Source organism: Enoplosus armatus, chromosome 8 (assembly GCF_043641665.1).
Source record: "Enoplosus armatus isolate fEnoArm2 chromosome 8, fEnoArm2.hap1, whole genome shotgun sequence".
Taxonomy (NCBI): domain Eukaryota; kingdom Metazoa; phylum Chordata; class Actinopteri; order Centrarchiformes; family Enoplosidae; genus Enoplosus; species Enoplosus armatus.
The window spans coordinates 8,322,225-8,608,731 of record NC_092187.1 but is presented as its reverse complement, the minus strand read 5'-3'; the positions used below and the strand labels follow the sequence as shown (position 1 = coordinate 8,608,731).

At 41.0% G+C, this 286,507-nt stretch overlaps 17 protein-coding genes across 26 annotated transcripts; 13 read left to right on the top strand and 4 right to left on the bottom strand.

Moving 5' to 3' along the window:
* The first annotated feature begins 5,204 nt into the window (after positions 1-5,204).
* On the top strand, positions 5,205-29,405 carry gnas (GNAS complex locus). 2 transcript variants are annotated; one of them, XM_070911171.1, is made up of 13 exons: positions 5,205-6,783; positions 11,442-11,514; positions 13,111-13,113; positions 16,276-16,330; positions 16,464-16,583; positions 21,149-21,246; positions 25,007-25,061; positions 25,700-25,773; positions 25,956-26,014; positions 26,108-26,228; positions 26,993-27,123; positions 27,909-27,976; positions 28,775-29,405. In XM_070911171.1, exons 1-13 carry the CDS (start codon positions 6,645-6,647, stop codon positions 28,919-28,921), a joined length of 1,143 nt encoding a protein of 380 aa, XP_070767272.1. In that variant the 5' UTR covers positions 5,205-6,644; the 3' UTR covers positions 28,922-29,405. The 2 variants fall into 2 exon arrangements, with proteins under 2 accessions (XP_070767272.1, XP_070767271.1); XM_070911170.1 differs by lacking the exon at positions 13,111-13,113.
* Positions 29,406-34,110: 4,705 nt separating this feature from the next.
* LOC139289547 (vesicle-associated membrane protein-associated protein B/C-like) lies at positions 34,111-41,482 on the top strand. Of its 2 annotated transcripts, none has more exons than XM_070911173.1 (6): positions 34,111-34,378; positions 35,742-35,894; positions 36,739-36,842; positions 37,212-37,292; positions 37,717-37,848; positions 39,434-41,482. In XM_070911173.1, the coding sequence occupies exons 1-6, from the start codon at positions 34,321-34,323 to the stop codon at positions 39,596-39,598; spliced, it is 693 nt and encodes a 230-aa protein (XP_070767274.1). In that variant the 5' UTR covers positions 34,111-34,320; the 3' UTR covers positions 39,599-41,482. The 2 variants fall into 2 exon arrangements, with proteins under 2 accessions (XP_070767274.1, XP_070767273.1); XM_070911172.1 differs by having other exon boundaries at positions 37,660-37,848.
* A 1,462-nt stretch (positions 41,483-42,944) lies between these two features.
* LOC139288849 (charged multivesicular body protein 4b-like) lies at positions 42,945-49,527 on the top strand. 2 transcript variants are annotated; one of them, XM_070910286.1, is made up of 5 exons: positions 42,945-43,241; positions 45,023-45,200; positions 45,563-45,677; positions 46,349-46,475; positions 47,818-49,527. In XM_070910286.1, the coding sequence occupies exons 1-5, from the start codon at positions 43,058-43,060 to the stop codon at positions 47,880-47,882; spliced, it is 669 nt and encodes a 222-aa protein (XP_070766387.1). In that variant the 5' UTR covers positions 42,945-43,057; the 3' UTR covers positions 47,883-49,527. The 2 variants fall into 2 exon arrangements, with proteins under 2 accessions (XP_070766387.1, XP_070766388.1); XM_070910287.1 differs by having other exon boundaries at positions 46,349-46,481.
* Positions 49,528-50,398: 871 nt separating this feature from the next.
* eif2s2 (eukaryotic translation initiation factor 2, subunit 2 beta) lies at positions 50,399-57,566 on the top strand. 2 transcript variants are annotated; one of them, XM_070910201.1, is made up of 9 exons: positions 50,399-50,483; positions 52,286-52,469; positions 53,177-53,277; positions 53,505-53,634; positions 53,714-53,814; positions 54,460-54,608; positions 54,819-54,875; positions 55,030-55,115; positions 56,120-57,566. In XM_070910201.1, exons 1-9 carry the CDS (start codon positions 50,469-50,471, stop codon positions 56,293-56,295), a joined length of 999 nt encoding a protein of 332 aa, XP_070766302.1. In that variant the 5' UTR covers positions 50,399-50,468; the 3' UTR covers positions 56,296-57,566. The 2 variants fall into 2 exon arrangements, with proteins under 2 accessions (XP_070766302.1, XP_070766303.1); XM_070910202.1 differs by lacking the exon at positions 54,819-54,875.
* Positions 57,567-58,463: 897 nt separating this feature from the next.
* Positions 58,464-63,595, top strand: LOC139288628 (serine/arginine-rich splicing factor 6-like). Of its 3 annotated transcripts, none has more exons than XM_070909967.1 (6): positions 58,464-58,635; positions 59,071-59,204; positions 60,921-61,039; positions 61,189-61,391; positions 61,573-61,650; positions 61,822-63,595. In XM_070909967.1, exons 1-6 carry the CDS (start codon positions 58,529-58,531, stop codon positions 62,273-62,275), a joined length of 1,095 nt encoding a protein of 364 aa, XP_070766068.1. In that variant the 5' UTR covers positions 58,464-58,528; the 3' UTR covers positions 62,276-63,595. The 3 variants fall into 3 exon arrangements, with proteins under 3 accessions (XP_070766068.1, XP_070766069.1, XP_070766067.1); XM_070909968.1 differs by having other exon boundaries at positions 59,071-59,226; positions 60,925-61,039; positions 61,927-63,595; XM_070909966.1 differs by having other exon boundaries at positions 59,071-59,231.
* A 1,500-nt stretch (positions 63,596-65,095) lies between these two features.
* Positions 65,096-79,843, top strand: l3mbtl1 (L3MBTL histone methyl-lysine binding protein 1). The gene is made up of 21 exons (XM_070910409.1): positions 65,096-65,261; positions 66,753-66,940; positions 68,621-68,753; positions 69,405-69,567; positions 70,339-70,477; positions 70,740-70,788; positions 71,418-71,506; positions 72,077-72,181; positions 72,354-72,489; positions 73,146-73,237; positions 73,789-73,940; positions 74,849-74,925; positions 75,327-75,412; positions 75,911-76,021; positions 76,390-76,531; positions 77,352-77,454; positions 77,633-77,821; positions 77,891-77,940; positions 78,278-78,435; positions 78,542-78,604; positions 79,709-79,843. The coding sequence occupies exons 1-21, from the start codon at positions 65,096-65,098 to the stop codon at positions 79,841-79,843; spliced, it is 2,526 nt and encodes an 841-aa protein (XP_070766510.1).
* Positions 79,844-83,338: 3,495 nt separating this feature from the next.
* On the top strand, positions 83,339-96,900 carry sgk2a (serum/glucocorticoid regulated kinase 2a). 2 transcript variants are annotated; one of them, XM_070909847.1, is made up of 13 exons: positions 83,339-83,487; positions 86,112-86,165; positions 87,129-87,187; positions 87,443-87,500; positions 88,250-88,333; positions 90,120-90,251; positions 91,172-91,284; positions 91,471-91,507; positions 91,635-91,721; positions 92,028-92,123; positions 92,746-92,901; positions 93,291-93,380; positions 94,110-96,900. In XM_070909847.1, exons 2-13 carry the CDS (start codon positions 86,151-86,153, stop codon positions 94,263-94,265), a joined length of 1,083 nt encoding a protein of 360 aa, XP_070765948.1. In that variant the 5' UTR covers positions 83,339-83,487; positions 86,112-86,150; the 3' UTR covers positions 94,266-96,900. The 2 variants fall into 2 exon arrangements, with proteins under 2 accessions (XP_070765948.1, XP_070765947.1); XM_070909846.1 differs by having other exon boundaries at positions 87,126-87,187.
* Positions 96,901-100,644: 3,744 nt separating this feature from the next.
* On the top strand, positions 100,645-109,375 carry mybl2a (v-myb avian myeloblastosis viral oncogene homolog-like 2a). Its single transcript, XM_070909790.1, has 13 exons — positions 100,645-100,656; positions 100,887-100,946; positions 102,386-102,488; positions 102,809-102,880; positions 103,087-103,179; positions 103,295-103,515; positions 103,690-103,810; positions 104,172-104,225; positions 104,379-104,623; positions 105,051-105,753; positions 106,252-106,494; positions 106,638-106,838; positions 107,501-109,375. Exons 1-13 carry the CDS (start codon positions 100,646-100,648, stop codon positions 108,098-108,100), a joined length of 2,727 nt encoding a protein of 908 aa, XP_070765891.1. The 5' UTR covers position 100,645; the 3' UTR covers positions 108,101-109,375.
* Positions 109,376-109,673: 298 nt separating this feature from the next.
* Positions 109,674-113,202, top strand: nsun5 (NOP2/Sun RNA methyltransferase 5). Its single transcript, XM_070910811.1, has 4 exons — positions 109,674-110,795; positions 111,951-112,161; positions 112,295-112,459; positions 112,945-113,202. The coding sequence occupies exons 1-4, from the start codon at positions 109,871-109,873 to the stop codon at positions 113,132-113,134; spliced, it is 1,491 nt and encodes a 496-aa protein (XP_070766912.1). The 5' UTR covers positions 109,674-109,870; the 3' UTR covers positions 113,135-113,202.
* A 210-nt stretch (positions 113,203-113,412) lies between these two features.
* LOC139289302 (uncharacterized) lies at positions 113,413-119,267 on the top strand. Its single transcript, XM_070910881.1, has 8 exons — positions 113,413-113,526; positions 113,700-113,812; positions 114,170-114,270; positions 115,775-115,861; positions 116,547-116,694; positions 117,418-117,497; positions 117,590-117,683; positions 118,205-119,267. The coding sequence occupies exons 2-8, from the start codon at positions 113,701-113,703 to the stop codon at positions 118,612-118,614; spliced, it is 1,032 nt and encodes a 343-aa protein (XP_070766982.1). The 5' UTR covers positions 113,413-113,526; position 113,700; the 3' UTR covers positions 118,615-119,267.
* Positions 119,268-123,838: 4,571 nt separating this feature from the next.
* On the bottom strand, positions 123,839-138,606 carry LOC139288939 (transketolase-like). Of its 2 annotated transcripts, XM_070910408.1 has the most exons (14): positions 138,485-138,606; positions 136,184-136,301; positions 135,625-135,738; positions 134,455-134,552; positions 131,513-131,704; positions 130,844-130,962; positions 129,418-129,614; positions 129,070-129,234; positions 127,874-128,030; positions 126,797-126,927; positions 126,590-126,673; positions 126,381-126,474; positions 126,137-126,259; positions 123,839-124,062 (listed from the first exon to the last, which is right to left on the bottom strand). In XM_070910408.1, exons 1-14 carry the CDS (start codon positions 138,589-138,591, stop codon positions 123,875-123,877), a joined length of 1,887 nt encoding a protein of 628 aa, XP_070766509.1. In that variant the 5' UTR covers positions 138,592-138,606; the 3' UTR covers positions 123,839-123,874. The 2 variants fall into 2 exon arrangements, with proteins under 2 accessions (XP_070766509.1, XP_070766508.1); XM_070910407.1 differs by lacking the exons at positions 135,625-135,738; positions 138,485-138,606 and having other exon boundaries at positions 136,184-136,267.
* A 4,100-nt stretch (positions 138,607-142,706) lies between these two features.
* On the bottom strand, positions 142,707-149,956 carry dcp1a (decapping mRNA 1A). The gene is made up of 9 exons (XM_070911040.1): positions 149,825-149,956; positions 149,431-149,471; positions 148,553-148,680; positions 145,893-145,959; positions 145,572-145,710; positions 145,158-145,253; positions 143,840-144,454; positions 143,463-143,684; positions 142,707-142,832 (listed from the first exon to the last, which is right to left on the bottom strand). Exons 1-9 carry the CDS (start codon positions 149,954-149,956, stop codon positions 142,752-142,754), a joined length of 1,521 nt encoding a protein of 506 aa, XP_070767141.1. The 3' UTR covers positions 142,707-142,751.
* A 1,204-nt stretch (positions 149,957-151,160) lies between these two features.
* On the top strand, positions 151,161-232,354 carry cacna1db (calcium channel, voltage-dependent, L type, alpha 1D subunit, b). The gene is made up of 51 exons (XM_070911016.1): positions 151,161-151,194; positions 155,100-155,556; positions 156,130-156,235; positions 187,053-187,192; positions 187,648-187,790; positions 191,571-191,723; positions 193,410-193,606; positions 195,739-195,842; positions 196,104-196,273; positions 201,401-201,475; positions 203,358-203,445; positions 204,098-204,258; positions 204,382-204,607; positions 205,157-205,364; positions 206,173-206,293; positions 206,423-206,537; positions 206,684-206,744; positions 206,902-206,962; positions 207,774-207,918; positions 208,078-208,207; positions 209,221-209,280; positions 209,367-209,426; positions 210,802-210,908; positions 211,073-211,160; positions 211,327-211,434; positions 211,558-211,610; positions 211,728-211,874; positions 212,016-212,217; positions 213,592-213,750; positions 213,964-214,074; positions 215,110-215,187; positions 215,729-215,812; positions 218,383-218,424; positions 219,267-219,395; positions 219,663-219,728; positions 219,915-220,006; positions 220,095-220,254; positions 220,335-220,462; positions 220,664-220,760; positions 220,900-221,002; positions 221,922-222,023; positions 226,674-226,810; positions 227,017-227,133; positions 227,660-228,114; positions 229,458-229,484; positions 229,743-229,883; positions 230,105-230,262; positions 230,509-230,621; positions 230,758-230,892; positions 231,256-231,441; positions 232,055-232,354. The coding sequence occupies exons 1-51, from the start codon at positions 151,161-151,163 to the stop codon at positions 232,352-232,354; spliced, it is 6,840 nt and encodes a 2,279-aa protein (XP_070767117.1).
* Positions 232,355-238,525: 6,171 nt separating this feature from the next.
* chdh (choline dehydrogenase) lies at positions 238,526-244,163 on the bottom strand. Of its 2 annotated transcripts, XM_070910983.1 has the most exons (10): positions 244,081-244,163; positions 243,736-243,990; positions 243,065-243,295; positions 241,898-242,064; positions 241,622-241,773; positions 241,284-241,413; positions 240,994-241,128; positions 240,275-240,417; positions 239,257-239,359; positions 238,526-238,944 (listed from the first exon to the last, which is right to left on the bottom strand). In XM_070910983.1, the coding sequence occupies exons 1-10, from the start codon at positions 244,161-244,163 to the stop codon at positions 238,526-238,528; spliced, it is 1,818 nt and encodes a 605-aa protein (XP_070767084.1). The 2 variants fall into 2 exon arrangements, with proteins under 2 accessions (XP_070767084.1, XP_070767083.1); XM_070910982.1 differs by having other exon boundaries at positions 243,736-244,163.
* A 2,751-nt stretch (positions 244,164-246,914) lies between these two features.
* LOC139288485 (uncharacterized) lies at positions 246,915-250,620 on the top strand. Its single transcript, XM_070909789.1, has 10 exons — positions 246,915-246,977; positions 247,068-247,092; positions 247,406-247,513; positions 248,008-248,108; positions 248,263-248,395; positions 248,685-248,720; positions 248,836-248,859; positions 248,966-249,064; positions 249,588-249,871; positions 250,168-250,620. Exons 1-10 carry the CDS (start codon positions 246,915-246,917, stop codon positions 250,597-250,599), a joined length of 1,305 nt encoding a protein of 434 aa, XP_070765890.1. The 3' UTR covers positions 250,600-250,620.
* A 2,542-nt stretch (positions 250,621-253,162) lies between these two features.
* Positions 253,163-258,799, top strand: actr8 (actin related protein 8). Its single transcript, XM_070910251.1, has 13 exons — positions 253,163-253,297; positions 253,807-253,977; positions 254,095-254,205; positions 254,458-254,562; positions 254,700-254,873; positions 255,276-255,369; positions 255,534-255,666; positions 255,957-256,110; positions 256,281-256,376; positions 256,548-256,688; positions 256,810-257,119; positions 257,708-257,871; positions 258,063-258,799. The coding sequence occupies exons 1-13, from the start codon at positions 253,163-253,165 to the stop codon at positions 258,204-258,206; spliced, it is 1,932 nt and encodes a 643-aa protein (XP_070766352.1). The 3' UTR covers positions 258,207-258,799.
* Positions 258,800-259,761: 962 nt separating this feature from the next.
* selenok (selenoprotein K) lies at positions 259,762-261,884 on the bottom strand. Its single transcript, XM_070910252.1, has 4 exons — positions 261,793-261,884; positions 261,076-261,166; positions 260,398-260,472; positions 259,762-259,861 (listed from the first exon to the last, which is right to left on the bottom strand). The coding sequence occupies exons 1-4, from the start codon at positions 261,809-261,811 to the stop codon at positions 259,762-259,764; spliced, it is 285 nt and encodes a 94-aa protein (XP_070766353.1). The 5' UTR covers positions 261,812-261,884.
* Positions 261,885-286,507: the final 24,623 nt, after the last annotated feature.

Sequence of the window (286,507 nt, the reverse complement as noted above, 5' to 3'; positions counted from 1 at the left end):
AAATTGTGTGAAAATGATGACTTCCTCCTCTCTTTGCTTGTGTCTCTGTCACACCCTCCATTCCCTCCCTCTCTCTCTCTCTCTCTCTCTCTCTCTCTCTCTCTCTCTCTCTCCTTCAGACATAATGGGTTGTAACCCAGCATCTCTATTACTATGCTCATATTGAGGCTAATCTCACTCAGGAAAGCACGCTTCACCTAATACATAAAACCAGACCAACAAACAGCAACAGCAGGGAGAAACAGTGACACAATATTTAAGGATTGCGGACATTCATACAGCACTGTGTTTGTTTCCGTACAGTCACGTCAGGCTGGCTCATCATATTTACGCTGGTGGTTTACGGGGTGAAGGGAAGTGTATCTAATATTCATGGCTTTGAGGCCATTAAGAGCTGGTGTAACTACTGAGGAATGATCAATGCAAGAACTGAGACGAGCAAAAACATTAACTTCACTCCAAAATGTAAGAGAAAGAAATTGCACCATCTTCCAAGGAAAATCTAACATAATGTTTTGTGTGTCAAACCACATTCTTTCTTCACAGCATAAACTCACAACATAAACCTGCTAAAACAGCAGCTGTGACTGTATCTGTACAAGGCGGCACTGTGAGTGGTGAGTTGGAGAAATCGGTCAATTACAGTTTTATTGCCAGTGACAGACGTTTAAACAAGAGTCTGTTGATTTAATTAAAAGCTGTTGCAAGCAGGGAATTTAGGCATTGGGTCCTGTAAAATCTATTCAGTTTTAAGATGGGGAACTGATGATTATTCTGTGTTGCAGTGCTGTCGATCAACAGAAAAATAATCAGCAGCTGTTTTGATAATCAATTCATTGTTCAATTCATTTTTTCAAGCAAAAATGCCAAACTTCCCCAAGTTCCAGCTTGTTATTAATGAGCATTTGCTGCTTTTCTTAAGTCTTACGTGATAGTAAATCGAATAGCTTCGGATTTTGGAGAATTCGTTGAGCAAAATAAGCTATTTGATGGTATCACCTTGGGTTTTAGGAAATGGTGATGGCCATATTTCCCTATTTTCTAACATTTTATAGACCAAATGATTAATCGACTAATTGAGAAAATAGTCAGCAGATTCACTGAAAATGTAGATAATCGTTAGTTGGAGCCCCACTTGTGCCTACTGTATTTAATGACAAACAATTTTCTGAACTGAGTGGTGTTGAAAAGTGTTTACACAGCTCAAAATAACAAGGAAACTAGATAAGAGGGAAGGAGGTTGCAAAAAGGGAGCTTCAGTTGTTTTCTTTTTAACAATTTTACATGTTTGATTTATTGATCTCCATTTAATCATTTCAACACCACAAATGATCCAGACAACCCTAACATTGTTAACTACGAACCAAACTAAACTAATAAATTCCATGTGCGTGTTTGTCTGTAGATTATCACAGATGATGCTCCTCTGTGGGCAGATAAACCCCCTGACTCAATGAGAGGGAAAAAACACACAAACTCAATTACTCCTCAGCAGTAGATCTAAATTGATCATTATCAGAATGAGTGCTGAGTAGGCAGTTAACATTTCATGACAGTGCAGTTGCGAGCGGACGTGCTGGAAAAGGGTCTAGGGTGGTGATGTAGGGGGAGAAAGTGCGTGCGTGTTTAGTCCTAGAAGTTCTTACTTGTCAAAGCTTTGGTTTAAGTTTAAGATAAGAATTAGGTTACAGTGAGTGACAGCTTGCTCAGCTTATGTACAAGATGAAGATGGCGTGCAGAAGCGTATGCCCCAGAAGGTAATCAGTTTTCTCGAAGCAAAAATGGCTAACTGGCACACATGGTTGTGGCACAATTTTTAAGCTCCCTGGTTTTGATAAGTGCTGAGCCAATATTGATCTGTTGCTGGGAACAGTGACACATCAGTTCCTCTTAACATTTACATATGGTCACTTGCCAGCCTCCATCACAGTTGCACTTCTCCCCGCCACCTTCTACAACACAAAACTGTGTCTAAACAGTGAATACTACACACTGGCAGTATGCAAACTGTAGTACGTGCGCTATTAGTATGCAAATCCAATGAGGGAAATGTTTGAGAATGTAAAGGGCAGAGAAGAAGAGAGGGAGGAGCAGTAGCCAGCATTTGGACATTTAAATACAAATGCATGTTTTTGTCTTGACAGGTCCATGATAAAGTGTGTTGTTTACCACAACAAAAAGCTAAATAGGAAGCAACAAGTTCTTCAAAAGGGCACCGCAATTACCATTTTTACATGGTATGTCAAACCTACTAACAATACAAACATAGACTGCGTATACAAACACACGGACATAACTAATGTTTACAAAACAAGCACAGAAGTGAAGGGACGGTGATGGAGAGACATTTAACGGCAGATTGTGATTTAAAGTTATGACTTTTAATATCAGACATAGGTAGGTTTTTCAGAGAGCAAAGAAAGGTTAACTTTTCTATTTGTGTGTCTTGTCTGTCCATCTACAGTTGATGCGCAGACAAATTTATTTATTTATCATGAAAGCCAAACTGGAGAAAAGAGGCATTTCTTTTTTATGATAGTCTAACAGATGGAAGGCTGCTCCTCAGAGATTTCGACTGATTTGGCCTCAAGCTCTGGAGAGCACCAGGTCAGCACAACACTCACTCCCAAAGCCCACCGCAAAACCCAGAGGACGACCGGGGGATTCAGCTTTTAGTCCTCTCACAGATGCATTTCCCTTTAATGTTACAGAAACAAACCATGTTAAGCTGGCCGTCTGTCCTGTTATGTATCTGGGTGGAGTGTGAAGGTTTGGCTACAGGATACAGGGTGTTTTCATAAGTCATAAAAAGCAAAGGAAATAGATCCGCTACTTTTCTTCGGAGTGAAAGTGGTTGGGGTTGATAGAAAACTTTGTTTGCCTCAACAAACAGCATATTTGTGTTAAAATCAAGGCATTTTGACGTTTTTAATAAGGTCACAACATAAAACACTTTCAGTTTTACCGTCCAAAAAAGACCCTGAGGAATGACTTGACACTGACATGGACGTAGTGCTGCTAAATGTTTTTTTGTTTGTTCCTGCAATCAAGCTACATCATAACAACACAACAGGAAGGAAAGATAAATTAGTACACATTGTGAATTAATTGATCACATATTATTAAACGGTCAGTTTGATATATATTTTCAATCAAATATTTGTTTTTACATATTATGAAATGTATGAGAATGATGCAGTTGTTTGGGTTGAGCAAAGAAATGAACCCCAAGTCTGCTGCTCAGAGTTAGAAGACTGCTGCCACCTAGTGTTTAACAGACCTAACAGCAGTAGAGCTGATGGCCTGCCCCTCTAACTGTTAGGAACCTTTGATTTATTAGCATCATTAATAGCATGATTCATTTGAGGCATTGTGATTTCATTTTAAATGAATAGAAATGTAATATTTATTCCAGAAAATCTAGTGAAGCCACATGAGTGTTATATTTTGCATATTCGTTCATTTATTTAAATTACAAAATAGCCTCTTATACCTGTGTGTGAACATGTATTCATTATAACAACTTGTTTTAACATTAATGATGCTACAGACATTTTAAGGCTGATGACTGTTTATGTAAGAAGAGTCAGACTAACCTCTTGTTGATACTTTGTGATATTTCTAAGCAGTAATAGTAACATCAGTAACATCAGGAAGTCATTTACAGAGGAAGATTTAAGACAAGAAAACAAGGTGTAATAATTCATACCTCTGAACTTCTTCTCACTTTAATCTGTAATCTTACAAGTCTGAGATAAGAGTTTATATCAAGACTGTACAAAAGACTTTGGGTGGCTCAGTGATTTTGGGGGGGCACCTCTCTCACACAGTGACAACAAAAAGTGAATATTATAAGCTTCGCAGAGATAAGATTTGTTGCAACTGTATTGCAATGTATTGTTTGTGGTTGTTTTAACCACAGTTGGGCTAACATGCTAGGTCCAAATGGAAAAAAATGCCTCGATACATAATGCACAATGATGCCTTCAAGTCACCCTATAGTATGCTTTGCTATACCAATACTAAACACTACAAATTGCAAAATCAACAATATTTACACAGCTACGTTTTCATAATGTTGGGCAGTGAAGTGGGTGAGGCACAGTGGCTCTCTGTATGGTGGGTTCAGGTTCTCCCTGTGTCAGTGGGTTTCCTCCAGGTGCTGCTGTTTACTCCCACCGTCCAAAGAGTTAGATGAAGGTTACATGAATTGGAAACTTCTGGAGCACACACCTACCTGTAGGTGGAAACGTGTTTTTTCTGATTGTGTTGCACTGTGATGGGCGCAGGTTATGGGAGTAATCTGCCTCTCATCAGAAACATGCCTGGTGGAGTGAAGGAAAGATGGATGGACACTTAAATGTGGCCCCAGGATATTTATCTATTTTAGGTATAAAAGATACCAAAGTATGCCTAAATGTTTGTTTTTAAAAGTACCTGTAATAGCATTTATCATCATCAATATTAGCATTGGTGTTATTAGATGGTGTATAAGAGATGCATCAAACAAACAAATAACTACTAATAATAAACATTAATATTACTATAATGGGAATTCAAATTCCCCCATGTCATTAAAGGTTATATCACCAATCTTTGTAAACACAGCAAAACATTATAGACGTATATGTTCAATCATGATCACTTGAGAAACAGAAAAAGCTAATTCATCATATCTGAACGTCACATTCTTCTGGTCATGTATTTAATTGTGTAAATATATATATATTTATATATATATATGTGTGTGTGTGTGTGTGTGTGTGTGTGTGTGTGTGTGTTTACGTATTATTTTGTTTGTTTATTTGGTTTAGTGTCGGAGGGTTTGGTGTGTCCTCTGTGTCAGGCCGTGTAGCAAGCTCCAGGAGCCCCCTGGCCCGGCTGCTGCAGCCTACATGACTCCCACCCTCCAAACCGTGCGCGGTGGCTGTCTTTGAAGAGGGCGCCGTTTTCTCCGCAGAGCCTCGCCGCTGACGCTGCTCCGCGCCCGGGCCACGTGACGAGGCGAAGCGGCCTCTCCTCTCCTCCTCTCTCGGTCCTTCCTTCCCAGGGTTCAATGAGCGCCGTGTGGCCCCACCCCGTCTCTCTTCAGCGCTGTCTATCTCCTCAATGTAGGCTACTATTCTCGGAGAGAGAGAAAGGGAGAAAATAATAACCTCCAAGAATTGGTTATTCCTGTCTTTCACCTTCCACGACCAGCGGCCAGGAGGGGAGCGGCCTTCGCGGTGGGAATGTGCTGCCACAACAACCCCGCGTCCTATTTTTTGTGAATGTAAATGCACATGTAGTCTCAAGCCTGTAGCCTATTTACCCACCTCGGATTCAAGAGGAATATATATGTATGTTTGTATGAGAGTGTCTATGTGTGTACACATGTATAGGCCTTATGTAGGCTATAACAACTGAGCCTGACAGCGGGGGTTGCTTTTTCACCTGCAAGAAACGTGGATATCCTACATTTCGAGGGATTTTCGCATCTTGGTCACGTTTTCGTTTTCTTTTCCTTTTTCCCTTTTTTATGATTTTTTTTCTTTTTCTTGAAGGAATTCATCGTAGCCGAGTCGGGAATTAAAAAAAAAAAGTCTATCGATGCGCAGTTTTGGAGGCTCGGTGGTGATGTGAGGGGCTGATAACACATTTCAGCAACAAAAGCGAGGGGCAGGGAGCGAGAGAAGGCCCTTTTTGGAGGAGAAAACACAGCAAGCAACAGCCATCACAAACAAGGAGGACAAATCGGGGGATATCTGGATCGTGTCGGAGTTGGTGGTGGTGGGGGATCCAGCCGAAAAGACAACCGCAGTGAGTTTGGAGCTGTTTTGGGTTGATTTGATGCAGCGAGTGAAAAGGAGCCGAATGACGACGGAAGCAATGAGAATATCACACATGTAGCTCGTTTGGGTGTAAATATTATTTTCCTTCCTCCTGTCCTGCCGCCCCCCCCTCCCGCCCCCCGACGAAGACAGCCGCCGGGGAGACAGAGAAATACATAAAGAGTATAAGTGTACACATTTGGAAATGTTTATCATGAAAGGAGACGTGGAAACGAGCCGCGCCACAGCACGGGCGAGGTTTTCGGACACGCCGAGTTCGGCTCCTTGTCGCGGGCAGCAGTGAGACGCAAGACCCGGGCTTTTGGAGATGCAAATTAGGCTGTTTATTCTGCCTCCGTTTGAGGTGAAACCCCGAGTTTTGGTGTCATAACAGACGTGGTGGATTTTACAGTTCTCAACGCACACACAGCTGACGGAGAGAGAGAGGGGAAAACAAAACAAAAACTATACTGCATGTGAAGGAGGAAAGAAGCCCGAGCAGGATTCAGCAAACTGAGAAGGCGGCCTCGGTGTCGTCAGCAACAGTATCTGCCCTTTCTCTGACAGCAAAATACGCGTTATGGACACATAATTTCTACAGTGCTGCACCACGGACAGTTTTTGGAGCAGGCCGGGGACGTTAAACTGTGTAAATGTGGGTGACATTGCTGCCAAATCCGCATGTCAAACGAGGGATCTAGACTAGTTTAGTTTATTTATTTATTTTTCTTTCTACATATACCCCCCCTCCACCTCCACTTCTTCTTCTAATTCCACCTCCTCCTCCTCCTCCTCCTCCCCTGGACCCCCTTTTTTCTTTTTTCTTGCGGGAAGATGGGTTGTTTGGGCAACAGTAAGACCGAAGACCAGAGAAATGAGGAGAAGGCACAAAGAGAAGCAAACAAAAAGATAGAGAAGCAGCTCCAAAAAGACAAACAGATATACAGAGCAACACACAGACTACTACTTTTAGGTGAGTAATATTTTTTTGGTTTGTTGTCATTCTCTATGCTTGCTGCATTACAGGCAAGTCCTCAGTCTGCACAGTTGAGGCTCTGCTTCCTCCCTGCATAACCTTCTGGGATGTTGTTTTGGGAAACATTGTCAACAGTGTGACTTTGCCATTGCATAAGGCTAAAAATGCAGCACTGTGCTGGGTTTTCACTATGTTCCTGTCAAATTGACAGTCTGCCACTACCAACACCAAAACATGCTGTAGCAGAGTCCATAGGTTGGTTTGAGAGTATACAGTGAGGTAGAGGTAAATGTATAAGGTGGGTAAACCGCTGTCAGTGTCATCATAGGATTAACAACCACTCACATCAATAAAAACTGGCTTTATTGTCATTTATAGTTAATTTATGCATGCTTTTTTAGCACAACATATACTTTTCAGCTGTATTAGTTTGGGACTACATAGAATTTTAGTCCTTTTCATGCATGTAGGCCTGGAAAGTATAGTTTCACATTACATGCCAGTTTGTGGGTGTGTAGTCCAAACAGCGTATGAGGATGATGTGACTGTAAGAAAAAACACACTCAAACCTACTTGATGGAGAAATGAACATGTGTAAGACTCAACATGTGGTTGTGTGTGTGTGTGTGTGTGTGTGTGTGTCAGAGAGTGAACTGGAGGTGGGCTGGGTCTCTACATTACATAAGAGACAAATAAGAGTGTCTAACTTTCCCTGTCATGCTCTCCTCTGTACCCTCCTCGTATGTCCATTCGTGGGGCTTACCACTTCTAGGAAGCCGTGGTGTTCTTTGTAAAAATCGCAATGTCTGATTACAGAAATGCCAGTGAGGCTGCGTGTTGTACGACACGCCTGCATTTATGTTGGGGAGGAAGTTGTGGTGACTTTAGGAAAGCAGAAGGACAGGACCCACATGAAAACCAAAACAAAGATGTCTGCCGTAAAGTTAGCTGCCTTTCAATTATAATCTACTAGTTTTACTTTATTGCAGACCTGTGGACCTGCTGGCCGTTAACTCTGATTCTGCAGATTTTGGAGGATATGTTTAAACAGGGAACAAAGGCAAACAAAGCATAAAAGGGGTCACTCTCAATTCAAACCTGGTGCAGCTGAAAACATGTATGCTAGGCCTTGAGCCTGGTTTGTATCCATGTTGGGAAACGATATTATCTGAAGTAGTACAATCCATATTCTTACCATAAAGAATCTCGCAGTGAAAGTGGCAATCAGGGACCAAAACATGGTTAATTCAACATCTGTGGTGTCAATCTTTGTTAAGTGAAGGTGACACACAAATGTTTGCCATCTATTTGCAGAGCAAAACTTTTAGCTTGTCTGTCCACCAGGCTGAAGTTGTTGCTCAGTATAATTGTAACCTGCAACTACAACTACACTAGTCACTGGATTAACTAGATCACCTATTTATAATGTTAATGGATTTCTGGCCCATGATGACAAAGTTTGTTTGACTTCCTTTAACTTTTATGTGTGACTTTTTAATTGTACCACATTTCCTCATGTTTCTAATGTATCTTTTATAATCATAATTTATGTATCTAGATACATTTCCAGATCCAGCAAGAAATAGCAGGCCAGTGATCTGAGGAGAATTTAACTACCAAGAAAAAACAAAGCACATCTGTTAATCATACAGTTTATTTATCTTTTTTTTGTAGTTTTTAATCTAACCTGACCCAAGATTGATTTAAACGTCTTATTAGATACAAAATTGTGTGACAGTCCACAATTTAAGTGAACTTGTCAGTAAAATCAATGTGTGTATATATCATTTGTTAATAGTTGCATGTTTGTTCTATGGTAATGTATATCCACTGGATTTTAACTACAGTAATGCAGTGTTGCATCCTGCCCCAAAGATCATCCACATGAGATGAGTTAAATGTTTCAGTAGCACACAGACAGACTGTGGGAATGTTTGCTGTTTGACAAGTCACTAATGGCCAGGATCCTCAAATTTGACTTGTGCCAATGGTTTGCTTTGCAGACTATAATCCAGCCAATCTTCTCAAATGCATCAGTGTTTCATGCTGTCTGAAGAAACAAAGTAATTCATAAATAAGACTAAGAATCTGACCAAGCCTTGAGGGCCATGTTTTTGTACTTTACGGTTTTTAATGCTTTGTACTATGGACACAGTTCTGCTGGCACTCAAAAGGAGTCAGATTCAATGCCACACTTGATTGAGTGCATTTTTTAAACATGCAACCAAAAATGGTTTCTAGTACACAAGAAGGACAAGCCCCAAAATCACCACTACACTATTGTACTTTACTATTTAATGTAGTTATTTTGCAAGATGTTGTGGCGTTTCTGCTTCATCAGACAATGTTGCGTGGGAAGAGATGGGCGAGAAAGAGGAGAGCTGACATTGTGACATGAGGTCATCAGTCAAATTGGAGAGCATGATGTCATGACTTCATGGTATGCGCTGTAGCTTGCTGAGCCACCAAAATGCCCAGGTTCAGACTCTTCTGTGGCTTGACGACCACAAATAAGTCTCATGGGTGGGAAACACTTGCTGTAATGTCCTAATACAAAACTGTTGCAAACTGCCCGTCGGACAAAGCCGAGGAATATGATCAAATTAGATGAGTGTTATTCAGAAATGGATCAAATCGTCAAACAGTACAAAATGTAGCTTATTAGTTTGAAGACATTGGGCAAACATGGTTGTTGTCCATTTTTCTACATCAGAGAGATCCAACGTGGCCAAGAATAAAACCTCCTTTCTGAGCTGTCACGCCATGTCTTCATATCAAATAGTAATACTGAGTCTGTTATTTGATAATGGTGTCAGTTCATACATTTATCACTACTACAAAAGTTACCAAATACTCATCAGGGGCTCCAGCTCACCTGTGAGGAACATAAACCACAGCATGTCCATCCAAACTTGTCCCATAGTCTCATATTGAGGCTGAACTGTTTTTACAGACTTTGCTAGACACAACCAACATTGTCTCAAAATGAGACATGTGGCTGTACAGGAACTATGTGTAATAATTTAGACATACAGAGAAATGTATTGTATGGTGGTCCCTGGAGTGAAAAAGTATATAAGATTCAAATTAAAGCAGTTATTGAAATAGTTTATAAGCATGTAGAGCAAAAACATATAGAATAGATTATTAATGTTAGTAAGATAAATGTTAGGCTCACTGTCTTCACTTGTTATATAAAGACTCAATATTAGCTTAAATGGCTTGTTGATATTTTTCAGATTGGTGGTTTTAAGAGTACCACTTTATTTTCGATTTCACATAAACTGTACAAAGTACTCGGATCCCTTGCTCAAGACATGAAATGTCTTTGATTCAGAGAAAGTTATGAGTCATTCTTAATTCCTGATCTTCTCTTCAGTTGTAAAGATAAGGAAGAGGAGACAGCTGAATTAAATAATGTTTAAGGTCTGCGGCAGGAAAGGCGTCGGACTGTGTGAAAGAGCTGCAACTATTATATGTTGAACTTTAAGCTGCTCACTCTTCATGCAGTCGCACATGCTGCAGGTGTGGCATTACAGAGCACGAGATGTGAGTTTCATTCTGACCACCGGGTGCACACAGGCCATCCAGGGACGTGCAGCATGCGCCTAACACTAAATGCAACCAGTCTCTCTTCATGCCTTTTTAGCAGCATCAGTTGAATCATTCTGTTTGTTGACAGCCAAGTGCCGCAGACAAGAACAGTGATCACATTTTCCTCACAGGACATAAAGGCATATGATGAGCCTCTGAACTAGTTGTTTATTAGAAGAAACTTGTTGCGTCAGTGGGGGGATATGAAGAGGGCAGCATTTGGTAAAATGTGAGGTTAAAAGGCAGGGCCCCAACATGGATGACTGGCAATGTGCTCTAGACTAAATTGACAAGGTGCTTTTAAATACAGCTTAATACCTGTAAACGTACATCAGGTCTGTGAATTTAGTTTCATTTGTTCAATATTATGAGTTGACTGTAGGAACAGACACAATGAACAGTATCTTAAAACCTGAAGTAAACTCAAACTTGGATTACTTTGTATAAGTACAGCAAACCAAAATACTCATCTTACAATCAATCACGTGACGTTATTGTCAGTTGCAGGCCGCTGTGTGTTGGTGGTGGTCATCAAGGCAGTTTGAATGACTCACTGTAACAACCAAAGCCAAATATGAAGCTTCTTGGTGGTGAATCCACCTTTTTTTCTGATGGGTCCCACATGCCAAACTAAAACTTTATTTGGAATAAACTGCCTGCCAAACTATTTTTTATTTAACACTGTAACACCTGCTTTTGAAGGGAAGTGGCTTTTTTATGGAAAAGTCTAAAGGCTGTCATCAAGTCTAAAAATGTAATCTTGTGCTTGTGATCACAGTATCTAGTGGAATAATGTAGTTTATTATTTCAGCCATGACCATGCAGCACTGTCCTTGCCTCTACTCCCAGCTTTCCCAAATAAAGTCCCATTTATGTATGAAATGTGCTGTTTGTTACTTACTCCTGTGTGTAAGTCACAGCCAAAACAGCTTATGAACTTCCAATTTGAAAACCTTTTCGTCAGGTACAGTGCAGTACAGTCGGACAAATGTGTGTGTAGATATGTGTTGTCTTGTATCACATGTCAGCAGAGCCCTAATATCTCCTTGTCTCTCTCTCAGGAGCTGGAGAGTCAGGAAAGAGCACCATAGTGAAGCAGATGAGGATCCTACATGTCAACGGCTTCAATGCAGAGTAAGTATGATATGAGTAAAGGTGAATCTGCACCTCCTCCCCTCAAACCCTTACAGAGACCAAACTAGTAGTACATTTGGCGATCCTAATCATTTTGTTAAATCTGAAATTGACATGTTTACCTCAATGAAGCGGCGCTGAAAAGTCCAGCTGATGTGGTAAACTGGGGCAGGCTCCGTGATGCCTCAGTTCACAGTAAGAGCTGTGACATCTCGCTTTAACACATGATAGACAACATGATCACTGCGCTAGCACATACATCAATATAACCTCTGTTTATCTGTAAGACCTTTGTCATAAACAACATATCCAAGCTGCTACCAAAAACAAACAGTGGAGTTTACATGTCGCTTCCTAGTCGGGGTGACTAGGCTAAATATAAATGATGCATCGTTCTTCTGCGCTGCTAGCAAAGCAAGGACAAGTTTGTGAAAGGACTGCCAGCTAAACATAAAGCTGACGATGAATCTACACTAAACGTCACAACAACCAAAACAAAGACAAGAATATATGACGAGGCATATCTCGCCCTCGGCCTCGACAGTACAACGGTGGATAACGAAGAGAGTGTCAAAATATTAGCCTCTGACAGTATGAAGCCGAACAAGTTAAGGCGCCACTTGGCGACTTCACATCCCGAACACAGAGAGAAGCCAGTTGATTCACTTTACCAAAGCAGCATCTGTGCCTTCAAATGCTCAACTCCTACAAAGTATCGTACAGAGTTGCTCAGTGTAAAAAGCCGCACACAATAGCTGAGGAATTAATACTCCCCTCCGCTATTGATATGGTTTTAACTATGATTGATGAAGCAACAGCCAGTAAACTAAAGGCTATTCCTCTGTCAAACAATACTATCGCGAGGCGCATTTATGACAAGTCAAAAGATATAGAGGAGCAGCTTAATGAGAAAATACGAGACGACCGTTTAGCTCTGCAGATGGATGAAACGTAACAAAGACTGTTTATTGATAGCATACGTCAGATACTTTGTAAGCAAAGGATATGTCTGAGAGCGTGTTTATGGGGGCTTGAAAACATTTTTATCTACAAAAAGGGGGGCCTGCAGAAAAAGTTTGGGAATCACTGGTCTAAACAGTCTGGACATTATTGTTCCAACACCAATCTGGGGACCCAAATACAGTAAAACAAGCATCTGGAATTATTTTTCCACATAGAATTTTTTTTCCCATGACATTAGAAGACACCCAGCTTCTGCCCCTTATGTCTCTAGTACATTCTTCTGCTTTTGTGGGTGTAAATTTCATTGATTTGTCTGTTTTTTGGCATTCTTTCATTTACAGCTCTTCAATTTAGTCTCCAGACACACACGTCTCTCAAGTATTTCTTACAAAAGATTACAAATCTGCTGCTTTCTTCTGTCTCCCTTTTTGGTTTCCCAGGTCACATCCTTGACTTGTGCTCATTTCAATAAGCAAAATGGAAAGTTTCATCTGTTTGTGTCTGTGTGTCTGTGTGTCTGTGTGTCAGTGACTTGGCATGCATTGGTGTGGTGGTTGCGATGGGGATGGAAGCATCTTTGCAAGGTTAGACTAGAAAATCAGCACCTAAGGCAGACAAGAGCGTATGACCCAGCGCGTGACTCCACAACACTAAGCAGTGTGTGTTTGTGTGTGTCAATATATGTGTGTGTGTGTGTGTGTGTGTGTGTGTGTACAGGTGGGTGGGTGTCTTTATTAACAAGACACACAAACACATACAGCATCATCACTTTCAGTCACATCTGTGACATTGCTTGGATTATCTGGTACATGGCTTGGTTTACCAAGGCTCCTTCGTTTCCTTGCGTGTAGTAAACTGGAGCACTCTCATATATAAGTTGCTCCGTATGTTTGACTTTGAATATGTAGGTCAGATGTCATCTTTTAAGAGTCTTAACAATGAATCACCTTTTTGTTCTTGGGAGATCTGCTAAGACCAAACAGTCTTGCAGGCCAGTTGCTTGTGGGTGTCCACATGACAAGCATAGTAATATGTTTTAATAAGCCTGGTTCCCGAGGCAGGACATAAATTTACTGATTTGAGACTGAAAGGGTTCAATAACGCCTGCAATGAAAGAGTCTGGGTGAATGGGTTGAGTGTTGTGGTAACCTAAAGGTCAGAGTAATTGGCTTGTGACCGGAAGACTGCTGGTTCCAGACGCTGATTTGGAAAAGGAATGAATGACTGACTCAGCTCTCTCTATTCTTCTCAACTATGACTGAGCTGCCCTTGGGCAAGGCATGTAACTGCCAGCCTCATCACAGGAGCTGTTAAGTGGTCAACAGCTGAGGGGCTGCAGATGTGTGGGACAGACATCTTCTTTTTTTTTTCTTTTGCTGGAAAAAGCTCTGATTATTGTGATATTGATTTCAGCCCCAGTGACTGTCCTCTGCTTTACATTTAACTGTTAATTCTCTGCATTTATTCACCATAACGTATCACTAGACGTCGTTGCTGTAACATGTTGTGTCATGTCTTCTTGTCTGCTTCCCTTCTCTGTAACCACACACAGACATGCAGTCGTACTCTTAACTGGAAGAGCGCACACACACAACCATGTGATTTTCTTTTTTTTTTTCACCTATCAGGTTGAAAATGTAAACAAGGCCTTCTCAATCTCCCTCCTAACCCAATAAACTCCGTCTTACCCCCTCTTTTCTCTCGTGTTTCTCAGTGCACAGTGACCTCTCAGGCTTCTCAGGCTCTGTTACCATTTGTCAATGAGTGTTTCACAAATTGCATCTGCGTGTATTTTTATAGTCCAATACATAAAATAATTTTAGTGGGAACTCTCTGTAGTTTCTAGTAATTGTAATCATAATCTCCTCTTGTTTTTATGTTCATGTTATTGGAGCAAATGTTGTGACATATATCTATGAAATAGGCCAAAATAGGCTCATAATAGCATTGCAGCGACATGGTAGCTTTGCCCAGGAAGGTGTATAGGTGCCTGCATGTGTGTGCACTTTGAATGAGAGTTTGTGTATTTTGTGTTCGAGTTTGTGTGAGAGAATACGTTCTCAGTATTGACCTGTTTGTGTTCAGTTGGATGTAAATTTAAGATCCTCTATTCTCTGAGCTAATCAAGACTTCAGCCTCCACATTAGCGATTTCTTGTTCGTTCACGTAAGCTTGATGAAGCACCTGGGCTGTTGAGAAAGTGCGTCATTTGATACAGTGTCTACTGTCTTTGACTGTAGGTGGCAACATTGACATTTCTGCTACTGCAATTAAATATGTATGTATGAGTCACTAATTGGCATGTGTGGAACTAGTCTGACCATGACAAAACAGCTCCCCCTTGTGGACGGTCTACAGCCTGCTAAATGTAAGCAAGTGCATTTGTGAGTGAGTTAGAAACCACGTCCATTATGGTGCTTCACATCTAAAAATCTGATGCATCATGCAGCCCTAACCTGGATTGTTACAGCAATGACTGCCTAATATATTTGGCCTGTTAGGTGAAGTTGTGAAGGAATTGTGCAGCCTTTTGTTTTTGGTAACCAAATGGATGAGTCGAACTTTAAAATTCAAGTTGCACTGGTCTAAAGAAACTGATAAACATTTGCATCGATCTGGTCTGGTCTAGTGCAGCGGTGTCCCTTATGAAAAAGTAAAAACTGGCTCAGGACAAAGAGGCCCATCTCGCCCTTTGTCACTGACATAGAACTACTGTAAACACAATGCGCTGCTGTCCTGGCAGGCTCAAGGTGAAAGATAGGCTAACTGGCTCCCTGGTTGCCTTTTTATTAGAAACATTTCTGTCACAGAGAGTCTAAATGTCTTGTACAAACTGCTATCTTTCACAGCAGACAGACATAATTTCTCTACCACGCGTGCCAATGAAGGTCTGTTTACCCTTCCCAGATCAAAAACAAACTCAATGCAGCACACTGTGGTGTTCTATGTCACGGTAACACGGCACTCCCTCTCTGTACTTGTTTTAACTTCACTAAAACAATACCTGCTAACTAAACCCTCTTTTGTGTTCAAAAGAGGAGCATGCAATCTATGATGGATGGTTTTCTGTGGCGAATATAAAACTGCTCAGACAGTTTGTAGTGTCCCCTCTTTCCTACTATCAGTTGGATGCTGAGTGGAAGCGACAGACATTTCATGTTCTGTAACTGATTTGATTTTTGCAAGTTTATATTCTGTCAACGAGACACATTTAGTAATAATTTTACTTATGTTGTATTTGTAAAGTATTTTTATTGCTTTTTGCATTTAAATTGTTATTTTCAGTTCTGATAAGCCAGAAGATATTTGAAACAGTTTTATCTTATTGTAAAACTGAGTTAAAATAATAAGTTAAAGGGATGCCCCTGAGTTGCTATTGATTTGCATCATGGGAAGTGTAGTATCCATCTAGTATCCGTGCACCATACTAGTAGGGACTGAATATCATGGCCTCTGCTGCTTTGATTTTGACCATTCTTTTTATTAAAATCTGTCTCTTTTGAGTCCCCCAACTTTATGGAATCAATTCAGCCCCGTTTATATCCCTTTATATCCCTTTTTAATATCACATTTTTACCTGTTTAAGGGGATTTAAACAAAAAATGTATATCGTAGGTATGAATGTGATGGACTTCCCCATAGCAAGAGTGAGAATAAAGACAGTGGACATCAACGTACCATTGTGTCTCTTTTTGTCTTTGTATTTCCAACTTTGCGTCTGAAGACACTCGTATGTCTGTATGTTACTGCTGTACAGCAATAATCCCAAAAGTGATTGTCACTGCGTGTCTGTTTCAGAGAGAAGAAGCAGAAAATTCAGGACATCAAGAATAATATTAAAGAGGCTATTGAGGTAAGTGGCTGTGGTGATGTCAGATGAGTAGACAATCAGTCCCGCTTTCTTATTAATATCCAAAGATCATGTCCACCTTCTGTCTTTCTGTCACCCACACTTAAATATGTTTGGGTTTGTGTGTTTGTGACAGACCATAGTAACAGCCATGAGCACCCTGACACCGCCGGTGCAGTTGGCATGCCCAGAGAACCGGTACCGGATCGAATATGTTCTCAACCTCGTCAACCAGAAGGACTTTGAGTTTCCATCTGTGAGTAGTACCATATGAGACACCACAAACACACACACACACACACACATTCAGAAATATGATTATCTCCACACCAGCACTTATTCTTATTTTTGCAGTTTTACCATGAGGCCTGCAGTTTCAACTTCAATTAGAACTTCCATTTACTTCTGTTTTGACCTACCACACTTAAAGCAATTGCTTATGCAGGTAGTTTTGTAGAGAATTTGAATATTTTAACGAACATTTCATTTCTACCCCCAAAAAGTGGACTAGATGGCTAAGTTGAATTTAAAATTGGTTGCTTGCCCTGTTTGCACAAGTGGCTTTGGATTAAATCGTCAGCTAAATAAATGTAATGTAATGTTTGACTCTGGTGTAAAGCTGTGGCTAATGTGATGCATTTGTAACAGGTGCAGGTATCCTCAGGTGTGTGTGTGTGTGTGTGTGTGTGTGTGTGTGTGTGTGTGTGTGTGTGTGTGTGTGTGTGTGTGTCAGTAGTACATCCCAGGTGATAATCCCTTGACACAGGTAGCAAACACAGAGGTTTGCTAATGACCTGATGGGTAATGTCTGTGTAAGTTTAGTATTCTCAGCGGGACATTCCCATTAACTAATTGTCCGAGCCAAGAGACTAAACCTTGAAGTCTGAGAGTCTCACTGTTTATCCACAGCCACCTGTGGGGCCAGGCTTAATTCACTTCTCAATTCAGTACGTCTCACGTATGAATAGAAGCTGTGGTTAATTTTTTACTGATGCAAATTAATTTCGTTTTGACGTCCTGCCACCCCAGTACTCCGTGCATGTTGTCCTTTAATGCTTTGAGGCACGTGAGTTCATGTTAATAGTGTCTGTGTGTTATGGGAAGATGAGTATTTTGACTTTCCTGCTAATTAGTGCATTAATTGGCATAACGACCTAATTAGCGCAACTGCTTGTCTTTAATGTATGATGGCGATTATGGAGGGACATTAGGCAGCTAAAGCGCCTCTTGTGCCGTACAGTAATGGATGACGACCTTCAGCAAACAGGGTCAGCCGTCCTACCAAACTAGCACCCACACGTCAACCCTGCTGAAGAGTCCTTGAGCAAGACACTTGTTGCTTACCAGCTCCAGTGATCTGTTTTTAAGCTGACGCCACACTCCAACCTCCTTATGGGGATTGATAGTGTCACATCTTGTGTCAGAGGAGTGAAGTTTTCCTGGTTGTCTAGTAGTTTGATAGGTTCGTTGCTGTAATGCAACAGAAACTGGAGAGAGAAGAAAGTGAGGCTGTACACAGAGAGAGGGGAAGTGAGTAGGGAAAGGAGGATAGAGGAAGCATCAAAAAAAGAGTGAGTTTTTTTTTTCTTTTTTCTTAAAGCGCATGACTGATAATAAAAGAGCACTCTGTTTGTAAACACATGATGAGTTTGGTGTCATGGAGAGCTGCATGATGAAAGGATTTAAGGGACGATGCAGCAGACAGGATTTTTCTCACTAACAGCTCGTTGACGTTGCAATTAAAGACACATTTTCCAGGTTTATTGGTAATTTGGAAGCAACTGAGGCAAACAAGGATGCAGAACTGCAACGATAAGTCGATTAATCGATTTGTTAATCAACAGAAAATTAAAAGGTAACTATTGTGATCATCGAATTTAATTGTTTTTTTAAGCAAAAAGGGCAAATGTTTGCTGATTTCAGATTCTCAAATGTGAGAATTTGATGCTTTTCTTTGACAAACATGATGGTAGACTGAATATCTTTGGGCTTGGGACTGTTGGTTAAATAAAAGAAAACATTTGAAGAAGGAAATTGTAACAGGCATGAACCGCTGACTTGACAATAATCAGAAGATGGAAAAATGGAAAATGAAAATAATCGTTAGTTGCTGCCCTACAAGGATGTGAGGTTTTATTTCTGATCTTCTTGAAATCAGAACTAAATCTTAGAACAAATGATCATCTTTGTACATCATGTCATCACAACCTAAAAGCTTAACGTGAGAGGTAAAAGGGAGGAAAATAAGATTTCTATAACCTTGGTCTTTTCGTAAATACAACTCGTCACACACCAGGTTAATTTTAGAGATACAGGAATGCAGAGACTTGGATGTGGGAAGTCTATACGACGTTCCAGCAAACAGGTTAATAATTAAAAAATCTCACCCTGTTAGTTATACTACTTACTTTTATATCATAGTATATATTTGGAAGCGAAAACAAAGGCAAATGTTAAATTGTTACTGTACAAACTGGACATTGTAAACATTGGCCCACAATGTGTACAGTAGTTGTGCACACACACACAATTTTACAATGCAGTGGATTATATGCAGAGGATATAATTGACATTTGGGGTGCATCCAACTTCATTTTCACTTCTGAATAAGTGTTTAACATGATTGGGTCACACTGGGATTTTGTGAAATGTTATGATAAACGATAAATCCATTTTATTCCAAAACGGGGAAAATAGAAGGGAGGGGGCAGCACATGTATGTTCAAGTCAAGTGACCATCTTCACCAGATACAGTGATTTATTCATTTATTTACATGGCAGCACAAAGCTCACGCTCGTATCCTGAGTGATTTATAATAAGCGAGCAGACAGCAAACTCAGCGACAATTCATTAAAGACTCATCAGCTGTTGAATCAGGAATCAGAGTTTTCCTATGTGGGATGCTCTCTTTAACCACTAAATCACCCTGCTGCCCCTGGAATTCCCCTCATGCTGAGCTGTTGGGAAGCAATTATTTGTTTATGGTTGCTGTTTGGCTTTACTTGTTTGGTTGGTTGACTTGTTTATGACGAGCACAGCATAGTTTCCAAGTTCTGAAACAGGATGGCGAAAGTGTATTCTGCCTTTCATTGGAATCTACATGAGAGACAGATGGACAGCAGTGATACCGTGCGTGCGTGTGCGAGGGTAAGACCATAAGACCGTAAGACAGACAGCCGTCCATGTAGTCCCACTCTGGGACAAGGAAGTAGCCTGTGTTTGACCTGAATTAGGAGAGTTCATGGACACATCAACCATAAAGTTCCTGTTTATGAACTTAAACAGCCCTAAACATACAAAACACACTGCTGAGTCACTCTAGTTGGTCTATAATAACCTGTATCTCCACCTTTACATCAGCGTCCCTGATACTTCGTTTTATGGCCAGAACTAATGATTATTATAGATTAATCTACTGATTTACAATCATAAAAAACTAATAAAAGCAGCAAATCCTCATACTTGAGAAACTAACAAATGCTTTGCCATTTTGCTTGATAAATGACCCTAAATGTTCATTTGATTATGGATTAATCAATTTATCATTTCACTATTTGGTTTTTCCAAATGTCAGATTATTAATTCATTTATTTGGGGGGGGGGGGGTTTGTTAAAACTTTGGGTTCAATACACACTGAGCAATGAATAACTCTGCAAGCACCTTGCTTTTGAAGGGAGGTCAGAAATATAAATGTCACAGGTATCAATCAGTGATATAGTAGTGATAATGAGTAATAATGTTATTACAGGTTTCATTACAGGTACATTTCTGTTGATATACTACTCACGGATAAATAATCCGCTGGTTTTGTTAAACTTTTTTTAAAATTAGGAATTAGGAAACGTTGCTAGTTTTGTACTTCATTTTATTAAGACAAAGATCTTGTAAGGCTGATGTTTGGCTTATGTTGTTAAATGGAGAAAAACATTTTTTAAAGAGAAATACTAAAACTAGATATTGTATTGACGCAGCTATTTCTTTTATACCTAGCCTCAAAATTTGCTCAAATATATATTACTGTGTATATAAGGGATTTTATTTTGGATCCTGCGATTGTAACTGTCCTTTTTGTTGCGACTATGTATTCCAAGGTGCTGTTGACATATGTGTCATTGTAGTTCTTGTGCAGGTTACCAGCTCATGTGTTTCTGTCACCTTTGAAAAGAAACATATAGACTCCGGTTGTCCAGTCAGCACAAAGAATGCAAGTCGAAGTGAAGTGGTTAATCCATGCTGTGTCCCAGCATGTGACTGAGTACATCTATAGTGCCTGTGTACAGTGAGGTGTCTCTCTGTCCCTCCACCACTATTTACCTTTACAGACATGTACACAGGCGTCGCCCAGGCACAACGTACACTGCATGTGGTGTCAACAAAAACGCTGAGCGCCCGGTGCCCTCAGACACACATCGGGGAAGACACACAAACCTGTCCTCCTTTGTTTTTCTTCCATCATATTTGGTGTAAGGTGCACAGTAGATAATACAGAATGTCTCCTGCTTGAAGGAACACTTTCCTTCTTTGATTCAGCAGGCGAACTGTGGGTTGACCTTATTTAATCAAGCAAAGGTCGCAAAATGTTGTACTTTAATATTTAGTATGTAATCAAACATTATCATGAAATGGAACTCAGTCCTAATTTCATCTCTAAAAGGGCCGGTGCATCAGATGTCAGCTTGGTAAACACACACACAAACACCAGTAAATTACTCCAGTTATCCTCTTAAGCAGCAAGAATAAATATGGTATTCTTCTGTGACTCTGTGACACTTTCTGCCTCCTGTCATTCACGTGTTTCTGTCTCCCCATTTCTCCTCAGGAGTTTTACGACCATGCGAAGACACTGTGGCAGGATGAGGGGGTCAGGGCGTGCTATGAGAGATCCAACGAGTACCAGCTAATCGACTGTGCACAATAGTAAGTAACCATCTGCTGGTCCAGACACATGGTGGTTTATTAGATGCACCCATACAATTGAATGCAATACAATATGAATAAATGTGTAGTTTATATTGGTACTGTGTCAGAGAGGTGTTGATTTTTGAGGATGTAGTTGGTCGTGGCCTAATATTGGATTTAGGTCTGCAGCTAATGATTCTTTTCTCAATTAATTAATTTATTGTTTTGTCTATACTTGTTGCATTTTTTTAAATTTGGTTTGTTTCACTTCACACTGCCAGATTACAAGTGAACCAGAGCAAGCAAAGTCACATGGGCTCGGGACATCCTGGTGGTTCTGTGATGTTAAGAGTATTCGCATGCCAGGAAGCAACAGAGCAGCTATCTCTGTTCAGTTTGTGTACACAGTGTGGAGACTTAACCACTTTCAGCCTAATTATTGACAAGGTGAACGGTTATATTATTGACAAACACACACCAGACTGTGCTACATGTTTTATATATTTTGTGACGGGAGATGTCTTTCTTCTGACATTAGTGGAGGCGCTCTTAATTTCAGGTGAGGAGGTGTTCCTCCAGTATGAAACACTTCCGGAAACCCTGGACCAGATTTTACAGTCTCTGTGCTATTTGTTATTGTTGTCATTTGTTTATTTCTGTGTCATTCTTCTCTCTTGCCTAAACAACTTAATCAAAAGCAGAAGTCATTCTGCAGATTAAATGGAATATCATAATCATGATGTAAACTTTAGACGGCTTCACAGTAATGTGTCGTGTATCTCAAAGGATAAATTCTTAGAAATGTACAGTTCATGTACAATCATAAAGGTGCTAAAGGATTTGACTCTTCAGTAACATCTAGTGGCAGCTGTAGGACACCGCCACAAGCTTTGTGCCCATTACGTAACTGCAGAGACATGACTTGAGACATGAGCCTCCATGTGTACCTCACAAATGTTACTATATTTTACACTGGCATACCGTGAAAAATGAGGTCAGATGGATATTAAGTCAACGCACAGATAGTACCAACATTAGCAACACCTTTGCTTGCCCAACCAATATTTTGCTCCCAATCAGTTTGCACCAGTAGATGTTTTTTAGTGCAGCAAAATCTCTGCAAACACTCAAAGCTGAGCTGCCTGTTTATAAAGATGTTGAGGCAACGCAGGAGTCACTGGCAATGATCTCAAACATTTGCAAATCTCAGACTGGCTAATATGTGCAAGGGACACTAAACTCTTTCTTTATTAATGTACATGCTCAACATCTCATACTCGGATTCAGTTTCGAATATGTGCAGTTGACAGTGCGTTGTGCCCTGTGATTATCTTGGCCCAACACTGCCACCTGTCTTCAAGACTTTTGTTCCCCTCTGCCTCTCTTTTTTCCCTAAACATCTTTCACCCTGTGTATCTCCAGAACATCACCTTTTCATTGTCATATCTAAATGATGCATATGTCTATGCATCTTAAGTTTGTTTTCAACTGCTCGGAGTTGCTTGCAGCAAAGCAAACGCAGGTAAAAACACAGAGAAGAGAATAATGATAGTGAAATAGTTTTCATGTAACAGCAGCGGTTTGCAGTGCTTGGGAGCAAACATGGCCGAGGCTGAGTCATTTACGGATCAGAGGATGTTTAAAGGAGGAGAAAGGGTGATGTTTGAGGGGGGTGTACCTTCGCTGCTCAGCTGTGGACTACAAGCCTGTAGCCTGAACTGCTTTTCATTAATATATCACTCTTGGTGAATATTACAATCATTTAATTTAGCACTTCATGTTGGTTTGATGTTTTTTTTTAAGTTTACACAAAGAGAAACTCTCCCCCCCTATTCCTCCCTCAAGTGATTGACATGGTACAGTCCAGTCTGCTGTCCCCTCCCTCTTCTCGTTCACACATCCAGCACTAAAACACAAGCTCATCCTGCTCTTGCTTTCTTTTTCTCCTCTGTCTTCCTTTTCTCAGTCTCCGTCTGTCTGTCTGTCTTCTTTCTGGAGCTACTCCAGCCGCACTAGATTGGGAGCTGATAGACTATTAATAGCGCCTGTGGTTGGGTCTCCATGGTAACCGTGCTGGAGGCCAGGGCGCTGGGGAGCTATTTTTGAAATCTGCTCTGTAATGTCAGACAGACGCCACTACGCTTTCATTCTCTGTCTCTCTCCGTCCTCCTCTCCTTCTGTCTCTTCCCCTCTTTCATGTTCACTCTCATGTTCACTCTCATCTCTCCGTCTCAGCACATGAACCTGCGCCATGTCAACTTCCCTCTATCTATCCTTTAGTTTCTCTTTGTTTTTCAGGAGTTTACAGATGTTTTGGCAAACGAACCCTTAGATCCTCTCACTTTTGTGCTCATTTCCTTTTCCTGTTACCTGGTTCACCTGAGATGCTAAAAGTGATTTAGTCTCCTGCCTGTGTTTAGGGAACAATGCAAACGAACATGTCAGACTTATTATAATTAAACCAGCGCTGGGCAACTTAGCAAGTTTATAGTGCCAAATCGCGGCAAAGGGTAGCTTTGTGAAACTTCAAAACCAGAAGTTATATTATTGAAATAATATTTTCTTATGATAAGAAAATTGTACACATCAAGATTATTTGACCAATCCGTTGGTTTTTAGGACTTGAAATAGGTAATACTCTGAGAATCTTTGTATTTTACTATAAATTTTATTTTATCTTTGACAGGGTTTGAAATAGGGTTACTAAAATGATTGCTCAGTCGATAATTTGGTGTGGGCATTTTTGAAACGATAACCTGAATGTTTCAATCATGTCTGGGGTTTTGACTGTTTTCAAACTTTGGTTGTGAACCAGTCAAGTCATACTATGGTAATCCACCTACTCTGTATAATATATGTTTTATTTTTAATTGTATTTTATATTGATAGATTATCTGAAGTTCTGAATATGTTTGAAAGTGAAGGTGCTTGTTTTTTTGCACAGAAAATATTTGTGTGAGTCTGAAAGTTTCAGTGGGAATGCTCACCCACATGGTATTTAGTCCTTTTCCAGGAGATTTGAAATCATGGCAGATGCTGCAGGCGGCCCACCTTCTCCCACTTAATAACTGCATATCAATAAAACCGTTTCATCTGTAGAAAATACAACATTAACTGAACAACAGTGCCACGCATTTGAAGCCCTCTTGGTTTGCTTGTGGAGGGGACCTGAAACTTGAAATGATTAAGACTTTGTCTGGGATTTTTGGACATCCTCAGCTTTTGTGTTGTCCTGATCACTTCTAGGAATGTTTATTCCCATCTGGCACACATGCTGATGCATTTTGACATATAGGGAGAATGATTTAGTCTTTTCCCTGGCTATTGAATGAGCAGGGAGGATACCTCTGCCTTGAAGGTCACCCGTCAAGCAAAAACACAATATCATTTATGTGGGTTTCAATGGAGACTTTCAGTCACAGTGTCAACATGTTGTGTTAAAGGCCTTTCCGTGCCATGTAGAATCTGAGGAAAAACACCTGCTGTACTTCACATGATATCCCAGCTGAGGTGTTATGTATGAGTGAACTTTTTTATTTAACCTTTTACATAAACACACACAATGCTCTTTACATGTTGGAACAGGTTGTTTAAAAGAGGATGCTTGCTAAAGAAAAGCGCATGTCATGTTTGGAGTTCAAACTGTTCTTTTATTTTTTTGATTGTGGTCCCTGAGCACATCTGTGCACGTTTTCAACAATGAAGCCACTATCTGATCAGTAATATTATCCCCATAACAGTTTTCTTACTTGTTGGTTTTTTTCTTCTCTCTCTACAGCTTTCTAGACAAGATCGACATTGTGAAACAGAGTGACTACACTCCAACAGATCAGGTGGGTGAATCTCTGCCACCACAAAGTCAATATTACCTACACTTCATTATACATGTATATCTACTTTTCCCATACAGATATTTTAAGACAAAGTGGGTTTGAAAATATGGTCTATATCAGACATTAATAAGCAGTTTATGACTGTTTGGCATCTCTAATGACCCTCATTCAAATTCTGAGAGTAAGAAGGAGCAGTGTTCTAGTTGGATCTTCCTCTATCTTGTGAATTTGTTTTTATTTGACATTTTTGACCTGGAGTAGAGCAGCATAGCTTCTTTAAGCTGTTATTTACCCTTTTAAATTTGTCATAACCATCAAAGATGAATATATATATATATATATATATATATATATATATATATATATGTATGTATATATATGTGTGTGCGTGTGCGTGTGTGTTCTTTTTTTTACCCAACTTGCCCTCTGCAAGCCTGGAAATGGGGGCAGAAAACATCTCATGTGCCAGTTTCTCAAAGTTTTTCACCCTGATCTAGAAAATAAGTCCAGGACACAGAGGCAATTTGTAGAGTGTAAAGCTTGCTCCAGATTTGCAGTGCAATCATTCAGAATATGCTGTACGATATCTTTACGATCTTAGCAACCTTTTTTGTTACAATTTCTGTCATTTTTACCAGGATTTGCTGCGGTGCAGAGTACTGACTTCAGGAATCTTCGAAACAAGATTCCAAGTGGACAAAGTTAATTTCCAGTGAGTAAAAATATAAAGAAAAGGGCAGTGAAATAACACTGTGTAGCTTCAGTATTAAACATGTACCATGACTCATGATGTAAACAAATTGACCAGCTTAGAGAATCTCAGATGTACAGTTTCTCCACATGATGCCAGTTTTCCACCTGTTCACACTGATGTCTCTTTTTTGATTCACGCAGTATGTTCGACGTTGGCGGTCAAAGAGACGAACGCCGGAAATGGATTCAGTGCTTTAACGGTAACTTCTGTTTATTTCTGCTTCCTCTCGCTTCACTCAGCTCATATCTTTTATTCTCACTGTCATTCATTTCTGTCCCTCTCTTGTCCTCAGATGTAACGGCCATCATCTTTGTGGTGGCCAGTAGCAGTTACAACATGGTGATCAGAGAGGACAATCAGACCAACCGTTTACAGGAGGCCCTCAACCTCTTCAAGAACATCTGGAACAACAGGTGAAGAGAGACGGATACTGTATCTGTCAGCATGTTGTTTTCGGTCACTCTGTAGAAGTAAAGATGGTGGTAAAAGTGCTTTTATAGATGTGTGTTTACATGGATTCACAGTTGACAATGACAAGCTATCTGTCAATTCAAAATTGGAAAGCCTTCTCAGAACATAATTTTCAGATTTTTTAGGCTTTTTGTAACTGCAGACGGAGGACGGTTATCGATAAAGCCAGGTGCAAAGGCTGGGAAACGTTTTATGAACCTGCCTGCTCTTTCACTTGAATGATTGTAAAACTAAGAGTGGGGGTTCCCTAGCAACAAGCATAACGTAACACCAATCAAGTGTAGATCACATACTTTATTTACAAGTTCCAGCAGCGTAAGCAAATAAAAGTTGCAGAATGGCGGAAAATTACCAAGATCTTTAGCAGACATGGTGGTCACTGAGTTTAATACATCAGTTAAAATGTATTTGTCCTAGAACTGAACCCAGACAATCAAAATGTACACCATGATTTATATTGCAGGTTTAAAATTGTTTAGATTTTTTTTGCAGTTGGGGATCCATGCACACACTTCGTAATAATTAGTATTTTCCAGAAAGTATCTACAGTTTTAATGCCATCTGCTGATAGAACTGTCACCCACTGACCTCCTGTTTTTTGTATTTATTTGACCAACTCCAAGCAGTGATTTCTTCTTGTGTCTCTTCACACTCAGACACAGTTTGACGGTTCAGTGTGTGATTCATAGTGTTTTGTTCTCTTCAGGTGGCTGCGGACCATTTCTGTCATCTTGTTCCTAAATAAACAGGACCTCCTAGCAGAGAAGGTGCTGGCAGGGAAGTCCAAAATTGAGGAATACTTTCCTGAATTTGCTCGCTACACCACACCTGACGATGGTGAGCAGTTTTATCCCCTGACAGACAGTTTTGACCTCCATGCGGCCATTTATTGAGACAGGAGGATTTGAATGTAGTTGGATTTAGTAGATAATAAATTTTCAGCAACACTGTCCATATTAGTAGCTGTATATAGCTGGCCTTTTTCAACTTGTAAATATCACCTTTAGAAACTTTCAGGAAATAATCGAATCATTGTTTGTAAAGTAGGGTGACCAGATACCTCAAACTGCCTCAAACTGTCCCAGCTGGAAACTGGTCTCTGAAAAATACCAAGATGTCCCAGTTTTCCACCACCTGTGCCAAATATGTCCTAGTTTTTAATAATCCTTTGCTTGTCACTGTAAAAGTTTCCTCAGCATGCACAAACACCCCTGTGCTGTCATATGGATGTAGCAAGACATGCAGTGATATTTCTCCTTTTTGTGTAAAGTGATGTTTTTCTTTGCTATGAAGCTCTTCATTCAAACAGCTGTGCAAACACTTACACACATTTTTGCTATTCCTCCAAAAAACTAGATCTGTGAGGGACAGTGCATTTAGTGTCATTGACCACAAGAGGTCATCCTTAACACTGTGAGGTCGTTATGTTCACACACACTAGATCACAATGAAGTGGAAAGGTTCAACTTGTTATGTAATTACTCACATCATAATATATACCTGCCTAATAATAAATGCCACAAAAAAAAGCCAGATTCCATCCTTGTCGTTATATGATCCATTCATGTTTGAATAGTCCCCACCTGAAATTTGGTCTCATTAGCCTCCCTCTCCTCTTCTAGCGACACCAGAGCCTGGAGAAGATCCTCGTGTTACAAGGGCAAAGTACTTCATAAGAGATGAATTCCTGGTAAGTGCATAGGCATAGGTATACTTTTGTGTTTTATGATATGCAAAATGTAAAGGGTAAGTCTGATAATAGTCTCTGTTGTTCTTATTGTTAACAAATCCCATGATAAGACCGAAACCAACAGTTAACTGATCTGAAGTATTGTCTGATATAGCTTATTCTCTGACATACACCGCCATTGTTGTCCAAAAACGATGAAAACACATCAATGCTGGACGGATTGTAAATCCCCTTGAGGCAAATTTGTAATATTGAGCTATATAAATAAAATTGACTTGACTTGACCTGCTGCTGTAAGTACTCACTGGAGCACCAAACGTGTATTAATCAGCTGAAAATAGTCCCCAACAAATGTAATATTTAACGTATGTTAAAAACTACAGGGCCCACCTGTTTTAGGAAATTATTTAGCCTTTCCCTAAAAAAAAAAAAAAAATGAAGCCATATTTTTCTTTTAACTTCAAATGTGTCTTCAGTAGGAACCAATGGCCTTGGGTGTGTGAGTGCCACAGACAGAGTAGGAAAAGTTGGAAAATATTGAGAGATGGACCAACACATTGTTGGTTTTGGTCTTTTCATGAGATTTGATCACAATTAACAAAATTTTAGAATCATCATTTGCTAAATATGGCATGACCAAGAATATGTTTCTGTAGTGTATTTATTTTCTTTAAAAGAAGAATAAAATAAAAATTGGAGACACTGCAGCTAGAGAAAACCTCAACGGTCAATCGGCACCTATGTTAGTGTGTAATATATAGTGAAATAGTTTTCACCTTTTCCTTTCTCCATTTATAGAGGATCAGCACAGCGAGTGGGGACGGCAGGCACTACTGTTACCCCCACTTCACCTGCGCCGTCGACACGGAAAACATCCGCCGCGTCTTCAACGACTGTCGAGACATCATCCAGCGGATGCACCTGCGGCAGTACGAGCTGTTGTGATGGGGGAAGAGAGGCGTTCGGCCAAAAACACATCGGACTATGAAAAACCCTGAACCCTGAGTCTCTGAACTCCCCTCTTCCACTGAAGTGTGTGAGCTCTTGTGAAGGAACGGGGGCCAATACACACACACACACACACACACACACACACACACACACACACACACACACACTTACAGTAAACGCACCCTGAACACAGAACTTCCCCTGATGCAAACTCGCTACCTACAGTAGGCAGAGCTGTTTTGATGGAAGTGTTTGAGGGGCTAACACATAAACGTACTCTGATCTCCACCTTCAGCCATACTCCCAGCTCCTCGCCTCTGGACATCATATATAGTCCCCATACACGTTATCTTCACCTTTCTAGGAACCCTGAGTGGCCCAGTCTGGACTGTATTTCCTGGGGAGGGATTTGAGCCGCGGTTGGGATTGTGAGATTTCCCTCTTGTTGAGATCGGGATGAAAACTGAGAGAGCTTCTACTTTAGTGCAACTAAGAAAGAGATAACTGTTGAATTACTGAAAATAGAGAATAAACAACAGATCAGATGAACACTGTATCAAACAAAAAAACACAAGCACTGTGCTCAGGACTTGACTCAAACCATGTACACCTGGATCCAGGATCCTTCCTATCACTTACACACATCCATAAATCCAACCACAGGATCTGCTTGCACACAGAAACAGATCACACCTGCTTTTTACTGGACTGCACCACCGGGTGGATCCGGAGACGTGCTGATCCGCCGACGAGTGGCGGGCTCGCGGAGCAGTCGGCTGATTTTTTTTTTTTTTTCTCGGCACAGTGCTTTTGAGATTAAACACGCTGAGTGACTGACTGTGCAGCCGAGCCCTGAGGAGCAGCGTCACCACAGACTAAGGGGTGTGATCAGTTCGGCCACGTGGGGGGGCAGGGCAGGACAGAGCCAACTCCGATGTGAATTTCTCTGATGGACTCTAGACACGTTTGACAGGGACGACGACGGTCCCTCGACTTCTCCACAGAACTGTTTTGCCACCTGACTTTGCCTTGTTGGTAGTGGAGCAAGAACGTGAGGAGGATATATTGAGTTTAAAACAAAAGGAAACAAAAAAAATGCGAACTTTTATGGAACTTAACTAACGGAGTACCATATAAGTTAAAGAGAACTCTCATCTTGTCATGATTGACCCTGTTTTACTGTCTCCACGGCTGTTTATGTCTGTGTAGACTTTTGTGCCATTGTGCCCTGTGCGCTCTCTTTCTTTATCTTTACTCTGTCTCTGTCATTCTCCTTTTTTTCTCACCCTTGTTCTTTACTCACTTTCCATCTCCACCCCCCCCCCTCTCATTTTCTCCTTCACTCCCCCTCCTCCCCACCACCTTCCCATATGCACTTTTACCTTTCCTGGCAGTGCTCTTTTTGTTTTAAGAGAAAATAGAATATAATAATCCTGGAATATAAAAAAAGATGACGACAACAAACGGGACACTAATTTTATTTTTTTTTCACTCATGTGGTCAAACAGCCTGCTCGCACCTCCCTGGCATTCTTCCTTCTGTCATTCCTCCTTCCTCCCCGACCTCTTGCTCCTTTGTATGTCTGTCTTTACTTTTCTGCTGAACTATTATTCTTGTACAGACTGTAAAATGTATTATTTTGTACAACTTTATTGAAAAAAAATAACTTTTAGAAGATCCCTGTGCCTTGATCACGACTGTACGTGTGTAATGAGCTAAAGTGGGTGTCATACTGCGCTGTATAGCTTGGCCAATCCCCTCCTAACTCCCTGCCCCCCCCCCAACCCCCACTCGGGGACGGAGGACAACCATTCGTAGCTCTTGTAGTTTTATTTCTCTCCCCTATCCTCCCATTCTCTCTTTATGATTTAAATGTCTATTTTTGGATCCATATACCCCAAAAAGATAAATATATGAAATGTATATGGGTTTTAAAAAAAAAAGTATTTTATTAGAATCAAATGAACCTTGACAAATTGTACACTTGATAGTGTGCGTATTGCTATAACTTAAATCCTTTCAACTGAAGTTGTGTTCAGGTTTCTTTTGTTTTCCTCCGTTGACATCTGCAAAGGACATTTTGAGGGTTAAAGAGGAGATGACAGATGCAAAACATTGGTTGTTTCTACACAAATCTTATTCTTTTGCTAAAAGAAAGGCCAAAAAAAAAATACAAAACAGAAATAAAATTTCAGTTTTTTTTCTGATGGGGGGGGGGGGGTCCTCCTTCCTAGCCTTGCACAGCAGAGGCGGCCTGTACAGTATTAGCATCTCTCTCATTTCAGTGCCCTAGTCTTCATTTAATGTGTACATCAAATATGGGTCTCTACTTTCTGAACAGAAGCTCTAAGAAATAAAGTTTTTTTTTGGTGCAGACAGCAACAGGTCTGTCATTCTACATATAAACACTGACAGACACCGGCAACACTACTCAATGCTTTCTCACATAAGCTGCATTTTTTGCAATCTTATCCCTAAATTTTCATCATCCGGAAGGACCGTTGTAAATCCCTGCTAGAGGAAGTGGAGTTTCCTGTTCAGTTTACCAGTCATTTCCTCTTTACACAGCGTCTGTATTTATCAGGACGACCATGACGATTGTAACGTTTCGGACAGGAGGCCCTCTGGTTTTGAAGCTCAAGAATGTGGAAATTCAGGTTGAAAGTTAAATAACAAACCCGCACCACTCCCCATAAAAGTGTAACTGCTGTGCCTTTATCCTGCAGTTGGTTCCTCATCGAGTCCCCGAAGGTAAAAATGTACTGAGTGGACTAGCTCTGAATATCCAACCTTATTCTGGAAAACACAACTCCTGATATGTGTTTTTTGATGTTTTTGGCTGTGTTGCCATAACAACAGTCAGAAGTGCAACTGTTGAAAGGAATCATTTTACCTCAAAATTATTCACTCAGCCCCTGTAATAAGTGTTCTCTCCAGACCACCAAACACATAGCGAGTTAACCCCATTGTTCAGTCACAAAGTGTTACATTTAACTCTTCATCTGTTTTTATACCTTCAACACAAGACCAAACTTTATTCACCCCGAAGGAAACTTTTGTGCCCAAGGTACTCGATATACATAGTGGAAATACACGACACTCTAATCTCAGACTTTCTCCAAAAAGCCCAATTGTTTTATAGCCACATGTTTGCACTGTGCATTTACAACATCACTGAGTGGAGTATAATGGGATCAAGAGCAGCATGGGAGGGCAGCAGTATTCTTTTCCCCAGGATGGAAAATGAAACCACTTGTAAAAGAAGTTCAAAGTTAATAAAGGTGAACTGTGAGCTGAAAGGAGTGGAAAAGCACAGCATGGTAATTAACCGTACCTGACATCTACCTGTGTATCTAATGTAAATAAATGTAAACTTCAGCCTATTATTTACTGCTAATGTAACGCATTGATTTATTTTGTGTAAACCTTAATTGCAATAACCAGGGAAGCCAGACGTGGATTGCATTTGGATGGACAGCATGACTGTTTGAAGTGTCAGCAGTGAAGACATGCAGTAAATATGAAATTTAACAATTGTATCTCTAAAGAGGTTGTACCAAAGGGATTAAAAGATGACAACACTGTGCAAAAACATTATACAGTATATGTAGTTTGAAGTTCTACCAGGGAATTTCTCTGTTTTTCAATGAGGAATGATGTGCCTGGAAATTACATTTAACAGCCGTGTTGCTCGGAAAAAGGACAACGGTGGTATGATTCAGGGAATTATGGATATAATAATGAATCCTTACTTCTGTGTAGGAGTCTTAAGTAAAACCAACTCCTCAACTCCCAACAGTGGAAATTGATTAAAAACTGCACCTTCGTAGACTCCTGACTCAGCTCTTTCATGATTCCTATGAGGCCTTGTGATTGTTGGCCCGTCTCTTGCACTTATAGGAAGGAATATTTTATCAGTTATACAGTATTTTTTAGTTTTTTTTAAACAGAGTCAACTGGAGCACTCGATAGGAACTGACCCCTGCTCTGAAGAGTGTCAAAATAAAATAAAGTTAGGGGTGTACTGAAATCACTGGTGTGTCAATCCTAATATGTAGCTATTGTGCGCCTGTTCAATGTTTAAATGTCAAATTGGCTAAATCTGATTGATCTCGTACTACTTTATTTGCTGCCATGGTGATGTGAATGCTTCTTTTTTAAAATAATATAACTTTAGTCCATTTGTAAATGAAAACGAAGGATACATAAATATAGGAACTAAAAGGGGGGTTTTCAAGGTCATGCAGATGTCCCTAGCAGGGCTGGAGCTGCATTTTGGCGGGAATTTGGGGGGCTGCAATTAAAAATTTACGCAAAAGTGGATGTTTTGTAGGCTGATTCCAGTACTTTCAGACTCAATGTGTTTAAATGTTACTACGTCTAGACCAACAAAATAATAAGTAAAGGCTTCAGCATTTCGCCCACAGAACTACATGTATACTCCTCACAGTGTGGGGAAGTCTTTGAAACAGCATTTACGCTTTGGCTACATTGAACACGTAACGTATGCCGACCATTCGCAGAGCGTCGTGGGATGTATCGGTGTGATTGTGACCCAATTCTGTGTGAAGGGGCCGCGCACACCTTGCGTAGAAAAAAAAATAGAAGACTGGCTCATTTTTACGTTTGTAGAGCGGATCTATGCGGCGCAGACGCACCACTGGCGCTGCTGTCATGGTGTAGCCAGTTTCCTTGATTATAGTGGAAGTGCCCCCAAACACCCCGCATCCGCTAGGTGTTCAATGTAGCCCTCAGACCTCCTTGTTTGGAAATGGAATTTATATAAAGCCTCCCGGAACAGTTAATTGAATAACGTTAATGTTCAAAAAATCTGGGGGTGTTTGGTGGTGCGTTTAGGGGACTATCGTGGCCTCAATGTTTCTAAAATACTCTCTATGGCCCTGGTTCAGTCTTGATGGCTTTCTGGTGATTTTACTCACGTAGTATTTCAAAGTACGGTGTTATCTCAGTCTTAAACTGGTGTAAGTTGGTTGTCTTTGTGACAGTGTACATATATATGTATGAATGTAAAATTTAGCATTCAAGATATGAACGTTTCTTTTTGTAACGGTCAAGAAACCACCTGACATCCCGCACCAGCCCCGCCCCTTGTGTGACGTCACCATCCTCCTTCCTTCCCGTCTCTCCCTCCGCTGCTAGCACAGTTAGCACTAGCACGTTAGCCCCAGCAGCTGTCGGTGGCAGTCAGTCAGCCAGCCAGCCAGTCCGAGTGGTGGTGCATTTGTAATCATCCTCCTCCTCCTCCTTCCCTCCCGTAGAAAAACCGTGGACGGCCGGGTTGTTTCTTCGGGAGCCAGCTGCTTCACCTCTCCGGGCTACCTGCGTTAAAATATTGTTGTCCTCGCCGTCACGACAGGAAGAAGCCCTGGGACATGGCCAGAACAGAACAAGTCCTGGTGCTAGAGCCACAACACGAACTGAAATTCAGAGGTAACAGCTCGCTAACGCTGAAGCAGAGGGCAGGGCCGGGGGGCTAGGTAGCTAACCTAGAAGGCGTTAATGATAGCCACTGTGTCGATTTCTGCATTAACCAGTTAACGCTTACTAATGTGTCGTTCTTTGTTTTTGTTGTTATTAAATTAGACGGATATAGCTAGCCTCAGCTGGAGTCTACATTGTGTGCGCGACAGCAGTGGCGATGACAGGTGAAACGACACTGTGTGCGACGATGCTAACTAGCTAGCTAGATAGCAGTCAGCTAACCTAGCTAGCAAGTCAGACTGCTAGCTGTCATTGCAGCGTCAGGGCAGGCCCGCCGTCCCATTTCTCTAATTCACTTATTTGCTCCCTATGTTTCGTCTTTTATCCTCTGACAGTATGTTAAACATGGTGGTATGATATAATACTTGGAATACGCCTTCCTGTCGGTGTTGTTGATAACAACCGGCTGCCAAGAAGTGACTATTCTAGCATTTTCTACGATCAGGGTGTCATTGCTTAGCCTTATTACCATGCTTATTTCACAATATTGTTAACTAGCAGGCTGTGATTGAGGGCTTTACCGTTTACTCTCACTGTGCAGCCTGAATTCCTTTCCAGCTTTTCTATATCCATTCAGAATGATTGCGAAAATACAGACTGAGCTGGTGGGCCAGGCATAATGGCTAAATTCTAAGATACTTGCCTTTGGGTGTGATATTGCTGTAGAAATGGGTCAAGCGATGGCCTAAGGTGATGGGATCAGTCAGTAGTGGGTTGTTGGCTGATTGATTATTGCAGAGCTTTGAATGCAAAGAAGAGCAGGAGAAGATGCATACACCCACTCAGTTACTGATGCACAGTGTAACTCATTAGAGCACAAAGCACAGCAAGGTTGTTTGTCCAACGCACATTTCCAAAACCAAGGTCCAGTTATCAAGAGGTTGAATATTCTACTAGTCTGGAGTCATTAAACATGGTTTTATGAGGGGTACTGTGAGGGTGATATACATGTTACACAAGCAACAAGAGAACATTAGCTCTGGTATGTCACAAAGATGCCCATCCAGTAAGTTTTTTTTACAGCATCCAGTTTTTGGCAAAGGGCGGGGCATGAATAATAAAGTAAGAGCTTGCACACTTTGCTGCTCTTTCCACTGTTTTAATGTTTAATGTGCATTTTAACGTGTTTATTGTAGGCTCTGTGGAGTCCCTCACAAACACTACTCACATATTCATCCTTGCAGACACACAACAAGTGCCCACTGAGTCTTGATTCTGAACCAGGAATCTAAGCCATGCAAATGACTAACAAACCTGTACCCAAACTAGCAGACCCTTGGGTCACTGTTCTGTTTCTCTGTGTCCTCCTCAGGCCCATTTACAGATGTCGTCACTGCCACTCTGAAGCTCACCAACCCCACAGATAGAAATGTGTGTTTCAAAGTCAAGACAACTGCGCCTCGCAGATACTGTGTGCGCCCAAACAGTGGCATCATTGACTCTGGCACCTCCGTCAATGTTTCTGGTTGGTAAACTTTTTTTTTTATCCTCTTGCAACATATGTGAAAAGCCCAGGCAAATGTGATACTGATTCAATCAGATATCTGTATTTTTAACTTTGCAATGTGATGATCTGTTGTTGCTTTCAGACAATATGTCTAAATTACGGCGAGGTATTTGATATCTTAGGAAAAAAATCACTAATGTACCATCTAATGGCCGAGCGGAACGAGGCGTTTATTGATCATTTCACCCAACAGCAACACTAAAATAAGTTCAGAAAATTGTTCTTATTACTTTTCTTTTTACTTTAATGCAGGCTGTAACACAAGAAGAAGACAGTCTTAAAGCTATATCAAGCCCTCATGATAATCACAATCCTAGATGAAATCTAGTTTCATATGATTAAATTGATGTAGTTCCAGGAATAGAACAATAAATGCAGAACTACCAGCCGGCATGTATTGTCTTTCAGCACCAAAATAAATCTTCTAGTCTCAGATCTACCAGTCATTGTACTGATACAGCAGTCAGCCACTTGAGGTTAGAAATATTGTTTCTAATCATCAGGAGGCATATCTGTGGCGTGGGACAAAAACACCTAAGAGCTCTAAAATAACTTGAGTTTTTTCCTTGCTTGTTATATTGATGTTTGAATTAAAATGGCTCCGCACTTCTATCGTATTCATTACTGTCAGATAATTTGTAAATAAAAGATATAAACATTCATTATGACCAGAATCATTAAGTAAATGATCATCCAAGCATTGAAATGAATAGGTTGCATAATAGTTGTTATGGGGCAATACAGGAAGTGAGTCTTTCCCTAATGTTCTGGCTCTCCATTCTGCCATTGTTTTTGTCCACAGTTATGCTACAGCCTTTTGACTACGATCCCAATGAAAAGAGTAAACACAAATTCATGGTGCAGTCCATGCTGGCTCCATACGACATGACTGACATGGAAGGAGTTGTGAGTACCAGAGCATGAAATATGATTTGGGATTCTATTCTTATTGAATCAGGTAGTTGATGCCTTAAACTACCTGTTATGGACTACCTGACTGTTGACCCTGAGTTTTTCTTGACGAGTCACACTGCAGGAATTAATATCTTTCAGAAACCTACAGTACCTCCAGCTGAACTCCAGCTGAATCAGTCTGTCTCAGTGTGCAGGAACTATTCTGACATTCTTACATTTATAATACACGTCCCAAATCCTTTTGAAGATCATTTCTGTTTCCTTTGAATTACATGAAAGATAAACTCAACTGATCTGATGAATCCCTGAATGAACTCTCACTGTCTGTCTCTCTTTCCCTCTTGATGTTCTCGTCCACAGTGGAAGGAGGCAAAGCCTGAAGAGCTGATGGATTCAAAGTTGAGATGTGCATTTGAGATGCCTCTAGAAAATGACAAAACTGTAAGTCTCACTCTTAAGTTATGTGTCCGGTGTAGATGCACAAAAGTCAGTTTCTCACATCCCCATCAAATCTACAAACTTGTATTTCACAGATTTGAATAAAAGCCGACTTATGATGACCATTTTAAACCTTAAGCACTAAAATCATTGAAACATTCACATTGCATGTTTCTTAAGAGTTACATTTTCTTCCTTTTGCTCAGTATTTTCTCAGTCTCCTACCCATCAGCGACACATCACTGTATCACCCATTACATGCTTATTTCTTCATTTATGATTTATTTGTTTGTACTTTCATCTCACTCCCTGCCATGTCTCTGCATGTTTCTTTACACCCCTTCCTTCCTCACCCTCACTCTCTCCGCAGCATGAGAGTGAAAGCAACAAAACTTCTTCCTCTTCTTCCTCTGCCTCCTCTGTTAAGACTGAGCACTCCGCGCTGCCCAAGTCGGCCAGTGCCTCGCTGGATGACGGAGAGGTGAAGAAGATCATGGAGGAGTGCAAGCGCCTGCAGATGGAGGTGCAGAGGCTACGGGAAGAAAACAAACAGATCAGGGTGAGACGCACAAAAACATATAAAAGAGGCAATCAGTCTGCGTTTTCTTTCAGCCTTGTATTTTCTACTCCAGCACTTCCTCCATCACACACAGTAAAGCAAAGTTGGAGAGTTTCATTCTTGCATGATGTGTCACATCTGAAATACAATGACAGGATAAATGATTATGAAAAAAAAGCTTTTTTTATTTAAATGACAGCCACCATAAATAGTCAAACATTAATTTTGTAGACTTTGATAAGTGCTGCTCCGTATGAGACTGAACCAGAAAAAGTTTGTTATTGTCCGAATGGTAAAGTCTTTCTAAATGAGGCTGTCGAAGATAGAAGCTGCACATATCAGGTGACGTTATGTAACTTTTCAAAATCTCAGAAGTCTGTCTGTTTTTTATATTTTTCTGATATCGTTGAGACCTGTAAAAAAAATTCAGCACCAGTGCCAGGAATAATGCTCTCTCTTTCAGTCAGAATCTAAATTATGAAATTAAAAATTAATAACCTTTACTTGCATTTGGCAGAGCTTTAGTCCAAAGGCTCCTCTCTCTTCACTGTTGCCAACTCTTTGCAGGGAGAGTAGCTCTTGGTTGTTTAAAATGTAGCTAGAAGTCACCAAATGACGTCATCAGTAGACTTGCATATAATAATTTGAGGGGGCAAAGTTATCACTGAAACAAGTATGGCAGGAAATGATGCGTGACAAGGATGTTTATTTCATAACAAGCAGGAGGCACTGATACAGTAGAGGCTCAAAGAGCGTAGCATGTCCTGATGGACTGCTCCTCACTATCTGGTTGCATTCATGCACTTCTTGAATGGATATTGTTATGAAATTGAATAACAGATCTGTACATTCATGTGCTTGTTGTTCAGAAAAAAAATCCATTGTTGATATTGATACCAGGTTTTTTTTTTAAACGGCACACAGTTGTGTTATCGTGGCAGATTGAAAACGAAAGAAAATGTCCATCAGACGTGTGACCTGATTCGGAAGTCGTGTGCTTTGCTGTAACAATATTTTCTTTACATTAAATGTAAATCACGCCTAGGCAACAAAGGTGTCATAAGACTCTAGTGTTGTACTAACATTGGGGATTTGTGTGTACTCCACTTGTGATTGGATATTTCTGACCGCACTTGAGGGCAGCAATATTATACCTTCTTCCGACAGCTCAGTGAAAAACAAGGCTGTCCACTATGATGGCACTGATGGTGTTGTGAAAAGCCAGACTCTTTACCCTTTAGACTCTTAAATCTTAAAACAGAGCTTGTTATCGGTATATGAGAGTTTAAAAATCCAATGATTTGCTGTCTGACATAACGCAGAATTTGAACATTTTTGATAAGGATCCCTTAAATTTGGTTATTAAAGAGTTGTGACCAAGATACGTATTGAGTGGGAAATTTTACAGTTGAAAACTAAACTTGTCAGTGCTCTCTGGTAGGCAAACTACATAATGATGACACAGTTTCTAAATGACTCTCGTTACTTGATCAATATATACACCAATGCCAAAATATCTGTGATGAGCTGTAATCTTTATCTGAGTGTGTGCTGAGCGTTTTGACTGTATCTCTCTTCATCACAGGAGGACGACGGGCTGCGGAAGAGAAAGGTGACCTCAGTGGCCGCTCCTCACTCTTCTTCCATGGCGACCTCGGCCATGAGGGACGAAGGCCTAAGCACCCGTGTCCTGGCGCTCTGCGTGCTCTTCTTTGTCATTGGAGTCATCATTGGCAAGCTGGCCCTGTAGAGACACAGACAGACAGAGCACAGTGATGGACGGACGGCGTGCTCGGGAGGACACGTGTCAATGACGGCAACGGGGATGTCTTCTGGGTTTATGTTGATTTCTCTTTCCTTTTTTTTAACATTTAAGGCAATATCATGATGGTTTGTCTGGATGTAAAATAATTTAATGTGTAAAAAGAAAACAAAGGAAGGCGATCACCACGTTAAACCATGAGTGCGAGCGTTTTTGTCACAGGTCTTGCCTTTTTCTTTTTCTTTTTCTTTTTTTGTGAAATAATCACCACCTCTGATCTGTTCTCTCCGTCCATCCCTCCTTCCTAAATGATCTTCCGCAACTTGCACAGGTAACAGTTAGTGGTGTGTGGAAGTGGCTTCACGCTGGCTGAATGTCTAAAGTCTTTCATTGATTCTTTATTGATTCTTAAGTCTTCAAGTTCCTCACTCACATTGTCTATAAGAAAGATCTAACACTCCTCTTCTGATAATCTCTCTTCCACTTATTACTGATAATCTGCAAGGAGAGATGAACACAAGTGATCAGTGAAAGACTTTTTTTTCTAGACTCAAACTCTTACATATTGTCTTCTAAACAGTATGCGGTAAAAATGTGAGCCAGTAGAAACTGTGTGTGCGCGTGTGTGTGTGTCTCTTCTTGATTTTGCCTCCTGCAGGAGCGCTGATGTGACTGCGTGTGGATGTTTTTATGTAAGGCGACCACAAACGGTGAAATCACAGGCTGTTTTAGGACGAAGGAAGAGGGGTGGTTTGAAAACAAAACTGTCATCTGAACAGATTTCCTGTACACAACAGAAAATGGGGGTGTTAAATCAGATTTAAAACCTTTTGATCATTTCAGTCGCTAACCGGACCAAGGAATCACTAGAAATTCAGTAAATCTGTTTTCGGGCCATTTGTAAAATTATAACTCAGTAAAATCAAGATTATAATAAAGAATTTATGCTGCACGGTGATCTAGTACAAAAACAAAGCTGTGATTTAGTGAAAGACATCAGATTCTCCCAGTTAACCCTTTAATTTCTTCAGGTTGAGAGAGAGAGAGAGAGAGACACTAGTCAAAAAAGACTAACTGTTCCCCCTTTCAAGCAGTGAACTTGCAAAACAAACTCGGACATTTTCAATATATAACATCCAGTACGTGACAATAGTTTGGACACCTTGTTTAATTTTGCCCATGGAGTATTGTATTTGCGTCCTCTAGTGTATTACAGCAGTTGTTTGCTTTTTTTTTCTTATATTATCATTTAGCCACGATGCTTCTGTTGTTTATAATATTCAAATGCACTATATTCAAGTGTCCACTCTGCAGTCTGCATGAAATGACATGGATTTATTATGATTATTATTATTTTTTTGAGTGTTGAAGTTATATTAGCAAAACAAAAAAAAAAAGACTTGTCTTTTCAAAAGGGACCATCTCGAGTCTGGTTTATCAGTTTGTGTGTGTGTGTGTGTGTGTTTTGTTTCCTTTTGATTTATCTTTTCCTTTTGTTTCCTGTTGGCCTCTGGTGGTTGCGAGATAACTGAGACAACACAGCTGTATTATCTCGGCTATCACATGACCATCTAAGCAGGTTGGTTAAAAGAAGAAAAGAGAGAAAAAGAATAAATATCTGTATTTTTCGTTGCCAGAGGGAGCTCGGGGAGCAGAGAAGTGGGAATGTGGGCGGCTGGGAGGAGGACTGACCTGTGAATACACACTACATTAAAGAAAAAAAGAAAAGGCATCAGTGCTTCAGACCACACATGCAAAGATACAGTCACACAACAATGTAATCACACAGTAATTGGATACTCTTTTGTATGTATATAAAAATAAAAAGACTTAAAAAGATAACTGGCAAGGTTATTAACATACTGTAGTAAAGGAAGAAAAATAATTAAACGACCACCATGGATCATCATAATGTAGCATCATAATGAATTAAAATACATAAACCCCCAACTGTCTGCTTCTGTGAAAAGTTTACTCTTTTTTCTTTTCCTTCTCATTTAGTTCAGATTGCAGTCTTTGGAAGAAGATTGTAAGATGTGTGTGTGTGCATTTGATCGTGGACTAGCAAAAAAAACATCTGGGGTTCAGAACCACTAAACCAACTCGCTTATATAGGGAGTTATTCAGTACTGAGATAAAGTGGAAGGAAATAATATGTATAACTTCACTGATTTTACACATGTAGATTAGTGCTATTTGTGAAAACAGTTTATAATCATTCTCATGTTATAATCAGGGGCTTGAGACTACACAATTTTAACAGAAAGCCGGTTCAAAGTTATGGCCATTTATGAGGTTGGAAGGGTCCAAGGAAAAGATGATATTGGTTGCATTGTGGGAATTGTAGGATCCAGTGGTTTTGGAGTTTTACACATACAAGAGAGTAAAAGGATATACTATGGCATTCTGCTGCATCAATTTGACTGTTTATTCAATGTCTCTGATGCAAATGACCCAACTTTATATGTAAGTGCTATTCTAAATTGCTGGAGTACCCCTTTAAAACCTTAGAGCCCCACCGGGCATGTTAAGACATATATCAATTCTCTGATTTGAATAGTCATTTGTGTCTAAGAAATACTTTCTCCAAAAAATGTAATTAGTTTGTTCAACTTTATTTAAATTACATCTACTCCTTCTCCCTCTTTGAACAATCTAGACTGAATATGCAAATATTTTTCATTTCAAAATGCCGGACACTTGATGGCTTCCTCTGGAGGATTCAAGTTTCCAAATCATACTAGTGTAAATTGAATATTGAACGAACCTCGAACTAATCCTGCTTGTAAGTACACCATTTACATGAAAGTGAAAACAACCTTCAAGTTTCAAACTCTGCACATACATCATTCTGCACATGCAAGGGACCTAACAATAGGCAAAACCCAAGTTTGAGTGGAGGGGATCTTTAGGGCATTTGCACCTCGGGTCACATAGTTACCAATATATCAAAACTAGCAAATGTCACCAAAGTATTTAACAGAAAACTAAACCTAAACCGGGAAAACTAAACCTAAACCGAGTAACAGTTACTGTTAAATATTCAGTCTTATCACTGAAATTCTTCATTAAATGAAATGATGTACAATCCTGAGAGCAAGGGAAGTAAACGGCACCGTGTAGAGAAAATAGAATGAATTTTAGTGCAAAAAAATAGATAATATATCTATAAAATAGATAAATACGATACAGTACTTTCCAGTGCTCCAGTTGTCCAGAAGATGGAGACAGAGATCAACAAGCACCTCTCACCCCTCATCGGGCAACATGACGTCATTGGGCCTTATCCAGGAAGTAGAAAAACATCAACAATCCTTCCAGGTTCCAGGCTAGGGCGAAGTGTCAGTGTAGCCTAGCAGCAAGGTAGCTAAGCTTGATTTTCTCGGGCATTTCGCAGATTTGTTTTATTTATTTTTTTAATAATTAGTGTGTTGTAGCATCCCAGATATGTCGTTGTTCGGTAAGATATTTGGAGGAGGAGGAAAAGGAGCAAAAGGACCGAGCCCACAGGAGGCGATCCAGAAACTCCGAGAGACGGAGGAGATGCTAACGAAGAAACAGGAATTTCTAGAGAAAAAGATCGAGCAGGAACTGCAAATTGCCAAGAAGAACGGCACGAAAAACAAAAGAGGTGAGATATCAGGGCGTGATTTCTGATGGTTTCTGCTCCTTATCGCCAAATTGCCTGGTCAACAAGCCTAAGCTAAATGTTAGCACGTTAGCTAAGTTGGCTAACTTTCCCGAGCTGTCATAACTGTTGGCAGCCTCACCTAGCGTCGTTATCACGGCTATGGTTGCCACTCGAGATAAGTGGATGTTTTATCGGTTGTGTGACATTTTATTATGTGATTATTGATTATCGTTAACTTGTTTTCACTGAGGTAACGCTAGCCTTGTCTCCTGCCACAGTATCTCTGGTGATTTTTGGCGTCTGATCGATCAGTGACCATTTCAAATCAAAAGACTTAGTTAAAGGTGTGGCAAGTGACACAGATACAGTTAGATATCCTACTGCAGAGAGACTGGCAATAAAGTTATTGGCTCTGTGTGTCGGGACAAGGGTTGAGCACTGGAGGTGCACATGTTAAAACGACCGAGGTATCGCTGTCAGAGAGGTGGGCGTGTTTGCACCTTGGTCAGAAGTCTGTATAGAAACCTACAGACCTCCAGCGGGTCCTACAGCTGCCTGAAAGGTTATTATATAAGCTAATGATGCCATAAAGCAAATACAAAGACGTATAAACTTAACGTTGTTTATCACTAGTGATGGTGGGCAATATGGAAACAAAAATATTACAATAACCAGAAGACCCTACTCTGATACTAACACAACATGATACAAACATGTTAAAGATGTAGGTGTTGTAGGGCACCTGTTAATTGCTCTAGTGGATGTAAAGCACACTTGATATCACCTAGAGCAAGGATGCCAAACTTGTAATGTTGTCGACAAAGTTTGACATTTTGACCTGAGGATGGCATGAGAGAAAAGCTCCCAGAGGGTCTAAATTAAAGTGTTGTGTCCTGTGGGGATAGTGAGTGTGGTGGGTCGGCTATTGAATCTATTCTGATTATTACTTGTGTACAAATGGACATTTTGGGCTGATGGCATCGCTAGAATCAAGGGGTCACCAAAAATGGTAGGATAAACGATAGGTTAAGGGCTCACCAAAATTAATGGCAATCATCCTCACAAGCATAAATACCCAAACCAAATTTCATGCTGACCTGACCAGTAGTTGCTGAGATATGTATAAGTGTAGGACAGAGAGAAAAACGGATGGACTATTTTGCCACAAGTGGAGCAAAAAACATCACTGTCATTACAATGATATGATATAAATCTATATTGCCCTGCCCCACCTCACACTTAAGGTTATCCATCAAGTGAAAAATCACTGGAAGTTGATAAAGAAGTCACAGACCCCTTTGTGTTCATTGTGCATTCAAAAAAAAAAAAAAAAGCATTGTTCTTGCACTTGGCTCGAATGATTTCCTCCTCCGACTCCACAAAGTTGGACAGAATTAGTCAACCTAGCATGACGCTCTCTGATAGTTTCACTACAGCCTGTCAGGTGTAAGTTAGTGGTTGTGGTCATGTGACTGCTATGGCTCATTTCACTTCTTCTCTCCCCTTTTTCCATTTCATCAGCCAAGTGCCAGTCACAGGCTATATATAATTGTCTTCCTTGTTGATGTAGCCGTCACTAACATAGCAGATTAGTGCACTCTTTATTTATGATTCCACATAGTGGTGAATCACTGTACTTTAACAGAGGATAAGATGTGGCGCTTATCTGGCTCATGTTCCTGTTTAAGGACAAAACAACCCCCATGATTCACAGTTTCATATCACTGCCAACTGTCAATCTATTCATCCTGACTCCTTTCCTGCTTTCTTCCTCCCCTCAGCGGCTCTACAGGCCTTGAAAAGAAAGAAGCGGTACGAGAAGCAGCTCGCCCAGATTGATGGCACACTGTCGACCATCGAGTTCCAGAGAGAGGCTCTGGAGAATGCCAACACCAACACTGAAGTGCTCAAGAACATGGGCTTCGCTGCCAAGGCCATGAAGTCTGCCCATGAAAACATGTAAGAGCTGTCACCCAGTCACTGATTAAGTTATTTATAATTTGATTGCTCGAGCGTTTGCCTGAAGTGAAGCCTGTTATAGTGTAGGTATAGTATATTTGTAGTCTGCGGCTTCTAAATTGCCTTCATGGGATTGCAGGGAGAGTAAAAAAAGATTCAGTCTGCTTTAAATCAATGGGAAGATTATGAGGAATATGTTTTGCTTGTAACAGAATACTGAGGATTTGACCCATATGCAGTAATCCCTAATCCAAACCCATCAGCACCGTATGTTATTTGAATCAGTGACAGGTTTGGGTAAAAGGTATAATAGTGCATTCTGTTTTACTCACATATGAATCCTCCTCTGCTCGTTGTTTCAGGGACATAGACAAGGTGGACGACCTGATGCAGGACATTACAGAGCAGCAGGAGCTGGCCCAGGAAATCTCCGACGCCATCTCTAAACCTGTCGGCTTTGGAGAGGAGTTTGATGAGGTGGGCGACGTTTTTTATATTTATGAGGTTTCTTTGTGGTATTTTCTAAATGCAGTGTGTGATTGTGAACTGATTCCTGCTTTAAAACGGATGGCTGTATATCTGCTATTGCCTCATTTATTTTGTGAATAACTGTAAAGATCGCCTCAAACTAATCTGACATTTCAGATCTTCCACACCGTCAGCTGAGGACATGTTTGTTTTTCTGTTTGATGACATGTTTAACCCGGCAGAGCAAAGTTCAGCATCGTCCTTGATGCTGTCCAGCATTGTTTTGTGACGTGTCAGGCTAAACACAGTTTGTTGTGTTTCTTGAGTCATTACTCTGGCATTTATGCTGTTGAATCAGCTTGATTTTTGAATGGTCTTATTCAGAGACCAACTTCACTACAAGTGATGGTATTCAGTCATCCTGGGATAATATGGCAGGAAGAATGAATACGCCTTTTCTCTAATTCTCAGTCAACTGACTTGAATTATTTTAATTAAACTCTCAGCGAGACTTTTTACTCATCAAGTGTACAGATGCATGAGATTAGGACCAGATTATAACACCCTACACTCATTTTGACAAATTTAATCTGCATTGTTTTATTAGGCTCAGTATTTCAGTGGCAGAATTAGTTCGTGTTTATCCTCATATCTTTGGTGTTGATTGCTGTGTTTCTCAGGATGAGCTGCTGGCGGAGCTGGATGAGCTGGAACAGGAGGAGCTGGACAAAAACCTGCTGGAGATCGGGGGATCAGAGAACGTCCCCCTCCCCAACGTGCCTTCTACTTCATTACCTTCCAGACCTGGTAAGAGCCTTTGGAAAAGCTGATACAACAACTGTGTGAGCCGGACTGCATCATCTTTTTATAGGAAGATAGTTTAGGAAGTATGTTTTTTTTGCTTTCTGGGGGAGAGTTAAAGGATTTTTGCTGTTTTACAGGGGATTATGACGAGATATATAATGTGTTAATTAGAGGTGCTGGTATGCAGATTTTCTTATTCTTGGAGAGAGCCAGACGAGCAGTTTCCTTCTGTTTCTAGTCTATATACTAAAATAAGAAAACTGGCTGCTGGCTGTAGCCTTATATTTACCGTACAGACTAGAGATGCACCAATATGGAATTTTTGGGGCGATAACAGGTAAGTATCTGTTTGTTGTGGCTGATGTCCATTCGATAATTGATGACATTAAAGGCATGTATAGCACGTAAGCATGTATAGGCTACAAAAACCACAAGAATAACTTTACCTTCTCTTGGACTAAGTAGTGGTTATCGAAAGCAACTGAACTCCACTGTGTTAGAAAGGCTGCAAGCCTTTTACAATAAACAGTCCTGTGGCATCATTCATCCTGTCCTCTGTCCTCCTTCCTCTGCTGCTGGGGACTAACAGAGGACTGGTGACACTGGTAGAGAGGAGGGACTGACTGGTCTCAGCCTCAAAGTCCACAAGAATTCAACTCATGTTCAGAAACATGGCTAATTAGTCTCAACCATTACCTCCCTAACCCTAATTAGCATTCATAACAATTCGCTGTTAGCATAACAAGCTCCGTATGGGTATGTGTATTGAGAGGGGACAGCAAGTTGACTGCGGGGAGAGCGGTCAAAGACGTCTTATTTCTGCAAGTTCATGTTCTGCTTGTTCAACATGTGTTTAATGAGTTACTATACTGTCTCCGATACTGGTGGATTTATTTGCACGTACAGAGCAGAGCCGTTGACGACTCGAGTAAAATATAATGATCCGTTTCATTCTTTCCACTGCGGCCTCTAGTTCAGCCCTGCCCGCGTGTAAACAGGCAGCAACTCAGAGAGCAGAGGAGAGAAAGACAGAAGAACAAATCCCCATATAGAACCAGGTTTTAAGTGCCATCCCTAGTCCACATCTGCCACCAATATATCCTTGATCGCTAGTACCGACATGAGTAATATCAATCTTCTCATCTAACTCTTGACCAGAAGGAGAAGGCAAGTTAACAATTTCCCCAAATGTCGAACTTTTGCTTCAAGCTCAGCTGATGTAAAGTAGAGGTTTGTCACTCTGGAGATCCCAGGCTATAAAACCAGCTGAGATCAGCTAAACATAACTGTACTAATTCATTCACATCTCTCATGGCCTTTTCCCCCTGTCTTTTCTCCCCCAAAGCCAAGAAAGAGGAGGACGAGGACGACATGGAGGACCTGCAGCGCTGGGCGATGGAAGCCATGTAAACGCGGCGTCCGCCACATCATACCTGCATCAGAGAGTGAAGAGGAAGGAGCCAGGGGAAATGAATGGACTGATAGGATGTTGTGTATGAGTGTTTTTGTGTGTCTGAGGAGAGCTGACCGTCTACTTTATGTAACACTACGAAAAAGCAAAAATGCTGTAGTCTTTCTTTTCCCGTTCCCTTCACAAATATGGAGACCCCTGGGTGCTCAGCAAACGAGCCAATCAGGGGGCTTTTCTATTGAAGCTCTATCACTGTACCTTGGCAAAGTCACCTAATATATATTTACCCTTGATTTTAATACAGTACTAGCACTTCATGGTCCTCGTCCTGTGCAGGGCAGTTTCAGTGCCCGCAGAGTTCATATTGAAGTGTAACATTATGAGCTCTGTGGTGCGATAAAGGAGTTATTGTCAGATTAGTGTTACCGACTGTGTGGCGTCATTAACGTCACTGGATGACAGGGGAATTTTCACAGGAGCTTAATCCTAAAAGACCTGTTTCCGACTCACATATTTACCTGTGTTTGTGGCGTTAAAACTCGCTGGATGTTTTTTTTTTGTTTTTTTTTTTCCTTCTTGACAAAAATAACACTCCTTTGCTCTCGTTTTTTTTTTTTTTTTTTTTGTTAGCTGCTCTTGAAAATAGGAGAACAGCTCAGCATGAGCTGGGTGATGAAGCTATGAGCTCTGTGTTTGCCAGAATCCGAACCTCTTCTTTTGTTTCAGGCTGCGTACTTTGTCCCCCCACCCTCCTCCTCCTCCTCTTCGCCTCCTGTCGCCATTTCAGCGACTTCTCCCTCCCCCTCAAAGGCGTTCCCACCAGTGGTTCTTGTTATTTGGTGTAAATATCCCAAATGTGTCTCTTTTTATATACTGTATTTCTGCCATCACTGAGAGGTGCTGTTGAGGTTGTACGAAGCATGCAACAATGGGGAAATCACAATACAGATCACAATGCACGGCTAGAAAGAGAGATGTTAAACCTAACACTTTCATCCTGCTCTGTCTGTCTCGGTCTTTCTCATAAGGGTTTTTGTTTCAAATTGTATAATGTTAAAAATAGTAATAATAATAAATTATCATCACACCTTATTAACTGCATCTTGAAAGAGCTGGTGGTTTATAAAAGATTAGATTATAGTCAATCTACAACATCAGCGTTTTGGAATTAAGAAGAGGTAATTCCTTTAGTTTTTCAAAGTCATGATGTACATTTTTTACATAGAAAAAAAGAACATAACACAAGGATGGATGGACAAGCATGTTTGCATTTCTATGTTTTATTTATCCAGATGAGAATATTATTTGCAAAATCATTAAAGGTTTTCAATTCTTTTATTGTCGTGGAAGCTGTATCTTTTCACGTTGTCATTGTGTGATATCAGCATATTCAGAGTCATAGTTTAACACCCGCACAGTCATGATGGGAAAACTGCTGTGATTTAGGATATAATGAGTTGTATGGGTGCAACAGCATTTCCGACTTGTGGCTCACAGAATGAATTTGTACCTTTGACCTGTAAGATTGTTAAGGGTCCCAGGGTAGCGAAGTTGTCGTTTCCAACTGATGCACATTCAGTTCTGCCTTTCAAATTAGCGCTGCAATTAATGATTTCCGTTATCCATTAAACTGCAGATTATGTTCTTGTTGAGTTAATTTTTTTTGTCATTTATAATATGTCAGAACTTTGTGAACAAATGCCAAATTTGTGTGTTTTGTCCGACCAGCTGCCCCAAACCTCAAGATATTCAATTTACTATCGAAGAAGACAAAGAACAAGTAGTAAATCCTCAAATATGAAAAGCTGGAACCATCAAATGTGTGGCATTTAAGCTTGAAAACAGACTTAAATGAATAATTTAAAATCAAAATAGCTGCCAATTAATTTTCTGCTGATCTACTAATTGATTAATAGGCAAATCATTTTAGTTGCAGTTCATATCAACACAAAAAGAAGGAATGCAAGCCATTGTCTACACTGAGTCAAACAATTTGGACACCAGCATTTTCTGATATATCTCAAGCAATATATGAGCAAATACATTTTAAGTAATGACAAGTAAGTAAGTAAGTAATGAGATCTTAATCGTAGTCGTATGAGGCAGCTGTAGCAGACCACATTAACTATATTTGTCCTGTGTTTGGTTCTGACCTCTTTCTTGATGCCCTATTAATACTCATGGTGTTTATATGCCCAGGTTTGCTCAAAATGATATGAATTGGGCTTTAAATTATATGCTTATTACAGAGGCATACTGCGACATCTGTAGGGAAGAGCAGAGTATATGTATACAACTGTTATTCATTCATTTTTCTTTCAATTCATTTTCTGTGATGGAACAGGTCCTTTATACATCTACAAGCTCATAATGTACATATTAAGCAACAGTTTGTTGTGCAGTTGTGCTCTTGAACACTGCCCAACTGGAATGCGCCGTCGCAAAGTAATGACGTTGGATTTTGCGACTTCACGCCTGCGTACTGTGAATTCAACGCTGATGCAAGACATTTTCGGCGCAGCAGTGTGGGACTGATCGAGGAATAAAAAAGCAGCCAGATTTCAGTCACTTTTCAGCCCGCAAACATGTCAGGAGACGAGGTAAGTCATCTCGTCTTATCCGCTGTTTAGTCAGCGTCAGTGCGTAGACTTGTTGGGTGGAATTAAGGTGAATTATCGGATGTGATCGGCGTTTAAGATGACTTTGGGCCTCGGCACAGCTGCTCCCCTCCCTGTCCGCACCAGCTCTCACATGGCTGCAGCCGAGCTAACAACGGCCTGACCAGCCAAAAGGACAAGAAAATATCCAGTACACCACTATATCGTGATATATCACATCACGTTGATCATTAATACTTGCAGTGTTTTATCAATCCGCCCTGTCACAGCTGCTGGAAAACTCAAATGAAAGACTGAAGTTAGCAAACTAGCTAGCGTTAGCTAGCTGGCCGTTGACTAAGCTGCGGCGCTAACGCTGAATGTTCTCTACCAGAAACAAAAAGCTACAATGGTTTAGTGTTAGCTGTTTATTCTGGATGGACTGTTTGTTCTACACTAAAACAGAGTCGTGACAGAAAAACACCGTGAGAATACTGTCTACATCCAATTCAAAATTAAATATTGAATGTAAGTTAACTGTATTAGAGCTCTAAATGAATTTAACGTCGTGATTGCAATGTGATCTCCGCAATTGCAGTTTGAGATGACCCTTGGTGTTGTAGGGAAATAGTCTCTCGTGATTGTTAATTATTAGTTAATATGGGTACGATGACAAACAAGGAAGGGGCATTCATAGTCTTTGTCATTTAGTTGCAGCAGTTACAGTTTTTCAGAAAATTCCATCAGTTATCTGAGATAGCAAAGTCATTAAGACGAGGAAGAGTGTCACAATATTACACAACCAAATCCCAAATATCATCAAGTGTCATATCACAACACCCATATAAAAGCTATATATATATCGATTTTTACAGTTGTAACACAAAATACACGTTTCTGGGTGGCTGGCAGGCGTCTGTGGTGCTGCAACTCTATATTTTTAATTATCAGTTCATCTATTATTGTTTTGATCTGTTGTTTACTCCATCATAGTATGACAGAAAATAGTGAAAAATGTCCAGGTTGACATATTCACATTGCTAGTTTTGCCCAACAAACAGTCCTAAGTCTAAAGACGTTCAATTTTAATATCAAAAAACAACAACAACAAAAAAGCAAACAGTCCCCATTTGAAAAGATTTTAGCCGTTTTTTGGTAAACATGGAGATTCATTTTGCAGATTAATTGTCTTTTGATTGACTAATTGATTCATGAACTGTTTGTTTCATCTTTAATCACTTGATATTCTATTAGAGGACACTTCAGTCAGTGCTGGCCTGTTTTAAATCAGGGCACATAATATGTTACACTGCAGAAAACTGTAGCAAAAGCACTTATGTTTTGTTTAATGTAATTCACTTTCATTGTTGAAAGTTTCATTGACGACAAACACACTGTAAATGGCGTGGTAGAAAAGTGATAATACACTCAGGTGACCTGATGTATGAAAATAACAGAATCAGCAGAGGAGATGTCCTTCCCCTCTGCCTCATCTGGTATGTTGGAACACATTGTCCTGTAACTGATACTGATCACAGTGAAAGACACTGATAATGATCTGCAGTGACAAATAAAAACTGACTCTCATCGCGACCGTCATTTTACCGCAGTTGTCAGCAGTAGCCGGGAGGAAAGTGGCTGGCTAATTTTGTCAGATGGTCTCCCAGGTTATTGAACCACAACTTATTTCTCCCATGGGAAAAACTGTTAGAACCATGTCATGGTATAACCGTGTTGGCCACCATTTCATAAATTTGTCAGCAGTTGTAAAACTTGATTTTCTCTCCTCTTTTGTTCTCCCTTAGATGATTTTCGATCCCAACATGACCAAGAAGAAGAAGAAGAAGAAGAAGCCCTTCATGCTGGACGAGGACGGAGGAGAGGGTGTGGGAGGAGAAGAGGCTAAAGAGGTGGAGGCAAAGGAGGCAGAGCCAGAGGCTGGAGACGACAAAGAGTTGGATCTGGATGAAGATGAAGGCAGGAAGAAAGGTTATAAGAGAAAATAGAGATGCTCTGACTGAAAGCTGACATTTCAAGCCCCAGTGTCTGTGCATGTTCTTTTTGAGGGATGTTATACCGTACATTTAACTGCCAGCCTGCATTAAGTTACAATTAAAGGGTAATTCCAGCATTTTTAAACCTGGGCCCTATTTTTACATATTTTGGTGTCTAAATGCCTAAAAGGTTAAGGAATTTGGAAAGGTTTGGAATTGGTCCAGTTGATCACCTCAGCCGGGAGCCATGAAACGGGCTGAAATGGCTGCAACGTATTCCGTAAAAGGCAACTGCGCCCGTCAAAGTACATCCACTAAAAGCCCCAGACAGGCTCAGAGTGTCTGGCAACATTATGGAAAGGAACTCTACAGAGGGTTGACCTTTTTGTTAAAGAGTAAGATCGTTTTTGTTAAACCAGAAACTGAAGTCTTGCTCAAGTGGAAGTCTCGCTGAAAAGCAGAAATGAATCTATGTAGATATTTTGTATATACTACTGGCTTATTGAGTTATTGCCGTCATCCTGCCATGCTTTCGTGTGTACTGATGCCAGGTCAACACATTAACTAATGAGGCAATCTACTGGAACAATGCCAAACCTTTTTGTACCTGTTTGTCATTTAGACCCCAAAATATGTTTTAAAAAATTGGTTTTAAAAATAGCAGGATTAGCCTTTAAGCAGGGTTTTTCTTATCTTCTCTAGAGCCATCCGATGATTTGAATGACCTGAACTTCTTCAACCAGAAGAAAAAGAAGAAGAAACCCAAGAAAGTATTTGATAATGATGTGGAGGAGGGATTGAAGGTCAGTCTCTGCTAAACCACAACCAGTTTTTCTTTTTTCTGCTCATCACTGCACCGTCTGTGTACTTCTGTTTGCTTCCATCCTCGGTTTGTCCTTCTGATCATTTTACATCAGCACTTCTTATTCCACTTCTACCGTTGCTTTCCCTTTTCTTGTCGTAACCACATCCATGTGGTCATTGCTCATCATTTCTTCACTGAATCTCACTTTTCATTGGTCCAATTCAGGAGCTGAAAATTGAAGGAGAGCAGACAGAGGTGCTGGAGGAGGACAACCTGGACCTGATGCTTCCCACCAAAAAGAAGAAGTCAAAGAAAGTGGACTTTGATGAGGGAGAGATACTGGAGAAGGATGACGGTGAGAAGGCACCACATATTTAAAGTAGAGAACCAAAGGAAGACACATGTACTAATAGCTTTGTATGATGTGTTTCCAGCACTGGAGGACGATGAGGGGAAGAACAACGATGGAATCTCATTCAGCTCCTCCACGGGACCAGCATGGGCCGGCTCTGAAAGAGACTACACTTATGATGAGGTAGGACAGCTGTAAACTAAAACACACACACACACACACACACACACACACACACACACACACACACACACCACTCAGCCATAAACAGATAACCCATTCTACATGAGGAAGGACAACTTGTGTGTGTATTAACAAGTGGAAGAACGTAGTGAGGGGGAAATAAGAGGAAGGTTTCTCAATTCTTACCATCTTTTTTTCCTGTAAACTGAACAAATACAAGACTATCTTTTAGTTGTTTTGTAATGTTACCTACTAAGTTATGCTATTGCAGATGTTTTCAAAGTGTAGGGAACATATTTTTAGATTCACCTTACATTTCCGGAGGATATCATTGAATCTGTCGTCCATCGTGTATAAATGTCATTACATCTGCTCAGAAATCACAGAAAAAAGATGCTCCTTTTAACTCCACTAACTGGAGAATCATCACGTTTTAAGATTTCAGGATTGTTTTACATTATAAAAGCCCTGAATGTCCCATCGACATGGTTCTTATTTTTCTGGAATACTGACACACTTGTCTATTCATTTATATACAGTATTGAAAACCTGTGGACATAAAGACAACAATTACACATTGTTAAGATCTTGTCCTGACGTAAGTGCGGTGAGTTGGCGTAACTCTGTGCGCCATCTTTGTCTCAGCTACTGAACCGAGTCTTCAACATCATGAGGGAAAAGAATCCGGACATGGTGGCCGGAGAGAAGAGGAAGTTCGTGATGAAGCCTCCTCAGGTGGTCCGAGTGGGAACCAAGAAAACCTCCTTCGTTAACTTCACAGACATCTGCAAACTGTGAGTCTCCAACACTAATACACACTGAGCTCAAACACTGCATCTGTCAATCCCAGGTCACTTTGACTGAAACCAGTTCAGCTGATTCAAGCCTTGTATCAAACTATGTTCTCTTCTTTTTGTGAAATATGAGACTAATGGTTTGTTTGACACCAAGACTACATTTTAAAGTGCTATCTACAAACTGACCTTTCATGTACTTCATCACAGGTTGCATCGTCAGCCTAAACATCTGCTCGCTTTCCTGTTGGCTGAGCTGGGAACAAGGTCAGTGTTTGTATTTACAATGATGAAATTGATGAATATACAGTGATTGGATTTTGTGTCAATTTTAGGCGCTAGTTCTCCAATGAAAGGAAACATTTCTGTGTGCACTGTTTAATTTGTGTTTTTTCTTTGTGCCTTTTTTTTCTGTTAACAGTGGTTCCATAGACGGAAATAACCAGCTTGTGATCAAAGGCAGATTTCAACAGAAACAGATAGAAAATGTGTTGAGAAGATATATCAGTAAGTAGCGATTAAACGTATTATTTATGGTGAACACAAATCTTTAATTAGACTCTTGATGAAAATGAATGCTTTGGTTTTGTTCATGAGCAATGTGTTTTCTTTCTGCCATACTCACTCAGTGTCCGTATTCAGCTTTGCTCTATGAATTTAATACAAGAATGATTTATTGCATTTACAAAGAAAGAACACTTGCAACCAGGACATGTATCTGGTATCATTAAATCATTTTTACCAGTCGTGACAGCCCCTGGCCTACATTCGTTTAAGTCGAGGGTCACTGTTAATAGTCGATCTTAACTTATGTTTGCGCAAAGTACTATATTAGTATGTGGGTGTGCTACAGCCCATTAGTACTGAGTACACGTAATGAAGTAGTAATGACTGCTGAGTACTCGTGGGTCAGAACGTCAACATGTTGACCGGCGTTGTGGCTGGTGTGATCCCACTGCAAGACGCTCTCTAGTTATTTGGAGGAATTTTATCTTGCATAAAATCATACACATTGGCAACATGCCTTGAATAATAAAACTAAGCAATTACGAATTAAATGACTGCTCCCACAAAGTTCGAATTTCACATCAAAATCCATTTATAATTAATTAACTAATTTGTAAATGTAACCTCTCTTTATGAAGGAAACTGATAAAAACAGTCTCTTAAAGTTTAATTGAAATTGTTCATTTTATCATTAAATTTGACTTGTTTTGATTAGGAAAAATTATTTTTCTAAACAGGCTTCATATGATAATGGTAGAGCTGCTATTTAATAAAAATAGGTTTCATTTAATAGACCTCCATCATTCCTCACAACTCTGTCCAGAATTCATCATTCAGGTCTGCACTGGGTCTTGTTCAGCGCCAGGTTTTGACAAGGAAGAGAAATGGGTTTTCTGGGTTTTTTGTTTTTTTTTAATCAAGTGTTTTCAACAGAAATGTAAATGAATACATAGTTAACTCCTGTGTGTGCTGCAGTGCTAATAACTGTCTTCTCGCCCCTGCAGAGGAATATGTGACGTGTCACACCTGCCGCTCTCCAGAGACCATCCTGCAGAAGGACACTCGCCTCTATTTCCTGCAGTGTGAAACGTGCCACTCCCGCTGCTCCGTCGCCAGCATCAAGACCGGTTTCCAGGCCGTGACGGGCAAGAGGGCGCAGCTCCGCGCCAAAGCCAACTAAAGACCACCGAAACTGGGCTCCACCTCCTCTCTCTGCCTCCCCTTTCCCCTCAGAAGGGCCGAAGCTAGGGGTTGGACGGCCCCTTGATTCGCTAAAAGGACTCTCTGAATCGAACTGCGGGAGGGTTTGGCTGTTGTTTAGTGTGTCGTGGCCTGACCAGGCAGGGAGTGAGAGAGTATCTAAAGCTGACAGATGGGGTTCAGGCACTGTAAGCAGATGATGTGTACTACATACGCTGTTGGATGCATTTGATATGTTGTCTGGCAGATGAATCCTCCACCTCCCTAGGGTTTGTTTTTTTTCGTATTTGCTGTGATTCTTGATTCCTGCAAGAAAACTTTTGATTTAATATGGCTTGAATCCTTCCTCATTCATTCTTCTTCAACTCTACATACACCAGACATGAATAATTCTTCAGATGAGGGATACATTTCTCCACGCAACCAGCCAAATTGTAATTAAGCTAAGTTGATCTACAATGACAGAGCTTAGTTGCTCTAGTCATTGTAGCCATGTGGCTCATGTGGTCACCTGTTTTATTTTTGAATTCCACATTGCTTAAACTAAAGGCTGTGTTCTCTTTTCTGGTCTGGCCCTAAATCACAAAACCTTTCAACAATTTCCTGCCCTAACTCATCAAAGATAAGTCTCCAGGCTGGAGTACGTATAGGAAGACTGTCACTGTAACTAGTCTGTGACGGTCTCCTAACACAGACTTCCTTTTGATCATTTTATAGCAGGAGATGACTACAAAGTTAAACAACTAGGGGTTGATAAAGTGGAGAGCACCTTCTCACTGAAGACTTTAATAGAGATTTTGTGTGAGACAGAAATTATACAGTGTGTTAGTGAGTGCTTTTGTGGCATTGATGAGCGCTTGTGTATAATTTCTTTTGACTTCTGAAGTTAAGGTCAACACATTTTATCAAACATTGGAGAGTTGATTAGGATGTGAAAATTAAAATAAGTTTTGTCAAGAAGAGCAGGTTTCTTGAGCTAAGCCCCTAACACAAACACCCAAATGCTTCCCCCGAAAAGCAGCTTCTGAGCAGGAACTTTAGATCAGTCTCCTCTAACGGGTCATTATTTTCAAGTGTGTTTCAAGAAGTGTACACCACAAGCTAGCTAGGATATGAGTTTCAGTCCAATGATACTGGCTACATGATATTTGTTCTGTTGTTGTTTGAGAAGGATGTGAATAAGAAGGTCTGGCTGGAATCATTTTAAAACCTGGTTTTTACAAAAATAAAATATTCTACTCTCTCTCTCCATCACTGCTCTCTCTGCTTACAGCCATGTTGCCACAATGTCTTTCGCACCGTAAGATAATTGGTGACTCCCTGGATCGAGAACAACTTGTAATTTTGCTGTTAATGGAATAGTCCATTTTAAAAATGAATAGCTATGAAAATCTAACCATAGTGAATTGAGACGGTTTGCTCTTTTAAGTAAATGATTGATTGTTTCTCACTTGACATCTATTAACAGCACACAGATCTTATTCTGTAGGCCAAAAAGTATCACTTGCAAATAATGCACTTAAATAGCTGAGATTCGTCATCTTAGGAACTTTATACTCTGTCCGTCCACATATTGTTATATCTACAGTGTCATTTAACTGTTCAAATTAATCAATATTTTAAGTGACTGATGTTAAAGTACATATTCACTGTACTAACAACTGATTTTACTTTTTTTTTTAAAAACACTTTAATTTTGTGTGACTTTGTACTTTCACTTAAGAGAGGGAAATCGTACTTTTTAGACTTTATCTGACGGTAGTGTTGTACTTGGCACTTCATGGTGTAAAATTTGACTTGCAAAGCACCAAGTACATAAATATTGACTAAGACTTGTAGTTTGTCAGGTCCTCTTAAACCACCTGCTTTGGGGCGAACACGTCAATCTCAATGATTAGTAGTCTACATTTTACTACCAACACTTTTACAGTTTTTGGCACAGTAATTTTATAGAAAGAGGATTTCTTTAAGTAATAAGTAAAAATTAAGTAGTATTATCCGGTCGGTTGAAACAATCGGAGCATTTAATTTGAAGTACAATAACACCGGAAATCTCCCACCGTTAGCTTCGCGTTGATTGGCTCGTTTGGCGCTATCGCGCACGGCTTGTTGGAAGAGAAGCTCACAGTGCTAGCAGCTGACTCCAGCGGCCGTGGCCAACTTGGTAACCAGCCATTGAGAAGAACAGTCGAGAACAACGTAACGCGAAAAACATGCCTCGTGTTTATATTGGACGATTAAGCTATCATGTCCGCGAAAAAGACATCCAGCGATTTTTCAGCGGATATGGAAAGCTCATGGAAATCGATTTGAAGAACGGGTAAGTTTTTGGTGGAAATGCAACCGCGGGTTAGCTAACGCTTCCTAGCTAGTTAGCATTAACGTTGACCATTGATGTTAACGACGTCAGCACTGCCACAGGAATGTTTCACGCTTTTAAGCAAATATAGTTCTTGTACCTCTGCAGTCAAGTTACCTTGGGAACTTAATCCTGATAGTTTGTGTTGTTTGACTGTTTAAATTATTATTTTGCTTGCTTTCCCAACTTCTCATCTTGCTCGTGTGGCAAATGTCGCATGGCCAACATGGCGTCTTTGTGTTTGCTACAGCGCGGAGCTAGCGGGCCGAGCTAACGATGTCTAGCTAGCTAGATAAGCGTGAATTAACTCATCATGCTGTGTTTTAATTGACTGTGAGTGAGCCTACTTGTGTGACTTCATTGTATTTATATGTTAACGCCGGCTTTCTCCTCCAGCTACGGATTCGTGGAGTTTGAGGATAACCGGGACGCCGACGATGCCGTGTACGAGCTGAACGGGAAGGAACTGTGCGGCGAGCGGGTGATCGTCGAACATGCCCGGGGGCCGCGGCGAGACCGAGATGGCTACGGTGGGGGTTACTGGGGTGGTGGGCGCAGTAAGTGCAGTCTATTACAAGATACCCTCTCTTCCCCTTCCCCTTGGGGTGAGGTGTCGATGTGGACTGCACAGAGAGCTGTTTTGTTGTTTCATACTGGCGCTAATTAACAGACTTGTAGCATAAGTTTGATTTCCAGTTACTCAGTCACGGTTTATAACCACAAGTCATGAATCCCATGCTATTGTGTTAGTGGCTCCACGTTTACCATGGCTCAGATTGCATGCAAACTACAACAGTTGCTATAACATTAGTAACAAGAAGTGGTACAATACTCTACTATACTTAATGTAATTATTATTTATTATATTAAGTAATAGCATGACTACATGGAGACTTTCTTATGAAACCAAGACTGATCTACATTGTTCTTGGTCAGGGACTACAGCATAACATTGTTTTTTGTGTGTTTTTGATCTCATCCTGCCAACCGATATGGTCGTTTCAGTTTCGACCATCAAGGGTTGGTGACCTGCAGGTTGTCGCTCCTCCCTAGTGATCATGGGCCACCCTTGATTGGTCTGTGATTCATTATCGGGAAGGAACAACAGTCTGCAAGTCAGAGCCCTCAAATAGCAGTCTAGGCTGTAAACTTGCCATAAGCTAAGATAGCTTGAAAGCAAGGCTTTTTTATCACGGATTGCAAAGTTCTCTTGGATCATAATAATTTGGGTGAGCCATGTTTTGAAGGTGTGCATTTTAAATTATTTGTTTGCACCACAGAGGAAAGCTAATCACAACATGATCACCACAACCCTAGCTAGGGTAGTTCTAGCTTAATCATTAGGACTAGACTAACATTTTCATGTGTAATGTGTATTTTTAACGTTGGTATATATTTTTATATTCAACATTAACAAAAGTCCTTGATGTTTCAATTTGAAAGAGTCCAGTTGCGGGCTGAGGCTGAGAGTCCATTGAGGCTAAAGATGACTGGCTAAGATGACTGCCTGTCCCGTTTGGCCTTGGCTTTCACCTTACAATGTGTGTGTGACCTTTGCCCCCCTTGATCCTTGGCTGACCTAACCGGAAGCCATGATGACAGCAGCCTTTTGCCAATAGACCAGGGGTGATGGTGAGGATTGCCATTGGTTTCTATGTTGACAGAAAACATAAGTGGATCGGCTCTAGTAAAGAACTTGCAATCAAAAGAAATGTTGTAAGTGAGAAAACTGGAAAACAAAATTTCAGACTGACATCTGGTCAAATACCAAAAGATTGGTGTAAGTGTTTCTTTACACCGTTCTTACTTAATTTGTCCTTGACCGCAACCTATATGGATACCTTCCTTCTGTTTGTGTTACAGGGTTCAGAGGTCTTGAAAGAACATCACTGTCCATTTGTTTATGCAGCTAAAGCATCACAGTGTGATGTACTGGAGTAAGACAGGCTTTGTATTGCCGGAAACAGATGCAGTGGTGTTCTTTGCAGCAGAGAACAACTTCAGAATGCTGAACAATACAAACAATACAAAGAGCCCATGCAGTGGCTTGTAGATCACTTAACTGAAGCTTTGTGTTTTGGGATCAGAGGGACTCCTTTCATTATTAAGTTCAAATTTATAACCCCTTGGACTTTTATCTGGCAAGTCACTGCCTTGTGTTCATTTGATAACCCAGGCCAGTAGTTCTTTGTGTCTTGGCCACTAAAGTCGTTTCTAACTTTTTTCATGTGCTGTTGTTTTTAAAGGTAGCGGTTACAGCAGCCGGAGCCGCTCTGGCAGGGATAAGTATGGCCCTCCAGTTCGCACTGAGTACCGCCTCATCGTGGAGAACTTGTCCAGCCGCTGCAGTTGGCAGGACCTCAAGGTACATGCTCAAACAAGTGTTTTTCCTTGTTTCAGGTTAACTTTCGTGAATCATCAAATCTATGTGATTTATTACACTTTACTGCTCAGACAAATGAGACTATCAGCATATTTGACTGTTTTTCTCTTTACATTTTCTGTTTCCCCCAGGACTTCATGCGTCAGGCAGGAGAGGTGACTTACGCAGATGCCCACAAGGAACGCACAAATGAGGGAGTGATCGAGTTTCGGAGCCACTCGGACATGAAGAGGGCTATAGACAAACTGGACGGCACAGATATCAACGGACGAAAGATTCGTCTGGTGGAGGACCGGCCTCGCAAACGGAGGTCTTACTCTGGCAGCCGCTCCAGGTGGGAAAACTTAACCGCTGAATAATTTTTTGATGCATCGGACTTGCTGTTTTGTAAAAAATACACGCCGAGCTCTTTAACTCTGTTTCTAACAAACATGCTCATAACAAACTCATAAATTTTATCTCTTGCACAAGAATTGGCTGTAGTTCTTGACTATTGTGCTGTGATCCTTTTTTAGATCTCGTAGTCGCCGCCGCTCCCGCAGCAGGAGTCGCAGAAGCAGGAGCTCCAGGAGCCGCTCCAGATCACACTCCAGGTGAGAATGGGTCTAATCTAAAAAAAACAATCGAATACAGATTTGAGTTTTAGTTAATGCACTGATCTATAGAAGTGTGGTTATGTATTGGGTCCTGTGCTAGTAATTAATTTTTAGCGCAGTCTTGCAAAACATGAAGTAAAGCATAAGTGTTTGTTTTATTCCCTACAGGTCTCGTTCCCGTAGCAACAAGAGACGTCGTCATTCCCGCTCCAGATCTGGAAGGAAGTCTCGCTCCAAGTCAGGAGATAGCAAATCACGTTCTCGCAACCGCAGGTCCCGCTCTCGATCCCGCAAGTCCAAATCTCGTTCACGCTCCCGCAAATCACGGTCTCGTTCAGCTGACCGGAAATCCAAGTCCCGCTCAAAGAGCCGCTCAAAGGTAAAGTCAGAGCGGGATTCTCGCAGTCGATCCAAGGAGATGCCCGGTGACAAGATGTCCCGCAGTCGCTCAGCTTCCCCAGTGGAGAACGGGAAAGAGGAGCGCGTCGCCAAATCTGCCTCCTGCTCCCCATCCCCACAGGAGGATGACCGCCGATCCAAGTCGAGGGAGAAGCGTTCAGCCTCCCGCTCCAAGTCCCGCTCAAGATCTCGCTCACGGTCTAGATCAGCGTCTCAGGATTAGAGGAATTAAATAAGGGGAGGTGTTTTCTCATTGTTGAGTTTGATCCCTATGCTGTACATAGTGAGCAGTGTCATCATGCTGTCTTATACTTCATGACTTATCTACTTTTCTCCTTCAAGTGTGCACTTGTCTTGAACACGTTTTAGATGCAGTTGCATTAGTGGGTGCACCACAGTGACGGGGATACTTTTTGGAATCATTTTGCTCTCTGAATCGTCTGCCTCCAAAAAATCAGTAATTGTCCCCCTAATTATTTTCAAAAACTGAAGTGCTAGTGTTAAAAAATTTATAGCTGCAACCTGAGGTGGTTTAAGCCACTTTGTTCCAAAATGTATAAACTGTAGGTTTGTCACATCAGTCGTCCGTTTTTAATTAAAAGCTATTTATAGCGCAGCTCAAATTAAGTTGTCTTTTACTTAAATCATGCAGCATCTCAGTTTGCAACAGATCTTGTTTGTTTGATAAAATTTACTAGCATTGTGTCCCCAGTCCGCTGATGTCTGCCGCATTGTTTGATACAACAGTTTTGCGTCTCACTGATTCAAATAGTGTGGTTGTGGGAGAAAAGTAGCATTTGGCTACAGCATTGGAGTGGTTTCCCTTTTTGAGCTGCAGCCTCAATAATTGCTTCCTCGAGGAATCGGTCAATCTTGGTGTTGTCTTGCGGCACTCTAAAATGCACACCTGGGATGCAAGAACTTGTACTGCAAAACTGCATAGTTACGAGAAAATGATCGGGTTTGGGGTTTGTATTTCATGTTTGAACAACTTACTTTTTAACCTCTTGTACATAGACCATGTGACCATCATAGAAAACTGATTTCCTTTTGCTTGGCACCAATGTTACTGTTTTTTGTTTTGTAACTTGAGCAGGTAATCTGTTGAAGGCCATTTTTACTTGATGGATTTCAGTTTGGCTAGAGCTTCAAGGCCTCAAATGCAGTGTAACATTGTTCTTGCATTTCCTGTTTTGTTCTGAATGCAGACCTGATAGTCATTTTCAATTTGTATTTCATCTTTTTTCTTTCTTTTGCAAGTTTTTCCCAGCGAGTTTGATCCAGGGGTTAAGGGTTTTGTCAAGCCTCTGCTTATTTAAAGTGTGCAGCTAGTACTGGAGTTTTTGTACTTGAAGGGTACACCCATTCAAATCTCTTGAGCGTCTGCTTGTGGGTTTATAACAACACAAACATCAGACTTACTGAATGCACCCCCTCTCTCCATCTTTTGGAACAGATTCATATTTTTTCTCCATGCAAATGAGATCTAACAGAAAATGTCCTTTTTTATTGTATGTTCAATTAAAGATCTTAATGAAAAATCTTGCTGTGTGGCGTCGCTTTGTGTCAGTATCGCAAAAACCTTGACTGCAGTATCGACATGACCTATATCCTGCTAATTATATAATAAACGCTTCTTCATTAGGGGATGGCCCTTTCTGGAAAGATGAACAGGATCAATGTTTTGCAGATGTAGGCAGCTGCCGTTTGTTTAAATCAGAAGTAAAAGGCGACCGATCAGCTGTGGTGGAACGGCCTCCAGACTGATCGATAGCCCACTACATTATTTTCACACATCGACCATTACTGAAAGTGGAGCGATCGCACTGGAAGTCTTTTGGCGTTACATTATAACCGACGAGCAGTGACTACTGGGGTCCCGCGCATGCGCAGTCGGAGCCCCGGAGCCGCAGGAGATCAGAGCTGGTAAGCCAAATTTCAGTTCCGAATTGATCTGCAACACGAATTTATTTCACATTTATTATTCCCCTCTAAATGTAGCAGACACGAGCGTCTTTTAACCGCATACGTTTTAAAGGGCGAAGTGTGTGTTTTTTTCTTACCGTTTCGGCGTTATGGAGAGTCTCAACCACAAAGCTTTTCGTCTTAAAATATAGCCTATATATATTTGATAATGGCGCGCGTTTAATTAACCTAATCGAGTTAAATACTTTTAAATAATGGAAGCAGTCGCGCCGACGTTACTCAAATATCTCGCATGCTCAAGGTTTGTTGTGGGATGGAAATGTTGCTCATTCATTTCAGGTGCTGCCGGAATGGGTGACAAGGTTCATTTTTCATTAAATGGGATTTTCACAGGATTTGAGACACTTGCTTTTACACATTTTTTTGCCTCAAGGATTTCAGATCCTCCGCCATTTTAACTGATATGTTGTATTTGTGTGTGGATGTGGAACCTTGTGGGTAAATACTGGTGTATCATTATTGCCTCTTTTTTTTTGTATTGGAGGTAGCCTAATGGATGGCTGTTAAAAAGTCACGCGGGGTCATGGCTGTTGATGGAGGAAGGCATCGCTGCTCTGCTATTCTGTAAAATGGCACTCTTAAAAGTTACTTATTTCATCTTGTTTCAAAAAGTCTTTCTCCTGTAGTTTCACATTTGTTAAATCTTGATCCATATGTCTCAGAGCCATTTTAGTAAAAATTGGTGGCAGAAAATATAAATGCCTATCAGAGGGTCTATTGTCAAATAATGTAAATATGGTGGTCATATATTATGTGTTCAGAACTGGTAAAGCACCAAAGTGGGCTCAGGTCCAGCAGCTCTTTGCTTATCCTGTTTTGTTTGTTATTGTCCCCTTCTCATGGATGCCCTCCTGTACGTTGTATTAATACCAAAATCAAACCACTGTAAAAACCCTCCATCTGTAGACCCTTGATTCAGATAAGGAAAAACATTTCCTAACACTTCCAGGACAATTTTGGACTGGACCTCGTCCTGTGCACCAGAGAGCATTGCCTTGCACTGTTCTTCATACTCTTTGCTTTCCAGCGCTCCGGAGTAAGGGACAGGAATACCGTTATGAGTGCCAAAGTGAACATGGAGGCTCCACCCAAAGAACCCGATCGCACCCCTTTGGACCCATCCTCCTCGTCCCCCAGCGAGGCCGTCCTCATCTGTGGGAGTGATGGTGTGGCCAAGAAGGCTCGGCCCCAGCCTCACACCACCACGGCTTTCCTCCTACCAGGTGAGCACAGGTCTGAGTGCGACCACACGGGTTTAGAGGGACCATCCTTTAACCTGGGGATGTGAGCCCAAGCGTAACTTTTATGCGAACAACGTTATTTGCAAACACTAATAACTAATTAGTCTAAAAAATGTCACACCTATAATGTTTCATCTCATTCTCTGGGATTATATCCTAATCAAAGGATCCCTATAAGATGTTTAAGTCCTCACCTGGAGTCTAAAAACACAGGTGTGGGTTTATGAGAGGTCGATTAATTAACAAAGTCAGGATATTTTGGCAGGATCCTTTGATATGCAGAGGGTACAATGTGACCGGCTGGTGCCTTGAGGGTTATACCTATGACATCAGTAAAATACCCTGTCACCAGAACTGTAACGATTAGTCAAATAATTGATCAACAGAAAAATAAGCTGCAAATATTTTGATAATCGATTAACCATTTAAATCATTTTCCAAGCAAAAAAAAGTGCTGCACATTCTCATGTTCCAGCTTCTCAAATAGCAGGATGTGCTGCTTCTCTGTGTCACATACAATAGTTAACTGAATATTCACATATGTTAGTTAACTGAATATCTTTGGGTTTTTGGACTTCTGGTCTGACAAAACTCTCTGCAAAGTTGTGAGTGGCATTTAAATGACAATCTATCCTGCTGTAATGGTACACTATGTTTGTAAATTTCAGTGTAGAGGGTGTTAGTAGCTGACATTTTTTTTGTTTACAATTACTGTATGCCTCAGTATTTTCATATTGATGTGAAAATGCAACATGTACATACGTATTCGGTTGTAATGGTGTCTCGACTGAAAAACAAATTTCTGCTATGAAGACTATTTGCCTGATTAACACGGCAATAAAGTGTTAAACTGGAAACTTGAATGGGGAGCGCCACAGATTTTAGAAGCTTATTAACGTGTCTTGCACAGCACTACTGCATATGTGAAAAAAAGTTGTATAAGGCGTTTTGTGGCTCCAGAGGGAGCTGCCTGAAATCTGATAAATTGCCTCAAGTGATGCCATTTGAGTCAGCGTCGTTTGGGGCTGGAGTCCGAAAATGAAAGAAATCTGTGGGTGTGGACTTAGAAAGACGTGATCTTACCAGACCTCTGTAGCCAGCTCCTTATCTCTGCCTGAGGCTAGCAGCTCAAGGCTACATCAGCAGCTAGCAGCATAACACTGAACATCTGACCGAACTGTCGGCAGTCGAGTTGCATTGTGGGTAATGTAGGCACCGGGTTTTGACATGGAAGAAGAATGTGTGGAATAAAAAAGATGATATATCTGGTTTTGCTGAATCAATTTATTTTGATCCTTTGTTAATCTGTCCATTTTGAGTCTGACAATGTTACAGGAGTGCAATGCTGAAGGATAACTTGGGTTAGGGTCAACATAGCGCAACTATAAAATAAAGTAAAACCAAATGATAGTGTGCTCTCTTGGATGAGCTCAGGCAGAAAGTTAATGAGTCTGAACGCATCTCTCTCCTCAGCTCCTGCTCCCAGCCATCAGAAAATAGAGGTGACTCCAGCTGTTGCCGTGGGAGACCCAGGTAAAGGAGGCCGGGCCAATGAGACGGCCACACCCACCCTGACAGCACAGGTGGGCGGGGCTTGTAGCATTGTCCACGTCCTCGAGTGGAAGGAGGGGATGGCCATCCTGCCCAGCAGCAACCTCAAGGTAAAGAGATGTTTCTGGCGTCAGCATGTGTTGTTAAAATTATACAATATTTTCTCCTTCCAACAAGCCACAGTTCCCTCACAGCATCTTCTTTAGAGAGGATTTCAAGCTATTTTTCGTTCGCTTTTTTTCCCCCTTAAATAGCTTTATAGATCGTTCTGGTGGCTCTCTTGGCGAAGTCTCATTGATCTTATTCCCACAGCAATTACAATAACTCACAACACTGGAAACCTGTGTTCACAAGATCAACTGCAGCAAGATAACACTAAACAAGGTGCACGTCAGTCACATGCACAACAGATTCCCTTCTGAAATACATATTACATCAATTGATTGCTGATATGATTAGAGTATTAACAGAAAATGAATCTGATAATTGATAAATACATAAAATAATTGATCAAGTGATAATACCAAATGTAAAGTGGGAAGGTTTGCTTGCTTTCTGCCTATTTTGGTTAATTGAATCTTTTTGGACTGTTTGTCAGAGAAAATCAACATCATCACTTATGTCATGAAATGAAAAACAACGACAAATGCTGTGTTGACCATTCGTCACGACTTTTGACACTTTACATAATAAACAATCGACTCATTAAACAATAATCTATAAAGAAAAGATCATGAAAATCATGATGAGTTTCAACCATTAAATTGACGTCAAGTCTCTGGAGAGATATACTGTATATACTGGGAGTACGTACATCAGATTTTTAGGCGATTGAAGCATTTGGCTCACTACACGAGTTTAGCCTTGGAGCTAACAGTAAGTAAGTCATTTTAAGTAAGTGAGTGTCATTGCAATTTTTTTGTTATGTTGTCCGTCTCTGCTTCTGGGTAGAATTTTCCACCTGGACTGTGAAGTGAATTTGAAATAGACACTGTGAAAATACTATGTACCGGGTCCCATGTGCTCATGATTTAATGTTTTTATTTTCCCTCATATTGGTACATACCAACCATACTGGATGAACAAGCCCCTCTAATCTTACTGGTCATCACTCTTTAAGCCTTCGACGATAATGATGTTCCAAGTAGCATGTGGAAACAATGCAATGCTCATAACATCTGGGGTTTGTTGGACATTTATTTTCTTATCTGTCTCAACTGGCAACTCTCATATGAAGGCAGAAATGCCAACAACAATGTAAACAATTAGAGCTTTATTGCTGATTAGTGACAATCCACTCCCAGTGCACTTGCTGCACGCCCTCACGCATTTGCATGCATATGTATGTTGGGTGACTCACACGTGTAAAAGCACCCAAGACCCTCTTAAGATGTTTATAGTTATATAATGTGAATACACACCTATTCCCTTTGTAGCTGTTCTGCTGTACATTTCCTTTATGTGAGTGGAATTAAAGCACTGGAACTTGATCCACTGGGTTAGTTCAGGTATAAAGGAGGCTGCAGTAACAAAGCCAAACTACCAGTTAAACAGTGATTTGCTCATCAGAATAACACATCACTAAACTCCTGAATCATTAAAATGATCACATTTCTATCTCCAGACTCCAGACTGTTTTTAGGAGAAATAGGGCTGAATATTCATGGTAAAACATCAAAACACATTTTGACAGATGGATCCATTGATGCATGTATGTGTGTCTGTCTGTGTGTGTGTGTGTGTGTGTGTGTGTGTGTGTGTGTGTGTGTGTGTGTGTGTGTGTGTGGTAGTTCTGTGTGAGTGACGTAGGGACGCTGAGCACACTGATCACCCCAGGGACCACCAGCAGCGGCGCCACTGAACCAGCAGCCGGGACTTCTGGGACATCCGCTGACGCAGAAAGTGCTCCAGCAGACAAGCCAGGTAGAGTCATGCTTACATAAGTCAGGGACTGAACACAAAATGCTGTAGTTCTTTTCACTTTGCACACACCGAAACACTGGAAACATGTCAGAAGCAGATGCTGCCAATTTTAATGCTTGCCACGAAATGAAATACCCCGAAATAATACTTTGCTTTGGTTTTAGATCAATATAGCTTTTGTATGATAGGAATAATCGATAATAATAAAGGAGTATGTATGCTGGTTTTGCAGGTGTCGTGCTAGTTAACAACTGTTACTTTCTATATATGGCTGCCCTGTTATTTGAGATGTTTCACAGCATGCCCTTTGCAATGATCACCAGTGTGTGTATTGAGCAGAAATGAGGGATAATTACATCAGCTGCAGCAGAGCTCTTGACAAGTGAAGAGAGTGCAGCTGCAGGTTTATGTTAAAAGAATATCTAGCAGGCATCACTGAGACGTTGGAAAAATCCAAATCCAGCTGAAAAATTGATAGAAGTGATCAATAAGTAGTGGAAACAATCAAAAGTAAAAATAGACCAGGAATACAGTTACAGTGCAAGTGTAACAGCATCCACATGAATTAAATAAAGGAAATAAAAGCCAGTTAGCCATCACCAGTCTTCGTCTGTAGCCTCTTCATGACTTTGCCTGTTCCTTATGTGTCAGACGTGTCGGCTCCTGTCGGCTCTGTCAGAGCTTCAGCTGTTGAACCGGAGAGGTTTGTTTCGGTCAAACCTGAAGTCCAGGTTGGACCGGGACAACAGAACCATGATCCCAGAGCTCAGAGGACCTACACAGAGGAGCTACGCAGAGAGCCCATCACTGACAAGTATGTTGGTAACAGCTGTTTCTCCTTTAAGCTCACACATGCGTCACTACATACACACGTACACTAGCACAACCATTCACGCACACTTTCCTATTTTCTCAATGTTTTCTTTTTGTTGTTGTTTTTGGTTTGTATTCTTCTTGTTTTCATGCTCAACTCCCTCATTAAATGTGCCATTTCAAAGTGTTGCTACTACTTGCTACTAGTGGCAGATGAATGAGTGTAGTCCAGTGAGTCCTTTGAGCGTTGAAAACAAAGGTATTAGTATCTTTGATGGTGCAACATGCACCCTGTGGTGTGTTGATGGCTGTGTAGACAAACAGCACTGTTGTGTTGTATGTATATGTCATGACTCCATTGTGTTTTTTTGTTGTGTTAACAGGAGCAACTGTTGCAAAATGTTGTGAAATGTGAAGAGGAAATACAATTTAACCAAAAAAAAACTGTGCAACAGTGCAAAATGTTTTCACTAACTAACTAACTGGCTAGCTAACTACAAGCAGTGTTTGAGCCAGTGTTTGATTATCACACTCTCATACTGTCGCTGCACTTGGGGTTGTCTGAAGGCATTCTGGGAAAACCAAGAAATCACAAACTGTGCACAAGTTTGAAATAGAATACACTGAAACTGTGAAGGACAACCAAATCAATCCTGCAATAGAGAGTACAAGATGGAAATAAATATCGTGAAAATAGAAAATAAGTTAACAGACGACAGTCTGGTGATTTGTTTAGACTTGAGGAACACTGTCTGTCCTCTCTGCACCTCAGGAGGAGTGTCGGGGTAGAAAAGGTGCCAGCAGGCGGGAGGGTTTCCTCCCTTAACCCAGATCACCTGAAACCCATGAGGAAGAGGAAGAGGAAGGAATACCTGAGTCCCTCTGAGGAAGACTCGGACATCGAAGGCACGGTGGGACAGCGTTGTTATTTACATTTAACTTCCAGAGACAACCAGATGTTTTGTTTTCGTATCTGACGAGTTTAGTCAGATGTGCATGAGTATGGCGTATCATGGTAAATGATACTCCATATGATGAAGCCGACCATGGTCAAATAGTCCCTGCAAAAAATACAAAATGTTTGTTTGCTTAGCAAAAATCTGCCCCAATTCAGTAACTATATTGTCTTTCTATTCTTTACGCTCGTGTAATTTCTCTTCTTTGTTTTTTTAGGATGAGAAAATGGATGATTCTAAAGCAGACGGCAGACACATCAGAGGAGGTTGGACTAATCGTTTTTTACTTCTCTTGTATCATCTTTCATGCTTTTTTGCATTTCTTTGCTCATTTGTTTGCTGTACGGTACAATCTGTTTTTCTCTCCCTCCTCTCCCTTTACTTACACCTTACAATGTCAAGGCAAGTCATAGTAACTTATCCCTGACCATATCATACAATTTCATGCAACAACACCACAAATTATGACCTACAAATTGTGGGTTTATCATGTGGCTGCTGCATTGAATTGTGTTATAGTGTCAAGTGATCGTGTTATTTCATCCAGTCTTTTCCCTGTAGACAGGACAGGTAGAAGATTTGCTAATATGGTGTTGTAGTGGAAATTTAACTCAAAGTTATATTTTACTTGAAATGGTATAATTTCCCCCCGGGGATCAATAAAGTATTTCTGATTCTTTAGAACTTGTGTGTCATATTACAGGATCTTCTAACATTATCTGCTCAGGGAATCTGTTTCTTTCCTCCTTCCTGACTTATTTTCTGTCTTCTGCTCATTAAATTCCTGTCCTCTCCCTGTTTCCTTCAGTTTGACCTTGTGTTCTAGTAATATGTTGCTGTAACGCACGTTGCATGTATCAATCAACTAACTGCTTAATTTGTATTTTCGGTGAAGCCGGAGACAGTAAGACAGAGCAGTGGACGTGGGCTCAGTATCTGGAGGAAAGCAAAGCTGTTGCTGCACCCAACAAGCTTTTCCAAGAGGTATGTTTGAGTTTAATATTCACACTGTAGCTTCAGCCTGAGCTCGTGCCATGTACACACAGGGTTACCATGTATACAAAGGGTTGTTTACTGCTTCTTTTACTAACGCTGCTGCTCTACGTATAGCACAGGGACAAATCTATGGCCCTGAGTGAAAAAATAGTGCAGCATTGGAAATGAGAAATGTTAATTTACCTGGGAGGAAGTAATGTATGCGGGTGAGGGCATACATTAATATTTGTATTCTGTTTTAGACTGTGATGTAGTGTGGTTTTATTTTAAGTTTAGTTTAAGTTATTTATTTCTCTAACAATCTAAACATTTTGCAATACAAGCCTTGTCTTGAAGAGACTTTCTGTTTTAGGAGAAATAGAGTAAAAAACACTATACGTAGTGTGAGAATGATAAAAGCGCTGCAATCTCCACTCGTTTGCTGTGTTCTGATCTTCCCTTTGTTCTTTGTCCTAATCCAATTTCCCCACAAGGATCGTTCGTTTTCACTTCATTTTATTTTAATATCTGTGTGTGTCTGTGCTGAAGTATTTCTACTCTTTTATCCCGTGTGTCCAGTCCCAGAGAGTCCCAACGGTGAAGAACGGCTTCAAACAGGGGATGAAGCTGGAGGGCATCGACCCGCAGCATCCGTCCATGTACTTCGTCCTCACTGTGGCTGAGGTGAGCCAGACGTCCATTAACACGGTTGATGGAGCTTAATGGCCAGGCTGATTATTTAGGATTAAAAGTCGCCGTTCACTCACATACTGCTTTGCACGCAGGAGGAGTTCTGCTCGGTGTCGCCGTTCTCCAGCCTGCGCTTGTTTCTGTAATGTATCATGTCATCACGCAGGTCTGTGGTTACCGTCTGCGGCTCCATTTTGACGGCTACTCTGACTGCCACGACTTCTGGGTGAATGCCAACTCCCCCGACATCCACCCTGCCGGCTGGTGTGAGAGCACAGGACACAAACTGCACACTCCCAAAGGTCAGAGGTGACGCCATGAAAGAACAAACCCCAAATAGAATCTAAATAGAACAAAATAGCATGGACAAAAATTGTCAGTAATAGCTCGATGTTTTGGGAAATACACTAATTTACTTTTTTGCCGAGGGTTACATGAGAAGATTGTTACCACTCTTATGTCTGTAAATAGCCAGTTTGCTCATCTTAGCATAAAGACTGGAAACAGTTAGCCTGGCTCTGTCCAAAAACTCACTAACACGTTATATCTGTTTTCTTTTGTCCGTAAAAATGACACATTGTGATTTTATCACAGCAGCAATTTTAAAACATGTGCGGGACTATTTCCTGGCCAGGTGCAGTAACATTGTGGAGTCTCTGCTGGTTGCCTGGCAACCTCATAGTGACATCAAGACTCCACCATTTTTTGTACAAGATATAAAGTGTTAATAAGTGAGTTTTAGAGGTGACCTTTCAGAGCCAGGTTAGCTGTTTCCACCTGTTTCCAGTATTTATGCTAAGCTAGGTTTACCATCTCCTAGCTGTAACTGTAGTATCAATCCTCTCATCTAACCCTCTGCAAGAAAACAAAATATCAAACTATTTCTTTAAATGTTGGGCTGTTTTCCCAAAATATGAATCTATTTAATCTTCTCTCTGTATTTCTGTCTTTTCCGCAGGCTGTAAAGAGGAGGAGTTTACCTGGACCAACTACCTGAGAATGACTAAAGCACAAGTGGCTTCCAAAGAACTCTTTGCCAGTCCTGGGAGGGTAACTGCCACTATATAATATACGGTAGTTGTATTATCTACAAGCATGAATGGATGAGGTGAATGATTTAGGGCTGGGAAAAACTCCAGATCCTATGAGAAGCATTTATAATAAAAAGTTTCTTTTAAACAGTTTGCACCTACTATCTCCCTCAGAAAACACTGACTTGACTTGCCTTTGAGTAGATGGTGATAGTTGAAGACCAAAAGTACCAAAATAAGAATGCCAAAGTCAGGCCTAACATCCTGTCTGATATTGGTTTTGATATTAATATTTAATGCAAGGACAGCATAAAGCTTTATGCTTGTTTGGGTTGATGTTGACTTCTTTCTGCACGCTAATGTTTAATGCTTGCAGCGTTCAAGATTCAATATATCAAACTGAAGCAATCTGTCGCTTTTTTAATCTAAACACATTCAGAAACAGTACAACTCATTTTTCAACAGTTTCTGTATAACTTTCACATCATTTACCAGCTAGTCCACAGCCCTGTCTGTCTCTACTTATGTGCACTTGTCATGTAATTTCTAATATTTCTGCTTTCTGTTTAGATCGATGTGAAGTGCAGTTTCGAGATAGGAATGAAGCTGGAGGCCGTCGACCGCATGAACCCCTCCCTCATCTGTGTAGCAACCGTCACTGACGTGGTGGACGACCGTTTCCTGGTCCATTTTGACAACTGGGATGACACATACGACTACTGGTGAGCCTCAAAAACACAAGGGATGCAGCTCCTGGTTCATTTGTAAAAAGACAGTGTGAGGACCAGAACTTAAAGTCCACAATGTCATAAATCTTTCCCTTGGTTTTCCGGACCAAATTAACCAAACTGCAGATGTAGTGAGGCTGCGTTAATCTAAATGTGGCTACTAAGGGGAAGAACAACTGACTGACACCCATGATATATCACCATATAAAGGTGCTTTGGCTAGAATATTATCAAAACAGCCGAAACAGTAACATTCATTTTGTTTTTGTTCCCCTGATGAATGTAAGTTTGGTATTTACTTTCCTTTTAGCTCCTAAGAAAAATAGTGGACTCTTTCACCGTTAGATGCTCCGCTTTCTTCACTAGCTTTTTGCTAACTGTGTCTGTCGTATACTTTCTTATATAGCATACAGGATTTTGTTTGTTGAAACGTGCTGCCTGCTTCTGGTGGAAACAAGGTTAATAATGGCACAAAGACTGAACCAGATAGTAAAGGTGACATAAACCCAAAACAATGAGCTAACAAGTACAGTAGAGCTGTACAGTTGGATTATCATTCTCTGGGGTTGTCATCATGAGAGAGGCATTTTATATTACATGTAGTTATTTGATTCAGTGTTAGTACGAAGCTTTAAGTAAGCATCAGCGAAATCCTCAGTAAAGACTGTTCCATCATCAAGGTCAGCAGCTCTAAAACTCGCCAGTTATTGTTCTTGCACAGACTGATAACTCTTTCTTATAATGAAAATATCAAACTGCAGCATTGCTTGTTTATTATCTCTCACATCATTCCTGCCTCTACCAATTTTGCTTTTAAACTCTCTGAAATGTTTATTATAAGTCAACGTTGTTTTGTTGTTGTTGTTGTTGTTGTTGTTGTTGTTGTTTGTCAAAATATGCAGGTGTGATTCCAGCAGTCCATACATTCACCCTATTGGTTGGTGCCAGGAGAGGAACCTCCCCCTAACACCACCCCAAGGTGACCAGTGTGTTCCCTGTTGATCATTCATTTAATCATGTTCATTGTCATACCATGGGTCATTCATTTTGAAAACAACACTGCCCAACTATCCCTCTTGTCCTTTTGTTCCTTTCATTTCTATTAAACTGTGATTAAGGACAATAAATACAGTAAACACACACTATACATAAACATGAAAATACCTGAAATGTACATGTTAAAGTTTTTTTAAAGGGTTTTACAGGATGTACTTTAACATAATCACAAAGATGAGCTCAAATTACACAAATAAGAAGGATAAGAAGGATAATGGGCAACCTGTGAGGGAACCAAGCTAAAATGTGCAAGGTAGCATGGAGGAGACGAATGTTTATGTTTGTTTTCACTGACTGATGTGAAGTAATTTCCTGCTACACCAGATTACCCAGACCAGGGCCGATTCTCCTGGTCTCGCTACCTGGAGGAGACAGGTTCCAAGGCGGTGGCCGCTGACGCCTTTAAAGTGGTGAGAACAAAGAATAAATGATCTATTTTTAAACTTGGGCCTCTAGTTTAACTGCAGCGTGGCTCTGTGGTGTGAGCAAAGCCAGAGTTAAGAAACTGAAAATGTCAAGAGTAATTACAAATAATGAGATTCATGTTTTGATCCAGTCATATCGGTTACTTACGGTATTTCATGAATGTCATCACAGCTGACTGCAGTAAATACGTTAGGCACAGTTTACGTGTGACTTTTATATAACAGATACTAAATACTACATCTTAAGATGCCAACCACCTTTGTTACATGTCATTTTCTATCTTTCTCTCCTCATTTGCTGTCATCTCTATACTGTAACATCTCTAGTAAAAGGCCCCAAAAATACAACCAAAGTAGCATAAAAACATAGCAATTAAATACTAGAAATGAGGTTTGTTGCAAGTAAAGCCAATGCTATGTGGAAAGTATGTTTGACATGTTTTTTAAATTTAAGTTCATGTGTTTTCCGATCACCCTCTGCAGCGTGCGGCCCACAGTTTCCAGCCTCAGATGAAACTGGAGGCCGTGGACAAGAGAAGTCCTGGTCTGATCAGAGTGGCTACAGTGGAGGAGGTCGACACTCATCGCATTAAGGTAATACTCTGTGTGTGTGTGTGTGTGTGTGTGTGTGTGTGTGTGTGTGTTGTCAGCTTGTATTATTGAACATTTAAGTATTTAACGTCTTTTATGACGGTCATGAAGGTTATGATCTTGTATGTGCTCCCTCACGTCCATCGCAGCTTTAACCAAGCCGACTTGTCAGTCGGGGCTAATGGTTTTGATGTGCCTGCTGGAATAAGAGCTTATACTGATACTTTGATGTACATCTTTATAACCAACCCTGGACCCATTATTATTATTACCCTATTACCCAAGTGTAGCTGTGTGCATTTTGAGTGTGTGTGCATGTAGTCTATTTTTTTTTTTAATGTGTTATAGCTCTATCTCTCTCCGTCCGTCAGGTCCATTATGATGGCTGGAGTCATGTCTATGATGAGTGGATGGACTCAGATCACCCCGACATCCACCCAGCAGGCTGGTGTGAGGCAACTGCTCACCCGCTCAAAGTTGCCCCACGGGACGCCAAAACACAGCCGCCACATGGTAACAAGCAACACTTCACTCTGTGTACCTAAACTGGAAGTTGATTTTCCTCAAATATCAAATCTAAATTATTCTTGATTGCTAGCATTAAATCATACAAAAATATTATGTTTGACTTTGAAAACTGTAGCCCCTGCAAGGCCCCAGTGTCATGTAAATAGGAATTAAATTGGCAAATAGAAAAGCAAATGGGGATGCAGTTGGTAAATTATTGAAATGAGAAACCCCATTTTAAAAAACAAAAGGTATGTGTACACCTGTTTGTGTCATTGTTTGCAGTTAAATTCTGTGAATACACCTTTTTATTTCCCAGGAAAAACTATCCTGCCATTGATGTATAAATTCCACCATTTACTCTGTTGCTATTGAGCTTTACATTGATTCATCTATGTTGTTATTTATTCTTTTTTAAATGTGATCTATATATCAATGGATTGATTTATTTTTACATTGTTTATTAATTCTTCTTGTTATTGCCAGTTTCTTGGATGTTGCTTATACATGTGTGTCATTATCAATGTGTATTGCTGTAAACAAGCCTTTGAAAAAGAATGAATGATGGCTGGACTCCATTTAGCTGCTTCAGTTTCAGGGTCCTGGTATTGTGCAGGCTTATTGGGACACTTTAATAGAACTGAGCTGTCATTGTTTTTATCATTAACACCTGTGCTTTTCCCTCTGTGACAAGTGAAAATGTCCTCTCAGCATTTACACCCCTTGTTGGCTATAGGCTCTTATATACTGCAGCATCACAAGAGGGTTTGTGAACGTCACGTGTGCACATGTGAGGGTTCATCTGTCTGTATTTGAATGTACATAGGTGTGAGGGAGCTGCCTGCTACGGGTCAGTCCACCTACCCCTCCTCTGTTCCCTGTAAACCCATCAGCCACCCCAGAGCCAACAAGTACAGCTTCCACAACAGGTCAGCACTGAACTCAACTCTATCATCCGGCCATTTAACAGAGGCTTTGTTCTGCAGGGCCAACCATTCAAAATACATATCATCAATTTTGAGCTGTAGAAAACATTGACGTAATGAGTTGATCGTACATCTTCTTAAAATGCACTTGGGGGGTGGGTGGGCTCTCTCTTTGAAATAGGAAGTGTCCAACTCCTGGTTGCGATGGTTCAGGTCATGTAACCGGTCGTTTCACTGCCCATCACTGCATATCTGGCTGCCCATTGGCTGAACGTAACCAGGGCAGGCTGAAGGCCGACCTGTCCGACTCAGAGTGCAAGAGGAACCTCTTCTTTGGCCAGAGGACCAAGAAGACCCATTACCGTGGCAGGTAAAAGTGTGTGTACGCATGCATGTATGTTTGCTTTTGCCCAAAATTTATCTTTTCCTCTGTTTTCAGGATTGGCCGTCCTCCCAAATACAGAAAGAACCAGCAGAGAGACTACCAGAGTGAGTTTTTTAAATGCACTATACATATCCCAATTTGATGAGAGGATTTCACTCTGCAGCTTCAGGGGTGTCAGTCTGTCAAACCTGTAGCCCTATCCTGCCTTAAGGAGCTTATTATGGATTTCAGTGGAAAGCTCAATGCCACCTGCAAGTGTGAATGTCGCCTCGGACTCATATCTATCCAGAGATGTAACACAGTCTGGCACAACACCCAATTTTTGAAAATGTTGAATGTCTGCCATGAAAAAGACCTGTTGGCAGTTTCAATCTGAAATAACTGTGCAAGTAATCATAAATCAACAACAGCTGAATCCAGTGTTTTTGTGTTTGTCCTCAGACATGTCCTCAGAGGGCGTGTATCCGTCTCTGTTCATGTCAGCTCTGAGCAGTCAGTCAGACAGGACTCTGTCTCTGTGCTGGGAGCAGCACTGTAAGCTGCTGCCCGGCGTTCAGGGCATTCACGCCAGCCAGGTGGCGGCATGGGGCGTTGAGGAGGTGAGCAAACCTCATCACTTACCTACATATTTATTTTCTTTCTCTGGCTTTTCTGACCTCTCTGTTTGTTTTGATTATTTGAAAATCTGGTGTGTTTGTGCTTCAGGTCTTCAGGTTTGTCCAGAATCTAATCGGCTGTGAAGAACAGGCTCGTCTCTTCAAAGAAGAGGTGAGACCAAGTGTCTGTGGATAAAATATTATTTGCTGATGTCACCCTCCTGTGTTTGGCATGTCAGCATGATTTTTGACACTTGTACTGTTGCATTATCACATAATTATGCCATGTTTGCAACTGCCAGATAAGCAGTCACTGGTGGTTATTAACTAAGTATTGTACTTAAGTATAATGGAGGTACTTGTACGTTAGTTTATACTACTACACTACATTTTAGACTGAAACGTTGTACTTTTTACTTCACTACATTTATTTGACAGATATGGTTACTTTTTACTTTTGAGATAAAATACAAAGCATTGTTAAAGATTAAATCAACCTTACAAAAAAAACAATACCTGATTGAGGCCCCTTGTCACATTTCAGATGTCTATGAGTTATTAGCAGCAGTTTCCCTCTAAGCTCCTCAGATGGTTTCATTTAAATCACTGTTCGAGGCCCAAATAGGTCAAATTATCCAATATTTCACAAAAAACAGATTCGAGAAAATTTACAAAAAATGAATACACTTTTTCTTATTTCCTGTCCCATTAATCATCTCACAACCCCTCAGATTTATCTTGTGACAGTGACCTAGGTTGGGAACCACTGGACTAAAATACCTTACTGAATATAAGTTAGTTAAGACTAGCTCTACCTCAACTCAACTACAACAGTAAAATGCTACTTATATATGTCAGTCACAGGGGCCGGTTTGTCTGCAGAATGAGTAATTTTGCTTTTGATACTTACTAAGTATATTTTGCTGATAATACGTCTGTACTTTTACTTAAGTAGGATTTTTAATGCAGGACTTTTACTTATAATAGAGTATTTTTACTTTGTTGTATTGGTATTTTTACTTAAGTAAAGGGTCTGAATACTTATTCCACCACTGTAAGCAGTTCAGTTAACACTGACTGTACACATGACATGGATATTTGTTGAACACTATAAACACTAAAACCATCTAAAAAAAGGTATTATCTTCGGTATTATCTGCAGGGATATTGTATTTTATTATGAGGTATTTCTGTCATTTTGTTCACCCCCCATGAGTACCCACGGTAGGTGAAACCTTTTAGTTATATCACCACTGTTATTTCTGCGTCTCCCCAGATGATTGACGGTGAGGCCTTCCTGCTGCTGACCCAGACCGACATTGTGAAGATCATGAGCATCAAGCTAGGCCCCGCCCTCAAGATCTCCAACGCCATTCTCATGTTCAAGAGCACAGACGAGGGACTCAAATGATCCCGCCCTCACTCACCTCGGGGGGGACTTGGGCCATTGATCATCATGTGCCAAATTCATTCTGTTGCAGGGAAAAGACCCTGACCCCTTTTTCATGTGTTTGGTGTCCTGTACCCATCAGAGAGAGGGAGGGAGGGGTGGGGGGTGGGGGGGTGGTGAGGTCCGATCAGGGTTAAGGGGAAAAAAGAGGTTGGAAGAAGAAGAGGGTAAATCAGGATATACAGATATTTTTTGGGAGTAATGGAGGAATGTCATAAAGATGATCGACTAATTGGTGTGGAGGGTGGGGTGAGGTGGAGTTTGGTGGTGGTCACAACTGATGCATTTGGTTCAGTATCTGAGTTCGATCATTACCAAACGCCTGAAAACATTTGCAGACCAAATTTTCACTTGTACCATACCCAGATTCTAATCAGACTCAACCCTCAGTTTAAAAAGCGCCCGACATGGCAGGTGAAATCAACAAAATGGGGGAAAAGACTGAAATACTGGATGTACTGAACTGGGGAGGAGATGGGGAGGACTGTGGGCAGGGGGGAAATGTGGCCAAAAAGTAAGAAGAAGGCGTTAAATGCAGTAGATGAGGCTGGTCAGTGAGGCTCCTACAAGCTTCATGTTTTGTGCAATAAAAAAGTTGAGACAGAAGTACTGTATTCAGTAACAGTTAATATTACAGCTCCTTTATGTTATCAGACTACTTCTTATACTGTAACGGAACAAAATGAATCTTAAAAAAATAAGCTGCTTTCTTCAGACTGTTGAAAAAAAGTTTAGGTTTGTGGCAGATGTGCAACTTAAAGCCTTTCCTCAGTTTTGCGATTATTCTGAAGTATTTGTCATTTGTATTTTTTCTGCCTCGAAATTCTCCACATTGTACTTTCTCACTGCACCATTAATGTGAAAACTCAAGTGATACAGGAGCTGTAATTAAAAATGTTACCCTCTTATATACAATCTGAGTCAGAGATAAAAAAAAAACAACAACAGTGTTTTTATACCTATATGCAAAATATCTTAAATTATTATTTTTGCAATTCTTAATAGATGAAAAGGATACTTTGCATTGGCGTCTTAGCACAACTGTGAAACCCAAATGGATTTTACACAATGATGTTCCCACACATGGTCACTAGAGAGTGCAAAAATCCACACTTTAGCACTATAAACATGGATTTGGTATCAAGTCAATGGAGCTCTCTGCAGTTTACATGTGATGGAAACTCCAGACTGTGTTCTTTGAAATGTTTACATTTTATGTCAGGATTGGTTAAAAAAGAAAATACTGTATGGATTTGATATTGTGAGATGAAAGCTATTTTACTGGACAGTTTTAAGGGCTCGTGGAATCTTACTTCTTTGTGTGTCTCTCTGGTGGGCTTTGTGTGTGCGTGTGTGTGTGTGTCAAGATAATCTTGGGTCACAAATGTCATTCAGTCCATATGAATTAATAAACGTCCAAAGCTGTCTTGTCTGATTAAAGCCACTGCCTCTTGTCTTATTTTAGGGATCACACTCACTGCGTTTCCCATGCTTGTGCAGGTGTGTTGTACTATTGACTATAAACTTACTTTGCTTATATCACATCCCCCCTATTGGCCATATTGTCGTCAACAGTTGGCTGTGGTGGTGACAACTCCTTTCCTGCCCTTTCTGCTTTCACTGCTTATCTTCTTGTTCCACTGCAGACGCCAGAAAAGCGCCGCCGATAACCTGCTGCTGCAGCCAGACAGCAAAATGAAAGTACTCAGTTGGCTGTTGGGTGGTAAATGTTTCATACAAGAAGGAACAGCAGGTGTGCTTATTTGCTATCATTTGGAAGGAGGGTGCTAAGAAGACTGAAGACACACCTGCTCTGTTGTTTTCAAAATAAAATTATGCTTATTTGCGGGAGTGGAAAATGCTGAAATATTTTTAAAGTCCTCCACTTAAAAATGTGATTTTCTGATTGTTACCTCACTTGGGTGTTTGAACTTCCCTGTGCAGAACAATGTGTGTGCATCAGGTTTGACGCTTGAAGAAAGTTTTCACATTCATCCGCTGAAGGGGGAAAGTTACTCTGTGCTGACTTTAAATCTGAGTTTAAGACATGTGCATATGAGCTTGATTTTATGACATCACAACTAATTTGAAAGCCAATTATATTTCAACATGCAACTTGACATGCATGTGACCTGGAAACCCGAAATGTCCAGCACATATACACTGAGAATGTTTTCAGTGAAGCAGGAGACATCTTGTGTCGGCAGTTAAACTTTTCAAATGAAAAATATTTGCATATATTGACAGATTCTGTGAGATGTTCTTTTGAGAATTTTCAACTTGTTAATTGAACTTTTTTGTCAAAAAAACAAAACATACCAGACACAGATTATTATTCAAACAAGAGTACTTGTATATGTCTTCAAACAAGTCTGGAGGGGGTCTAAAGAGGAGTAATAATTAAAATGACCGAAGTAGAAGTCAACCTATAAAGTTGCTCATGTAGAATGATGGTGATAGCCTGTATTCTTTCTCAATATTTTTAATTTAAAATGTAATATTTTAAATAGCTGTCTATGTTTGTGCAACAGATTTTAAAAGTGATATAAATTAAATGAGTGTATAAACTGATGTGCCTACAGTGTTGTCAGATAGCACATGATGTTCAAACACATGATTAGCCTCAACGTATTGTCCTATTAAGGTAAGCCAAGTATTGGGTTTTACAAAAACATGTTGCCTATATGTTATGTCGGGTAGGTCTTCATTTGCGTCCTTTCTGAAAGTTAGATTGAAAATGTATACCACTCTCATGTTTATGCATTAACTACAGAGCTAGAGGCAGGAGGCAACTAGCCAAGCAGCTAGCCTGGCTTTATCCATCCTTACTTTGTGGAGACACAGGCTAGCTAGTTTCAGTCTCTATGCTAAGCTAGGCTAATCGCCCCCTAGCTCCAGCTTTGTGCTAAACGCACAGATGTGGTATCCTCTTATCCAATTCTTGGAGAGAAAGAGAATAAGTTTATCTTCCAAAATGTTGAACATTTTCTTTACTGTAGTGCTGAGCAAATTAAAGTCGTCAAGAAATAGATGAATTAAATTAAAATTAGCTTTGTCTCACAAACATTACATTAGTTTTACCAGTATCCATATTTCATAATCATTCTCTGGGCACAAAAGATGTTGAAAAGATGAATTTATACAGGAAATGTATAAAAAAAAAATGTATGGGTAATGTATGGCTTTTTTTTTTCTAAAAATCTAGGTAAATTATGTAAAAATGTTTAGGTTACTTGTCTTATTTTGAAAGTGAAGAACAGAGTCCGGAAGTTAAATTCTGAAGTCTTGACAGTCAACCATCTCCTGTTTCCAATACACACATGCGCGCGCGCGCGCGCACACACACACACACACACACACACACAGTAACTGGAAGTGTGGAGCCTTGCTCCGCCTCATTTTTCTTTATCTCTGTAACTTTTCATCAATGATTCACTCTCTTGAAGTCGACCTTCCTTCATGACCGTCTGAAATAACAAAAACTGACCTCAGATCAGCTTCAGCTGTGAGCCTCCTGCACCTCTGCCGGGCCTGTGTATTGAGTCTCCTCAGTGTCCTGAACCGAGGACACTGCCTGCACACTGATCCTCATCTTCTGCACACAGGTGAGAACTGTAACCCGGATTATCTGCTGAGCGCTCGTTTATTCCGAAACGACAGAGATTATTTTCTGTTTTCGGGATAAAACGTGTTCCAGGATATTTGTAGATTCTCACTTTTCTCCTAATCAGTGTTGTATTGTTCTTAAAGCGGGTTAGCTAGTCAACTTGCTCGTTACCAACAGTGTTACAATGCAGACATGATATCTGAGATACTTGAGTTTATAGTGACCTCAGGTTATCGACATCACTACTAGCCTATGCAGAGTTCATTTTGTTTGTCTTTGAATCTAAAACCTTTCTTCACTCTCATTCAGATCCCCAACTTGTAGTTTAACATGTTTTTCTTTTTTAATTAAAAACTCGCAATTTTTCTGAGAAGGCTCTGTAGTCACTAAATAGTGTTTATATTTAGATTTGTGGTATCTATCCATCTCCCACAGGACGTACTGTGGGGCACTTATAGAGTCTTGAAAACGTCTAAAAGATTATGGTTCTTTTTTGTCAGAGTTTCAAGTCTGTGAAGGAAAACTTGTCCAGTCTGATGCTCTGTGGATTTTTGGAGTTTAGGCTGATTTGGTGATTCAGAATCTCCTGCTTGTTCTGAGGAGTAAACCTTTGGACATAAGCAGCTGTGTGCCTCTGGAAGTTTCCCCTGAGTGGTAGCTTTGCTTCTAAATATACAGTGGTCATGTGCTTGATCATTTTAAATACCTGCAGACATGCACTCTGTGTATCCCTCTGTGCCCTTATTTATTTATTTATTAATAATCTTTTCCTGTGATGTCTCGGATTGATTCACCTTGACTTCAGTCTATTGTGGAGGCGATTTGATTTTTTATCCCGCGGTAAGTCACTTATCTACACTGCAAAAGAGTCCATCTTTGCCCTGTTTCCTATTCAATATGTCAATCACGTGTTTTCTTTATGTAGATAACAGTGTGGAAAAACTGCCGTTAACTCGGGTACATCTTGGTAAAATGGACTACTTCAAATAATATACATTTTGCACAACAGACTGTGCGGCCTATAATAATATTATAATAATAATTCACAGAGTATTTTCTGAGGGAACAGAAAGAAGTTAGCAATAACAAGTAGACAATTTACGATGGGGAAGGTACATCGCTGAAAGCACAGCTCAGCTTTACGTACTCACGTTATAAAGTGTTTAGTCCAAAGTCGGTGTTAGATTGTGCTCTTTTGCCCAGGAGTTCAAACTAAAGATGCATGCTTGTATTTCTCTTGACATAAAGCTCTCCAGATAGTTATTATCTTCCTGAAGTTATTAGTATGAGTGATCTTTTCTTGCTTTGTGTGTCAAGATTCTTCATCAGATAGACAGCTAAATTTGGGATAAGGGGATATTTGTTGGTGCAGCTGGATTAGATTTAATGTAGAGCTAAAAATCTAATTTGGCACCTCTGTCATTTATGCCTGAAGCTCCTGAAGAAAAAAGAAACTAGAACTTTTGTTTCATTTCTGTACGTGTGTGTGTGAGAGAGAGAGAGACCTTGGCCATCCCGTATGTTTTGACAGATATGAGAATGACACAACAATATTTACAATGTAAACGTGTTCACTGATACAGTCAGTCCCTACACACACACACACACACACACACACACACATACAAACACAGAATATATACACAATGTTCGTCATTGTTGTTCCAGCATCTTGTTCCTTGTAAACCAGAACTACCAGCTCCTCTGGATCCTCTGGTTGTCATACTGAGGTCAGCAGTTGATTAGGAAACACACACATATGCACCCACACCCACACCCTGTCATCTCATCTCCTCTCCTCTCTCCTCTCCTCTCCTCCCCTCTCCTCTCCTCTCCCCTCTCCTCTCCTCTCCTCTCCTCTCCTCTCCTCTCCTCTCCCCTCCCCTCTCCTCTCCTCTCCTCTCTCCTCTCCTCTCCTCTCCTCTTTCCTCTCTCCTCTCCTCTCCTCTCCCCTCTCCTCTCCTCTCCTCTTTCCTCTCTCCTCTCCTCTCCTCTCCTCTCCTCTCTCCTCTCCTCTCCTCTCCTCTTTCCTCTCTCCTCTCCTCTCCTCTCCCCTCCCCTCTCCTCTCCTCTCCTCTTTCCTCTCTCCTCTCCTCTCCTCTCCCCTCCCCTCTCCTCTCCTCTCCTCTTTCCTCTCTCCTCTCCTCTCCTCTCCTCTCCTCTCTCCTCTCCTCTCCTCTCCTCTCCTCTTTCCTCTCTCCTCTCCTCTCCTCTCCTCTCTCCTCTCCTCTCCTCTCCTCTCCTCTTTCCTCTCTCCTCTCCTCTCCTCTCCCCTCCCCTCTCCTCTCCTCTCCTCTTTCCTCTCTCCTCTCCTCTCCTCTCCTCTCCTCTCCTCTCCTCTCTCCTCTCCTCTCTCCTCTCCCCTCCTCTCTCCTCTCCTCTCTCCTCTCCTCTCTCCTCTCCTCTCTCCTCTCCCCTCCTCTCTCCTCTCCTCTCCTCTCTCCTCTCCCCTCCTCTCTCCTCTCCTCTCTCCTCTCCTCTCCTCCCCTCTCCTCTCCTCTCCTCTCCTCTCCTCTCCTCTCCTCTCCTCTCCCCTCCCCTCTCCTCTCCTCTCCTCTCCTCTCCTCTCCTCTCTCCTCCCCTCTCCTCTCCTCTCCCCTCCTCTCTCCTCTCCTCTCACAGGTCTGACAAAGCTGATGCTGGATCTCCAGTGGGAGTGGAATGGCACACTGTAATGTGAGTTTACTTGTCAGAGAATCCCTCCTTCATGTTTGTCTGATGCTTTTACTTTTACTTTCTTTCATCCGGGGCCTGTTTCACCACGTGACGGGAGATCTGCCTACGGGGAGTTGTGTGGTTCTTTGTGCTGTAGTTCACCCATCATGATTTCATGACATGTCACGTTACATTCAGGTCAAGGTATCTCCACCGCAGCTGCAGTGTGATCAAGTTCAGTCGCATAGAGTCAAAATATACAAAAACAAACGAAACAAATTCCTGGAATGCATTAGATATATCAAACGGATGACAGTGAGATGTTTTCATCAGATGTTCTATAATTACACAGTAATCATGCAATATGAGGCAATGTGACTCAGATCATGTTTTTATCTTCAGGCTAAATCTCCGTTTATGGAGAGCATTTTATCTCCAAATAAAAATGATGTGCTCTAACTAAATTATGTTCCCAGCTATGTCAAACCAGTTTAATTAAGGTCAAGCTGACACACAAAGTCTGCTAAGTTTGGAAACATATCTGTTCATCTAAGTTTTGGTTTTCAATCCCACAGAGGCCAAGACATTTTCACACCCAAAAACTGTGCTTAGTTAAAAATCTGCAAACACCAGACAAAGAGGAGTCACAAGCCTGTGTCCTTGTTGTAATGAACAATATTGTTATTTGGCAACTAAAACAGGGGAAAGAAGAAGATATTTAGCTATTTCCCTGTTGTTTTGATATTTCAAAAAATGACCTGAAAATGTTAGAGTGGACACAATGTCATGTTTTCACCTGGAAATAGCATTTTTGACCCAATTACGTTGAGTGGTGCTGATGTTGATTGGCGCAAGTCAATGAAAGTGAAACACAGCTTATTCATGGTTTGTTTATTTACTATTATAAAATAATTCTTTATTGAAAGCAAAGTGTCTTTTTCTTTCTTTTGCTGACTTGTTTTGTGGTTATTTGTCCTCCAGCAGCGGTCGCCGTCCTCCCCTCCGCATGATGACGTCAACCTGGGACCTTCAGCAAACCCACAGTCAGTTGCTCTGCTCTCACTGACCAGCATACAGATATTTTTATTGTCATACACAGAGGAGATTTTCACCAAGACACACAGCTACCAATCCAGCAAATGTATACCAGGACTGTCTTGGCAGAAAGTGTGTTTTCAGTTCAGTAAATATCCCTCAAACCTAAGCTATTACAAATTAAGTGCTTCAGAGGTTGTTGTATAATTGTGTTTGCCAAACAGTGCAATGCATTTAATACATTACTCTCTGTCTTGTCTCAGTGCCAGGCCCACTGACTTTGACTTCTTGGCCGTCATTGGCAAAGGGACCTTTGGAAAGGTAACACCGAAACAATTACTTATTTATCTCTTTATTGTTGAATACAGTCTGTGTTTTCCTTTCAGCAGCTTCCTTATTGTAACTCACTCAGGTCACATATTCACCAGCAGGGTGAAAGTGGTTTAAACTAGGCTCGGCCTCTGTGACACTGGGTGACGTTAAGCGCCCTGTTGCAGGAATTAATGGCAGGTCATATAGATTAAGAGTTACTCTCTGTGTATCCAATTAGCTGCAGCGACTCTGTTGTACTGACCTTGTTAGACAGAAGAGAGAGAGAGTAAGAAAGAGAGAGAGAGATAGTCACTGACATTGCAGGCAGGGTCAGAGAGAGTCTACCTGCTGACTGCTGTCTGATCAAAATGTCCTGCCCGCTTCATGAATCATTAACTTTACAGTCTGAGGCCTCTTAAGGTTACCTGAACATCATCCAATCAAAGGAACAGCAAAATATGGCAGCTGAGAGTGTTTCACATAAGGAATACACTAAACTCTTAATGTGACTACTTTCCTTTGTCGGCAGGTGTGTCTTTCTCCATAAATGTTAATAATGTTTGTACTGGCTGGCTTTTCCCCCTTTGTATCAACACCCTTCTCAGATTGCTCAGTATCATCTGTTTCCACAGATCACATATCTGTGTTGTGTGCGCTGTCCTCAGAGGGGTTTGATGTAATGTCCTGACAGCAGCGTGTAGAGATGGCGGCGCAGACTGTTTACTAAACAAACTACTAACAAACAAACCTTCATGCAGGTCCTGCTCGCCAAGCTCAAAGCTGACAGCAAATTCTACGCCGTCAAAGTGCTGCAGAAGAAAGTCATCCTGAAGAAGAAAGAGGTGGGCACTGCCGTCCCAGTATTAAGGTTTTGCTGACGTGCTTGTCCATTTTTAATGAAAGATGTTCCTTCCTGGCTTTACAAATTTCTTTCCACACTAGCACAAACCAAACCTCTGCTTGAAACCTTCATATTTAAACTGATCAAGGAGGGTTTTGATTTTCAGAGGCACACCGTTTTTGGACTCGATCAAGCTCAAGCTTTATTTATATCCCCTCAGATCAAAATATTTTGAAAAACATGATATGAACCTACCAACTACAAACCCTCGATATCATGTCTGAACTGATAACATTTTTAGAGAGACTATGAGCAGGAAATCAAAATATGTAAATGTATTTTGCACTATATACTGTTCTGATGTGCCAGGCGAAAGTAGATGAAGGTGGAAAATATCTCCAAGCAAGCCAAGGGGAAAAAGTGTGAGCGAGTATCTTTGAGTGTTATTAGTAAACAGTGTTTTGACCCGGCAACATGATCTGAATCTTATCTAATCTGCAGCTTGTTCTGTACAAAGGACAGATTTTACAACTCCCAGTTAATAAAATGAGCCACTTCTGTGTTTGTCTGACAACATAATAACATTGTCCGATCAAACACACTCGTCCTCCTTTTATTTGTCTGTGTTTGCTTCCGCAGGAGTTTAAGTGTTAAGCGGTTTCTAGAAAAAGGCCTGTTTCATTCTTCTCTTTTAGTCTTTCTGTAACTTTATAAAATCAAAACATGTAGGACTTGGTGACCTTTCCCTCGTTAGTCTTTCCTGACTGAGTCACTGTGGGTGCAGCTGTCACTTTCTCGCCTCCTCTGGTTTTGTCACGCACGTTATTTTTTCATGGAGTTGCACGACACATTTGTTCCCCGCTCGCTAATTATCCCGCAGTTTACTTCATTTTCAATTTCTCAGAGATTCATTTTTTCCCTTCAGACTCAGACGCCCGGAGGTGATGCCAACTTCTCTGTCTGCTTCAATACTGCTTTGTCTCGTCATCTTCCTCTCATACTCCACTCCCTCGTGACTCTCCTCGTCCCCTCTCATTTCCCTTGTGACTCCTCTCTTTGACTCTTCTCCTTGTTGCTGTCTGACTCCTCTCACAAATATGTGCACCTCCTTCTTCTCTTCGTCTCCTCCTGCTCATCCTCCACCGTCTTCCTCAGCTTCTCTCCCTTTCGCTTCTTCTTTGAGGCAGAGTGTCTCTGCAGGCTGCTATAATCTCATTGGTATTAGCTTCACCTTGTTAGCTTCCTCCTTTTTAGGCTGTTAACATTACTTAGTGTGCATTCCTCTTATTTCATGAATATAAAGTTGCAGTTTTCTTAAAGCATGATAGTTAACTCATACAGTAGAAAGGAAAGACAGGGAACATTTCAAGCAATGTGATGAAAGTTATGAAGCATATGATAAATGCAAAACATACAGCATCAAAACAACTCTGTTAACTGCAGGTAGTGTTGAGAAAGGTCCAGGAAATCATCCGTGGAAAACAAAAACAACAGATTCCTGCACACTTCCTCTCTTTTGTTTATCATTTATGCTTCATTTAGATCCCCGCTAGCTACTCCTCCTGGGTCCAAGTTAAATGTATTCTGTGAAAATGACACACGTGACATCCATACGCACGTCTCTCATTTCACAGGGTAAAAAAATGTCCCATTTACAGTCTTTTAGTGAAAAATACAAGACAGCAAAAAAGGTTTGTGTGTGCGGGACTTGGCTAGCAATCCAGACAGACCCATGTTTTTTCCCACACTACCTGTCTCCAACTTATTTTTCTATTTACTCTCTTTAGCAAAAGAACATTATGGCAGAGAGAAACGTGCTGCTGAAGAGTCTGAAACATCCATTTCTGGTTCGGCTCCACTATTCCTTCCAGACCCCAGAGAAGCTCTACTTTGTCCTCGACTATGTGAATGGGGGAGAGGTATGTGTCTTAAACTAGATAAATAAGTAAATGAACATAGAACACTTTATTTTCAGATCAGGACTTCATTGGAGAGTGTCAGAAAACAAAACAAAACAAAATAAAGAAAAGGTGATTGTGTTTTTTTATGGCATAAAGTTAAAGGTGATGTGCTGGCTGTTTTGGTGAAACTTTTTGAGTCCTTTCTTAAATTATCTGAATGTAAGTATTGATAGAAATTGGCTGCTGTTGATTGGAGCTATGACATCACATGTATTGGCTAAATTAAAGGTGCTACTTTCAGAGCCATGCCAACTGTTTCCCCCTGCTTCCAGTCTTTATGCTAAGCTTGGCTAACTGGCTGCTAGATGCTTTAATATTGCTTTCATATGTAAAAATACTACACATATTACATTTTACTGTCTTTTAAAATTAATTCATGGGCACACAATTTTAAAGCTATGAATAATTGACTACTTATTGTGCCACCTTTTTAAGGCTATTAGTGTGAAAAAGTCCACACTGAATGAACTGGAGTAAGACCTGGTTTAACGTCATATCATTCCTGTACATTTTGCTTCCCTGTTATTCAGCTGGGACACAGCAGGCTGCACTGAAACAATGTCCTAATAAGTAATCCTTTATTTACGCATATCAAATAAAATCAGACACAGCTTGTTGGCGTGCAGCCAGCAGACCTGTTTTCAAACACAGATACTCTGCTGTGCTTTTGTGCCACTGTGCAGAGGGTCAAGCGATTTACCCCACAGCCCTGTTGAACGTATTTTAAAAAAAAAATTAATTAACTGTGCATGTTATGTGTGCATGTGTGTGTGTAACCTTTGCTGTTTGAACTTCCCTGCGTCTCTTCTAACAACTCTTTCCCCCATGCTCTGTCTATCCATCCACCCATCTTTCTCTCTCTGACTGTCTTTCTGTAGTTGTTCTTCCACCTGCAAAGAGAGAGGTGTTTCTCAGAGCCCAGAGCGAGGTTCTACGCAGCGGAGGTAGCGAGCGCTATCGGCTATCTTCACTCTCTCAGCATCGTTTACAGGTCAGACCGACAGGCTCACACTCAAACACACACTTTTATTTATTGAAATACCCTTCTGACTTGGCCTGACTCATTATTTCTTACACCCAAAATGCTCAGGATTTTTACTGTAAAACACAAAACATTCAATTCACAAATGATCTGTTTTTACTTTCTATCTAATGTGCTTGTTCTTGTTTGTTGCAGAGATCTGAAGCCAGAGAATATTCTCTTAGACTCTCAGGTGAGTCAGATTCGACACACTTGTTTCTGTAAACTTTTACTCCTGCATATCTTTTAGTCTTTATTGTAGTAATACTTGTGTAACTGAGATGTGAATATAAGTTCCTGTTTGTGTTTCGTGTGTGCAGGGCCATGTGGTGCTGACAGATTTTGGGCTGTGCAAAGAAGGCGTAGAGCCGGAGGGAACCACCTCAACTTTCTGTGGGACTCCAGAAGTGAGTAAAAAAATATACATATAAACGGAGAAAGGACCTGAGATGACGTATCTGTCATACAACATACTGTATATCATACATGATTAGGGTTTAGAGTGTAGAGGGCTTTTTTACTCCAAATTAACAGGTGACAACTCAACAGTGACATCAATATTCAATGTTTTTACTGACTGTCGACTTGCAGTGTAGTTAGAAAAGCCAGTGGAAAGAGGATTTGCCCGTGAGGTTTACGGTCTTGTCTTCTCCATTCTCAATGTTTCTCTCTTTCCCTTTTCCTCTTTTTCTATCTGTGTCTCTGTCTCGTAGTACTTGGCACCAGAGGTTCTTCGTAAGGAACCATATGACAGGACTGTGGACTGGTGGTGTCTGGGAGCAGTGCTCTATGAGATGATCTACAGCCTGGTATGTGCGTTTGTGTGTGGCTGATTTGTACGTTATCCCCTTTTGGAAGAATCTACATGTTTACAATACAGTATATGTATACAGGTTGACATTTTTACATATGGATGAATGTGCTCAGTAGATTTCACAGCAGTCTGCCCGTCAGAATTTGATAAAAAATTATTTTGGCCTGATGGCGATGCTAAAGAAAAGGCCAGAGCATCACTATAATATTAGGATTCATCCTATTGGGACCATGAATATCGTCGGTCTATTTGTCAGTTGGTCAGTCCATCACTTTGGTCTAGACAGAAATATCTCAGCTACTATTGGATGGATTACCATGAACTGTTGTACATCTTGTACCCAGAGGACCAATCCTACCGACTTTGGTTATCCAACCAACAGGTTGACATTTGTGAATTGCAATCACTTGGAGATCTCTTAATATTTCGTATAGCGCCACCATCAGGTCAAATAAATGTCTCCAATACTTTGGTTTATGACCGAATACTAGCACAATTGATGATGAACACGGTAAACTTCACTGTATCTGCTAAATATCTGCATGTTAGTATTGTAATTGTGAGCATGTTCATATCATTTTATACTATTGATGTTTGTACCCATCCTTCCACTTCAGCCTCCTTTCTACAGCCGTGACGTCGGTGAAATGTACGATGGGATCATTCACAAGCCTCTGCCACTGCCTCCTGGGAAGTCTGAGGCCGTCTGCTCTCTGCTGGTGGGTCTTCTGCAGAAGGACCAGCACAGACGCCTCGGGGCAATTGCCGACTTTGTGAGTGTGTTGTGTCTTTCAACTGTAGCTGCATATTAAAACTGATGGTTTCCCAGACAAGAGATAAGCCTAGTCTTAGACAAAGTATGTTTTTCAAAGGACTAGTCCATTAAATTTAGCTTTAGTGGAGGACTAGGCTTATTCCATCCCTAACAGTATAAAACATCTTTAAAGGGCTTAGGACATTTTCTGAGAACATCTCTGCACCCAGTCCCTCCGAGAAAATGTACAAGATGACCAAGATCAGCTTTATACTCTCTCTCTCATAGTAACAGCATAATAATTGTGCAGACCAGTATTAGAGTGGCAGTTTGTACTCATGAATGTGTCTGAATTCTTCATAGGAGGATTGAAAAACTCACATATAACTCTCTCTCTTTTATTTATAGTTAGAAATAAAGAACCACACCTTTTTCTCGCCAATCAACTGGGACGACCTTTACCACAAGAGAATCACTCCTCCTTACAACCCCAATGTGGTGAGTTGTTTCAGACTGCCTGTCTGTGAGCTGTAACCTCTCATGTCTTTTACATGTTAAGTCTTTTCCTGCTCTTTTTCTTTTGCATCTAGACGTCTGTGTAGCTTCTCAAATATCTCCTTTACGATCATTTACATTTTCCAGTGGCATCAGCCAACAAAACCCCCTCTCGTATTCTTTTCTAAATCTCAGTCACTTTACATATTTTCTTAAATATTTCAAAGACAGTGATGGGTATCCTCTCTTTCAGATAAACAGGTGACAGCATTTCACCAGTTCAACCTCTTTATAAGGCTTCAAATAAGGCTTCATATTATTTTCTGAAATTTCTAATTCACCTTCCTTTGACGTTCAGTTTAAAAAAAAAATCTGAAATTGTCCCTCACTTCTTAATGTTTGTCATAAAGTCCCAATAGAGGCATATCTTCTGCAGCGTTTTTCCTGAGATATTCTGTCTGTAGCATTGATTGACGTTTTGTAGCTGGCAAGAGGATTTTTCTTGGAGGCGACCTTCAGATATGCCTTGTGTTTGGAAAGCAACTGGCTTCTAGGCTTAGTTACTATTATTTATAGTACCATGGCAACAGAAAGTATTTGCTTCTGATTGGCTGACAGCTTTCCACGAAATATGTATAAACAGACACGTCAAACATAGTTCTGGTTACCAGTTTCATATATTAGGACACCTTGTCAAGCATTATCTCTTATATAAATGGTTTCATCTTTCAGAGAGGCCCAGCTGACACTCAGCATATTGATCCAGAATTCACCAGAGAAATGGTTCCTAACTCGGTGAGTCGGACCCCAGAGTTCAACGCCAGCACCAGCTCCAACAACGCCTTCAATGGGTTCTCCTTTGTCGCCAGCGATGACAGCTTTCTGTGAGGCAGGAGTTCACTCACACCTCTTTTGAGTTAAGATCTCATGAAAATAGGAGCTCCTCATGTACCACTGCAGAAATCCCACATGCATTGATCATGTTTGACTACTGCAGGGATTTCCAAATTGTTCCTCTTCAGGGTGTAGCAGAAAGGGGGCATGCCTGCAATGGAGACATTGAAAGTTAAGATATGTAAAACGTTTTTGCCTGGAAGTCCCAGGTCTGTTCTTAGAGAGAAATGACATGAATCTGTTACCAAATATAAAGGGCTCCCAAGAATTAGGAGCATCTTTAAGATGCAGTGAAAATTATCTTTATTCCATTCATTTGCAGTGGAATGAAGAGCATGTGAGGCTGGATTTACACCAAAGATGTTTTTTTAATAATTATTTCATACACAGACATTATCATATTGTATTGTGTCTGTTTAAAAAGAAAAAAAACACAATGTTGTCTTCCTGCGTACATCCAGACTTAGGGCTCTATTTTCCTGAAATAGGGAGCAGATGCAAACACAAGCAAACTCTCCAGGTGCAAACACAAGTGGGCGTGAGCACATTTTTGCCATTTTGGTGACACATTGGCGGAAACCAGGCTCAACCAGGCACAGCTGGGCTAAACATGCAAGATAGGCTGAATACATTATTACTTGGAGGAATGCAGAATCAGCAGGTTGAGTCGGGGCGAGCTTCAGTTATGACCAATCACATGAGCCCCCTTCATCCCCTTTAAGAGCAGCAACAGGTGAAACATCTCCATGAAGCACCTGAAGTTCCAAATTAGAAAATACACAACATCCCAAATACTAATATACACCAACTCAAAATATGCTATCAATGGTAGAATGAACAGGTGGCTGTTTTTTGGTGCAGCAGCTGCTGGACTATCGGCAGGGCTGGTTAGAGTTGTGTAAACAATTACTACATAGAAATTAATCAATCTAACATTTAAACTGTTTTCTCTCATGTGGATGATATCTTTTAGATTGGTACTTTCTCAGTCACATTAAAAATTGTACAATATCCATCTGCAGTAGCCTGGATGAAAAAGGGGTAGCAAAGAGAAAGAGGAAAAACTTGCCTCTGCTAGCTAAAGCCTGCGTCTGCAAATGCAATTTTGTGCCAGAATGAGCAACAAAATTGTAGCCGTCTACAGTGCGCCTGAGGAAAACAGCATAAAAACTGTGTTTGCCCTTGCACTGACTTTAAGCCTACAGGAAAATAGAGCTCTTAGTGTTGTCTGCCTCTCTAATCTCATTTTTATAGAAAACAGATTTCTCATGTGAACACGAACATAATAACCTCTGGGATAACATCCAGAAAACCAAATGAAAAAGAAAGTTTAACTAAAAAAAAGTGTCTCACACACACACCCACTAGAAAAAGTTTAAAATATTCTACCGCTTTAACAATACAGTGTTAACATCAGTTATCAATACACACACTTTTGTCACATTGATATGATATGCTAAAGGGAAACAGTCCATTACTGAGATGACTGGCAGCCTCCACTGTCTTTTACACTGTTTCACAGGCTCAGATTTCATAGTCAAACTGCTGCATTGCTGGCACAAAGGCAGATACATTCCTGTGCAGCATCAGTCTCCTAAACTGCACTTTGTAATCGTTGTTATGAAGTATATAAAGTTCTTCTTACTACCTAAAACACGATGGTACTGAACTCCTAGTGCAAAGAGAGCTAAAGCTTTCAGTCTGTAGAAGTTTATAAAGTGACAGACTGATGATGAAATCATGTCCTATAAATAGTGATATAATATATAAGACGGTGAGTGATGCAACTGGTGTGAAAGCGAGGCTCCCAGTCCTCACAACAGTGGTCTTGTTTGTTTATGGCAATTATGTCAAAGTGTTCAAATTAATTTGTAGTAAGGCACTGATGTTATAAAATGCTCCATGTAGCACCTTTTCTAAAATGTCAGTCAGATACACTGCAGTGTACATATATTATGTTTATTTTGTGGTCTGTGGTTTCTTGAAATATGTTTGTGTGGAGATTATTATGGCCTGTAGATAGCAGACAGTGATACTGATTTGTTTTGTTTCATGATACGAAAGCAGTTAGTTATTGTTGTATTGAAAATACTGTATGTAACACCCGTAAATATACAGTCGCTGCTTTGCAATAGGATTATGTGCTGTAGTAATGTGATTATATCAATGTAAACCATGAAGTGCCTCTCTGCCTTGGAAATGAAGTTGGTGATTGATGGTACTTGACGTTGGCAGTGATGGGTGATACACTTGTACATCTGATGTCCTTTTTATTTTTATCTTCTCACTTAGATATATACTTATATATATACTATACTAGTCTTGTTTGTGAATCCAATATCAAAGCAGCTTGTCTCTTCTTATTCCTGAACAAAGAATATTCCTATTTACTTTCTTGTAAAACTTCAGCTGGCTTCATAAAAAGCTGTAATTTCACAGAATACTGTATCACGTTTTTCTATGACATCAAATACACTTACAGGGAAATAACTGTTCATTTCCTTGAAAGACAGCTTTCACTTTTTCTAAATAGTGGGCTGATGCCAACGGAAGCAGAAATCCAAGCGTGTGTGGGTGTGTGTGTGTGTACATACAAAACGTGCTAATAAATCAAACAGCTGTCAAAACATTCACATGTTCTTTTGGATGAGCCATTAGACATGTGTGCATAACAGGAAGAATGTCAAAGAACGAATCAATGAGCAGCTTGTAAATGTTGCATGACCTGAGATTACAGGTAGACTATGAATTATATTTTTATTGGCTATACATTAAATTAAATAGTCAAGTACATCTACTTACTCCACTATATTTATTTGACAGCCATAGTTACTAGTTATTCTAGTTTCTAAAACAGGATGCATAGTACAGGGAAAAAACGTTTTAGTCTGGAATTGAGTCCTTAAAGTTTCATTTTCTTATAAACAAAACTGTCAGTGTAGTAGAAATATTTCAACCTGAAAATCAATCCTTAAAACCAACTTTTTCCTAATTCTAGTTCCTCAACCTGCCTCATTCTTTCTTGTTGCTAGATACAGATTCTCATTTCTAGAGCTTTCAAACAAGTTGAGTTTAATTAAAAACAGGTTTTCATATTCTTATTGTACTGCAGGTACAATAAGAGTAGGTTTTTAGGACTCATTACAGACAGAAATGTCTTTATAAGGTTGAGGTTTTGCAGATTAAACAGTCCAACAGTAAATACAGTAGTTAGAATCAGTTCCACCAGCTGCAACAAAAATGCTGCACACATTAATGTATCTATATCTTTACAGAAGTAAAAGATCTGAATACTTCTTCCACCCCTCTTTATTATATTTTGCACTTGTTCTTTGGATTAAAACCCAGTGGATATTATTGCCACTCTGTTGGCAACAATCATGGCCAATCACATCAGCTCCTCTTACCGCCCTTAAAGCAGGGGTCTACCAACCATGACGTACTGATGTGTTACTGAGGGTGTCACCAAACTGTATTCATCTGTGTATGATGCCAACAGAACCTAGTGGGATTACTGAAGCCAAAACAAACAAATACACACTGAGCAGGTAACAGTGTAGTTCATTTTATGTACAAAAGAGCAACAGTTCAATGCTTGCACAGGTGTGTGTGTGTGTGTGTGTGTGTGTGTTTAGCTCCATCATCTTTTGGCATGAGTGATAATTTAAATTTGCATGTACGTGTTACACATACTGTGCGTCAGTAAATGTCTTTATGTCATTTATGTGTCTTTGTTCTGTTTGGAGTCAGCATCACTTGAGATATCTTTCCCTGTCCCTTGATTTTAAAGCACACATCCTTCAACTGGAGGGCACAGCTAAATACAATATTAAGAGATTTGAATAAACGTACTGAAAAGACAAAACATGACACACAAGTGTCAGTGAGATTCATACAGATCTGACAGAGAATATTGGGCAACTTGAGGGATAGAGGAGAGGGTGAGGACACAATCGCTCAAAGTCCGTTTGGCATCAAACTTGTTTCATTACACAAACACACTGATTCACACTTGCAGATAGCATGCTACCGCTGCCTGTCATCACTGATTAATGATTGCCCACTCTGATTCATCAGCAAGGAACACATTTATGACGGCTCAAACAACTCCAAAGTCACAATAAACAAACTATCACACATCTATTTCACACATAAGATACCACAGTGACATAGTAGCTGAATGCTTGTGTAAAAAGGTGAACAAAAGCTTACAATAAAATCGACAACACCACCCAACACAACCTAAGTCCTCAAACATTTTCACTGATGTGGACCGACAATATCTCAGCATTCAAAAATGTCACAGCTAATATAGCCATGTTGAATTGCATTGAGTGACATTGTATGGGTGTTCCTGTTATTGTGTCCATCACCAGTGTGTGAACATCCACACCACCAAGCACAAGTGTGCAAAAAGAGGAATGCAAGGGAGGGAAGAGAAGACAGAGTGGAGAGGAAGTAGGATGGAGACAAGAGACTCAACTGAAGCAGCTAAATGGAATTCAGCCATCATCCATTTTATTATTCACATCTTTGTTCTACTGTGACTTGTCAAAATGTCTTCAGTGAAAAAAGGCCTATGGGAGAGACGAATGGTTTGTATAGCAACATAATAAACCGATGACATCAACAAAGCAAGGTAATGATCAGAAAAGAGGCAGATGAAAGTTAAAAAATATATATAAGCAGTTGTTAGTAGTGATAACAGTGAAGAGCTAAAAGAGCTTGGAAAAGATTTTATATAAAATCAAGAAGTCTTTTAAAGATGATATTGTTGGTTTGTCACTTTTTTTGTTGTGGCTGTTTTGTCTCTTTCTCATCGCTGTATCTTTTTTTTCTCTGCACAAACTCACTTAACCAAACAAAGCAGTGCAAGCAGTGGTCCCCTCAACAGTTCAATTGTTAATCCTAGCAGACATGCCTGCTCACCTGTGGGAAGAGAATAGACAGGTGGAGGGTTGTGCCCTTATTAACAGCTCATCATGTGCATTACTGTACGACTGCCCCACTTAGTGGTCAAAATGAGAAACACAACAAATGATCAGGGTGATTGACTCATTGATGGAATTTAATACATAAAAATATAAACAAAAGTCAAGACTGTCTAATACACACATATTGTGTGTGTAACATATATAATAAACTGTGTCATTATGTGATTATGCGTTTTTTTTAGCTTTAATGTGATATTAAGGTGAAAATGCTGTCAGAAATAAACATTCAAAATATGTTCTTTTTTTCTCAAATGGAAAGGACCATAGTGTGTTTGAAACACACCGGTTTAAGTAACTGTGAGGAACCAACAGTTGCTTAGCAACACTGTTGAAGAGGGCAGGGATGATGTTGAAACAAGTGAACAAGGCTGTGCAATGTATCTTCCATCTGTAACCTCATAAAGAAATACACACACACACATACACAGACGAATATTTACACGCTATGAATTCTGACAAAACGTAGCCAGGTCTACATGTGACTACCATACATGTACCATAATAACAGTGCTCTTTGACACAATATTACAAACCAGAAATGAAGCTGAAATAAATAAAATGATGCTGAAATAAATAAAATGATGCTTACATGGATCAGGTTAAAACTCACTTGGCTGTGTTATTTTGTGAGTGTCACCATTGATGGAGTGATATAGTCTTCTCTTAAGATGACACTTTTTAAAATCTGCGCCACCACTTTAAATTGAAAACTCTATATTTAGTTTGTTGTGAGACAGCATGACATAATTGCAATCTTGAAACACGTGGAGACCTTCATTAAAACTCAAAATAAAGTTTGAGCAGTGCTTGCTGCCTAGGCTAACGTTACATAGCATATAGCCTAGCAGAAATCAGCGAGCACTCAGTGATTTTGTGAAGAGGTTAATATAGTTTAAATGTTTCTAATGCTTCAGTAGTGTTGCCCTTACACAAGAATCAATACAACGTTCACGAATGTTTGGTCGAGATTGATCAGTTTTTAAGCAGATTTGTTGTTACTGTGAGAAGCGAAACACCTGAATGCAGAGTCACAAGTCAACGTCTGTGCAACAGCAGCCGTTAGCCGTTAGCGTCAGTTGAAACCGTCTCTCGGATGGATCGTTTCCGGGGAGTGTGTGTGGCTATGTAGCCGTGGTGTTCTTGAACAGACCTCTGATTTTCAGTCCCGGTTAAATTTCTATTGATACCGCGCCAGCGAGTTCCTTAACTGTTTCTGTATTTCAGTAATTAACACACATTTAATTTAGCACATGTTAGTGGGGCTTTCATGTATTCCTTAAAAGACCGTTTGTTTTAGTTGTTGTTAAACTACAACCAGCTAGCGTTGGCAGCTGCGAGGTCCAGTCTGCACCTCGGGCAAAGACTGGAGAGAGAGGAGGGATGTCGCGCGGGTAAGTGTGGGGAACATTAACGTTCGTGGATGTTAACTTTGCCTTATTTGAAAACAAAAAGTGTGCATGTGTGTGCTATGCTCGGGGTGGAAGTGTCTCACAGCGGTAATAAATGTAATGTCAATCAAGTGGTTGCCTTGCTTTGTTGTGTGTACAAGAGTGTGAGTGCAACGGTTCTTTTCTTTCCCTGCTGACCGTTTAAAAGCCGTTGTTCTGTTGTGTCATGGTAGTGAGCTCGAAAGGCTGGACCCGGCTGTATTCCAGAAGCAGTTGCACAATCTGAAGTTTAGGTAGGCATTTCTGTGTTCTCCCTACTCCCTCTCTATTACAGTTACTAACATCGAAATGATCACAAACACCTCATTTTCGCCCATAAAAATGTTTCAAGGTGGGCAGGTTTGTTGCATTTGCTTACATGCGCCGCTGAAGGCGCTCTACTATCTGAACTAACTGCTAACAGTCAACGTTTCATCAAGCGTGTTCATGCCGGCTAGGTAAGAAAGCTTAGCTTGAAGTTACAGCCAAGTTGGAATGTAAGTTAATTAGTTTGTCAGTCATTTTGAACAATTAATCGCATTTTTTTGTCTTGAGAATTGTGCAGTGCACTGTTTAGATATATAGCGGAACTCTTCATATTTATGTCGAGGTAGTTAACTTTGTTTGGTTTGCAGCAGCTAATGTTAGCTACTAAGCTATCTCAGCTTTGGGGCAGTTAAGCTAGCTCGCTGCTGTTGAGCACAACATTCTAGCTTGTTGAATGGGTTGCGGGAAGCTAAAGTGAAATACACAGCCTTTGTACACAAGGAGACGGTTACAAGTCAGCTAAACGCCAATTGAGTTATATTTTGTTTGTGTCTTTTGTGTTAAACATGCAAGTTTGCATGTCTTAGGTGTTTACAAAACAGTTGTGGCAACTTTGTTCCTCTACGCTTCAACGGTTGCCAACTTATCTACCTCTTTGAGCATATTGCAGATGTTGCAAATGTTTTCCCATTGGTAAACAATAGGAGAGAAGTGGAACCCCCCCCCCATGTGTAAATGGGGTGAAGCAAAACACAAGAAACACCTCTCAATTTAATACAGTCCAGTTAATACAGTCCACTGCAAACTATGACCTAACACCGCTCTGGCAGTGTCAATTAAAATTGAACATTATCTTTGTAAGGATGGAATTTATGGCAGAGCTGTTGTATTGGATTGCATTACAGTTTAAAGATGTACGTGCACACTGAGTGTATCTGCTAATACTTGTGTGCTTCCTTCTGAGTACCTCCTGTCTAGTATCGGCATTGTCTTTACCTTAAAATTTGATGCTAACTTGCAAGTTATATAAAATGTTAACAGTGGCATTGTGGAGTGTACTGTAGAACAGATTTTAAGGGGCAACATTAGCCAGCAGTGGCATACAACTTTTAATTGTTGTGTTTTAATTTGCCATTGAATCAGCAGTGGCATTATAATAGTGTTTCTATCTTGATGTCACTTTAAATGTAGCATTTAAACACACTTAATTAGGGGAGTGACTGACAGTTAAGAGTTTAACTGATTAAAAATGACATTCAGAAACTCAACAGCACCATTTCAACCATATCATATGTTTATATCAATATACACGTTGTATGCTGATGTGTCTAATCACCATCTTGTGTGTCTTCTCACTTTTAATAATCTTTATGTTGAAATCCAGTTTTTATTTTATTTTAATTATTGCTTGTCTGTGTGGTTACAGCATGGATGAAGAGGGGGATAGTAATCTGTGCATTGACACTGACTCAGACACAGCAGAGAAGAAGGATGGTACCAAGTGTAAAGTCAAATGGACTCAGGAAGAGGTGAGTGAAAAGATTTTCAATGATTGTCCTTTCAACACCCTGATGTATATTTCAGACATTCATCTGATAACGGGCTGTAATTTCAAGTAGTTTATTACATTAGTGTCAGTGACTAAAATGTAATTCTGAATGCTAGCAAGAAGAACCAACTGAAGCAGAGGTGCAAACACATGCTTAAGAAATTTTGTCACATAGGTTTCTGTTGATTGTTGTGTTCATTAGCTGATGACAAAAGTAACAAACTTTGTTCGTGATAACTTAACACCTGAATGCTGACCTTAAATTGTACTGTGTCTGAACTGATTTCTTCTTGTGTTCAGGATGAAAATCTCAAAATCCTGATCAGCAACTTTGGGAAAAAAGATTGGAAAACCATTGCCAGTTTTTTACCGGTAAGTACTCAGCAGAAGCAAAATCAGTTGAGTAAGAGAGAATGAATGAATCAGCAATGTAAACAGCCCAGAGGGCTTGCGACATTGTGTCTGTCGTATCATTGAACTTTTAAATGCACATCTCTGTATGCTAATCAATCTCTTCATGTTGAATTATTTTCATCTTGGATAATGCAAGTTAAAGACATTTCCTTTTGCTCTGACAGGGGCGGACAGAATTCCATTGTATGCACCGCTGGAAAAAGCACCTAGATCCTGATTTAGTCAAGGGCTTCTGGTCCAGAGAGGAAGATGAAAAGGTGGAAAAATTACACAGAACATCTGATACAGACTTGGCTTAAACACAGTCTATAGTTAATATTGTCCTATCTCACTTTGTACTCCTGTGTTTATCTATTTATTTGCTCTGGACAGATAGTAGAGCTGGTGGAAAAGTACGGCACCAGACACTGGACTATGATTGCTAGGCACCTCAAGGGGCGGCTGGGAAAACAATGTCGTGAGCGCTGGCACAACCACCTCGACCCACTCATCAAAAAGAGCTCCTGGACCAATGAAGAAGACCTCATCATCTACAAAGCCCACTCCATTCTGGGAAACCGGTGGGCTGAGATTGCCAAGCTGCTCCCTGGAAGGTGGTTCAGTCAGTGGTTATTGATTTGCTGAAATTTAACAAGGTGCACGACAGGCAGTCAAATGCATTATTTGGTTGTTGTTCTTAAAATAAGAGGGTGAATGTAACAACGCATCCACCTGTTTTAACCAGGGGCGACAGACACTTGAATGTACATTTTCGATTCCTCTTGCAGGACAGACAATTCTGTGAAAAATCACTGGAACTCCACCATCAAACGTAAAGCAGAGTTGGGCTTGTACAAAGACGACGCTGACAGCATTTCCCTTGATATTGAACAGTTTGTGGAAGGAGAGGTACAACACTGTATAAGGCTCATTATTTTCAGCTTTTACAGATTTCCACCAATTTTTTTTCCCTCAGTGATTTCTTAGTGAGCCAATTTGAATAGATTATAAATTAATAAAAAATGGTGAATAGATTAGATTTTGATAGTTGATTTATCATGGTAGGGATGTAGCAGGTAAAATGTTTGTTGGTTACAAAAAAGTACTTGCTACATATTATGTAATCAGTACTAATATACTATCTAATCATTATGTGGGCTGCTGGTCAGACTATGAAAATGATGACTAGAAAAATAAAAGCTTTGGTGTTGTTTGTAATATTTTGCAGCAGAGACACTACCGTGCATTCACATTATATATTGTGTTACAGGTGGACTTCAAGTGTGATGTTGTATTAGACACTGAACCAGTAACTCCTCAAGTGGTAAGCTCGTTATAAATGCTTTTCTATTATGACTCAGCCATGTTTGCATCAGTGTTGTCATAGAAAAAAATCCTAGATGTTTTTATATTTTCTTCCATGATGTTACCAGCTGGCAAGCTTGGCTTCACTGTCCTACTCTTTGCTTTGCTGCAGATCATGCCAGAGAAAGAGAAGAAGCAGAAGGAGCGTCAAAAAGTCAAGCAAAAGACTGCTGTTGCGCTTACACAGCCTTTAGAATCCAGGAGAGAGTTCTCCTCACCCAGTCCATCCTTGCCCCCCAGTTCGACTTCCAGTCCCAGCTCCAGCTCAGGCACTGTACCAGCAGCCAGGCCAGTGGACCAGAAAAAGTTTACCGACGCAGCACTGAGGATGATCGCGGAAGACATGCTGCCCCTCAGGTGACTTGTAGTGCTAGTGGCTGTGCTCTTTGGTAGTGGCTGTGCTCTTTGGGTTGTTGTCCAAAGTTGTGAAAATACCCAAGTTTGTTAATCCCCAAGTCAAAGAATTGCTCTCACGAGTCTGCCTTCCCTGGATGATGTCATATGTGTCGCAGACTTTGAAGCAATTACTTTTGTGGAGTTACAGCACCAGAAAGTTTTTGCCATTCATTCTCCCATTCACACACACATCGATGGCAGTGAGCTACCACATAGGGTGCTGGCCAGCAACATGTGGATAGGAGTTGGGGATCGAACTGTCAACCTTGTGATCAGTGGATGACCTCCTCCTGAGCCACAGACATCCAATCACCAGTCTAGATCACGCACTCACACATATCATTTGACAGTGCACAGTGCCAATGTATCTTCACTTTGTTCTCCACAGTTTTGTTGAAGGCGCCGGCTTCAGGTCATTCATGAGTACCATCAGCCCTGAGTACAGCAAGCTGTCCCAGCGTGTCATGGGCCTACAGCTCTACGATGATGTGGAGAGAAGCATCAAGCCTCAGCTCATCCGTGACCTTAAAGCCTGCCTTGCCAAAACCAAAGATGGTGAGAGCGCCATTCATGTCACCTTTGATCTCTGGGCGGGGGATCAATCCCATCCGGTGGAGGAGCCCATTGTAGTTGTGCAGCTCCACTTTGTCAGTGATTCCTGGCAGATCCGCCGTCCCATTGTGGCCTTCCGTCACCTCAGCCACAAAAACCTGAGCACCGCTGTGGCCAGGGAGCTTGAAGGTGTGCTGCTGAGCTATGGCATCTTTCCTCACAACATTGGGTATGTCCTTGCCAACCAGGCCAAAGAAGCCCTGGCTGGGAACAACTTATTCTGCGACTACAAGATCATGTGCTCATCCAATAGGGGAGAACCGGATGGAGATGAGATAGTGGCATTTCTGTCAAACCAGATGTCTGAAACAGAATCCCCCTTTTCAGAGCTGCAGATTGGGACCAGGACCACCTGTGTGGCCAAAACAATGCAGCTGGTGATTAAGGAGGCACTGAAGAACTCCAGGGTTGTGGAAAACCTGCTCTCGCAGGTCCACAATGTGGTGGCTTTCTTTAGGAGCAGCACCTACTGGAGCGAGGTAACAGAAATGGATAAACGGATTAAATTTTGCAAGTGTATTTTACACTTTCTTTAAATTGATTTTTAGTTTTTACACCAAAAGATGAGGCGGCAGCACCAGGGTGTCTTGTTTTAATTATGTTTTGTTTCATTAGCCCTGATTATTAATCCTTTTGAAATTCTCCAAGCTTGCACATCACATGAGAGACACACACCAGACTTTATTAAGAAGAAATGTGACATCTTCATCCCCAACTTTCTTTTAGTTAACAGACATCAACTGTATTGATTGACTGTATTTAAAGGATGTTGATGTGAAATCAGAAATAAAACTTAAAAGTTGTAGCTACAGTGACATTGGGCTATTTCAGGTGGGACAGCTAATTAACATCACAGTTATACATTTATAAATTGTTTAATTGAGGTCTGACTATACAATTATATATACAATACATTTCTGGATATTTCTTTCCTGAATTGTTTTAACATGACCATTTTGTATCATTTTGTTGTTTAGGTTTTGTTGAAGGAGTGCAACGTGTCCTTGTGCCCTTCCTCCAGTAACTGTCGCTGGAACTCCATGATGCTATCTTTACGCCGTATGGTGCAGGAGTCAGCCTGGAGCGCCATCATGACTCTCTTAGCCCAGGCTCGCATAGAGGCTAACGACTCAGCCAGCGCCCCGCCTCTGGTCATGGTCAAGAGGGAGCAAGTGATTGACATCCTGGGTCTCCTTGAGCCCTTTGGGGAGGCCTTGCAGGTAAAAGGGAGAGTTAATGAGAACTTTGGTTATTCTGGATGTAGTGGAGTATAATGTTTTATGCAAATACATTATTATAGTGTTACGGTATTATTAGTCGAAGATTAAATGAGAGCATTTCCTTTTTGCCACTTTTAACCCAGGTCCTGCAAGGAAATGGAGTGACCATCTCTTTCATCATACCTTCCCTCATTGGCCTTGATAAGACCATGGAGAGCGTTGTCACCAACTACACCCACTTCAACAAGGCCCTGCGCACAGGCCTCCATACACACTTCCAGTCCCTGATTCACCAGAAGGACATGATACTAGCTGCTGTGCTTGACCCCAGGATCAAACTGCAGGTACTGAGTAAGGACGGCTGTTTCGTCATGCTTTGCCATTATGCACCCACAGAGCTGAACTGAAAGCTTCAAAGGTTCAGGATCCAACAATAAGGATTGCCTGATGGCTCGGGGCCAATAAACATTTCCATCCTGTAAATACAATCAGCCAGTTTGGGGCCAGTGCTTGAATAAGTATTTATTGAAAGAATTTTCCAGACATTGCTTCTTGAGCAACTCTACTATGTCTGCTCTACTCTCCAAGACTTCGTTCTGCTTCAGTTGTATTGTAATGAACTAATATTAGGTTCTACAGATGCCTGTTTGAACTTTTGTATTCAATAAAGTGGGGAAACAAGTTTAAGTCCTTACATTTCACCGGCGTAAACAGACGCACATTGCCGTTGTAGTTGCCGCACAGGATGGCATCTACGCATACAATTTCAATTTTAATCAGGGCCAGTAGAAATTTTGTTTGGGCCAGTTGATTCTTGACCCACTTGCCCGACCAGGCCAGTGGCAAAAAACATTATTGTTGAAGGCGGGCTTCAAAATTGCATCAAATGGCATCTAATACCAATATTATATCTCTTTCTGTAGAGCTCTGTGTTACATCTCTGTGAGTACATCCAAGAAAACAATAGATATCATACCAATCAGAACTCTCACCATTTTTTTTTCAGCCGTTTCCTGATGCCAAACTGGAGGACGAGACAGAATTCCTAACGCCTCCGTCAAAGTACCAGGCTCGCACCATCGTGGAAGCCACATTGGGAAGCATGGAGGCCTCAGTATCTCCCTCTGCAGAGGCAGATAAAGACCAGACAAACAATGAGTTGATAAAGGAGCAGGATGGTAAGGAGGAGAGCCAAGCCAACACGCTGATGGAGGCATCTGGTGGCAGCTCAGATGACAACTGCGACGGAGTCAGTGGTAACGACCTCAAGCGTAAATCCATCTTTAACTTCCTCCAGCCGCCTGCAAAGACCATGAAGATGTCAGAGCTTGATGTGTACCTATCAGAACCACTGTGGGAAAGCAACTCCAGTGTGTTGTACTGGAAATCTGCTTCTCGGTTCCCCCAGCTCCAGGGCATCGCCAAGAAGCTGCTGGCAGTACCGGCCACCTCAGGGGGCTTCGACCGGCTGTGTCCAATGGCAGCGTGTATTGTAAGGGCCAAGAGGAACCGCTTGCCACCTCACACCACAGAGAGACTGCTCCTATACAAAAACTCTTTAAAGACAAAGTCTGTTAAAAAGCCCAGTGGGGCCACTAAACACTGATGGGTCAAGTGACAATTGGGTCTAGTTATTCTGTCCTCCACCCAAAGAACCTCCACACTTGCTTCTCCATACCTGCAGAAACTCAGCACCCCTACTTACTATAAATTGTGCTTGCACTCCCAATTGACATAACTCCTCTCAAGTAAATTTCTTTGAACATTAGATTAAACGAACTGAATCTAGCATCATTTTTAACTTGCAGACTAGTCAACAGTAGCAAAATATATTAAAAGTATATTGAAAATGAGGGCAGTATATTCATATATCTCTGTTGTTGAAATAAGATACTGCACAATGGCAACCAGCAGGCCGCCATCATAGAGCTCAAACTGTCAATTCTCTGTGGATAGTGGGTTCACATGACTGCAGAATCAATCAGAATCATCTGCAAGTGTTTAGAGTGAAAAACAATATATAATAAAGACTTGTTAGATTTGAGCATAATTCAACACTTTGAGATCTCTGAGATCCTTTTAGAAAATTCAGGCCAGAACAGTGAACAGGACTTTGATGTCTCTTTGTAGCTGATTCAGTTCAAACTAAAATGAGTTCCTCTGAAGACCTTGTGCTGCCGCAACCTTGTCACTGAAAAAGGGGAAAATGTCCTTATTTGTTTTTTGACTTTGTGACTCCTACTGATGGTATTGAAAAATACATGGTGGCAGACAGAAATGCACACTTCTATCTTAATGATACACATCAGCTAAAAACAGCTTGTGTTTCTCTTGATGCAGAAATTGGATATTTACAGTTGAATTCTCTGGCAGGTAAATCGCTATTCAGTGCCTGAAGCAAAACTTTTAAGTGACCAATATTTTCTAGTCAAACTTGAGGAGTTCCAATAAATGCACAGTACATTCTTTTTCTTTCTTTCTTGTAATTTATTTGTTTTGTATGCTGTACACCAAGTGCTGACGGACTGTGTGTTGGGTCACTTGACAGTAAATTGAATGAACCTTCAACTTTTTGTGAAAGCTACATTATATTATTAGTCTTTTACGATTTGATCATATTTTTCATTTATTGGTCAGCGATGCTTTAAAGTTGCCACAATGAATGGTTTTCTCAAGAGCCTTGATGATTTATCAACTGTTTTTGCTATTAAATGAATTGGATTATCTGATGGGGGCTGATGGTCATTCTCTGTCTCATTTTAGCATTATTAGACTGGTAGGCTTTTAAACTAACTAAAGTTCACATTGAATGACCGCTAACTGACTTTATTGCAGTGATGATTGTTCATATTGTGGTAATAAACACTGGTGTGAACTTCAGTCCTTTGACCTCTTATGTCTCCACATGGAAATATCCAGATAATGTACTTGTATTAAAGAATAAAGCTATTTTTCTCTACAGTTTAATGTTTAGAAAATTACTATGCCATTGCTGTTAATTAAATGTTTATGAAAATAAGATGTATTTTGGGGAGACTTTCTGGTAAAAGGACAGTAAAGAGCCCCAATATTATTATCTTTCAGTTGTCATCGGTGATTGGCTGGACAGACCTCTACGTCAGAGGAAAACTGCGTACGCTTGTACTTCCGGTGTCGCGACCCTTCGTCAGCCATGTGCATGGTGGAAAAGTAATCATGGGGCCGATTTTTTAAAACCTGAACGAGAAAAACAACCCCGCTTGTTGCCTGCTCAGAAAAGAGGAAGCCTCGACAGGGTGAGGAATGTGCCAGGCCGGTTGTCAAAAGTAAAACACTAACAAGTAGCTGATAAACTAGCTAAGTAGTCCGGCTTGAAAGCTAGCTGAAAGTTTTCGCCATGGCTCTGTACATTAAAGCCGCTGAGATCCTGGAGAAAGCCGAGAGGAAGCAGGGAGCCCTGAAAACTCTGGTTTACGATAGCAAGTTTGCGAACGTCAAGCAGCTGTTCGCTCTGGTTTGTGAGTCCCAGAAGTTCTCCTCCGTCCTGGAGGAGATCATCGAGTCCACCAAGCTGCTCAAACACACCAAGCTGAAGATCCACCTGGCCAAGGTGCTGGTATATGACCTGCTGATGGGCCAGGGGCTGAAGTGCGGCGGCTCCTGGAAGGCCATGATGATGAAGCATCGCTCCAGACTTCAGGCGGCGCTAGCCCGCATGAAGGTAAAGCAGAAGGTCAGCAGGAATGAAGAACTGCTCCCGGTAAGCGTCCAGCGGCTCGCTGGAGACCAGCTGCCCAGGTACGTGCGTGTGAACACCCTGAAGACCACTGTGGAGGATGTTGTGGACTACCTGAAGAGGGATGGCTTCTCCTACCTGGGACAGGCATCCAGGCTGGACGACTTAACCCTGAAGAAGAAATACTTTGTGAAAGACCTGGACCTGCCAGAGGTGCTGGTCTTCTCTCCTAAAACTGACTTCCATGACCACTTCCTTTACACGGCCGGCCACATCATTCTGCAGGACAAAGCCAGCTGCCTCCCCGCCTACGTCCTCAACCCCCCGCCTGGCAGCCATGTCATTGATGCCTGCGCCGCCCCCGGCAACAAATCCAGCCACCTGGCAGCCATCATGAAGAACAAGGGCAGGCTTTTTGCCTTTGATTTGGATGCCAAGCGTCTGGCCACCATGTCGACTCTCCTGCTCCGAGCTGGGGTCACCTGTCAGCAGCTGGCCAACCAGGACTTCCTGAAGGTGGACCCTGACAGTGCGCAGTATAAAGATGTGGAGTATGTCCTGCTGGATCCATCCTGCAGCGGATCAGGTAGAGTAACCACTTATCCCTGTGTGTACATGATTATAGTGTTTCCAGGTTTCTGATCATCTGTCGGCTGTTCTTACAGGCCTCTGAGTCCTTGACATCCCAGTGAGCCCCTATAGTTTATAGTAGCAGTTATTTTACAGAAGTCTATGAGTTGTTAGCAGTTCCACCAAAGTGAACCTCTGAACTTCTAATATAATTTTATTTAAATAGCTGTTTGAGGCCCAAACTATCCAATATTTCACAAAAAATGTCCAAAGTGTGTTGCAGAACTTTTGTTTTATCATCTCACGACTGCTCAGATTTACCTTGTGACCCTTTTTAGAGGGACCTGACCCCTCGGTTGGGAACCACTAGACAAAACTACCTGACTGTATCTAACGTACGTAAGCGGGCTCCACCTCGACCAGTTACGACAGTAAAAAGCTGCATACACGTTGCATCAGTGTTAAAAATCTAATGTCATGTAAGATGTATTAATCACAGGGGACATTTTCAACAAGTACTTCCTTTGATACTTGAACTATAATTTGCTGATAGTACTGTAAATCTGTAGTTGAAAATCGCAGTGGTGAATCAGGGCTTTCAAAAGGCTCAGAGAGAATTGACATGCTGAAACTTGGAAGCATCAATGAATATCTATTGCATCTTCTGATGCTCAGACATTTCCAAACGCATACAGAGAGCAAAAGCCAAATATGCAGATAGGTATGGGCAACATGTTTAAGTAGTGTCTTTGTAGGCTTTTCTGCTTATCAGATGCTATAATAATATGTTCTCTCTTGCAGGCTGTTATTGCAACAAATGGTTAAAAACACGACTGACTGAATTGTCCTGTTATGTCATCAGTTGTGTGTGGCTCCCTTGTCACTGTTGTATTTTCAAACTCTTGTGTATTTGGCTTCTCCATTTTATCGCTAGTAATGTGAGACGAGTTACAAGCGGTACCTAATGTTTCATCCACTTTGTCGTCATCATCATCATCATATCGGTTGTTTTTCTTGTAGTTCAAGTCAAAGAAGCAGGTGTGGCAAAAGGAAACCGATCACAAACCTAGTCACATGTCACAAATACAAAGATCTGATCATAACCAGAATACTCGTGTGCCCATATACAAGCTAATTTAAATATAATTTCTGTAATCTGTGTGGGGTCCAGGTATGGTGTGTCTAGCAGACGATGCCTCCGCTGCGGACCAGGAGAAGGATCAGGCTCGTCTGGCCTCCCTGGCCTCCTTCCAGCTGCGGTGCCTGAACCACGGCCTCAGGTTCCCTCGCCTGAAGCGCCTGGTCTACTCCACCTGCTCCGTCCACAGCCAGGAGAACGAGGAGGTCGTAGCGGCGTGTCTGCAGCAGAACCCCGGCTTCAGGTAGCAACCGTCCACTTTCACTGAATCAAAATAAAACCATTGATGTTTTTATACCTGCACAAATACTTGAGCATGTGTCTCCCCAATTTTGACGGAAGTGCTCCCTGAATGCGCTTGTGTTTGTCCCCCCCAGGCTGGTTCCTCTGCTGGCTCAGTGGCCTGAACGAGGCCTGCAGCCGCTCACTCAGTGTCTGCGTGCCAGCACCACCAAGACCCGCACACACGGCTTCTTCGTGGCTCTGCTGGAGAAACACAGTGAGGCTGGGTATAAGAAGCAGGAGCCGGAGGTTCAGATAAGGTAAATACTGGGGTGTCATGTTAAGTTATTGATATGTATAATGAAGTTTTAAATTCTACTGTAATCATTTAAAAAAATATTGCAATTAAAGTTATTTTATCTACATGCAAATGCGTCAAATTATAATGCTGTTTTAATGCCAGTAATTTGTAAAATGGTAATTATGTAGACAACATATTTTGTGCATCCATTCACATTCATCTCTGATTTAATTTATGTAGTTATATGTTTTTGGTGTCTGATTTCAACTTCTACACCTGTGCTTCAGTCATCATCCTGCCTCAAAAGATGGAGACCGTTCAGCCTGTAAAGACAGAGTTGAATGTATCTTATGTGCAAATGTTGTTTTTGTTTGTTTTGTTAAAATCTTGAGCTTGAAATGGAGTTTGTGTTAATATTAAGGTTCCGAGTGTGATTTTCCAAGTTTTAAAGGCGTGACCATTGTATTGTGAAATTAGTTGACCTTTCTGTCTGCTCTGTCGCAGCGTTGTGGAGGCGACGCCACGCAGCCCGTCCACCGGCGAGAAGAGACCCGCAGCTTCAGAAGAAGAGTCTGAAGCTTCAGAGACCGAGGACACGCCGACGCCTGCAGAAGGGCAGGCTGACAGTACGCCTGGCAAGAAGAAGAGGAGGAGGAAGAGGAAGAAGAAGAAGGTGGCAGCAACAGTGGAGTGATGAGAAAGTCAAACTGGGACTGTTACAGCATGTTGTCTGGAGGGAGCGCTCTATGTGTGGTGTGTGGATTTAACCGAAAAGTAAAGATCATTTTTTACTGTCTCACGTCTCTGTGCCTCATTATTCTACAAAGCACTTGGTTTCTTCCCTTCGACAGTCGACACAGTCGACACAGGTTCAGATGTTTATCCAGAGAAGTGAGCGTTTTTATCCAGTAGGGGGCAGAAAACAAGCAGTCAACCTGCAGAAGAAGAAGAAGAAGTTAATTTCCGGTTTAAACAGAACCCGTTATTGGTCGAAACACTCGTGGCTTTTATAACGAGCTTACGCAAAAATGTTTTGTAACTGCTCGGTGTTGTGAGCTGTGGTTTGGTGTGCTGGTGGTGGTTCAGGTACGTCTTGTAGGAGAGGTGACGTTACTTCTATTGAAGTAGCTGATTTGAATGTTTATGCACTGACCCGGTTCACGGACAGCTGACAAGGAAACACAAAGCTATGTTTTTTCCTTTTATCTAACATGAAATAAAGAAAGTTATCGTGTGTTCTTCCCCGGCGCTGGCAGCAGGATGTCCCAGGTGCCCAAAGTGAGACTGTCCGGAGGCCTGGAGATCTGCCGGGTCCTGAACGGGATGTGGCAGGTGTCCGGGGCGCACGGAGCAGTGGATAAAGCCCGAGCAGGTAAATCACTCACCCACATACTACTGCAGGCAAGTTGAAAAGTTTGGGGAGTCACTGGACAGGATCACTCGCTTGGAATACCTGTACACTTTTTTAGATGTAATTCACGAGACATCTAATGATTAATCATCTGATAGACACCACAAAGTCTTCATCAAGTTAGGTCTCATACCTTTCTATATCCATTTTTAAATTATGGACTGCTCTCCAGTTTGGCTATGGAAAGTCATGGATAATCACACCATTGTGTTGCTAGACTCAAAGTGAAGCTGTGTGAACAATGTCAGGAAAGTAAAAAGTGTAATAACAACAATAATAATAATAATAATAATAAATGTCTCCCTCTTGTCTCTCCAGTTGAGGCCATGCAGGACTACGTAGACGCTGGTCTGACCACATTTGACATGGCAGACATTTATGGGCCTGCAGAGGAAATATTTGGACAGTTCAACAGACAGGTACACAAAGACACAGATACACACACGTGTCAAGGTAGGCACGTTTATGAGCAAGTGGGATCAAATAAGCACTTCATTTGCGCACACAGGCACACCGTCTTACCTGCTGTCTTGATCAGTTTCCCTCTTTTCAATACATGACATTATTATAAAGGGGCGACAATGTGGCAAAAATGAGAATAACGCAATAACAGATTAGATCTGCTTTGAATCATGTTATACAGTTTGGTGTGAGGAAAGTTTTATTCCCTTTAGTAAATAATTACTGTTGGAAACTGTAATGTAATTGATTTGGATGGCAAATCAAGAATTGTACAGTTTTCTCAGCTTTAAAATATGGGATTAATCCTAACTCCACTGGTTGTCAAAATAATTATTTTAAAACCAAACAGACAATATGGAAAATGCAAAGCATAATTTGGAGATGCAACTTTTTATCCCCAACTCTTGCCAGTTTGTAAAGTTGATCACTACAACAATTTGTATAGACATCAGTCATAGAAAACACTGGAGACTCTGGCCTGATTCAACCGTCTAAAACACAAGAGGGAGCTGATGCACTGCTGTAGATAGAAGTGAGAGCTCTGCAGAGGCCACAGTGTGTGTGTGTGTGTGTGTGTGTGTGTGTGTGTTTCTTTACAAGAAAGAGACAAAGAAAGCAAGAAACAAAGACAGAGAACAAGAGACAGATTCAAAGAGAAAACAGGCTGCTGGTTGAAAACCTTTGCTTGAATATACCTGACAGCATTCCCAGGATTATGTTTGGGAATAATGCTGAAGTAAAAACTCCAAAAAGCATTTAAGTAGTTAATTGATTTTCTGTTTGCATATTATCCAGAAATACATTCCTGAATTCCTTGTTCCTTTATTGTAATAAAGTGTGATGGATCCAGTTGTCATTCATACGGTTTATTCCTGTAAGCTCAGTCCTGCCTGGTTATTGATTTTTCCATCCAGCTGTTAGTGTCTGTGTTCACTACAGAGTCGCAGATACTCAACACACACAGTAAGAAATGCTCTCACACTACACTCTCTCTCTCACTCACACACACACACACACACACACACACACTCTCAGAGGTCCCGGAGTGTTTCAGTGCAGAGTTTTTGTGGCTGATGTGCAGTGACAGTCTAATGGTATCGACCGTGGTCTCAGCCGTTCACCTGGAATAACGTGCAGAGAAACAGAGAGCTCTTTCTCTCATCCGACCAGCTTTTCTCTCGGTCTCACACTTGCTCTCATTAAACATGCTTTCCAGGTTTTTTGTCGCTGTTACAATGAGCTGATCGACAGATACTTTGTCACTCCTGCATTTAAATCATTTGCTTTACAGTATTTTTGGCAGTAAAAATCAGTTATGCAGCATTTCATACTTGCAAGATATTCAGCATGGTATAATATATTATAGTAGATAAGTACAAGCTACAGAAGCAAGGCAAAGCTCAATTCAAATGTTTGGAGTTTGAAATTAAAATGTTTATGACTCGTTTGTCTGATCTGTAGCTGAAATGCAAATCCTCTGGGAATGACATCTCAACTCTGCAGAGTCTGACCAAATATGTGCCAAGACCAGGACCAATGGACCGCAAGGTGAGCCGCTGACACATGGGTCAAGATCAGAGTGACACTCATACACAGTCTGCTAGGTCTTACAGTTAGAATGATGTCACCCACCGGAGAGCAGAGTTTGTCTTAATAAAGAACCAGGACACCAGCTTACTGGTCCACTTAACAGATGTAAAGCTATGTAGAAAGTTCTCAGGAAATTTGGGCTCTTTGTTGGCGTTGAATGGTTCCCTCTATGTCCTTTGTTTAATGAGGTCTTTGCTGTGAAAACAATTCAAATAAGTTTCAACTTCAGATTATATTTGTGGTTTCATGCGTACTAAAATAGGATTTGCACCTACAGTATGCCAATAAATCATCAGTAAACAAAGATAAGTAACCCAAGATCATGTTTCTAGATGCTAGAATGATATATCGGCCGATATGTAGGTCAGACATATTGGTATCTGTGTATATGTCAGCCGATAAGTAACAATGACGATATATTGTTATAGAAACTCTAAATATGAATATCGATATCACCTTTCTTTCATAATCTAGTATCGGTTGGGCTACACTTGGGTATTGTGTATGCGTGTTGATGTATGCAGATTCTGAATCTGGACATTGAGGTTGAATAAAACTCTGCTTGTTAAATGAGTTTAATGCTTTGCAGTCAGTTTTACTGTGTGAAGTAGAAGCGGGGGCTGAAGTGTCTCTCTGTGTGCAGGTGGTGGAGAAGGCGCTGCAGCGCTCCATGACCCGTATGCAGGTGGACACTCTGGACTGTGTTCAGTTCCACTGGTGGGACTATAGAGACAAAAGATACCTGGACGCACTGGGACACCTGTCCGACCTGCAGCAGGAGGGATTAATACGTACGTATACACACGATACAAACTGTAAATATGACCAAGAGACAAAAGTAACTCAGTCCACCTGGATACTTTGCCGACCACTTAATGTTTAATTTACACACACACACAAATATATATTAGCCGGCTGATGATATCACAGATATATCAGTATTGGCATCAAACTGAATGTTGGGAAATGTCAATATATTCATGTTTTATAGGCTGCATTTTATGTATATTTGAGTTAAGAGTTCATGATTGACCTGGAAATGGTAATGACAAAATAAACTTAACTCAAGCCTTTTTATAGAGCTTTCAACTGCATCTCATGGTCTTCATCAGCTGCTGGAGTCATTATTAATCACAACTCTTTAATCTAAGTGGTTGACAGTAACTAAGTTACTGTAACTAAGTTACTGTCAACTTTTTTGGCAGGTTTATTGTTTATCTATGAAATATCAAATCATAACCACATGTAAGGGATTAAAAACAAAATTTAACCACTATATCATTATTTGATTAGTTGAACTCTTGAATATCAATATCAGAAGTCGACTAAAACATTTCTAAAAATCGGGCTCTAATGCTGCTGGTCTCACACAGCCAGGAGGATTCACACACATTCTCTGACGGCAGTACAGTATGTCTCAAGTGTCATAAACGGGAAGTGGATCTGTTTCTTGTCGTTCTTCTCTTTATTTTTATTCTGGGAAGGTTCCACCTGTTTCTTCTTTTTCCCCTCAGGGGAACTCGCCCTCACTAACTTTGACACACTGAGGCTGGAGGAGATCACCGACAGAGGCATCCGCATCTCAAGCAACCAGGTAACACTTCCACCTGCATGTTAATACTCCATCTCTCTCCTTCACCTTCAGAGCATCTATTCATGTTTGTACTGAATGTGTCTGTCATGCAGGTTCAGTACTCTTTGATTGACCAGCGACCTGCAGTGAAGATGGACCAGTTCTGTCTGGCTAACAACATCCAGCTCCTCACTTATGGCACTCTGGGTGAGATACAACAGCTTTCTTTAAATCTAGTTACTGTATTGTGTGTATATATATATATATATACACATGAATGTATTTTTATCATTTGCATGACATAAACACATGAATATTACTCCAGTAGACGTTTATTTCATCTTTTATGTTGTAAGCAGCACATTTCTCATCAAGGTGTAAAGATGTAAAATGGAGGGTTTCTAAAAATGGAGTCAGTCGATGTGACGACACATCCTCTCCTCTCTCCTCTGCCCTCCCTCTTGATCATCTTTACTCCTTCCTCTCCCTCTATCTCTGCATCATCATTGCTTCTCTCCTCCCTTCTTGTTTTTTTCTCTCTATCTTCTCACTTTGCCCACTTCCTCCTCTCCGAGCTTCTCTCTTCCTTCTTATTCCTGCCGCCTCCTCCTCCTCTTCCTCCCACTTCTCCTATCACTCCGTCCTCCCTGACTGCTTTAACTCCTTCGACTTCCTCTCTACTCCACCCCTCTTTCCACTCTTTGTGCTTCATCCCTGTCCTCTCTTAGCTGGAGGTCTACTCTCAGAGCGTTATCTAGGGAAGGTGGAGCCTAATTCCAGGGCGGAGCTCTACACCGCCTCCCTCTCTAAGTACAAGAACATGATCGACACTTGGGGTGGCTGGAGTCTTTTCCAGGACCTCCTTGTCACCTTGGAGACCGCTGCCAAGAAACACGACTGCTCAGTGGCCAGCGTGGCAACACGCTATGTGCTGGATCGCCCTGCAGTGGGCGGGGTCATTGTGGGCTGCCGGCTGGGCGTCACAGGGGCAGGGCAGCACATCAGTGACAGTCTGCGTAGCTGCAGCCCTGACCTGAAGCTGACGGAGGAAGATCTCGCCGCCATTGAAGCAGTGACACGACGTTCCAGGGACCTCATGCCGCTCATCGGGGACTGCGGGGATGAGTACAGAAGCTAAAGGGGGAGGGGGGCTCTGACTGACAGGATGTGACAGATGGGGTGAGGAGGAAAGTAAGAGAGAGGAGAAACATCTCACACAAAACAGCCCACAGTGGAAAAGAATAAAATGCAACAGCGGATGAAAATCATATCAATTCTCCATTAACATATTTGCCACTTTTGCCGATTATGACCCATATTAGTTTCTGCGCACAAAGAGTGAAGCTGCAGTTCTGTTACACATTATAAAGGGCAGTCAGTAACTGGGAATTTGACCTTCCTGTTCTTGTTTTACAACTTGTGAAGATTGTGCCTCATACAAGGTGTAGTTATTTTACCCACTGCAGATTGAACACTTTTCTCCTGCAGTGTGTGCTTACGCTGCTTAAGTGATTTTTAATGTGGGAGAGAAGCCTCTCATTCATGCTTGAATACAGTACTGAGTGTTTAAATGTAAGTGTCTAGAAAGTCTTTTAGTTACAGAATTAAGAGACAGCTCAGTGTCTCTCCTCAGTTGTCTAAACTATAATTTTAAGCTTTTGCACAACAACATAATTCTATATTGTGTACATCATGAGATATGGTGTCTGATTAATAGAACTTTTAGCATATTTTCTATTGAGTTGAATTTGATGTTCAAGTTGAATTAAAATCACCTTGAAGGAGTGTGTTGGAAAGGTAAATAAAATTGTATTCATCAAATCTGCTGTTTTCCTTGCTGTTATTTATCAAAGGATACTTTTCCACTCAGCACGTGGTTCTTGGAAAGAGACGTTGCTGTTTAGTTTAGTTCTCATGTCATTTTTTAGTGCTTTCAGCATTAGAAATTCTATTTCAATCACCACCGTATTCTTTCAGTGTTTGTGTGTGAGCAGATACATCGTATCTTTTTTTGTGATTTAGATTTACTGACCCTTTAAAATGTTATTATGAGACAGTGTATTTTACATTGATATTCCTTTGTGTCTGAGAAACTGGCCATGAGGTAGATTGTTAATGTGGGGGTGTGTGGGGGGGCGGGGGCTCAGTGAAGTGGAAGGAAGTGGGGAACCCTGTAGCACTGTCTGGCCCTACATATGACAAGAAAGCGACAAAGTGTCCAATCATTGTATAAAATTCACTTTTCTGTTAGTATGTGCGGCCTTGAATGAACAGTGAGGGTTTGTGACAGCCTGGATTGTGTGAGTGTTTGTGTGGTTTCAGTGGGTGAGTGCGTACGTAGTGTGTTTGTTATGTACAGGCTTACTATAATTAATTAATTCTTTGAATGTACAGTATGTGTGTTCTGAAGGCAATGAAGTAGCAGTGATTTAGTTTGACAGGAGGTGTGTGAGCCACTCCACATGTGTTCATATGTACCATAATGTGTGTGTATGTGTGTTGGTTCGTCTGTGCATTAGTGGAGAAGAATCCATACGACAGATTGAGGGATATACAGACATATGCTTAGATGGCCGTCAGACAGGAACGCCCAGCCTGTCTGCATTCCCAGCACCTACAGTGTGTGTGAAGAGTATGAACACGTACACACATAAGTGTACATGCACACACACACAATCTGTCAGTCCATTTTACTATTCCCCCTCACACACACTCACAGCTGACACACCCTGTCCACCTCAAAGACCAGACAGACTCCCGCCGTGCTATAGGAGCGAGGTCAAAGGTCGTCGCCAAATATCACATCCAATCTTCTGTGGTCCTTCTCACCAGCTGGAGTTCGGTCAGTACACAGTTCAAAGGACTGAGGAGGACAGTAAGACACCGCTGTTAGTTACAAGGACAAAGAGGGTCTTATTTTAATCCTGCATATGGCTGCTAGAAACTTTAAATCTGTACGCATTTAGAAACACGCTGAAACGGCTGCTTACCTTTGACTGAAGCTTGTGTGCAGTGCCGGGGGATTATTTGTCTACATTTATGGAAGATTTATACAGAATCACTGAGATTTCTCAGATCCATGAAGATCTGACTTGAGAATAAACCCTGGCTTAAGTCCAAATTCCAAAAATTCAGACAAGTAAAAGTTCAATACTAAAGCTAACCAGTTACTTGGTTATAATAAAAAAACAACAACACAATTATTATATCAGTATGTAACTGCTGACATATTTCTACCTCCATTTTTGTTGATTTTCGTGGTCTAAGTTGAAAGATTACAAGTTCCTCTACAGGTTCAAGTAACAGTAAAAAAAACTACTGTGTTTATGAAGGCATTAAAATGAACCTGAATATCTCGAAAATCACAGCGATTAAGTTGAGCAAGATACAAGGGTTTAACACAACAGTACAGTCAAACTGTCATTTTCAAATCTGGTTCCCTAAGTAATTTTGAAGATTTTTTAGCATTTGTATCATTCATTTAGGCACCAGATTACAATGTCTTTTAATTCTTATCATTATTATTATTATTATTATTATTATTATTATTATTATTATTATTATTATCACGTATTGGCAATCATAAATGTTAACATTGAGTTACTGCTGAACCCTCCTGCTGAATTCAAGGACAGAGATATGAACAGTTAAAATGCTATACAATATATCACACGCTCATAGCGTCACACACACTTCTTGGCGTCTCAGATGCTCACGCACACGTACACATGCTGCAGCCTGCATGAATCTTTCATCAGGCTTTTCAATTATTAACGTACATTAAATATGCACACCACATGGTGGATGAGGGCTTGTACGATCCTACAGACTTCAACCGGTCACCAGGGCACATTAACCTAAACTTAATGAACACACAGACTGCATAAGGATGGGCTGAGCTCTATATACAAAACTGTTCATGTCTAAGAACCCACAAGTCGTTTTCTGCTCACCGGCCGTCCCTAAAGATTGGACAAAGATGGTTAGAAAGGTCTGGATTGCTGCTCCTGAATGGAAAACCTGCATTTTATTTAAAATGTGTTTATTTAAAAAACTATTCTAAGTTTAAAGCAATTATTTGTCCAGCAGAAAGTGAACATGTTGGTGTTTCATCTTTATCATTAAATCGGGAACTTAAACATGCCGTTTATGTCATGACCAAATGGTGGTGGATCTGGAGTAATCGGGCTATATGACGTCTTGACAATCCAGTCTGAAGAGGTTTTATCATTATGCTGTTCAAAGACTTAAATTGACTATATCTTCTCAAAACCACCATTATTTCATCTTCAGTTTGTCAGTCATTTTGTATGATTACTAGTCAGATATTGGTGGGCAGAGATCTCATTTTGGATTGAAAATCAGGATTCACGTTCTGATGGTGGTGATTTGATCTACTCTGGTTGAAACTGGGTGTTTAGGCTGGACATGACAGAGAGGGAGTGTTTAGTGACACTGTAAAGAAAGAACAAATTAAACATTCTTCCTCTTACAAATGAAAAGTTGAATTCAGTGGCCTTAAGTGGCCTGGTATTATAACTAGTGTTGGCATTTATCATTAGCCCGTTGTGGTCACTTGTGGCCACCATTCAGCTAAAGTTACATAAGCACACTTTTAAAGTGCCACGTGGAGTTTTCTTGTAAACAAACAAAATGCATCGTGTGCATACTTGAGCTCTAACAAATGTTTTTAATGCATTTCTTTCCTCATAAAACATTTGCAAAGCTGATTGGCCTTTTTTTGTAGCAGACATTTTAACTTATCATGGTAGGAAAAGCACAGGTGTTAATAACAATGATGGCTCTAAACTATTGAAGAGACCAGGTAAGCCATGACAGTGAGCGCGAATGCACAATACCAGGACCCTGAAACTGAGCAGCTACATGGAATTCGGCCATCATTAATTGTATCATTTACACCTGCGCTGTTCCTACTATGACATGTCAAAATGTGTTAGATTTTATTAGTTAAGACCTGATGTTTCTGCCATATACAGGAACACAAGCAGGCATCTTCAATTGGTGCAACTTATACCAATTAAATATGCTGTTATTCTTAGGTTGAGCCATGTGAATACTTGCATGCTAACATGCCAATTTGACATGCCAACTCTAATATTAGTTAGCGTGAACTACCACAATTAGCCCTAGCACGTTAGCATTCATACAGTTATCATAGTAACTTGCTAACAGTATATCTGCCTGTGTATCTGCTAACTCAGGACTATGCTGTCTTAGATGCTAAAGTTCATTAGCATGTTAACAAGCACAGTTAGCTTGGTGACATGAATGTGGTCTTTTTATTTGGAGGTACTGTATCTTTTGTCGTGTACTTAACTTACTTGTTTTGAATAAGTGGGAATTTTGACCTGTTGGTGGCGCTGGATGAAAACTTAGCAGAGATTAAAACAAGAGATACTTTTGGTGTACTGCCCAACTGTCGTCATTGCTATAGCTATGCTGCTAGCTAAAAATGAAAGGCCTTTATCAGAAGTTCCTGCCATGGGCTACAGAGGTAATAATACTTCTTTAGTCTAATATACTGTAAGAAAATAATGTGGCGTTGTACTCATACAAAGTACGCACCCAATGAAAATAAAGAAAGCAGGTTTTGTGCAATGTTTCTTTCACTGTGACAATGGACCCTTGTTTCATGCAACCAAAACCCACAAGAAAGACCTCAGACACAGGTATTGTGAAGAAACCATCCCTTTATTGGTGTGAAGCAGTCCTATCCAAGTCAGGGTCAAAAAGGGTTAAAAACAGTCAGTGCTCAAACAGACCAAACCAGAGTTTCTCCACACCCTGCTCGATCTAGTCGGGTGGGATTTACAAAGTCATACCGGGTGCAGATGAGCGAAACGCTGCGGCGAAGAAGTGAGAGGGGTTCCACAGAAAATATAAAAAGACTTCACTTTAATCCAAACCACGTTCACTGCTTTTACTGAAACACTACAGCAGTACCAGAACTTTCTCTGGGAGGTAGGAAGGGGGTTAGAGGGTGGAGGGGGGTGGGTGTGTGTGTGTGTGTGTGTGTGTGTGTGTGTGTGTGTGTGTGTGTGTGTGTGTGTGTGTGTGTGTGTGTGTGTGTGTGTGTGTGTGTGTGTGTGAAGGGGAGGGGAGGGGTGTGTTTACTGAACTCACAAACTGATGGGGTAAAAATCTGGGGTCTCAAAACCACATAGATGACAGTTAAAGAGAAAAACCATGTTATCTTTTTATTCTTTTTTTAAACGAATGCTTTAGATTGTTTTAAGAGGAGGAGAGCGTGAGTGGGCCAGAAGTGCTTCCCCTCCTTCCGTGTTGGTTTATTTGTTTGTTGTCTCCATGGTGATTCGCCAGTTCACCACAGAGTCCTTTACCATATTGTTGCCGCTACTGCCGCTGTTGCAACGTTCTTACTTGGCGTTGGCGGAGCTGCTGAGCACCTTACGGACCGCCTGAGCGATGGCGTCACGGTCAATGCCAAAGATTCGGAGCAGCTCGTGGGGCTTGCCACTGCGGGGCACCTGGGAAACTGCCAGTCGGTGGACGGTGAAGCCAGTCTCATTCACTACCGCCGAGCACACTGCCTCACCCAGACCACCTGAGGAGTCAGAATATAGAGCAGTCAGGACTATTGGTTAAAAAGGGTCAGTTCACTCAAATCACACGCACACAAAAATGTCTCCTAATATTCAGACTCAGGTCTCTCACTTGTTCTTTCATCTTCCATCTTTCCTTCTTTTGATTTCCACCCTTCTGTCAAATTAAATCTCACACACCTTCACGGGCGATTGAGCTCTGCAGCGATGTGATGTAGACTGACAGGACGGACGCCGCCCTCCCTCGATTTTCTCACTCCCTCTGTCTCACTTTCACCCCCTTAAGACTCTCCTCTCACTCCATCCTCCCCTTCTTTGTTTTTACTTCTCACTCCAAACTGTCGCTCAACTATGATGTTTCAGATTGAGTGAACATGAAAGCAGAGGAATGAGAAAAGTAATTACATGTTCTTAGTCTTTCCACACTAATTTTTTTCCAGCCTTTGGTTGTACTAGCTGGAGACTGGTGTTTACACGAGAGAGACATGCACTGTGTCCCAATTACACATTATATGCAAATTTTTTCTACGCTTTGAGTTTGTTGTGTATTCATGTTGTAAAAAAAAATTCTACCTAAAAATGCCTGCATGTATATGACAATTTCTCAGTTTTTTTTGTGTGTGTTGTTGTCAAACTGTAGTCTGAAAATTCAACACACAATGGAAATTTTAGAGCCACTCATTAAAATAACGAAAGTGTGTAAGGTGTTGTGATGGCACTGGAGAAAGTTTGGAAAAGATAAATTAACTAACTATTTGTGGAGGCTTAAAATTCTAAATTGGCCGTAGTATTTCAAAGTTGCAACCAGCTCAGATCTTGACAAATTGGTGTGGTGCATGATTTTCTTTATATATCAACCGGTAAAACATGGCACTATGAATATTAACACAGCTGTATTGTAATGTGCACTTTACAGGGAGCTGAAGTCGTGCATCATTTGGGTTAGCTTTGTGCTCACTTTTCTGTGGCTCCATCAGACTCTCGGGATATGCTGTGATATAATCGTGGTTAAGATGACAATATGCCAAATGTTTACTATTCAGATACCCATTAATATAAGAATATTATTGTGTTTCAACTTTTTCGAAAGACTGATGAAAGAAATCCTCTTGACATTATCTGACCAGCATGTAATCAACCACTCACATGAATCTGAATATACTGCGTGTGTGTGTGTGTTAAGGTAGGGATGCTGAAGCGCAGACCAAACACCAGTGCTGTCTCCCTTTTTTTGTTTGGCTCTATCATGGCAAGTAGACTGAGGTAATCTCAACAACAGCGGGTGGAGAAAGCAGCTACATGTAGGACAACAAAAACACAAACAAACACAATAGAAGAGAGAGAGAGAGAGAGAGAGAGAAAGCAAATTCTGGACACTCGTTTATGTCATGCTGGTACTGTATGTAGGTCAGCAAGCGCCAAAGGCCAGATCTGAAATTAAGAAACCCTGACAGGCTCTCCCAGCTCCTCCTCCTCCACCCTCCCCTCCATATACTGTTTCTGGTCTCTTCACACCCACAACATTCGCCCCCAATTCTCTGCCACGTACGGTTCCTCACGCTGTTCTTCTCAGAGCTCCTCTATCTGCAGACAGACCTTTGTCCTTTGCTGCTCCAGGCATTTTTATTCATGAGTTGATACACAAGCAGCACAAACACGCACGCAGCTGCATAATAATCCTTATGTCTGCTTGTTAATGCCACGGACTCCACACAGATGTGACTGTCCCGATTTTAATTGGACATGATCATAAAATTCAATAGATTTATGCACCATCAAATCTTATACAGGAATATGGGGTTTAAAATGCTCTTTCATAATTTCATCAGATAAAAAAAAAAACAACTAAAATTTAAAATGTTTAATTTGATCTGTTGGAGAGTCTGTAGTGGAAAGAGGCAGGATTGATCAGACAGAGGATGAAGTCATGTGACAGGTCAGAGTTGAACCCTGGATGCTGTAGGCTGGGTTAGTGCACCTTGTTTGATCAGGTTAAGAATATGTAAAAGAAAATAATTCAGCCACGTGAAATGTGTTTTGCTTTTGGAAGGAAATGTGCGACTCCAGACTCCTCACCCTCATAGTAGTGGTCCTCCACTGTGATGATGCGTCCTCTGGTGGCCCTGGCGTTGTCGATGATGGTCTTGGAGTCCAGCGGTTTGATGGTGAACGGGTCGATCACGCGGATGTTGATTCTTTCTGAAGGAGGAGAGAGGAAGGTGGGGGATGCGCCTCAGTCAAACTGATGGTTCATTACACTCTTATGCTGACAATGGGTTGCTTTCGTTTGTTTCGTCTTTCTCGCTCTCTTTCTTCGTACCTTTCTTCAGCTGTTCAGCAGCAGCAAGAGCCTCATGGAGGGTCACTCCTGCTCCAATCACAGTCACATGGTCGTCATTGGTTTTATACACAACCTGAATGGGAAGTGAATATATATTTGTATGTGAACTCATGGAAACGTGCACACAGTCTAGTCACATGAGATCATACTGTGAAATAGGATGTTGGTGGGAAAACGCTGCTACAAACCTTAGCCTGACCAACATGGAAGTCCTCATTGCAGTTGTAGATGATGTTGTTCTCTGGGCGGCTCGTTCGGATGAAACACAAACCCTGAAACAAACCAGAAATAATCTACATGGGTCTGTATGTTTTAACACAATAACTGTGGAAGATTGGATCCCATATAACTCAATACGATAGAGCTTATCTGGTTTTTACTCTGACTGTGGGTACCTTTGTGTTGGCGGCAAGCTCCACAGCTTTCTCAGTGGAGACACCGTCACTAGGGTAGAAGATGGTTGCCGTGGGAATGGCTCTAAACATGGCCAGATCCTCCAGACCCATCTGAGAGGGTCCGTCCTCGCCTAAATATACACACATAGCAGCACCAAGCGGACAATAGTCAGGTACAGTGAGACTCATGTGTTTTATTAGACTGGAAAATAATTTCTGGTAGACTGGCATGCATTCAGTCTGGGAAGGTGGGCATGCAATGTACCTGAAGAGGTGGAGGAGAAGGACAAAGGGGAGGAAGAGGAGGAGGAGGAGGAGGAAGAGGTGAAAGAGAAATCAGGCCGCTCTGTCATCACCTCCATGAGACAGAGAGAGGGAGGAGGGGAGGAGGAGGAGGAGTGCTGATACCAGGAGAGGAAGATGGACAAACAGAGCAACAGAGGAGGTGAGAAGGTGGGGGGAAAAAAGGATTTAGGATTCAGGAAAATTAAAAGACATACTGAGGAGAGGTTCAGCCCACTGCAGAGGAATTAAAAAAACATTTAAAGGAATTTGAAAAATGTAATATCATCGGTTCGACTTATTAATATCATTCAGTGGGCTGAATCAATCCAAAAGCAGAACTGTGCTAAACTGTGTTTAAGAAAAAGGTGTAGTGAAAGGAAAGGAGGGTCACAGTGAAGGTAATAATGAGTGCAGCTACTTCACTCTATGGGTCAAAGGTCACTGATTGGTTTCATTTGGAAGACCAGTAGAGCATATCATTTAAATATATACAGGAGTGTGTGAGATAATAATTAGCTATAATATCGGTTACAGTGGCTAGCATACAAGATCGCTCCACAATGGTAAAAACAAAATGCTCATTACCCCAATTTGTAATCATAATATCATGCTTGTGCATGTCATTATACAATCCTCCAACAAAATGCCACCTACTGTTACCACGAGTGTACTCTATAACAATGATACCAACAAGAATATGCTTTGGTAAAATGTTAGAGGGACTAAATGAACCACTGAAAGGTCAAAGGTCAGATAGTGATTGGTGAAAAGGAGGAGACACAGAGAACTGACCAATAGAGACACCACAGTGGGAGCCGCAGAGGTTGATGTTGCTCTCAGAGATGGCGGCCATGCGGAGCTGGTCGTAGGCCCGGGTGAAGAACGTGGCGAAGGTGCTGGCAAACACCACGTTACGGTCCCGCACGGCGCAACCTATCGCCACGCTCACCTGCAGCAGAGAAGAGAGAGAAAGAAAGGACAAGAAGAGAAGAAAGAGTTAGAAAAACCTTTGCTTCCAAAACGAATCACATTGCAGGGACATGATTTCTGGCACAACTTCACCTACTTCCAAAGGTGCATGGAGAAGGGAAAAAGCCTGAAGAAGTCCAGCAAAACATTGAGTATTAAGAACAACAACAAGTGTTGCTAAAACTAATCACTTCTCCATCAACCTCCACTGTACTTATTACACTGTACGTATTTAGAAGTAATTAGCAAATGTTTGCATGCCCACATGCTAAACTAAGATGGAGACTATGGTAAACATTAAACCTGCTTAGCATCAGCCTGTTAGCATTGTCAAATTGCTAAAAGTACAGTGTCACACAGCTGCTAGAGTAGCTGTAGCCTCTTAGCCTTGTTTAAATAAGCCATCAAAAACAAATAGTATGTTTTACACCTGCTGTGCTCAGACAGACAAAAATGATTTACTCATTCATGAGGTTAAAACAAGCCGATTCTTTAAGATGTGATCAATTTTAACAAATACAAATGTGTACATTTTAATTGACAATGCAAATATCAAAATTAATAAAAATTCATAATATGACATTTGAAATAGTGACCTTATCAGTCATTCAAGCTATCAACACTATCAAAATTCACCCTATTTGCCAGAGGACCTCGCTTTCATCTGTAAGTAATGCAGTAATCAGCTCACGATAAGCCCCCTTACTGTTGTTAAAAGCCTCTGAAAAGCCCACAGAGCTCAATGACATAATGATGCTTAATATTTCATGTTAAATCATGATGCAGATTTTTAATGAATCCAGACAGACGACGGATGACCCATTTTGATTGGCCTGCTGTTGTGTGGGAGGACCCCTCAAGGGCTCATAACGATGCTGATGTTGATAAAACTAAAACATGAACGTTAGAACATTGTTATGTTAATGCTACTCAAAGAATGATGTGGCCGCAAAAACACACAACGACTGGTCCACAACCTCTCCAGCCATCTAATTAGAGAGCCAACATCTCCTCCTCACCATGTTCTGCTCTGCGATGTAGCACTCCACGTAGCGGTTGGGGTGTTCGTTCTTAAAGAGCTCGGAGAAGGTGGAGTTCTTGGTGTCTCCGTCCAGAGCCACCACATGGTCGTTGTAGCGGCCCAGCTTGGCCAGGGCCATGCCGTACGCCTTCCGAGTAGCAATCTGGTTACACGGGGACAATCAGACAACCAATCAGTTAACTACAATCAACATTTGCGGATGTATAGTAGATACCCAGCATGGCTGATTTTTTTTGTGCCATTAAGTCAATTTAAAACCCAAATGATTGAGTTTTTAAGACTATTCGAGACATCAAGTTTGTCTGCCACCACTGATCACACACACCTTTTCTCCAGATTTGTAGCTGGGTGCACTTGGCATGCGGATGTTGCGGAGGCTGACGGGTGACGCGTCCTCGTTGGGCGGAGCAGGATAGAGGCGCTTGTTACAGCTGATGATGCGGCTCTGCAGCTCCTTGATCACGCTGTCGGCCATGTCTTTGGCCAGGGGTTTACCGTGCCAGCCCATCTTATCCTCGGCCGCTGAAAGACACACACATACACACACACTATTGAGGACTAGAGCAAACAAGTACAAGGATACTACATGTACAGTATAATACATGACAATACAAACTCATAACAGAAGGGAAGTTATAACAACAAACTTTTGCACCACTTTCATTTTTTAAAAACAGAAAACTTGACTGTTTATGGTTAAGTTGCTGCATAAAGCGTTCATATTTTCCAATTTTCCATGTGTTCATGAGTTAAACGTGGCAGATATAGTCGAGCCAAACTGATAAAACATAATCCTGTGAGGATTAGTTACTAATTGGACCCTCAGCGATTACCTGTATATGCTTGTGGTATTCATATAAAGTACATATGCTCTACAAATCAAATTCATCCAGTTATCCTGCATACTTTATGTATGTGCAATACAAACACACATCAAATAAACAATGGCCAGCTGTCGCACTCATAACAATCGTCCACTTGAGTGGGTCCCGACAGGCTACTTCAAAAAGGTGAAAAAGGTCAGAGTCAAGAGGCCACAGGATTATAACAACACTCACGACTTCAGACACAATCTTATGTATACAGAGACCTACTCCTCTCTTAGACGCACACACCTTGCTGTGATAACAACTGTCTTTTTATCTTTCTTTGAGTCTCTTTCTCTCTCTCACAAACGCACACGTGGTCGCACACACTCCCCTCCACGGTTATCACAACACAAGCACAATGGGCTGCTGCTGCGAGTGGATCCTGCACACATTCTGAGGGATTATGGAGCTGCAGCGGCTAAAGCACTAAAGCACTGCCTGGATTACAGCGAGTTAGGGCCCCTCCGCACTGCCGGTGGGTCCCCGGGGCAGTTAAGAAAACTTCTGACAGAAATATAATTCCCAGCCAGTTGTCACCGTTTTCCTGAGTCATCATTTAGAAACAGGTTTTTGGAGCAGGTTAGAAATAAACGCCCGATGTCATGTTTATGAAACATGGTGTGTGTTATGGTTACTTTGAATTGTTCTGCTTGAAATACAGTATGTCACTGAGAGTTCGATATCCACATTTGAAACAGAGACACAATTATGGCACATCCACTATATACTATTAGGGTTATTGAGTAACAACCCATTTTTTGTTATAACACAGGAAACACAACATGTTAATTAAATTCTACACATTACACGATAAAACCACACTGATAATTAACCTCACATACGGCGGATCACTGTGTGTGCGTGTGTGACTAATTATTGTACCTGGGATGCCCTTGCCCTTGATGGTCTTGGCGATGATGGCAAGTGGCTGGTGGCGAGGCTGACTCAGCACCTTACACAGCTCCTCCACACTGTGGCCGTCCACAATGATGGCATGCCAGCTGGGAAAACAGAGGAGATCAAACTTTAAATACAGTCCTGCAGGTGCATTGCTATGAATTCTGCACCCCTGAATGAATATAACTCTGGGTGCCGCTTCTTTTTCCTACTGGAATTCCTGCGAGCCTCTAAAATCATCACCGCCTTTCACCCTACTTGTGATGGTTCTGCTGCACTTTATATTGCAGCAGCATATTAGCACTTTATTCCATATCAGTGCTCTGAAAGTGTTGGATGGAGGGATGACATGCAGCAGGCCAGATCCAACCAACCCAAGCTAGCACAACATTTTCACAACCTAATATAAATGATATCAAGTCATAGCATCTTCATAAACTGTTCGAAACACACTTTGGTCCTGAGGATCAGATGTCATCTCAGCTTTGACTTTTGCAGTATGTGTACTTGGGTATCTCATAAAGAAAGATACATGCTGACAAAAACACACAAAATATAAAACATCAAGGACACTAGAACTGGCCAGAACCAGAATTTTTATTCAATAAATGGCAAATAATTAATTGATTAATCTCTGACTCCCCCCCTGCTCACCCAAAAGCCTCACAGCGCCGCTGGTACTTCTCCACGTGGTGCTGGAGTGGCGCTGGGTCGCTCTGACCAAGGCGGTTGATGTCCAAGATGGCCACCAGGTTGTCTAGCTGGTAGTATGAGGCAAAGGCCATGGCCTCCCACACCGAGCCCTCGGACAGCTCTCCATCACCCAGCAGGCAGAACACCCGATAGCTACAAACAGAGAGAGAGATTTCATGTCTTTAAGTCGATTCACAGCTTCCACAGAAAGAGATGAATAAAGAGAGGGGGGTCATTTTCCATATCAGCCCCATCCTCCCTCTTGGCGCATCTTCCCATCCTCTGATTCCTCCTATAGGGCTCAATGTGACAGCTGACCCTCACACCTAAACACACACACACAAACACACACTACACCCCCCACCCCACCCCCCGCTGAGCTCTGATCATCCTCAGTCGTTGCTCCCATGGCGTAACAACTCCTGACAGCTTTCCAGTCAAATAGACACATTCTCATTAAAGCTGGAAGATAGGCCGAGACACGCCACATTACACCACGCATTCCAACCCCGAGCGCAAAGACAAAACACACGGCACAGAGAGAAAGGAGAGGAAGAAAGAGAAGACAGGAATTCCACAGAGGTGGAGAGAGGGAGAGATTTGAGACTGGAGGGGGAAAAATAAGAGTTAAACTGCTCTCTAAACCCTGCAGGTTGGTTTCTAAAATATGTCCGCTCCTCCTCTGAAACCATATCCATAATGATATATACAGGTGCATTGAGTTATTATGGCTGATCATTTCAGCAACTGATGACTTTCCTTGATATTTCAGTTTAGTACTGGCAAGTGTTAAAGTAAGAAATACAGTTGAATTTTTCAAAAAGGCAGACAACTCATCTTTTAGACCTTTTTGAAAATCTTTAGTAAACTGAGAATAATCAGTTAACCCTGTATTAAAATAAAGAAACAGCAGGGTCAGGATGGTACGACTCCTCTTCATTCATTAGCTGATAATCATCAAGTCTGTGTTTAAAGAATTATCCAATCCTCAGTAATGTTTTGTAATCATCTTTTGTTGCTTTCAGATGACTTTATCAGGGCAGTATAAAAGCTCAGGTCATTTTCAGGTTTGTACAGAAACTAAAATTTCTTCTGTGTCACATTTTTACTAAAATAAAGAATACCTGCCACACAAGTCTGAAGGGCATCCAGTCCAACTACTGCAGGCCGAGGCAGTGCTTCAGCTGCAGGAGTAAAGTAATCCCTCAGGAGGTGTGAGGAGTGTGTGAGTGTGTGAGTGCTTCTCTTTCTTTCATCCTGTCTTTGCAAGGTGAGAATAACTGATCAAGACAAGGTGATACCTCTCCGTGAAAACAGCCAGAAAACCCATCCAACTGGCGCTCACACACACACACACACACACACACACACCTACCTCACATTTTGTGTCACCCTGCCAACACAAAACCAACAAAGAAGAAACTTCCAATTGATACACTTGGCCATGAATTGATGCCCTGGGTCTGGTGCAAAGCCTGGACGAGGATGAGTGCTGCACGCATTTGATCCAACGATCTCATATTTACATGTTTGCAGCTGCAGAGTATTGAACCAGAGTCACGTAAGCATGAAGCAATGAACAATGTCAGTTATCCCGTCTCGCTGATAAGTGCATTTGACAGGCTCATTCATGTATTGTATTTTAATAAATCCCACCCTCGGAGAAGCTTGTTTGTGGGATTAATTTCCTACCACACTTAAACAACATAAAATGCAACATATTAAGACTTTGCAAAAGCTTTTATGTCCTTGCTGCTCCGTGTGTGTGTGTGTGTGTGTGTGTGTACCTCCAGGAGGGGTTGATGTAGTTGCCATTCAGCGGTTTTTGTCTCAGATTATGTGATGAATCCAGTAATGCAGCCTTCCAAGTGAATGTTGAGCCACTATGTTGCAGCGAATTAGCTTCACAAGCTGCTCCGAGCATCGCAGGGGAAACACGCACGCCCCACCCCCCCCGTGCACAATATAATCTACCGTGTATATGTAGATGCAACAGAAGCACAGCATGAGGATTTTTTTTGGAGAGACAATGAAGGTAAAGGGTGAGGCAGAGAGATGGGGGGGGGGTGGGGGGGGGTGCTCTTGCATGTGTGATTATTAGAGCAGAAACAATCGAGTGCACACAGAATGCAGAGTGAGAGATATCAAGGGCGGCCAACTCAGACTGCAAGTACGGCATTCCCTGACCGCCTGTTTCACTGCGTCTGCTGTGTGTGAAAACAAAAATGTGTTCGAGACCATCTCTCGCCTCTGTTCTGGTGTGTTCCTGAAATTCAGATTTCAGCTCGGATGCTTTCCTATCACATCCATGTTCTCTGAAAATGTGAATGGAATGTGTTGTGTCCTATGGCGGGACACACCCATCTCGCTCTCTCTATTGTTGGACTGAAAACCACGCAGGTCTTTCTAGATCACACTAGAACAAAGGAGACACCATGAGGACTGATCTGCAAACTGCTAACATTCAGCTGAGTAGTGGATGACCACCGTGCATTTCAGGATGGTCGATCTACTGTGATATAAACATGTTTGAAACTGTTAAATATAAAAAAAAGACACAGCGGCAGAAGTGTTTCAATAAAATTAATCTCTATCACTGATTTTTTTTACCACTTGATCTCATCCTGGAGTCGTTTCTGATCTGAGCAGATGTTCTCATTCATCCTGGTAAAACTGATCAGAGGTCAGCTCTCCTGGCTCTCTGCCTAAATGTCAACCCAGAACAGGCCTGTCAGGTACGGTTTGATGCAAAGCTGCAGCCTGAAATGTCACATGTCAGCACTGCTCACTGCATGTCATGCATAATTTCGTACCATCTACCTTAACATGTGCAGATGCAATGTCTTGTGCATGTTGGAGAGTCTCTGCGTTTTCTTTTCAAGGACAATTTGTGTGTATGTTACCTGGCCTTGTCAAAGTATTTTCCAGTGTAGGCCATTCCACAGGCAGCTCCCAGCCCCTGACCCAGAGATCCAGTGGCCACGTCCACAAACTGCTGCTTCTGTTAGCACACACAACATGCATCTTACTCCACAGACTGTAGGAGAGTTTGTAAACACAGAAAGCCTGAAATACAGTGGATGGATTATTTTTAATTTCTTGGTGTGCAAGACAAGACAGCGACAGTCGTGTTGTCAGGACAGTAGCTGCAGTCTGTGTCTAGCAAGGGTTTCAATATCTGGGTTTATGTGAACAATGTGACATTAATGTCTGCAGCAGAGGAGAAAGGAGCCAAGGACAGACCAGCTCTCTCACACAAGAACATCTTTGTCCCTGCCAGCATACAGTTTGTCTGTTATCTGTGTAAGCGTGTTCATGTCTCCATGTGCAGAATGTGTTGTAAGTAGGAAGATCACAGAAAGGTTGGAAAATGTAAACCTAATTTTTGTGTTTCAGAAAGATATTCATTAGTCTTTTTCACCATTCTGTTAATCATAGTGAGATTTATCTTGCCACCACCTTGGATAGTCTCAATTAGCAGGTTGGGAACTCCTGAAAGCCAATTGCCTCTTTATTCTTATAGTGCAAACTGTGTCTAGCAGGAACCACGAGACTATCCTAAATTACTGAGAGGAAGATTTTGAAAGGCTGCATATTTGACAGTTTCAGTATGGTTACATCAAGTGACATACATCTCCACGGTCATAAGATTCTCAGATGCTGTCAAAAGGTTTGCTCAAAGCCCAAATAAGCTCCAAGCATGCAGGAAGAGGTCAGGAGTCAAAGTCAAACTTAACATTAAGTACAAAACATTTTCAATATGATCTTTTGAGTTGGTAAAAGATATCATGAAACAGCTTAGGAAACTTAATAAATCCACGTTTTCATGGTCGAAGAGAAGGCTATGAGCATCGCCTCAATGTTCATTTATTGGTATAATCGTACATGTTAATGTAAAAATGTTAGCTTTCATATCAACATCTATTGGTCAAAATACCAGTAAAATACCCCAAATCAACACACAGAATGGTAGTGTAACGGTTTTAATGTATTCCTAATGCATATGTGTTGGTATGTTGGAATAAAAAACCTTCAGACCCCAGTTATTCCTGCAGGTCTGAACGTCACCTCACCGGCACAGGGTGTCCCTCCAAGATGGAGTCGACCTTGCGGAGGTTGAGGAGCTCGTTCTCCTTCAAGTAGCCCGTCTCGGCCCACACGGCGTACAGCACAGGGGCTGCGTGACCCTGAGGAGGCAGAGGTGAAAGATCAAAACGTTAGAGTGGAAGATCACATACTGTATTACCTGATCTGCTGGAATAAAAGCACACACTCTTCACACATCAACGCATGGCTCATTACTCTCTACTACTTGTCTGCACGGTCTGTTTACAGACGTTTGAGCAACTTCAAACTAAATTTCCAGTCAAGTTTGAAACTTGTTTCAGAGCTCATTTATTAGATAACCCGCTGACAGGAAACATCAGCAGTGCAACTTTAATTTTTTGTGGCATAGTAATACATGTGGAACAGCCTTATATAAATCAGTTATTTGGACACTGGTGACACTAGAATAAAAAAACATGCACATTAAATATTTGTCACCTTATAATGAGTAAATCAGTTGTTTTAGAGGTTTCCTCTCTGTGCGTGCATCAGGATAACACCCACAAGTGTGGGTGTGTGCGTTACCTTGGAGAGGATGAAGCGGTCGTTGTTGGGGTTACGGGGGTCTTCGGGTCGGTACTTCATGGTATGAAAGAACAGCACAGACATGATCTCTGACACGCTGCAACATGATGTGGGATGACTGCAACAAAATGATGGCGAGAGAGGAATTTAGACACTCAGAAATCCAATTAAAAAAAAGTGACGTGTCTCCTGATCCGTCCATTCAAATCTATAAGCGTGTTCAGGGCATACTGTTCACACGCAAATGCAGAGGAGAAGATCCAGTGGGTTAATTCATGCCAGACCAACTGTAGTCAGAGACCAACTGAGAGTTATGTAAGACAGACAGCACGCTAGTCAGACTGACTTTATCAGGGTCAGACAGTCAGTGAGTACATATACAGTATCTCTCTGTCAAACACACACATAAAGAAGTGTAAATGCATTTGGAGGATGTCTCTCTCTCTCTCTCTCTCTCTCTTTCTTTCACTCTCTCTCATTCATGCACATACATACAGTACAAAGAGATCATTCAATGTAGTCCCAAACTGTTAAAGTCAAGGCATTTTAACACAAAATAGGTTAAGATTAAGTTTTATGTCTTGAATGATATTCTTCTCTTTATTTTCAAACCACATGCCAATAACATAATACCTCACTCAGGCCTCCTCCATGAAGGCCTTTTTCCTCACTCTCCTGAAATGGAAAATGTGATCAAAAAAACGTAAGTGAGAGATATTGAATAATGATACTCTATGAAAGGTGACTGTTGCTGCGCTTATGGACGACTGTGGCTGTGATAAAATGGAATTAATAAAAACCTGGGATAAACTGAAAAGGCTATAATTATTCTGTGCATGTTTCAGTTATCACCAACATCCCAGTAGACCTATGATCAGTGCTTATTTTGTGTGTTAGTATCATTGATGAAAAAAGAAAAATAGAAATTTCCAGTAAATTTCCATTTTTCAAAGAGCATTTTCTCTCCTCTGTCAGACAGACTCAGTTTGAGCTGAAGTGGGCCTTTTCTATCACAGCACACATCTATTCAAAATATATTATTCTGTACGTAATTTAAGTTTTCAAACTGGAATTTCATTCGTTAATAACTTTAGATCGACTTCGAATCAGCTGCTTAAGGCCATGTGGTTACTGGGAACAAATGTGCTCCAGGTTGAAGTCCACTCATTCATACAGAGAGCTCAGCTGCAGAGATAAAGAAATGTAGCCTTCTGAGATCTCAGTCACCAACAATCACTGACAGGAGAAAATCAAAGTACTCTAATCAATCAGAATGCCAAAGGAAGCACAACAAAGGCAACATATGCACAGTAATATATTGTAGAGTCATAGCTGGCCTGTATAATGTAACTTTGTGTATTCTTTGGCAAGTGGGATAACCAGCTGTTGAAAAAGGCACGCAGAAATGATCCTGTCATTTATTTCCATTTTAATCTGTAATTTTCCATCACTCCAAAAAAAATAAAAAACATAAAGTTGCAGCGTGTTTGTCAGTTCGGATTTTATTTTGAAATGCTTTCCCTGTTTAAATGACAGCTACTTGACATTTTGCTGGACAAGCTGCAACGGCGCACGCAAGCGCGGCGGGGAGGAAGAAGCGGCGTCCGTGCGCTCACCGGTCCCATCCAGCTGCCCGCCCGCACGCACGCACCACGTCGCCCTGCAAAGCTGCGCCACTGGCTGCACGGGATCATGCAGCGACCCCTGCTCCTCCTCCGTTACATAACGGATCACAGAGTACGCAACGGGTTAAGGGAGAGCGGTGCACCTGCAGCGGTCTATGCCGACTCTCCAAATCCGACGCGATTTAATAAATGTTTTATGATTTGAAGGGGCGGTTGTGCAGAGCAAACACGCCTGTTCGTTAAAGGCATTCAGTGTCCGTGCTCTCAGAAACGCCGTAACACACGCTCGTACAAAAAGTAATAAGTAAATGAACCCTGACCCTTTACACCCAAGTCCTCTCCTTTCTGGAAAAGTGCGTAAATTGCGCATGTTGGCAGAGGACTGATTTGCGCCCAGCGGAGACGAGATGAGATAAGAATAAAACAAAATGAATTCGATTATTTAAAAAAAAGTCCTCCAGTTGTGGCACTCCGCAGGGCGCAAATATTCTGCATCTACAATATAATGAAGCCATTCTGCAGCTTTATACTGCCGCGCGGCCCCACGTTCCTGCTTTATTATGTGTCCTTTAAACAGCCACGAGCATAACTGGCCCAGGACGGTCACCATGTTTTGTTGTGTCATACTATTTTATAACTCCAGCTCGGATTATCCTCCCCGTGTTCATCCCCTTACCCGCTGCCCGCTGCAGTTGTCGCCTTGATGGAGTTGATCCGGAGCCGGGTGGCGATGTTCCTGAGCGCCTGCACCGTCTGCTGGTCCGGTTTGTGGTAGTCCTCCATCTGGCCGATGAACCGAAGAAGAGCACACACACACGCACACACAAGCCGGTTAAATGGAGTAAAGAGTTAAAAGTCCCCGGTCTGCTGTTCCGAGAATAAAAGGCGATGAGTGTGCGGCGGACGACGGCAGGGGTTAAAAAGAGACAGCGGCGTTGAACCTGAGAGAGGAAGAGGAGGGAGAGGAGGGAGGGGGCGTGTTTACAAGCAAAGCCTATGAATATGGCTAATCTGGGGCTAAAAGGATCCTGCCGTTACTCCAAACTGTCACGCATGAGCGCAGCCAATAGTAGGAAGGCTTTGGGCTGAGACCGGGGCCACACACACACACACGCACGCACGTACGCACGCACGCTCAGCTTCAGTCTCAGTAGCTGCACATTGTATCTGATGACATTTTTCTGAGGTAACTTGAGACGCAGAGTTAAAATCAACTATCTAATAAAACAAATATGCAGTGCTATGACCATTTCAAGATGAATTCATTATCAGACAGCCAGAAATGTAAAATAAATAAATATATACATACACACAGTATATATACACACTAATGGACTTTTCTTGTAGTTGCACCATATGGCAGTGTGGACGTGAAACTGTAGGTTGTCGTATATCTGCACCAGCAGACCTCCTCTACATTGAAAGCATATGGTGCTTGAACACAATTATATTTATGGCATTGAAATTTAGGCTTTTCCAGTGAGCACCATGTAAATAAGAACTGTGTCCAAACTAAGAATAATAATAATAGTTTTTTTTTTCTTCATGACAACACCTGGTCAGGGGAGGGTCTGTGGTCTAATGTGTATATATTCAGGTGTGATTGACAACAAGGAGCTTGAGGAGCAAACATCACTATACAGTTGATTTAGAGGACGACAGGCAGGAGGTGAGACGTGCAAAAGGAAGGATCACAAATGACAGTAATCTTACCTTAATGACATTTCCCACTGAGGCCGACCTGATTAGCAGCAGTACAACATGCACTGGCATGCTATTCAGGTAATAACAGACAGCTAGAGGTTGATGGATTTTTACGATGCAAGCAGTGTTATTTAGCATTTGCTTTGACACGTTTATAAAGGCTCATTTTAGAGGACTAACATTTTCTCTTGTAATGCTGAGAAATCCATAAGGCTGCACTAAAGTCTACATTTGGCCAGCAGGGGACTTGAAGAGAGAGATTCAAATGGGAAATAACATTTTCTTGGCCAATCTAGTTAATCAATGTCTTCCTACTGAGAAAGAGAGAGACATTTGTTTAGTCACTTCAACACAGCGACTCCCAGATCAAACCCCTGCATGGGCCAAATAGCAACTGATTACAGAGTTACAGCCTTAGGCTGTTGAGTACATCAGATTAAAAGCACACACACCTAGTGACATCTGGTGGTCAAACAGAGAAACTGCACCATTCTCCTGTACTTCAGAAAATTCAGGAGATGACGCATGTTCGGGGAAACAATTTGTCCAAATGGAGACAAAAAAAGACAAAAAAAAAACTACATTATGTAGTTAGATTTTCTACTAATTCATGTGGGCTCTATTACAAAACAAAAAAAGGAGTAAATTAGGAAGCTTTGTTTGAAAATGTTAATTTTTGACTCACAAAATCATCAGGTATAAAACAAACAAAAATAAAAATCACATTCCTGTTTAACAGCAGCAAACAAAAACAGACAACCCTATTTTCAAATCTTTAATATCACAAAATAGTCATAATAATCCAACTAATACACAGTGACAACAATCTTAGAAAATTAACGTAATTTGCACAGACTTTCCCAAAATCTTATCTCTGGCTAATCATTTAAATTATACCAAAGCGTAAAATAACCTTAAAATCTTAAATATGTGACCGGGATTAAAAAACTATACGTTTCAAATTCTTCCTGTGTGCGTTTATTTAACCAACACATGTCAGAAGTGTCGGCAGGATGACCTCAGACCAGAAATGATCATCAGGGCAATGAAGTGTACAGATTTGATTTGCTGCCTGGCTGTGGAACGTGTCCTTTTTGCATTACAAATTAATATTTTTACAAAAGAAAAAAGGAAAAAAAAGGGGGAAAAAAGTGGGAGCTGAGAGCGTGTGGATCTGAGTTCAGCTTAAATACGCAGGAAACAAAAGAAAACAAGACTGGCACATACTGCGAGTAAACATCAAATACATTCAAATCAGGACCAAAGTCGAGGTGTCACAATCAAGACAATTCATATGTAGTTATTTTCAATTGTTCATTACATGTTCCACAAGTGACATTTGTGAACATTTTCCAAGAGAGTAATCTCTGCAAGTCATGTTGTTTACAAACCAAATAAAAATGGAATGATTGGATATATTGATCGCTCAGAGACCTACAGTACAGACATCTGTTGACGGAAACGTGTGGGAGAAGTAGGCTAATCATCAACGAGCTGACGACAGGCGTCAAGCGTCACTGTACCTGTTGTTAGAAAACATTACAGCTTTTTCATGCTTTTGCATTATTTTTTGGACTGTTTTCATGGTCTTGTATGTGCTGAACATTTTGTGACAACAGGGTAAATCAAACCTGTTAGTTATAAACCTGTTGTGCGTGTTCAAAAACGCACACGTCACATAATAAAACCTTTTCTAAATCTTTGAAAGCCGATTTTCCGACATACATTAGATCAGTTTTCTTGACATGATGAGGAGACAGATGTGCTTCTTCCTGTTCTCACTGCGGCCCGTGGGGTTTATGGTTCTGTGCTGCAGTAGCCTTTTACTGCAAAAAAACAGCCAAATTACCACAGTTTGTTTTGTCTTTACGTTTTTGTGATTGAAGACTTAACTGTGGCCTAGGAAAAATTGTTTAGAAACAGGAACGGAGGTCATTCATCAGTAGTTTGGATTACTGGTATCAACTCAACTGGTTTGAAACATACTGAAGCTATCAAAAGCGTACAGCCATCAGTTCCCCCTATTTTCTAATAATCCAAAATGAATGTTTTTGCTCATATTTAAATTAAAGATCAGTAGCAGAATCAGAACCCAGAGGTTCGGATAAACTACTGTACCATCTTAAAATATCCTCAAAATGCTGGTGTCCCTAAAGGCATAGCGACTACCGTCTATTGCACGTTCCCCTCCGAGAACGTCAAGTGCTGTGAGCTCAGCTGGTGGAGGAGAGATGAACATCACAAACAAAGGAAGGACAAAGAGGGAGAGAACGAGCAAGGGTGAGGAGAAAGTGGGGAAAGGAAAGGCGGCAAAGAAGGTGCGTTCGTCTGCGTGTCAACATGTCACAGTCTCCAGCATAACGTTAAAAAAAGGCAGCCGAGTGGAACTGATTCTTGTTTGAGCTCTAAGCTGCAAGTGCTTCTCCAAACAATAACAGACGTTCTTTATCTTTCTTGGACAAGGGCGGCGAAAACATTCCACAACAACCTCCTCCTTATTAAGAGACACTGACAAACACAAAATGCCACAAAAACTGTAACGGCTGCTCTGTGCCTCTGTGGTGTTACCAAACATATACAGACCTCAGTATTACTTTAAGGGAGAAGGTTCAATAAGTGAAAAAAAGGAAAATGAGAGGTCCTTTTCAATGCCACAAAGTGGGACAGTTTGTTTGCAAAGACCATCAAAACAGTTCTGAGGTCCCCAGCACAGAAGTCTTTTTCTTGATAAGCAGTCGGAGTGTATGTTTCCGTACTGTCGCACTGCCAGAACTCCAAAGACGCGAGATGAGTAAGAGAAGCAACATCTGTGATTCTCAAGTCAAATGATGAGAGGTCACCGAGGCTCCACTGTGGTCCCATCCTAAAGTGAATTAAACTTTACCAGTATGTTGCCCACTGTTTTTTTTAATCATATTTAGCAAGTAAAAATTAAAACTCAAGGTCGCACCGCAAAGTTTTATGTCGTCCTTCTCTCCCACAGTAGTTCTGGTTTGACACGAGTCGACAAAAAGTAGCCAGGACAGCGTCAGTGTTGAGGTGAGAGCTCAGAGTCAGGAACAGAGGGTGAAATGGTGCGACGCATGCTGTAATAACCCTCAGAACACAGACCCTGGTTTTGAAGAGTTGTGGTGTACAGTGTGTCAAAAACCTGTCATCTTTTAACTCCTTCTGGATTCCTCACAGGTCATAAAGGGGTTTGTAGCACTGAAAGTAACAGCGGTGATGGTGGAAGGAGACTATAGCTTCATGTTGCTGAAGTCCTGGGACACACTCTGCAGATAAGCATCATGAATGGCACTGAGGAAGTCTGGGTCGTTCTAGACAGGGAGGAAGGAAACGTGAGAGGAATGAACATCCTAAACACATACAAATTAAAAAACTGTTAATACATCTAAATTACTTTTACGGTGGTACTTTTACAATAACAGATCACTGATTCGCATCGAAACACTCACAATTCAACACTCACAATTCAGTTTCTGGAGAGCCAAGTTGCTCTTATTCAATTATCTAAATGTCATGTTTGCAATGATGTGAGCACCACAAATGAAATTCCATTCACCTCAACTGTATTGGGTAGAGGCAGAAAGACAAAACTCGACGTTTGCCATTTTTGACCAAAAAAGTTGGAACCAGAGGAACTAAACTCAGGAACTAAACTCAGGAACTAAACTCAGGAACTAAACGTCCCCTTTAAGCATTCGTTTTTGCTTTTCCACTGCATCTGAAGAACCATGAAGAATTGGCAAATGACGGATTTTAAAAAAAGACGTTTGATACACAATTTTCACACATAAGAAAACGACAGAGTTGTCGTGTTGTTGTTTGTATTTACTGTTGTGAGACTCTGATGTTTGAGTGGATGTAATGAATGAATGAAAGGGGGGAATGCAGACATGGAAACAGGAGACTTTTCCACTTTTATGCATTTTACACCCTTGGCGTACCTTAATGAGGTGTATCAGAGTCTCCTGTAGCTGTGTTTTGCTGCAGGTGGCTTGTGGAGGCTCTACAACTCCCACAGAGGTGGAGGAGGGCTCGGAGGGAGCAGCAGGGACCACTGATGCTGCTGCTGTTGTCTTACTGATGGACTGCAGGAAGGCGCTGGGGGACAGGAGCACAGAAATCTCCGGCCCTGGAACAGCAAGACCTGGACTCATGGGGACAGCCTGAGAATAGAAAAGGAAAGATGGAAAGAGACAAAGAAGAAGAAATGAGCTGGATTATAATCGAATTTCTCGTGGTATAAAAGTATACATGATAAGTCATGACACTGATGAGGGTGATATCAGCCAACAGCTGGTAAGAAAACCATTGAACTCACAGACATGGGTTTGATCAGGTTTGAAGGCTGAGAGAAAACATCCATGTCCTTGCCGTGCTGGAGGGGGGGTTTCCCCATGGGCTCTTGGAAGCTGTGGGGTGGGAACAGCGCACTTGGCAGGAAGTTGGGTGCGAGGATGGGTTTGTGGATGTCCGAATTCACACATGGCACTGCCGGTTTGAGCGTGCCGAGTATCTCCTGTCCCAGATAGGCTGTAGGAGCTGCTGATTGTGCTACAGGACCAGAGGGAGCAGCACGAGGCTCTGAGCCAGCTGGAGGCACCATGAGAGGGGAGACTGAGCACCGGGGTTGGGGGTCTGACCTGGGGACCACTGACTGGAAAACAGGGGTGGGGTGCAGCGCATACTGAGTTGGGAGCAGGCCAGGGGCTCGGTGCTGATGATTTGACCCGGGGTCTTGGGCTGCAAGATGGGGAGGGAGCGGATTTTGGTGGGCTGGAGTGGGATAAGACCGGTTCTGGAGGTAAGCAGTGGAGGGGTCACTGGAAGCAGGGGTGGTGTTCCGTGCAGGCATGATGGGTAGAGAGGGGTCCTTAGGGAGGGACGAGCCAAAGAGCTCCTCAACTGTGATCTGCTTCACCATTGTGTGAGAGCTCTGGTGGGTAAAAAACAACAAATCTGTGAACTGCGTGGAAATCACACACATATAATGCTGAAACACAGAAAATCAATCAAACAGCAGTTTCTTAAATGTGTTTCTCCCTTTAATTTTACTGTAAATAAAATACCATTGGGTTTTGGGCTGGACAAAATCAGCAATATGAGATTACCACATTGGACTTTTGATGACCATTGTTCACATTTTACAAATAAAGCAAGAAATGTTCTTAAGGGGAGTGAATAATAAGGGGAGCCCCTGTCGCTTAGGGGTAAGCTGCAGACCATGAACTGTCTAATAAAGGCATAAAAATGACATGACATTCATTAGTGTTGGAGATGGTGTTTTGCTAACCGGGAGCTGGATCCAAAATAGAACCACATATTGGACCACAAACAAAAGTTAGCAAAATCAGCATCATCTATAAAATAAACAGAGGTTGTGTGTCCACATCCTAGAGCCTCAGATTCTGTGGCTTACTGCAGTTTGAACATAAGGAGGCAGTGCTCAGCTCCTTCCTGATTTAATTCCTTGACATAAATCACAGTGACACCTGAGATAAAAACATGCTCCTTCTCTTTGTCCTCCTCCACAGTCTCGGTATGTAGGAGTTAACAGGATGACAACACTCACACAAAATATAATGGTCTAGATAAATGAATAAATATCACACCGTAAAGTGTTTGTGTGATGAATGTACCTTTTCAGGTTGTGCTGTGCTGTGCACATGCTCTGTGGCGTTCATAGCTACTTTCACGTTAGGCTCTGCAGACACATCTGTTTCACCTGCCTGAGCCTGCATCACACATACAAACACAAGCACAATGCAAACAAAAATTAAATAATGGTATTTTAAAATTTTCAAAAGGGGCCAGAGGATACGTAGAGACTAAAAGCAGGGGTTAATGAACTGCAATAGGCATACATTCAGACTTCACATGTAGATGCTTAAACAGAAGCCCCTGTAAACACTGTAATCTGCAATGAAAACGACTGGTCTTCTATAGGTAAGAAGTACCCAATATCAGGACTAAAATACTAATAAGCAAAACATATTTGCTCATCTGAGACCTAAGACCTAAATAACATGTCATGTTTGTATCTGCTTCCTCACTCTCTGGTATTCCTCCTTGGCTTTGCTGAGCAGTTCCAGGATGTCAATGGGCCGCGGTTCTGCGACGCCATTGGTCCTCCGTGGCTCTGCCCTCTCTGGCGACTCTCTCTGGGCATGGTCTGCTTCTTGTTTAACAATCCTGGGGGAGAATTACAGCTTGACATATAGTCTACACAACTACCTGTTATTTGCTTTGTCAAATGTCTGTATGTGATCAGAAAGCAGAGCTGCTTCTACCACTAAAAACACAAAAACTTTACAGTGAAATGCTGTTCCATCCATCCATCCACAGATACAGTATACACATGTCTGACTACTTACTTGACCATCAGCTGAGCGATGCGTTGACAGTCCCTCTTATCATAGAACCAAATACTGTAGATACCCACTGCAAGAAAAACACAAATACTTTATATCACACAGTGTAGAAGAAGAAGCATTACAGCAAAGTTTCACATATCTTCACAATACAATTAGACTGAAGTCAATATATGATAATACTGAGTTATTGTCCAGGCCTAGTGTATATGACTGGACCTTAGCGTTTATCTCTATTCTCAATACAGCATATCAACTGGGCAGCCCAGACCTGCCCAGGTGCTGTATGAAGCTGTCAGTTCTAATTGATGTAGTTTTAAAAACAATCAATAATTAATTCTACTAAGTGCTAAAAGCACAGTACAAAAACAATGAAATCAACTGCAACTATAATGTAGAGCATCTTTCTGCCCCAGAGGAAACTGTTTTCAATCTCTTCTTGATAAGCAGGCGGCTGTTAAACAGTTAATGATGAAGTGAGACATTTTTTACTTCACGGTCACAACGAACATGACATTCACCATCACTGGGCTGACGACTTGTTGCGCAAAAAATAAAATGTAAAATAAAAACAAACTGTATGTCAGCAATTTTGCGCATAAACAATAGCTAGTTAATTTAGCATTGCTTGTGGGTGTGTGTGTGTGTGTGTTGAAACACTGGCAGATTCAAGGTCCCTCAAGAGGTCGAGGTAACTTAGCAACCTGCGTGTTTGCCTCCCTGCAGCATCTCCTGGTGCCGAGGGGAATATGGAGAGGTGTAAACAGGTGTGAGTGTCTACTAAGTACACTGGTCTCTCTAAACAGCATTTTCTTAAGTTTGAATACACTTGTCAGCCTCAGGCTTTGTGGATCTGCTGGTGAACTCACTCACCAGCACTCAGAGAAATAACCATGAATTATCAACATCTCTCTGAAGAGTAACATCCTCCCTGTCTTGGACTCTTTGCTCTTCAATCAAAACCTCTGTCTTGCTCCTGATCAACCTTCATCGTTCCTTATTTGCGCTTCCTTATTCACAGCAGAGGGAGGAGTCTTACAACGATCTTGAATATATCTCTCTTTCTCTCTCAAGATCAGAAACCTGGAATCTACACCACATCAGCCACACCTTCACAGGAGCGCATACACAAAACAACAAACGGAGACACTACACGCTGACCAATGAATATCTGAGAACTACCAGAAGGATCCTAAGCCAGTAAGTTGTGTTACTGAAGGGCACAAATGGACTGAAAAGAAACCAGAGTGAGAGAAACTACACAAGCGGTCAAAACCAGCGGATGGAATAAAAACCAGGAGAGGACTCTATCAGAGAAAATTCACTCCGACCAGTCTACAGGAGGTGAAGCGTCTCCGACAACACCTGAGGAATATTGTCAACCAGTGTACACAACAACTGTACCCAACTGTCTGCAACTCGACCCACTCTGAGGAATTAAAATGCTACCACCACGACTTGGGCTCAAGTGAAGGGACCGGAGAAGCAGCTCTGGCCTGAATACTAACAAGAAATTACATCATGTCTTCCATACCAGCCAGGCTGATGGGCAAACCAAGTCCAAAAGGGGAGCAGTCTACTCTGACATTGACCCTGGCCATGCTATTTTTACTTATAAGCAAGCAAATGGGAAAACAGTCAAATTCCTTATTCATCGCCATGATGAAACTCCTGTTCAGACTTCTAATAGATTACCTCGGTGGCAGCGCTGTCAGTTACTTTTTGAAGATCTGAGGAATTTCATCACTCAATTCAATCCTGTCTTTTCACATTACTTCCTGTTTAACTCTTTCCATAAGGCTGGGAGAGTTTGACTGCAGCATTGGCACCTGATTGGATAAAGCCACCAGCAAAAGCACAACTTGTATAATAAAATATAGCGGGAAGTAGTGACAGTCATAATCAAACCCATAGGTCTTTTTGGCAGTTGCCTCGATGCAGAATGATATCAGCTGTGTCTAAACCAAGCTGAAACTGTTGCCATCTGGTTGCCCTGTGTGAGGTCATGAGTGGAAAAAGCACCTCAGAGGAAGTTTTCTTGTTAAATGCGCCTCCGAGAGCCCAAAATGACTTCAAGCAAAAGGGAAAAGAGATGTTCCAGAGGACGTTGGGGAGGTGTTTGTTCGGCATTTTCAGAGGTACCATTATGTTTTGCTCCATTTCATGTGTGTGTGTGAGATAATGAATAACACCTACACAGCTGTCTACTTGCCAAGTATGCACTGTGTATACATTTATTTGACAGAATCTTCTGTGATACAACAGTGTTTCATTGTAGTCGAGCAGAAACCTTCTAACATAAACCGATTCTGTTGCTAAGAAACAATGCATGACTTTCGACATTTTGCACAGCATCTGTAATGACGACCGTTCAATAAGCATTTTCTCTGAGAAGACATCTCACATTTCTCATCATGCAGATGAAATTTATGGATTGGTATGGGGCTGGGCCTCACCTGCAACTCCCCTTGAATATTGTATACCCTTAATGGTATGCTGCCTTTAACTTCTCAAGAAACAGCAAAGTTCTCAAAATATTGGATCCAGGACATTGAATATTAATCTCTAATTACATCTAATTTCAGTCCACACTGACAAAGAAATATGTCTGTTCTGTGGACGACATCTTCTGTTTTAGAGCTCCCATTTTACAAAATACTCACAGTTGCCGTTCCTGTAGAGCAGGAAGGGATCCTGCAGCTGGAACTCCAGGTCTTTGTTGATCGGCTCCACCAGATTCTCTGTGCTCAGTCGGTTCATGATGGTGAAGCCATGGTGAGGCGAGGCAGACCTCAGATGAACAAAAATGACAAACACTGTAAAATAATATTCTGGCGGTACAAATCATAACCATCACCTCCCTGATCACACGTTATATTACTTTGTGCACTATATTTAGCTAAATCTTACTTATAACGCTGACTTTTTGACAGATTTTATTTCATGACCAAACACGGCACTAAATATAATAAACTAAATTAATATATAGACAAGTAAATCAATCTTATATAAATAAAATAAATATATCACTGGTAACTGATGAAACAAAATTATTTGGCCCCTCTGTAAACTGTTATGAACGACAGGCAGATGTTTTAACTGAAGTATCATTTCAAATTTTCAAAAACAAAGACATATTGCCATCATAAGTTACCAGAGACAAGGCTGTTAAAGTTGCTTATTTAGTTTGACCCAGAGCCATAAAACCAGAATGTTAAGAGAAAGGCAAACAACTCCTCATACTTGAAAGTCGTAACATACTATTTATTAATTTTTAAGTGCAATAAAGAATTGATAAATAGCCAATTTTTGTATTAATTCTAAATTGCAATTTTTTTTTCTTTCTAAAGAGTCTATGATTTTCTTTCAATGTTTCAGGAAAGTAAGATACGAACTACAGTTAATGTTTGTTTACAAAGACTGCGGCCTACACACGTGCGCAGAATACGTCAAATGGCAGCGCAACCAAACGTAACTCGTACAGCATAAACAACCTTCGTGGTCGTCGTGTTCAATGTTTAACAACACTTCATCTGCTTACCTCGAATAAACAAACAGGGTGCCCTCGATTTCCGTCTTCTCCTGAAATTATAAATGACGTTAAGTGTCAAAAACAACAACCGCTGAACCGAAATGTGCTGAATAACGTTAATACCGACGAAAGCTGACGTTTAGCGTTACCAGACAATTTATGTTAGCTCAGGACAGATAACGCTGACGTGATCGAAAAAGTAATCACACCAATAACACAATGTCATTGGTATCAAAGCAGTATGTCTGTTAAGATATCTAGATAGGTTAAAGTTCGACAAATATTAACACAGTTCTGTTTTTTACGTTTTTATCGGAGAGCTAGCATTAGCATGCTAAGTGAATACTTAATACTTTTGATGGCTATCCACGAAACTATTTCGGGTTTTTTTTGACAAACTTACCCATTCGTTCGTTTTGGAGTTAAAGTTGTAGAGGGCCACCTGGCCGGTAACATCGAGCAATTTGTTTATGTACGGGTCTTGTCTCTGTAGAGCTGCTAAGCTCATCATATGTCCGGAGTTTACGGTCTCCATCTTGGATGTGATTGTTGCTCCCGCACGGACGGATTTCTGCAGACACTTATAACTTCCGCTGTCACTGAGAAAGTCACGGCTCTCAAAAAGTTTCCCAGATTCATCTGAAACGTAAATTAAGTGATTCCCAATTTGTTAAAAACGAGGAAAATGGAAAATTAGCTGTATGAGCGTTGTCTGAGCCAGTATATTACAAATAAATGAAATTAATTATTTAAAAAAAAAATCAAAACTGTGTTTTGGGGTGCAAACCCAGCAACAATGGACAATAACTTGGCCAAATAATTTGCATAGTGTGCATTTTAAATTAAATTAAACCAATAAAGACTCGCTTTACAACTGATTAAATTTCGCTAGCATATTATTTCATAAACAGGAAGAAAAACAAATGATATTAATCAAGGGAACAATTGTGGCACTGTTGATAGCCACAGATAGTTATGATGATTAGTAGTCACATTTGGCTTTCGCAATAATAAAGTGACCCAAAGAATGATATAATTTTTCTAATAATTAAAGACCGTGTATCTGCAGAAAAAATAGTGACACTATCTTCATGTTACATAAGTAGGCCACCACAGGGTCGCGCTGCAATACTTCTTTTCAGGTCCAATCTGACATGTGATCTTTAATCTGGGGACCTTTGTGCATCACAGACCACAAGTGAAGAGCAGTTAACGTGCTGACATGTGCATGAGTGGAGGTTTCACTCTCAGTGAACCAGTTGTTTGCAGTTTAAATTCAGTTGTAGAAGATTTCTGTAGTTATGTAAAGTCCTGACCTTTTAGTTTTACGCAGCCTAACGTAAATGACACACGGGAAGTGACAACAAATATAAATGTAAGAACAATTTAAACGGGTATACTGAGTGTTATTTATTGTACTTATTTGGATAGAATACTTTAAAACCACCACAGGTCTATATAAACTTTTTTTTAAAACCACATACTATTCTTTGAATTATTTGAGTTATTTGGTCCACTTGAGCTGCAGCTGCCTGCCTCTGTTGAGGGAACATTGGAGCAGGGATTATAATCGGAGGATTACGCGCTACCGTGAAACTGTTATCCTCCATGCAGGCACAGGTAATCCAATCACTGGTAACCTTCCAACAGAGCTCAGGCAACTCATTTCCTCTCGGATCGCCGCGGAGTGAGGGTAGAAAACGGCGCTATGAAGCCCCTGAGAAGAGCCAGGTGACAGAATGCCGTTCATTATAAGGGGAAGACCCCTGAGGGGTAAGTACCAAGGACCTGGAGTACAGTAACTCCTTAGTAGCTTAACCGGATGGATAGGATGAGGGCAGGCGTGGTGTTATCCTCCTATCCAGAATTACCCTGACAGGAGAAAGTCATTCGAGTAATTTACAGAGACTGCCATCATATGTGTTTTTCTTTTGCATTATAATAGGTCATAGATTATGACTACATTTAAAGCAATGAACTGAAACATGGACTGAAATATAGATTAGGCTGATTCAGTGAATACATAAGGCTACATTTTCAGAGGCCAAACTTTGGCAGCCAAGATGAGGCCTTGATTTGCGGGCGTCTCTCTGTGTGTTTTGTTACACATGCTGCTGAATTTATACAAACGTTGTTAATAGCCTACAACTTATGCAACTGGATCTAATGAGCAACAGACTGACTTCTTGTTGACTTTACTGGCTGTTTGTTGTCAGCTTCCCCAGTTAAGTGGATTTCCTGTCTCCATTCACACAACATCCAGTTTATGCTTGACTGTTGTTTTAATGTTTTTCTATTTTTTCAAAAACGTTTTATTTGCCATACAATTCATACATTCCACCATTTAGTAAAACAACAACTTCCACATCATCTTATATTTCTTTACATATGAATTCCATGGAATAGAGACATGTGAATACCTTATAAGTGTGTTAAACGCACAAGTCAGTTGCTTTGTCTGTCCGAAAACATTTGGTAATGCGACTTCACTTGAGAGTTGACATGTTTAATACGCGCCTTTGACGCAGCAACAGGTGCATATCCAGTTGTGATGTGATTCCAGTAGCGTGCAGGGCTATCTGTCCGTCCCCAGCCCACAGTGAGAGTAATTGACAGCAGTGGATTGACTGCTGCTGTCAGCGCGTCCTCTCGGATCCGCCGTGAATCTGCAGGCAGGCACCCGGATGTGGCGAAAATGTTTGGCTCTCCTCTCAGGGTTTGCGCTCGGAAAACATTTTATAATTCAGGTTAACAGCTCGTGTCTGGCTCGCGCGTCGACACCTCTGGATGTTTTTGTTTGTTTTTTCCCCCCACAACGATGAGTTGGATTTAAAACGGATCTTTTCAATGTGGATTCGAGGATGCAAGAAGCAGATGAACAGTCTGAAGGTAAAAAACCGTGCGTGGAGCGCAGGAGGAGAGTTGGAGCGCTGCGAGAGGGGGCGAGAGCGCCCGTTTATTCTCTCCATGTCTGGTCACTCTGTGGTTATATGCTCTGAGCCGTGTCTGGCTCTAGGATTTATTCCAACTTATTTTAGTCCACAGATTGAGTATGAACATCGCAACATGTTCTAGGCTGCATGGTGGTCAGCAGTCACCAGATCCACTGGGAAACGAGTTGCGGCTATAGCTCTCCGAAAAATGGTTGACTATGTTTGGTCTAATATTATGGTCAAGTGGTCGTTTTGGAACCATGTGACAGTTTGTGGAGGATGCTTTGGATCTGTGCGCCCCCCAGAATGAACCGAGAGACGCTAAATCAACTTTTCAAGCAGCCTAAATCCCGTTAGATAGATTAAAGATCTGTTTCTACGGTTTACAGGTGGTCCTTTAAGAAGCCACCGCGGGGGTCAAAGTAAAGTTGAGAACAGCAGCAGAGAGTCAACAGTTGTTATCCAGCAACGTGTGTGACTGATGTGCGACGTCCAGCAGAGGAGCTGCCGTAATGATTCCCGTTACATCCCAGAAATGTCAAGATCATGTTATTTAAAGACGACGTGATCATCTTTAAACAGGCGGCACTTGTTGTGTTGCACCTGTGCTGATGTTATGTGGTGGGATGAGCAGGGTCGGCATGCCCTGCAGAGCTATGATCCTCCTCATTCAGATTAGACATTGTGAAATTTCTCACCTGCTCATCAGACTGACTTCAAGGTAGAATAAAGTGAAGCTGGGCATGTTTAGACCTTCTGATCACTGATGTTAATAACTGTATTGTTTTTATAACAGCCTGGCCTTAATAAAATACCGTACAAATGAGCAAATCTCTTGAATTCAGGTAAGAGATCAAAGATGAAAGACTCTGACAAGACATTTGGTGCAGACTTGCTAGGATAGTGTTTTAATCTCTATTTTGCGTTGGTTTCCTAATCACCCTCTCTACCAGTTCTTCATTCATCTTTCACTCTGTGTCTTTCTGACGATTTTAAGATACATTCATGATGAATGATCAGTGTTTCGATGTGGTCATCTCAGTGTGAGAGCTGTTTTAGTTGGATGACGTATAATGCTGGTTAGCTGTGGCGGTAGTCCCTGATGTGATTCTGCTGTAGAGTTGCAGTGAACCAAAGTGACTGTGTCAAGGGCACTGTCTTTTTCACTCGTGGTTTACATTGATTTTAATGACTCTCTCTGCAGGCTGTCCTGCTCTCTCTCTCTCTCTCTCTCTCTCTCTCTCTCTCTCTCTCTCTCTCTGTCTCTTCCACACTCCCTTCAAACCAGTCCTTTACGTCTTCTTCTTCTTCTCTTTCTAACTTTTCTGCCCAGCTTATTTCTACATCCTCACCTTCAAAGTTCTTCTTCTTCTTCTTTTGCCTCGGTGGACAGCAACCTTCATTTTCAGCGAGTATTTAAGTTGTACAGGCACGCTTTTAATGTGAAAATAAAATTCTAGCACTTCTCTGCTCACAGAAAAAGAAAACTTGTCATTTTAAACTGAAATACAGATCATCCCTTAACTCACAGCAACTGAGCACTCTGCATTGAGAAAGTCAGACTCACACAACTTTCGTTCTTTGCCTCTCTTTCCCCTTCTGTTGTAAAAAGCACCAGCTGTATTAACTGAGTGTTTGCGCTTGTTACCCAATATTATTACTCTATGCTGTGTGATTTATAGATATTGAGATTTATACTCTCCAGTTAGTTATCACTACCATTTGGAGCCACTAACATGAAACGTTTCCCTGTGTAGTTTCTAAAAACTGCATGTAGATGCAAGACACTGATGATGGCGTCAGTGGAGAGTAAAGGCTGATTGATGAACGTGGCCAATAATATTGGCTAATATTAGCTTATTGCAGATATATTTTTTAACAATGTTTGTTTATGTTATGTGTTTATGTACCTTTCCCCTACCATCGCTAATCAGGTATGTGATGGCTGTATATATGCTTAGTATAAATCAGAATCAGAATCAGAAATACTTTATTGATCCCCGGGGGGAAATTTTACAGTACTGGTGCTTCCATTCAAGGGTAGAAAGCAGCATAGAAATAAAAGTATGTACAAAATATAAAAATAAGAAATAAAATAAGGAGGAGTTGAACAGTTTGATGGCCACAGGCAGGAATGATTTCCTGTGGCGCTCAGTTGTACATTTGGGAGAAATGAGACTCCCACTGGTGCTAACATTGTTGATTTTGAAGTTTATGCTGGCGTTCTCATGCATCATTGTGACTTGTTATTGCACTTTATTCAATCTCTTCTGAGAAGCATTTTGTCCTCCTTTATAAATATAACTGTATTATTACGTTCTTCTAAACCTATTCTAAATCTATTTCAGCAGTATATGAAATTAAATATGTGGTAAATTACACCTATAATGAGTTGTTAATGTTTTAAGCTGCTATGCGTTGAATTTGAAAATGCTCAAAGTTGGTGCCCCCTCAGTGTTTGCATTAAAAGCGACACAGTGACAGACAGCAATGTACATAGCAGTGACTGGGGGCGATGGGCTGAGAGCAGCACATGAATTGCTTTTTCACTTTTTAAATTATTTCTACAAATACAAACTCAGGCAATCAGAAAAATATATGAAAAGCAATAGAAAGCGGGCTACTTTCCTGAAATGCACTGACACAACATTAGCTGTTGTATGGGGAACATGATGTTTGCAGGTGTTTTTTCAGCCTCTAAATGTTATAACCTTTTTGTCTCTGTTCCCCACCCTCTCCCTCCAGGGGCACAGTATGCCAACAACATAAGGACCACTCCCTCCACTGACTGGACAGAAAGCCACACCCGTCTGCACCAGCTCCATCCACCAGAGCCCCTGCAGGCCCCACCCAGCACTGGCAAGCCCGTCGGCTCCTCTTATGGCCTCCTCGGGGCCAACAGTGGCGTTCAGGGCCCCGGTGGCGCTGGCTCCGGTGTCAGCCCGGTCCTCGCTTGGCATGCCGCCATTAGCGCTGCTCGCCAGGCACAGGGCGATGGCGCAAAGCCCGACATGAGTTCACCGCCCTCAGTTTGCGCCACTGTACCAGCTCCTGTGGGCTCACTGGCGCAGAGGAAGAGGCAGCAGTACGCCAAAAGCAAAAAGCAGGGAGGATCGACCAACAGCAGACCGCCCAGAGCTCTGTTCTGCCTCACCCTCAACAACCCGATCCGCAGGGCCTGCATCAGCCTGGTGGAGTGGAAGTATCCTTCAGCCCAGAGACAGAGGCTGTGGTTGGTTGAAAGGATGGATGGCAGATGCCTGGGTGTCTGAATGGATTATGTTTATTTTTATGGATATTGCTTCATAGATTAGTGGATAGATGGTTGGCAGGGTTAATGAATGAATGAATGAATGTATAACTTGAAAAAATGGACCATAACTTCATAGCTGCAAGTGCTGGACTTTAAATTTAAAGAAGGTAGCTTTATGAACATAAATTAGTAGATTAATAAATAATAGAACAAAGACGCTGTAATTTATTATTTATAGCTGAATTTATATGATATATATATATATAATCTGCCTCATAGGCTTTAAGCCTTCTTAGATTGATTTTAAGTGCATTTAATAGTATTATTGTATTACTTTGAGGTGTTATTTCATTTGATAACACATTAGTTTCTCTCCACCTGCTTTTTTCTGCCACAGTGAGAAAGACAGAGAGAGAGAAAACCAGCAGACTGTTGCCCAAGCACTCATTAACTTCTAAAACTTAAAAAAAAAAAAGTCTCTCTTTAAAACCGTGTTCCTTAACAGTCTGTGTCTCTTTCCAGACCATTTGATATCTTTATACTGCTGTCTATTTTTGCCAACTGTGTGGCCTTAGCCATCTACATCCCCTTTCCTGGAGACGACTCCAACTCTACCAACCAAGAACTGGTGAGTGGCACTGGAAAATACAGAAACAAGGCTTGGCGATGTAAATGACAAACTGGGCTTTGCTGAAATATAGTGATCATAGCGTCCTGTTGTTGTAAAAAGCACATGACAGCAGGATATGCTGTGTGATGGCACCAATCAGCGTGTTTGAAGAATTTCAAGGGTTTGGTTATAGAGGTAACGCATTGGCCAAAAAAAGTGTATTTTCTGTTACCAGAAAGTGTGTGTTGAGCTGCTGTCAAAAGAACTGTAAGAGCATTAAAGGCTGGTATCTTGAATAGATCAGACAAGAAAAAAGCAGTGGAAATCAACAAAAAAGTGCCTGTTTAGTTGACATTTTAGTTTACTGGTGTGAAACAACATGCACTTAGAAGCAGGGAGAACATTCAGAACCGGCTTAGTGTTGCACCTGAATTTATTTGAATAAAAGAGATGCAGTCATATAAAGTTTTACTTTTTTCTCCACATTAAAATCAGGGAAATTTCACGTGACTAGTCTTAAAGTGTCACTTAAATTTCCAATGTACATATTTTTTTACTTAACCCTAGTGGCAACAAGCCATGTAAATTGTTTTGGTTTTATTGCCCAAGTTTTGAGATGATCACCCCTTAGATAAGAAATAACTTTAATGGTTTACTTGAAAGGGATGAAGCAGCCGATACTAAGGTGGTTTCTTTGTATGTGGCTCTGCAGATGTTGCTTTCTGAATGTGCACAAAGGTTAAAGGAGTTTTCTTTATAACACATGCACGGTGCTGCTTGCTGCTCGTGCCACTGTTTGTCATCAGTGAGATTACACACAAAGGCTCGACACAACACCTTTGCATGAGTGTGATTGGCTTGACGTGTGCGTTGCGTCAGAGGGCTTTCCCGGCAGAATTTTGGATGGATGTGTCGGGTTTCATTGTTTTGTTGACACACACAAATACTGGTGCACGCACACACACACACACACACACACACACACACACACACACACACACACACACACACACACCCAGCGGGTCATCCCTCTGTGTGGCGCGAGAGCAGCACTGAGGTGAAAAGACAGGGAGAGGCAGGGAGAGATGAAAACCAGTTTGTTTTGGTGCCTCCATAATTACAGTGTAATTTGACAGCATCAGACTATAAACAACATGATAATTATTACCATTCAATACAATACAATGTGTGAATCCACTTCAGATCTGATCACATATGACACTCAGATGATATTCCTGTTGAAATCTACCACAAAACAACAAGATAATGTTGTCCAACAGCTAGCGGTTCGCAGTGCTAACAGCCAGATGGTGATTGATTGACATCTCACCACAATGTCCTGTTAGTTTTGTTGCACTTGATGGATGCGACACGTGTCATTCTTATATATTCATAATAAATGGGGAGTCACTTAATTCCCAGCCTAACCTCAACCTGTGCAGAGGTCTAATCAACCAGAATAACAGAAAAACACCCGTGTGTGCCATTCAGAATCAGGAACATTTTGCTGGTGGCTTACACCTGTATTACGCTACATTCATGCAATGTTTGCAGAACGGGAAAACCTCCCATTGCTCTGACTTGGACACATTCACACATTATTCCAACATAGTTTAACCATAAAGTCGCACCGTATAAATGCCCTGAATTAGCTATTTTTATTTTGTTACTTTATTTTGTTCATTAACAAGTGAAGCCAGATACAAACAATTGGTGTATATAGCTTCTTTCTTAGTTTGATTTCATTTCAATGTGACTGCCAGTGATGGTGACTGAAAAGCTGTCAGGAATTCACAATATCTCCAATTCAGAATTAAAACTCAGAGGCTGATGGTTTTTGGCCCTAGTAGCTTATTAGATAGGTCAACTGTTTATTACTGTATTCTCTTATCGGAAATGAAGACTGGAAGCAACCCGTAGAGGCCAGAAGACAGATCAGTATGAAGCAGAAGGCTGTTTAGAGGTTTGTCCCAATATCTCACATCTGTTGAATCAAACTGACTGTTAACCCCAGAGAAGGTCAGAAAGTGAAAGAGGGCAGATAGACAGGTACATCATGCTCAGTTGAAGGTATGGTGGAGATTTAACCTCCCACTCCCACCCGCCATCTTTTCCCAAACTGTCAAATGTTGTTTAATCCATCTGGAACAGCAGGCAACGGTGACTTTTCTCAAAACAAGTCAAAACAAATGCTAATAAGGATCTACAAGTTTAATGTATGCACAGGTGTAATTTCTGCATCTTTAACCTTAAGGAAGTCATAACTTTAACCCAAAAAGTTGTCTTTGAGTTCTTACTAGAGCTATTCTTTGTATTTGTAGTCAAATAAAGTCTGTATAAATGACAGACAACATTTTCAAATTGGCCGTGTGACTACAGTATATAAATGATAACATTAACCCAGAATTTTACTTAAGAAATATCTACAAGGAAAGCTTCTGCTCTTGTGAATTTTTGTGTTTGTTCAGTTCACTTCACTGAAAATCATTTCACCTCAGATTTTATTGCCAAAAGCAGTATCGTCTGGTAGCAACTTAATCCCTTAAGTGTAGCAATGTCCTCAGAGGACTTTGGTCATGCAGTGCAAACATTTGCTTTTTTGTGTGAGGCTGGCAAGGGACCTTCTTAGCTTCATAGGAGATTGTGTGTATGTTTGGGTGTGTGTGTGAGAGTGTGTTATTGTGTGTGTGTGTGTGTGTGTGGAGTGAGCGAGTGAGAGACGGGCACAGAGAAACGTAACATGTTCCCTCAACAGATGGGGATTATTCACGCTGTCCAAGTCTACGCTCATCACTCGCTGCACAATGTACAGTATGTGTGTGTGTGAAAGACAAAGTATGAATGTTTGTGCAGCTTTTTGCATCTCTGTTCTGTCAGAGAGAACGTAAAAGAGTCACATGTCACACTGCTTTTTTCTGCTGTCAGAGATGAGTCATCTCATCACCTCACCTTTAATTTGCCATTAATTGACAGTTTTTCAGGAGTGGTGTATTCAACATTCACTTTGATCCTCATTTTATGTGGTTGTTGTTGTTGATACACTGTGTTTTTACCAAGAACTGGTAGTTTAAGAGGTAGGTGCTTGTAGGAAATGTAGTAGAGCGTCATCCTCAGTGTTCTTGATCTTTCATGTGGTTTAATATGAAGCACAGAATTTGATCTAAAATAAAATGTAGTCCTGTCCAGAAATGCACTCTTTGGCAGGTGCACATTTAATGGCAGCCACTGAATGTGTGACAGAATTCATTACAAGCATGAGACTCCTCTCTTCCACAAAACCACTTTCAAAATGCTGTCGAACATTGTCGAACTTTGACATCAAGTCTTCTCTTATTAAAGAAAAAGCAAAGACTGAACAGTTGTTTGCTTACTAATGAAGTGGTCCTTTGGTCCAGTAGCCCCTTATAGTAAAATGTTTACTCCACTGAAACCAGTATTTCAATTTGACAAAAGTGTCCATAGCATAATCCATTTCTCCTCTGTCCCCCCATATGCTCATTATGTCCCAAACACTCACATCTGTGCCACAATGTGCCAAATATAGCTAAGTGCACTACTCCCATTTGTTGCTATGTAAGTAGACATAGTTGTGTGCGACACATTATGAATTTACAGAACATTAACAACATGTATTCTACTTCTATATATATATTAGAAAGTGTTTTTTTTTTTTTTTAATTCATTCAAGTTCTGGAGAACATGGGTTGCCTTTCTCACCACAGTAGTATTTCCACAACTCAACTACGGCTTCATCCTTATTTAGAGAGTGTGTAGGTGTTGTTTGATCGGCTCCCTCAAAGCAAAGGATGGGAAAGAGGAAGAGAAATAGACAGCTGGGGGACACAGCTACTGCAGCTAAAATAAGTCCTCACATCAACTTGCAATGGAAATGAGTAAAAAAGTGGTTTTAGTTTTTATTTTGCAAAATAGCAAAATGTTCACTGTGTTTGAGATTTATTTACGGGTTGCAAATTTCAGGTTTCAGTTTGACTTTCAAGCTGAACCCAGTGGCTGCATGAATGGCGCAAAAATAATCTAAAAATGTGTGGGATGATTTGGAAAAAAGTCTGCAGTAATGCGAATATATTTGATAAATGCCCCATTTCAACCTGCACCTTTCGTGCCTTTTTACTGAGCAGCTCTATCGGTCTGTTTTTGATAAGAAGTTCTTGATCTCATAAGTAGTAATGTCACTGCTCGTGGTGAGTTTTTGAGATCCGTGCGGTTGTTTATTTGAGTATTGAGTATAGTGTTTTATTTTATATAAGAGAATGTGTGTGTGTGTGCATTAGAGTCGCGCGTGTGTGTGTGAGGGCGCTGAGGGATTAAGCTGGCCAGTGGATTAGTCGTCAGTAAATGAGTGGAGGTTGCAGGGGGGGGGGGCTAGACGAGAGGATGTAGGGCGGGAGCTTACAAGTGGGAGGGTCGACTGAAAGAGAGGAGATTTTAATGAGCACTGTCATGTGACTGACTTGATTTCTACTCTATCTATCTATCTATCTATTTGCAAAATCATCTCAAAGAGCAGAAGTGTTCATTAGATTTAGCTATGAGCTACTTTTCATTTGGAGCAAACTGAACTCCGAGGACATCAAATCGCATTTGACTTTATTTATTTAATATGATGAATACATGATGAATGCCTGCGAAAGGATCAACATTTCTATTTTCTATCAATTTTTACAAAAATAATCACTGAAATAGATTTTCATTCCAAATGTGATGTTCCTTATACATCAAAAAACGCATTCACCACAGTTTACAGTGAACAGGTAATAAAGCTCAGAAAAGGATTCCAGTTAAAAGTGGAGAAATAAATGAGGAGAAACCACAACAGAGCTCCTTATCATGCTACAAAAATAAAAAACAAACAAACAGTGATTATGAAATATTTGTGCTGCAAGTGTTATTGGTGTAATCAGAATTTAAACTGGATTTTTGCAATATTGGTTTCTTTTCATCCAGTTTTTGCCCCTTTTATTTTTTAACTATGTAACATTAACGCAGCACATGTAACAACAGCTTTTCTATAGAGACTTCACTCAGACTATCGAGCGCCAACCGTAACTGAAATGTGTTCAAACAAACAGGAACTAATGCGATGTATTTTTTTTTATTCTGCACATGAATTGATATCAGAAGTCATCCTAAACATAACATGCAAGTAGCAATTTGAAATTGATCGTGAAGGCCTGCAGTATGAATCTTTTCTTGCTTGTGATCTTTTGTTTTGCTCACACTCGTGTGTCCTGCTCTCTCTCCATCTCTCCATTACTCTCAGATTACTGATTCTGTCTTTCTGTCTACTTGATTACCTCAGTCTCTTCCTGTGCTTTCCTTGTCTTCCTCTCTGTTTCCTCTCCTCTGTCAGTTCTTCTTTTCTCTATTCAACCCACCTCCTCCTCTCTCCCCTCTCCCCTCCGCCTCCTCTTCCTGTGCAGAGTGGAGAATGATTAACATCCTATTAAGCCGGTAAGTGATTTAGCAGACTTATGACGGCCCCTTTGACCGCTAGCTGAATAACATACACTGCTGGTCAGCTCATAATCCCATACGAATCCTATATGAATCTGTATGTATACAGAGTGTAGGAGTGTGTGTGTCTCTGAGTGAACGGGTTAAAGGCGTGTATGTACTTTAAAGTAGACATGCTCAGTCAGGTCAGTGAGGGCTGACGAGGGCAATATGATCATGATATAAAGTCTATATGTGACTGAAGGTATAGTTGGTCTTTTAGAATATAATTCACATGTTTTTTTTTGAGAATAGCAACAAATTATTGGATAAATCATGTGAAAATGCTACAGACTAAGACTAGGAGGTAAACTGGTGGCATCTTGCATGAAAACAATAATGCTGTATTTGTTTACAACTACTAATGCGCAGTTACTGGCTGCTCTAACAATGGCAAACTTCAGCTTTGAGAAAATTACATAAAGCAATAAAAACAAACGTCTGCTCCATGAAAAATAATTTCCTGTCATCACTGCATGTGTTTATTCTCTGAAAACTTAACGTTACTCTCTGCATAGGTTTGGCTGTTCGCAAAGAGGCTAATTCCTCTTTTACAGGCTCATATGTTTCAGATTTCCATCAAATGGAAATATACTTGATGTCTTGTGTATTATTTCCTACATATATCCCAAAATTGCAGCCTGACACGTTTGGTATCTCGTATCTTTGGGATCTCCACTAGAATTTAAAATAAGGTTCTGTGAGTTTGAACACAGTCTGGCTGCTCAGCATGGGTTTGTAATGCCTGACCCACCTGCAGGCTGCTGCTTGTGTGAGGGGTTTCTCAGTCTTAGAATGAATACTGACTAGGACCAAGTCACTACAAAACACTGTCACATCCGTCCTGTGGAGGTTCATTTTCTCTTAAAGCCGCTATCATAAGACATTTCAGATCAGTGTTTTAGACTGAATAACACAAACATTCACATGTGCAACCTTTATCTGTAAGAAGGGGCCATCTGACGCCAACCATCCATGCTGTCAGTTCGACTTTGCTATAGTAGAAACAACGGCATCAATTAGTGACAGATTAGTATATAGGCTGAATTATACACAAGGTCATGTTGGTAAGAGTAAATCTGACCAGTGCAGAGTGTGTGTGTGTGTGTGTGTGTGTGTGTGTGGGGTTGGCTGTTTGGGCCATTAGGCGTATCACTGCTTAAACATTTGTGATGCAACTGAAAAACGTAAATGACATTAAGTACCTGCTCTCACCAAAACCTCCCTGCCTCTGGCATTCAAGCCAGGACTCTAAATAGTCAAAATAGTGTAGGGGACTTTTGTCCCAGATTCTGTGTATTTGAAAATGACAGAATGCAGTATGTTGACCAAAGTGCAGTGAAAGGACTTGTGGTTTGATTTATATCAGTGTTCAGGACTTGATGTATCCTACTGTCGAACTAAAGTGGGTGGTAATAGACAAAAAGGCACCATTAATATTGTGATTATCTCTATATATTTATGGGGCACTATGAACTAAAGTGTATACAATCACATCATTTTGAATACAATTCATATTCATCATATAGAGTCACTGTTTCACTAGAGCACACTGATAATTTTCAAAAAATGTTCTGAGGCATTTTAGATCTCACACTGTGATTTCTTAGATCTTTGAATCACAATGAATAATATGAACATTTTGCTTATGTGGAAAGAGGAAGTTGACTCATTTCTTAGCTCTATCTGAGCACCTACTGAATATAGAAACTTGGCATGAAATGAAGGTAGAAGGTGTGATAGTCAGTACTAAAGAAAATGCATTGCGCTATAGTACATGTACTATACACAGTATGAAGATATTTTAAATCGATATAATGGTCTGTGGATGATTAACAACAATGACAAGAAGTGGACACATAATGAAATGTCCTCATTCATGTATCCAAGTGTGCCGACCCAGTTAACCTGACTGGTTGTGTACGCGTTCTGTCCTCATTTTTGGAGTCCATTTTAACTGCATGTGGGTGAGCCTTCACATGAACAGCATGAGTCACAGATCAAAGGGTAAATAATCTTTTGGCTAATGCAGGGTTGGATATTGGAGTTGAAAGCACGGTAACAAGCCACATCATTTTCGGATTAAAACCACAGGCAGACTCTGCAGCAAGGTGTTGCGCTGTGCCCGAGCTTAGTCAAAGTACACAGCAGAAAACATTCAGACTTCACCCTAACGCCATTCACTTCTAATGTAAAACTCATTCTCATAAAATGAAATATCCATGGTAATTCTAATTTAGCCCAATTTCAGCTCCAGTTTTGTGATTTTGAATGTAGTGGAGTCCTTGTGGGTTTAAGGTTGCAGACTGTTTTGTCTCAATCAATTTGCAGATGCATCGAGGTCACTGACGACATTCACATTAGTTTCAGACAAAAGTCCTGTCTAGGATTTCTTGATGGGATTCATTTTACTTTTAGTTTGGAAATGTCCTTTTTACCACTGTAATTATCTAATTTAGTGCAAAGAGTATTTGTCCAAGAAAAGTATCAGTACCTTGAAACTGTTACTAAGCACAGCACTTAATGTGCCTGTGCCTACTGTGCTTGATAAGTGCAAGAGCTAAAAAGAATATATTTCCCACGACATGCAGCTCATGTTTATAGTGTTAGCATCTTGAAAGTGGTTTCGACAATCCATCAAAACAAACACGTGACGAGAGCAGTGCTCCCGTCAGAGGTGAGGATTCTTTTTTTTGCGCATCTCTCTTCTCTGTGATTCAGGAAGATGTTTGAGTTGGTTGTATAACAGCAAACATAAGACCTGAATGCTGTAAGGTGGGCAGGTTAATTCAAAACAGCAGTACTGGAGTTCATTCAGTTGTGTGTGTGTGTGTGTGTGTGTGTGTGTGCGTGCTCATACATGTATGTTGTTTAGTCAAAGCACAGACTATATTTGTGACCTGAGTGCATGAAAACATTCCCCAGAGGACGATACAGCTGTCCAAACTGTGCATCTATTCATACAGTGCAGTCTGCCTGTTTGTGTGTAAATCTATAACTTCCGTAAATGTGTATGTGCGTGTGTTGCAATCATGTACGATGTGTGTTTGTTTTTGTGTGTGTGTGCGTGTGATTCTGGGAACAGAATGTCAGGTTGCGTCATTTTTCTCTCGGTCAGGGATTAAAGGTTTAGAGAGGAAAATGAGGGAAATGAGAGTCACACTAAGCAGCACGTTGCTCCATCGAGCCGTGAGTGTGTGTGTGTGTGTGTGTGTGTGTGGGCATGTCTTTTTCTTTGCATGTGTTTGTTTGTATGTGCGTGTTGTAAAGAGAGAGAGAGAGAGAGAGAGAGAGAGAGGTACAGACAGACCTTGCCTCAGAATTCAGAGGTTAGGCAACAACTTAATATTACAAACTTTTAGTGAAATCGTATCAAGATTAAACACATTGCATTGAACAACAATTTGGTTATTTTATGTGATTCTGTTTGCAGTTTCCATATTGTGATACATGTTGGAAAAACCTTTTATTGTGATGTTGATTTACGAGCTGTCATTTTAAAGCGACACGAGAGAGAGAAAAAGAGAGATCAATTGATTGTATTGGTGATCAGAGCAGGGCAGCGTGTGACTGGTTGTTGTTGACCTAGCGAGTTGTCAACCTTTAGGGCAGTGTTAATTTATTCATGTGTGTGCATTTATATACTGTATGTGTGTGTATGTGGGTGTAAAGAAGGATATAGGTGTCTTCATGTGAGTGTGCAGTATGTCAGCTGAAGCCCTCTCATTAACAGTGAACACCTGTGATTCACAAAACTCATTAAATGAACACATGGCTCACTGTTCCTGTTGTGAAGTTGTAGAAATAAATGAGCACATCCCCAGCACGTGTTTTAATTCAGTGGTCAATGTTTTACTGTCAAGGATCACATTCCTGCCAAGTTTCAATTGTTTAGGAGTGGATACACATTCAGATCATTTGGCCAATTATAGTAATGACTGATCATTACAGGAGATAAACTCATATTGTGTGGTGTTAAAGGATTCTTACCGTTTGCCTTCTGATCAAGTCATCGCTTGTTGTTTCCTTTCAGATTATTATAAACACTGCAACATTTTTATGACTGGAATCAGGACTGTTAGCAGTCAGTCCTTTATAATTAGAAATGATGTCCATATTGGATGATTTTGCCCGTCACGATTTACGTCCAATGCCAAAATGGTGTGCCAATGGAGGAAATAGTGTGTATTTATATAGCAAAACAGAAAGTAAGGGTGTGGCGGTTGGGGTGGTGGTTGTGTGTGCGGCAAGCCTGACTTTCATACAAGGGGCTGGAGTTTTTTGTCCCATGGCAGCAATAAGCATTTGCCTTTTTGTGAATCATAACCACAATATTTCTGTAACCTTAACCAAGTGTTTTAGTTTTCTAACCATAAAAACACCTTAAGCATAGTCTATTAAACATTATCATGATCTTTCCCTGACTTTGACCATACTGTAGTTGCCATGTGCAGGTGATGCAGACAGGGGTCATTTTAAAACGTTGGTATTGGATTTAAAAGAAAAACATTGTAACTGTAATCCAGGGTTTTGCAGAATTGTCTGGTGTTAGGGTTGCGAGACAACATCTGCGACCAAAAAACAAATAAATATAAACATAACTGGGAAACAGCGTGTGTAAAATGAGCAAACCGCATTGCTCTTGATGGATTTCACAGACTCAGAGCAGCCAGACACACACAAGACTCGTGCTGCCACCTGGGTTTCAGACCGGGTAAAAGAATTAGTTGAGTGTCATCTGCATAGCTGTGGTAGGCAAAGCCATGTGAGTGAATAACAGAGCCGAGTGACTTGGTGTAAAGAGACAAGAGGAGGGGACTCCAGTAGTGAGGCTACAAGGTTCAGACCCAGCTTCTCTGTTACCCTGAAAGTGCTGTCCTTGAGGTAGGGTGTGAGCAGGCAGAGTGCAGAGCCTGAGACCCCCAGACTCACAATGTGAGAGGAGGTTTTATCCGTATCGTCCTGCTCTACACAGGCCAAAGTCAGAGTGAGGGAACATTGTGGTTAATAAACGAGAGTCAAGTCTTCACACTGTTTTTCATCCGGATGTACACCAAATGGTGCTTGGTGTTGCTTGTACCCGTAAAGTGAAGAGAAAGGAACAACAAGCTGTGTTTTTTTGACCTCGACAGAATAGAAAAAGTCCTAAAATGAGTTCATTAAAAGCATAGAATAAGTTTTGGAGGAAGTTGAATCAAACAGACTCTATATGTAATATGTAAAAATATATGTAAAAATCCATAACACATTTTTCGTTGTTACTTTGTTACTGTTATTTGATTATATTTCAATAAATATATCTGAGTTTGAGCATTTGATCAATGTCCCCAGGCTCACCTGTTGATTTGGCAGAAACCTGCAGCATTAAGGGATGGATGGCAGGATGGATGTATGGATGGAGGGATAAAAGGATGGAGAGTGGGTGGGATAGTGTGAAGAAGACCATAGTTAATGTTCTTAAAGCTTCATTTACCCTGTTGGTTTACACTCTGATAAAGCTCAGGTCTGTGTGTGTGTGTGCGTGTGTGTGTGTGTGTGTGTCTTATAAAATGTCAACAACAGTTTCATGCTTTAGGGTGTGTGTGTGTGTGTGTCTTAAGAAATGTCAACAGCAGTTTCACGCTTTAGGGTGTGTGTGTGTGTGTGTGTGTGTTCATCCTGGGTTGATTGCCATGCAGACAGACAGCGTTGTTTACTACCCCACCACTAGGTTCATGAATGAATCTTGTGTAAATGTGTTTGGTGACCTTGTATGTTGTTAACAATATGTTCAAGGTTATCATCTGTTATGTGTGTGTGTGTTTGTGTGCAAGTGCATATATGTGTATGTATGTGTGTTTATGTGTATATGTGTTAGTTCTGAATTAATGAATCAATTAACCAATAACAAAACACTAATTGATGACTATCTTGACTGACTATAGAGGAATCTGTCATGTCACTTATCAAATTCACAGGTTATACCTCTAAATGCTTCATTGAGCTTTCGCAACTTGTGATGAGTATTTGTTATTATTTTTTGACATTTTATAGAAGAATTTTAATTAGTGAAAAAAAAATACATTTGTCAACCAATTTTGCTATAATGTTTATATATATTTATATTGTTTCTGTCTTTTTAACGACCATATTGGATTGTTATTGGACTTTTGCATCATTGTGATGAAGTACCTTAACATGTCATGTATTTAATTCACTGGTTTACATTAGTAGTGTCTCAACTGATTTTCCAGAAAATGTATTTTGTCACAAATGTACATTGATATTGCGTTATGAAATAACACATTCAATGATAGAGCATCTTGTTCATATCGCTCATCCCTATAAGCAGATGTCATGGCAGGAGAAGCCCAGGTGCAATTAATAACATGGAACTGAGCCATCGTTGCTGCAGTTAATTAGTCCTGTGATTTTCCTGCTGTGACATGTCAAAATGTCTGCTGTGAAAAGGTCTGCTGATTAGTCATTAATAAAAAGCAATCATTAGTTTCTGGCCTAGTGATTGTGTCCACAAAATATATAGTGAATGTTAATGCTTGTGTGTGTGTGTGTGTGTGTGCGTGTGTGTGTGTGTGTGTGAGAGAGAGTATTCAGTAATCTTCTTTAAATCAAGAAATTCTGAATGTGATCTTTAACCACAAGCGTAAGTTTGCACATTTGAGTGTTTTGAAATTATGTAAGTAGCATAAATTAGGTTAGAACTCCTCTATCTGTCTGTGTGTGTGTGTGTGTGTGTGTGCACAGCCACTGTTAAAGTAGCCTCAGGACATCTGTGATCATACAGTTTTATTAGAGTGCGGTCTCATCATTATGACTCATTTCCTTCCTTCTCTGAGCTGTCACTCCTCTTCATCATTATCATGTGTTAAATATAGACTCTGTATAACTCCAGCAAACATGCTCACAAATACACTGTCTGTTAAATTCAAAATTACACAAACTCTCATTGAAGAAGACTCAAATGTTTGTTTCAGTGAGTGAGACCATTTTTGGTCATAAAACACTTTAAATGTTTACATTTTAGTCTAATATTACACACACACACACACACACACAAGACTTGTGTGGGCATGTCTGAGTGTTATGCAAGTGTTTGTGTATTTTAAATGGAGCCCAGGGGCTTTACAGGTTTTCAGGCCATGGGGTAACAGATTCCCAGATGTCAGGAGGCCTGTTGGAGCGACTGCTTAGCACCCAAAGGCCCGGGGACCACAGCCACTGCAGGGAATGTGGGATATAAACACATAAGCACACACTCACTCTCTCTCTCTTACTCTTTGTGTCACACACACACACACACACACACACACACACACAGACACAGACACTGTAATTTAAGTGTTTATGGCCACTGTTTAAGGCCTTGTATTCCAAAACCACGCTTTGTTGAGACATTACTCAGAGCAGAGCACACTTAATGAATGCAGTGTTAAGCCTTCTACACCAGACCAAGGGACTAAAAACACAGTGTTCTGCTGGACTTCACCCAAATCACTGTCTGCTGAATAGAAGCTCGTTAACATTCATTTTCAATGAAAAGACGAGAAGCAAATGCAAATAATATTATAATACACATCTAAGCACAAAGTGAAGCACAGGCTAGTATACCACATTCCACCTGAACCTGCCTTTGATGGCATGGCCAGGTGTTGAGTTTGATGTGAACAAGGAAAGTAGATTTTTACTGCATCTGTCTTAAAGTATATATGCAGTTATAAAGACGTCTACTTCAGCTATTTTTTTGCATAGAAATAGCAACAAATTGAATTGAATAAACTAAGAAGAAACATGAAGAAAAATGAAGATTCTTTGTTTTAAAGTGCTGTATAACTTTTCATCATTCACTAACTCTAATACGCGGTTGTATTAGTTGTTATTGTCTGGACTCGACATCCTTTGAAAAGGTAACAGGATTCATTTTGCACTTGTAGGTGCTCTGTGTTTCAAATGATAAATGTATATTATTCAAACGAAACTCTCCAAAATGAATTATGAAAGTGGCAGTAGATTGAATGACCAGGAAATGTGATGAGGAGATTATCTGTTAAAGCTAAGCAGGTTTATGGCTTGTGGAATAAATGAGAACTTAAATCTCTTTGCAGCGTGCAACAGTTTTCTCCTTTACAGCAGGATGCTTGGCTGTGCAAGTCAGGCATTTAAACCTGCGCCATGTTTGTTTGGCTGAAATCTTTTATTGGCAGGTTTCACTGGACACTGTGACTGTTACACAATGAAATTTCTTCTTCTTTTTTTTTACTGATCTATCAATGCACGGCTAGTCTGGATGACATTGTCACAGTGCTTACTGTGGGAATGCAACTGTAATTACTTTCTTTAGCACAAGTTTCAAAATTACTCTAACTTGTAATTAAATCACTTTTAAGGATTTTCCCTCTTTCACCATTATCTTAGTTTCGCATAGCCAGACACTCTGTTTTAACGCTGTGCCAGTACTGGAGAAAGGTCTGGTTCGACCCATTATCATTCTGGGATAGGGGAAAAAACGCTCTGGCTTGTTTGTATTTCTTCACAATCACAATTGTCTTGAGCGAAGCTCAGCCCAGGACGCAGCAACGGTGCCCTTGCCAAACAGTAATGCGCAGATAGTGGAAGAGGAGGAGAATTCTGCCTGCGGCTGGCAGACTTATCCCAACAGCCCTGTTCTGTATAGTTTCACTGCAACCTCAACCTGGCCCTAAAATATTGCAGACCCATTATATTACTAGGCCAGCCCAGGACCTTTGGACAGAAGGACCATCTTCTTCCCTCAGTTGATATGTTGAGGTAAACGTTGGCTAGTTAATGTCATTGGCTCAAGCTGTGAATATGTATGTAGCTGTCTATGTTCAGCTTTTTGTGGTATTGTGGTGGTTTGGAGTTTTGTTTTGCTTCTACCTTTCTGTTCTTACTTTCAAAACAGCCTCACTGCTGTGCTATTATGGTTGTAATAAAGATCATATTGTTAACACAATGGAGTCTTTTATTGTGAAGAAGCCTCTTCACAATACCTGTCATACATATTGCTTCAGCTAACATGGAGCGCCTCTGTGGCTTAGGGGTTAAGACACTGACCACGACTGCCCCGCCTTGTTTTCGGTTTGGGCAAACCTTCGATCTCCATCATCAATATAAGCAACTTCTGTCTAGGTATCTTAACTAGCTGGGTGTTTATATTCAGTGTGTTGCTCCTTCACTTCGTTTTTTTACATACAGCACAGCCTGCTGCCGTGACAACTGTGGCCATGGAGACTCGTGGAGTATGCGAGGAGAAGGCTCTGAACAGGAGAGAGAAAAGACAGAGAGAGTAGAGTAGAGAGAGAGGAGAAAGAGAGGAACAGGAAATTGAGAAAAGAGCAGAGTGGAGGGGAGAGTGGTCAAGAGAGGGCAGAGTGTGGATGAAAGAGGAGAGAGAGTGAGGAGAACAAGGAGGAGATAATGAGAGGAAGAAAAAAAGGGGATGACAGAAGGAGGGAGGAGAGGGGAGGTTAAGATTGTAGGTGAAGACCGGATGAGAGTGGAGAATGAGGACAAGATAAGTATTAAAGAGAGAAAGATGGGTGAAATTAGAATTGGAAGAAGAAGAGGAGAGGAGTAAAAAGAGAGAGGAAGGATGATGAGACATGAAAAAATAAGGCGAAAGGACAGAGGTGAAAAAGGGAGACGCTTTCTTACCTCTTTCTCTCATCATCTCTTCTGAATGAGACCTGCTGTTTATCTGTTATTAACATGTTTAAACTCACTCTACTGCTAATTGAATGAATGCTGTTTTGAGCAGCTTTGATCAGCAGCAATAATGTGTGTGTGTTCTGTGTATCGTCACTTACTTACGCATGTAAACTGATGAAGCCCTGCTATCACACACATGACTGTTTATGTTTTATATATCGAGGCAGATCTGTGATGCTGCGGCGGTCGTCCATCTTAATACCAACTCTGGAATAGTAAGTAGGTTTTGGTGGTCAGCCAGTACCGACGCTGGCTGTTTTGACTGTTTGTGGCCATGCTGGCTGTTTTGACATCGGGATTATGAATATCCACGACTAAAAATAGACACTAGCTATTATTTGGTTAGTTGGGAAACGAGTAGAGAGAACAGGAAAGCACAGAGGCCGAACTCAGCTGCTGCACTTCCAACAAACGCTGTCTGGACTGATGCTGCCCTCAGAGCTAGAAGAGACAGAAAGGATAAAAATAGACATGAACATGGATTCAAATATGAATTTTGTGATTCAGACATTTGTTTTGCTTTTCACTTTCAAATGAACCAATAATGGTTACAAAGCCTGTACATATTTTGACTTTTCGTTCTGATGAGTAACTAAAATTGTTATAGACTCATTAATAGTAAACTGTTTACCATCAATCCAAATCAGTGGTATAGCAAGGTAACCATAGCAACAATGCTTCATGCTACATTACCAGTAGGCCCATTCTGTGACCTCAGCACAGTGTACTTGATTTGGTCACATAAACCACACACAAACCTTAGGGGAAAAATGTTGTTATCTGATCTTATCTGCTGTTATCCTGAAGGGGGTTGAATCTTTAAAGGTATTTTCATGATCACACAGATGTATTTTGTCTGCCTGGAAAGATAAATCTGTCCGGGGAGGAAACTAACATTTAAATCCAATATTTCCTCGGCTTGCACAGTGGACTTAACGTCCCTGCAAAGAAGTAGAGCAGAGCGGAGCGGTGCAGTCTGTAGACATGTTAAGGTTTAAACGTTGACTTTGCCTCAGGGCAGATAGTAGATATCCATGAGATCACAAAAATACCTTTGAAGATACAACCGGCTGCTCGATAACAGTTGTTATGTTACGACTTCTTGCGGCCGCATCATGGAGTAACATACAAGTGCTGAAGTCACAAACCTTGAACCTTGAAATGGGGCTACGTTACCAGTTCATTTGTGAAATCAACCAGGGGTTAAACAAAGTAGGAAAATGGATGAAATCTTCAACCCAGCCTGCCTTGTTTTCCTTTGATTAGTGGCCGCGTGATAAGCATGATGACACACTCAAAGGTTCCTAATGAGGACAATATCAGAGCTCCAAATCTCTGGTTTTCCGATGACTTCAAGTGTTTGAATGTTAAAGTGTGTCAGACTTTGATAGATCTAAAACATCTGTGCCTTCCGTAAACCTTAATTACCTCTCAGTGAAAAGTTCATCCATTGCTGATGGGTCAAGCTTCCTCTTGATGGAGTGTTTTCTTTCTCCTGCTTAGGACAAAGATTTGTACCATATTCAGCATTTTGGCAAAAAGGGAAAATGTAAGGTGTCTTATTTAGGTGGAATGCCACAATCTACAACAGACCAAGTCTAATCTATTGCAGCTGTGTTGCAGCCTTTTTACATTAGAGAAGATGTTTATGTTCATTTTCACAATGTACCTGGCTGTAATAAGAGACAGAAGCAAACAACAAGAAATCATCTAAGAACTTTTACTTGAAAAGTTTTCAATGACATTTATTCAACCTTTGTACCATAAACCAAAAGGGTCAGTAATAAGTTTATATCTGGGAATATTCAGCGTGTGTGTGAATAGATTGGTTTCCTATTCATCAAAAATATACACTACAATATATACTGCACAATACAATCTCTTTAACACACTCGTGCACATTAAAAGGAGTCTCAGGCAAGACTTATCAGTTTAATAATTAGCAAGTGTTCTTGTCTGTATTCATATCTTATGTCATCTACATCAAACAGACAGACCTATATCCGGAGATGAGAGAGAAATGGGGAAAAAACAGAAAGAGACAGGGAGAAGGAGAGAGGCAGACAGAGAAATAGGGACGCCAAAGGGGAGAGACACGAGGGAAGCAGACATGCTGTAGGAGAGAGACGGGAGGCTGACAATATAAATCACATCCCTGTTTCTCTACTCCGGGACTAAGCAGAATTATTGACAGTCTTCCTGTCTTCCTTTCTTCCATGATTCCTTCCTTTACTGGAAGATAACGTGAAGAAAGTGGCGAGTTAACAGTACGCTGCATGTTGATTCAACATCAACCAAAACATTTTACGCAGCTTACAACAGAAACTTTTGTGGGTAGCAGCGATGTCGGCATATCATTCATAGTACCTTCTCTTTTTTCTGTCCTTCTTGCATTCTGTACATCCAGTCCTGAAAGTGATAGATCGGCTGTCAACCCGCTTCTGGATTAAAGCTGATATGAAACCGGGACATTTTTGTTTTTTTCAGGATTTCATGCAATCTATCTTGTCCGTTGTTTGTGCAGAATCATTGAGATTTTGTGTTTTTTTTGACACCCTGTTACCAAATTGTCGCGCTGTGTTTGAAAATGAATTGAAAACTTCAAACTTGTGCAAAATGTGCAGCTCTAACCTGCAGTGAATCGACAGGAGAGGTGAAGATAATTAACGTACCATTGAAGCATCTATAATAGGACCACAGTTTTTCTCATGAATATATCATGCAGAGAGAGAGAGATGGACAGTCCAGCAAAGGAGACCTAATTCCTCTGTTTACAGGGTGTACTCTGTGCATGTGTGTGTGTGTGTGTGTGTGTGTGATAATCCTACCTTACTCTTGCACTTAGTACATTATACATTTAGATGTGTGAAAAGGGGCTTTAGCATCAGGAGAGAGATGCTGTAGATTTAAGAAAAACACTCCATTAGTCTTCTTGTAAGAATAAGAAGAGCACTAATGGTAGCTGTGTTGTAGCAATGAGCAGCACATCCTCAGCCTCTCTGGCACTCATTAATCTTATTAAGACCAATGGGAACACAGGCTAATAGGAGCTGATTAGCCTGCTTCTGGCCGCCTGGCTGATTCACCTACATGCGCCGGTTCACTTGCACATGGCCTCACGCGCACGCTAGTACACTAACAGAATCACACTGACACACTCTCACAAGAGCATACACAGACATCTATAAAAATATCTTCATGCATAAACACTCGCAGGGCTTCTCAGAGAAAGCTGGTTGGCAGAGGTGATGCTTGCCAGAGAGTGTTTCGGCAGAAAGAGAGGCGGACCTGAGGCACTGTTTCTCTCAGAGTCCCAGTCGTGATATCAACTCGAAGGTATTGAGGTTTAGATTGAAGAAAATAACTTCAGACTAACTATAACTCTCTCTTGCTTGACCACTGCTTGTTTGCTCCCGTGTGCTGTTATTACTCACACATCCACAGCTCATCATGACATATTGAGTCATTTGCCTTTAATATAAGCTGACTGGAAGAAAACCTGTTGTCTCTTTTACCCAATGTTGCTCTGATTAATTGCCATGATGTGAAAATAGGAAGTCTGATCAGTCACTGGATTTATGAATGTATGGCTTTTGCTGTGTAAATATCGTGTGTGTGCTCTTTTTTTTTTAGCCATACTGCTAGCATGGACTTCGGTCCAGACTGACATGTCTCAACAACTGTTGGACTGTCGTTGAAATTTTGTATTTTGTATTTAGGCTTAACTGCCAAAATGCAGTACATCTGTATCCCATCATCTATTTTTTATTTTTCATAAAAAATAGAATAAATGACTGAGATTACTGTCACTATTTACCACTAGTTACATTTTACAACAAGTAAAATCCTGTATTGGTTCATTGCAACAACTTTCTCACAACAGCCTCCCTCAAGGAGAGTTGCAAAGTTTCACATAACACAGGCTTCTCTGACAGCATGATTATGTGAATTTGTTCTTCAACACTATTTTTGCCAGATAGTGTCCAGTGTACAGTGGAGAGACATGGGGAGGGGAATGACATGCAACAAAGGCCCTGCCCATGTTTTGTGCTATCCAAGACAACTTGTTTGCTGAACAACGTGAATGAATACAAATAAAGTTTTATTTTCCTTTTAAAGTGCGACTTCCTGTTTACATCACGTGACTCAGGCAGACATCATCACCGCTCTTGGTCATAGACAGAGCATTATAGGATGCTACAGTACCTGGTGTGTGGGGGATGACCAGGGTTAGCCTGAACACCCAAACACACACCCAAACACACACACACACACACACACACACACACACACACACACACACACACACACACACTGGTCTGAGCCACATGGCATTGAGTGTTATGTCAGCTCGTGTTATTGTCACTGAGGGTAGTGGCAGAGAGTGAACCTGCATCTGCTCTGTGTGTGTGTGTGTGTGTGTGTGTGTGTGTGTGTGTCTGTGTGTGTGTGTGTGTGTATGTGTGTGTGTATGTGTGTGTGTGTGTGTGTGATGCTCCCAGCTGATCTATTTGGCAGGTCAGGCATGATGGTGGTGGCGGGCCATCCCTTGTCTCTGATCAATTTAAGCACACACACACACACACACGCACACACACACACACACACACACACACACACACACACACCAGTATATAGAGAGTTGGAGCAAGGGGGACACTACAGTCACCTGAAAAACACAAAGCATATCCATTATATACAGTACCGAACTCACGGTGTTCAGAACAGAAAAGTACAGCAGTTTTTTGTAGAACGTCCCTCTTTTTGTTGTTCACATACTGTGATCCTGATTTGCTTTGTAAAATTGAAAAGTAAATATTGTTTATGGCTGCTGTTCTCAGAACAACCTGCACTGTTAACCCGACAAGTTGACTTTACTTACAAAAGTCTAAGGCAAGGGGTTGACTTAAAAGATGTAAGTAATTGATAATAGTGAAAATAATTTGTTTGAGTTTTGAACACTAAATTAAATTAATAAATTAATTAAAAAAATTAAAATAAATTGGAACGATTTAAGCACAATAGTGTGCTTCAATACAATAAGTTCAATACATTAAAAGCCACTTAAAGTCTGCAGTAAAATCTAGTTTTTGCCCAACTATTCAACTCAGTTTTAATAAGTTAACATTAATTACATTACTTACATATGTGTATGTATTTTAATTGTGGAATGTCATTCAGTTACACAGACATTTACATTTTTTTCAGGGGTCAATGTTAAATGCAGAAAACTTAGAAGCTGGCAAAGTGCAATGCTGATAAGGAGGTGTGGTGTTGGATAAAAATGTATGTATTTAACTGTTCAACTCAAAGATGCTACACACATACATTTGTGCTTTTGTTTCAATGGATTTGGGTTTGGTTTGCCATTTTGCTGGGACAACATATTCTACACAGCAACACGTAAAATTCTGATAATGTGATCAAATTCAATTTTTTTGTATTTTTACTTGTCGAATGTGTAGAAAGGTGGTATATGGACCAACTGTGGCATTTGTTTGATAGTACCATCACAATGAACGTACATTAACATGTATTCTTTACACACTGACTAATGAAGTGATTTTACTTCAGTGTTTAAACTCTAAATTAGATTCTTGCAGCACTAACAAAAGTTTTGTTTCAAGGGGTTGAGTTTTCATTTTAATGTTGATCACAATATATTCATGTACTGCAGATGCTGATATTTTTTAAAACTGATGTTGGGATTTTTATGGGGTCACTGCTGCTACTGAGCTGCACAAAGAGGGAACTAATTCAGAACAAAGTCAAAAGAAGGCAAAGAGATCTCTGAAGTGGCAACCACTGTCTGCATCTGTTAGAAAGTATCCAGTGGTCCATCAGTCACTTTATGCATATGTTTGTTCATTTCTGTGTATTCATGCGTGTGTATCTGTCTGTCTGTCTTTATTTGTGTGTGTGTTCACATTTTAATGCACGACAGCTGTCTTCAGCTTCAGTGAATCTGTGGCTCAGCCTGCCTGACTCACGGTCCCGTTCAAGACACTTACACGTTTGTACTTCCATACTTGTGAGGATCCTCATTGACATAATGCGCTCTCAAGCTCTATCCTTAACCATCACAACTACATGCCTAACCTCAACGCTGACCCTAAACTAAAACCCAATTCATTCAACATTTCCCCCGAAACCACGTCTTAACCAAACTGGCCTTTGAAGAAAAGAGGACCCGACCAAATGTCCTTACTTTCCACAAATGTCATCATTCTCAAAATCTCTCAAAAACTCAAATTTGCCCTTACCAAGAAAGAAGGTAAAGATCACACACTTCCCAACAATGTCAGAATGAATATCAAAATGAAAACTGTCTCCTACAAGGACAGTCCTAATTGAACAGTTGTTTGTCTTGCTCCGTTTAAGTAAACACAAATCTGTCTCACATCCTTTCTTTCAGTTTGTCAAACAGCTGACTCTCAGCATGTGCTCAACATAAACAAAGACTGATGGCAACAAGTGTTGGAGGAGAAGTAAGGGTGGCAGAGAAAGGCTAACAGCAAAGCAACTGACAACTGAAGAACAAAGTTACTTAGAAGAAGCTAAAAGTACACACAATCTTCATTAATAATCAATGGATGGAACAATACTGAGCTTCTAAACTGCTTTTGAGCCACATAATCAAACACTCATTACGACTAACTTGAAACTTTTTCATAATTTAGTCACATTTTGGTTCAGTTTGTTTTGTTTGTCAGTCTGTGCATGTTTGGTGCGTCCTTTGGTTGGAGGGGCTAAACCTCTCTCTCTGCTGCCTCGTATCAGTCCACTAAGCCCCTCCCTACACAGTCGCTGTGATTGACTAGTTACTTGCTAACTAACCCTGATTGGTTGTTTGATTCAGACCGGGTCCAGGTAAAAAAAAAAAAGGGGGCAGTCATAGACACACATTTGTTTTTAAAGGAACCCTTAAATTATAAATTATTATTGTTAGTGAGATGCAATCGTCAAAATTAGTTACTTCAACCAAAATTATAGTTAAATAATATTGTAGCTTTAAGTCAATCTAAATATGGTGTGAGGAGGAACAGTTTGCTAACATATCACAGCTAATTGTATTTTTTTGTGTTGTGGATGCTACTTCTTGAAAATATTTTCTACTATAATCTATGTTTTCTAAATTACTGAAGTATCCATGGAAGAGATGAGAAAAAGTAATCCTAAATCAGACTGATAAAATCACATTCAGATAATTAATTAGGTGGTCATGTGTGGTGGGATAGTGCAAAAAAAATTAACTTGTTAGTATAACTGCAAAGATTCACACAACATAATGTGGCACTTGCAGAGTACAGCCAAGTCACCATTGCTGTTACCAGTTTCTCTTATTCGAGAACAAAGTAATTCTCACCAGTTTTACAGCCTGATGCAGATCGTACAATACAATAACCATACAAACAACTGCAATATCATACAATCTGGTTCACTAACCCTGCAGTAAATCCTACCTTTGTGAAGCTTATCATGTTCATTTTATGTTGGGAATGAAGTAGGTCAAAACGTGTTGAATTTGGGGTTGCAGTTCATTGTGATCCTTTGGAGGACAATGATTTGTCAAACAGGTTATCAGTGCCATTCTCTATTTCAGACTTTCTATTTCTTTGTGTGTCCTTAAACCAACCATTACACTGATCTACAGTCTTCCTCCATCAGTCTCTTCTTCATCGGCATAAACCAGCACTATAATATTATTTATGTTTACAGTATTTCCCTCCATCACACATAAACCATGCTGTGCAAACTTTCCATTTAGCTGATGAAAGGCATTTGGTCAGGTGTTTTGTGGCAACTAATAAGGTAGTATCTCAAACTCAGGTCTTGATTAAATGTTGCAAATATAATAAGAATGTGGTAATTTAATTTACGTTAAATGAACTGCAGATTATGTCCTCTGTGGGGTCTAACATGTTTGCAACAATGATGTAACCAACTCAGTTAATCACTTTTGTTAAATCAGTACATAAGGAACATTTTATACCCCTTCATTAAGTATCAATCACTGGTTAATGTGACAATTTGATTGTATGATTAAGGATTTTATTTTAATTCACTTTGCTGACGTGTTTTCTCTTAAGATTTTTAACCATTTAGAATGAAATGTATTACAGCACTGAGCATGAGCAGGCAGGTGTCTGGTGTCTTGTTGAAGGACACTACACACGAACATGAGCTAGTCTTTACCAATTTGAGAGCTTCAGTTAATGATTTAAAAATAAAAACCAATGATGGCAGTTCGGAGGTGCCATCATTGGTTTTTATTTTGTTCTTTTTCACAGATGGGGTTTGGTTTTTAATCACTCTCGGTTTAAACTCTGTTGTTTCACACTGACTTGGCTTCTACCACCAAATGGTAATAATGGTGACATAATGGTAGACTGGTACAAACAATGTCAAAGTGTTGACAGTCAGTACTAAATGTACATCATTAAAATTGTATTTGAATATGTTGCAGTGTATTCACTCAGACCAGATTGATTGTTTGTGCATTTTGAGATGAAATCAAAACTTGATTACATTAGAAGAATTATTTAATGCGGGGAAGTTACCGATGCAGCACAGTGTTTCATTGAATCATTTGACAAAGGTAAAAACTACAATGACATGCGGCAGAACCCTAAGTGTCTTCATATTCACAGCACAACTGTATCGGAGTGTTTTTCACCCAAAGCGCACAGACAGTTACTGTATTGACTCCTCCTGACTGAAAGCATGCTCCACAGTCTCTCCGTATCTGATAACATCATCTAGGACATTTTGTTCATCCTCTGTACAGAGACTGTGAGCTCTCTTGGCTTCAGCAACCAACATTTCTTGTCCAGCTCCCAAAACAGGGGATTTAGGAGCTTACAGGACGCACAGCTCCTCCTTAAATCAATTAAGCTGCTTTGTTTTTGTCTCTGCTTTGTGTGCCTGGGCCAGCGCAGAGCTGTGGAGAGAAAACACATCTTAAAGACATGAAGGTGAAAGTTTTAAGGGAGAGAAGGACAAATGCACTTAGTCCTTCCTTCACTACAAACGTAGCCAGTGGCAATTAAGTACTGTAAAAAAACACGGACAAAGTATTCATAGAATATTCCATAGCCATTCAGGCCTACTGTATAATTTGAGCTGCATAATGCAAAAACTGTGAGGCAAAGACCTTGTCAATGTAAACACACTCCTAAACATATGTTTGCACCTTTAAGGTGAAACATCATTTTAACGGGGCAAGGATTTTTAAAATCACCACCAACACACACATAAGAAGAATTGTAATTATCCATAGAGACCTTCCAGAAAAAAAGTACTGAGCCATATTTTTTAAATTCAAACAAAATGTGAACTACTATAAATAAAACCCTGCTCACTCATCTTTATGTGTGCTGCTAAGATTTAAAGGCATTTTATGGCTACAAAAGATTTACTGTCTATTATTCTGTTAAAGTTAAGTTAATGGGCCGAGCATTCACTGCAGTGCATCAGTGAAGACTATTTATCTGACTGTATGCTGTACCAGAGGTTGTCTTCAAGTCTCATTCTCTGCCCACACATGAAACAATCCTGATTTCCATGGCAACATTATCCCTATCACAGCTGTACGACAAGCACAGAAGGAGATTACCTCGATGCACCACTTTTGCTGGGCTTGGACACAGGAAGCAAAAACAGTTGGACCCTATAACTTTAACTGTTGACATGCAGTTGACATGACAGAAAACACAACCAAACACAACACAACATTTCCCAGCGGCCTCCCCAGTTCTAACAGAACAAAGGGTTGCCCAGAGAGGAGAGTGTTGACAGGGTTCGGGCGCCGCTTGTCGTCTCTCTCTTCACCTCCAGGTCAGCACCCCACTCTGATTGCATCACACAGAATCAGTTTTAGGCCTGCGCCATGAGTTAGTCTCACACACTCTTACACTCACTATCCAGGAACCCCCTGGGGATGTGAAAAATAATAATAGGGATTTCATATTTATTATGTAACATTGTGCCATGTGTACCGTGAGGTATGTAATAGGGCAGAGTGCAAAGACTACTGTATTACTTTTCTGCCTATACTTATTAAATCCACTCCCTGTGCCCTGCAGGGAGGAGGACAGAGGAAGTTACATGAGCACAGCAAGTCCCCTCGTATTATTCTTTAGTTTCCTAAACTGTGGGCTTTAATGCTAAATGAGTTTCTGATGGACAAAACTGAAACTGTCCTGAGACCCAGGGTGAAACAATATTTGTTATTTTGAAAACAAAGTATGTACTCAAAAATAGTTTAAAGTAGTCGAGCTGTTCTTTCCACACCCGATAAATTTGTTTATTTATTGGCTTTGATTAAGAATTGTAATGTATTTAACCTTAAAGTGTGTTTATTTAATTAAAACTAAAATGAGCTGAGCTGCCCACAGTGATTACTCCTGCAGCTGCTTCACAGTAAATTCATAATCCTGTCCTTTCACTGGAAAGCTTTTAATTTGAAGCAGGTGCAGGAAGTGTTTTGTTTTCATTAACAGCGTCGCACACATGCACCTGCCCTCTGAAAACTGCTGTCTGTCTGTTCTCCCAGCGTTTTGTACAAATGTGATTCCTTTGACGGAAAAAAAACATTTTTTTTCTGAGGTTTTCCCCCCTGTAAATTTACCACTTTAAACTTTAATATCCTTTCTCCTCCCTGGCTCCATTTTTTTTTTACCTACAATGATCCTAATATGCCATCATAGTTTTGTGTCCATGATTCATTATGTCATGGATTTTCTTTTTAATTTTGATTTAGTTGGTCAAAAGTTCATCTTAAAACACAAAGAACAAGCTTCAATTCATTTAGCTAACTATTAAACAGTCAGTTGTGCCTCTATTACTAGTGGGACAAGTAAATGATATACGCAGGCCAACAAAATATAATTGAATTTTGAAATGTCTTCATTTTTTCTCTCTCTGTTGATTTTGTTTTTGAACGCACAAACAGTTTTGTAAGGTGTAATTGCTGTTCTTCCATGTGCATTGTTTCTAGTGTGTGTGTGTGTTAATTCAGTATGTAAGATGATGTGCTATTTGGTGTCTCCATTGTCCTGCAGTATCTCCATTCTTCAGACACAGCCCTGTTGATTATCAGCCATACTCCCGGGTCACAACCTGAGTGCAGTTGACTGAACACAGACAGATACACACACACACACATGCGCGCACACACACACACACTTTGTCAGCTGTTCACTAAGCAGAGGAGCAGACATTTCAGACCTATGTAAACAGGAGGATGGAGCAAGAATGTTAGATTGGATGGAGGCAGGTGTGTGTTCATGGCTCTTATCAGTGGGAAACAGCTCTGAGTCAACGGCGCTTGTTGACCTTAACAGGTCATCACCCAGCTACTGTAATGGCACACCACTCAGTTTACACCAGTTAACAGTTAGGAGCCAGACAAAGACACAGCCATTGTAGAAAAATCTATATTTAGACAACAGCCTGTTTGTTCTATTGTTCTGATCTAAAGTAGCTGCAGTGATTTAGCATGTTTTGTGTTATGGCCCATTCACTAAGAACCAGGAATATTTTGCATTACTGCTGAATATTGTGCTAAACAAGGTGAAATCTGTCAGATTTTTTTAGTTCTGTATAGTAGGAAAATCAATGGACAGACTCTTGCCTGAATTGTGTAATTTTCACTGTGAGTTATACTGTTGTTAGAATTGTTACAATAGGCTGTACTTGCTATGGACAATGCTAACATGCTGATGTTTAGCAGGTATAATGTTTACCATGCTCACCATCTGAGTTTTGCAGGTATATTGTGATAACGTATTGGACAAATTGAAAATGTTCAATCATTACTATTCATCCTGAGGGGGGTGTGAATGTGTGCACCAAATGTCATGGCAATCCATCCAATAGTTGTTCACTAAAAACCATAAATTTCAACCTCATGGTGGTGTTACGCACACTGGAGGGACCGAAGTGCAGGACACGGACAGAGCTGTGTTTGGATAAGGTGAGGTTTTATTATTAAATGGAATCTGGATGCGGAGCTGATGGCAGGGGAATGGAATCCAAAGGCAGCAGGGAAGACGGAAGGCAATGTAGGGTGAGGCTGGCGTGAGCGTGGAGTGAAGGGAAGCGTGGCAGATGAGGATAGCTGGGAGGCAGGGGGACAATCAGGAAGACAGGCAGGCTGAAGATGATCCTGGACACAGAGAGGCAGGTATTAGTAACAAAATAATACAGAGAGACTGTATAGCTGGTAGATAATCTGAGTAGGCTTTGAGAAGTAGCTACCGCTACCGATGAGTGGCTGAAGAACTGGGGTAGACATACTGCAGAGCTGATGAGCTGATGGATGGCAGATGTGATGACTGGGAACAGGGAAGGGAAACAACACAAGGAAACACTAGGGGTTGCTGGGAATGGCCGCGGCCGTAACAGGTGGCTCTGGATGAAAAGTCAGCAGATCACCAAAGTCAGCAGGATTCATGCTCTTGGAACAATGAATGTCTGTACAAAATGTCACAGCATCCAACTCATGGTTGCTGAGATATTTCAGTCTGGACCAAAGTTGTGGACGGACATTCCCATCTCTAGAAATAAAAATGTTTGCACATGTGCTGTTCATTGTGATGGGTTACACAACTCAAGCAAGTTTAAAGAGACCACAAATAGATTTTTATGCTTCATGGAAATAAATGCAGGGGGCTGCCTGAAAAGAAGAAGAAATTAAATTAGACTGCATGCAATGATAAGCAGTCATGCAGTTATGCAACTTGCAAAAACAAACTGGTAGCTGTTTTTACAATGGCTGCTGTTTAAGTACATGTCCTAACTGTGGCTGTGTCTGAGTCGCCATTGCCAGGACTGTCTATAATCCCTGTGTGAAACTGTCTGGTTGGCTTGCTGCCTTTCAGAAGTGTGTACTACTGCAGGTCTCTCTGCCCGCATGTGTGGGTGTGAAGTCTGAGTGTGCGTGTTACTGTTGTCGTCAGGGTCTTTCAGTGTGCATGAATGTGTCTATGTGAGTCTTTGTGTGTGCTGTCCGTGTGCAATTTGTGTGTTTGCGTCCTTTAAATCAACAAGAGAAGTGCTTAGCTTAATGGGCCTTAAAACCTGCCGACTCACTAACCTTTTGCATTGAGGGAGATAGAGAGAGAGAGACATAGTTTGTGTGTGGGAGAGACAGGGAGAGAAAAGGGAGATACGTAGGAGAGTGAAAGGTGTTTCTGTGAGAGAGAAAGAAAGTGGAGGTGAGAAACTGAAATAATGTGTAAGCACAATAAATAGATGTGTGTGGAAATGTCCAAATTCAGGGACCTGTTTCCATTACCACATTGTTACCATGGAAACATGCTGATGATGCAGCAGGACATACAGTATGACTGAAGGGTTTTCATCTTTGGGATGACAGGTTATTTTTTGTTGGCCCTGAAATATATTTTTTGACAACATCTTTGTTACTTAAGTTGTGCCGGTAAAACTGTACATACATCTTTTACTTTGGATTTTGTTCTGATGAGTTGTCTGTCTGATGTCTGTTCATCCACTGTGACCATCACTGTTAACTACTAATGTAAAATGCGTCACTTCCTGTGCTGCGTTTATGAGAGTCCCCAGAATGCATCAAAATGTGGTCCAAGGCATAAAGGCTGTAATTTCATACAGGTCTTCTCCACCCACATCCTTCCATAAATGCCCGGTGTTATATGTTTCACAATGCTGCTGCTGGATGAAAACCTTGAGCTCTCAAAAGATATCTTCTGAGCTTTGCTTACAAAATAAAAGGCAGGATTTTTTGAAGTTCTTGTATGAGGTTTGAATGTATTTATTCTGTGAACGCTGCAGTATGACCATGAAACTTGTTATTATATAACTGTGTTAATTCTTATATCGAGAAAAAATATGGAAAGACTTTTTTTTCTTGATCAGTGAAAAACTGCACCCTCTGACTTTAAGACACTTATCATATCTAAAAGTGGAAGACACGCACAGTATGCCAATGTGTTTAACAACAGAATATGTTCAATTGCATATATATGAATATGTTTACCTTCAGGACTGGACCAGACAGTGTCTCCATATCTCCAGAAAACAGACAATCATTTTTTCAAATATCCCTAAAGATCTACATTAGTTTGTAGTGAAAAACACATGGTGGAATGACCACCGATGACAGATGTGTGGTCTTCCTTTTATAAAATATCTTATTCATGAAGTTTTGTGTTTTTTTCTTTAACAAATAAAATGGTTGCATATAGATGTTGTTGTTAGATCTCAAGTCTCAGAAACCTGTACCAAACCGATGTCATATTAAGATGGGACGTGACACACATATACCTACACCCAGACTTTTACCCCACCCACTCATGAGATTCACTTCCTTCCTTGCATGTAGATTTCAGATCTGATAAATTCATCATTTATCTCTCTTCCCTTTTTCTCCCTCTCCTGTCTGTCGTTATTAAATTAATTCAGCCCTGCGTTGCTGCTGCTATTCTTGCTATATCACTAAGCTTTATTACGCAGATGAAGGGTGTGATAACATATGCACGCACATACAAAGATACATGCAGACGTATTTTACCAGGCTGCTTTGGCTCACTATGGAAACGTAATGCATTCACTTGAATGTCACTTGTTTGCCCTGTTTTTCTGAATTAATGAGATATCTCAAAATCTCAAGAGAAGCTCTCATTTACTCAAGAGCTTGATTTAGATTTAAGTTTAATCCAGTTTACTCTCTTCTGTTACATATGGTCAAGTGAACAGTTAGCTGACATCATTTAGCATGTGACATGTAACTAATTCCTTAGATACATTACCTGTATTGACCCCTTACTCAAATCATATAGCACTAATGGAGGGTCAGGCTGATTAGCAGCAGCCGTACTCCAATCATTTTTTCTCATTAATTCAGAAAAACAGGGCAAACATTTTTTTCTCAAGCGAATGCATTACACTTCCGTAGCTCACAAGCACCCATATTTGTTGTTTTTGTAAGGAAAACAAATCTATATTTTGCTTTCGTTTGTCACCTTGGCTGAGGAGGTCTGGGATTCAGTGTAAGATCATGGTGGACTACTGTTTCACACTGTTTGACTGCTGCAGTCTATTTTCACTGGCCACTTATTTATTTAAATGTTTTCAGTGTTCCAGTCAGCATGTCCTCTGGAGGTGATGTGCTAATCAAATCTCAGCATGCAGGGGACACTACTTGAAAGTGCCAGACAATGACTAAGTTTTATGTTAGATTTAGGTTTTTGCAACAGAATTGGATTAGCATTGAATCACATTCTTAGACTACTTTTGACACTTTGCTGGAGACCTGATTTTACTGTAAGTCAGCAGGAGTCATGAGGCTGTGGATCTGATCAAAGTCAAGTCAAAGATACTTTTCTGCTTGCTGTGACGTAAAAGAAACCAGTTGCCATGCCAACTTTTGTGGTAACCAGGGAAAATGTGTCTTTGTTGTTACGCCTTATACCTGTTTGTCTCATGCATCCACCATTATTCGGCCCACAGTGAAATTCTTTGGTAAAGTTTTGGTGAACTTGGATGAATAAACTTTCTTCTTTTCTCTTTGTTTTATTCTTTCTCTATTCATCCTTCCTTTCCCTATATGCAGGAAACAGTAGAATATGCCTTCCTGATCATTTTCACTATAGAGACATTTCTGAAGATTATTGCCTACGGCCTGGTCATGCACCAAAACTCCTACGTCAGAAACGGCTGGAACATGCTGGACTTTGTCATCGTCATAGTGGGGTGAGTTCATAGGTAGCACATGTACGTGCAAACGCACACAGTCAAAGACATGAACAGCTTAAACCGCACACATTATCTCTCAATCAGCCCCCCCCCCCCCCCCCCCCTTGAGAGTGATGGTTTATCAGTAGACCACCTGGCCCCAGTAGGACTTCAATGTAAACTGTGATGAGGTGTGAGTAAGGTAAGGTAAATATGCACAGACATAAAGGACACACACATAAAGCATGTATATAAGCACACAGGTGCATGTACACAGAGACAAATACAAAGAGGACAGGTGGCTTTCTTCTGTGCTCCCTGTCTCTTTGGCTTTCATCTTTTTTGCTCTGTTTTCCTGACATCTCTGTCACTGCTCTTTTCTCCCTCTTTCTCCTTCTCTCTCAAACCTCTGCCTCCCTCTCCCTGTCCTTCTCCTCTTCCTCTCTTGCCCCATTTCCCTCTCCCCTCTCCAGTTTGTTCAGCGTGGTTCTGGAGATGATAACCAAAGACGCTGACTCTGGCGGCCAGTCTGGAGGCAAACCTGGGTGGTTTGATGTCAAGGCCCTCCGAGCCTTTCGCGTGCTACGACCCCTTCGCCTTGTCTCTGGAGTTCCCAGTAAGTTAACATAGATCTGTTTTTAAGTCTTAAGCAGTTTTAAGTCTCAAGATAAGTCACTTTTCCCCGTTTTTTTTTTTACTTAAAAGCACTGCACACCCACACAAGTGTTTTCAATGACTCTGTCTATTTAGACCTTTAATCAGGTGGACGTTGGGTGGAGCTATGCTGGGATTACCCCATTTACACTTTGTCCAGGCATCCGTCTTGCATCCAAGAGGCCTTCAAGACGGAATGAAATCTGATTGCTCAAACGCATTGACGCATTTTTGGCAGATGCTGAAAAGGTGTAAATGCATCTGTCTCTCCAAGATGCAGACGTATACTTAACTCCTCCGAGTCGGAACTACATCAATGGCCCTTCTGCAGTCGTGCACCTGTGATCATGTCTGTGTCCACGTGTGCTGCTAACCAGCTAGCTTAACTGCTGTAAGCATGATATTACTAAGGAATTATTAATTAATATTAGGAAACTGTACTGCTGTGCTGCTTCGTCTTCTACTGGCGATTTTGATACAGCTTTATTGGGACCAGCCTCGTTTTGCGTACTGTTCTTCTCTATTCTGTCTACCAATTCTGACTTTAATTGCTCTGTTGAGCAAATTATTCAACATTGGTAACAAAGCCAAAGCACACAGAGTTGGCCCAGCTAACCTTATAGTGTTGAGTGAACAGCTATTCTAAAATATGTAAATATTTTAGCTGAGAAAAGTTACCCAGTTATCTATCCATGACATACTAACATGGTAGTTTGCATTGGTAGTTTCGACCATTAAGTGATCAGCGACGTAAAATGAATGTGGGCCAGGGTACCCCCCTACTCAGACCACACCCATCTTCAAACTTGGCCTTCGTTTTGATCTCAACTGCATGCCTGTAAAGTTTCGTGACTGCATCTTACACGGTTGTGACGCTGATCACCAGGCAAAGTATTCAAAACTGCTTCTGGGGTAGTTCCCGCTACAGTAGGTGTCTCCAGGACCACATTAGGCCAAAAAATGTGTACTATAGTTGTCCAGTATGTCCACTGATTGGTGACATCCTTGCTGCACAGAAAAGAGAAATTAAGGTAATTCAGTGTGGAGTCTTCGGTCTTATGTGATATAAATATGTGATGTTCTTCTCTATTGTTGTCCTGCATTGTGATTTACTGTAGGCTGATAATTTCAAGGTCTTGACTAGTGCAGATATAGATACACTCTGTGATGTTTAATCCATCCCTGCGATTTTGGGAGGAAATACTTTTTTAGTGTTCCCACTTGCCCTTAATCCAGCTCTACTTCTACAGTCTCTTACTTCAGCTGCATTTACAGTCTTGAAGGGGGTGCTATAACACTCAAAATACCAATTTCCTATGTTTCCCAGAATGATTTTTGGCAACCCCCAGGTTGTTGCAGCCTGTAGGTTTTGAAGGATTAGTAGCAATTTCAGGAAGGGTTTTTTTTCCAGTCAAGAAAAGCAAGTCTTTTCCACAAAACATACAATAAGACACAAAACATTTCTTATTGTATTGCATCTGTATTGAGGCTACTATAGTATCTCTATATCCTTCCCCTTCCATGATACATTTGACCCTCACATAATCACAGACATAGTCTCTGTGATTATGTGAAATCAAATTATAACAATTTTCCCCTCTGCTTGAATTCATGATCCTGATATTCTGTTAAATCACTTGTCATACCAGAGTATTAGATTTTTGAGACTCATTTTTAGGGCCATGTTCAAAGGGCTAAGAAGTCAGTTGAATTTCCTGTAATTTAGAACTAAGGTGAGCAGTCACACTGTGAAAATTATATTTCAGTCTAAAATACAAAATTACTGTTTAGTTTTTTATTGTCTTACTGTCTAACATTTTAGATAATTTTCCATTCTAAAATGCAAAATTAAATTAGTTATTGTTATTTCTTACTTCTTGATATCAATAAGACACCTGTACATGGGGCGGTTTGAGAACCTATGCATAACATTTGTATGTTGTGCTTGCCAGGTTTAGCCAGTTACCCTTGGCAACAAAGGCTGGGGCAGCGCGTCTTAAAACTACCACACAAGAAACTGTACTTCGCCTAAGAAAAACTGAATGAAGCGAATAACTCTCAAGGACATGAATACTTTTGTAAAAACCTTAAGGCTGCCGTTAGCTAACTAACAGAACTCCACTCATTTTTTGGCAGATTTTAGAGGTTTACTTGCGTAGCCCACGCCAATATAGTGCAGGTGCGTTTGTGAGAATGGAGGCGTAAATGTTCTTCAAACAAAAGTCAGTGAGAACAAGAAGAAGTTGTTTAACGTTAGCTGTTTTTGTCTACCATTGTTTTTGTGGCTAACGTAGCTGTTTGCTAGTAAGCTGAATTAGTTTCTGATATTCCAAGTGAAAATGTCTGGTTTGAAAAAACATGTAACAATTGTATTTGAATGATTTCTGCCTCTGAAGACACATGTCACACATTTGTCATGCGTTATAACATCCACAGTAAAATTAGTTTACCAAAATAAGGATAAGAAGCAGTGATTTTAAGTCAGAATACATCAATTGTTTGTATTGTATTGTATTGTTATACATCTATAATTATGAATATTTCTATAAAAATATGAAAACTTCCCTTCCTTCAAAGAAAACATCAGCTTGGTCCCTACTGTTCTTTTCACCCAGGAAACACTGCCTCCTTCACTGTTTCTGTTTTCAGCACTCATTCGACCTTATATGAAGTTGCCCTAGTGTCTGCATTCTTTGAGTTGCCATGGCAACGCATCATTCACCGGTCTCAGGGAGGAAAGGACCTCTGGGAAGGATGAAGTTGAACTGAGCAGAAACGACATTTTCAGTTCTATTCTAGTTTAACATTTGTCTTTGTTGGATGGTATATGCCGTTTAATTAGGCTGCGATAGTTCGGCTCGTTTGCTGATACCGCAGAGGCTGATTTGTCGGCTTTCATGCCTGTTCAGTGATATCATGAGGCTTTGAGAGATATAGATAATGCCATTATGACAACTGATGGATTGGATAAATTGCATGTGTGATTGCAAGTACCATCCGCCAGCTAAATAACCATATACTCAACTTTGGCTGGTTTGCTACTTTTGTTAGAGCTGAAACGATTAGTTGATTAATCGATTAGTCAATCGAAAAAAGAAATCGGCAGCTATTTTGATAATTGACTTATGCAAATTTTTCAAGCAAAAAAAATTCAAACATTGCATAGTTCCAGCTTCAACTGTGAGCATTTGCTGCTTTTCTTTGTCTTATGTGATTATGTCTTTAGGCTTTGGACTGTTGGTTTGACAAAATAAGCAATATACTGACATCACCATGGGCTTTAGGTAATTGTGACATTTTATTGACTGAATAATTTAATTGAGAAAACAATTGGAAGATTAATTGGTAATCAAAATAATTGTTAGTTGCAGCCCTCATCTTTATATCTAAATGACTCCAAATTTCTGGAGTTAGAGGGAAGAAATTCTTGCACGGCTGTTGACTGAATATCAAAAAGAAACGTGATGTTAATTTGAGTGAATAGTTAGAGACACTTGTATTCTTCTCTTGATCTAATGTACACAACATGTATGTTTTGAGTGAGCATACATGTCTATTCTTGCTGACACATATTAAAGGTTTAAGGTTTGTTCATTAACTCAGATGAGGCACAAATATCCTGTTGCTGCTTTTCTCAACTCAGATTTGGGCAACCCAGGATATATGCATGTATATCTGTGTGTGTGTGTGTGTGTGTGTGTGTGTGTTCCCTCTGACCTTGATTTCTGTGTGTGTTTTGCAGGCTTACAGGTGGTTTTAAACTCCATTATTAAAGCCATGGTTCCCCTGCTTCACATTGCTCTGCTGGTCCTTTTCGTCATTATCATCTACGCCATCATCGGCCTGGAGCTCTTCATTGGCAAAATGCACGCCACATGCTACGTGATAAAAACAGGTACGGTTTCTGATTAATCTTATTTTCCCCCACTGTTTGCCGTGAGACTTGCCCAGGGAACTTCATGCATTGTATGATAAGGGTGATTTTTACCATTTAAACCCTCTTTAAATTGAGCCCCACATCCAACCCACAGTATGAACAGGCGTATACATCTCATACAGGATTTAATCCCCGAGAATGAATGGAACTTGTATGTGAATGGTGGCAAACTACTGAAAACAGGACAGAACAACAGATGGAGGATTAAATCCAGTGATTAAATGACTAATATCTGGCTATTATGTAAACAGGCGTGACCTTTACTCTTGCTTTGCTTCCAACGCGGCACAATCATTAAAGACACAAGGATAAATTGTTGGATGGTTGTCAGAAATAAACTTTAAGTACTGTATGTGCATACACACATGCATAAAACCACTGTTTATGTTTATGTTACCACACTTGATCTAAAATGGCTGACGGACAGGAGCATGGCAGCTTAAAGTCACAGGGAATGGTGGGCTAGACAGATAGACGACAACAATTTTCGTGGACTGTCACTCTCTGCCCCCCCCCCCCCCCCCCCCCCCCCCCCCCCCCACACACACACACACACACACCTTTCACCTAACCCCCCCCTCCCACTCTTTCCCGCTTTGATCTCTTTGCATCTGTTTGCTCGTGGATGTCAGGAGAAGCATTGTAGTCTTAAGTCGAGAGGTCATGACAGAGCGAGATTGAAGCTCGCTTTAATCCCCCCTTCACTCGTATCTGTTCTATTGGCTCTGAGAAAGGCACTTGGATGCATAGCATGAATGTGAATGTGTGTGTGTGTGTGTGTGTGTATTGTTGGTATTTTTAAAAGGATGGAGAGTTTAACTTGTTGTGGGCTCATCTACTATACATATACGTGTGTGTGTGTGTGTGTGTGTGTGTGTGTGTGTGTGTGTGTGTGTGTGTGTTTGTGGTGGTGGGGGTGGGGGGTGTATTCAATGTGTCATCATCATTTTCTGCGATGGTTATATAATGCTCGCATGATGACAGAACATCTAATAAAGTGTAACCTGGAGTGTGACCTGTGTATGATTATCTTCATATAGAGCAATTAGAGTAATGGTTATAATTTCAGAGGATGCAAATGCAGTTACAGGACATATGATATAAGGAGTAAGATAAAATAAAAGCACAATTATGACAAAAGAATAAAATATTAATTGGGTTCATACAAGGTTTGGGATAACCAGTAAAAGGAGAGGATAAAATAGTAAGAAAGAAATTCAGAGAAAGACGTAATTATAAATGGAAGGCTGTTACAAAGCCAAGACAGCAGACAGCCAAAAGACCTAAACTGGTCTGAGTCTCTGAAGACAGTAGGGGGTCAGATGTTCACTGATAACTAGCCTGCACAATGTGAATCCTTGCATGTAACAGAGATACTAAAAGAAAGATTCTGAAACAGATGCAAAGACATTTGAAAGGCTTTTATATAGTAAGTATATATGCAAAGCAGGGTTCTGTTTTTATGTCATGTCGGTGTTTCCACCTTTCTACTATACAATCAAGTCATCTTACATGATTTTATACTTAATATGGCGGGCTTGTGATGTGTTTTAAGCCACGAAGATATTAGTGTTTTAACGTTTTCATCATGCATCAGTAGAAATACAGCAGATGAATAGATTCACCTGTCGTCTGTGCCCCCAGGTGCCCTCGCGGAAGAAGAGTCCACGCCGTGTGCGGTGTCGGGGCACGGCCGTCATTGCCTGCTCAACGGTACAGTTTGCAGAGAGGGCTGGCAAGGCCCCAACAACGGCATCACCAACTTTGACAATTTTCTATTTGCCATGCTCACTGTGTTCCAGTGCATCACCATGGAGGGCTGGACCGAAGTCCTCTACTGGGTAATCTGCCAATCTGAATCAGAAATGACCATCGTATGTTTGGTTCACTGATCCATGTGTCTCACTCTTTGACAGAACCTTGTGAAATATTGTGTCACTTCCAGCATGTTTGAAACGATGGTGATTCTGGGAAATCTTGACAAAAATTTGCAATGATGCATGTGATCTTGGGCATTTTCAAGATTACAGATGAATGAATGATGATTTATATAATCTCAATGGACATTCTGTTACTGTCTCTCCTACAAATTCAAGCTACGTTAATTTGTGGTTACAAAGACGTCAGACGAAGGTACAGAGTCTGAACCATCACCCTTCTTTTAGTTGATGACAAGAATTATTTTAAAAAAAATAAAATAAAAATCCAGGCTCACTTTAAAACACTCAGCTTCTCATTAGCAGAAATCACCAACAGCTTTTAATTAGCCACAACACTCAGCATTTGAAGCGCAACTCAGAATTAGTTTTCATCACAATCCACCCACGGCCTTTTTATTGATGGAGACCCTCATCTATGAAATAATGAGCCTCTCTCCGGCCGTCTCTTTCTCTGTCGTCCTTTCTGCCTTTCTCCCTCTGCCTCTCACACACACTCTTTACTTATCTTGTGCATGTATGTGTTACCATGGCAATCCCATGCTAATACTGCTGTTAAAATGGTGAAGGAAGGAGACTCGATAAAAGAAGGATAGATAGATAGATAGACAGAAAGGCGAATAGATTAAATCTGACCTCTGACCTTTCCTACAGAAATCAATTGAATATCGCCGCCGCAGGGTGGGTGGCTGTGCGTTGTGCTGTGGCTGGAGGCAGAGTCGAGACTTTGTGCCATGCCTAGAGGGAATATAAGTGTTTAAGTAGAATTGCATGCATGTGTATAGGGCGGAGAGAAGTTAAGTGTCAAGTGAGTAGAGATTATTTGGACTGTGTAAAAACCCAGTTGCATGGTTATAAATGGACAAACTCCAACTATCAACTCTTAGTGTCTCTTTGCCAAACGGCTCTATTAAAAGGCTCTTTAGCTCTGTAGTGCGGTCATTTGCCACAGCCACATTACTAATGGATATCTCATCTAATCTAATACCTTCTCTACTCATCATTACTAACCTGTATGTCTTGCACATGGTGCCCTCTAGTGGTCACAGTTCCTGCTCCAGGTTTAGTTGTAGCTCAGAGTTGAAGATCTCTTTTCCTCTTAAGGACATGGAACTGCCTCCAGTCGATTACATTTCATTTAAAATGCAGCTCTGGAGTAATGACACCCTTGAGCTTAATAAGATAGGCTTGCACTATACAAAGTACAAGTACACAAAAACCTACGCAATCACACTAATGACAGTACATGTAATTAATTACTTTCAGGAATGTCATTTTGAAGGCTGTTCCTGAAAGTAATCTGTAAATACCCGGAGCTTTCAGAAGCGCTAAATACTGTTTTTTTTCGTTGATTCAGTTCATAATGTGTGGAATCTGTCTATGATGGTGCAGATGAATAGAGGTTTTTTTTACTGGCAGAGGCTGGGAAAAGTAGCAGGCACCCACAATCATCCCAGCCCATTAGCCAGTCGTTAATACTTGAACAACTGCAACACAAAGGCAGCTGTCAAGCCAAAGGTTTGGTAGAATAGACCCTTTTCACAGCAGCCATTTTGAGATGAAATAGTAAGTGTTACCAACGATGCTAATTAAGGTTCCTTTCGGTTTAGGTCAAACAGAGTCAAGGTGCTGCTATTGTGCACGTCGGCTCACTGGAAAGGCTCTGCTACGCTAACTGGAACGGAGCCTTAATTCATTTCCTTAATTAAACCTGTGTTTACCTGCTATTTCATGTCAATATGGCTGCAGTGAAAAAGGTCTATTATACTGCATACCCAATTACACTGATCTTTGTAAATGTTTACGACCTTCTTCTCTTCCTCTTTTATTGTTCTGTCAGGTAATTTTCAGATTTCTCCAATTCACAAAAACAAGTTTCATGAAACAGGAAAGAGGTGCATGCATGAGTGTCATTTTAAAATGAAAAGATGAATATGAAAAGGAAGAGAATATGTGCACAATTATGAAACATGAAATATGAATAAACAAGGTCTAATATGTGTAATCTTCTTTTCTCCTTCTCTGCTTGTGTTTAGATGAATGATGCAATGGGCTTTGAGCTGCCGTGGGTCTACTTTGTCAGTCTCGTCATCTTTGGATCCTTCTTTGTTCTCAACTTAGTTTTGGGTGTGTTGAGCGGGTAGGTTTTGAGTCTTTCAGTAGTTTATGACTTGTTTTGATAAACCCCACCAATTTGTTACAAACACCTCGGAAATGGTTCAATACGTTTCAATTTTTCAAATATAAGTAACCATATGCAGGTCCCTGAACGGGATGAGCAGTTTTAGAAAATGGGATGGATTGATTGGTTGGTGCTTGTCAGGCACAAACGCACCTGTTCTGATCTTGTACAGTATTATCTGACTCAGGTTTGGCTGTCATTATGCTCTGCCCTGTCCAGAGAGTTTTCCAAAGAGCGAGAGAAGGCCAAGGCTCGGGGAGATTTCCAGAAGTTACGTGAGAAGCAGCAGTTAGAGGAAGACCTGAAGGGCTACCTGGACTGGATCACCCAGGCCGAGGACATCGACCCCGAGAACGAGGAGGAGGGAGACGAGGAGGGCAAGCGTAACCGTGAGCTACCTGGATTTAATTCATTTTGTCCCTCTGTCCTTGTCGAAAGCGCTGAAATGAAACTGTGAGCTACCAAGCCTTAAGATTTTCTGCCTATAAATAATGTTGCACCTCTCTTCGCCCCATTGATAATGAAAGGAGGCAGACGAGGAGGGCAAACAATCACTCATCTATCAGTTATTCCACTCTAGCTTACCAATGCTTTGCCTTTAATGTATCATAAAGGAAATGTCTTATGTATCTGGAATAAATGGCCCTGGCTCAGCTGTGTGACTATTAAATAAGACATTGGTACGCAATGATAACACTTTTTCCCACAATTGGATGTTGACCGACTCTTTCAGGCATGTGAAGAGTGACCGAATGAAACTGCTCCACTGACATACGGACAGTTTACAGTTAGATATGACATGCTGACAAACGGCGACCATCAAATCTCACATCCAGTACAAAGGGACAGTATCACACGCTGCCGACTGTAGACTACACGCAAATGTGACCTTACAAAGGTACATTCAATAAAATATTTCTTTTCCAGGCACCATCTTGTACAGTTTGGTACAATAGGCCATTTCTACAAGAGTGAATCATTCCCGAAAACACTTACATACTGTACGTACTGTGGAGCGATGCATGTAATGGGTTAGTATTACTGTCGTCCTCTTAAAGGGCTATTTCACAGCTGGAAAGATCTACGCAGTAGAAAGACGGAAATATTTTTGAAATTGGTGCTACATGACCAGAAAAACAGAAAAAAGGCTGTGGTATTCCCTTTTACTCAAAAGGTAGAAAACTAGGGTGCACTGGGCCTGTTGCCTTCCAAGGACACTTATTTTCTCATTCACTCATGTACCGCAGTGGCACCGCCAGTTGTCCCTGGCACGGGACGCCACTATTAAAATCATTTCCTTCCATATCTACAGGAACATTGCCTGCTGCTGACCATTGCCATGGTCCTCCAGTGGTTGTTCTTGCCAGTTGAGTTTGGACAGGATCTTTTGATGTTGGGGTGGTGAGGAGATGCCCCCCTCTTGATCTGACTGTCCGTGGAGGCGGGAGTACAATCTGTAGTTCGCACAACAGCCTTAGAGCCCTCTCATTTGCCGGCAAAAGTCGCGTCATCTGGCGGGCTTTTTCCGGCAAATGAGAGGTGGGGAGCTCTGGGTGCAGACAACATGGAGGGACGTTAAACAGTATTCATTTGCATATGCCACCTACATTGTAGTGATACAAGCTGGTCTCCCTTTAAGACATATTCTTACTGTCTATTTTCTTGCTATTTTACAATGCCTTTATATTTTACATTTCTGCTAATAAATAGGTAAAGGATATATTTACTTCCTTGTGTGTCTTCTGTTTGCTTACAGCAAGCTTGCACAGTATGTGAACCACAATGTGCTGCAGTATCACACTGTGCGTATAGTTTTACATTTTATACATACAAATTAACATCAATGTATTACACATGTAGATGCTCATGATTACATAAACTCTCTGGGCAGTTGTGACCCCCTTTCTGTGGAACCACCAGCCAGCAACCACGTGTGCCCCTCAGAGGGACTGTCGTACAGTGAAATACTGCCCCTCCATTATGTTTTTTTCCTGAATTAGTGCTACAGGATTTCCAAAAAAAAAAAAAAAAAAAAACTCCTGTTGCACTGCTGTGAAGCGAGTGAACACTGTGACTTCAGCCATGGTTCAGAAGTAGCACTAAAAAAGTGGGCGACCGCGGCGCTATGATTTTTGGTCTTTCCTATGTCGTGGCCTTGTGTGTGCTGGTCACCATGACAACACAGGGGTAATGTAGATTTTTAGTTGTGTGTGTGTGTGTGTGTGTGTGTGCATATGAGAGAGAACATTAATCTGGTCTGGAGGAGGCTTATTGTGGGAACAGGATGTTTCCACCCTGCTTTGTTTTTTCCATTGAGACAATCACTAGAATGCAAATAACTAGACTCCATTCACACACACATTTCTTTATCCTGTATTCCACTATTAAAGTCATCTTCTCCTCCTCATATCAGTTCAACCTGTTTACCTGATAGTAATAATTCCTGAATGTGTAAAAGTAATGTCATTTGAAGTCTTAAGTATTTTAAAGCTCCTCTCCTCTAAGACTTTAATAATGTATGTACAATGCAGGAGATGTGGCGCATGTGGTTTCAGAAAATGTGCTGTGGTTTTGTTGTAGCACCACCCTGCACCGCAAGGTTTAGGGCGCTAAGATCCTACAGTTTGATTAGATGGAGGTAACAGGTGTGTGCTGCCTGTAGCAGTCTACAGTCTCGTTTAATGTTTCTGCATGATGGGCTGCAGACTCTTCCTACAGTCTTAAGTGGTAGTTTTAATCTCATCTCATCTACTGTGTGTCCTCAAATGAAGCCTGTTTTTGTTTGCATCTCTGATCAGGTGACAGTATAACAATAATACATGCATTTTTCGACGTAATTTGAAGATATTCAGACACATTACACAAAGATTTCATTTGTTTTTTAACATAAAATTACAAAGGTGAAGAATGATTTTCCTGTGTCAAGATGTCTTCCATCACAGCAGGATCATTCAGATTGGGGGGCTTTTCCTCACCAGACTCAGTCTTATTACTTAGACTTTCATTATCGGGTTCAAAATTTCTGGTTGGATGATAATTGGGACCATTCAGAATTTCATCAGTTTGAATAATAAAAGAGAACAAGGTGATTAAAGTTAAATCTGCTTCCATCTGCTGCATCTTTTCAGGCAGCTATGGTACAAGAAAACCTTAGCTTAGCTTCCCTTGGACCTCTGATTGATACCCACGTACAAACTTGCATACTGTACACACACACACACACACACACACACACACACACACACACACACACACAGACGTATATAAATATGCATATGTGACTTAAGATTTGAAGCTGTTGAAATTGCTTATTTGATTATACAATAACTTTCAACTGTTTTACATCATTTATGAGACATCTTGTGTGCACTGTCAGTGAATTGAGGAATTACTAATTAATTTCTTGTGTTATTTAAGTTATTTAAAAATCAGTTCATGTCTTGATTTTACCATTCTCTGCTGCTCAGTTCTTGTTGAATTGTTGACTTGTTTTGGATGAACAGATTATTTAGAATAATGTTGATCATTAGACAAATTATTGAGAGAATTTAGGAGGTGCTTGTGCTACTACTGTAGGGCGTCTCCCTCTCTGTTTCATCAGTGAAGTAAACAGATGTGTGCTGCTCTGCTCACTGCAGCTCTCTCCACTCTTATGTCTCTACATGATACAAACATTTGCTGCTGTAGGCTTTGTTCAATAGTTTGAAATCTGCCTTGTCATTTGTTGAATACAGACAGATCGAGTGAGAGCACAATACTAGTTTCGAAAGATAGAATTATATATATTTTTTTATATATATATTTTATTACTTAATTTATCATTAAGATAATTTGTTGTGTTTTGTTTTTTACTTTTCAAATACCTACTTCACTTGGGTTACGCATCAAAATTAGTCCATATCAATTGTTTAAACAGTGACTTCAAGAAGGAAGATCAAGCATTTAGCATTTTATAAATAGCTAATGATCGATTAATTATTGATCATTAACTCGTCATTAAAGCTCCAGTGCGTAGGATTTGAAAATGCCTGACTTTGATGATCTGTAGTGGCAGTGTCACGGCACAGGTAGGGCTGCAGAAATGATTTGTCGTGAGGGGAATTAATTAACCTTAAGCGGCCATACCAACAGATTATTATCCTCAACAACAAAATTCCTTGTTATACCTGCAGCACGCTAACTTTCTTGCTAGCATGCTTCCTTCCTCCTCTCTCTCTTTCTCTTTACCTTTCCCTTTAGCATCTGCCCCTGACAGGCTCATATTAGATAAGACCCGCCTTCTTGACGTTGGGCAACCAATCAACAGTGGCAGACAGTAATGCACGCAGACAGCCTCACGACTGAACCACGGTGACAAACAGTTTGTTTGATTTAAATCAAAAAATAGCATAAAACACTAAATATGATAATTATTTGTGTAACTTGTCTTGCACTCAGTCTTGCAAATTATTGGCAGATAAACAGGAAAATATATTTTGACAAAACATTGTTAATTTAGGACAAACACAACATCAAAGCTCATCTTCTTTTTATAATGAATATGAAAAGTTTTGTAGTGACAGACATGTCAAAAGTGTGAGAATAAGTCTACTGTTTTGGCCTCGCCTCTCTTCTTAACACTCCTACAGTGCCTTAAAACCATTCACAGTGTGGTCAGTGCTTATGTACCTGTCAGTTTTTATATCCTCCAGTATTGCCCTGCTTTTACCTCTTCTGCTGTTGTTGTTGTAGACACCCAAGATGACACACTAACTTTCTCTCCTTGATTCCTGCAGTGTCTGTGTGCCTTGTAAGAAAATGTCTGTAGTTTGCTGCTAACATTAGTTTTCTTCCCCTCTGTCTCCTGCCAGCAGTTGTTCTCTTCTTTGTTGTCTATCTTCTGTTTTCTTGTTTATTGCTAATCCTTTCCAGTCTAATATTGTATTAATAGTTACTCTGTCCAGAAATCATAGACCTGAAATTAAACGTGACCGATAACAGATTTTTGAGGCTATCGTTGAGAATTGAGTTACTTTTTAAAAAGAATTATGACAAAGATACACAGTATATATACAGAGTCATTGCTGTCTGATGGACAATGTAATGATCACACTGTTTCAAATATATACTCTTATATCTTATATCTGCAATCTGCTAATACGTATCGGTCTGGCTGATATATATATATATAGAAATATATATATTATCTATTACTGCTACTATCATACTTCAGTTAGCAAATATCTTGTGTAAAATGTGAGTAAAATGTGTTGTGAGTTTGTATTCTCATGTTAGCACTTTCCTGTTACATGTCCCCTTCGTGCTAGAGCGGATGAATTTGACTGTAGTGGGACAACATAGTCCAGGCTCAGCTTGTGCAGCTCTTCTGGACATGGTAGCTGTGTCTGCACTGTACTTTGTATTGCAGCTGTCTCTTGCCGTACATTCCTCTCTCTCCCTCTCTCGTTCTGCTGTGTACTGACTCACTGCTTCTTCTGCTGTCTGGCTGTGTGAACTGCATGTTGGGTAACACCAAGGGGTCACGCTGGCTGACCTCACTGAGAAGAAGAAAGGAAAGTTTGGCTGGTTCACTCAGTCCACAGAGACACATGGTAAATGTGTTTGTGTGTGTGTGTGTGTGTGTGTGTGTGTCTAGGAGTGTGCGTGTGTTTTTTTGCACATGTTCATAAGAACAGTTCATCATCGTCCTGGAGGTTGCCTCCGCTTGCTTGTGCTTTGCTTATGCTTTTGTGTTCGCATGCCCTTTGTTTCATTCATCAATGTTTGATCCTTACTGTCTTTATCATTAGCAAAATCATTTCATTCTAAGTATACACCTTATCATCCTTTATCTCCGAACTCCTTTGCATCACATTGTTCCCTACTTACAAAGCCTGGTTGCTAGTGAAGTGAATCAATCAATCAATCAATCAATCAATCGTGTTGTACTGTAGAGCAGATGAAAGGCTCCTCCAGCCAAATGTCTCAATGGAGGGGGATGTTTACCGAGCAGCAACATCTTCTCAGGGAGCAGGTTTATGGGAAATGTGGCTTTCAATTTAAGGAACAATAACGCTAATGTTACCAATAAAACACTCACACAACAGAGATTTCCCTTCATCATGAACATGATTTCATTTTAATGGCACAGAAGCACATGTAGAGTAGCACCTTCAATGTGTTTAAAGACACAGTATAAAATATGTTCTTCTAACTAGATTTCAATGCACACTACTGTTGCAATACATAAATGGTAGGCTTACTAACTAAACTTTAATATGCTAATACATTTCAATGTGATAAAAGTCTTAAATAAATAATGCACATTTAGGTGTTTCCAGGCAGGCTTGACATACATGTTTATTTTAGTACCAGTTTGAATATTACATCCTGACATGCCTTGTAACGTAAAGTAATGTTTAGAAATACATCAGTGTTTTCAGTTAATCTCATGACTGCAAATGAGAATTGTCAAAGTATTTGTGTGCAGATCCCTCATCCAATCATAATCATTTTGAATTCCTTTCATTTGTCACTTATAAAGACACTATTTTATGCACGTACAGTATATATGATTTCAAATATACTGTATGTTGTAACCCTGTGACTACGTAACTAATACTTGTTGCAGCATACAGACCTGGACCAAATATTTTCAACTGGACAATCAGTGCTTAAAAGATTCAACACAAGTAAACTCTTTAATCTGAGTGACAATATTTGTATTCTGATGGCGTTTCCGTTTGACAAATGGTTTTAAAAAGTGACAAGAATTATTTACAAAGTCCGATTTGACTCAGGTCTGGCAGCATGTACTCACTGTGACTCGATCTATGCAGAGACCCTCATCATTTTGCAGCGTTTACAAAACAGGACAGTTGGTTTCACATGGTGCTACTCCGAGATCCAGGGGTCAATCCCAAATTGGATGCCATCAGTCTCTATCTGTGAGAACAAAATATTCTGTAATTAAGGAAAAACCTGCCAGAATTTCCTTTTCATTAACGTCGTCACCCCAGCATTTTCTATTTACACCTGCATTTTTTTGTTTTTGTTTTCTTGTGGTTTGGCTTGGCCTATAAGCTATGTGACACATGAAAGAAGGATATAATTTCAGCTGACACATCTACAAGCAGAAAAGGTAAAACTGGACTCAGTGCTTATAATCAACAGCTGACATCTAAAAATATGAGTTCATTCTCCGCACAGTAGATTAGAGAATTGTTTCTGGAATACTTTTCAATATGTTTTTCTTTCTGTATTAAAAATAATGGATTTGACTTCAAACATATTTCATCACCCTGGAACCAAGCCAAACCAAAAATGCATGGGTGTCAATAGGAAAGTCTTTTATTATGTGAAATTTAGTGGTGAAACTTTTCATCCAGGACACATTTTTTATGTCCTAAGCCTTTGTCTTTGTCAATTTGGCACCTTTGTCATCTCACATTACTTTTTGTGTGTGTGTGTGTGTGTGTGTGTGTGATACCATAGCGAGCATGCCCGCTAGTGAGACAGAGTCGGTGAACACAGAGAATCACAATGGAGTGGAGGACAAATCACCCTGCTGTGGACCGCTGTGGTGAGTGTGACATATCATTATTATTATGATAAGCTGATAGAAAGAGGTTGACCTCTTATTACTGACCAGATAAAGAACTGTCGATAGACACGATGGCTGTTTTACATATTAAAAGTGCACAATTGCACATGTCATTGCCCTTTATTCAAAGTTGCTTCATCTTTTATTCTCCCCAGTCAAAAAATTACTAAGTCAAAGTGCAGGTTAGTATCTTTGACACTGCATGGTAGACGCCTCCCTCATTCATCTGTTTGATTCAACTCATCATGCATGACTTGTACCATACCTTGTATTGACTAGTGATCCGATGTCTGTCGTGTTTTATTTCTGACCGACCAGCCTTTATCCTGATCTCACTAATACACCCCCCCCCCGTTTACTTACCTAAAATGTTCGTCCAGTTCTTCATACAGTTTTGTTGTGCTTTCATTTTATTAATCACATGTATAACTGTATATGTGGGAAATAAAAACGTAATCAACCACATATACATGAAGTGAGAAGAGTTAATTCTAAAATGTGTAAAATTCAACTCTAAAACAAGTATTACTATTTTTATTGTGTCTTATTAAGTCTTACTTAGGGACTAAACTCTTCTGAATATGGCCGTATGTATCCTGACCGTTGATTCTAACGTGGAACTATTTGTCAGTCGTCAGTGGCGGCGGTGGAACCGTTTCTGCCGCAGGAAGTGTCGTGCAGCCGTGAAATCGGTGACGTTTTATTGGCTGGTCATCATCTTGGTGTTCCTCAACACTCTCACCATCGCCTCTGAGCACTACAACCAGCCGGACTGGCTGACCGAAGTACAGGGTATCTATTTTGCTCAATTCTGTTCTGCTTGGTTGTAAAACATGTATTCATGTCAGTTTTATTGACTTTCCTCAGCTATGAGACCATTTGTTCCTAAAGTAAGTCCTCTCCTCTCCTCTCCAGATGTAGCCAACAAAGTTCTCCTGGCAATGTTCACGCTGGAGATGCTAGTGAAGATGTACAGTTTGGGGCTGCAGGCCTACTTTGTGTCCCTGTTCAACCGCTTTGACTGTTTCGTGGTGTGTGGAGGCATCATAGAGACCATCCTGGTGGAGCTGGCCTTCATGTCTCCACTGGGCATCTCTGTTTTCCGCTGCGTGCGACTCCTCAGGATCTTCAAGGTTACACGGTGAGCGACAGAAAGTTATGTGTTCTTTGGATGCGATAGAAATGACTTCAGTGTTTCAGGCCATATTCTTTCTTTCATTCTTTTAAATGAAATGGGAAAAATCCTGTTTTTACTCTTCAGTACTATTCAGACTTGTGCGTAAAGCAAGCCATAACAGTGCCAGTGTTTGGATGCTGTTGTGATCTGCTGTAGTCGCATTAAAAAAAGCTAAAAGCATTTTCAAAAAGAAAATGACCAAGAAGTCAGACGGAAGTCTCTGACTGACATGATGCGTGCCCAATTATCCCATTCAGGAAAAGTTCCCCATTGTACTTTGTAGAGGAGTTTATTATTATTAAGCTTGTTGTTTTCAACTTTTCCCTTACTGGATGTCAAAATGTGATGTACTGAATGAGGAGGTAGCTGAATATAATGCCTTGTCTAACAGATATAATCATTTCCATATTTGTCCATCATTGCCTTCACAGGTGTGTGTGTGTGTGTGTGTGTGTGTGTGTGTGTGTGTGTGGGTCCTTCTGTTAACTTGTTTTATTTTTGTTTCCTCTCCAGTCACTGGGCATCTCTCAGTAACCTGGTGGCCTCTCTGCTCAACTCCATGAAGTCCATCGCATCCTTGTTGCTGCTGCTCTTCCTCTTCATCATCATTTTCTCCCTGCTCGGCATGCAGCTCTTTGGGGGAAAGTTCAACTTTGACGAGACCGTGACCAAAAGGAGCACGTTCGATAACTTCCCCCAGGCCCTGCTCACTGTGTTCCAGGTGAGTGTTTGGTTTCATTCACTTCACTCGGATACGACTTATATCATTTGATGACAGCACCTGCAGGACAAACAAGGCTTTAACTAACATACACTACAATAACAATTAGATTATTATTATATATGAATAGTATTCTCTGCTTGGGAAAATAGCATTTCAATCAAGTTAATTTTCGAATCTTCTAGTATTTCGGGACACTTCTCTCTACCAGCCACAAACTAAATCCAAATATTTTATATTTTATGATATTTATGGCAACAACGTCAACATCATCAGGTTTACTCAACCACACAGTGCAGTCTGTGAGGTTTTAAAGCCAGACCTCTCGGCATCTGACCAAGCAATGCCTGCGCCCTATTTTAATTGTACAATGGCTAGTGTAGGTCTTGGGTGCCTGGGCTCCCGTCTCCAAGCGCATCTGCTTTTTTGGTTCATGTAGGTGCGTCAGCGCAAAGGGCAAAAGGGCTGAGTGGAGTGGAATATAAATCGGAGGGTGTGGCAATTAATAAATACACTTTTATCCAGTCACATCCCTTGTCTCATAGCTCTGAAACAGCTGTGCCAATCACAGAGAAGCATGACAATAACAGCTCAAATTAGTAGAATATACCGTTCGTTGGTACAATGACGATAGAAATAAATACTAGTCCTTTATATGATCGCATCAACCTGACGCCTTTTCAGTCTTAATTCTACTCGATATATCTAATATCTAACTTTGAATTGTGGCATCATGGCAGACATTTTCTTCAAGTCAGTCATAGAATAAGTTATTGAAATGGCTGCCGCTGTATATTGTGTTTGCCAGATCTTGACAGGAGAAGACTGGAACACGGTGATGTATGATGGCATCATGGCGTACGGCGGTCCGGCTTCCTCTGGAATGGTGGTCTGCATTTACTTCATCATCCTCTTCATCTGCGGAAACTGTATCCTACTGTCCACAAACATGAAACGCACACACACAAGGATAAATCCACATTCTCATGCTTGCATGTGTGAAAGGTTTGTGTTTCGACGTTGTTCCCAGGTGTTTTCTCCTTAAGTCACATGACCAGACATCCTGCTAAACGTCTTCTTGGCCATCGCTGTCGACAACCTGGCAGACGCAGAGAGCCTCAACACAGCACAGAAGGAGGAAGAAGAGGCCAGGAAGAGGAAGAATAGTGCCAAGTACAGCTTCGGACACCTCAATATTTCACATCTTCTGTTTCATTGTTTTTGTGGACATTTGTCACATTTGTTACAAGCACTTTCTATTGGCAGAAAAAAATAGCCTTCTGCCTCGTTACTTACTTCCTGCTTTCTGTCCCTAACAGGAATTTAAGCACAGAGAAGAAGAGAGTTGAAATAATAGAAGGCAAAGATGGAGAGGCCACAGTAAGACATGGAATAGCTCTCTTCATAAATCATGCAAATTGTTTTATTGACAGAATGTAACAAATTGCGACCGCCTGTCTTAAAGTGTGTTATTTATATAGTTTTCATCTCAGTACTTGTACATTTTTATAAGGCTAAACCTGATCACTGTGTGTAGGTGCCAGCAGAAGTCTTGCTGGAGGAAGACAAAGAGTCGTATCCTACCATCAACTCTCCAGGTAAAAGGGACTGGAGGAGGACCCCAACCCGGGTCCACAAATAAACCATCAATTCATCCAATTTCATGGTTTTGTGATAGACTAGAAGTTTGAACAATGAAAGAAATTATGTGTTATTTCACCAACTAAAGTCGTGTCTGGCAAGATGCAGGGAAAAGGAAGGCTATTGTGAGGATGAGAACTCCAACAGTACCTGCAGTACTGAGAACAACTTTACTGGCCGTAAAATATAGTTCTTAAGAGAACAAATGCTGAGGGAGTTTTCATTTTCAAGACCACGTTTAGTGTAGACAGGCAGCGAAGCCGCAGAACATTTCGATATTAGAAACACTCCTCAGCTGTCAGTGGATGGCTGCTTTGGTGATAGCAGACTGAGATCTAACAGACGTTCCCTGTCCGTCTTGCATCATGGAGCACTCATTGTTGCTGCACTGAATATCGGATCTTGAATATCTGGTATTTCTTAAGAGATAAAAAAACCCCGTCAGTAATTATGCAGATGTATATCCATTCATTAAACTGAATCATTCTGTATCTGAGGGATCTTGTGATTAGAAATGATTTTGTATGATTCAGCAAGGTATCAATACAATGAACTTGACACACCATAAACACAACGTTTAAAAGGAGAGGACAAAACATCATTTTGTACATTGACACTGCACATTTATCAAAAGCTCTCCAGAGAGTAAACAATTTAGATCAGCTAATATAAGATACAAAAGAAAGACAAACTGAAGTAATAAAACTACAAATATGACTGAAGGATTGTTTTCATATTAAAGGATTAAAATAACTCCATGTCTCCTAGTGGGTGACGATGACGACAATAATGACAACCTCCCAGAAGTCCCGTCAGGGCCCCGCCCTCAGAGGCTGTCTGAACTCAGCATCAAAGAGAAGACTCCGCCCATCCCGACGGGCAGCGCCTTCTTCATCTTCAGCAGCACAAACCCGTGAGTCTGCTGTTTGGGGATGTTGATACTGAGGCACAGGAACCAGTCTGCCTGTTCAGTGCAACACAAAAACAATTCTAAAATCAGTAATAGCAGAGGCCACTGCTGTACACTGTACATTCTCTGCCCTCTCCTTCTTTGTTTTATTTACTGCTGTAGGTTTCGTGTATTCTGCCATAAGCTGATCAACCATCAGATCTTCACCAACCTCATCCTGGTCTTCATCATGCTCAGCTCCGTCTCTCTGGCCGCTGAGGACCCGATACGCAACTTCTCTGCTCGCAATATTGTACGTAAACGACCACTAACTGTCCTAAAAGGCTATCCCACATTTTTGGAGGGTTTATTTGTCTCACTGTAGCTGACAATCAGTCTTTATCTTAGAAGATGGCTGAATTCCATTTAGCTGCTTTCATTTCAGGGTCCTGTTATTGTGCACACTGTCATTACTTACTAATAGAATAGACCCATCTTTAATAAGTTATTAGTAAGTTAGTAAGTTAGTTAGTAATTAGTAAGTCCATATGGAAAGCATGATTTGGCAAAAGACAATCTAATAACAAGACATTTTACCACCTGTTTTAGCTACATAGAAACACAAAGTACATGGGCAGCATTTTGCATGCTGGGAAGTTAGGTATATTTAAAGATATATTAACCAATATGTGGGACCAGCAGTACTTATTTTGATTAGATTTCTTCTGAAAAGCCACAACAGTTTGCACGTTTTTTGCTCCCCTACTTACAAAAATATATCACTGCCACACAATACTGCATCAGAAACGTACCTGTTTCTACAATTGCTATCAAATCCTGTTTTCCACTTTTCCACAGGGAGTTTTATATCATAGGAGCTATTATAGTCTTTATGATGTGGACGTATAGACCCACAAACCAAAACAAGCTGCACTAGGCAATCTGACATGCCCAAATGGCCAAACTTCAAATATATTACAGTTGTGGCACTAACTGTAAGTAGAAGTCTGTCTTTCTCTGGATTAGATTATTTCTCACTGATGTCAAGGAGATTTAGCAGAGTTTTATTCATTGTTCAGAGAAGACCTGCCGCTGTTGTTAACAAACTTGAGACAATTGTAAGTCTCTCAATTTATGGGTAAGACTTTTCTGGTGCAGTGCAAATTTGTTAAACTGATAACACTATTTCTACAGTAAAATCTTGCCTCATGCAGCTTTAATGTATCAGTAGTTATTTATCACCTGTGTTTGTCTCTTAATGTATCTGTATACTGCTGTTATCCTGGAATGACTTGATGACATGAACTTGTGCATTGCCTCTTGCAGATACTTGGTTATTTTGACTATGCTTTCACCGCAATCTTTACTGTTGAGATCCTGTTGAAGGTAAATGACCTTTGTGCTGTGTTGTGCTGTGCTGGGTAGAGCTTCAGTAACCCTGCGTGCTTATGTCACTCTGATTGCCTCCTCAGATCCTAGGCTATGCAGACTATGTCTTCACTAGTATGTTTACATTTGAGATCCTTATTAAGGTAAACAATGAAAAACTGTTGCGCTGCCTCTGCAACAACCCACCACTTCCAAGCTTGCTGCACTCGTCTCCCTTCCCCTCATATTTGGTCAAAGTGGCCGCCTTCTTGTCTTGTTGTCATGGCGCCAATCCGTCAACGCAGAGATGATGCGTTTTTGTCAGATTTTTTTTTTTTTGTCTGTCCGTCACTTTTCCCACTTCCCCTCTTCATCCTCGACCAGTTTATGGACCAGTGGCTCTCCAGAGTACAGTTTCTTGTTTGGCTGTTGCCAAATATTCTTGGCTGTTAAATATAATGTTCTTTATTTTTTTTTACTTTTCTGAATATTGCAATTTATATGCTTGATTGGCACTATGACTCTGTAGTCCCATACTCTATGAGTCCCATATTTTGAACGACAAACATTTCAATTAGAAGGATATTTGTTCAATTTGAAATATTACAGACTGTGGAGAGATGAACTTGAACTTGAACTAACATCAAGCTTTATATCCCACTGCCTGATTGCATACTGTACACACAGATGTGCCCCCTTCCTTCATTTTCTCATGTCTGTTTTGGCTAATGCTCTTACAAAGGATGTGCTAGAAGAAATCCACAAAAATCGGGAATTCAATTTTATTATTTTCGCTGTTAAAATGAAATCCTCTGCCTTACCCCCTTGCTCACTGCATGCCTGCACCAGGTAAATCTCATGTATTATGGCTTAAGCCTAAAATTCGATCAGGAGAAGATTAAAGGCCTTGTTTCATGGAAAGTGTTTATATTACATTCCCTGCGCTTAATCTGCACTGAAAATGAGTGTAGTGGCTTTTGAACAATGTTCCCCATGTCTGAACATTTTGCATTGTTTATGATCTGTCTATTTGTGTGTGTGTGTGTGTGTGTGTGTGTGTAGTACTGCACATTTTTAGTGTTGCATTTGTAAGTTTGAATCCAGGCTTACCTTCTCAGTTTATTTTTTGTTCCGACTTTTCAAAATATTGAACCAAACATATTAGAAATATTGCTTGAAACTATTGTTGCATGCACAAAATTAGAAGTACTAATCTGTTCATGCGTGTGCTTGATCTAAGTAACATAACTATATAACATAATTCTTAATTTCAAAGCAGGACCATCAACTGGGAATGTGCATCGTTGTTGTCATGAATACTTGTGTTTGAAAGGCAAACTCAACGTGACATGTAAGGGGGGGAAGACAATACAAAAGTCGACGCACACAAAATGTTCTTTTGAAAACTGAAATTTTTAGTAACAGATCATTTAAATGGTAATAGAAGAATGACTTTGAAGCTGTCCCCGTGTTAGTGCGTGTGTGTTTGATGGCGGATCTGTCTTCTTTAGTCCTGACCGTTGTCTCTCCTCTGTCCAGATGACAGCGTTTGGAGCGTTTCTTCATAAGGGGGCGTTCTGTAGAAACTACTTCAACCTTTTAGACCTGCTGGTTGTTGGTGTGTCCCTGGTCTCCTTCGGCATTCAGTATGTATCATTCAATCGTTTTTTTTAATGTCTTAGCTGGAACGCATCATGGAGCAACTGTGTTGTATTTTTTGCCATAATATATAAACATTGCTCTTTGCTCTGCTAGTGGCAGGGCTTAAAGGAGTGCCTCTATGACAACATGTCCATGTCGTCTTCCATAGGTCCTCTGCAATCTCAGTGGTGAAGATTCTCCGTGTTTTGAGAGTCCTCCGTCCTCTCAGGGCCATCAACAGAGCCAAGGGACTGAAGGTCAGAGTAAAAAACAACACAACATTTTACACTGTGTATCTGTATGTGCGTGTCTAGTTTTCCATGAGAACGTGTCCCCAAGTATATTTGCCTATACATGTGCCTTTGCTTATGATACAGTACTGTGTATTCTTACTACCAGCGTATGATTGTGTGTCCTTTGCAGCACGTGGTCCAGTGTGTGTTTGTGGCCATCAGGACCATCGGCAACATCATGATCGTCACCACGCTACTGCAGTTCATGTTCGCTTGTATCGGAGTGCAGCTCTTCAAGGTACAGAGGGAAAGAGAGACAGAGGGTGGCGGGGTCACAAGCAAACCAACAGGCCCTTCTAGTGTAAAGCAACAAGAAGTAGAAGGTTTTAAACAAACGTTCTCTGTTGATCTTTTCACAAAGGGGAAATTTTATCGCTGCACTGATGATGCAAAGTCCAGCCCAGATGAGTGCAAGTGAGTTTTTATTTTTTCATTCATCATACTTTCCAGCATTGGACGTTGGCCCGAATGAGCGTCTCTGTGTATGTGCTTGTTCGCGTATGTGGTTAATATTTCATCTTTGAATCACAGAGGCACCTACATTCTCTACAACAACGGGGATGCGGCGCTGCCCATGGTGAAGGAGAGGATCTGGTACAACAGCGACTTCAACTTTGACAACGTCCTCATGGCCATGATGGCTCTTTTTACTGTCTCCACCTTCGAAGGATGGCCCACGTGAGTACTGCTGGATAAGACTCTGGATATTCTTGATGTTTGATAATCATTCACCTTCATCTCAAGTAAAGAGATACAGCCGGCCCCCTCCAAGTCTATTATGTCTACAATTTAATTTTAATTTTTTGTGTGTCCCTGCAGTCTATTGTACAAGGCCATCGACTCTAACAAGGAGAACATGGGTCCCATCTACAACTACCGCATCGAGATCTCCATCTTCTTCATCATCTACATCATCATCATCGCCTTCTTCATGATGAACATCTTCGTCGGTTTTGTTATCGTCACCTTTCAGGAGCAGGGAGAGAAAGAGTACAAGAACTGCGAGCTGGACAAGAACCAGGTTGGTGTATATGAATATGTGTTCCACAGAAGAATATATGTTCTACAAACAGACTTTTGTTCATCCCATCCAAATGGATCTACCTAAACAATGACGTGTCGATTTTTTTTCAATTCAATTTTATTTACATAGCGCTAAATCACAACAAAAGTCATCCCGATAAAGCAAATAAAGCAGGTCTAGACCGACTCTTTATAATGTTATTACAGAGACCCAACAGTTCCCACCATGAGCAAGCACTTTGGCGACAGTGGCAAGGAACAACTTCCTTTTAAGAGGCAGAAACCTCGAGCAGAACCAGACTCTAGGTGGGCGGTCATCTGCTTTGACCGGTTAGGTTTGAAAGAGAGAGAGAGAGAGAGAGAGAGAGAGAGAGACAGACAGACAGACAGACAGACAGACAGACAGACAGACAGAGCTGTATTGCAGCACCAGTAGTACCTATAGTAACTATAATTATGATAGTAATGCAAATATGACAAATAATAGTAGTTACAGGTGTAATAATAACTGAAATACAATTAATAATAGCAATAACAACTTTAATAGTAACAGAAAAGTTACAAAGTTTTAAGCCTACTCTTAAAGGTAGAGAGTGTGTTTGTCTCCGGGACCCAAACTGGGAGCCGGTTCCACAGGAGAGGAGCTTGATAGCTGAAGGCTCTGGCTCCTGTTCTGCTTTTGGAGACTCTAGGAACCACAAGCAACCCTGCATTCTGGGAGCGCAGCGCTCCAGTGGGGTAATAGGGTACTATGAGCTCTGTAAGATATGATGGTGCCTGACCAGTAAGAGCTACTCTGGATTTTACAGGGAGCCAGTGCAGAGAAGCTAATACGGGATAAATATGATCTCTTTTCCTGGTTCCTGTCAGTACACGTGCCGCAGCATTCTGGATCAACTGGAGAGTCTTGAGGGACTTGTTGGGACAGCCGGATAATAAGGAATTGCAATAATCCAGCCTAGATGTAACAAATGCATGGACTAGTTTTTCTGCATCTGTTTGAGACAGGATCTTCCTGATTTTTGCAATGTTACGGAGGTGAAAAAAAAGGACATGTCCTGATCAAAGGTAACTCAGAGATTCCTCACGGTGGCGCTGGAGGCCAGGGCAATGCCATCTAGAGTAACTATATCTTTAGATACTGTGTTTCTGAGGTGTTCAGGACCAAGAACAATAACTTCTGTCTTGTCAGAGTTCAACAGCTTTTCTGCTTTCAAAAGTTAAGACTGCCTTAGTAGAAATGGATAAAAATGGATTAAAAGAATGCCGGCATCTTTTACAGAAGAAGGCATGTTACTCTTGTTCATGAGTCTATTTGTCTGTCTGCTTCTCTATTTGCCCCCACCTACCCTCACCACCACCACCACCGCAGCGTCAGTGTGTGGAATATGCTCTCAAAGCTCGTCCTCTCCGGCGCTACATCCCCAAAAACCCCTACCAGTACAAGTTCTGGTATGTGGTCAACTCTACTGGCTTTGAGTACGTCATGTTTGTCCTGATCATCCTCAACACCCTGTGTCTGGCCATTCAGGTAAGTGCTCCTCATTCAGTCCTTTAGATTAGTGATAGTGATGAATGCGCACGTCTGGGAATGTAAAAGATGATTTAATTTGATTTCCTCGATGCTGCTCGCAGTTAAAGTTAACTTCCATGTCTTAATAAAATCAAGAAGAGTGAAGAACGCATTTAGAATACAGGACATGTAATATTACTAAATTGTTTTGTCTGTTTTGTTTCTTTCCAGCACCATGGTCAGTCTCATCTGTTTAACTATGCCATGGACATCCTCAACATGGTCTTCACTGGGGTTTTCACCGTGGAGATGATCCTCAAGCTCATCGCCTTCAAACCCCGAGTAAGTCTCCTCCTCTCCTCTCCTCTTCTCTCCTCTCCTCTCCTCTCCTCTCCCCTCTCCTCTCCTCTCCTCTCCTCTCCTCTCCTCTTCTCTCCTCTTCTCTCCTCTCCTCTCCTCTCCTCTTCTCTCTCCTCTCCTCTCCTCTCCTCTCCTCTCCTCTCCTCTTCTCTCTCCTCTCCTCTCCTCTCCTCTCCTCTTCTCTCTCCTCTCCTCTCCTCTCCTCTTCTCTCTCCTCTCCTCTCCTCTCCTCTCCTCTCCTCTTCTCTCTCCTCTCCTCTCCTCTCCTCTCCTCTTCTCTCTCCTCTCCTCTCCTCTCCTCTTCTCTCTCCTCTCCTCTCCTCTCCTCTCCTCTTCTCTCTCCTCTCCTCTCCTCTCCTCTTCTCTCTCCTCTCCTCTCCTCTCCTCTCCTCTTCTCTCCTCTTCTCTCTCTCCTCTCCTCTTCTCTCCTCCCCTCTCCTCTCCTCTCCTCTCCTCTTCTCTCCTCCCCTCTCCTCTCCTCTCCTCTCCTCTCCTCTCTCCTCTCCTCTCCTCTCCTCTCCTCTCCTCTCCTCTTCTCTCCTCTCCTCTCCTCTCCTCTCCTCTCCTCTCCCCTCCTCTTCTCTCCTCTCCTCTCCTCTCCTCTTCTCTCTCCTCTCCTCTCCTCTCCTCTCCTCTCCTCTCCTCTCTCCCATAAGATTTTGTCTGCAGATAATTGCAGATGCTGCGATATTTGCAATATTTAAGCCAAGTATATGCAAATATATGCAAAACTAACATCAGTTCCTTAAATCACCTTGTTTAGATCTCCCTTTATATTTCATCCCTAAAAAGGTTCATGTTTTCATCTGTAAGCACTTTTCCTTTTACTGAAAGCCAGCCCTCACACACTCTTCCTGTTCCCCTCTGTAAGCCCTCACTGGCTGTGACTCCTCTTCCATTTATTCCTTATCGTCTCCCTCCATTACTCCTCACCCTAACCTCTCTACCTCTTATACTTTCCTGCACCCCCCTTCCCTCCCCTCTCCTCCTGCTGGCTGTGCATGCTGCCATATTCAGGGCTATGTCGGGGACGCCTGGAACGTCTTCGATGCCCTGGTGGTGATTGGCAGTGTAGTCGACATCATACTCAGCCAGGTAGAGAGACGTCAGTATGTACAACTCTGTCATTCCCTCTTCCTGCTGCGGCCACTCTCCTTTTTTTTTCCTTCCTGCACATCTTTCCTCCTTCCCTTCCTTCCTGTCTTAATTTTGTGTTTTTACTCATAAAGCAACTCTGTTGAATCTCTTGTAGACTTAATGGTTGATGAGCACCACAGACTGAAGGCAACACTTCCATCAGCTCCCTGCATCTACAACTAAACAGTGTTAAATGGCAACATATGTGTTGCATTGAGCCACTGCTCCATGCTGATTAGACGGTTCATTTCTAATATAGAATAGTTTTCAAATGAATATTTCTATAAATGAAACAAGTGAGTACTCTCACAGACTCAGTGGCAGGAAGGATTTGACTTTCAACCTCACTCTCTTAAATCAAATCACAACTTTTTGATGTTCTCTTTCTCATAATTCTCTTGTTTGTTTGTTTTTTTTTACCTCTTCTTCCTTTTCTTTCTGGCTCTGTTCTCTCTCTCTCTTTCTTTTTTCTGTGTGTCTTTGTTGCTTGTGCTTGCAGAACTATTTTGCTGATGCATGGAACACGTTTGATGCCTTAATTGTTGTGGGTAGCGTGGTTGACATTGCCATCACTGAGATCAATGTAAGTAGTCATTAATCACACACACACACGCGCCTGTCTTACTTACGCTGCCAGCCAGAGGGCCTTGCTCTGCCGTCAGAGGTTGCATTCAAGTTCCCAGCTTTCTTTTTTATGCATAAATTAATGTTCTTCACAACCCCAGCAACTAAAGCAACCCAGCAAAAAAAAACACAGTTTCATTAAACGGTAAAATATGTGATGACGTAACTAATACCGTTCAGCACTAAGCTTTTAAACATATGTTTGAGTTTAACAGCTCTATGTTGAGAACCATGATGCTCCTGTCTGCATGAAATACACCTTTCACTGAGCAGAATTAAAGAAACAAAGTGAAGGAGACTTTTACAAGTGTCACAATGTTTAAAGGAGCTGTAATTTGTTTGAAAACTACAGGTTGTGAACATACACTAGTGTACTGTACGGTATTTCAATTTATTGCAATTTTATTCATTTTCTTTTACAATTAATCACTAAAATAGTTTATAAAAGCTTCTAAATTGTTATTAGGAACTTGTTTTTGAATGCAGCTCAGTTATCATTAAAAAATCTTGAATGTGATCATTTTGCGGCTACTTCAAGGTCACTCTGTGTCCTGGTTTGCAGCTGCTGTTAACGCTGACTACCTGCTTGCTGCAGGCTTGTCCATATAGAGATGTTTGTTTGTCCTGTCAGTCTCTTGTTTTGAGTGAGTGTTTGAGGTAAAGAACACACCCTTGTGCCATCACAGCCCTCAATGTTCTCGTGAATGTTCTGTGTTCCTTGTGGCTGTGTTGTTGTGTTAGTTTGATTGATTGATTGATGTTCCTTAATTGTTCTTATGTGTGTACAGGCTGTGGAAACAAATTTCCTCTAAGGGACAACAATCAATTATTTATCTATCTTATCTATCTCTAGCATATGATGTAATGTACAAAATAAATATTGCACACAGAAAGCCTGGATGTTACCTGTGTGAGTTAGAGCGACAGGTGAATATACCAGCATGTCAGCACTTGCTGAATATGTGCTGTACGGTTCTGCAACTTCAGCAATACCAGTTTATTATTTTTTTTACATTTTTTTTATGTTAACAGCCATCATCTCCTTCTGCTTCTCCTTTTCCTTCAAATATAAACTTTGCTGCACACAGCCGCTATGTTTGGAGGTATCAGATCATTTCCCTGCTTTTGCAAGAAAACACTTTCTCCCTTTATTTTTTACAGCTATGAAAAAAAAACTTAAAACTTCATCAAGCTAGATAAACCATCACAGTAAACACGGCACTTTAGATTCGCTCATAAAGTCAGTTCAATCCATATTGAATTGAATTGAGTGTCTTCTCCAGCGTGCTCTGCTACATTACATTACACATTCATTTGGCGGATGCTTTACTGCTTACAATAAGTGCTTTCAAACCACTTTTTAAACAAACTAAAAGCATGTTCAGCACTACACTGCAAGTGCTTAAAGATATGTGTTGTTTTTTTTTTTTTTTTTTTAGAAACAAGGCATTAAGTAAGTGCTAGCAAGCGTTGTTGAGACGTAGTCCGTAGGAGTGGTGTGGTAATATCAGGTTGAATATATGCAGAGGTCTGATGGCGGACGCAGGGGCTCCAGCAAGGAGGGAGTTGCAGTAGTCCAGGTGGGAGATGACATGCACCTGGATGAGCGCCTGGGCCGCCTCCCTGGTGAGGAAGGGGTCAATCCTCCAGATGCTGTAAAGGAGGAATTGGCAGGAGCAGGCTGCTGCTGTGATGTTTGCGGAGTGTGTCCTCCCTGGTCACTCACCACGGTGTTGTCAGTGGTGATGGACAGGTCTCGTGAGCTTGAACACAAGCTCTGTCTTGTCCAGGTTGAGCTTTAGGTGGTGGCCTTGACATTCACTCCAAAATGTCAACCAGGCAAGGAGCAATGTTTGCTTCAGACGGAGGGAAGAAAGAGAAAGAAAGCTAAAGCTACAGTCATCAAGAAGAGATCTGCATCAGTATCTTAAATACCCCAAAACCTTGCAAACTTTTTTAGTAACATAAATATCGTTTGTCATTTAGGATGTCAGTGCTTGATATTGAAATCTCACATAATTCAAAAAACGATGGAAAACACATGAGTGTTTTAAATATGTAATTACATCCAGCATGAGTCGCAAAATCATGAGTTGAAATGTGAAATGTATTTGGTAAAATTGTATGTAGACAGTAGAAATGATAAAACAAAATGGACAATATCTACATATCCGTATTGCATTTTCTTTTAAGGAGGTGTATCAGTGCTTTCTCATTCAGTGTTCACAGTTAAACTACACAGTATTTTGAATTGAATGCTTGCATCTCATGTCTGGTGTTACTGCTGAGAATATGTGGTAAAGCTTTTGCATGATAGACTTCACACTTTCTGATGATGATGCTCTTGTTTGTTTGCAATTCTGTGTTGTTGTTGTTTTCTTTAAGTGAAGGTGCGTCTGAGCATTTTTTTTTAATGTGATTACATGTTGAATACATCAAATGTAAAGGTGATATGTGATGTTTGCAACGTTTTGGTACTGTATAGCTGGTTTGTGTAACTCGGATTAACCTTAGACTTTTGGTTTCAAGTCGGCAGCCATTCCTGTCGTCAAGGTGATAGTGGAGCCAGGGGTAAGAAGAAGCCCCTCCTGTTTTTGTTAAAGCCCCTCACCCTAACTGTGATCATCCAAAAGTCAAAGCATCAAGATCTTTTGTTGTCACGCTCTGTCGCTCTCTTACTGGTGAAAACATTGAGATGCTTCCTGCCTGAACTTCTCTTCACTGCTGCCTTCACTCTCAATGTTGGTCAACGTCTTGTTTTGAATCCACCTGGTTTGTTGCATTTTGGCTCCAGTTTCGTAGTTCAGCTGACTTTTTGTTTTGTTTAGACCTTGTCCTGTCTGGGTGCATGGCATGACACAGAGGGACAGATGAGACTGTATGGTCTTTTGTCTCATTTCTTCATTTCAACATAGCTTGCCCACGTGTTTGCAATCAGATTTCCAACACTGTAAAGTCAGCTCACTGTTTTGAATTTACATTTTTTGTCAAAGGTCTTGTGTGATTGTGCTGTTACACGGCGGTAAAAAAAGACTCTATCTTGATGTTCGTATCAGTTGTCTTTGGACTGCAGATTCTGTCTGTTTTTGCCTGTTTTGAATCAGTCATCCAGAGTTAAATTTACTGTGTGTGTAAGTCCTCCAGGTGTGTTCATGGCATGGTGTTTAAGACATGGTTAGTCTGCATGCACATTGATCGTTGTCATTGCAAAGATGCAGGAAGATCACAAATGGGAAGATTTCTTCACAATGATTTTCATCCACTTTTACGTGCTTGTTACCTCATGAAAGAATGCACACATGACTGACTGCATGAATGATTGAGTGTTACAGAGCTTTATCGCTGTGTGTGTTTGGATGTTACACCTTCTGTTTTTTTCATCTTCTAATCACTCTCCACGTCCTCCACTTCAGAACACGGAGGACAGCGCTCGCATCTCCATCACCTTCTTCCGCCTGTTCCGAGTGATGCGATTGGTCAAACTGCTGAGCAGGGGGGAGGGCATCAGGACTCTGCTGTGGACCTTCATCAAGTCCTTCCAGGTGAGACTGTAACACATGCAGCCAATAAACATCCTTCTTTAATGTGCGGTATTGTAAACCAATAAAATTAGAGATTACACTTGATAGGCATGATAGGTTTAAGGTGGGAGGCCTAAACCTCTACTAACCAGTATACCCACAATTCATGGGTAGCATTTTGTAAGATGTCATTCCTCACATTTTCACCAGTGTATGATATATTATCATCCGTCAGATTAGAGACTGCAGAGTGTTCCAGTGTTAAGCTCCCTTTTTTCCTCCACACAGGCTCTTCCCTATGTTGCACTCCTCATAGCCATGCTGTTCTTCATCTACGCTGTAATAGGAATGCAGGTAATGTGGTCTGTATTCTTGAAAATCAAAACCAGAATATGACGGGAGCCTGTTCCACACCTTGTAGGACATGTGTTGCCTTCGTGTATCACCACGTATCGTAAACATCGTTTTATTTTTGTCTTGTCCAGAATTTGAGAGCAGGCTGGCTGATTCTTCGGATTACATTTCTTTGTCTGCTTTTAGGTGTTTGGGAAAATCGCCATGGTGGATGGAACACAAATCAACCGCAACAACAATTTTCAAACCTTTCCTCAAGCTGTCCTGATGCTCTTCAGGTGTGTTTGCGTTACAAGTCATCATACGTGCATTAATACATTCCCTCGCTCTGCTCCTGTGTTAACGTTGTTTTTTGCTCTACGTTAGGTGTGCTACAGGTGAGGCCTGGCAGGAGATCATGCTGGCCTGTCTGCCAGGGAAACTGTGTGATTCAGAGTCGGACTACAACCCCGGGGAGGAGAGAACCTGCGGCAGCGGCTTTGCCATTATCTACTTCATCACCTTCTACATGCTCTGTGCTTTCCTGGTAATCTTCAGACTTTTCACTGTGTTTGAGCTCATATCTGTTCCTGTATACAATGAAATTGTGGCATGTCCTGGTTCCAGATCATCAACCTGTTTGTGGCTGTCATCATGGATAACTTTGACTACCTGACCCGTGATTGGTCCATTCTTGGGCCGCATCACCTGGATGAGTTTAAGAGGATCTGGTCCGAATACGACCCTGAAGCCAAGTGAGTACTCTGGACCCATTTTGGAGAGAACTATCACCTAAATGTATGTATCCTGTATACTGTATACTACTGCTGAGAAATATCTTTGTCAGTACGCATGGGATGATGATAACACCAATCAGAGAGCCGTCACTAACTGATTATCGTGAAGACTGTGCTCAGTGGTATAATGCCTTTTATTTGAATGTATCTGGTTGTCAGGGGCAGGATAAAGCACCTTGATGTGGTGACTCTGCTGAGGAGGATCCAGCCTCCGCTGGGCTTTGGCAAGCTCTGCCCCCACAGAGTGGCCTGTAAGGTGGGTTTCCACACTGCACAGCGTGGCAGAAATGCATGAAAGCTTTCGTACATCTTTGACATATAAATTCATAGCTTTCACAGTACTCATTTCACATTTGATGCATCCTTGTTAATCTGTACTTCGAATTCTGTTGCAGCGTCTGGTGGCGATGAACATGCCCCTGAACAGTGATGGGACTGTCATGTTTAATGCCACCTTGTTTGCTCTGGTCCGCACTGCTCTCAAGATTAAGACTGAGGGTGAGGATCGTTGCTGTTTGGTTGATCTTTTTTTTTTTTAGCCTTTCAACAGTAAAAAAAGAGGGACTCACATTATGTGAAAGAGAGGCTTTAGCACATTAGCAAGCAATTACCTTCGACATGGGCCAGTTTTTCCAGCATTGTTCATTGGGGGGCCAACGTTGTACAGGTGCTGTGGAAACACAGGCCTGTACGGCTTCTGTGTTTGTTTATTGAAGCATATTTTTGTTTTTTGTTATTTTTATTATTCTGGTTAAGTTTATTCGTATATATTGTGAGTGAAACACGAGCCTGCAGTCTGGTTCCATGCAAGGACAAAAAAACAAAATCTCAACAGAATGTCGATCAAACAAAGTAGGCATTCACAGTGGCAAATTACACAACTAAAATAAAGTTTGACACAAATTGAAACATCTTCCTGTGAGCTGCACCACATTAATATCAGTCAGTTACGCTTAAATGCTGTTTCCAGAAATCTGCCATGAGCAAACATAAGGTTCATATGCTAGTTCAACATTCTGCCACAAGAGGGAGTTGTTCAGTAAATAGTCTCTCCCCAGCGTCCCCTACATGGTCAACAGGGCTCTTAACATTTGATATATCTAACACAGCATCAAAAGCAAAATTCAGACTGTCACAACAGCATGAATGAGTCATGCGTTACAGTTGTGCTCAATTTCCTGTTTAACCGACTGAGTGCATTTTGTGCGCAATCCAATTTTATTGATTTATCATCAGGAATTTTGTGTACTCAATATAACTACAAGTGTCTGTGAGAAAGACAGAGATTAGTATTAGAATTAAGACTGTACTTTCAGCCATGTACCACTTAATACATCCATATATTCATCAGTCACTGAGTGCTTTTAAGCAAAGTAACCTTACAGTTCTACGTCCCACCTTTTCTGCCATTTCCAAGGTAACCTGGAGCAAGCCAATGAGGAGCTGAGAGCTGTGATCAAGAAGATCTGGAAGAGGACCAGCATGAAGCTGCTGGACCAAGTGGTGCCCCCTGCAGGCGGTCAGTGGTTGTTACACACACAGGCACACCATCATTCACAGTTCAAACATTAGCCTCACTGTGCCCCTCTCTTCCTCTGCGCCACTCAGTTGATTTGAATACATGCGGCTTCTCATTTGTATTTTCCCAATAATTTATAATGGAAACCTCACATGTGGACGACCACAGCTGCCACCAGACTCAAACAGACGTAATGATACATTACATTCATTTACATCTGTGAGTGCAGATTTGCATCGACAGAGAAGGTCACACTGCAAGCAAGTCTATGTCTTGGAGGAAGGATGTCAAACAAGGGACGTTGGAAGGCGTTTAAATGCAAATATATTATTCCCTTAATTTGAATTTAAAAAGGAAGTCAGTGACATTTACATGCTCTTATCTTTGCTGAATTATGTTCACACTTCAGGATGCAGTCTCAGTTCATTGTTGTGCCTCCATATACTGTGCACCAACAAGGGACGCACACCACACTTCACACTTTAAATTTCAAAATGTCTTCCACACGGAGACAGACTCGAGTTAATGTCAGTTGCAATTAATTCCACTATTGATTTCACAGCAGAGAAAATGTATCAAAACACTCATAGAAACCTTTCAACCTTTTCAACCTCCTGCAGCATAATCCACATCTCTGCTGTCCATCCATATGCTCAGTGTCCTCCGTCCAAACAGTCATCTTTTTCACAGACGTACAGCTAACTGTAGCGCTAAATAAAGCTCTGAAGCTCAGATGAAAGTATTTAGCCATATTTAGTGTGTCTGGGACGCACTGAGCACACAGATGGATGGACTGGAAGTGGATTATGCTCACAGGCCTTTTTCACAGCAGACACTTTGACTTGTCACAGCAGGAAAAGCACAGGTGTTACTAATAACATTAACGACGGCTCTGTTCCATTAAAGTGTCCCAATAAGCCACAGTGTGACAGTGAAACTGGAGCAGCTAAATGGATTTCAGCCTTCATTCATTTTATTATTTACACCTGTGCTTTTCCTGTTTTGCCTTTCAAGTCTGCATGGTGGTAATGTTTGATTTTGGGAGGTGTATCACTTTAAAATAGATGTGTCAAGGGTTAATCCATCAGAGGCCTTCGGCATCCTGTTTTTGCTTTTCTGAAGCAGTGAGGCTAACTTGCTGACCACATCCAACAAAACCAGATAGATGGGTACAAACCCTCGTCTGTTACCATGTAATTTCAGTTCACAGAAACTCTCCTTATCGCTGGCTGTCAGTCACAGTTTTATGGCTGTCTGTGTCATAATCCCAGTTTCATCATGAATCTCGCTCGTCTACTCTACTGTCTTCCTCTAACCCTTCCTCTCTGACACACAGAGTATGTATAGCAGATAAAAACACTGTGCAAATATTTGAAATATGCAGTATCCTTTTTGCAATCAGCTGCTGATACCATGCCAAGCCTAGTTAGGCTTCATTCTTAAAATCCCCTCACAATCATCTTTAGCGACATCTTAAACAGAAACTGGCCGTCAGTTGTGAGATTTTCTTTACGTGCATGTGAATGTCCACCTGGTTTTTACATTGTACATCAAATGTGGATATGCAACAACATAACCTCGATCACAAGGTGAACTCTGCACTTCCTTTATGAACAACTTTATTTGCATGCATCAGTTACCAGTGGCCAAGCACACAGTGTACCGAAGTGAAAGCCAAGCTGAGATATGCCAATCATTTTGTGCCATATTTGTAGTTATTAAATATATAATATAAATATAATTTGTATAATTCATGGCTGCTCTGACATTATTGCCTATTGTTCACAGCAGAAGAGAATACATTTTTAGATCTGCAGAGGCTTTTGTTGTTTTAAGTAACTTTAATCTTAACCTTAAGCATACTATCTCAGGAACAGCTTGAGGGAATTTCTTCAAATTTGGCACAAACTTGCACTCAGGGGTGAACTGATTAGAATTTGGTGGTTTAAGGTCAAAGGTCAACTTCACTGTGACGCCCTAATGTCCTGGAAATGTTTTGGCCATTATTCAACACCATAACTCGGAAAAATGCCAGGAGAAAACAAAAGCACTAGATTTTGTGTAGTTGTGCTCTATAAGAATCCATCTTCGCGTAGTAATCAAGTACATGTGTACCTGTCAATATAGTGATAACTTCCATTTAGCCAAAAAATACACTTATTATACAAGTATCCACTGCATGTATGATATGAGTCTGGACAGACATGGATGTGAACTGCGATGTGGGGCACTTACAGAGAACGTTTAAAAAAGGTTACAAGGACATCGTGGACATCTGCCAGGTTTTCACAGCATCGCGAATCAAAACAAACGTGCAACAAAAGCCAAGCCTGATAAGATAAGATAAGAAAGGAAACTGAACTTGGAAGTGTGTTTTGCCCTCAGTTCTTTTCTAGTACAGTCTCGCAATCATGACATGTATCAGTTGTCAACCGCCACATCCTCCTCTATGCTCAGGACGCTTCAGCTCTGCTGTGTTTTAGAACTGAATTCAACTGCATGTCTTTGTGTGCATTAGCTTGCTAACCCCTCTTCTTATTTGTTCTTTTGTCTTTCCGGCTGAGCCTTTCTCTTCCACAGCTTTCTCTGCTGTCAGTAGAGCGCTCATTCAGTCGCTGGCCTTCTTCTCTTCTCTTTCTGCCGTCCTGAGCTCTCTGGGGCAGTTCTGTTTTAGTCTGGTGGCATGAATTTACTGATACCTCTTTCTTAAAAAGTTCACCAGGCTCTGCCCAGAAAGATAATCTGCTGTCACCTGTGGGCACAGAATGTATTGCACATCGATATGCCCACGCCAGGTTGATGTATTATGCAGAAAAACAAGTATCACTTATCAAGTGATTCAGTCCTTAAGTGTTAGTGCTTCTTTGGAGTATCACTCGTGTCAGCTCACTTATTTTCTTATAAAATATGAGGCACATAATTTACTTCAAAACATAAATCATGAGAATACAAACTGAGGTGTGTTGTGAAAATATGATATATGTGATAAATAATCGGCACATCTGAAAATGTGTAAGATTATGTAGTTTAGTGAAGGTGGTAAACACAGGCGAGTTCTGATTTAGACAAAAAAATGCCATTTTACAGGTTTTCTTTCTGAACAGAGCCGTTGGTAGTTTCTCTGTGGCTGTGTCGGGTGATGTAGAGAAACGTGTCAGCTGCTTTAAGATGGATCATCAGCAGATCGGGCCCATCGCCCTCTTTTTTTTACTGTTGGATGGAATGATTCTTCCATCTTAAAGCATCCATTTGTCACCTTTACTTTATGCCTCTCAAGTTAAAATGCGTGAAGGAAAGGTGTCGACAAAGAGAGAAACTCACATTTCCTACACACCATGATTCAGCCTCCTTTATAATTTGGTTCAGTCTCTCTCCCCTGTCTGCTTCAGCAGCCGCTTATCTGAGTGAATCAGACCCACGCTTGATTAGCCTCCCTGCATGGCAGATAGTGTGTGTGTAGTCACAGCTTCCTTTCTGGCTAAATGTAGTTTGTGTGTTCACCCTTCGAAAGTTGGGCTGTAGATCTCACCTCTGCTGCTTCTCTCAACTCTTTACTTCGCTGCCTTCTTGCATGTGCTTCCCACTACAGATCATGTTGTTTTTTCTGGGATATATATTGAGATATAAACCACCTCTGCTCGTCTGTCTCTGACCTCTCTGGTGGATGTTAAATGTAGTAAATTCTACAGTCTGGTATGTGTGGTATTAACTGGTTAGACTTATTTGAATTAACAGAAAATATCTGTTTCCTTAGTGTTCAATATAGTCATAAATTACTGTAATATAAACTTGTCACCAATTGAAGTCTGATTTTGGTACACTGAGGTCTAGAGGCTTTGTTTGCACTGGCTTGCATGAGCAGTTGTGTGTGTATGTGTTTTTCTGTGTGTGAGAGTGTTTCATAACCACATACATGTATTTTCAGAGATGAAGCAAGATGTGAGCTGCATTTGCAGGTGTTATCTGCAGTTTAAAACCTGCAGCACATGTGCGTGTGTGTGTGTGTGTGTGTGTAAATGTCATTAGCAGTCAGAGCTGAATGTCATTTCAGCTGTCATTAGAGCACCTGAACCCACATTCAATTCTGATATTTAAATAGTGTTTAGATAGAAGTTTAGATACGCCTTTGTTTAATTTTTTAAAAGTTTGAATTGAAAGGGAGTTTAACACTGCTTTGCTCTGTTCCAACACAGCCCTTATTCAGGGCCTCATCCATGACACAGTGCAGTGGGCGATAACGTGGTATTACATCCAGATACGTCATAAACACCACAGTTTCTTTATTGTGCTCCTGCGGTGTGTGTGCTGGTCTGAAATTTCCTAGACTGGACAGTTAGGATAACGCTCCAGCTGTGAGGATTTAGGCCTCTCAGGAACATGTCTTCTTTTCTTTTTGGTTGTTACAGAAGTATTTTGTTTCATTGTCAAGATATTGTCTTTTCATACGAGCCTCTGCAGCGGTGGTGCTTCGTCTTTGTGATGTTTTACTGTTAATGGACTTCCGCTTTGATACTTTAAGTGCAATTTGACTTTAGTTCCTAGATGTGTTTCTGTTCTCTTAGATGGTGAGATAGTAGTGGGTAAGATGGTGTTTTTCGGTATTTTGGTGATGATCTGGGAGGCTTTGGTGTGTCTGGTCTGTTCACTCAGATGACGAGGTAACAGTGGGGAAGTTCTATGCCACCTTCCTGATACAGGACTACTTCAGGAAGTTCAAGAGGCGCAAAGAGCAAGGTCTTGTGGGAAGGCGCTCGTGGGAGAGGCTGAACACCACCATGGCTCTACAGGTGAGTAAAGTACGATGTATCAGGGAGCACTGATAGCTCCCCTGGCAGAGCATGTACCATTAAGGTCGGGTCCTTACCGCAGTGGGCAGAGACATGTTTGCGCCTGAACAAACTGAAATGTTTGCCAACATTAACGCTTGTTTTCTCTCAGCCAGATAGAGATAAAAAGCCTGGTGGGTTTGGTATTATAGCTGCTCTCTTTGCAGGCCGGCCTGCGCACGCTGCATGACATTGGACCAGAGATCCGCCGAGCCATATCATGTGACCTGCAACAGGAGGGGCTAGTAGATGCTAATGGAGAGGAAGAAGAGGAAATCTACAGGGTAAACATCATTGAAGATCCCCTTCAGACATGCTTCAAGACATATAAAAATACTCTGGTTTGAATAATAACTTGTTAAAAAAATCTATGCCTTCTCTCTAATTGAACCTTTTTATTTCGTAAAAACCGAGTTAGCACACTAGAAAAATAAATTGAAAATAGGTGAAACAGAAATGTTGTTGAAATGTCGAGCTTCCGCAACTCTAAACTGAAGTAGTAGGACCGCAAACTAACGTTTGAAAAATAATTGTAACAATATCCACTTTTATGAAACTAGTAGGGTTAAATAACCAGTTTAAAATCTGTTTAAACGAACGCACGACAAGAGTGTCGATGAAGGGGTGTTTGGGTATGTTAGACAAAAAGTCTGGGAACTACTGTTTTAAATGAATCAACATGCTATTTATCAGGGAATTGTTTAAAATGTGGCAAGTTGTCGTATTCTTTGAGTTGTACTTTAAACAGCTTACTGTGTTTATTGTGCTGTGTTGTCTCAGTCCTCATTGGTCTCTGGTGTCTCTCTGCAGCGTAACGGCGGCCTTTTTGGGAACCATGTCAACCACATCAGTGCGGATCAGCAAGGCTACACCCACCCGACCACTGTCACTCAACGGCCGTTACAGTTCCTGCCCTTCTCCTGCAGTGCGTCAGTTGAAGCCACCCAGACAGGCAGGAGAGCCAGCGACGACGACAGGGGAGGGGAGACAGAGATGAACTCTTCACCCATCCAGTATAATCATCACTATCACACCCCTCATCCGTATAATTATCCTCACTGTATTTCCGCTGGCCATCAATCGCCAATACCGTCCAATGCCAACCTCAACAATGCCAACGTGCCCTCGCTTCTCTCCATGACCAATGGGAGGCAGCAGAAGTGTTTGTTAAGGCGAGACAGTCCGTCCTCCACCAAAAATGCATCATCAGTGTCCACTTGCAGCAAAGGAGCACACGACAAGCCTTGGAGGTCGCTCTCCACAAGGTCAGTGGATGGAGACCTGAAAGTGATCTGAAACAGTTTCCTATCATTGCAGTTATTATGTATGTAACCAACCAAACAAACAAACAAACAAACTATTATACAACATTTCACATGTGCAGTAGTTCTCCCTAACACCTGTAAACAGACTGATGTGTTTAAAGGAGAATCTTGTTTTGCATAAACCAAAGCAGACTCTTATACGATAGTTACAGATGTGTAATCCAACTTTAGATGCTTACTTTTTTTTTTTACTAATGATTGAAAACTGACATCGAAATTTCAATGAGTAAAGAAACAAAATGAGCGTTCAGCAGTTTGAGAGGAACTGCACTGCAGGGCTGTGGGATAATTCAATTATTATTGTATGTCGACTTTTTATTGGGTTTGTATTGTGAGGATATATATCTATATCATATTGTGTGACCAATTTACTCAACTCTGTCGTGCATAACACTGTAACGCAGCCTTTTTGTATGTAATCTTGCGTTCATTTCCGTACCACCATATATGAGGCCTTAGTAAAGCCAGCCCGACTGCACTGTCTATCCAACTGTTTGCCAGACTATCCTCTGAAACTTTCAGCAGATGAGGGAGAACGAGGGGGAAAAAAGGGCATCTTTCCCCATCAACCCATCCTGAAACTACCCTCGAGCCTCCTGCTCAGCATGACTAGCTCCATGTCAAACTTTGTTCATCCCCCACTGATGTAATCTGCATTTTATCAAATAGATTCATCTCTGCCTACACAGCTGATTGCAAAAGCTTCATGGGTATCGTTTCCTGTCCCAAAGAGCATGACATGAGTAGTGATGATTGCATTATGGAAACAAAGAGCTTTTATTTTATTCCCCCGTATGCTTTGGAACAGTAAGCTTCCGTAATACCGCTATCCTTTTTTTATTTTACATTCCTTGGCATCTACCATATCCAATTTTAAAAGGTCACTTGACCCAAACTACAAGGAAACACATTTTTTCCTACTTATAGTCATATAGTTTCAGTTTAATGCTCTAAAATTCGTCAGCTCAGTACAATGCAGGTGGATGGAATTTGTTAGAAACAACTTCCCTTTCCAGAAACATGTCCAGGTTACTTTTCATTGGAATTACTTTCTACAGAAGCGACAGTTTCAGGGGCAGCATTTACTGTAGAATGAACCCATTTCTTAATAAGAATCACATACAATACACTATACGACACACTCCCCGGCTTTTGTAAGCGTTTTAATTTGTGTCCTCTTGTCTTTTGTCATTGCATGGAACCTCTCTTCTCCTTCCTCTCCTGCTCTCCTGTTGCAAATTATCCTGTCTGTCTGACCGACCCCCTTCCTTTCCTCGGAGCAGGACACGCTACTATGAGGCCTACATTAGGTACGTGCATGATGTTACCGCTTAACAGAGCTTCATTTCACAATATGCTGTTTTTGGCGGCAGGAGTGTCTCAAAACATGCTGTGAAAGCTTCTTGCTTGCAAACAAAAAGTGTAAGATTGAACTCATGTAATAGTGAATGAGCACTGTGGGGAAATCGTTGTTTCACAGTGTTAATGTGTGTGCGTTATTGCACTGAATTGTCATATTTGCACGGATCAGTATTCAACTCATTGTCTCTTTGACGTTTTGATGCCAGGTCGGAAAGCGGCGGTGGACTCTACCCCACCATTCGCCGAGAGGACCCAGGGGGCGGGGACAGCGATGACGAGCGAGGCTCGGGAGAGTACTACAGCGGGGAGGAGTTTCACGAAGATGACATCATGCTCACAAGGGACAGGTACTGTCAGCTTAACCTGATCTGAGGGAAGACAAATATTTTCTTGTGGCAACATGATGACCAGTAACATGATAACATTGTACTCATCTGCTGCCTGTTTCCCCACCTTATTCCCCTCCAGATATTTGTATTCATTATATAAGAGTTACACAGTTGCCTGAGATAATTCCTTGAGTAAGATCACTTGTAAAGATATAAAGTTTGTATCTATTGTTTCACAGGTTGTCCAACAAGGACCGCCATGACACAGAGGCAGACTTTAACCTTGAGGTTTCCAGGGGCGACCACCAGCCTGATGGTTACTATGACGATGACCAACAGCCGATCTACCAAGACGGCAGGCGGTCACCGAGGAGATGGTTTTTATCCTCACCTCAAGGTGATATGCCGAAGCACAACAGTGTAGTTTATTTGTTGAGTCACTGAGAACTGATTTGAGATTCCCTGACAGTCAGATTTATTGTTTGTCATGTATGTTGGAGCTCCTTGAGTCATTGTTGACTGATGTATTGCACATATCAATAAACTGCAGTGATTCATAATGATCACAGTGTTTATTTCTCTGTAAGTAACCAGAGTTGGATTCCAGAGAGTTACAATCTTCGCTTCTTGTCTTTTCTCTCAGCCTCCAACAGACCAACATTCAGTTTCGAGTGTCTTCGCAGAAGAAGTAGTCAAGATGAGGCTCCTTCCTCTCCATCCTGCACAGCTCTTCCACTACACCTGGTGCAGCAACAGGTACACACGCACACACAGCCTTTTCTGTTTATGAATATTGTGATGAATGAATATACAGTATAGCACCTCGAAGAGACCCGTTTTGTCTCTACCTCAAAATGAATTGCCTTAATTGACCTGTGAACTCCAACCTCAGGTAATGGCGGTGGCCGGTCTCGACACCAGCAGGATCCACCACCTGTCTCCGGCGCGGTCGCTGCGCTCCTGGGCCACGCCTCCTGCCTCACCCATCAGCCGCGACTGCTCTCCCTGCTACACGCCACTCATACAGGTCTGGTTCACTGTGTCATAAAAGAGCAAATTGTAAGATAAGCCTCAAGGGCGTCTAGCGTTTCATCAAGATTAGGTAAATGTTGTCTGAAAGTAAACACAGTAATGTTGGTGAAATTTGAACTCTAGAAACGTTTTTTATTGAGCTTCTCAGATTTGAAAAACCATAAGAAAAATGAGTTACTTTAGTGCTACCATCAATAGAACTAGACCCATATAAGTTGTTTGCTGGACCAAACTGCTGTGCAAAAATGTGCTTATTTCTGATAATTTCAAGACCTCTTTAGTAAGATAAAATTAGCTACTTAATCAGTGTCTTGTGTCTTAAAAATGTACGCTTGTGTGTGTACGTGTGTGTACTCAGGTGGACTGGCGCAGCTCCGGCAGCGTCGGCAGCATCCCCGCAGCGGTGAAGAGGAGTTCGTGGTATACAGACGGCCAGGAAGGTCCTCCCAGCCGCAGCCACTCTCCGTCACGTCTGCAGTTACCTGCAGAGAGCTGCTCGCACTTCCTGCAGAAGAGAGGCAGCGCCAACAGTCTGGTGGAGGCTGTGAGTAAAACACACTGGCTCTGTTGAGTCTTTTATCCAAGGACCCTCCAAGATTAGGACCACAGACTACATCTGACGAGATGTCATTCATGATGTCTGTGGAGATAAAGATACATAAACATTTTCATTCTCTAATTTGTATATTTCTTTGTGAATTAGATCTAATCTTTATTTTAACATTTTTATTTACTTTGATATGCAGCCAAAAAAAAAAATGAAACCAGAGAACAAGCTAATTTTAGCATTTGTGAAGCTGAAGCTGAATGTTGTGTCACCTAATCAACAGTTTGACTACAGATCGTTTCAGAAATAAAAGTATTTCTACATTTTCCTGGGAACACCATGAGGACCCTTGGAGGTCCTTAGAGCCCACTGTGAAAACCACCTGCACAAACTGGCTCGAGCACACACACACACACACATACACACACACACACACACACACGCACACACGCACACACACATACTCACACACATACATGCACACACAATTAAGATAGCCACACATGTTCCTCAGACTGCCAGAATCCAAAGTGTGAATTTATGGACAAAATCTGTTTTTTTTTTCTCACTTCTCCAGTTTTTCAGCTTTGATTGTTTCACTTGTACTCAGGTGTTGATCTCCGAGGGTCTTGGGAAATACGCAAGGGACCCCAAGTTTGTGTCAGCGACCAAACACGAAATTGCAGACGCCTGCGAGATGACCATTGATGAGATGGACAGCGCTGCCAGTAACCTCCTGAACGGGAGCATGGACAACACCGGGGTGACGGGGAACGTCAGCTCGGACCCACAAGCCCCGGCGCACCTGAGAGACCACAGTATCCGTGACTACAGTGACGAGGAGCCGTACGTGGCTGTGAAATGCGAGGAGGACCTAACGGACGAGATGATATGCATCACGTCGCTATAGCAGCGGCTCACACTGGATTATTTAGGTTTTTTCAATTGAATTTCTACGACTATTCCACAGCGAGGGGATGTCTCTGTTCAAGTGCATCCTGCTATAGACGGGACATGTAAAACACGGATGGATAAAGAGAACAAAGTGCCTTGTTTTCTCTTTCTGTGGAGTGGAGAATGGAAACGTAAGAGAGAAACGGACGGATTCATGAAAGAGCTGAGATGCATTCAGCAAATATTGAAACCAGAGAGAATCAATCTACCTGCCAGCCCGCCTGTCATTTAGCAGGAATCCAGGTTGTTTTCCTTTTTCTGTATTAAAACAGTGGTTTGATGCAGCAGAATAACCTGGCAGCCTCACAAAGCCAGCCCAAAGCTCTCCAGCAGCTGAAAGACAGACAGTTTGGTAAAATACAATAATGATGATTTACGTTAGGTGTGCAGTCTTTTGGCTGGGTACTGCAGCACATCAGATTTGAAAAGAAACAACAACTTTGATGGCTTTGATTTGAGGGTGTTTGCATCCATATTTGCGTGAACAATGTTGGGATTGTGAGCCAGTCATTGTTCTGCTGCGCTGTCCTAAAATAGTGGGGCTTGGAAGAGACAATCAGAAACAGAAAGTGTGTCATTATTCTAAACACTTACAGACTGCACTGGAGGAAATGTGTCTTGCAGCAGATTTATTCAGAAACAGATTTTGAGACAAGATTATGAGAAATTAGCAGAACATCCGCCCTGTTCTCCACTTTGCATGTCAGAAGCAAACACCAATTGCAGACCAGTGAGTGGTGCAGTCTGTTGGAGTGTTGGAGGAGGTCACATTGATTGATTGATTGATTGATGCAAAAATGTCTTTGGCTGTCCAGTGATTTCCTGTATTCAGCTGCGTTTCATTCCATGTATATATGTGTAATTTTAACCTTAAGTGGTCACGATCAACAGATGCAGTTTGGACCTGCCACTGGTTATTTACATTTTGGCCTCTGTGACTCAAATAACACAAAAAATGTACGCGTATTTATGATATTCTTTTGTTAATGTACTCCAGAGTGACAATCAGGCTGATCCAAAGCCATCAAAGCTGGTGGGTAGGAATCTGGGAGCTGCTCGGGGTTCACCGTTCAGGGTTTCAGGGTTAAACGTTACTTGTGTCCGTGTCTCAGTACTTGACTTGAAGAGGAAATGACATATCAATGAAAAAAAGACTTTGTCCTCAGGCATATCCTTCCGTTTCTCGTACACGCTGATATGACACACAGAGGTCCCCCTGTACACCCACAACAGAGACTAAACTGACACTAACGTTAGTAACTTCATTACTTTAATCACCCTGAAAATAAAGGAACATTTAGGATGATGCTGCAATGTCACAGACTTGTTTCCATGGCGATCCTTAACTTTTATCAAAGCCCCTTGAAAACTGTGAGGAGAGACCATCTCATTGTTACAGACTCACGCTCAGAATATGCAATGATTCACTTTACTCTTAAGTTAAGTTAAGAAAACAAGACACACTGCCTGAATGTTCTCACTGAGAAAACAACTACAGAGGAAATGCTTTGTATTTCTGTGTGGCACATCCAGTACAACGGGCGACCATTCCTGTAAATTCCTGTAGACGATTTTTATGGGCCTCGACAGCTGGAAAGGCCACTTTAGCACGGCACATTTGATGGGTTTCATCTGCTGAGCAGTTATGAAATGAAGTGGGAGTTTCTGGCAGTGCTTGTTTCACGACGAGGCAGATGAAGTAAACAGATCTTGAACACAAAGGTCTGATAGATATCTGCAGTTGGTCACCATCTAAATATTGTATATTTACGCCACAACAGAAAGGGAAACTATATTTTTGGAATTTCCTGACAATATATAGATCCAGTATATTGTTGTTGAGTGTATATAATGTGTTTTTGAAAGGATTGATGTTAGCTGTTGCCTTTTATGTGTAGGATTTTTGTTGTTGTTCCAGCACCAGTTTGAATGCACAAGATGTCCAAAACAGCTGCTGTCTGTGAAGAGACTTCACAACCTGCTCGTAGATTAAAAAACAAACAAACACTGAAGAGAAGCTACATTTCTCTCCGGCTGGTCTTCACATTTGCTCCACCACTGCCAACTGTAATAATGTCTTCAGGTCAACTTCTACAAACCAACACTGGGTCGTGGCAGGGCAATCTTGCTTTTCTTCTAAATACTGTTGTCAGGGCAACATGTTTGTTCTGTGCAATCAAAGGGCTCCTTCACATATAAAACCAAAACACGGGATCTTTAAGTGCATTTACACGCACGTCGATATTGAAATATTATTCCAGATGCATCAACCTCTTTCATTTTGAAGTAGTTGTTGGAGTGTACACCATTTCTTATGTACAGTTATGACAAAGGTTTGATGCCAATATTGAAAGGACAGTTTGCTGTTGTGTTTTTTCTTCTCTTGCATACAGATGATACTGATATACAAGTTAATTTTAATGGCCAATACTGCTGATAAATATGACTTATGCATTTTCTAACTGCATGAAAATTGTGTTTAATTAAGACTTTTAACAAATGTTATTGTTATTACCTCTGTAACTCTCCGGGTGTGTCGGTTAACATGTCAGGGAAACCGTGGCAAAGGCTGCGTTTGCACAAAAGGGAAAATATATATATATATATATATATATTTAAAGTAGTAATAATGTGATAGGCCAAGACTCTAAGTGATGATTGGTTAATGATGATCTTAGACTCACACCTCCAAAAACTCCAAAGACAGGAAAGTCATCTGAGTGTTTGATTGACAGGTGGTCGCTAGAGTGTGTAGCACTGGAAATCTGAACAACCAACATCAGAAAAGAATCAAGAAACACACACAACTACTTTAAAATCTCTTCATTTTGTGTAAATATGGCCAGAGATTCAGTTTTACGGTTTTGGATTGTGATCACCTTTTAAAAAATATTATGGAGTAATTACAAGCACTTTAAAAGCCATATTACACACGAGCTATAAGCAGACATTTGTATTTGCTGCACATCCCTCTGAAACACATCTGTGAGCGGACGAGCAACCAATGAAGCCCCCCGAAGAACGCAGGGCTGCAGTGTTGGACGGACGCTGGTTGTTGTGGGGCTCAAACCTGCGATGGTTTCTCTAAACAACAGGACCTCCTGCTCAAGAGTCGGCCATGTTTTCCCTCAGCTCCTACAGTAGCTTCTGTCTAAAGTACGACATTTACATGTTGAAGACAGGAAGGACAGTGACAGGAGAAACGGATACTAATTACTAAATCAAAACCCCATTTTTAATGAAAAAGGAATTAGTTATTCAGTGTTATCATTAATTCATTTTTTTAGATTCTTTTTCGGGCCTTTATTGGAGACTGAGTGACGGCTGCAGAGAGAGACAGGAAAGCCCCCCCTTCAAACATCACTGTTTTAATGAAATCCAAACTGATTGGCCAACACTGCACGACTTTGTACAGACCAGATTTACTTCATGAGTCCTGGTGGCTAACAACACGTCACAAACTCAGTGACGGCCAACAACACCAGAAAAAATAGACATCTGCCCAAATACACCAAAAGAAACGGAGTGACAAAAAAACAACACATAACTTTGTTGTGCAACTGACAGCTTTATTTTTTTTGTACTGTTCCACGGCTTTACAGACGTCTATGAAATGACAAGGACGTGTACTATCTGTACAGTGTTTGTAAAAAGTGATGAACTTGAAGATTTCTGCTTTCTATCCATTTGTTGTTTGGAAATGTAAAAACATAGCTCTATCTACTTTGTAGCATAAGTACTAGTACCTGATAGATTTTGTACCAATGGAAAACAAAAACCCTGTTTTGTACATTTGAATTCTTGCCTGAAATGACAAATGAACCTGCTGAGGATTTTTGTAAGGACCACTGAATAAAGTGACGAGGACAAGGTCAGGACGGTCTGAAGTGTTTGTTCACAATCAAGAGAAGAAAAACAAAAACATGCTAACATGTAAGAATTTTGACAATAATTTTCCCTTGTTCCTTTGATCCACGTGTTACTCCTTCATTAAGACACAAACGATTTAAACATTCAAGTAATATTGTACAGGACTGCATATAATGTAAACAATAATTGTTATACTTCATAGTGTAGTGCAAAGCATAATTCATTCGAGCACTTGGCTGTTTCCATTAGAGCTGATAACAAAAGTGAATTTAATCTAAATCAATACTTCATGTATGAATTTGAGGAAGATTTGAAGCTGATTCTGAAATCTAAACAACGTTTATCAGACCAAACTGGAACACTTCATCTGTCATATACTGTATATGCAGTAATTCACAGTGACATCAGAACGTAATGATCTCAGAGGCACCAGTGGTGTCTGATCAGTTATACAGTCAGCTTCAAAAGCGTCTTTGTAAACATTTAGAAAAACTCTATAAACACAAGAGTGACACTGAAAATGTGTTAGTTTTTGGTGTAGTTTAGTTTTTAGTCGTTAGTGTATATATATATATATATATATATATATATATAAGAGTAGCTTAACACAAGCTCTATATTAAAGGATCAGTTTCAATTTTCTGTACGTTTGCAGTGAGGCAGAGCCTTTAAAAAGATTGTTCCTTTGACTGCTTCCAGTCGGACTACGATTATGTTATGAAATCATATTTTTGGGGTCAATGCACAAAAAGGAAACTCCAGCCTTGTTGAAGCACAGTTTGATTGTCCTCTTTCTAACCCCTGTTTACATCTGTTCCGAACCACAGACCACTTGCTGAGTATTTTCATCAACAATGTGTGGCTGTTTAGCCAGGAAACGAGATTGGTTCCTGTAACGGTGTAATAGGAAAAAGGTGGACGTCATGCAAGCATGGCTGGAAAAAGGAGAGCCTACTTTCCCAGGAAGAATGGGCTTGAACGTGTTCCTCAACATGAGCGTGTTAATTTGCTTCCTGTGGGAGAAAGGCAACTGGGAGTATTTCTTTCAAAACGTTAAATAGATGAAAGTGGGTTGCTGCCTGACATCTGCTGGGACTTTCCTCTGTTCCATGTCAGCTTCATCTGTTGTTGCTTATTAACAGGTAATGAGATGAATGACATCTTTCCACTGATGCAGAGACATCTGCACGTCTCTGTTATATCAACAGTGGGAGGATGATTGTACTGTATTTTGTCAAACTGGTGAATCTGCAGGTGTTCAGGAAAGAGGAGCAATGTTACCTAGGTGACAACTGATCTGAACAGACAAAACAAAAACTGTTTTGAAAGAAAGAAAAGAAAGATGAGGAAAAACACAGTTGAAATGTAACATAAGCATTAGTTAGTTTTACTGGAAGGAGGGTTAAGGAATTATTTATGTTTATAAAGTTTATAATTCATTGTAATCTTGTGTAGTTTGTAAGACATATGAACTTCAGAGCACACACACACACACACACACACACACACACACACACACACACACACTAACATGTAAAAGCTGGCTCATTGTTCACATTCAACAAGGTAATGCCAGGCAAATTAAGCCAAATTTTTCCAGGCACAATGTTTCCATTACATTCACAGTGAATTTGCAATTGCTCAGCCTCCTTCCTGGCAGGCATGTCATGCCAGCACACAGCTGACTTTATTAAAAAAAGTTTTGGTGTGGTTGCAAGTCACTTGTATAAAGTTCAGTCGAATTCTAGTAGTAACTGTGTCTGATAGTTGGTTTTAGACATTGAAAGCTCACTAAGTGGGCAGGAGAGGAAACCGTTATCAGGGTGCCTGCACGGTTCATCACATTAGCTTTAAGATTACTTAAGATGTGTCATAGAAGATAGAAAATAAGATTGAAATAAAAACATAAGGAAGAGACAGAGCCACTGTTTCCTACTCAGAGGACAGCCAGGAAGTTAAATACTTGTAAAACTCAATTTCAGGTGTGAACTGTACTCAACACCATTATGGCCTTGAATTTATATCACGTAATTATTGTTAACCTGCGACTACACATCTAACGCTGATATGCTACGCTGTGTGCAAATCAACACGCTCACATTATTAATTAACAATATAAGTTCAAGGGCTGTTCACAGCAGGATCAGCTGTTCACAGCTGTTGTTGCCTAGTAACAGACTGTGTTGTGAACTGTTTCTGACCCACACGTACCCTTCGCTCGTGTTATTGCCCTCCTTCAGCTCCTCATTCTCTCCGCTCATCTCTGCGTGTCGAGTGTTGGCGGTTGGTACACGGGGACCCCGGGGTCCATAAGAGGAGGGCGACCTCTGATGATATCGGCAGCCTTCTCTGCCACCATGATGGTTGGAGCGTTCAGGTTGCCGCTGACGATGCTGGGCATGATGGAGGCGTCAACCACGCGCAGCCCCTCCAGACCCAGAACGCACGCGTTCGAGTCGACGACCGCCATCGGGTCAGACGGCGAGCCCATCTTGCAGGTGCAGGACGGGTGGTAGGCGCTGTCAGCTTTTTGGCGGACAAAAGCGTCGATGTCGGCGTCGGATTGGACCTGAGGGCCGGGCTGGACTTCGGGGCCACGGAAAGCGTCAAAGGCCTTCTGGGCAAAAATCTCTCTGGAGAGTTTGACAGAGTCCCTGAACTCCCACATGTCAATATCTGAGAGGAGAGGAAGATAGGGAAGATGAAAAAAATGTTTTTATTATCAGTTTTAATTCAATTCTGCTATATTAGCAGTGTGCCATTCAAACCAACCAATAATTCCCACATTAATGAAGGTGGTGAGTACAAATCTTTGATTAACATGATCCTTCCAAATGGGGCTCAGCCTTCAGAGGAAAAGGGTAAAATCAAAGTGCAGACCAGACAGGTAGGTCTTATACTGCATGAGAAGACTAATGGTGTTTTAGAACAAAGATAGAACAAAGTTCTCAAAACCTTTGAGGGATTTGGTGCTTGATGGCATCTTACCAGTGGAGAGATAGTTTGGCTGCAGGATCGGGTGATCCAAAGGGTCGGCGCTCTTCAGCTTCATCCAGCCGATGCTGGTGCTTCTCATCGGTCCGACATGAACCTTCAACACAAAAAGAGACATTCAATCCTGAGGTGTGTTTTATATTCACCAGGTATTGATTTTTCAGAAAAAATAAATGCTTAGCTGTAACTCGAATGCTCTGGTAATAGATGAGAGGCACAGTATGGCATGCGAGTATTGTAATATGATAGACTTGGAACAAAAAAACAACAGAAAAAACCTCCAGAACTTAAACTGGTATTATTTTCTGCTAAATGACGAATGAAAAGTGGTGCAAGTAAAGCAAACACTGTGTGTTTTTGACCGCGCCTACGTTCAGTAAACACTTTAAATCAGAATCAGAATCAGAAATACTTTATTGATCTTTATTGATCCCCGGCGGGAAATTGTACAAAAACCACTGGTTTATTGTCTTTTCTAGTTCTACTGATATCACCCATTAAGCCTTTTCCAACATTATGGCACCGGCTATTCATGGAGCACATTAACTCATGAAACAAACACAAATAACCTAATGATAATTTAGCTGATGTGTGACATTTCCCCGTGGACAATTCCGACATCAAAACATTATAGTGGAACTCTTTTCTGTTGCCGGACAGAAAACGCACTTTGAAAAATGTGATGCCTAGAAGTCTAATTTCCAGAGTGTACATAATGTGGAACTCTTTATTCGTTACTGGTGAGTGCACTTCTCTGAAAGGGGCAATAAATAAAGTTACCAGGGAAATTTCTCAGAAGGTCCAGGTGTTTTATTTAAGGTCAAGTAGCTGTAGTTTTCCATGGAATGACACGTGTGCAAACACTCCTGTTGTGTCAGTTTATGCCTTGGAATTTTCAGTGATTGTTGAACAAACAGCCAAAACACACACAGACACACACATTTCCCTGTGAAAATGGAAATATAATCTTACATCCTGAAAGCCACACACACACACACACACACACACGTACCTGATAAGCCTCTATCTTGGAAGCAACTCTGCCATGGTCGATAACCTGTGAGGGCAGGAAGTGAAACTGGATGTCGGGGTGTGTGACGTGTGGTCGGCTGCGGATGAACCCCCCGCTCTCCAAGTGGGCTGTTGCTCCGTAACCTAGGGGACGATCGTCATGGTAAATGAGAGGGTGGGACACTGTGTCATGAGACTCAAGACCACACGACAGACACTTCACACATACACTCTGAGTGTTTATGGCAGTCTGTATGGGCAGAATGTATGCTGTGATATTTCAATCTCTGTCTCGTGTTGACTGTCGGTGTGTCTGATGAGTGGTGTGATGTATTTAGATTGTGTTTGTGATTATGCTCAGACTGCCCCCACCCTCTTGAATCTGGAGGGTTATTTAAGAACGAAGACAGCAGAGTTACATGTGACATGCATTAAGTCTACAGAATAAATGATCTGATTAGACTGTGGAAAACCATGCTGTTAATATTTGCACAAAAAGCAGTTTTCTTCAAGCTCAATTAACTCTTTGTTTTAAGATACAGTGTTTATATTAACCCACACCTGTCCATAACTGGTATTTCCTGTATTAATAACAGGCATAGATTAAGTGAAATTTACTTGAAGGAAGGGGGCAAGAATAATGTCTGTTCAGTGATATAAACCCACAGAAATTAAATCTTTTTGTGGAACATTTGGGAAAACGTGTCTGCCTTTGGTTACCCGTGAACTGGGCGAGCCACTCCAGGCCTATCTTGACCATGTGGAAAGGTTTCTGGGCCTTGTACAGGGTGATGGGCTGAGTGCACTGCTGCTGGACATACAGCTCCAAATGATCCTGCAGGTTACTGCCAACACCTGAAACCACAGAGAGGAGAGAGGAAGCCAAAAAGAGGCATGAATACCAGTCATTATACAGTGCACTCCTGGTTTCCATTTCAGTTTGTTGAAACCAAGCTTTTTAAGTGCTTACATGGTTAAAAGAAAAACATCTCCAAGTGCACAAAATGTACCTGGTAAGTGCTGAACCACAGGGATGTCGAGTTGTTTCAGGTCATCTGCGTTTCCCACCCCAGACAGCATGAGAAGCTGAGGGGAGTTGATTGCTCCTCCGCTCAATATCACCTCTTTATCTGCAAACACCTGAAGAGAGACCAGAAAAACTGACGAGGGAATCACTGAACAGTCTACAGCCAATAATAAGATAAGAATATAGAATAAGAATCTACGTCCAATAAGACATGAGTAAGTAAGTGAAAAGATAGATTAAAAGGACTGGTGATGAATTGTGAGTGTTACTCAATAATTTCTTTATCAATATCACCTTTTACAACATCTTTCTAAATCTTACCCTTTTCTTTTGTCCATTCTGTGTGTATTCTACACCCACAACGCGGTTGCCATCAAACAGGATCTTGGTGGTCAGGCACCGCACCTCCGTCTTCAGGTTGGGTCGACCCAGGACGGGCCTAAGGTATGCACTGGCTGTGCTCCATCTCTTTCCTGGACAGATTTGGGCAGTGAGATGTAAACTGTATTAAGGGGCTGGCTCATAAAAAGGTGTATAAATGCTGTATTTGTATCGTTTATAGATCATATAGTTATAGAAGTTCCTTTTTCCTAAAACCTTTATGAATTGTCATATCCATCCAGCCCAGACCCTCCTGTTGGTATCCGTTCATGTCATCAGTGAAGGGGTACCCTGCCTGCTGCCCCGCCTCAATAAAAGCCTTGTGAAGGGGATGGTTGGTCTTCCCTCTAGACACATGAAGAGGTCCGCTGCCCCCCCGGTACCTGCAGTACACACGAGATACACAAATTGAATGTGTCACAAAGATGAGAGCGGTTCCATTTCAGAATGCACCAGATCCATCTGTGGAAATCACGTGTAGGTATTCAATCATCAATATTGTAAAGATTTGAGTAATTTTATCACCAGCGGAGCTACCTTTCTGTAGACATATGTTTACATGTAGTAAACAAATAACTACTACTAATGAAAAACATAAACCTGCATTTATTCTGTAAAACAATCCTTATATTTATAAAATCTATCAGATTAAAAACCATTTCAAAAGATGTTTAAAATGAACATTTGACGCATCAAAATATAAGAATGTGAAAATGTGCTCACTGGGACCGTCATGAACTTCCAATTCCTGCACGTAGCTACTGTATCTGGACAATGTGAGCTGATTTAATTTTCATTGGAGATTCTACACCAAACCTCATGCCAGACGGATTATACAAATGTTAAGTCTTTTTACAGTTTTTTTTGTTGTTTTTTTTTACCAAAAACATCAACAATCCCTGAATAACAATCAGGCTTGGCATTGATGTTATGTTGAGTACGTGTTTGTCTTGCTGCTAAGTTCAAACACAAACAAATGGACAAGGCTTGGTGCTGCAGTAGTCAGTAGAAGCCTTACATTAATCTAATGTTCCATTACAGTACATAGTACATAATATAATCTGATTTCTCTGTCTTTCACTATAACTGTATCACTTTCTCCTGTGATATTTGCTCCCAAACCACACACGTATTTATCAACCTGTTCCTTGTGCTGAAATTAGATTAGTGATGCACTGCATTTAACCTGTGATGCTCATGTGGTCAGGTTCTGCAAGATCTTCATGGTGCCAATGCACATTTACAAGCAAAACCTCATCACCCAGGATGATTCTGAAGCCTGGTGAGTCCGTGAGCCAGAGTCAGGGGTTCCCTTCAAACTCATTTGGACACAAGTCAAAAGGTACTCCAAGAAAACGTCTTCCAGATAATTTTGTTATGTACCTGTTTTCTCCCAGCTCATGATGCTGAGCCTTCCTGAAGTAAGGCAGACAGTGTTCGTAATCCCAGCCCTCGGCCCCCTCTCTCTGCCAGCGATTGTAGTCTTCAGCGTGTCCGCGGATGTACACCATGGCATTGAGGGAAGAGGACCCGCCCCAGACGCGGCCCCTCGGCCAGTACATCACCCGGTTGTCCATGTGGGCCTGAGGTAAAGTGTGGTAGTACCAGTTATACCTGAGAAGAAATGAAAGGAAATACAGGAAATGTAATAAAGTTATTATCTTGAGACTGATGTCAAAATGCTGGACTAGTTGCACCAATGAGATACATGGATAATTCATCTGTTAAAATTACCTATATCCACGTGTCATTTATTATGGCTTTAATAGTCGAAAATAACATGTTCATTCCACTAGAAACTCTCTTTTTTCTTCTGTAATGACAGATGGCAGATTTCCCTCTTTCATATTTACAAAAACTGTAACTTAAACGTAAACTGTATGATAGTCAGCATTTTACAGTGGGGTGAGATGTTACACGTTTTCTACATTTGTGTAGAAAGTAATTTGTGTTTGCACACACTTGCAAACAGTGTAGGGTGTAGTAATGAATGAGACGGTAAGGCAAACAGAATAGTTTTATATATCTGCACTGCAATGATTTAACTACTGTACTTGTCATCACAGAGGTTGTAGGTCAGTGCAGCTGGCATGTGGATCTTCCATGACAGTCGTAAGCTGTCCAGCAACATGTCCTTAGGTCCAGCCTCCAGCAGCAGCACAGACTCATGGGCATCCTCACTGAGGCGGTTGGCGAGAACGCAGCCCGCTGACCCTGCCCCAACAATGATATAACTGTAGGAGGGTGTTTTCTGATTGGCTGTAGGTAATGCTGAAGCATTCCAATGAGCAGCTGTTGCACTAAAGCATCTGTAATAGTTGAAGGAGGAGGAAAAGGACTGGCCCGTGTTTCTGGTCCTGGGGACAAACTGACATTCTGGTAAACAAGTAAAGTGGCACCTGCCACCACTCATAAATCTCCCTTGAGTCGCGGTCACAACTCGTCGGGCTCCAGTTTGGCCTAATGTGGCCAAAGATAACATCCTGGTTCCGGGAGGGTTTTCTTCATTCACTGTAAATCAAAACAACACACATTAAAGGACGCATTGGAGGGGGCAAGCTGGAACTTAAACTAGTGTATCTGATGGTGACAAGAAGTGGAAGTAACACTCATTCTGTGCACTGTCTGCTAAGTATGCAAATTGTGGGTTACAAACATTTCACATTGTATTCATTATTACTTGAGCCACACCATGTCCTTGTCATAGTCTCCACTAGAGTTGCACAGGGTAATACAAGGTAATACCTTTCCTTATGGCATGTTTTGGTTATACATATACAAATTTAATTAAATTGTAACCTCACACTGCATTCAGCAGCATTCTCCTCCATCTCATACACAGATAATTTACAAGCTTCACATTAAATAGGAATTCAGTAAAATTACAACCCTCTGCATGTACAGCCCACACTAATGCACGGTCTGAGCCAAAGGCCTACCTGCTCTCAAGTAAGTTTTGATTATATAACTGGAGTGAATATATTTTATATTTTTTAATGAGAGGAAAATATTTTTTTGGAGGGGGGCCATAGGGAATGTTTATTGTTGTTGTTCAGTGAAAGTTCAATGCTAAATGAGTCAAAAGTTCAACTCAACTAAATTGTTGATTTTTTCCCCCTATTTTATTTATTATTTCATTTATTAGAAGGGTTTGCAATTATGTCTGCTTATGATATGGCATGTTTGTTACTATCTGCACATGACATCTGATACAAACAGCCTGAGCATATTATCCATACATTCCCATTTTATTCCCATTATTTCCCAAGGAAAGTTTCCATCTTGATATTCCTGGAATTTTGCAACCTTAGTCTCCACTCATACATTTTTAATTACCAGCAACAACTAATAATACCTGACCTGGAGCCTTATTTGTCATGGTACTCCATGCTGTTGAGGAGAGAAGTTTATGTCTCTCTCTTAAATTTTGATTACTGAAGTACCAAATGCTTACATTTAATTTGGACAAATAGAGAGACTCAGCTCCTCCCTGCTGCAGTCTCACTTTGAGATTCAGCCTAGTCAATTTAAAAGGAAATATGACAATTGTCTGCAGAGGAGTCTGCGTGTGGAAGTATGTAAAGTTATCATGTCCATTCTGTGTAAAGGGCCTCTACAATATTATATTTTATTTAAGGGCTTGTTTACTTCAGAGAGACAGTGTAGTCCCCTCGGTAAGAACAAGGCAGCGATATCTAACTAGGTCAGGACTGTCATATCAATAAACCAACAACTCATGAGCAGTTTGAGAGTCAAGCTGAACTCAGCAAAAGGACTGAAATGTCGCAAGTACCTTCTTATTAAATGAGGCACCAAATAAACTCACAACTAATGGGAAGCAGCAGGATGTCTGCAAGTTTGCACGAAAGGTCAAACTCTTCTTTTCACCCTTTCAACCACTAGCTTATCAGTGCAAAAGTCTGGGGTGTACAGTTAGAGGTCTGCTACAGTGCCTAGCTACATTTGCAGACACATTTCTGCTTGATTAAAACACATTTCAAATGTTTCAGACGCTTTGAAACATGTTTGAACTGTATTTAAAATCTTCAGAGGGATTAGGCTGGTGTTGACGGCGCCGTTGAGACTTCTTTCGGGACTTAACTAGCTACGTTTGTTTAGATTTATGTTTACGTTATTTATGTCCGAAGCTCACAGTCGTCTGCAGTTTAACGTTACAGCGGGACGTGGAAACAACTGAATGTAATTCTGCAAACTACTTTTGATTTAAACCAAGTGGTTTAAAGCCAACACAGCCAGAAAGACACTGTGAACAGTTAAATTTAGTATCAGAAAATAGCGAACCTTACCTTTCTTTTTGCACTTACACTAGACGGGACTCCCTAAAAACTTGGTACTTCACCCGGGGGCGGGGCCTTACGTCCTGCGTCACGCAGAGTGTCGCGTGCCGGATGCGCGTTCTCGTCAGCCCGCATAGAGTCGTCCAGCCTCTTTTTGAATAAACTAGTCAAACTGTTACCTAAAAAGTTGCTTATTAACTCAATATTTGCCTTAACCCCCAGATTAAACCCTCAGGGGACCTCACGCTTAATTGTAACTTCGAAGGGAGAGGATTTTTTACTTTTACTTTACTTTGTTGCTCGTACTGCTCGTACTGCCCCTGCAGACTTTCAAATGATTTTTATCTGACTGTTGATACATTTTCAAATTGACCATCATAACGGTATAATGGTCCGTTGGCATAATGGTCCAACAACCAAAATCTACTCTTGTATCAGCTGATGCGCAGAACAAACGGGAACCCTCATACACACAGACTATCAGTTTCCATGTGGACGCTGTAGGTGTGAGACAAAATATGTAAACGTGAATAGTATATTCTGAATGCCTTCATACTTGCATCAAATAAACTGATCTCATCTTGTACGCGTGTATTATTCAATCTAGTTTGCCTCATTTTGCAAGTTCAAGAAAAATAACTCCGTTCAACTTCGTGTACTCTGAGCATGCGCTGAGACGGTCACAGTGGTCGCGCACTGTTGCTAAACCACGCCCACCCGTGTGAAATACCAACCGCTTGTGGGCGGGGCTTAGTGGGCTGTATAAGTTAACGGGACAAAACTGGCGAATCACTGAAACTTAAGTGTTCATCCATCAAGTGCACCGCAGGTATGATATTACGCAGTGGATTGTAAAAGTGTACGTATCCCTCATTGTTTTATTTTATTTTTTAAACTTTGCTCTACTCTTTTTTTAGACCAGCCGGGTGTTCGTGATGTGGGGAGTCGCCCTGATTTTATTCTCCTGTGTCGCGGTCCAGGTGGCATCACATGAAATTGTAAGCTGTTAAATTTAATTTAATTTAATTTAAATTTTTGTTTAAATTAAAAGTGATTTAAAGTGATCTATTCCTGGGATTTCTTTGCAGAAAGTGGAGTGTCGTGAATTTTATGGTACGTTGTGATGAGCTGAAACTTTCAGCTTTCTCTTTTGCTCGAAAAGCCTTTACATGGAATTTAGATCATAATTAAACACTAAAGTTTTTCATTAGGTAAAGATGTTTAAGGGATGGAGCTCTTTCACCTAGGAAGTCACATGAAATTTTAAAAAAAAATGCATTGCAATTGTTATATTTTATACGTAGGCCAGGGGGAAACACCAGAAGTTTATTTAAAATACCTGAATTTATGATTAAATCTCAGAGAATAATACTATACACATTATCGCTGTGTGGACAATGAGTACAGCAGTTGTTTCTTGTTCCAGATTTTCCTCCTACCGGTAGTTTCCCTCCATCTGTCCTGGCGGACTTGAAAGTGTCGCTGGTGAGGGGCACAACAATGCTGAACGTAAGCTGGGCAATCCACATGGATGGTAGGAGACAACCCTTTGTATTTTTTCCACATGGAAATTTACAGAAGCACGTCATGTTGTTGATTTTAAGTCTTAAAGTCAACAACATGACGTGCTTCTGTAAGTTTCCATGTGGATGTGTGTGTGTGCATTATTATTATTATTATTATTATGTGCATTATGTGAGCTAACCACAATATTAGCAAACAAATTAATTTAACCCTGACAAGAGGAACAGTAACATTTGCGAATAAGAAATGTGCCAGTTTATCGGTCAGGACTCTAGACAGTGACAATAGCAACAATAATGACAGTAACAGAGGTGCGTCTTGATAATAGGAATAATCAGCATGAATAATAGCAAATTATGTTGTAGAACATTTAAAAGAATAAATAAAATATGCATGAACACTGCAGTTTATACAAACTGTCTTTAGTCAGGCAGGATGTCACGGACTGGCCGATATCTGATATTCTGAACTCTATAAACCCTGATCATTTCTGTCTCTCTATAGCTAGTATTGGACATCTGACAGGCACTCGGTTTGTGGGGGAAGCAGTGTACCACTGTGAATACGACCCACCTTTGGTCAAGACAGACCATGGGCCAAAGCAGGTATAATGGATAAAATCTTGACTAGAGTTGATCATGATTATGATGAATAGTGATTATGTGCACAGCACAAGTTTGAAATGATGGACCTATCAAAGGCTATGTGAGGTTGAAAAGATGGAATTCAATGCAATGATTGTCATCTTTTTAAATCTAGAAATGGTTTCATTATTTAGTAGAAGGAAGCTATGGCTTCAACAACATCCAAGTTGCCAATCTCCCTTTGCCTCTGCCGGGGGGCGAATCCGCTTACAAGATTACCAATATCACAATACCTCGTCCAAAACAGTGTAAGTTCATTTTTTCATTCTCTACTCTCTTTTTTTTTTTTTTATACTCGGCAACGAAGCAAAGCCAGAAAAAAAATCAGTATGAGTATTTAGTATTAGTATTTTGTTTATCTCCAAAACATTGCACTCAAACTCTGCTTTAATAGCACATGGTAATTAAATACTACATTTTTAAGGCTTTTCATCAAAACATGTGATGGGTACAAGAGATACAAGTAGGTAAGTTTCTCTACAGGAAGCATGATGTGAAAAATATTAAAGTGTTCGAAACCTTCTTTTTTTTTCTTAGCAACAGTTGAACCAAGAACTCCTCCAGCTCCTAAAGGTGAGCTATCTCATTTGCTTGTGCATTTGTGCACGTGTATATTATGTAGAATACTTTATGACAAAGATGGTAATTATTCTATCTTTAACAATACTTTTTGCATATTTCACTCCAGTTGAAATCACTACTACTACTTTAGGTAAGACTCCACAATCATTTAAAGCATACACTGAATCGGTTCAATCTCAATATAATTACGTGTAAAATGAGGATTGTGTTTTGTGTGTATGTGTTTGTATGTGCAGGCTTGGTCTCCACTGGTGATGTCTACTTCATCAGAATAGCAGTGGGCATTTTTGGAGGAGTGGCCAGCATGCTGATCTTGAGTTCCTGCTACATAATCTGTAAATACAACACTTTTTAAATATACATTTAGTGGGGAGAGGACCTCAACTTAGTGTACTCTTCTTCTAAGTGTGCACAACATGGTTTACCTCATTGCTAGATTTGATTTAGAATGTATGATACCAAAGCCAAATTAGAAAAAAATGCTTGTAGCAGATGCATGGGCTCACTCGCCAATCCTGTACACATGCTTTGATATACCCTCAGTTACTTGGCCATTGGACCAAAATATCTGAAACTTGCTTCCCAACCTATTTACAGCAACCTTTCTGCCACATTGCAAAGGAGCTTAGCTTTAACTACTCTACTGGCTAAATGTCTTGCTATCTTGAAATCGATACATGCTTCACCTCCTAGATTTGAAGGTTGGATGACAGAAGCACTGACGCGTATTGAGCTTGGGCTCACTACAAACTTTCCATACAAAATTCGGAAATCCCTTGTAGATTTAAAATGTTTGACGCTGCTGCCTGTTGCTGGAGATAACTGACCTCTCCTTTCAAATGATTTCTTACTCCTCAGATAAACGCTGTGGATCCACCTTTTCCACATCATTGGGTTTCAAAAGGTTACCTACATCTCCCCTGGCTCCTGTCCCTGTCCTTGTGGTGTACCCTGCTGAGAATTCAGCCTTCCAGCGGGCCGTAGTGGCCCTGGCCGAGTTCCTGCAGTGGCACGGTGGCTGCAGCGTGGCTCTCGACATGTGGCAGCAGGGGAAGATCGCTGGGCTGGGGCCAATGCGCTGGCTGGCAGAAAAGGCCAATGCTGCAGACCGAGTGCTCATTGTCTGCCCACAAGCAGAGATTGTAAGTTGTCTGTAATATTTATTTCTTGCTGTCTGACTAGGAATGATTTTAGTGACGATCATTTTCATTGTAATGTAATATGATGTCACCTGGACTCCTGGATCTTTACGCCAAGGACCACAATAAGGACTTTTGTTGTGTCACCCTTGACACTGGACACTCCCATATCATATGCATATACAGTATGTGCCTGGAGTTCCCTCACAGCAATCCTTAACATTTTGTAGTTGTGTGTGATTTACTGTCCTCCTTCTCATTATGTCAAATAAACTAAAACTTCTCTTCTCTTCTCTCAGCCCTCTTCACAGCCCAGCCACTCTCCTCCCAACCACAACTCCCCAGAACCCTCCATCCCAGCTGCAGCTCATGACCTTTACCCCCTAATTCTCAACATGGTGGCAAGCCACGCAAAAACCGCCAGTGACTTGGCTAAGTTCTGGGTGGTGCAGCTGGGCAAGCAGCAGGACAAGAGGCCTAATAACCTGGCGCTGGAACTGGGAGCCTGCAAGACTTTTTGTTTGATGAAGGACTTGAACAGGCTTTGTAGGAGTCTTCATACCCAGAGGCAGGATGGCAAGAAGACATCAGATCAGATCTTCAGACCAGGGATTGCCCACAGTGAAAAGAGTACAGTGAAGTTAAGGGAAGCTGTAGAAAAGCTAGGTGGAGATCAGCCAAGCATTTTCAGACAGATGGAACCATTGAAATCTGTGGTCACCACTATTTGAACATGTTGACATTGATGGATAAAGAGGGTCGGTCAGAATAGTTTATTAGTGAATAGCTGACCCTGTCATTGCTCATTGTTTTCTAAAATACATTCATTTATTTTATTTTTTACATATGAAATAGACGTGGGCTTATTTTTGTTACCAAAACACTGGCGTGGACACTGCAGGGTGGATATGTGTCAGTATTTCATGCAGCACTGCTTACTGTAGCCTCTTCATCTATGTTGTAATAACATCAAAGTTTTCAAGAGGTGTGGAAACCTGTCTTGAACATGCTCTGTTGGTGTTTCATCTGTCGACGGCTGATGAACTCTGATGAATATTGATGGACCTTTGACCCCTCTATGGAAAATCACTAACCCATTTGTTTTTATGACTTGACAGTTTGTATGATTTCATAATCTACTCTCCCATTTCTTTTCAACCAAACGTTACATGGTGGCCAGATGGGGCGTTTCTATGTGAAGTAGTTTGCCTGTTCTCCAGTTTCCTCCCACAGTACACAGTTAGGACTGGAAGCACTAATTTGCTTGCAGATGTGAGTGTGTTTTTGTCTGTCTCTGTATGTCAGCCCCATGGTAGACTGGGCAGCCTTCCCGGGTACCCTGCTTCTCTGTCTGTGTATGCTGGGGTGGACTTAAGTGGGTATAAAAATTGGTCGTTGTATGTTGCCCTTCAAATTGTGTTAGTAGTATTCTTTAAATGCAATGACAATGTCAATACAATAAAAAAGCTCATTATTATAATTAAATACTAATGTTCACAAAGAATATAAAGAATATAAATAATAAATGCAGAAGTCAGCTGATGATACTGGGATCTCTGCCAAAGCCATAAGCAGCTGCAGCAGCATGTTCGACACTTTACAGTTACAGTATATAAATACACATTTCAAATGATGAGATGGGTAATAAGAAAGAAATTGATTAATGAACTATTCTAGTGGGGATAGGCCAAGGGGCCCAGTAGACCAGGGGCTCAATCAAAAGTGGGGCTGTCCCATTGAGTTCAACTCAATACACACAGGGGTTTCCCTCCTACAACTTTACTTGGTCTGGTATGACCAGTAGTGGCTAATGATAGTACTTGAGATAGAAATTGTTGTGTAACTGCCATTACTGAGTCAGTTTGCTGACTTTATGTCTCATCTCTCCATGTACCTCTGTTATGCTACATTTTAGCATTTACCATTCTACTACCATTGTGGCTTGAGGCCACATTGGCTGGTGCTCGGCAAAACGTTACACAGTCTTGCTCTGATATTGACTGTCTGAATTGAGGTCATTATATTTTCACTTCTCTGGGTCCTGTCCAAAATACAGCCGCACGGTGCATACTTGGGCTACAGTAAGTCTACATGAAAATCAGCAAAGCAATTTAAACATATTTGACAGTAGCCCTGTCTTGATAAAATATTACTTGCATCACAGGTTTTCTTTGATATTTTCCTATAAGATTTGTGGAAAGTGAGTGTGGATCTAATGTGTCAGAAAGGGGGTCCCATAAAGATAAGATGTGTTCCAGAAACACAACTAGCAGATGTTGGGGGTTCCCATAAAGATAAGATGTATTGTTGTTTAGTGATCTTCCTTGGTATGTGAAAGGTCAATCTGAGAGGTCTCTTTTCCTGACCCCTAGACAGGAAACAGAAGTTTACAGACTCGTGTGTTGTAGTAGAACCCCATGTATGTCTAAAGGTATAAAAGATGAGCTTGAACAGTGTTCAGGGCAGCAGTACTGATTCGGCTACGGGTGCTGTCCAGGTTAAGATGCGCATGCCTGTTGATCCTGATCTTTGATGCAAATAAAGAATATTATGTGAAAAGTCAGTATCAGCGGAGTTTCCTTCCATCATCGAATCATCGCCTACATCTGGGGAATGAAGAAGAAATTAACAACACAATAATTTGCATTCCCTCGAGTCACGTTTTGCCTTCCCCCTGATAACAGGAACAGCTAGTGTTGGTCCAGTCCTGCTGTAATACACTGCCAGTTTAGGGAAATACTCTGCAGATACGGCGACAGCAACAGCCAAAGCTATGGCTGAAGTCATAATCACAGCTACTGTACAGCCTGTCTCTATCAGCCTCGGCATAAGTCAATGAGAGAGCTGGTTAACTATCACTATTATATCATTCACTTATTTACTCAGCTGCAACTATATAGACTTACACCTGTGCAGCCACAGCTGAAGGTGACCCACTCACGCTGTGGTCACAACCAGCGGTGGCCTACTGCATAACACTTAATACTACATCATAATACAGCGATATTTTGAACGCAAAACGTATTGCTAGGTAACGCAAAAGTATTCCTCAAAGATATTCTCGTCATGACCCTTAAGGGGATCCGTATGAGCCAGACGAGAAGCAGTGCCAAGAAAAAAAAACCTCTTTCGACAAATAGAAATCGCCGTTTTGTGCCATGTGACCAAACACGGAAGTAGAATCTACCGCTGCAACAACTTTTCATTCAGAAGAAGGCCCGAGTGTGTCGTTGCGTTTTTAAGCAATTTAAGCGTTATTTATGACTATTTGGTCGATTGAATTTAATAGTTAACATGACTCAGGCCGAGAAAGAGCAGGACAACGGGAAGGAGAAAGAAAAGGAACGAGACAAGGAGAAAGAGAAGGAGCAACAGCGAGGGGTGAAAAGACCCATCGCTCCTCCGGCCGTCCCAGAGCCCCTTCAGGAGGTGAGCTGGGAAGTCGAGGGTCTCAACTGTTGTGTAATGCTCATATTTCTATATTGTAGCCGAACATCCTCGTCTGAATCTCTATATTCAGCTTTCACGGGCACAGACATCCCCCAGAGGCATAATATCAGTTAGTTGGAAGCCCAGTACAAGTTACAATAGTCCTGAAGTGATGTCTTCAGATACCTCAAAGGTGTTTGCAGTGAGAAGCCGTCAGCTGGGGCATTCCGTCAGAAATCAATCACCCCTTTTGATTTGAACACATTTGCCTACATGTTAACCCATATGAGTGTTAGAACATGTCATCTTGTGGAAAGCCTTTCCAGAAGAGTGGAGGCTGTTGTGGCAGAATATGAATGCCCATGGTTTTGTTATGAGATGTTCAGCAATCACGTGGGTGTAATGCTCAGGTGTCCACATACTTGTGGCCATGTAGTGTATTCCTTCTTCTGCTGTACAGGACACGGTCATGCTTATCCTGATCATTTCAAAATGTTCCTCGTCTACAGCAAATACAGAGCAATTTTGTGGTCGTCATCCACCCTGGTTCAAGGACACTCCGCATTGGCCGAGCAACAGACACTCTTCCGGTGACAGTCCCACATGTGATCGCGCGCAGACACAAGCAAAGTGGACAGCCAAGATATGAAGATGCCTGGCTGTTGAGAGAAGGTCTAAATGTACGCCACTCATGACCAGATACACCCACAATACAGTGTTTTATTCTGTGTCTCCACCATAGTCAGATTCACTGTATATGTGACATTATTCATTTGCCATCATTGCCTCTTTTTCAGAAACCAGAGAGTAATGAGCAGAGGCAGAACGGGCTTAAAATGGTGGACCAGGCCATCTGGTCCAAGAAGATGTCAAACGGCGTGCGGAGGACACCTGTGTCAGCTGAACAGGTAATTATCTGTAATACTGCAGTTTTTACAAACAGCAGTAACAATGTGTTACCGTCTCATGCTTATGGGAAAGAGAAATGATAAAAGATGGGAGAAAATGACTCGCTCAAACTATTTATATGCTTTTAAATTATTGACTCTTTTTGACAGAAATCTTGAGAATATATACTGAATGACTGTTCATGTCTAATGCTGTATGCTCATGTGCAGAAATCATAAAATAATCAATTTTTTATACCTGTGTGTTTTAAGGCCAGAGCTTACAACTGTCAGATCCGTCCAGCAGTACTAGACAGCAGTTCCAGGGTGAAGTGGACCAACACAGCCCACCATCCTCCTCATCTGGTGGGAGAGGAGGTCAGTGCATGTGTCTGATACTCCAATAAGATAAGACATCTAAAACTGTCTGCAATACCTAAACTTTTTTTATTTATTTATTTTTTATAAATCTCTCTCTCTCTCTCTCTCCGCCCTTCCATCCTGCCATCACGCAGGCTCTTCATGTGAATCCATCTGACTGTTACAACATACACTGGCCTGTAGTCAGAGGTCAGCTCAATGTGCACGCCGGTCCCGGAGGCTCACTGACTGCCGTCCTGGCGGACCTCGAGACCATCTGGAGTCACATCATTCAAAAGCAACTGGATATCCCCCTCAAAGACTTAAAGGTAGGAGAAACCTCCTCACCTCTTCATATCCCTTTCTTCTGTGGGGGGAAAGTTGAAAGTACTCTGCAACATGTTGAGACTAGAACATAATAAATGTTTTAAATCACTGAAAGAAGACAGATGAGGAAAGACTTATAATAATAGTATTATTAAAACGTATTATTGTAAAAAGTTTATTCAATGTGATAACTAAAAGGTGGATTATAAGGAGTATGTATAAGAAGGAGCATTTTATAAAGTAAGTTAAAGGGCAAGACTCTGGTAGCTCTACATTTTTAAGGGACCACAAAAACACACTGAAGAGAGTTGAATAAGAAAAAAAAAACCAAAAGTGTTCTCAGTAAACGATCAAACTACGTGATAGCTGAAACACTTTGCTTTACTTCTGTGACTGGTTGCCAGTATTACAGATGCATCCTATTGGTCCCCGACATCTACAACAGGCAGCACATCAAAGAAGTTGTCAACATGCTTCTGGTTAATATGGGCTTTTCAGGTATTACACACATACATGTACGGCTGTGCACACAACAAAAACATAACACATATACATTGTTATATTCTGCCATAGCCTTTTCACAGTAGGCTTAGGAACCATCCAAGCTTTCTCTCTTGCCACCACCTTACCCTTTGTGCTGTTGTGTGTGTGTTTGTGTGTAGCGATCATCGTGCACCAGGAGTCAGTGTGTGCTACGTTTGGCAGTGGGTTGAGCAGTGCTTGTGTCGTGGATGTAGGAGACCAGAAGACCAGTCTTTGCTGTGTAGAGGACGGAGTGTCCCACCGGAACTCCAGGTGTGGCTGACAACCACTTTTATGCTTTATTTATGTCTACGGAAAAAAAATGCATATTCTTCCGGGTTATAATTGCTGATGTCATGGATCTGTCTTACACATGAAACCCAGAACAGTGACATACAGTAGATAACAAAAGTGAATGTTTGATTAAAAAAAATTGTTTCTGGTCAATTCATGTTGACATTTTGCATTTTTAATATATGGAGCCCCAGACAAATCCCCATGTGACCTGTCAGGTACTCCGTAGTGTTTCATTGTGTGTCTTACTTGTCTGTTGGACTTTGCAGGCTGTGTTTGGCATATGGTGGCTCAGATGTGACCCGCACTTTCTTCTGGCTCCTGCAGAGGGCGGGCTTTCCCTACAGAGACTGTCAGCTGTCTAGCAGACTGGACTGTCAGCTCCTGCAGTATCTGAAAGAGACTTTCTGCCATCTAGACCAAGTGTGTTTTGGACAGGGGGTGGGGTCTTTGTGTTTAGAGGGAGTATTGGGGGACTGTAGCTTGTAGGTCGATCAGTTTCAGTAAGTTAGCACCTTTGTTTCAGTTTAGATCACCATAGTTGTTCTCAAATCTTCATTCATTCTAAAATGTATCAATCCTCCACTTAACAGGACATATCAGGACTACAAGACCATGAATTCCAGACACGTTTCCCAGAAGCCCCAGCTCTTCTCTACCAGGTTCGACTAGGGGATGAGAAATTACAGGTACTTGGTTCAAATAGTCATGACAAACTATGCTTTTTAAGATTGGTGCTGAAACGCTTTTTACATCATTCTTTCTCCAGCTTGTGTACTAGAATCACTTTTCAGCTATTGCTCTATTTGTGCCTGTCCCCCTTGTGATTTCTGACTCATATGTGTGTATACATATGTTAGGCGCCCATGGGTCTTTTCTACCCGACCACATTTGGCATCGTAGGTCAGAAGATGACATCACTTCAGTACCGTTCCCAAGGTGACTCAGAGGACCCTCATGATGAACACTACCTGCTGGCCACGCAGAGCAAACAGGACCAGGTAACACACACTCACACAGAGATATGTACACATTTCATGCACTGAATTAAATCAAATGTCTTCAGATGGAGGCTCTGTGGTTCTTGTCATTTTTTGATTAGTCTCCTATTTTCTCGACCAGTCCTCCAAATCTGCTGAGAACCGGAAAGCTATTTCCAGACCAGGTGGAGGTTTGGATGGTGAGATGAGCGGTCAGGGAGGGATCGGGGAGCTCTCTGACCTGCCCAGGGGTTGTGGAAGTGGCGGCAGCGGAGGAGGGACAAAGGGGGAGATGGAGTTTGGGCCTGCCCAGGGGGAGTGCCTGATGGGGGCAGGAGAGGTGGAAGAGCCCCTGTCTGCTCACCTCTCCCGGAAGACTGCTATCATGAGCCAGTTTGAGAGCAAAGCACTGGGCCTGGATAAGGCCGTCCTGCATAGCATCGACTGCTGTGGTAAGAAAGGACCAAGTAGGCAGAGTAAGCGGGCAGAGACATAAAGTAAACTAAGTGCTTTAAAATAGAGTACTCAAAGCAGTTCTCAGAAATTGGGTAACAAAATGGAAATGTGGCCCTGAGAGCTCAATGCACTGCAGACAGAGAAAACACAACCAAATATTGTTTCCAGGGGACACAAAAAATGATCAACATGTCTGGCACATGCTTGTTGTTGCCATGTTTTGTGACTCAAATGTTTTTGAAGTCAGCTATCCATAACTGGTGTTGAAAAAACATTTCCATTGTCATCTGTGTTTTGTGTATTTGCATTACTGGTTGTGTTTTCTCTATATGCAGCATTTATTTCTAAATGATGTACACGTGTTGTTAAAGTCATAAAGAAGGTTTTCTTAATTTTCTTGTGTTTTGTCTATTCTTATAAGTTACAGTGTGTTCATTCTCAGGGCCAGGTAATAGTGAGGAATTATGTAATAAAAAACACTATACAGCATTTTTTATGTGGTATCTTTTTTTATTTTATTTACAAGGAAGAAAAAAAAACACAGGATGTGTTTTAGCTCACCTCGTCTTTTTTTTTATTGACAGCATCAGACGAAACCAAACGCAAGATGTACAGCTCCATCCTGGTTGTGGGAGGAGGGCTCATGTTTCACGGTGCTCAGGAGTTTCTGCTTCACCGCATCATCAACAAGATGCCACCTTCATTCAGAAGATTGGTAGACAACGTGGAAGTTATCACACGGCCAAAGGTAACCTGGAGTATGTTGTACGTAGTCATAGAATGGGATGCAGATCTGGTAGTAGTGTGGAGTTCAGTGGCCTTCATTTTTTAATATTTCCATATATGTCAATGATTGGGAGTAAGAGGAGTGCTACACAACATGCTGTATATACATATAGCTCCTCTAATGTTCTGTATATTGATGTGCATGTACTCCAGGACATGGACCCTCGGCTGATATCATGGAAGGGGGGAGCAGTGCTGGCATGTCTGGACACCACTCAGGAGATGTGGATCCACCAGGGAGAGTGGCAGCGCTTTGGTGTCCGAATGCTCCGCGAGAGAGCTGCCTTTGTCTGGTGAAACCAAACAGATTTGACTTGAATCTACCACCGCGTCTATGCGGCGAGGCGTAGTGTGAGCAGCACGTTAGCAGAGCAGCAGCAGTTTCAGTCCGTGTCTACATAGGATATGTTCGAGCACAGTGTTGAGTGTAGGTCACCTGCGTTTCGGCAGCATTCAGAGCCCAGCACTCAATCACTGTTGTTAAAAAAAGTAAGGTTTTGCACCGAAATTAAACATGCAAAAAGACTTAGCAGCTCAAAGTGATACAACTCTTGATTGCTTGATCAAATTCAAGTAGATAAAGCAGTGTTTTGGAAAGAGGCAAAGATTAAAATGAGGGCACCATCTCTGTGCATTGTGGGAAAGTATATTGGCGATACTGTCAATATACTTTCCCACTTTGACAATTATAGCACTGCTAACACCATGTTGACACCAATCTGTCTGGCTGTTTCATTTGTCAAAAACCCAAATGAGGTGATTGTTGTGTACATTTTGAACTCTATTTAATAGAAGAGGGAGTTTACTTGTCAGTATTCCGTAAGTAATACTGTAGTTCTCCCATGTTTATGGACATTTGGATCTGTGTAAATAAACCTGTCACACTTGGATACACAATGGTTACATTTTATTGGAACAGACAAAATCCACCTTTCTTGGAATTCTGAACATATTGAATATAAACACAAGGTTGCCTCCAGTATGATTCAAATCTCTCTTCACAAACTCTGTAACTCAATGCTTTTAAGTCTTACATTATGCAGAATGACAAGTGCTTCCACCTACTCTGCCATTATCCACATTATATTTCAGACATAAAGTCACTCTTCTTAGAGTTAATATTTTCTATTATCTTCTCACACTATCAACATTCAAGTACAGGGTCAAAAAGTATGCCATCTCATTTTTGTCAGTATTGTCCAGCTCTACATAGAGGCAAGTTGTGTCACAGTAATGGAACAAGACAAACTCAGTAGTAAAATGTTTTAACAGCACAATTTTTAATCAGACAGAAGGATACAAAGAAAGACTAACTTAACGATTCCCTGGAGGGATCATAACAAAAACAGATGTCAGTGACTCACATCTCTACAAGAGTGGTGTGACGGGGAGGGGCAGATGCAGGAAAAAGGGATGAAGTGATGCAGATAGCTGCTGTATCAGCCACTCTGGCCCCTACGTGTAGGAATTCCCAGAGAGGCGTCAAGAAACTGCTTGTGGCAGCGGCAGCCGATGAAGAGGGGCTTTCACAGCACCGTGACGTCACCATCTTGATTTAGGTTCTCAGGAAACAGACACTGCAAGGCCCCACGCCTACACTGGATGTGTAGGCGTTTACCTAGAAAGAAGTGAGGGTTATACAGTGGATGAGTAATCTTGTCCTCACATCATGTCCAAATATTTGTTGGGCAATTAAATTAAATTTTTACATCCTTAACAACTTGTAGTTTTTAGGCTACTTGTTAGATTAAACCCCTAATCTCACTTTGTGATACAGGCTCCAGATAAGAAGGTGCAAGATATGAACGAGGGGTTTGTCCGAGTAATGTTTCATTCCGAAAAAAAACATTCCTCACCTTCCTCATCCTCCTCCACCCATTGGTGGAGCGTTGGGACCAGCACCGTGGGTAATTCTTCCCATCCGTCTTCTGCCACCAGGGGGACCTGGAGGACTGCAAAAGCAAGCAACAGATAAGTGGAGAGGGGACAATGATATAAAATTAGGCTAAAGAAAGGTAATATTAACTTTATTTCTGTTTTCATCATTTTCTTGCCTGTATCAGATATTTGAAACTGGAGCACAAGAGATGGGCAACATAAATGAGAGAGACACTCCCTTCCTGAAATGCACTTAACTCACTATGCTGCAATTCACTCAAAACTGCTGTAGTAGGCAACAACATAAGATAATATTTAAACTCTGCAGCTCTCAGGTTGGGAATTTCCTTGGATTACGAATTATTTTCATATAAACTTCTAGTAACCAGTGGGTTTCATGTATGAATCCAAAAAAAGATGTTTACACAATATACTGACTAAACCGTTTCATTTCAGTGAAATCCTCAGGTAGTTCCTACATAGGACAAGTACACACAGACTACACTCCCACCATTAGATTAGGTTACTGTCAATGTTTAGGATGGAGTGTGTGTGTGTGTGTGAGAGACAGTAGAGAAATAGTAGAGAAATGACTGTCCCAGGGACCTACCCTCTGCCATCAGTGAAGCGTGATGACGCCGAGCTTCCGTCCTTTATCATGTCGGGGTTAATCAATGTCTTAAAACTGGTAGAGGACAAAGAAGAGCACAGTGGGCGGCAGTGTTATGTGGTGTTACAAAAACATTACTGCTTTTCACAATACTTTGGTTTATGACACAATATCTGCAAAACAAATCACATTCCCATCCGTCTCAGCATCCACCTCGTTAGCAAATATTAGCATGCTTATGCCCTTATTTAGGATGGTGAACATGGTAAACATTATACCTGCTAAACATCAGCATGTTAGCATTGTCATTGTGACTATGTTAGGATGCTGACATTAACATTTAGCTCAAAACACTGCTGTGCGGACGTACTCATAGTCTTGTAAGTATCTCACCATACTACCGCTTTACATTTTTGTTTTTACTAGCAACAGGTGAATAATATTATCAAAAGAAATCCCATATTTTGCATCTCGTCTCATCACTCACGGAAGACAGCTGACTTATAGCACCTTTTGAAATCAGCAAAACATAACTGACAACAGAACCCTTAATGAACCCCCTCAAAAAACCTTCAAAAAGTAGGTCACGTGTAGATTTCATTGTTTGAAAGGTCACACGTCAATTCTAGTTAATGGGGTATTTTGGTTTCCTTGATTCAATGCTTGTGATCGACTTACAACAGGCCAATAAACTCCACTGCCCCCCAGAAGAGATCGACCAGTAAGGACAGTCGCCATGGTGACTGGGTCCTGTTGTCCAGGACCTGACCTGAGAGAGACAGAGGGAGGTGGGTGAGACCGCAGGGATCAGGCGATGGAGGACAGAATAGCTTGTGAGTTTATTCACATTCAAAAGCAAAAGTGTAACCTCACACATTCCTCCTCAGTTCACCAGTTAATAGTTTAACCGGTTTAACTCTTAAACAGTACACATAGGCTAACAGCCAAGCAGAGCCTAAAAACGAGAAACAACACAGCAGGACCAGGTTTCCTCTTGATGATCTTAGTCCCATCGTCTGAGGGCTTGAGAAACGGGGCTCAGGTTTGATACATCGCCTGTTACACGTTCAACACAGCACACTCAATAAACTAACGTTACTGCAATTAACACTGAAATTATATGCAGTGCAATGCAGGAAACACTAGTAGATACACTCTTATAGAAGACTCGCTTGATTAATACAGCAGTTCTTTCCTGTCCAGGTTAACAGAGTTGCTAACAAGCTAGTTAGCTAGAGTTTAGCCTAACACTAAACACTGCTACCATTACACATTGCTGTTGAAGTGGTGTGTTTTAACTGACAATGTTCGACAGATAAAACTATATATACAAGGAAACTACATATTCCTTTTGAAGATGGGAAAAATATTGAAGACACAATACAAACCACTCACCGTTGGACACGTACACCATCTTTAAGAAAGTAACAACACAGCCTCCACAGCTATGTTTACGATCCACGACGTACTTCCGGGTCCGTTGTTGTTGCGTCGGCTTCTCTTCTTCTTCTTTCAAATTTAACAGCAGCTTGCGTCCTTGGTGTTGCATTGCTGCCATCTTCTGGAGTTAGTTAACTCCTACAGTGTGCGGATTGTCAGACTTTTCCCATAAATCCTGTTCTGACCTCAGTGCCTTGTTTTATTACTCGTGAGTGTATTGCCATTATTTCAAATAACAGGTCTTGGCTGGATGCACCTGACATAAGAGCAGATACTGAGTCACTACAGACCACAACTTTGTTTGGTTTGGCATGTTCAACCCTATGATTTGATTGTAAAGCCACCAAAATGGAGTCCAACTCAACCATGTTACACTTAAGAAGTTTGATTATCGCAACTCTGTGGCTAGGAACTGCAACTGCAGAACCAGTATTGTTAGTGGGTCCATCTGTAAAAACCTGCACATACTCTGTATATTTACATTCATTACAACTATAAAACTAATTTATTAAATCTGTATTTTTATTTCTTGCCTTACCTTGAAGTAACTCCAAATCTAACACCAGTATTTCTTGTATCCACACAGGAATTATAGATCCTGCATCTCCAGTCCAGCCAAGACTTGAATTTAATGCTCCTATGCACAATCAATTTTTTGTGCTGTATCACATGCTGGAGTTTTTCCAGTAGTTTAAATGCATTTTTTTCTATTTCTCACAGCATATTGGATGGATCTCAGTGCAGCTGTTCTCTCTTACTTATCAATAGTTTCTATGGTCATATTACCATTAATCTGATTCAGATATTCATCACTCTCAACTTCTCCCAGTTAGCTTTCCCAAACACCAATTTTCCCCATCTTCGTTTTATCCTCCTGCTTTACATTCATTGCCATTTGCCGGTTATTACGGCCGTGCTCCTTAGCCTGTTTTCCCTGTCCATCCATCATAACTGCCTCTGTATAAGAAACTTTCACTCTAATCACCTCAATAAGCAACACTGTGATTACCTCCCAGTTACAACACTTTGGTCTCACTCCCTCTCCACACTTCCCATATTCCTCTTCCCCACCACACACCCAGCACATCTTCTCTTGCCTTCGCACACCTTAGTCACATGCCCAGTTGGCTTTGGTATGAGCTCTCTTACTCTGTATTTCATAAATCCAAAGTATGGCTCCTTTGGGAGAACCTTTGTTTCAAACTCTACCAAAATGGTCTCAGTCTCTTGACTCCCCTTGACTGAACTATTCCACATCCTGAAGTTCTCCATCCGTTCCTTCATACTAACAGTGAGAGGTAATCCAGAAATTTCAATTAAATTTTATTTATATAGCACCAAAACGTAACAGAAGTTATCTCAGGGCACTTTTAATATAAAGCAGGTCTAGACCATACTCTTTATAATTTGATTTACAGAGACCCAACAAATCCCAGCATGAGCAAGCACTTGGCAACAGTGGCAAGAACTCCCTTTTAACAGGCAGAAACTTTGGAAACTCTGGGTGGGCGGTCATCTGCCTTGACCTAAATATAATGAAGTGTAGCAGCGGGTGTGGAGCAGGAACATGGGGGCAGCAGGTAGGTAGATACAGATGCTACAGCTCCAGAGGCAGAAAGCAAACGAAGGAGACAAGAAAGCACACAACTACAGGAGAGGAAAGATGTCGAGTTAGTAACATGCATTAATGGGAGGGTTGAGGGAGGTGACGACTCACCTTATGGTGGGGTCATCCATTATCATTCCATACATTCGCAGCAAAAAGTAAGTAGTGTCGATGAATGTGCAGAACGTTTATTTCTATTGTATCATTTTACATTTTATAAAAGTAGACAAAAAGGGCTTTATCTGCACCATCCCATAGGCTGCTGAAGGGACCTTTTTGAAGTCTGGAGTTTAGGTTTTTGGGTAGAGCCTGGGTGAAGCCGAGACGGGATGAGCAAGCAGCAACCTGAGTACTTGTCTTTAAGCTTTATTGTCCTCATAATTGAACATTATAACAGTAACTTCAATACAGTATGACCTGCTGAGACAGTCGAGGAACTATATATTTTAAGACTCTTACAGGACCTTTAGTTGGTGCTTGGTATCACGCCTTATCCACAAGAGGTCTTTCAGGTACATACAATCTCAAAAAGACCATGCTTTAAAGTTGTACAACACAAACAATCAGATATGATGTAAAGATAGACATCATATCAGATATGGCATTGGTCTACATGCTGGGAACAACATTTTTTGATTCATTATCTGCATTGAATTGAGTGTTTTGCATTGAACAAAATTGACTAAAATAATATATATGACATATATATATATACAGTGGGGCAAAAAAGTATTTAGTCAGCCACCAATTGTGCAAGTTCTCCCACTTAAAAGATGAGGTCTCCAATTTCCATCATAGGTATACCTCAACTATGAGAGACAAAATGAGAAAAAAAAATCCAGAAAATCACATTGTCTGATTTTTAAAGAATTTATTTGCAAATTATGGTGGAAAATAAGTATTTGGTCAATAACAAAAGTTCATCTCAATACTTTGTTATATACCCTTTGTTGGCAATGACAGAGGTCAAATGTTTTCTGTAAGTCTTCACAAGGTTTTCACACACTGTTGCTGGTATTTTGGCCCATTCCTCCATGCAGATCCCCTCTAGAGATTTGGGGCTGTCGCTGGGCAACACAGACCTTCAACTCCCTCCAAAGATTTTCTATGGGGTTGAGATCTGGAGACTGGCTAGGCCACTCCAGGACCTTGAAATGCTTCTTACGAAGCCACTCCTTCGTTGCCCGGGCGGTGTGTTTGGGATCATTGTCATGCTGAAAGACCCAGCCACGTTTCATCTTCAATGCCCTTGCTGATGGAAGGAGGTTTTCACTCAAAATCTCACGATACATGGCCCCATTCATTCTTTCCTTTACAAGGATCAGTCGTCCTGGTCCCTTTGCAGAAAAACAGCCCCAAAGCATGACGTTTCCACCCCCGTGCTTCACAGTAGGTATGGTGTTCTTTGGATGCAACTCAGCATTCTTTCTCCTCCAAACACAACAAGTTGAGTTTTTACCAAAAGGTTCTATTTTGGTTTCATCTGACCATCTGACATTCTCCCAATCCTCTTCTGGATCATCCAAATGCTCTCTAGCAAACTTGAGACGGGCCTGGACATGTACTGGCTGGCTTAAGCAGGGGGACACGTCTGGCACTGCAGGATTTGAGTCCCTGGCGGCGTAGTGTGTTACTGATGGTAGCCTTTGTTACTTTGGTCCCAGCTCTCTGCAGGTCATTCACTAGGTCCCCCCATGTGGTTCTGGGATTTTTGCTCACCGTTCTCGTGATCATTTTGACCCCACGGGGTGAGATCTTGCTTGGAGCCCCAGATCGAGGGAGATTATCAGTGGTCTTGTATGTCTTCCATTTTCTAATAATTGCTCCCATAGTTGATTTCTTCACACCAAGCTGCTTACCTATTGCAGATTCAGTCTTCCCAGCCTGGTGCAGGTCTACAATTTTGTTTCTGGTGTCCTTTGACAGCTCTTTGGTCTTGGCCATACTGGAGTTTGGAGGTTGTGGACAGGTGTCTTTTATACTGATAAAGAGTTCAAACAGGTGCCATTAATACAGGTAATGAGTGGAGGACAGAGGAGCCTCTTAAAGAAGAAGTTACAGGTCTGTGAGAGCCAGAAATCTTGCTTGTTTGTAGGTGACCAAATACTTATTTTACCGAGGAATTTACCAATTAATTCATTAAAAATCCTACAATGTGATTTCCTGGATTCTTTCCTCCCATTCTGTCTCTCATAGTTGAAGTGTACCTATGATGAAAATTACAGGCCTCTCTCATCTTTTTAAGTGGGAGAACTTGCACAATTGGTGGCTGACTAAATACTTTTTTGCCCCACTGTATATGACAAAATAATATAATAATATACTGCTGAACCTACAGTATGGATATTTTCAACGACTTCAGCTAATTCTCAACAGTCTACACTGAAGTTCTGTTTTCTTGTAAACCAGGAAAAACACAGCGAAGCTTGGGAAAAGCGTGAATATTGCACCATGATGCATTCATGCAAAATAAATAATTAAATCTAAAAACTGAAATGTTGGTGCAGGTCCATGGGCAGTTGGCAACATTAAGGGGTGAAGGCATTCTGTGGTTTTCCCTTAACATGACCAATCTGAATATGGGAGGGCTGAAATACAGCAGATCAGCCCGTTATTCCTTTTAACTGGTCTGGGATTCAGGTCCTGTGCTCTCTCCACCAGGCTTGTGTGCGCTGTGCTCTTCTTCACTGACTTGTTGTTCGGGTTGTATTCTCTCTTCAGATGTTTCCGTGTTGTACTCTTCCACTCTAGCCTGGGGTTCAGATACTGTTTTGTCTTCCACAGGTTTTTGTGCGTCACAGTCTTTGTCGGGTTCAGGCTTAGTGTTCTTCCCATCTGGCTTTTGAGTGTCAGTGTGGGTCTCTAGTTTCCGATTGGCCGCCCCTCTAAAAATACCAGCTTTGTGAAGCTCGCGCCGTATAGTCTTTACTGAGACGGTGTGAGAGAGGTGTCTATTCAACTCTGTGGTTATTTTTGAGGCTGTAAACTCGGGGTGTTCATCTACTATCCTGAGAAGCGTCTGTCTATCCTCCTCTGTCAGCTTCGACTTGCGCCCGCTGTTTTTCTTTGCTGATGCTGTCCGTCCATGTTTCACGTAGACAGTCATGACTCTGGAGACTGTTCCTCTCGCCACATTAAACAGCTGTGCAGTTTTTGTGACAGATGCACCCGATAGACGCGCAGCAACTATTTGGCATCTTTCAAACTCTGTTAAGTCACTCATGTTGCTTTGAACACTCCCCTAAAAGCGTTGACTGTCTCTTTTGGAGCCAACAGACAATCCCAAAATGACAGGCGGGCGGCAACCTCTATATATACTCTACTTAGGTGCTCAGTCCTCTGTCATGTGGTGTTTGCATTATTTTGTACACTGTGAAGATATCCAGGTAGGGAAAAATCCACTGCTGACACGCTGTTGAGGTGCACTGTGTTGGAATAGAAGGGATAATAATTAGAAACCAGACATTTATTTGAGACACAAACATCCATGTATGTGCTATGGTTGAATGTATTAAACTGACTCCAGTACCAGGACTCACACAACCACATTGTGGGAGCTAACGTTACCTGATGCAGGTAAATAACACTACACAGGGGCTGGACAAAATAAACTGAAGACTTTCCAGAACAGTGCAGCAAACACACATTTAGAGAAGCTCATTAGCGTTAGCTCGGTTTTTGTTGACAGTCAAAGGTGTTCAATCAACTCGATGGTAATTGTCGATGTAATTTAGGCTAGCCTGCAGGTAGCAAGCTGCTAAAATAACGTTAGCTTCCATCAACAAATGACGTATTCAAAACATAGTGTTACCATTTTAATGACTCTTACAGACAAATGAAACAGTGAGCTTGTGCACTGATTATGGCGTGCTGTACTCACATCCAGCACTGAACAAGGTATTCAGCCTGTCCGCCGCTACTTCTTCACCGAGCTGTTCGTGTTTCACCGGGAGACAACGAGTACTTCCGGAGGGAGCATTTCACAATAAAGGCACTCCGTAAAGCATTCTGTAAATAAAATCACTCATTTATTTTACTTTAACAGCGTATGCATGAAACAAAAATAACTCAACAGTTGACAGCAGTGCAATAATATACTCTTTACAATACTGTCAGTGGCACTAGCTTCAATAAGCATTTTCTAAGGCTTCCCTCTGCTTTTGATGGTAAATTCTACATTACATTTATTTAGCTGATGCTTTTATCCAAAGTGACTTACAGCATTTCAACCATGTGAGTACAATCCAAAAACTGCAAGAATCATGCATGGAAAAATTATTTATTCTGAGATAACCGAATCAGGGCTGCAACTGATGATTATTTTCATTATTGATCTCCAATGGGAGACTTGTGAATTATAAAGAAACAGCTTTGCAACCGCAGTTCGTTTTTGCAGCAGTCAACAGCCACTCTGTTTTTCATCTGCTACTGCATCTGATGGTCATGACACAGACTGAAGGTCAAAGGTCAAAGTATTAGACAAAACAAGAGTATTTCTCAGGGAGTCAGTGTAAACACAACTGGTGGTCAGAGAAGTGATCCAACACAGGAAAAGGATGGAAGACAGAGACTGGCCGGAGAACACACTGCAAATGTATTTTCTTTTAATTAAATCATTGCACAGTATAGATGCAGTGGTAATATTGTTCCACAAACACAGAAATAAATACAGCACGTTTGTGACTTTCAATGACCAATGTAAAATCCCCCCCCCCCCCCCCCCCCAGATGCCACTGGTTTAAAGTGAAGTAAAGTTACTGAAGCTTATAGAACATATTGACGACAGCTTGGGGAAAACCTGGAAATGTATCTTGGGTGACAGAATAGGCTCATATTTCCTGCCAATTTCAAGCCTTCCAAATATTCAAAAGTGAACAAAATTGTGGTTTAAATTAAGGCATCCTGTGGCTTTATGCAAACATTAACCAGTTTAAACAGAATAGAAAGTATGAAATACAGCTTGTCAGACCAGAATACTCCTTGTCTTTTGTCTGGAATTCAGGTCTTTTTCTCTCTTCACCAGGGTTTTGTGTGCCAACCTCAGAGTGAGATACTGGTTTCCCACTGGAAGCTCCTCCATTAGCACCCGTTTCTGTCAGTCTTATCCTTTTTGCCTGTGGCTCGTGCCTACTGTTCTTCTTTGCTGCTGCAGTACATCCATGTTTGTTATAAACACTCATGACTTTGAGGACAGTCTGACTCAATACAGGTAGTTTCTCTGACCGACAGACCTGCAACTTGGGCGCCAACTATTTGGCCCCTGTCAAAGTTAACTCACTCATACTGGAAGTGGAGGTGTTGACTGTCTCCCCGACTGTCAATCAAGCTAATAACTGAACAGCTGCCTCTGTAGCTGTGACTCAATTACTTCCAAGTTGAATCGGTTTTCCATGTGGTGTTTCCCTCATTTTGTCCACTGAAATGCAGAGCGTAGGGGGAGATCCCTGTGTGCCTATAAATGGATGGAAAAACGGATAAAAAGAAATACGTGAAATTCACATTTCAAACATTATATTTATATAGCATAGTATATATATTTGAAACATAAACACTCAAATGTATGCAGAGGTAGATGTTCTGCTTTAAACTGAAGGCAGACAACCACAGTGTGGGAGCTAACATTACCTGAAGCAGGTAAATACCACTAACTTACAGGGGCTGGACAAAATAAACGAAACGCTTTGCAGCACAGTGCAATGACACTGCAGCAGCTAAAACACATTTAGAGGAGCTCATTAGCTCATGTTATTTTATGCTTATGTTGACAGGCAAAGGTTTTCAAACTCGATACGATGTTGTAGTTGAGATAATCAAGGTTAGATTAGCTTCCATCAACAAAATATATATATTCAGAATATAGTGTTACCATTTAAAGACAAGCAAAACACATACGCTTGTGCACTGATCATGGGGTGCTGTACCTACACCTACAAGTGTATGAGGTAGTCAGCCTGTCCACCGCTACTTCATCACCGAGCTGAGTTTGTGTTAGCAGAATAAAACTGACACGTCCGGTAGTTTTTCAGAATAAAAGCATCATGCCTACTACTGCTCACATAATTACCAAAAACGTATTATGGATAAATCTATACAGAAATTCTGAGGCGGACAGAAAGACACTATAATGTCAGTTCTACATGAAAAATTAAACTTATTCTGAAGTAACTAAATTAGGACTGAATTAAAGATATGGATTAATCTCTGCGGGAGACTAATGAATGATAACTTTGAAGTTTATATTGTTGACTTATGTGTTATATTATTATATACAGTATATTATATTATTTCTGATAGATTAACATAACTCTGGTTAATAGATATATATCAATATATATATTTTGTTTCCACTTTAGGGCCACCAGAGAGCAGCAGAGACTGTAGAATGATTTAAAAAAAGAGGAAACGAGATATTCAGTGTCAGGCTGCGCTACCTTCTCATTAACAAACTAACAGTGATAATATACTTTTCCTTATTTTGATAAGGACCTTTCTGACCCCATGAGGAGCCCTTTAGGTTCCCAGACCTCTCTTTGGGAAAGACTAATAAATTAACAAGAAACAGCTCTACAATTTGGAAGGCTGTGCGTCTTTGAAGCAGTTTGTAACCACGCTGGTGTCCCTCTGCTGCTATCTCTGATGGCCATGACCCCAGACTGAAGGTCAAAGGTCAGACAAAACAGGGCTGTACTTCTGAGGGCTGACCCATGCAAAGAGGTCAAAGTTCACACACAACAATCAGACGAACAGAACAGTGATCCCACATAGTAACATGAGGAGCAACAGAGATGGTAAGTAGAGTATTAATTAAGCATATTTTTCCTCATTAAATAATCACTTATTATATCATTCAACTGATACTAGAGCATACATAATGATTGGAAATTGTGGCCTGCAGCTGGACAAATAACTTCTTTCCCTTCCATCTGTTCTTATTTTCTCCAAGGTGAGAACGTCTTCTTCCCCCCCTTCCTTTACACCTTCAGAACCACCCATAAGCAGATACATGAAGACGTAATGGATTGCAACCAGTGAGCAGTTGTCAGCTTAATGTCGACTGTGCAGAATCTAGTTATTTACAGGATATTTAACTTTTAATATATGTTTGTTGTTCCAAATACTTGCCTTCTTTACAGGGATTGTATAACGGTGATAAACTATGTCCATGTGGCCCTCAGTAAGGTGCAGAAAGCATGCGCACTCTGCGCAGGCTCCAGGTATACAGGCTGTCTCTGGCGCAGTGAGCAGTTTTATTTGCAGGATTTTGGGGACATCATGAGCTCTGGAGATTTGAAGACTTATTCTGAAGTAACTAAATTAGGACTGAACTAAAGATATTATCGATTAATCTCTGTGGGAGACTAATGAATGATAACTTTGAAGTTTATATTGTTTATCTGCTGCTGCTTCTGATGGTCATGACACAGAAAGTGAATACAGGACTGGTGGTCAGAACAGTGATCAAAATTTACACATCATTTTAAGATGCCATGACTCTTAACATTATTGCTTTCAATATTCTTAACAAAGCCAAATCAAAGGTCCAGAGGTGAAAGAAGTATTCAGATCCTCTGATGAGGAGGATGTCGTAAGTACAGAGGAGGAGCTAATACTAAGGACACCATGAACAGCTCCATGCCCTGAGACAAACTGTGTTGATTCTCCAGACAAATATGCCTGATGAATTAAAAGCTATATAAAGTTAAATATTGAAAGAGCAATGGCCAATGGATAAACTTCATCCCACTCACTCAGTAAAGCAGGGTTTATGCAGTGTCCCTCACGCGAGGGACCTCTTGCTTATTCACAGAATGTTTTCTTTTGTACGCCCCCTGGCGTTTCGGAGAATACTGCAACGGATAGCGTGTTAAGCATAAGTAAGTGCCATAAAAAGGCACAACTTCAAAATACAAAATAAGTAATTACAAAAAAAGCTAAAAGCTGTCACTGGAAACAAAGTTAAAGTCAAGGATCAGTTTGAAGCCTTACCAGTCAGACCTTTATTTAATGTGATTTTTACAGTTTTGGCACAATTTTTTCCAGCAATGCTCTGCTTCACTGTCTCATATCTACTGATATTGTTTCCTGAGCAAATGTAAATGTGTGTGTGTGTGTGTGTGTGTGTGGCAGAATTGCTGGTGTTCTTGCAGGACCCCCTATACTTCTTCCTATGTCTGGCTTATTAACAGGGGAAACAACCGAATAACTCAAAACACACACACACACACACACACACACACACTTAATATACACACAGGTGTGCATGCAAACACTCATCCATCATTTTGACAATCAATTGTTGGTCACACACACAAGCAGACCTCTGTTGCTAATGTTCTTCCACTTAGAGTGTGTTTTTACAAGACTGTAATGGATGAGTCCACTGGTGTTAAATAGCGGGGTCGGCCATTTTTCACACCCTCACTTGGCCAAAAGTGGGCTGGCCCTCTCACAATAAGAAGAGCTTTCAGTCATCACTGTAGATGATGAAATATGAGGAAACAACTTTTCACTCTCTCATCTCGTCCTTTCATTCTTTCCGCTATACAACATCTGTTATCATACATTTGAATTTTCAAGTGACAAAATGAAATGAAAAAGACAAGCAAATACAACATTTAAGAGCATGAGATGTTAAAATGCACTACTTTGGTGGAAAATTATATTTTTCCATCACAGACAAATAACATTTCCTTTCAACATCTGAGTGTTGACGGTGAGGCAATAGTCTGAGAAAGTAATGAACGAGTGTATATTGAGTGTATGAGAGTGTGCACGTGTTAGCACTGGCACATCTACCTGTAACCTAATCATGTGTCCAAGTATAGGTGAGAGTTTGTATATATTGGGCTTTCCTTAGAAGGGCTCAGTGCAATTATGGACAGATTAGATTATTTGTCTAGCCTACATTTCATTAATGGTCTCACAGGCCTGCTGGAGACATATGGATGGGGAAAAAAGATATAAGGGGAAAGAAGGGGGAGAAGGAATTAGGACGGAAGAAATTAGCCACAAGGAGAAAATAATGGGGGAAGAGGAACATGAAGGAATGTTAGCAGGCTGTTGAGCTTTCTTTCTTTCTCCCCCTCCATTTCCATTTCTACCCCCATTACTGCAGCCAAGCGTGTTTCAGCTGTTAATGGTTATTGGAGATTAGATGTGAGACGGTGCTTGGCTGGCGATCTGTGTATCTAGACTTAATATTTGGCTCCAACTGATAAGGGAAAAGAAAGGAAATTGCCAGGAGGGATTGGGACTGGTCTGCGTATACATAAGGGTGGATAATGATAGCCTATAGGAAACAGTGGACAAATTACTTAATTACAAATTAGGTGGAAATTAGAAGACGAAAAGACATTTAGAAACAGACTGACAATCCGCTTCACTTATGTTTTACAATCTACCTCTTCCTGAGGTTTCTTCCATTTTTCGCTTTTTCTTTGGGGGGGTTTCCTCATTCGAATCGAGGGTCAAAGGACAGATGGTATTGTATGCTGCACAGATTGTAAAACCCCTTGGGCAAAAGAAATTGCAATTTTACAGAATTTACCTGTACTTTGAAATACACTAAAATATCAATAAAGCTACAAAAATAGTACATGAAACATGAAAAATCTGTAACTGTGAATAACCATAAAATGTCCATTATGTTAAAGAGGATTTCGTTTTTTCACATAAAAAGACTTAAAATACATTTGCAAATTGATCATAATTTCACAAATATTTATGTTCTTAATTAATAGATGAAATTGTTTCAAGCTGAAACTTAATTCAAGTTTAACAACAAAACAACCTACCGGCACCCACCAAAACACAGAGTCCAATACAAAGTCAACATAACTTGCTTGCTAACACGGAGGAATTGCTAGCTCGCTAACGTAGCAAAATACGCCAGCTAATTCATCCAGAATCCAAAGGCTGACCTGGCTGGTAAATTGGCTAGCTTGCTGTTTGTAAATCACTTTATCAGCTAACGATATGAACTAACCAACAGCAGATCCATGCAGTGTAGCTAAGTTACAGCTAGCTGGCTAAGCTTAGCTTGCACTCGCACACATGTCCCAGCTGAAGGTACGGGGAAACCCTGGACCCTAACCCTGTCTTATCTTCATCCTCCTCGTTGTCTCCAAATTCTAATTTCTTCACCCTCCTCCTGTCCGCTTCCATCCCTCCTCCATTCCCCCTCTTTCAACGTTTTCCTGCCTCACCCTCTCCTTTTGCTTTCTCCCAGGTTTTCATCTCTCCCCCCCTTTTCTCATCTCCCATTACCTTCTATCCTCCCTCCTCCCTTCCATATCTCACTCCACTCATGCTGTGCCACTTCAGGTTGCTGTTTGACAAATACAGGATCTATCTGTGCAAATACCAATATAGCTAGTCTCAGTCTGTGGCTCGTATCTGATTGTAATTTTTATTTATTTACTGCAATATTTGGCATTGATAACATGTAATATACAGTGATATAATATAATTGAATGTAATTATCAATTCAAAATATGACAGGTATGATTACACATGAAGCACAAACTTGTCACTGATGTAGAATTTCTTTTTGATTCAAGGAGCACGTCTGATGGTAAATTGTGAGTCGCTGCAGAGAGGAACATCAAAGTATTGAAGACCCAGCTGGAGATGGCACGCCGTGACCTGTTCAACTCTGACAACAAAGTTGCCAGTCTTAATCTCAAAATGGACATGGCACAGCAGAAGCTGAAGCAGCAAAACACATATGTGAGCAGGGTTTCTGCTGCCAATCAGTGCACAAAGGCTTCACAGACTCATGAGAGGGATATCTGAGCTGACACTACAGCTGTAGAAGGCTTATGAAGATTTGGAGAAGTGCACGGCCAAACTCCACTCCAGTGTGGTCCAAACTGAGGATGCTGAATAAGAGCACTACTAGAAGATCCGGGCTTTGAAAAAAGAGCATCATGGATCTCAGTGTAAAATTGCAGCAGGAACAAGTAACTTTCATGAAGAAGGCCATCAAGCTTGCTCCCTGCGACACTGAAGATGAACGCACCAGCCGGACGACCCTGTCTGCATCCCAGTCCCCACAGGCTGAAGGGGTCGAGAAGCTGCAGAGTCAATATCACTATAAAGTGCCTTTGGTGTCCTCATCAGAATCACTCAGTCATCATGAAAATGTAGCAGAATAATTAAACTCTGTGTTTCCTTCCTTTTATACCATTTTTTTTCTTTGGATGTACGTGATTTTGGCATGTCCCACACACTGTTCTGCTAACTTCAGTGTGTGTAATAAGTGGTTAAATGATACTAAATCAAATTTTTTTACATGGTTTTATTGTCACAACAAGTTATTTGATAAAACAAGTCATTTTGATCATGTATATTTTATTTTCACAATAGTATTGAACATTTTGCATGTGTCCCTGAAATTGCTGTCCACCCTGTCATTTTGGGCTAACTGCCCCTTTAAGAAACCCGCTGATGTTTTCAGTGACATCACAACCAGCATTTTGTCTTTCTTCAATGGAGACTGAAACAGTGGCTAGTTGCAGAGTAAGTATTTACACTTGTGTTTCGTAATTTTCATCATATTAGGTGTGTAGTTAGATGTTGTCAAGCTTAACATGTCCACTCTGTCATAGTGAAATATCAATTAATATAAAAACCTTTCAGAAATTCGAAATAAATGTGTTAAACAGTACACAGTCCGCTTGCTAACTGAATCATGTTGCTAAGTGAAGGTCCACCATGTGCTCATTAAATGCTAACATTAGTCAAAAATGTCCACCCTGTCAGCAAGCCTTCCATGACAGGGTGGACATGGTTCATGACAGGAAGGACATTTGCATAGTTTAGGCCACATGCTGATAATGTCACACATATTACAACAGCTATTACAGACATTTTATAACAGTACATGCTATACATAGTAAAAATGTATCAGCAAGCCTCATTTGATCAGGCAAGCCAAGTTTACCGGGACTCCCAATTAAAGTGTTTAAGGGAACATTTTGAATCTTTTTCAAGGTATGAGATCAAAAGGATCTGAGATAGCAAGGAGATATCTGGAACGTCGTGATGCTGACCCAGAAAGAAGAAGAAAGTATCTTGAGAAGGAAAGGGACAAATGGAAAAAAGACAGAGAGACTGGAAAGAAGAAGGGTGTCAATGAGCTCAGTGAGAGAGAGAAGAGGGCAAAAAGAAAGAAATGGAGAGAGGCAAAAAGTCGAGCCAGAGACAGAAACAGGGCCAGTGCTTTGCGACAGGCAGAGACACCACCCAACTCCCCTGCAGCTGCTGAAACTAACATGGAATTTCTTTGAGGCTAGTCATGGCAAGGGGGCACCAGATGGTGTGGGTGGGGCCCTCAAGAGGTCAGCAGACCGGACTGTAGCCCATGGAGGAGACATTCCTGATGCCCAGAGCTTGTATGACAAGCTGAAAAGCCTGGACACATCTGTCGAGCTGTTCTACGTCCCAGAGAGGGATATTGAATCCAAGACTGAGGTACCTGCAATAGCTGCCATAAAAGGCACTATGAGAATCCACCAAGCTATCAGTCTGAAACCCGCCCAAATGAAATACAGAGACATTTCATGTCTGTGTAAAAGGGAGGAAGGTGTTTTGGACTGTCCCTGCTTTAACCTTCACGAGGTCACTCTAGCTAATGTTCCTGTTTCATCCGACGAGTCCCCAGCATGTGGAAAGACACCAGATAATCCTAGGAGACCAGAAATGATTGAGGTAAAGCACATTGGAGAGTGGTGCGTCGTTAATTACGACAATGAAGCATACCCAGGTGTCATCAGAGATGCTGAAGGGCACAGTGTGAAAGTTAAGTGTATGCACCGCCATGGCATAAACAAGTTCCATTGGCCAAGTCTCCGGCATGACATCTGTTGGTACCATGACTGGCAGGTACTTTGCCTAATACCAGAACCACAGGCTCTGAACAAGCGCTCTGCACGGATTGAAGCGTCTGCATGGAAGTATGTGGAACAGCAACTGCAGAATTGAGCCATGCCTCTGCAGAAAGGGAGACTGTTTGGAGATGTGTCTCAGTGATGTTCAGTGATATTCTGTTTTTTCAAATCAATCGTTCTCCACTTTAAACAACGTTTTTCTTCTCGTTCTACAGTTGAATGTTTGACTTTCACTGTGCAGAATGATGTACAGAGTTTAACTCTAGAATGCCACATTAATGGCTCATTTTTGGTGTTTTGCTGCGTGCAGGTAGAGTGGATCAAAACCAGTCTGTTCACCTGGTAATTTCCCCCTACATGGGAAAAGGACCTCTGGCATTTTTTTTACATAATTTCTTTTTGATTTATTGCAAAATGAGGCCATTCAATGACCTTTCACAATGCGTCCACCCTGTTATGCCCAAGGTCCACCCTGTCATGTTACTGTCCACCCTGTTAATTTCATGTTCTAAGAAAATAAACAATTTATTTTCACAAGTTAGCAAACTCTTTGTGTGATTCCTTTATAAACAAGTGAGGGCCAAATAGTATTGTTTGAAAGTTTGACCAGATATCTTTGTTGTTAGATTTTATTTAGAAAAGAAAGTGCAATTCTCGCTGATTTTATAGAGAAACAAATAGTTTGCCCTAATTTCATTACTATCCAAATACTTTTCCCATTAACTAAAACATAGTGTTGAGAAAGGGACTAAATAGCTTTCTGAAAATATACATTTTATAATCACTGTGTAATTACAATGTATTTATTCTACTTTGAAATTGTCCATGACAGGGTTGACATATTTTGCTGTTTGCGTGTACATTGTCTGCTTGCAGTTAATTTATAAAAAGTGTGGGAGCTTGACCAACATGCATTTCTAACAGCATAACATCTACTTAATACAATAAATGTGAAGTTAAATGGAAAATCTCAGCTTTTTTGGGGGGAAATTGGGACGTCTCAAAGGCACCTTATGGTGATATTGACTCTGCAGAAGCTTCATATGGAGATGCTGCAGCAGGCCCTGAGTCTGAAAACTGCTGGGAAGGAGAAAAAGGCTCCAACAAAGTACCAGTGGTACAGAACCCACAGGGACCAGGAGCAGCAGACTGACCAGCTTGACGAGGCAGCAGAGAGGTAGGTTACAGGCGCTGCTGTTTCAGAGCCGCAGCTGAAAAAAAGATCAACAGGACCTGGCGGAGGATGCTGCCAAAAACCAGAAGGACGAAGATGTTCTGCTTTAAATACAGCAGCTCAAAGAAAAACTCAGTGCTGAAGAGGCCCTCAGAATAAAAAAATAGAATCAAAAGTAGGTCAGCTAGAGAGAGACCTACTGAGGATGAAAGAGGAAGCTTGGGAGGAGATAGAAAAAACACAGGCCTCCTACGTGGCTAAGCTGGAGCACCTGAAAAAGGTGAACTCCGAAGTCGCAGCTGCCCAGAAGAAAGCATAGGAGCAGCTGCAGATCCATCTGAAACAGTGGCAGGACGAGAGAGCCTTCCTCCGGAAAGCCATTGAAAGGCTCCAGCAAACACTGAAGGAGAAGCAGCCAGTGTTGCCAACTTGGCAACTTTTTTTGTCAAAAGCTACTAGCGACAAATCTAGCGACTTTTTCTGGTGTTATTGGAGACTTTTCTGGTGTTTTGTAGACTCTGACGTGAAAGCACGTATCGTATGCCTCGCGCAGCAGTCCCAGCTGCAGTCAGAGCAGAGCGGAGACCCACACCACTCCGTGTCCAGACACTGCAAAGGAATGGCGCTTCACTGTCACACTAAAATAAATCATTGCATTTGACTCACACAGCCTCAGTCACTTACTCACCTTGTCCACTGTGTGTGTGCATCTCTGTGACATAAGCTAAACAACTAGCTAGCTAGCTAGCTCATCATGTCGCAGTCTAAACTGTATGCTCAAAAATACGGAAAGGAGTGGGAATCAAACCCTGAATTCAAAGGCTGGTTGGAGCCGTTTATTGCAGATGATACACGGGCATACTGCCTGTATTGTAAGGCTGATTTCTACGCCAAACTTTGTGATATAAAAAAAACACATGACAACTCAAAAACATACTCAAAAGGCAAAGCCTTAAAACAGTTCCACCCAAAGCAAGCTGCCATTAAAAAAAATTCACTCTGCAAAAAAGGCTGAAGGCTGAATGCTGATCACATTGGGGAAGCACGTAAAGCTAGACTCCACTGCTGCTGCTCACTTCAAAATGCACAGGACAAAGTGCACGGAAATGATTATGGTTGCTGAGCCTGCCATAGAAAGCCTTGACCAAAATGAAGAGGACCTACTCTTTCTGTGAGCCAGCACAGCATGTGTGTGTGGAGGGGGGTCTGAGAAAAACAAACAATGAACCTGAATTAGGGCCAGACTAGTTACCATCATTTTCTCACATTGCCATTGACAGTTTTTTCTATTGCCTCTTTTTGGTCCATTTAGATTGTTAATGTTGTCAAGTTAAAACCGTCTATACAAACAATTGTTAAAAATGTTATAGTTATGGCAAAAAATGTTCATGTTTTACTGTGACTTGTTGCAGGCTCCTAAGTGGAGCATAAGGTTAGAAACTAAACCAAACATAAGAAAACTAAACAAACAAAAAAAAAAAACCCAAAAAACTACAGGTCCCAAGCCCGGATAAAGGAGGAGGGTTGGACGTAGAGCTAGCAATTCCACCCCACATAACAGTCTTTTGATTGAATTTGATATTCTAACATTTAACAATACAGGACAAAATTGATTTATGTAATGTGGGTCTAGACAAAGCATTTAAGTCATGAAGTTATTTTGAGAAGTGATGGCTTATTTCAATGGCAAAAAAACAAACAAAACAAGAATCAACAGAAGAAAGTTCATTTGTAGTTCTAAACATATTTAGGGTGTTTTTTTCTCACTCTCCCATGACGTTATTCTTCTCTCCTACAGTGTCCATTACAATTACATGCAAATTGCCAATTATGCAAATTGCGCGATGACGTCATTTAGCAACTTTTAGGACAGCCAATAGCTACTTTCCTTACTGAGGAGTTGGCAACACTGGAAGCAGCAGGAGTGGTCTGAGAGGGGGAGCGACATGTGCTGAAGGATGGATGATCTTGATTTCCGAATGACGGACATGTTGGCCAAAAAGTCAAAAAAGAAGAAAGACTGGCTGGCCAGGCACATCATACGCTTTGGTTCCAAATGAACGGCAACTCTGGAGTGGAGAGGGATCTTGCCTGTCATATGTGATTTGTCTCCACTTCATCGTTCATGGTATAAATAAAAAATAAAAAATGATGTAATTCCTGTGTTATTTCATTTCTGTAGAGAATTATATTAGGAGATAATGTTTGAGGGATCCTATCATGCAGGAAAGGTGTGTTGACAAATTTTATTTTGTAGTGGTATTTCTCAGCAGTCTCACTTCCACTGGTAAATTCTTATTATTTTCTAATATTGTAAAGTAGATACATATTTCAAGGTCCAAGTTTTCAGAAAGTCATTATTAATGACACGGGTGGCCGTTAAGTGAACGGCAGTCAGTTACGTACAGGAGGCAGGTTCTGGGCCATGCCTTCAGGGAGCCTCACCATTAGCACATCATTATACTGGAGACCCATACACACACAGGACAGGTGATTAGACAAGCCGCAATGGTGTCATGTGTCAGAGCTTCCCCTCTCTTTTAGTTAGAGGAACTGCTTGTATGAGCTTAATGAGTCCTAACCTCACTAAAACAACATTTTACCCCTAACTCTGTCTCCTGTCCAAAGCAATTGTGTGATATTGAGGAGACTGCATCACCAATATGCTGTACAAAGCAATAATTAGAGGCTTATCAGAGGGATGGTAAAGTCACCATCGCCGTGTGGGCCAACTACATTTTTCTCTGGTTTGTATGTCTTCAAATTCCCTCTTTGGTCCGACTAACAGTCCAAGACCCCAAGATATTCAGTTCAATAACACTGAAAGCCAGCAAATATTCACATAAGAAAAATTAAAAATAGAACCAGTCAGTTATGGGCATTTATCCTTCAAAAAATGCATTTAATCTTTTATCAAAATAGTTGCAGATACACTTTCTGTTCATCAATTAACCGGTAAATCCTTTCAGCTCGTATCTTTTGTGGTACAGGTATTGATAAAGGTCTGATACCTATCCCTATCCTTAGTATCTTACCTGTCCCTGGCTATAAACACCTTCCTGACTGTTCAGGTGACCTGACTGCATGACGTTTTGATCTTACAGATCTTACAGTAGACAGTGTGTGAAGCTGCTCCCGGGGTGATGCACCCACTATTTCCTCCGCTCAGCCTTTTCGCAGGCTGGGGGTGGGTGTCGAATGATGAGCCCAGCAGAGACAGGAGGAGGAGGTGGAGGGTTGGGTGTGTCTCCCAATAGTTCCCTGATCACTGCCTAGAGAGTGGAAAGCACTTTCAGCTGAAATTGACATGTATCATATTTGATATGGGCATTGATAATTCTTATGATACCTATCCCTAACCTATACTTAGTATTCTACCTCCATCTTGATAGCATCTGCCTGACTGTGTGACGATGATCAGTGGTCCCTGCAAGATGATAGGAGCAGCCTGTCCATCATTCAGTGCTGGAGTAACCATTGGCTGCTCAACAGTGTGTGGAGCTTTAAATCCAGCAAGGACAGGAGGAGGAGGTGGGGGGTTGGGTGTGTCTCCCAATAGTCCCTGAGCGGAAAGCACTTTAAGCTGTAATTGACATGGATCTTATTGATCAAATTTGTATGATACCTATCCCTAATCTATCCTTAGTATCTTACCTCCAGCTGGGCATCATCTACCTGACTGAACAGGTGACTGCGTGACGTTTTGATCATACAGTGGTCCTTGGTAGATGAAGGGAGCAGCAGCATGTCCATTGTTCAGTCCCGGAGTAGCCACTGGCTTCTCAACGGCGTGTGGAGCTGCTCCCAGGGGGATGCACCCACCATATCCTGCGCTCAGACTTTCCACTGGCTGAGGGTGGGTGTCGAATCCTACAAGCCCAGGAGGGACAGGAGGAGGACATGGAGGTGGAGGATTGGGTGTGTCTTCCCTTAGTTCACCGACCACCTCCCGCAGACTGGAAATCAAGTCTTCCCAATCCATCTCCGTCACAACACGTTCAAATTCTGCACTCTGATCCATCTTGTTGGCAGATGTTTTGTATGCTGTCTGCCTACAGTTTGTTCTCACTAAGCTCGTCCACAAGAATGAGTCTCGTCAGTCCGATGCACCTGTAGAAGTGGCCACCCTGGCCAGCAGGGTTATCAATAATAATGAACTTAATATGTATAGCACCTGTCATTCATAAGATTCAGTTTTTTACAAGATGAACATGGTAAACATGCTAGCACCATTAAATTGTAAGCACGTTAGCATGCTGATGTGAACATTTAGCTCATGTACAGCCTCACAGAGCCACTAGCAGTAGACTAAGTAGGCCCACTAGTCATGGTAATATCATCCCAGGCCCTGAAAAATCAATCAATAATCAATCAAATAAATATACATAATAAATAACAATAAATATAAACAATATACCAAATGTCTGGATAAAAATATTGTAATGTATTTGATGGTAAAACACTGGATTAACCTATTTGCTCTTCATAGAATACTTAAATTCATTTTTCCATCCTTTTTATTTTTACTCTTTTTGTTGTCACTTTTGTTGGTTTCGTTGTCTGTTCTTTTTCTAACTTCGTTCGGTGTTTCACTGTGGGAATCGCCTTGGCGTGACCAACTACGGAAGCTCTAATGACACCACGCCTGTCAGTGACAGACAGGTCGAACTGTGCTTGGGCAGGTCACCTTATATTACCACAGTCGACCAACCCCTCTAAAATCATTCTTGCTTTCTTCCCTTGAAGAAACTATACAAAGCTCCCTGAGCCATTGTAGGTTAGCTTCGTCTGCTCAACAGTTCACAGACGTTAAGGATTTATTCACCAAAGGCAGTTCCCGGCTTCAGTCCGGATTTTCTGAGAACGTCCATTGCAAGAAGTTTGCTTTGCCGGAACACCGAACAAAGTTAGAAAAATAACTTTATTACGTTATTGAAATGTTTCACCATCGCTTCCCTCCTTACATAGACACGTCAAGAAACCGGTCTAGAATGATTTTAGAGGGGTCGACTGTGGTAATATGAGGAGCTGTGCCCCGAGCATGTGGTGTCATTGGAGCTTAGTTTGTCACGGCGAGGTGATTCCCATAGTAAAACACCACTCTGTTGTTAAAGAGCTGGGGATTACGTTAAGTAACAGTTTTCATGTGTGATTCAATTGCATTCTAGTATTAATTGTTGTGCCAGTATTATTGTACAAGTTCTTATGGTATACATTTGCCCATTGTGTATAAAATGTAAAAAAAATATTACTGTAGGTATAAGCATCAGCACACAAGTTGTTAACCATAAAACTAGATGATTTTAATTGACATTCTTGATCCATCTTTACAGAACTGTTGAACCTAATGAAAACATTGACTTATATATGATTACACATCTATGATGGATAAAATATTATGTATAATGTTTTACTTTAATGTCAAATGAAATACTCTTACACCTACTTACCTACAGAAAAATACAACTATTTTCTCTTCCACCGGACTAGACCAGTTTAACTACTTTGTTAACTCAACCCACTTCATTCAAACGCAACAAAAACAAAAAGTTAGTCTTTCCACTGTTCCAACAATCAACAACTCTGTTTTGGTCGAAATAAACCCTTAATCCACCACGTTAGTTGGGAAAATATTCTGGCTTTAACGTTACATATTGTCTGTCACCGCTGGCCTCTCTGGGTTAAGCTCTCAATCATCCAAATAAAATGACAAAAATCATCCCCCCAAAAAACACATTTGTTTTGTACCGTTACTTAATTTATTGGCTAAAATCAACGCTGTTTGTCACAATACATCAGTCATGTTAGCTGGTGGAGTAATTTGGCAAGCTAGCCAACTAACAGATCTACTCAGGTAGTATTTTGCTCGCCATAATGTTGTCAAGCAAGCTAAGGTTAGCCAGCTAGCTGTACCTTAGCTACAATGCATGGATCTGGCGTTGTTTGCTTTGTATCATTAGCTGATAAAATGATTTGCAACAGCAAGTGGGCCAGGTTATCAACCAGATTGGCCCTGGGAGTCTGGATGAACTAGCCGACGTTATCCGTTCAAGACAGTATTTTGCTACGTTAGCTAACTAGCAATTCATCCGTGTTAGCAAGCAAGCTATGTGGACTTTGTGTTGGGCTCTGTGTTTTGGTGGGTGCCAGTTGTTTGTTGACGTTAGCGGACTCCATTTCTAAGCCAACGTTAGCCAGTGTTTTACACTGCGCTGTAGGGGAGCTGAACATGGAGCTGAAGAAAGGCTAAGCACTCGGCAGCACGCATTATGTACCATCCTTTGGATTTTCCTGGAAAATTCGTCCGGAGTCCTTTACATAGAAATCAGTCCACAGGCTGTTATAGGCAACCAAGAAAGTCAGAGAGGGTTTCATTTTTCTCCCCCCTCATTTTGATGAACTGAGCAGTATGCTCCTCGCTCCCTAAAACAAAACAAAATGTTAAGAGTAAGTTTTGCTTTACACGATCAAACAAAAGCAGCTTAAGAAGCAAAATAACCAAGTTCAGGTTAGCCGCATAATCAATCCCAACATTTGGAATTCAGACGTTATTTAACGACCAAAACCAAGCAGGGTCTAAATCTGATCACCTTGGTCCATTTATTTACGCAATATGAAGTCTAAATTATCTATAGAATTGCTGCAAGCTCAGTAAGATATAAATCAACCTTTGAACCTCTTGAGTTGAAAGTGAAGGCTTTATAGGTTTTACTTTCAAAGGCTGGGTGCGGGCAGTCAGGTGGCAGTTAGTGCGGCGGCTCCAAGTCACCAATGTCACGTAACTTTACCTATTATTTTAACAAAACTTGTTTTTAAGGCCTCTTGGTTTTTTGACATTTGTGTCGTCAGCTATTTAGTGAGAATTTAGTACAAGCAATTCTCTGAAACTGACACACCCCATACATATTGTGCAGTTATAACTTCCATTTGTTTCTTATTCTTTAGATGCCTTACAACAACAATTGAAAGCAGAAAAGAAGGAGGCCACACAGTTTATCTTTGCTGTGATGGTCCAAAAATGGTTACGCTATGCCCCAGAAAGACTTCGAGTGTGGCAGGGATGACGTATTTTTGTAGGCTGAAGTTAGCATCGCCCTGGTTCCCTCGATAAAAAGCCAATGCGATTTTTCCATAGGATTTTTGATCATTGCAGAAAATAAGCTTTGTGGCAAACAAAAGTTTATGATACTTAAATATTTTGTTCAACAAGATAATCTTCACAAATGAACACCACTTTTTGAGAGGTTAATGTCCGCGACAACCACTGTAGTCTTATTTAGCCACTTGTTAGCAATCGCCTTTTTTAAGACACGTAAAAGCTTCAAAATTCACGAATGGGCTGTTTACTGACGTACTTTATGTCATAGAACAAAACATAAAAAATCTCTTAAGCTTGTGTTAACCACAGACCTTATTTCAGGCATTTAACCAAAAACCCATTGACTTCGTTACAAGGGAACCGGAAGTCATTAATTTCTTTCAAATAAAATTGAACAACAAGGATGTTTTATTTTCTTTCTTTGAGTTATTGAGTTGGCATAAAAACGAAATATTCTCAAGTAAAAGTACTTATGTACTGTACGTAATTACAGCACTTGAGAAAATGTACTTATTTACATTCCACCACAGGGAGAGGATGAAGGAGAGACAGAATGCTCTTATGTTAAGTTATTCTGTCATAAATGTCATTACATGTCTTGTGTTCATGTTCAGTTCATCCATCAAGTCAATCAACATAATAAATTAGCAGATGCAGGAAATTACATTTTAACTTAATGAGATGCCGTACATTTCTGAATGACAAACTGAAAAACATTCTGGGAGCATCTGATAATTCTTATCAGCTCTCTGTTTGGTATGCATCCTCTCTTGAGTAGGTGTGGTGGCTGGGAAGAAAATGTCATAAATAAATTTGGAGAAGGCAAAGAGTAAAGGTGAGTAGAAGGTGAGGAGCGATGGATGGGACAAACCGAGGTGAAAGTATAAGAGGACAGACAACTGTATGGATGTGACCTCTCTGAGGGGGAGCTAAATTGCTTTTTGCCACTGGAAGGGTTAAAGGTCAGAGTCCGGCCTTTAGGGAAATGATCGCGCACCATGTCCTCATGAATCATCATGGCAGCTTATAACAAAGTGTATGTGTGTGTATTATTTCCATATGCGCTTATTAGTGCATTTGCTCATGACTGTATATGTGTATGAGTGTGTGTCCAGTTCCTTACCGATGAATGAAAAGCACTTTCCTTTGGAGTTCAGGGGTTAAATTCTTCCACTGGAAACATTTAGACACTCAAACCTTTTTCAGGCACACCTGGGAACACCCCCCCTACACACAAACACACACACACACACACACACACATTAAAGAAAAAAGCTGAGCAGAGCAGCACTGCTAGCACACCGACCAGCTGAATAATGTCCTGGACTTGAGTAAATCCAGACCGGCTTCAACAAGTGTCCACAGAACGCTGCAGGAATGAGTCCTAAAACCCAGAAATTAGTTTGCATTTTTACAGTTCCGGTTCCCTTTTCTCGAAGTCATTCGTTTTTTTGAATGTGTTTTTGGTTAGATGCCCGAAATAAGGTCTGTGGTTAACACAAGCTTAAGAGATTGTCATGTTTTGTTCTACGACAGAAAATATGCCAGTCAAAATACCCCACTCTTGAATGAATTTTGAAGGTTTTATGTGTCTTAGGTGGCTTTCACATCAAGGACCCTGGCCCGGGTCGGAGTACACTTGACCCCAAAGTCCAGTTGGTTTGATTAGTGTGAACACTGTGTACCATACCCGGGCTTGAAAAGGTTAGACAGACTGGGAGAATGAGCTTGTTCCTGTATTTCGTGGGTGTGCTGTCTACTTCTCTCTGTCTCTCTCTCTACATATATATCGATCTATCTATCTACATTATCTTTTAAGTTGGAAGCTTTGTGGGGGTGACGAAGTAATGTGACTGTGGTGAAGTTAGTTTTTAGCCTAGCTTTTTACTTCGTACGATTGC

Bases quoted from the DNA above. Each gene is read 5' to 3' on its own strand.
- gnas (XM_070911171.1), top strand. From the start codon at position 6,645: ATGGGTTGTTTGGGCAACAGTAAGACCGAAGACCAGAGAAATGAGGAG. The intron at 16,584-21,148 runs GTGAGTAGTACC...ATTTCTCCTCAG, and splicing joins AGGACTTTGAGTTTCCATCT to GAGTTTTACGACCATGCGAA. The intron at 26,229-26,992 runs GTGAAGAGAGAC...TGTTCTCTTCAG, and splicing joins AAGAACATCTGGAACAACAG to GTGGCTGCGGACCATTTCTG.
- LOC139289547 (XM_070911172.1), top strand. From the start codon at position 34,321: ATGGCCAGAACAGAACAAGTCCTGGTGCTAGAGCCACAACACGAACTG. The intron at 36,843-37,211 runs GTGAGTACCAGA...TCTCGTCCACAG, and splicing joins TGACTGACATGGAAGGAGTT to TGGAAGGAGGCAAAGCCTGA. The intron at 37,849-39,433 runs GTGAGACGCACA...TCTTCATCACAG, and splicing joins AAGAAAACAAACAGATCAGG to GAGGACGACGGGCTGCGGAA.
- LOC139288849 (XM_070910287.1), top strand. From the start codon at position 43,058: ATGTCGTTGTTCGGTAAGATATTTGGAGGAGGAGGAAAAGGAGCAAAA. The intron at 45,201-45,562 runs GTAAGAGCTGTC...TCGTTGTTTCAG, and splicing joins AAGTCTGCCCATGAAAACAT to GGACATAGACAAGGTGGACG. The intron at 46,482-47,817 runs GCCTTTGGAAAA...TCTCCCCCAAAG, and splicing joins ACCTTCCAGACCTGGTAAGA to CCAAGAAAGAGGAGGACGAG.
- eif2s2 (XM_070910201.1), top strand. The intron at 54,609-54,818 runs GTGAGTCTCCAA...ACTTCATCACAG, and splicing joins TTCACAGACATCTGCAAACT to GTTGCATCGTCAGCCTAAAC. The intron at 55,116-56,119 runs GTAAGTAGCGAT...TCGCCCCTGCAG, and splicing joins TGTGTTGAGAAGATATATCA to AGGAATATGTGACGTGTCAC.
- LOC139288628 (XM_070909966.1), top strand. From the start codon at position 58,529: ATGCCTCGTGTTTATATTGGACGATTAAGCTATCATGTCCGCGAAAAA. The intron at 58,636-59,070 runs GTAAGTTTTTGG...TTTCTCCTCCAG, and splicing joins GAAATCGATTTGAAGAACGG to CTACGGATTCGTGGAGTTTG. The intron at 61,040-61,188 runs GTACATGCTCAA...TGTTTCCCCCAG, and splicing joins GCAGTTGGCAGGACCTCAAG to GACTTCATGCGTCAGGCAGG.
- l3mbtl1 (XM_070910409.1), top strand. From the start codon at position 65,096: ATGAGTGCCAAAGTGAACATGGAGGCTCCACCCAAAGAACCCGATCGC. The intron at 74,926-75,326 runs GTGACCAGTGTG...CTGCTACACCAG, and splicing joins CCCCCTAACACCACCCCAAG to ATTACCCAGACCAGGGCCGA. The intron at 77,455-77,632 runs GTCAGCACTGAA...TCTTTGAAATAG, and splicing joins AAGTACAGCTTCCACAACAG to GAAGTGTCCAACTCCTGGTT.
- sgk2a (XM_070909846.1), top strand. The intron at 88,334-90,119 runs GTGGGCACTGCC...TACTCTCTTTAG, and splicing joins TCATCCTGAAGAAGAAAGAG to CAAAAGAACATTATGGCAGA. The intron at 92,124-92,745 runs GTATGTGCGTTT...CTTCCACTTCAG, and splicing joins ATGAGATGATCTACAGCCTG to CCTCCTTTCTACAGCCGTGA.
- mybl2a (XM_070909790.1), top strand. The intron at 104,226-104,378 runs GTAAGCTCGTTA...GCTTTGCTGCAG, and splicing joins AACCAGTAACTCCTCAAGTG to ATCATGCCAGAGAAAGAGAA. The intron at 106,839-107,500 runs GTACTGAGTAAG...TTTTTTTTTCAG, and splicing joins ACCCCAGGATCAAACTGCAG to CCGTTTCCTGATGCCAAACT.
- nsun5 (XM_070910811.1), top strand. From the start codon at position 109,871: ATGGCTCTGTACATTAAAGCCGCTGAGATCCTGGAGAAAGCCGAGAGG. The intron at 112,162-112,294 runs GTAGCAACCGTC...TGTCCCCCCCAG, and splicing joins CAGCAGAACCCCGGCTTCAG to GCTGGTTCCTCTGCTGGCTC. The intron at 112,460-112,944 runs GTAAATACTGGG...GCTCTGTCGCAG, and splicing joins GAGCCGGAGGTTCAGATAAG to CGTTGTGGAGGCGACGCCAC.
- LOC139289302 (XM_070910881.1), top strand. From the start codon at position 113,701: ATGTCCCAGGTGCCCAAAGTGAGACTGTCCGGAGGCCTGGAGATCTGC. The intron at 116,695-117,417 runs GTACGTATACAC...TTTTCCCCTCAG, and splicing joins GCAGCAGGAGGGATTAATAC to GGGAACTCGCCCTCACTAAC. The intron at 117,684-118,204 runs GTGAGATACAAC...GTCCTCTCTTAG, and splicing joins CCTCACTTATGGCACTCTGG to CTGGAGGTCTACTCTCAGAG.
- LOC139288939 (XM_070910408.1), bottom strand. From the start codon at position 138,591: ATGGAGGACTACCACAAACCGGACCAGCAGACGGTGCAGGCGCTCAGG. The intron at 134,553-135,624 runs GTGAGGTGACGT...GTGTGCTAACAG, and splicing joins TGGAGGGACACCCTGTGCCG to AAGCAGCAGTTTGTGGACGT. The intron at 131,705-134,454 runs GTAACATACACA...CTCTGTTTGTAG, and splicing joins AAATACTTTGACAAGGCCAG to CTATCGGGTGTTCTGCCTGC.
- dcp1a (XM_070911040.1), bottom strand. From the start codon at position 149,956: ATGGAGACCGTAAACTCCGGACATATGATGAGCTTAGCAGCTCTACAG. The intron at 149,472-149,824 runs GTAAGTTTGTCA...TTATAATTTCAG, and splicing joins ACTCCAAAACGAACGAATGG to GAGAAGACGGAAATCGAGGG. The intron at 142,833-143,462 runs GTACGCCAAGGG...CTCCCTGTCTAG, and splicing joins CTCTGATACACCTCATTAAG to AACGACCCAGACTTCCTCAG.
- cacna1db (XM_070911016.1), top strand. From the start codon at position 151,161: ATGCCGTTCATTATAAGGGGAAGACCCCTGAGGG. The intron at 220,007-220,094 runs GTGTGTTTGCGT...GCTCTACGTTAG, and splicing joins GCTGTCCTGATGCTCTTCAG to GTGTGCTACAGGTGAGGCCT. The intron at 230,893-231,255 runs GTCTGGTTCACT...GTGTGTACTCAG, and splicing joins GCTACACGCCACTCATACAG to GTGGACTGGCGCAGCTCCGG.
- chdh (XM_070910982.1), bottom strand. From the start codon at position 244,163: ATGTTATCTTTGGCCACATTAGGCCAAACTGGAGCCCGACGAGTTGTG. The intron at 241,414-241,621 runs GTAAGATTTAGA...GTCTCTCTTCAG, and splicing joins AGAATGGACAAAAGAAAAGG to GTGTTTGCAGATAAAGAGGT. The intron at 239,360-240,274 runs GTACGTGTGTGT...TTTGTGTTGAAG, and splicing joins CCAAGATAGAGGCTTATCAG to GTTCATGTCGGACCGATGAG.
- LOC139288485 (XM_070909789.1), top strand. From the start codon at position 246,915: ATGTGGGGAGTCGCCCTGATTTTATTCTCCTGTGTCGCGGTCCAGGTG. The intron at 248,109-248,262 runs GTATAATGGATA...TTTTAAATCTAG, and splicing joins CAGACCATGGGCCAAAGCAG to AAATGGTTTCATTATTTAGT. The intron at 248,396-248,684 runs GTAAGTTCATTT...TTTTTTTCTTAG, and splicing joins AATACCTCGTCCAAAACAGT to CAACAGTTGAACCAAGAACT.
- actr8 (XM_070910251.1), top strand. From the start codon at position 253,163: ATGACTCAGGCCGAGAAAGAGCAGGACAACGGGAAGGAGAAAGAAAAG. The intron at 254,206-254,457 runs GTAATTATCTGT...GTGTGTTTTAAG, and splicing joins CACCTGTGTCAGCTGAACAG to GCCAGAGCTTACAACTGTCA. The intron at 255,370-255,533 runs GTATTACACACA...GTTTGTGTGTAG, and splicing joins GGTTAATATGGGCTTTTCAG to CGATCATCGTGCACCAGGAG.